Source organism: Chelonia mydas, chromosome 5 (genome assembly GCF_015237465.2).
Source record: "Chelonia mydas isolate rCheMyd1 chromosome 5, rCheMyd1.pri.v2, whole genome shotgun sequence".
Lineage (NCBI taxonomy): Eukaryota > Metazoa > Chordata > Testudines > Cheloniidae > Chelonia > Chelonia mydas.
In genome coordinates, this window is record NC_051245.2 from 82,883,801 (window position 1) to 83,172,158 (window position 288,358).

The 288,358-nt window shown below is 41.6% G+C and overlaps 3 protein-coding genes across 14 annotated transcripts; 1 reads left to right on the plus strand and 2 right to left on the minus strand.

Moving 5' to 3' along the window:
* The first annotated feature begins 41,575 nt into the window (after positions 1–41,575).
* Positions 41,576–191,338, plus strand: SEMA4D (semaphorin 4D). 10 transcript variants are annotated; one of them, XM_043547629.1, is made up of 18 exons: positions 41,611–42,027; positions 136,846–137,221; positions 144,429–144,574; positions 147,080–147,142; positions 148,876–148,974; positions 150,261–150,354; positions 151,451–151,564; positions 152,670–152,821; positions 154,783–154,958; positions 155,052–155,208; positions 156,322–156,544; positions 159,543–159,658; positions 167,266–167,438; positions 167,790–167,833; positions 171,952–172,158; positions 189,264–189,473; positions 190,296–190,393; positions 191,303–191,338. In XM_043547629.1, exons 2-18 carry the CDS (start codon positions 137,128–137,130, stop codon positions 191,330–191,332), a joined length of 2,196 nt encoding a protein of 731 aa, XP_043403564.1. In that variant the 5' UTR covers positions 41,611–42,027; positions 136,846–137,127; the 3' UTR covers positions 191,333–191,338. The 10 variants fall into 10 exon arrangements, with proteins under 10 accessions (XP_037757608.1, XP_043403563.1, XP_043403564.1 ...); XM_043547628.1 differs by having other exon boundaries at positions 41,610–42,027; positions 190,296–191,338; XM_043547631.1 differs by lacking the exons at positions 190,296–190,393; positions 191,303–191,338 and adding an exon at positions 184,883–184,911 and having other exon boundaries at positions 41,615–42,027; positions 189,264–189,368.
* Positions 191,339–196,478: 5,140 nt separating this feature from the next.
* SECISBP2 (SECIS binding protein 2) lies at positions 196,479–249,560 on the minus strand. 3 transcript variants are annotated; one of them, XM_037901675.2, is made up of 18 exons: positions 249,391–249,560; positions 246,256–246,392; positions 243,573–243,834; positions 239,724–239,850; positions 239,030–239,265; positions 236,626–236,707; positions 233,600–233,763; positions 232,688–232,837; positions 227,955–228,059; positions 226,402–226,533; positions 224,167–224,299; positions 216,584–216,753; positions 214,780–214,918; positions 205,937–206,096; positions 202,772–202,992; positions 200,479–200,633; positions 199,371–199,575; positions 196,479–198,177 (listed from the first exon to the last, which is right to left on the minus strand). In XM_037901675.2, exons 1-18 carry the CDS (start codon positions 249,424–249,426, stop codon positions 198,068–198,070), a joined length of 2,724 nt encoding a protein of 907 aa, XP_037757603.1. In that variant the 5' UTR covers positions 249,427–249,560; the 3' UTR covers positions 196,479–198,067. The 3 variants fall into 3 exon arrangements, with proteins under 3 accessions (XP_037757603.1, XP_037757602.1, XP_037757604.1); XM_037901674.2 differs by having other exon boundaries at positions 233,600–233,766; positions 249,391–249,528; XM_037901676.2 differs by lacking the exon at positions 249,391–249,560 and adding an exon at positions 248,863–249,165 and having other exon boundaries at positions 233,600–233,766.
* Positions 249,561–254,361: 4,801 nt separating this feature from the next.
* Positions 254,362–258,803, minus strand: CKS2 (CDC28 protein kinase regulatory subunit 2). Its single transcript, XM_007059219.4, has 3 exons — positions 258,639–258,803; positions 256,552–256,679; positions 254,362–254,707 (listed from the first exon to the last, which is right to left on the minus strand). Exons 1-3 carry the CDS (start codon positions 258,695–258,697, stop codon positions 254,655–254,657), a joined length of 240 nt encoding a protein of 79 aa, XP_007059281.1. The 5' UTR covers positions 258,698–258,803; the 3' UTR covers positions 254,362–254,654.
* Positions 258,804–288,358: the final 29,555 nt, after the last annotated feature.

Consider the following 288,358-nt stretch of genomic DNA (forward strand, 5'->3'; position numbering starts at 1 on the left):
GTATTGCATTCTAAGGCCCCTATCCTTCCCTCTTCATTGGCTAGGGAGACAAGGCACCTTACTCAGGCTATGTGGATTTCAGTGGAATTCCCGTGCGATTTTCTAGGCACCACGGTTCTCACCCCTGCAATGCCTAACTCCCTTTGTAGATCCAGGCCCTAATGTCTCTGTGCTTTAGTTTTCCACCTGTACAGAAGAAATGATAATACTTCGTTTGTCTGACTTCTTGATCAAGGTTATAAACTCTTTGAGGCGTTTGCAGCAGGCTGATCTGTCCTCTTAATAGGCATCCCAGGTATGTATACGCTGCAATTTGAAACCTGCAGCTAGCCCATGCCAGTTAGGGTTGCCAACCCTCCAGGATTGTCCTGGAGACTCCAGGAATAAAAGATTAATCTTTAATTAAAGCTTATGTCATGATGAAACCTTCAGGAATACATCCAACCAAAACTGGCAACCCCAGTGCCAGCTGACTCAGGGTAATGGGCCGTTTAGCCCAAGTGTGAACTTCTACATTTTCATTAGAGTCCTGACTCTAGGACCCTGAGAGGTGGGAGAGTCCCAGAGCTTGGGCTGAAACCCGATCCCAAATGTCTACACTGCAGTTTAACAGCCCTTTAGCCCAAGGCCCTCAAGCCAAGGTCAGCTGGCATGTGCCAGCCACAGGTATCTAATTGCAGTACAGACATACTCCCCATTATAGAGTTGGTCCCCCTGACATTCCTGGTTAGGCATGGCTCATGAGGCTATTGCTCTCTGTTACTAGGTCACCCCGTTAGTTAGCTGAAAGTGTCTCTGCAGCAGCTTTCAGAGGGCTGGGTTTATGTTTTCTTTTCGCTATGTGATCTATCAGTTCTCACTGTAATTGTCGTTTGCAGTCTGTGATCATAGCTGACTATACTTCCAAGTCATTGTGCTCAGAATGTAAATGCTAAATGTTAGCTCAGAATGTCAATGTTACTCCTTTGCTACAAAAATAACCCATTCACTGGTTCAATCATGCCTTATTTCAGAAGCTTGCTTTGTGAGAATACATATTGTCCAGACAGCTTTACTTGTCACCCACAGCCCTATGTTACAAAGCAGGGTAAAGGGACAGTTTCCTTCCCTTCAAAAAGGAAAATACTATTAATTATTTTTTTTTAAAAAGCAGCCTCACATCTGTATAATGTAAGTAGAAACTGGCAATTCTGCTACTTTACATGCAGAATAATGCAACCCTCCTGAACATTTTCACTGACAACTCAGAGATTGTCTATGATGCTCTGGCTGTGCCATGCCCATAAGTCTGCAACTCTGACATCGGTCTTAGCAGATAACAAGAACTTGTATGTACAGTATATAGCATCTTTCACACCACTCTCTCCTGGTGTGGTATACAACTAGCTATAATCATTACAAACAGTTCAAAGCTCTGGAAGATGTACGCTTCTTTAGTCTTCTCTGAACTGAAGAGACAGGCTTTGCATCTCAAACTACACTAGGCAGAGAATTCCATAGCAATATATTAAAATGCCCTGGATTCCCATTGACACTAAGTTATAGCTGGTGCAAACCAAATAACCACGTGACCATAATAGCTGTCTTGGAACATTAAAAGAGAAAATTGGCTATAGAAGTTGGCTTCAGTCCTCTAGTTTCTTTAAAGAGAGGACAGTTAGGTCTTATGGTTAAGCCCTAGGAGTCAATTCAAGACATCTGGATTCCTGGCTCTACAACTGACTTCCTACATAAGTCTTTCAATACTTGATGTCTTTTTTGGAAGTCCCAATTCCTGGAGTCATGTTATATGAGAATATTAGTTTTCACTAAGAAAGTAACTTTCTAGCCCTCAGGATTGCAAAGAAAAGTTTGAAAAACTTGAAGGTTAAAGGGTCAATCTAGAAGACAAAAAGAACCTAACATTTATTATTTTTTAAAATCTTATATTTTTCAGCCATCCATGATTTTTGATCACTTGGGGGCTGATAGTATTTCTCCCACCATTTGTCTGCCCTGTCTATTTGTAATTACAATTTCTTTAGGGTAGGAACTGCCTCTTACTATATATTTGTATAGGGCCTAGCACAATAGGATTTTGATATTGGTCAAAGCCTATACACACTACTGTAGTAATAGTGATGAAAGAAGAACTTCAAAGTAAGGGAGCCAGTGCAAAGATTTTTTCATAGTAATAATGCTTAAATAGCTGCAAAACTATAAGGATGCTGGCCACATCATGAGTGAGAAGCATCCATTGTATGTTGACCCCAGTTCCCCAATCTTTACAGACATGGGTGAGCACCTACTCATGTGACTAAAAATGGGACTACTAACAAGAATAAGTGCTCAGCAACACAAGTGTGGGTTGCACATGTGGGCTGGATGTTTTCAGTTCCTTAAAATAAAGAATTTCTGCAGTCTAGCCTTAAAGTGCAGTTCTGCTCTGTAAAGTGATCCTCTGAAATCGGGGCTCTTTGTTTATTGTCTCTCTAATCCTAGATTAAGTTTGTTCAGTTTTGAAGTAAAAGGATGAGGATTTTTTTTAAAACACCTATCAGCCCTGCAAATGGAATGCAAATTGGGTTCTTTTTCCTTTTCACACATCACCGCTTATAGTAAAATGGCTGCAGGTCAAATTATGTTTTTGATCACACCTATGCAACCTCACTGATGGCATAATAATTGAGAAACAAACATAACAACTAAATCAAGACAGTAGATGAGGTTAACTTTAACCCAGGGTAAATCCCTTGAAGTCCACGAAGTAAAAGTAGGGTTGAATATGGCGATAAAACCAACTGATCATTTGTATTGCATCATGACAGGTTTCAGAGTAGCCGCCGTGTTAGTCTGTATCCGCAAAAAGAACAGGAGTACTTGTGGCACCTTAGAGATGAACAAATTTATTTGAGCATAAGCTTTCATGGGCTACAGCCCACTTCTCCAGTTTTTTTCTCCTGCTGATAATAGCTCATCTTAATTAATTAGCCTCTTACTCCACCTTTTCATGTTCTCTGTGTGTATATATATATATATATAATCTTCTTACTATATGTTCCATTCTATGCATCCGATGAAGTGGGCAGTAGCCCGCGAAAGCTTATGCTCAAATAAATTTGTTAGTCTCCAAGGTGCCACAAGTACTCCTGTTCTGTATTTCATCAGAAATTTTTCAGTACTGGCAAACGTTGAAGACCAGATACCAACAGTAATATGCTTTTTAAATTTCATTCCATCAGCCTCATCTTTCAAAGCATCTCTCACAATGATGTGAAACTGACACTACCAACCCAATCTCTATTTTTATAGTATTTCATTATGTTCAAAACTTTTCTCATTGACAATAAAAAAGTATAAGCTATACTGGAAAATATCGAGCTTTAAAAAAAAATCAAGGATATATATTTTTAATTCTAAATCGCTCTTGCTGAGTATTACTGTCAGCCTGATGCTATCTTGTGCGTAGCAAAATGATGTTTTAGTAACAGAACAGAGATGCATATTCATCAGCAAAACAGAGCATAATTCTGTCTGACACAAAGACAGGCTTTGTTATACTCAAAAATGGACTTGCAATGATACAGTAATGAGTGGTATCACCAGGGATGAGTGGGAATATCTCAACAACAGATGATCATCCCCCATCAGAGCTTCTGTTTTGTTTGGATTCCATTTGATAAAGCTGTAGGACGTCTATTACTGAACGGAAACCAGATGAATTTACTGCAGTGGCTCTGTCCATTGCCAGCAGGTGTATAATGCTTCACTAGAAGAAAGAATCACTATCACTGTGTGCAAATGGACAGACGTGCACCCTGCTGTAAGTTGCATGTAGGAGTTCAAGGGGCAGAGATAATGAGGAGTAGTGTGAATAGATAGCAGATTAGGCCATTCCAAAGTGGAATGCATGGGAAGGGATGGTGCAACAGCACACAAAGAGGATTACTGCATTAGGAAACTGCTGTACGAGGTTTCCATCCTGCCCAGCCCTAGAGGAGTGCAAGGTGGGACGTTTCCGCACACATGCATTCCTGCACAAAGCACAGTGGCAGCCCTTGCATTCTCCTGAGCACTAGGATCATGCCAGGCTAGTTTCCACCCGTGACGCTAGCTTCTCCAGAGTGATTGGGGAGTGGTAGGGCACATTCATAAAACCGTGCCCCACTCCCCCACATCGCTGCTCCTCCTGTGCAGGAAGGAGTGCACCATGCTTCCCTGATATACTTCAACTGCAACTGCACTCCTGTGCTCCCATTAACACTGTGCTTATGTAACACCAACAGACCCCGGTCCTCAGCAGGCAGGATCGAACCTGGGGCCTTTGGAGCTTAGTGCATGAGCCTCTACTGCATGAGCTAAAAGCCAATCATCTGTTAGCTAAGGCTGTAGAGCAGACTCATTTAACTCTCTCTAAATGGTCTCGGTGCCACTAGATGGAACAGAACACCACACCCAGAAGGTCTGTGGGTTACATTTGCCTGAAGTGCAATTCTTTCTGGAGCTTCTGCTGGAATGATGCACTCCCTCACTGTACCCTTCGGAGGCTGTGCCACCATTTAGGCATTAGACTGAACAAAGCCCAAATCAAATGCACTACTGTTGTTGTACCAGCAAGTCATGTCTATGGCCCCAAACCTGCAGACTCCTGTATGGGACCCTATTGACTTCAGTGGGACTTGAATCTGCCCACACAAAGCTCATTGCAGCATCAGGGCCTAAATTCTGACTTGATTGCTGTATTCGTAATATGGATGAATAAGTCATTGTACGGTCTTTTTAAAAAAATTGCTCTTAAGAAGGAAACTATATAATAACCATTAGGTGGCGCTATAGCCCCAGGGTTCATCTTCCCAAGAAGCACTAGCACAGTGAAACAATGTACAGTGTGTACGCAGAGCTAAAAAATTAAATGGACAGTCAGATTAGCTGCTCTACTAACACCACAAAAGGATATTAATACTGAATTAAATGTTTCATATTCTTTCACTTTTCACCATTTATGCCAATTGTCTACTTTTTTACGTTTGATTCACCATGGGCAATGAAAACAGACTTGTCTGTTTGTTTGTCTGTATTCAGAGTAACAGCCGTGTTAGTCTGTATTCGCAAAAAGAAAAGGAGTACTTGTGGCACCTTAGAGACTAACCAATTTATTTGAGCATAAGCTTTCGTGAGCTACAGCTCACTTCATCGGATGCATACTGTCTGTAGTCATTTTCACTTTGGTTCTCACATTGGCAGGATGTTTCAGTGTTTGGATTGCAGCAGAATGTTTAGAGCCAAACAAATGGTTTTTAAACAAACTATTAAAAGTTACTAAAATATTTCTGTTAACACTATGTTTTGTGTTGCAGTAGAAACTAAAAGGCCCATTCAGCTATTAGGGCTCTATTATACTAGTCACTGAAACAAGTTTTTACATTGCATGGCTACACAACATACACTATATGAATATGGGTTTATGACTGTCCATTACATCAAGCACACAAAAAACATTCAGCAATATATCTTCTCACCACTTTCTGAATTTAAATATGAATTGAATAATTTTAAACGCTTAGCATCCATGTATGGAAAGCTCCAAATAGGATGGGTTTTACATTATAGAGAGTCAGATATTCATGGTGCTTCACAAACCCAAAAAGAGACAGAGCGGGATTTTCAAAAATGTACCGGATTGGCCTAATTCTGATAAAACTGTCAGTGACTTCAAGAGGAACAAAGATAGGTCAGCATTGAACATACTTCTAGGCTATGATCAGCCAGGCCTGCCTAGGAAGAAATCTGTAGACGAGGATCTGGGGATTATAGTGGATCACAAAACTAAATACAAGTCATCAGTGTAATAGTGTTGCAAAAAAAAAAAAAAAAAAAGCAAACATCATTCTGGGATGTATTAGTAGGAGTGTTGTAAGCAAGACAAGAAGTAATTCTTCCGCTCTACTCAGCACTGATAAGACCTCAGCTGGAGTACTGTGTCCAGCTCTGGGCATCATTCTTCAGGAAAGATGTGGACAAACGGAGAAATTCCAGAGGAAAAAAACAAAAATTATTAAAGGTCTGAAAATATGACCTACAAGGAAAGATTGGGGGGGAAAATGGGTTTGTTTAGTCTGGAGACGAGAAGCCTGAGAGTGGACATGTTAATAATGTTCAAGTAAATAAAAGGTTGTTACAAAAGAGGAGGGTGATAAATTGTTCTCCATAACCACTGAATACAGGAGAAGTAGTAATGGGCTTAAATTGCAGCAAGGGAGATTTAGGTTAGACATTAGGAAAAAATTCCTAACTGTCACGGTAGTTAAGCACTGGAACAAATTACCAAGAGAGGTTGTGGACTCTCCATCACTGGAGGTTTTTAAGAGCAAGTTAGACAGATCCTTGTCAGAGATGGTCTAGAACAGTGATAGTCAGACTGAGGCTTTCGGAACTGCAAGTGGCTCTTTAATGTTTCTCCTGTGGCTCTTTGCAGCACATGATACTAAAACTCTGTAAAAAGAAAAGGAGTACTTGTGGCACCTTAGAGACTAACCAGTTTATTTGAGCATGAGCTTTCGTGAGCTACAGCTCACTTCATCGGATGCATAGCATATCGTGGAAACTGCAGAAGACTTCATCGGATGCATAGCATATCGTGGAAACTGCAGAAGACCTTCTGCAGTTTCCACGATATGCTATGCATCCGATGAAGTGAGCTGTAGCTCACGAAAGCTCATGCTCAAATAAACTGGTTAGTCTCTAAGGTGCCACAAGTACTCCTTTTCTTTTTACGAATACAGACTAACACGGCTGTTACTCTGAAACCTAAAAACTCTGTGTGATTTAATTATTAACCAGTCTAAGTTATTAACCAATTATAGTTTATAAATAATAATACTTCAGTCATTTTGGTGTATATTATATATAAACAGTAAATGAAACAGTGAGTTCACACGACTGTGGCTCTTTTGGGTAATGTTGATGCTAATCTGGCTCTTGAACCACTGAGCTCTGAGTTTCACTGGTCTAGATAATACTTCTTCCTGCCTCAGCTCAGGGGACAGTACTAGAGGACCTACTGAGGTCCCTTCCAGTCCTACAATTCTATGATTCTAAGACATCTTCAGTCCTAAAAATAATTATTTCAGAAAGTTATGTGACCAAAAAATAGTGGTTTACAAAAAAGTGCATCAGATACCATGGTGATGAGTGAGGCATAAATAGATAGCAGCCTGAACTGCACGTACAGTGTTGCTACAGTGACTGTATTCAGTATTACACTTTTAGTATTCTGGTTCCTGAAATAATGAATATACTGTCATAGGGAATTATTAAAATATTTAAACTTCTGTTAAAATATAGGACCTTGATCCTGCAATGACTTACGCACATGCTTAACTTTATGCACGGTGAGTATTAACTGCAATGGGAATACTCACCATGCATAAAATTAAATACAGGTCTATGTACTTGCACGCTCAAGACCTAAGACCTTGTTCCTTCCCATAGTTTTTTCAAATTATGTTTTGGTTTGTGACATATCCGTACCATAGACATAAGCAGGTTAATGGCATCCCAATTGCAGTCAGAAAGTCTCAGATCCCTACAATTAGATATTATCATCCAGTGTATGTTCATAAAAATCTCTGAAGAATTCTATGATTTCATTCATTTGTTCTTGCAAACCCACAAGTGTGGGTAAATTTATACCATGGTAAGAGAGTATAAATGAGCTGGATATGTGTTCCTAACCTCTCCCAACAGTGAGGGTTTTTTTGTTTGTGTGGTTTTTTTTTAAAGAGAGAGATGTGAATTTAATACATTGTCCTTTCCCAGGGTCAAAGTGGCCAGAAAAAGAGAGACCATAATCTTGGAAAGTTTCAACAGAAAAGAGAAGCTAGATATCATTTGGTTCATGCCTCCCCATACACACTCCCTCTGGTCCCCGCCTCCTCTTCCTTCCTGCTCTGATTGTAGCCATTTCTCCTCTTCACTTGTCTCCAGTCTGTTTCAGATGTCACCATATTCTCACTGGAGAAACCCATTCCCTAGAGAAACAGCACAGTCCTCTTCCTTTTGATTTCCTCGGTAGCCTCCATCCCCAGCACATATTTAGTTCTCTATATAGAGCTAACTTGACATGCTGTAGGCACTCCACTTGCAAGAAACAGACCTTATATCAGCATTCAGGAAACTGGGAACACAGCTGTGGCTTGACTTGAAAAATGGTATTTGATGTAAGTAATTGTGCAGACTAATGTAACATCCAGGGTTCTTAATCAGACAAACTAGATCAAAACATTTTAGATTCTGTTTTTGCAGACTTGAATCTGCAGTTTCGCAGAATAGCGCTGCCCCTCATAGAACGTGATATGGTTCTGATCCTGCGATCTGTTCCACGCATGCAGATCCTTGTGTCCATGTGGAGACTCACTGACTTCAATGACTTGTCCATCCATGCAGATCCAACTGAAGGACTGTGGCCTAAAGTTGCAAAATATTATTAATGCACTGAAATATATTGTGGCCTCACATCATTATGGCATAAAAGGCCATCCAGAAGTTTATAATTAAATTATCATACACTCTTTAGGCCAAGTTTTCTGATCCATTCTGTCTCTTTTGCACTGCACAAGCAACACAAAGGGAATGGAAACTGACCCTTACTACTGGATTGAGGACTCTCCTAGCATAGGAGAGTTCTGTCTGTATGGAATTGGCATATCAAGCTGTTTTGTCACCCTCCCTGCTGACCCAGAATAGAGGGAGTGTTGAGGGCAGTGAATGATGTGTCAGGGTTAGGGAGGAGGCATGGTCTGGCTATGCTCAGCTGACAGTCCCTGGGGACTGTTGCCAGCTGTGCTGGGCAGAGACTCAGGGAGCTGTAATCAGCTCCCTGATAATCTTCCGCTCTGCTGCACACAGCATAAATATGTTGCAGGACAGCCTTTAATCTGTTGCTGCAAAGTCCTTGTTTTAATTAATGGAGATCTTGGGACAGTTTTTCAAATCTGCCCACCTAAATTATACCTACATAATTGTGTGCTTAACGATTTTTGGCTGCAAAATGGGCACTTATGCACACAAAGTAATTATTCTGCATATACATATGTGGGTTTTGCAGCCACAAAATAAGAGCACACATATATTTTGAAAGTCCATGTTAAGCAGCTTGCAGTAGAAGTTTGGCCCCTTGTATCATAGGCCTGTGACCAGGCCTCTTGGTTTCTATGGCTTAACAACAACATAGCATTCATGGAACACAGAACTTGGCACACATTAATTTTTGTTTTTGTTTTTTTGCTACTCATGGTGCCAGGATCTTAAATAACTGTTTTAAGACAAAATTGCAGACCAATGGTATTTTATAGGAGATATTAAATCTGAAAATAACAGTTTATGCAAAAACGGACTCATCTTTAATTACAGTAGCTGCACCAGCTTCATGGCTTCATACAGAAGAAACGTAGCTGCCTGCGGTAGAAAAGCAATTTATTGGGAACAGAAAGGTATTTATTACCAAGCCAGTTAGGATCCAGCTTCGAGAATTAAAAGCATTTCCTATCACTCATTCTTCCACAATAAGGTGGCATGCAATTAAAAATAAACTGCCTGTAGCATTACCCACACCTTGTCTGAGTCACACAAAGTCTCCCTCTCCCCCTCCCCAATTAGCTGCTGCTTTTAGATCTGCTGCAATAGCTCCAACTACATGGGAGTATGCAAATTAGTTTCTAATCCTATTTAAAATTGTTGTAGTTGGGCCACACTGACCAGATAATAGTGTTTAATCCATGTTATCAGAAGCCAGTTTCTAGATCTAGAAACAATCCCAAACCACAGAGTTAGGATCTGACTGAACTTTCCCAAAGTTTGAGGATGGTCTGTTACAGGGTTCAGGCTATGGTAGAGACAGGCGAAGTTCAGAGCTGGACATGAAATTCTCCAAAACTTGGGGGTGTCTGTATTTTAATGTTGGTTCAGGTCCATTTCTATTAAAATTCTTTTATTAGCATGGGTAAAACTTCCACATGAACGCTACTAGTCATACGGAGATGAAAAACAAAGCTCTTGCTGCACTTTTAATTAATTGCCAATTAGTCACCAGGCAGTACTGGGTTTACAGTAGCACCATGGAGCAGGCCCATGCTCAGAAGGGGCCCCGGCCTCCTCCACTTGCACTGCTCCCCAAGACCCCGCCAGCCTGCCCCCCACCCACCACTTGCTCCTCTCAGCCAGCTGGCCAAGGGCTCTTCTCCGTCCTCTGGCCCCACCCTGGCCAGACCCCAGTATACCTCTGGCTCTGGGCAGTCTCTGCTTCCCGCCACCTGTGGGGCCCCATCTGTCTTGCTGGAGCGGAGCCGCCTGGGACCAGTGCAGAAGCCTGGCCAGTCTCAGTCAGTTGCGGCGGGGGGGGGGGGGAACAGAGTAGGGGGGCTTGGCTGGGCGTAGGTGAGGTGGGTGTAGAATGTGGAAGCCTTCTTTAAAAGAGAAAGCAGAGTCTTAGGAAGGAAGGCCGGCCTGTGCCCTGCTTCAGAATGGGATAGAAGATTCTTAGGGGTTTGGTGTTGGTTTGGACTTTAATACCCTGGAAGGTGGAATGTTCTGTTTCTTTAGCTGGAGGGCTGAGTCACTTCAGCAACCAACCTGTGCTGGAAGGCTGGAAAACCTCCGTAAAAGAAAACTAAGGCAGCGGCTATCCTGCAGCCAGAGTGGGTAGGTGGTGCTATGACAGACTGCAGAAGGCATGGCTATGACTCCACCATTGCAGATGGTTATTCAGCCCCATGCAACTGGTCCTGCACAGGTACCAGGAGTGGCCTTTAAACCACTATGCTCAGTTCCACGGCACCTCCTATGAAACACTCTGCATACCCGAACAGAGGGTCTGGGGCACACCTGAAGAGGCACAGCTGTATATTGGGTTACAGTTGGAGAGGCTAAGAACCCCTGAAATAAAGTGTCCAATAGCTACACTGGCATAATTTAAGACCCTATCATTACATATGACACATTCAAAGATATTATAACGTTTAAAAGGAAACAGATTTATTTTTTACCATCTGGCCTTGTTGTATGACATTAATGTGTGGGAGTCATGCTTACTAAGTAAAAAAATGAAGCAGATGTTTACGTGAGGCTCTGCACTGCAGCTCTATCAAGTAATTATATGGTACACTTTGGAGCCAGGGAGATATGATTTAACTTGTACTTTAGTCTTTCTCATACTCACTGTTGATATTTTGCTGTCTTGACAAGCTGCCTTGTTTGCTGTCTTGAGGTCACATTCAGCCCTGGTGTAAGCAGCTGCACTTCCACAGCTGAAGTCAACAGAGTTATTGCAGGGCTGAACTTAACACTGGAACAATTGTATTGAAAATGTCTTTTAGTTTCTAGAGCTCAATGGTGTAAAGCTTCCCCTTGACTTTCATGGAAGTTCAGGATGTTCAGCACCTTGCAGATCAGACTCAAAATGAGCAAATTGGTCTTGATGCCACCAAAGTGACCCAAGAAGATTGGTTTTCTCATTCCACTTTCAGGCCTGGATTTATTTAACACGCTTGCTGACGATCAGCTTGTGAGGGTAAATGGCACTCTGATTAAAAACTGCAGATGATCTGAAATTGGGAGGCATTGTAGATAGCAAGGAGAACAGAAAAATAAAACCATAGAACCTGGACAAATTAGAAATAGGAGATTAAATGCAAATTAATCTGGTGAAAAATAATCCAAAAGAGGGTACCAGGACAGATCTTTGGCCTTGATCCAGGCACTCTGTACTATTCAGGCAGTGCAAAAATTCTGGGAAGCTCCCCAGAAAAGGGAGTTGGGAATTCTTTGGCAGCTATAGCTACACTACCTGCTTTTCTGGCCCTTCTGTGGTGAGGGCAGGTTGGGGTAGAGAGAGGAGTATCAGGTGTGTAGAAAGGTGGCATAGAGCTGCCTCCTCCTTCCCCTCCAGCTACATGGTATATGGTGGGCCAGGGTAACAATGGGATGGAGATATTTTAATGCAACAATAGTGAAAAAAGGGAGACTAAATATAGATAAATAAAAAATATCCTCCAGAGATTGCTGCAGATTCTTAACCAGGAATTCAGAAAACCAAAGAAGAGACTGCCCCCAGAGAGTCCTTCTCCGTTTCAAATACACTGAGTTGGGGGCTTGCTAGGACTGGACTTTAGGAGCCTCAGCTGGTGTAAGTTGTAGTAACTCCATTGACTTCCATGTAACAATGCTGATTTACACCAGCTAAGGATCTGACCCTATACATTAGGAGAATATTCAGAGGGTGAAATTCACTCCCATGCAAAAAGAAAAGGAGTACTTGTGGCACCTTAGAGACTAACCAATTTATTTGAGCATAAGCTTTCGTGAGCTACAGCTCACTTCGTCGGATGCATTCAGTGGAAAATACAGTGGGGAGATTTATATACACACACAACATGAAACAATGGGTGTTTATCATGCACACTGTAAGGAGAGTGATCACTTAAGATGAGCTATTACCAGCGGGGGGGGGGGGGGGGGAACCTTTTGTAGTGATAATCAAGGTGAGCCATTTCCAGCAGTTAACAAGAACGTCTGAGGAACGGGGGGGGGGGGGGGGGGGGGAGGGGGAAATAAACAAGGGGAAATAGTTTTACACATCTTAAGTGATCACTCTCCTTACAGTGTGCATGATAAACATCCATTTTTTCATGTTCTGTGTGTATATAAATTTCCCCACTGTATTTTCCACTGTGCATCCGATGAAGTGAGCTGTAGCTCACGAAAGCTTATGCTCAAATAAATTGGTTAGTCTCTAAGGTGCCACAAGTACTCCTTTTCTTTTTGCGAATACAGACTAACACGGCTGCTACTCTGAAACTCCCGTGCAGTGGGCCAGTGCCCACCTCCTAGCCACTTGACCATTCACACCACTGAGAAATGTTGAGTTTAAATGGAGTCTAAATAATGCAGAGGGCTTGAACCATTTTTCCGCTCCAGTGTGAATGCCATTCAGAATGTAAGCATAAGCTTCGGTACCTGATTTAGGGAGCTCCCAGTCACATCACAGTGGAGAGAAAATGAGAGGACCTTAAATTTGAAATGCAATGTGGCAGGAAAGAAAGCAAATGCTATTTTAAGATATGCATCCAGAGGTATTGCATCATGACCAAGGAAGAGTTAGTTTTCTCTACATGATAGTGGTGAAACTGCATCTAGAATGGTGAGCTAGACCCTCAGCTACTATAAATCAACAGAGCTTTATTGATGCAATTGACTATATCATCTCAAACACCTTCATCCCACTGTATGCGGGGTCATTGTACACACAGCACAGTTGAGTGGGGAAGTTGGGTCTAAGCATTGACTTCAATGGGACAACAACTATTTACACCACCTGACCCCTCCATTTGTTTCTGGGCACCCCAGCACCAGAAAGAGGTTGATAAAGTGGAGAAAATTCAGAGGCAACCAATAAAAACGGTGAAGGGACTAGAGAGACTGATGTATGAGGCAACAGTAGAAGAACAAAAGGCCTGATCCTGCTCTGATTGAAGTCCATTGTAGTTTTCCCATTTTCTTCAATAGAAGCAGGTCCTACCTTTATCGTTCTATCTACAGCCTTGCTAAATGAGAATTAAGGGGAATATATGAAACCCATTTACAAGCATTCAGAGCCTTTGAACAGTATTGGAGGGAGAAGAGGAAGGGTAGGACAGTATAAAGTGAGTTAAGCAGGTATAACTAGAAGTAAAGGAATAGAATTCAGCAAAGGAAAATTTAGACTGGGTATCAGGAGAGCAATCTGAATAGTGAGGAACATGGAGTCCCCCTATTCCCACCACTGTCGCTTGAGTAATTTCAAACTAGAGGCAATAACATACTATTGGAAACAATCCTACACTGACCGAGGGATAAAGAAGATGGGTTACTAGGTCTTTTCCATCTCCAGATTTTGTGACCCAGTGATTCCATTGTTACTGCCTGGTAGGTAAAACTGGATATCAACATAATGTGTAGTGTGGGACCAACATACATATTTTTCATGGTAGCTAATAGACTTTTCAGAATGCTGAAATATTTACTGAACTGACCTCTAAACATGTATTTTCTATGAGCTAAATAGATGTTCCGAAGAGAGATTGGAATAACTATAAGTATTCGGTGCTAAAGACCATTTCCTAAGAATATTTCATTTTTTCCATCATAAGCCTTCAATCATTGTTTATCTGATAGCTCAGAAGTGCCATCAAATAAAAGCTTCATTTTTCCATCTCATAATGAAAGGAAATGCTTAAGAAACAGGGACAAGAAAAGGGGTAAGTGCAGTAGATGGATTAGCAGCTCTACCTTCCAGTGTAGATTTTCTAAGCAGGGCATTATTAATTAGTAACATTCTTAATATCACCACAAAATCACAGATGGTATAAAATAGTGATGGTGTCCTCCTCCCACAATTAATTCTCCTCGTTGAGAATGCAGATACACAATTGACCTTCTTTTAAAGCAGACCTTGTATTTTATTCAGGTTCTCACTCCTGCTACCACACCCTTATGGGAAGGGGTGACTGGGACAGATATTTGTATCAGTGCTATTAGAAGCCATAGGAAAGGAAGGTCTGTACCAGGGTTAACTCTTCAAAACAAAGGGCCAGATTTTTCCTGACGTACGCACCTTAGGCTTGACCCAAAACCCACTGAAGTCACTGGAAAGGCTGCCACTGACCTCAATAGGGTAGGGTTTGAATGAGGCTCCTTGTGTAGCCTCGCTGACTTCAGTGGCTTGCACAGGTGTAAGTCAGTGTAAAATCTGTGCTTCCAGGAATTTTAAATAACTTCCACAATGCTGAGTGTCCTCAGTAAAACAAACGTCATAAGTACACCCAGCCTCATCTCTGCCTTCCTAACAAGAAGCACTCTCATCTTCCCCACAACTACTGAACCATCCAAAGTACCCTTGTGCTGTCCTCAGCCTCATAGCAGAGGCCAGCTATCCTCCTTTGGTGCCTTGCCTTCCTGAAGAACCCTCCAGAAGTCTCCACCTGAATCCCTTGTGTGGTGCTGGTCCCGCTCTATGCCTCTCCTTCCCTCCCCTCCAGCTCTGTCTAAGAGCCCCTAGATGTCCATTTGTACCTCCTTCCAATTGCCAGTTCCTGACTGACAGAAGCACAGATGGGAACACTGTGAAGCATAGCGTGTAGGTGACTTTTCCCCAGCTGTGTGCTTTTCCTGAGGCCATGGCCCCTTTTACCATGATTATCAGAGGCTGGTGAATTTTTCATCTCCTTGGTCACTCATTGTCACAATTCCCTGCACCTCCCAACCCCTGCACAACAAAGAAGGGATAATGAGGGGGCTAGTTTCCTGTTTCTCTGAAAAATGGTCAGTTTTCTAAAGGTTAAAACAGATCTTAAAGGCCAGATTCTCAGCTTGGTGTAAATCAATGTAGCTGCATTCAGTGAAGCAATGCTAATTTATTACACTTGAGTATCTGTCCTAAAAACTATTGGAATAATAAAATCATAGAAAATAGAGATAGAAAAGAACTATTAGGCCATCTCATCCATCCCCTGGAACTGGCTATACCAATTGTTTTATGCTTTGGCCAGTCTAGCTTTAGCCGTTTCAGACTCCACTAAGACATTCCATTTCTGATTTGCGAGCACTTCTGAGATAAATGTATTTTGAGTGAATAATTTATGCTTGTGATATTTAAAGAACAGAGACTAAACTCCATTTAGTGAATTCACACACTGAACTAGCTTAGTGCAAGCAGCTGCAATGCTTCATTCCCTATCTCCCTGCACTATACTGACCTGCGAAAGACCTTAACCCATACCTAATGAGAGTACCCTCTTTAGGGGAAAGTGGCTATTTCAGGACCAATCTACATTATTAATAAACAGACTGTTAAAGCATGATTGTTTAACATGTTTTGGTCCTGCATGTGTATTATAACCAAGCTTAAAAAAACACCCAAACCACTATAGCCCTGGAAAAAACCAGGGCTCACTCTTCATGCTGCCCTATTCCTGCCTCACACTTGAGCAGACTTCAAATTATGCTGTCTGGTGCCATCTGCTGAATCCACAGGGGATGAGCTAACAATACTGAACTCATTTCCCCACTTACTGAAGGAACTTGGCTTGTGTTCAAATTTCCTTGAAGGTAAATAATTGGTATTTTGATTGTTAACTCAGATAATACTGAGGAAGGAGGGAGATAAAGGAATTTCATTTTGCAGCATTGACCTTATGGATATCACTGTGACAAGATACAATAATAAAAGAAACAACATGATCACTTTGCCAGTGCCACTGAATTACAAGCCATGGCTAAAATGAAGAGGTCTGAATGTGCTTTACAGATAAGTAAAAGAAAGATCTAAGAGTGGATATTGCTGAAAATGGATATTTAATAGAGTTACATTCCCTACTGTGGATTTAGGTGATCATTAAGCTACCTACATAGTTTGTTTTATTTCTAACTAAATGCAATGATCAGAGCAATTAATAAAATAGTTTTAGTGAATAATAATCTTGTTTAGCTGATGTGTAATATTAAATAACCGAATTGTTGGGTTTTTTTTTAAATAACCCCGCAAGCATATTCCAATAAATTCCACCCAGTTGTGCAGTGGTTTAATTTATGTGTATACTGAGGCCCCAAACCTGCATATACCTAACTTTATGCTCTGTCAGTAGTCCCAGTGAAGTCATTGAACATCTATAGAATTAGAGAAAATTATAAAGAGCACAGCTTTTTGACCAAATTCATGCAAAATGTACTAAAGTTAAAAGGACAAATATACTGCAATCAGGTGTAAGCCACCTACTGTTCCTGGTACCATATAAACCTTTCAGTGAGGTTGTATTTATTTACATTTGCTTTGAAGGTAGCATTTTTATAACTTCCTCACCAGGTTGTGGATTTTATTCTTCAAAGAACCTTTGTCAATTGCTTTTCAAGTTCCTTTTTAAACTCTTTGTTGTTTGTGATGTTCTCTTTTAAAGGTGGAAAGGGAAATGTTTGCAAATTCCCAGTGTAGGGCCTGCCAAGCTCTCACTTAGTTGGAAAGAGGCTTCTGCATTTTGTATTAATTTTTATGTGGTTTTTAAAGTACCAGCTTCTGCTGATGAAGAATTTCGATGAGTGAGTTAATGAAACTTGAGAATCTTCTGAATTTCAATAGTCACAGTCCGATGGCCACTGATTTTTCTCATATCCATTTTCTTGACAAATCAGCTGTTTTTAGTACAGGAGAAGCCAAAAGGCCTACCATTTTATTTCTCTAACATGAGCCAGTAAATGAATGAAAATATGAATGTACATGGTGCTAAGGAACAATGTGTGGCCTGATCCTCCACTCCTTACTCCTGGGAAAATATTGCAAAATATTTCCCACAGGGGTTCACCGAAGTTTAAAAATTACTTCCCTTCACTTGTGCTCACTCCCTTTGGAGTTGGCTTTTTGCAAAAATTTGAACGGTCGAGTTTTTCTTAAGGAAATGCTTGTGATAAGCAAATTTAAGGTTACTTGTATATTCACACCAAAAGGAAAATACTTTATATGAGCTGACAGGCAGGATGCTCCAGGGGTTAGGGAACTAACCTAGGATATGAAGACCTAGATTCTATTCCCTGCTCTGCCACTCACTTCCTGTGTGACCTTGAGCCATTAAAGTATTTATGATAGGTTTAACACAAGAAGGAGATAGCATTCTCATAGCCTTGGCACAGAGGAAATTAAAGAAGACAGAAAAGAATCTTATCAGGTCCTTCACAGGTAGGGCTGAGTGTGCACACACAGCTATTCTGGGGAAGAGGGTACCAGATGAAGGCCTACTCAGAACTAAGAGTAGCCATGAAGAGGAAGCCCCAGCTGAGGACAGGGAGTAACTTGGTGGGGGTTAGAGCCAGAGAAGAAACCCTTGTTAGGGGCAGGGGAGCAGCCTCTCAGAAGATGGGGCCTCACTGACAGTCCCAACATGGGGGCAGCACCATCAGGAAGGAGGGGAAGAAATCTTTGGAAGCAGTTGGGGACAGGAGCAGCACTGTGTCGGGGAGCCTAGTAAAGGACATTGGTAACTGTTGGAGTGGCTCAGGAACAAGAAAAGACCAACCAGGAAGTGGGAGACAGGGAGAAAAAGACACTGATCCCCCCCCCTGTATCCCCTTTCCTCTTGTGTGTCACCAGGTGGGGGTGTAGGGAAAAGGGGCATTTATAAGATGTAAACCCTTGGCCAGGCCAAGAGAGCTTCAAGGTCAGAGGCTCAGTACAGCTTCCTGATGCTTGCTCCTTGTGTATAGGAGTGAAGAACAGAGTAGAATTTAGGGTTGCCAACTTTCCAGGATCGTCCTGGAGAATCCAGGAATTAAAGATTAATCTTTAATTAAAGATGATGTCATATGATGAAACCCTTCAGGAACATGTCCAATCAAAACTGGCAACCCTAGCAGACCTTTCTTTTTCTGCCGCCCTGGGAGGGTGGGGGGCAACTGTGAACACAGGTTTTGCAACCTGTCATAACTGGCCTTGCAAAAGGAGCAGCTTTCTTCATGTTTAAGATTTTTTTTTTTTTTTTAAAAACAGACTCAGTTTCTCAGTGATCATACTTATGTTTATATTCGGTACCAGAAGCTCATACAGTGTTTGCTACAATATTTATGAATTAATAATTCTTCAGTATTGCAAAGCTTTCCCTAGCTCAGGGGTATTTAGATTGTATAGTTAAGTGTAGGAAATCTCCATGGAGTTTTCCAAATTTTTGTGAACCATTTTCTGCTTGTCATGGTTGTGTTTAGAACTTAGAATTACTGTTTGGTTGTAATGAAGATGTGTATTTTTTGTGACTCTCCTCTTCGGCATTCAAAAGGCCAGGTGAAATTCAAAACAAAGAGGAAGAAATATGCAGCTTCTAGCTAACATGCCACCAAGCCCTACTGCAGATTTGTGTTGATTTTGAGGGATGGGGGAGTAATCCCTGCAGAGTGTTACTTTTTAGGAGAAAATTCACCAGTTAAAGATGTAATCTAGAGTGCTTTCAAATTAACAGCATTAAATATATCATGAGGCAGTTGCATTAAAAACGGTATTGGCTGGTTGTGGTTAACCCTACCATCTATTTCTAGGAGTAACCATGACCAACTACCTCATATTTAAACAAAACTGCCTTTGTCCCTTTTGTTCACATTATGGCAAAATTGTATTTGGCAACTTGTTACAGCATTTCAGTTACCACGTTTTCTAACATGATGCTTTCCCGTAACATAAATACTGGCTTCATAATGAAAGCATTTAAATGGCTAGAGCTAGGCTTTGAAATTAACTCTCCAACAAGAATAATGGGAAAACCTTACTCTTTTCTTGATGCTATTGTATTGGTTCAGCCTATCTGGCCACAGAACAAATGAGACAGCTGGGCCACCATGTAAAAATAAATTGCAGACAGGCATAGTTCAAATATACAAGTGACCTCTCCTCTTTCTCTCTTTCCTTTCCCTCATCTGTATTTTCCTACATGCTCACAAGCCTCCAAACTAGTCTGTGCAGTTTCCTTCCCATTTTGTCCTCCATGCTGGGATTTTGGAAATCAATCTGCAGATAGCACACACAAAACAGAAACTTCTTGTATGTTGTGTTGTTGTAGCCATGTCAGTCCCAAGATATTAGAGAGACAAGGTTGGTGAGGTAATATCTTTCATTGGACCAACTTCTGTTGGTGAGAGAAAGAAGCTTTTGAGTTTTCACAGAGCTCTTCTTTAGGCTCTGTGTAAGCTTGAAAGCCTGTCTCCTTCATCAATAGAAGTGGGTCCAATAAGAGATATTACCTCACCCATCTTGTCTCTTCAGTTCAGGAAAGCAATTAAGCCTTTGCTTAAGCCCATCCCTATTTGGGGAAGCATTTGGGTAGATGCTTAAGTCAAGCAGACACGTTTACATTTTTTCCTGAGTAGGGAGTGCTTTCCTGAACTGGGGTTAGAGTGAAGCATCAAGGAAGCACAACAGAGGAGAATAGAGGCTTGCAGTTGTTGTCTGCCTGCAGCTGTATAATTCAGGTAGAAAACCCTGCATGGCAGATTAACTCCCTTCCCCTTCCTCTTTCCCCCACCTTTCCATGTTCTGATGCCTTTCTGAAAGGTAGCAAACTCTGCTTTCATCAATTTGTAGGCTGAGGATTATATTTTCAACTTGAAATGTAGACAATTTAGAACCTGACTTCTTAAAAATTTTTTGTTGAATTTGCATGATCATTGACCACAAGTATGCATACAAATTGTGTATTTTCACATGCAAATTGCTAGTTAAAATGGCAACTTTAAGACTAGCATTTCACCATCAGCAGCCAAGGGTGCTGAAGTTTAAATGAGTCCCAGTTGCATCAGTTCTTCAACCATTTAACTCCTGATAGTACTGCTATCTACCTAGTGAGAAAACTGGGTTCTGGGTTGTGGGGTTTGGCCGTACCTGAGTGTCCTGTAACAGCTGGCTGGAAGCCTCACAAGAACCAGAGAGTAGTAATCCGATCATACCAGTACACTTTTGCTATAATTTATATATGTATATTTTTTCCCTTCTGATTACCAGCCAAGACCAGAAGCAGAGGTGCCAAAACCAAACAAATGAAGAATCAAGACAAGCTGCTCTGACAGTGTTCTGGCTATCCAAAAGACAGGAAGTATCAGAAATCTCCCAAGAAAGTTTGTTCTGACACAGTTTATCTTTTTGGCGGGAAAAATGTAGGAGTCCCTATAAATTTTCATAAGCTATACACCTGTGCAGAATCAATAGACCAATATTAGCAGAATAAGAGAATGAAGCACAAAATTCAGTGCATATGTGCCAAGTCTTTTTGTATTTTCCTTTATAACTCATAAAGCACAACTACTTTTCACCAGACCACTGATATAGGGTCTATTTCATTGCTGACTTTAAGTTCCTACATCAAACTGCTGACATTACAGCTGTTTACAACAAAAAAGTTGCAACCTTCTTTAATGAGAATAGTGTCCTTGTCACTCTTCCTTCTTGACAATGATTAAATCGAGAAATCATTTTACTAGCAGTTTCTGGATCTTTCATTGCATCCAACTGTTTGAGAACATGAACTCCTTGGAACAGAGGCTGTCTTCTTCTGTGTCTTGCACTGGACTAGTCACGCTATCAGCATTTAACAAATGAAAATAATTATTTATTAATAATAAATGACATAAGGAACACTGACTTCATGTACCTACTTCGTCAAGTGAGAAGTGAAGCATGTTTTAGCAAAACATCCTCCTTGCCTTTTCACATTGCTGACACTGGGCACCTTTTCTAGCCTCTATATTACACTATGTGCAGCATATATCTACCATGGAAGCATGACTTACTGCAAAAAAAAGGAAAAAAAGAGTGCGGGAGAGAGTCTCAGATCCCAGGTCAACTGACTCGGCCTTGTGGGGCCTGCACTATAGCAGGGTAGATGTCTCCGCATGGGCTGAAGTCCAGGCTCTGAGGCTTGGCGAGAGGCATGGATCTTCGAGCCTGGACTTCTGCCCAAGTGGGGGAACCTACACTGCTATTTTTAGCTCTACAGTGTGAGCCCCATGAGTCCAAATCAGTTGACTGGGGCTCTGAGACTCGCTGCACAGAGTTGGGGGGTGGGGTGTTGGTTTTGTGCGGGTTGTTTTTTTTTTGGTAGTGTCGACATACCCTTTGTTTAAAGTAAAGGTGCTGGGATGCATACAGCTTATTAAATGTAAGAACTGTATTCTGTTTATTTCCAGTGCTTTTTCATCTGGAGAAACCATAAATTGTGAATTAACTGCTGGGTCATGGTCTGTAGTCCCCTCAGCAATTATTTTAACCTCTGTCATAGCAATCAGTAGAGCATTCTGTAGTGTTAATTATGGTTCAAGAAGTAATTGTTCACATATGCATGGTATGGTACAATTAGATTATACCATAATCCTTGGGGCAGGGACCAGTCATGGTTCTATGGTGTTGCAAAAATAATAATATCATCATATGGCTGATTTCTGCACAAGCTGATTTCACTTCATCTCCTGAGTATATCCTTGTGCTGGTTCATACCAACAATTACCCATAAAAGAGCAATTTAGCTGTCAGTGGATTCAACCACTGTCTGTGCACAATGCTGAAATTTGTATCTTCCTTCTATCACATTCATTTTACACATGAAAACATTCTTGAAAGCAGGAACTGCAGTGTAGCATACCAGCTATCAGGAAGGGGAACAGTATAAAATTTACACTCTCCTTCAATCATCAGCCAGTCTGTTTACAAAGTTCTCTCATGTGGGAGTTCATCTCCATTCATAGACAGAAAATTCATAGAATCATAGGACTGGAAGGGACCTCAAGAGGTTGTCTAGTCCAGTCCCCTGCACTCATGGCAGGACTAGGTATTACCATTCCTGACAGGTGTTCATCTAACCTGCTCTTAAAAATCTCCAATGATGGAGATTCCACAACCTCCCTAGGCAATGTATTCCAGTGCTTAACCACCCTGACAGTTGGGAAGATTTTCCTAATGTCCAGCCTAAACCTTCCTTGCTGCAATTTAAGCCCATAGCTTTTTGTCCTATCCTCAGAGATTAAGAAGAACAATTTTTCTCCCTCCTCCTTGTAACAACCTTTTATGTACTTGAAAACTGCTATCATGTCCCCTCTCAGTCTTCTCTTTTCCAGACTAAACAACCCCAATTTTTTCAATCTTCCCTCACAGGGTTTTCTAGACCTTTCTTTAATCATTTTCGTCACTCTTCCCTGGACTCTCTCCAATTTGTCCATATCCTTCCTGAAATGTGGCACCCAGAACTGGACACAATACTCCAGTTGAGGCCTAATCAGCGCAGAGTAGAGCGGAAGAATTACTTCTCGTGTCTTGCTTACAACACTCCTGCTAATACAGCCCAGAAGGATGTTTGCTTTTTTTGCAACAGTGTTACACTGTTGACTCGTATTTAGCTTATGGTCCACTATAACCCCCAGATGCCTTTCCACAGTACTCCTTCCTCGGCAGTCATTTCCCATTTAGTATGTGTGCAACTGATTGTTCCTTCCTAAATGGAGTACTTTGCATTTGTCCTTATTGAATTTCATCCTATTTACTTCAGACCATTTCTCCAGTTTGTCCAGATCATTTTGAATTTTAATCCTATCCTCCAAAGCACTTGCAACTCTTCCCAGCTTGGTATCATCCGCAAACTTTATAAGTGTACTCTCTATACCATTATCTAAATCATTGATGAAGATATTGAACAAAACTGACCCCTGCAGGACCCCACTCATTGTGCCCTTCCAGCATGACTGTGAACCACTGATAACTACTCTCTGGGAATGGTTTTCCAACCAGTTTTACACCCATCATATAGTAGCTCCATCTAGGTTGCATTTCCCTAGTTTGTTTATGAGGTCATGTGAGACAGTATCAAAAGCTTTACTATAGTCAAGATATACCATGTCAACCACTTCCCCCCATCCTCAAGGCTTGTTACCCTTGTCAAAGAAAGCTATCACATTATCTTGACAAATACATGCTGACTGTTACTTATCACCTTATTATCTTCTAGATGTTTGCAAATTGATTGCTTAATTATTTGCTCCCTTATCTCTCTGGGTACAGAAGTTAAGCTGACTGATCTGTAATTTACTGGGTTGTCCTTATTTCCTTTTTTATACATTGGCACTATATTTGCTCTTTTCCAGTCTTCTGGAATCTCTCCCGTCTTCCATGACTTTTCAAAGATAATCGCTAATGGCTCAGATATCTCCTCAGTCAGCTCCTTGAGTATTCTAGGATGCATTTCATCAGGTCATGGCGACTTGAAGACATCTAACTTGTCTACGTAATTTTTAACTTGTTCTTTTCCTATTTTAGCCTCTGATCCTACCTCATTTTCACTGACATTCACTATGTTAGATGTCCAATGACCACCAAACTTCTTGGTGAAAACCAAAACAAAGAAGTCATTAAGCACCTCTGCTATTTCCACATTTTCTGTTATTATTTCCCACCCCCCACCCGCATTGAGTAATGGGCCTACCCTGTTCTTGGTCTTCCTCTTGCTTCTAATATATTTGTAGAATGTTTTCTTGTTACTCTTTATGTTTCTAGCTAGTGTGATCTCGTTTTGTGCCTTGGCCTTTCTAATTTTGTCCCTACATACTTGTAGGGTGACCAGGTGTCCGGTTTTCGACCAGAACACCCGGTCAAAAAGTGACCCTGGTGTCTCTGGTCACCACTGCTGACCGGGCCATTAAAAGTCTGGTCGGCGATGCTGTGGATCTCTAAGGCAGACTAATCCCTACCTGTCCTGGCTCTGCGCTGTGCCCCAGAAGTGGCCAGCAGGTCCGGCTCCTAGGCGGGGTTGCCACGGGGCTCTGCATGCTGCCCCTGTCCCAAGCACCAGCTCTGCACTCCCATTGGCCAGAAACTGCAGCCAATGGGAGCTGCAGGGGCTGTGTTTGTGGGTGACAGCAGCGTGCAGAGCCTCCTGCCGCACCTCCGCCTAGGAGCCGGACCTGCTGGCCATTTCCGGGGCGCAGTGCGGTCCGTGGTGCCAGGACAGACAGGAAACCTGCCTTAGCCCCCCTCCTGTGCTGCTTACCGGGAGCTGCCGGAGGTAAGCCTGTGCCGCAACCCTGAGCCCCAACCTTCTGGCCACAGCCCTGAGCCCCCTCCTGCACCCCAAGCCCCTCATCCCCAGCCCCACCCCAGAGCCTGCACCCCCAGACAGAGCCCTCACCCCTCCTGCACCCCAACCCCCGCTCCAACTCAGAGCCCCCTCCCACACCATGAACCCCTCTGCTCCACCCCCCCTAGCCTGGAGCCCCTCCTGCCCCCAAAACCCTTCATCCCTGACCCCACCCCCCCAGACGGAGCCCTAATCCCCCCTGCACCCCAACCCCTGCCTCAACCCGCAGCCCCCTCCCACACCCTGAACCCCTCATCCCCAGTCTCACCCCATAGCCCGCACTCCCAGCTGGAGCCCTCACCCCCTCCCGCACTGCAGCCCCCTCCCACACCTTGAACCCCTCATTTCTGGCCCCACCCCTAGCCTGCATCCCCAGTTATTGCCCTCACTACATCCTGCACCCCAGACCCCGACCCTAGCCCAGTGAAAGTGAGTGAGGGTGGAGGAGAGTGAACGAATGAGGGAGGGGGGAATGTAGTGAGCTGGGGGCAGGGCCTCAGGGAAAAGGCGGGGAAGGGGCCTTGAGGACAGGGCGGTGCTATGGTGTTTGGTTTTGTGGGATTAAAAAGTTGGCAACCCTACATACTTGTGTTGTTTATTTATATTCATCCTTTGTAATTTGACCTAGTTTCCACTTTTTGTAGGACTCTTTCTTGATTTTTAGATCATTGAAGATGATGGTTAAGCCAGGGTGGGGTCTCTTGCCAGACTTCCTATCTTTCCTACACAGTGGGATAGTTTGCTCTTGTGCCCTTAATAAAGTCTCTTTGAAAAACTGCCAACTGTCTTCAAATTGTTTTTCCCCTTAGACTTGCTTCCCATGGAATCTTACCTACCAAATACCTTAGTTTGCTAAAGTCTGCCTTCTTGAAATCCATTGTCTTTATTTTGCTGTTCTCCCTCCTACCATTCCTTAGAGTCATGAACTCAGGGCTGTCCCTAGCAATTCTGGGGCCCTATGCAGCCCCCCCTGGGGGGGGGGCAGGCCCCAGGCCTCTGCAGGGGTGGGGTGGGGCTGGCTGGGGGGCAGGAGGGGACCACCCCCCAGCACTCACCGGCGGCATGGCTGAGGCCGGGTCGCTGCACTCCCGCTGCCGGTGAGTGCAGGCCCAGCCCGACTGCACTCCTCGGGGAGCTGGGGCGGGGGCCCTGGGCAAGAGCCGGAGCAGGGGCTGGAGCAGCACATGGCTGCGCAGGGCACCAGGAAATTTGCATACGGGTAAGGTGCTTTGCGTATCATTTCATGATCGCTTTCACCCAAGCTGCCTTCCACTTTCAAATTCTCAACCAGTTCCTCCCTATTTGTCAAAATCAAATCTCGAACAGCCTCTCTCCTAGTAGCTTTCTCCACCTTCTGAAATAAAAAAATGTTTCCAATACATTCCAAAAACTTGTTGGATAATCTGTGTCTTGCTGTGGTATTTTCCCAACAGACGTCTGGGCAGTTAAAGTCCCCCATCAGCACCAAGTCCTGTGCTTTGGATGATTTTGTTAGTTGTTTAAAAAAAGCCTCATCCACCTCTTCTTCCTGGTTTGGTGGTCTGTAGTAGACCCCTACCACGACATCACCCTTGTTTTTTACTCCTTTTATCCTTACCCAGAGACTTTCAACAAGTCTGTCTCCTATTTCCATCTCAACCTTAGTCCAAGTATATATATTTTTAATATATAAGGCAACATCTCCTCCCTTTTTCCCCTGCCTGTCCTTCCTGAGCAAGCTGTACCCAATATTCCAGTCACGCGTATTATCCCACCAGGTCTCTGTGATGCCAGCTATGTCATAGTTATGTTTATTTACTAGCATTTTGAGTTCTTCCTGCTTATTCCCCATACTTCTCACATTAGTATACAAACATCTAAGATACTGATCTGATTCCCCCCCAGTTCTGTCTTGTCTCTCCTTTATCGCTGCTATAACAGCCCATGCTCCCTCCCAAAATTCGACCCTTCTCCCATTAATAATGACTGAAATACTACATTCTGAAATAGGCAAAACCATTTTATAAAAGGCAGCATAGGACCACTGAAGCACGGTAAAGACACATAAGGAGGTGAGTTGGGGGAGGGGAGGGAGGCATAGGGGCCGGAGAAGAAACAGGACCCCACAAGGCAGAGCCAAACCCTCCAGAAACCTGAAGAGTGCCCAGGAAGTGAGGAGCTGCATGTCTTCACAGCTCCTGAATTCTAGTAACTTCAGCACAGTGCTAATTACTACCTGTACTTTTTGACTTCCTCTACCCCCTTCAACTGCCACAGTCTCTCAGCAGCACCAGATCTAGCAGTGCCAGGAGGGTATTGGGCACTACAGCTGAGCCCCAATGCTGGTCTTTCCAGTGTCTTCCGTGTATCTACATGTGAAGTCAATAGAACTACACGCAAGAGTAAAATTATGCACATGTAAGTGTTTGCAGGATTGGTCCCTTTGATTACAACCTCTTTGGGGAAGAAACAGACTTTATTTTGTGTACTATAAGATACTGAACACAGTGTTGGCACTAAACAATTAATAATAGTAATAACATTTCCAGAAAAGACAGGTTTGTGTTATCTTAGCTCAGTGGGCCATCCAGTACCTCTGATAGCTTTCTACCAAAGGATTTATTTTAGTTCCTTCCTTTTTCTGAACTCTCAAGGCTGATTATTTCTGTCTGCTAGGTTAGAGTCAATATATTATCAAATATATTGGCCCTTTATTCTGATACCATTAATACACTGACATTTTGTCTTTGCAAGGCACTTTACTTAATGAAAAAGGAAATAAGGCTTTTTATATTATGACAAAGATTAGCCAGAGATAGGAGATGGTTTTATCAAGCTTTGCTATACTACAGAGCACAGTTGCTTTCAAGAAAATTATTTTTCAAATGGAGGTAGAAGGCACTGACCACAGTAAACAGAATTGTGACAAGTAATTCCATTACTTTTGACTGGGTCAAGACTGCCTATGTTTATTGGTAGCCTCAAAAACAAACCAGTTTAATACTGTGGTACTGCAGTGAAAATTTGAAAAGCTTTGAGGGTTATCGCAATTTTTTTATGCTCCATAAAAGAGATACCAATTGTTCTTTAGTCAATCACACCTCAGTTTAAACAGATGATGTGCTACTGTGATTCTGAAAATACATTAATTATCACTTGGGGCAAGGCTGCCCCTTGGAAGCTCTTGCAGAATTAACATATATATAGAAAATCTATTTGGTTCCCATATGTTTGGCTTTTAGACTTGCAGGCTCCATGCAAAAACACATAGTTCCCTTGTGCTTTGTGATGCGCTGTTTTAATGCAAGCAGTCTTTTGTGCCTATCAGGCTGTATATTTTAGTACGTATTTTCTCATGTATTCTAATACTTTGAAAGTAACAGATTTTAGTATCAGAGGTGAATAATAATACTGTATGCGTGAGTGTGCCTGTGTATACATTTGTAAGTCACTGTGCTTCTGAAAGGTGCTGGATTGATAGCAATGAATACCAAAGTCCTTTGCCTTGCAGAGGTATTGTGAGAATCAATTAATGTCTATAAAAGCACTTCAAACATCAAAATCACTATAATGCTAAGAATTTGTATTGACGTGTTGCACAGCAGCAGTGAAAGCTTCCCTACATTACCCAGCCATTTTGTCTTATGATGTGAAGGAACCATTTATAGGGGTGGCACAGCAGTTCAGTAGCCAGACCATTCAGTCTTTGGCAACTCTGTTCAGGCTGCAATAAGGTTCTTGTTAGTTGTATTTATTTATATTGTTCCCTAAAGTATAATAAGTGCCTTACAGAACTATTAAAAGTAATAAGAGCTTCAAATTAGGTTAGCTGCAGAAATTATTGGATGAAATTTTTTGGCCTGTGTTATGCAGGACGTCAGACTAGATGATCTAATAAGGCCATAAGGGACTAAAATCTATGAATCTGTGACTAAAAAGACAGGAGTGAGCTGCTCACTGAAATAAAAGACATCCCAGTGCTAGCAATGGTGTAAATGCTGGCATACCAGACTTAAGCATTTTCAGCACTGCCTCATGAAACCATGCTCTGATAATGGGAGATAGCAGTACTGAAAATGGTTTAACTGCAAGTATAGACAAGACCAAACCATGTTCAGCATAGTTCTTTGTTAGCTTTTACTTTGTTAATTAAATCATATAGTGTGTTGTTTCTGATTTACATATCAGTGGACAGGCTTTGGTGCCTCTTCTGACTTCAGGGGAGTTGCCTTCCTCCAGTAGGTTGTGAGAAAGACATAACAAGCATGGACCCCAACTATGCATATACCATAGTGAACTGTCATTCATGGAATTTGGCCCTCAGTATATCAGTTGGTGACCATTTTATTTTTTTTAAAAACACTGAGATTTTTTCCTACTTAAATTAACTTGGGGTTCAGGGATATTTTTAACCAGTACTCCAAAGCTGCCTTTAACATTTCTTTTGTAACATACACTAATTGCTATAACTAAGTCCCAAGAGTTCAATGCGCACCAGAGCGAAAAGTGTCTTCTTCAGTTTATTAGTTTAATTTACTTTATTGGTTCTATAACATGAAAAAATACCCTTCAAACCATGGGCCAGATTCTGAGCTGGTGTAAATCAGCATTTTATATTGATTGACACCAACTGAGGATTTTAACAGTATCACATTTTGCTTTAAATATACCTATACTGGGATTTTTTTTACCCATCAGAATTTTGCAAGACATTAAGGGGACTGACGGCATTCCTGATGAACTCAATAGGACAACTCTATGGTTTCCAAGGGAGTAGGCTGGGGTCCAATGAGCACAAAATTTGCAACGTCTGTAAACAAAAAAGAGGGAGGGGATCAGCAGACATGTAAAAATTCTGGAAAAAGATGAGCCATCTAAATAATCAAGCTAAAAGAAATATTTGTCTAGATTGCCCTCTCCTGTGAGAAAACCTGAGGAAGGGGTCTCTGCTCAGGGAGGAAAAATGTGAAGGTTACCCTTGCAGAATTTTTGCAAAATCACTTTTTTGAGAAGTTGGGGTTCTCCTAGAATGAACAGAATGATCCTCCCCCAGAATCTATGCATGATCTAAATACTTCAGGAGACAAGGGCGACCTACAGTGGAGCCCTGTGCTTCAGTACCAGCTCTGAATCCTCCTGGGGTTCCTTTGGAATAGGATTGAGATGCCAGGCCTTCATCCAGTGGCGGCTGCTCAAAAGCCTCCATGAAGAGGGGATTTTACAACATGGAGAGGCTCCACAGGAAAGTAGTTATAGCCTGAGGCCATAATTTTTCAGGTCTAATGGGGCAATATGTATTCTCCTAGGGCTGACCCATGCTCATATACAAAATCTCCAGATGCACAGATTGCTATTTGCAGGGCTTCAGGCTGGTGAAACAGTGCCACAGAGGTGGTTGACTGGTCCCACACACTTTGATTCAGCGGGATGAGTTTTCCCTTCCATTCACTTGTGAAATTATGAAACCTGGAAAGGGCCAAGTTGGCCCTTGTTCCTTTCCGTGGTTAACCAGTTAGTCAACATTTCAGCCAAGACTCAGTAAAAGCCTGTGAGACAAAATACTGACAGCCTATAAATCTACAATTTAATAACAATTATGTTAAAATCTGTTTTAGCAGACCTTGGGTGTCTGCAAAAGACCCAGATGGTCCAGTTTTTGAGAACGTTAAATGGTTTCAATCAGATAATGCTGAAATATAAAAGCTCTCTAAGTGAATATTTTTCTATCAATCCATCATGCCTGAGCCTCGGGTAATGTAGCCTCTCGTTCAAATTCATTTCAGCCTCAGGGCTGTTTTCTTGATGTAATAACAGTTTAGTAATATACCAAAGTTTGCTGTTGCACCTTATTTTCTCTAAAAACATTTCTCACATAACATTTGTTTAAGGGCTTGTTAGTGTTTCATATCTTCACATTTGGATTTGTTTGTTTGGTGAAGAGGGTGGTTTGCTTCATAGAGAATGAATTAACAAATGTGTTCCTTTATCATTTCAAATTTTCAGCAGTCCTGCGTGTTCTGACATGGAAAACTGAGTTTCAGAAGAGACCTGATCTTGGATCTCCTGCCAGCAGATAACCCATGTTGCGTAGGTAATGTGTTTGGGCTCTAGAGGTGTATAGTGTGCCAGCCTCAAATTCACACACTGTTTGCAGATTGACCCTGCCATAGCATAATTTCAGCTTTAAAGAAGGCTGCTTGCCTACACCTCCTGTTGAGTTCACAGACATCTGACGTGTGGCAGAAGCTGAATGCGATTGATATGATGAAGATCTTTAAATCTTCATTCATCCTTGATTTTGGTTCATGTGCAAGGTCACGGAAAAACTGGGGATAGACAGAAATAATGACCATATTTTTATCCTTTATTGGAAAGGTCATTTATTTTCTTTCTTTCAACAAAGAAAAACATATAATAGTTAAAGTAGACTGGTCACACAGTCATTCACTGACTCAAAAAGGCCTTGGCTTGAAATTGTTTGGCTCTAGGCATGTCATACCACAAATCACAGACAGGTTTTGGGCAGCTGCATCGTATTACATGTGTTTTTGTTGCATTACAAAAATGTACTGAGCTAATGTTCCAAAATGATATTTTTTAAAATCTAAGGTTGTTACCTGGCCAAATTCTAGTTCAGGTAATTAATTCTGTTTACCCAATTTCCTCCTGTGCCCACTAGGTTTGCCAGGTGTCCGGTTTTCAACTGGTCAAAAAGGGACCAGTGCTTATTGGGCTCTTAAAAGTCTGGTTGGTGTGGGGCTGGCAGACTCCCTACCTGGCTGTGTGTGGCTCCTGGGAAGCAGCCGGCATGACCTTCTGGCTCCTAGGCATAGGAACAGCTGGCCATGGGAGCTCCATGCACCGCTCCTGCCCAAGCGCCGGTTTCACAGCTCCCATTGGCCAGCAACTGTGGCCAAAGGGAGCTGCAGGGGCAGTGCCTGCAGGCGGGGGCAGCTCCCAGAGCCTGCACCCAAACCCCTTCTGCACCCCAGCCTCCTGCCCCAGTCCTGAGCCCTCTCCACATACCCCACCCCTGTGAATTCTCAGTAGAGGCACCCTTCTCTGCTTGTCACACACTTCCTGTCCTCTAGAACTTTCTCTTCTGTAGCCATCTTCATTCTTACTACAGAGCAACACATTGGTAATTACTAGTTGATGTCATTGGCTATATCTTTGGTTCTTTTCTTCGTAGTTCCTTGCTTGTATTATTCTAAAATTGTTAGAAATTAAGACATATTTAGTAAATGAACAAAAGAAGCAGCTCCAGCCATATGATGTCCCCCCCCAACTCTGTGTTTAAGTACTGACTCAGAAGAGTCAGACTGTGTTTCTAGCCTAATCTAATTTATCTCCATTGCTGTGTCACACTGTGATGGACCATTAATTATTAATTAATTTCTTCTCATTCCCTGACTTTCCTCCCTTTTTGCAACATATCTATCTGGATCTGAGTGGTTCTCCAGAGAGCTTAGTGAGGAAGCTGTAAAGGGTGGGTGGATTTGTCAGCTAAAAGGTTTGAGTCTATAATTTTTGCAGGTCACAGGAGGATCAGTTGATGATAGGATCAAGTGCTTTTTGGGGGAGGTTGCAAATAGTTTCAGTAACTGAAAGAAAGTGCACTGCTCTGTGATTTTTCAATGTTTTTTCTGAGACAGAGTTGTGATATTTGATATTTTGCACTATAACTCACTGAGGCCCTTATGTAAAGTATATAAAACCTACACATATCATTTTTTATTTCATGCTGTTAACAGTGATCTTTTATGCCTATAATAGTCTGTTATCAAAGACTGTCCTTGATCTTTATCCCTTCTACTCTGCTCTTTATGATCCTGTTTCTTATTCTTGAGGACAAAGAACTCTGTTCCCATCAGATCTTTGTTTGCTGAATTTACTCGTACCATCTTAGAAAATCCCATTCTTTCCTTTACCTTGTATCCTTTTATTTAACGTATAATTGTGAAGCAATTGGATCCTGAGCTATTATTCTCCATTTGAAATAACAGAAATTCAATAGTAGCAAGTGGTGGAAAGTAAAACCTCACAGCTGGACAGGAAAATAACACCACACTTCAGGGAATCGTGACCTGGTTTAGCTTCAGCAAAGAGATTCAGTTTATTGGGTAGCAAGTTATATCAAGTTTTTACATTCTTTTAGAATTAGAAGGACAAAGATTGCAGGCAAGAAAACATTAAAAAAAATATGATGATGAGGAAACAGAAGAAGAGGAAGAGTCTACTTTCACATTTCATTCCAGGGGTATTTTAGATGATGACTTCTCCATTTGTGGGTTCATTGGTTGGCTGAGTGACTACGGCATTCAGTGGTTTGTGTGTTACTTGAAACAGTTTGAGACATGGAGCCAGTATAACAGCAGCAGGAACTGCAATACAAGTTTCAAAGTTAATACTCTCTGCTTTTTAGTGTCCGAATTTGGAGCCTGCAACTCTCATATGTAATTCAAGTGAAGTTACTCACATGAGTAAGGGTCAAAGGCTATGGCCCTTAAATTGATTAAATGGTGCTGGAATGGAGCGAAATTCTCTTCCCTATCTCATTGGCTGGGCACTGAACTACAGTATAGCCCAGGGGTCTGCAACCTTTCAGAAGTGATGTGCCGAGTCTTCATTTACTCACTCTAATTTAAGGTTTCACGGGCCAGTAATACCTTCTAAAAACGTTAAAATGTCTCTTTCTATACGTCTATAATATATAACTATTGTTGTATGAAAAGTAAATAAGGTTTTTAAAATGTTTAAGAAGCTTCATTTAAAATTACATTAAAATGCAGATCCTATCAGTTTAGTGTGATCCTTGCCCTTGCTTTTCCTTGCTGAGTTTTCCAATGTCTGGCACGTATTTGGATATTTTAAGCTGCACACGGGCTTCTGAGCGATCAATTGTTAACCGGCTCCGAGAGGGACAGGGGACAGATTTCATGTGTGAAAATACCTGTTCACACAGATATGTGGATCCAAATGTTGAAAGCATTGCAAATGCAATTTTCTTCAAACAGTTAAATTTCACTGGCAGGGACGTCCAGCAGGTCAGAATACAGATCGCATGATCTTTCTTGGTAGCTTCAAGTGCACTGCGCAGATCTCCAAACTTTGATGCCCACAGTTCTGAGCTTTTTAACTGAATGAGCTGCATTTCGAAATCTTGAACACACATCCACTGAAATACAGAGAAATCCGAGTCACTTTCATTGAACTTTTCAGGTTTAATTAGAAAAGAAAGCATTGGGCCAAATTGCTGGAAATCTTGAAATCTGTCAGAAAATTCTGATTCCAGTTCTTGCATGTACATTCTAATCTCAACGTCAAATGCAGTGTGCTGTTCCACGTGACGTGATAGTGATGTAAGCAGCAAATCAGGACTTTAAAATATCCCAGTACAGTGGTGCTGGAACAATTTTTAAGGTGGGGGTGCTGAGCTGCGCTCCCTCTTACCCCTGTTTGCACCCCTCTGTGCCCCAGGCTGGGGCCAGTGGGCCATAGCTGGGGGCAGCTACAGAGCCCCGGGCTGGTGGCTGGGACCCCGGGCTGGCAGCAGAGCCCCCCAGACCAGTGGCCAGGACCCGGTGCCAGCAGCGGGCTGAGCAGGACCGGCGGATGGAACCCCAGCTGGCAGAGGGCTGGGGTACCCAGCAGCAGAGCCCCCGGGACTGGTGGCCACGACCTGGACAGTGTGAGTGCCACTGAAAATCAGCTCGCGTGCCGCCTTTGGCCCGCATGCCATAGGTTGCCTACCCCTGTTATAGCCCCTATGAGTCTGTTAATCTAGATTATGAGCTAGAATGGGGGACACTGCACCTCTGTGCCCCCAGTAAGGGATTACTGGCCACTAGATCAAGCACATGAGAATCTAGTGATCTACCCCCTCCATGTTATCTCATTTGGAGCCAGCACAGAACCACAGGCTAGGCAGAGGCCTGTGCAGCAGCTACTCCACCATCCATACACCATGTCTAGTAAAGGGGCAATTATAAGGGCCTGGAATTTGCAAAAGAGTGAATTCTACCTTTAGGAAGTGTTTAGATAAATCCCCACATCCCTGGGAAAGTACATCCCTTGGCTAGTATTTTATAGTTATATAGCTGCTCTAGTTTTATGGAGCAAATGACAAAACATTTTATGTGGTTTAGTGGGTAGGGCACAGTAGCACAAGTCCTTTGTTCTATCTGTTCCTGGTTCTGCCACTGAATCACTATGTAACCTTGATAAGTCACTTTACCTCCTTGTACTTCAGTTTATCCATCTGGAAAATGGGGATAATATACATATCCAGCTTTGAAAATGTATTTGAGATCTATGGATGAAATGTGCCAAGTACTATTATTATTATTTATTAGTAGTAGTAGCAATATTGCCTTTGGAGTTGTTATTAAACAGTGTAAGCCTGTGGAAAACCTCTGCTTGCATTTAAAAAAAATGTCTCCACTTCTTAAATGTATATTATGATTAAGGCTAAGATTTTGTCATGGATATTTGTAGTAAAAGTCATGGGTAAGTCATGGGTAATAAAGAAACATTCACGGAAGCCCGTGACCTGTCCCTAACTTTTACTACAAACATCCATGATAAAATGGGAAGGGACGGGGCAGTTGCAGGGTGGCTGGGAACTCCGGGGTCCCCACCACCCGTGGGGGCTCAGAGCTCCAGGGTCCCCCTGCCCTCTCCCCAGTGGCTAGGAGCTGTGTGAATTCCCCTGCCACCTCCACAGTGGGGAGCTGCTGGGGTCCCTCTGCCCCACCGTGGTGGCTGGGGAGCCGCGGGGATCCACCTGCCCCCTCGCCCCACAGTGGCAGGGAGCTGCAGGGATCTCCCTTGTCCTCCACAGCAGCTGGAAGCTGAGGAGTACCCTCCTCTGCCCGTGGCAGCTGGAAGCTGCAGGGTACCCGCACCGCCCATAGTGGCTGGGAGCTTGTGGGGCCGCTGCCTCAGGCGGCGGGGGTACCACACAGCTCCCTGCCACTGCAGGACCCTGCAGCTCCCAGCCACTGGGGCTGAAGTCACAGTTATGGGAAGTCATGGATTCCGTGACTTCCGCGACCTGTGTGACAAAATCGTAGCCTTAATTATGATTTCCAAAAGGATTTTTATTGTTGGTTTCAGAATTTTAGAGTGCACTTAAATACTAAATACTTATTAAAATATGTTCACTATGGTTCCCTTTTCATGATGGTCAATTTGAAATGGCTAGTTAGAAATAAATGTAATTTTTTTTTTCACTGATACAGCACTGATTAACTGACATTGAAATATCACAGCAATATAGTTATATAAAAATATAGTCTGACCTGTTCAGCTATTCATTCACTTACTTGCTCACCACAGCTCTCTGTGATCTTTTGCTACTACAGTATATTTCTCCTTTGATTAAATTTATATCTTTGTTTCTGAGAGTACAGTCAGAGTCTACAGATTATTTTAACTTAGTTTTTCACTGTTAATTACTTTTCTTTCTGGGATAGGGTGCAGATTACCGTGTAATTAAAATGTCCTTTTGATATGCCATGGAGTGTAATACTCCTCTGAACATGATACCAAAGCAGTAGCTATGTTAAGACTGAGCCAGACTTTGTGTAAAATTTCTTTGTAGCATATATTAATGTGTGTTTAGAAGATTATGATTTACTTATAACAGAGTTATTTAAAGTCATGTTTCATGCATTACTTTGGAATCCACATTAGAAGCAACTGCTGTCGTCCTGTATTAATAGTTGTTCATTATATGACCTCATTGCCGCAATACATTTTATTTAAAAAAAGAAAGTGACAGCTTTAAAAAATAAAAATAAAAAAAAGTGAAACACATTGCTGTGCTAAATTTTTGTTTTGCTCTTTACTACTTGTCAAAATAATTTTGCTTTCAAAATTCATTCATAAAAATGATATGAGAAGTATCTGATAGTTTTGTGTGAAATTAGTTTTAGGCAAGGTTAATAGGCAGGTATCCTCATCACAAATTATGTTAATAGTACTCTTGTTTCCAATCACAGGACCGAATGAGCCATGAATGTTAGGCCTGAGGCATATTGGAAAGGTGATATGACAGTAGCAGCCCTGCTACCTGTGTTGTATCTGTTCAGTGGATAAATAGCAGACCTTAGTTTCTAAGGCTGTCAGTCAGCACCTTTTGCCAACACTACATTCACTTAAGCACAATGCTGCCACTTGTTTTTAAAATCCTCTGAAAGATGTTATTTGTAGTGGGAACTTTGACAGGAATTTACAGTGACACAGATACTGTCCCTTATCTTATGTCCCTTAAACTCAGTTCTCATCACTGGCTATTATGCATTTCTCATGCATCATTAGGGCCGTATCTCTGACAGTGACAAATTTCATGGGAGAGGATCTCTTCTGTGCCCTTTTGACTAATTTCAGAGTAACAGCCGTGTTAGTCTGTATTCGCAAAAAGAAAAGGAGTACCTGTGGCACCTTAGAGACTAAACAATTTATTTGAGCATAAGCTTTCATGAGCTACAGCTCACTTCATCGGAAGTGAGCTGTAGCTCATGAAAGCTTATGCTCAAATAAATTGGTTAGTCTCTAAGGTGCCACAGGTACTCCTTTTCTTTTTAGTGACCCTATGGTTGCTTTACCTTATGTTGAGGGCATTCTCAACTCCTGTAGCAACCCAGAATCTGTATGATGAAAAAGTGGTGTAAGGCCATCTTTGTCTTTCTTCCCTTGGGCTGTGCCATCTGTACTGCAACCCTCAGGAGATGCAGCAGCCTCCCCCATAATCAAAGGCCTTGTCTGAAGTAGAAAGGGTTTGTCAGTATTGATATACTCCACTCCCCTAGTGGAGATGCCACTGTACTGGGAAAAGATGCTTTTGCTGGTACAACTTATACCATTTCCCCAAACAAAATAAGTTATACTAGCAAACGGACAAAACTTTTTCTGGAATAGCTATGTTGGTTAGGGGTGTGATTTCCCCCCCCACATTCCTCACAGATACAGCAACGGCCACAAAACTTTTAAGTGTAGACCAGGCCTTACACTTCGAGAGCCCATATGCTTTCTCCCCATATCGTCCTGTTCTCAGAACCTTTGTCAGGCAGCCTTTCAGAAACTGCTCTAAAACCATGTGTCATCGGCCCCTTCTTGCTGCCTGAAATCGAAGTTCTTTAGAGTCTGTGACCCTTTTTGATGTTAAAGGTGTGACAGAATCCATTATAGTGTCAGGCATGCTGGCTTGGATTAGATTGGCATTTCAACAATGTAATGTTTGATCAGCAGTATCATCTGAAGGGGATTGGATTACTCACGGTCCTCTGTATAATAGCTAACGTTCCCTATATCTATTAACATCCTGCCACCTCTCTCAAACCTTAGCATTTCAAATGCCTCTTATATCTACATTACAGACCTTATAGCAGCATAGCTGTACCACTGCAGCTGCGCCGTTGTAAGGTCTCCTGGAGCTCTCCCACCAGCATAGTTGAACCATCCCCAGTGAACATCTTCCTCCCAACATAGCGATGTCCATACCGGTGCTTTTGTCAGTGAAACTTGTCGGTCAGGGGTGTGTTTTTTCACACCCTGACCTCTGACCAACAAAAGTGCTAGTATTGACAAAGCCTAAGTCACAGTCAGCCTAAAGTGTCAAGGTGGCCAGCCCCTGATTTGCAGGTCAATTGTCCCTAGCTGGAGGTGTTAGTCTGAATCCATATCTGGCTCCAATTTCTCAGTAACTCAGTTTTAACAATATCTCTTTTCTATATCTAATGTGAATTATGGACAGATTAATGGAGAACTGTGACATCACTGTACTAACCCATGCACATTTTGTAGTGCTGGATCTAAGCACTCTTTTGCGCTACAGACTCCCTCTCCAGTAAACTAAATATTTTGTTCAAATGTGTTTATTTGGTTCCTGATAACAAAACAAGAATAATCAAAGGACACTGGAATTCCATTCTGTGGTGATGAATACGGCCCTACCAAATTCACAGTCCATCTTGGTCAATTTAATGGTCATAGGATTTTAAAAATTGTAAATTTCATGATTTCAGATATTTAAATCTGAAATTTCAAGGTGGTGTAACTTTACGGGTCCTGACCCAAAAAGGAGTTTGGGGGGAGGGGGGGTTGCAGTACTGCTACCCTTATTTATGTGCTGGTGGGGGTGCTGCCTTCAGAGCTGAGTGTCTGGAGAGCGGTGGCTGCTGGCCCGGAGCTCATCTCTGAAGGCAGAGTCACTGCCAGCAGCAGGGCAGAAATAAGGATGGCATGGTATGGTATCACCATCCTTACTTCTGTGCTGCTGCCTTCAGAGCTGGATCCTTGGTCAGCAGCTGCCAGTCTCCTGCTGCCCAGCTCTGAAGTAAAGCAGCAGCACAGAAGTAAAGGTGTCATGGTCTGGTATTGCAACCCTTACTTCTGCGCTGCTGCTGGCGGGGCGCTGCCTCCAGAGCTGGGCACCTGGCCAACAGCCGCCGCTCTTTGGCCACCCAACTCTGAAGGCAGCGTAGAAGTAAGGGTAGCAATACTGTGACCCCCCTGCAAATCCCTTTTGGGTCAGGACCCCCAATTTGAGAAACGCTGGTCTCCTCTGTGAAATCTGTATAGTATAGTATAAGGTAAAAACACAGAAAAGACCAGATTTCACAGTCCATGACGTGTTTTTCAGGGCCGTAAATTTGGTAGGGCCCTCGTGCAGGGGTCGGCAACCTTCAGCACATGGCCCACCAGGGTAATTCACTGGTGAGCCGCGAGACATTTTGTTTACGTTGACTGTCTGCAGGCACGGCCCCCCGCAGCTCCCAGTGGCTGCGGTTTCCAGCCAATCAGAGCTGTGGGAAATGGTGGCCAGCACATCCCTGCGGCCTGCGCTGCTTCCCACAGCTCTCATTGGCTGGGAATGGCGAACCGCGACCACTGGGATCTGCGGGGGGCCGTGCCTGCGGATAGTCAACATAAACAAAATGTCTCGCGGCCTGCCAGCAGATTACCCTGATGGGCCAGTGATTAAGAAATTGTGTGTCTGCAGTGCCGGTTCATATTCACCTATACTGTAATGTAAATAAAACAACAGTTATCATAGCTTTGCATAGGATATGATTGTAATCAAAAACTCATCAGTGACTCAGCAGAAGCATCATGGGTCACATTTGCATAGTCATTGGCCTATTTCCTTTCCTCTGCCAGGCTACTGCTCCCCTCATATTACAGATAAAGTCATCTACACTTAACTGAAATTGCTGTTGCACAGTATATGTTTGCTTATTAATTATTATTATTTATTTGTATTGTGCTATTGCTACAAGCCCCCAATCAGGATTTGGGCCCTGTTGTGTTTTGCACTGAGACTGTCCCAGTCCGGATTTTGCAGTCTAGCTTAAGACAAGTTGCAGAAGGTGGGTGTGACGAATAAAAAGGAGCAAAGGGGGAGTGAGGACAAGAGTAATGAAATAACATCAGTTGATTTCATAGGTAGCTAGTGCGCAGCTTGATAGGTTTCTGAAGGTACCAACTCTATTTTTTCAATATAAATACATTAAGGTACCCTCAAATGGTACACAATCAAATAATCAATGATTGGTTGATTTATTGTATGCAATTGCCATCTTTTTCATTAAGGGTGGCTCCGTTCTGGTTGAAAAATGGATATCCCCTTTCCTTTTGATAGCATATAAGGAAGCACAGAAGTAGAAAAAAGAAAAACGATTATTGAAAATAGCTAAAAAGGTAGCAAAAGCCACTCAATGCTGCTCTGTCATGCTAGTACCAAGGAACAGCATGCCTGGAGCTTATTGTTGGTCAGACCAACTTTAAACCTCCCATTGTGGTATTATCCTTTGACAAGGGAGCAGGAGAGTGAAGTCACTGTGGGAGAAAGTCAGTGTTGCACAGTCGGTTAGAGGGCCAGCTGTCAAAGGCTATAGTGCCTAGATCAGTGGTTCTTAACCACGGGTACGCAGAGGTCTTCCAGGGGGCATATAAACTCATCTAGATATTTGCCTAGTTTTAGAACAGGCTACATAAAAAGCACCAGTGAAGTCAGTAAAAACTAAAATTTCATACATAAAATGACTTTATTATACTGTTCTGTATCCTATACACTGAAATGTACATACAATATTATATTCCAGTTGATTTATTTAATAATTATATGGTAAAAATGAGAAAGTGGCAATTTTTCAGTAATAGTGTGCTGTGACAGTTGTATGTTTATGTCTGATTTTGTAAGCAAATAGTTTTTAAGTGACATAAAACTTGGGGTAGACAAGATAAATCAGACTCCTGAAGGGAGTACAGCAGTCTGGAAAGGCTAAGAACCACTGGCCTAGATGATGTGTGAAGGGAATTAATTTAAAACTACAAAACAATGTATGTGTGTGCTTCCCGAATAGTCCCCTTGACACCAAATGAAATTACATCCATAAAGTACCTGTGTAAAGTAAGCCTTGGCTACTGGTTCTTCTATCACATCTAGTCTCTGTGGTCTCCCAACACCTACGCAATCTTTAGTGTGTTTGACAGTTCCTTTCCTGTTTTTTGTTTAGTATCCCCCCTCCTCTCTCTCTCACACACACACTCACACACTAGTTCTCCAGTTCCTTCTGTCTCAGCTACATAACTTCATTCTATATACAGGAGATGACACAGTAGTCAGGGCACTTGTGAATATTCAGCAGGAGCAATCTTGCTTGGGTTAGTCAGGTGATTATACAGTGTCTGTGTGTGAGAAGAAAGACATCCAGGTTTATGATTCAAGGCCGGATCAAATGGCACACAAATGAGAAATAACGTCGGTTACAGGTGAAAAACCCTCCGTTCTGGAGGTTTCCATTTCCAGCCCTGGTATTTTGAAGAGAAAGGTCTTCCTCTCCTTTAGTTTATCAGTGCCTACAGCTACCAGCAGCAGTGTATGGAAACGTAGCATGGTTTCTGTGTACAAAAACGTCAGCGCCCCCCCTCTCCCTAGACGTGCAGCTAACATCCATCATCATTTTGAGGCAGGGTTTGCAAGTGCTCTCCCCTCCCCCAGCCCGGGGCTGGCAGGTTTTTCTGTGCCTGCTTCCCCGAGCCATTGACCAAAATCTCCCTCTGAAAACAACTATCAAAATCTGCCTCGCTGGTCACAGCGTGAGCCCGGGCTGCCTACAGCTCCCCTCCCCCCAAGTCACAGCCCCCGGCATCCCCTCCCCCTGGAGCTGCTCTCGGCAGGGCAACAAGCCCTCGGGCTGCTGCATTGAGCTCCCTCCTCCACCAGCCGCCGCCGCCATACTGCGGGGCAACCCAAACTTGTTACACACTGGCACCAACTCCTCCTGCTGCTGCTGCCCCCTGTTGCAGGCGCCTCAGCAGCGGCACGCAGAGCAGGGGAAGGCGGCCCGGGAAGCGGAGCGCGAGCGGGGGTGTTGCAGCTTGGCAGGTAGGAGCTTTTGCCCGTGCACGTTGCACGCCGACGGCTGCCTGGCCGAGCTCTTTGGAGCGGCGCGGGGACGCCGAGCCGCCGCCGCCTGCGGGCTGAGTGAGTGGCATCTACGGTTCCAGGATTTGGGTTGCGGTCCGTGTCTGGGAGCGCCGGCCGGCTCAGGGGTGGGTTGGCCGGAGGCCCGGGAGGAATTGTCTCGGGTTGCCGCGGCGGGGAGGGTGTTTGCGGGGGCAGCTGGCCGGGGAAGGGGGGGCAGAATCTGTGCGCAGGGCTAGGGGGATGGTAGGTGGCTGGGAAGTGGCGCTCCGGAGCGGGGGGGCTGGGGAGGTGGGTGAGGGGAAGGGACCGCTTCTCTCGGGTGGGTTTGTTGCTTCACAGGTCGCCTTTTGCAACGCGGCTCCGGTTCTCCCAGGGCTGGGCTCGGCGTTTCCCCACTAAAGCCGCCGCCGCTTCCCTCCCTGCTGTTGCCCAAGCAAGAGCTCGCGCTGCCAGCCGCCCCAGCCTGGCGGGGAAACGCAGGGGTGGGATAGTGGGGTGACACCCCCCCCCCCCGCCGCCGCGCCTCGCGGGCGGTGGGGGGTGCTTCGTTCGCGTTGCGTGTGAACACGCGCACCTGACCTGAGTGGGGAACCTGCGTGGACACGAGCCCCCCAGAAGCCTGGGGACAAACCACACCCGCTTTGTTCCGGTCCCTGTCTCATGTAAAAGAGGCAGGTTTCTACTTGCGTTTCACGGTCACAAGGGGAGAGCTGTGAAAGTGCTTGATCCTCCCCTGGGGTTGTGCCCCCCCCCCCCCATCGGATTGTGCAGCAGTTTAAAGGAGCCAGGAGGGAGAGTCTGGGAGAGGAGTGAAGGGAAGGCCGAGGCGCTGCTTTCTCCAGCTGTGACAAACTGAAGGAGGGAGCGCTGGAGAAAAATGAAATAGCGAGCTTTAAGCTCTGCTCAGACCCATTACAAACCTTCTGCCTTGGCGTGAGATGCTTTGGAAGAGACGCCTCCTGTCTCTCCTTGACAGCTTTATCAGTTTTTCCCCTTCCAGCCCTGTTTGCCCCCGCTGGCTGTTGTCCCCCTTGCTCCAGCCCTGCAGTCCAAATCTGGTTCTCTCTCTCACCAGCTCCACTCCAGCTGCCCAGCGAAAAGGAGAGGCTGCTCGTTTGGTTTAACCTTGCATTGGGAGTCCTATCCTCAGGCAGTTCGGGTGGGGTAAAGCAATACGTTTTGTGGTGTTGTGTTTGTCTTCTGGTCACAACCGTATTATTTGGTTTTGTTATTCCAAATAGAGAAGAGGACGCTGTTGGTCTGTGCTGCACCTGTTGTAGCAGATTGGCTGCACTGAGTTGAACCTCTTGGTGTGTTGCCAGGATCAACAAGTAAAGGATATTTGAGCTGGCTGCTTGTTTTTTGGTAAATAGGAATCTGAGACATTTTCATTGAACAGGAAAGTGGCTTGTTTACCTCTAATCAAAAGGTGTAGATTGCTTGGCACTGAACTTGTGGTATCATGGTGCTTAAGTCAGGATTTCTGTTTAAAATCTCATTCTCATATGAAACAGAAATCAAGCCTGTATTTGATGCTTAATGTTTGGAAACTTGCTGCATATGTTTTCAAAGAACCACTGTGTATTCTTTTATTTCTCAGCTGTGGTAAGATTTTATATCAGCTTTTTGCAGAGGTGATGAGGTTACAAAAGACGCATGAAATGACATCAGAGTTTCTTGTCAATTCTTATTTGCCCTCAAGCTAATTATAAATGAAAATCTTCTATGCTGTCAGTCTAAGGTATATGTTATTTGGTAATGTGTTCTGAGGTTTAGACACCAGGCAATCTCCAGTTTATAATTCTTTTGCATAAAGATAATGCAGTGATCATAAATTTCAATGGTGCATACTTTGGCTTAGATGTAATGTATTGATATTAATATATAATGCATCCTGTGGGGGATGACTGTACCTGCCCTAGCATGTGGATGGATTATGTCAGTGGTTCTCAACCAGAGGTCCAGGGCCCACTGGGGGGCTGCGAGCAGGTTTCAGGGGGTCTGCCCGGCAGAGCCGACATTAGACTTGCTGGGGACCAAGGTAGAAAGCCGAAGCCCCACCGCCTGGGTCTTGGTGTTTTATTGCAATGTAGACATATCTTTAGTGTCCAGCAGAGCTGAAAACCTCATTCTTTGTGAAAGGAGCCATTGTCCTTCGTGCCCAGCTAAAATAACTATCATGGCTTTAGTTGTTCTTCAAAAACAAAGCAACACAAAAAACACTCTTCTAAACTTACCTTTTGACTGTGTACAGGTTTCTGCAACCATATTTTGGATCAAATCCTTGACCACTCTGCAAAATCTGAGCAAACAAACTTTGCATAGGTTTGCCCTGGAAGACCCAGAATTCTCTGCTTCAGGCAGAGAAGCTTAATAGCCACAACTGAGGCCCTAGCTTATTCAGCACCTGTTTTTGGTTTTTTTTTCCCACCAAGTGAGGCGTTCTCACCAGACAAAGTGTAGTGGCAAATTTGATTACTCGCTTGCCTTCAAATCTTCCAATGGATTGCTGCAGTTACAGGAATCGAAGTGCACTCCTCTGATACCTGCAGGCAGTTCAGAGTACCTCTCTGCAGATTTGTAATCTGCTAACTCCACAAAGTGGAACCCACTGTGTTTAGAGCCCTCCTTTGATGCAGGGGATGTGGCAGGGGCACAGTTTTGCCCTTCAAGTGCTACAAGGGTTTTCTGCTGTTGCCATAGTTGGTTTGTTCTCAGTCAAGGCCCTCTCTACTAGGGACGTAAATATTTAATTCAAGGCCCTCTCTACTAGGGATGATTAAAATTACATTGTTTAACTGGTTAACCATTAAGTGAGGTCGCTGTGGCGGGCCAGCGCTGGGAGGTAGGGGCTGGGGTCCTGGTGCCATGGCCAGGGCTGGGACCGCTCCAGGTCGCCGCAGCTGGGATCCCGCCGGCGGGCCAGCCCGCCAAAGCCTGCCTGCCACCCAGCACGGATGGGTTGGGGTCCCACCTGCCCTGCGTGGATGGGGTCCTGCCTGCCCAGCTGGGGCTGCTCTGGCTGGCCCTGTGCGGTCGGCCTGCCACCAGGGTTAACGGTTAAGGTCCGGCTAATGGTAAGCCTAATTAATCTTTTACATCCCTACTCTCTACACTGCATTTACTAACCATGGCTCCAATTCTGCAACTGCATCCACACAGGTGGACCCCGTGCAGAATAACGCTGAAGTCAGTGGGTTTCATACCGGGGCAGGGATATGCGTGCTCAGACACAACTGCAAAATCAGGCCTTAAGTTCGCAATTTTCTAACAGGAAAAATGTTTACACAGTTCTCTAGGAAAGTGCTAACAAAATAGGTATTTCAGACAGATTATAAGAGGCAGTAACTAAATTTGCATGCCCAATCTCAGACACTTAGTACCTGTAAAAATTAGGCATTGAGGACCCACCATTCCAGCTGATGAGAGCTATGAATCCTGAGTGCCTCTGAAAACTTGGGTATTGGGTGAAGAGCTGGATGAAATTTTTCAGCTGAAACTTTTTTTCCACTGAAAAATGTGGATTTGGGTCATCTGAAACATTTTGAGAATTTGTGTCGACTTTGCCAAATTGTTTCAGTTTAAAAAAAACCAACCAAACAAAAAACCTACACATTTAGAAAAAAAAAACAAAAAACCCCTACAATCTTTTGTTCTGACAATTTCAAAATAAAATATTTTGATTTTTCAATTCAAGAAGACTGTTTTTAGATTTCCTTCAATATTATTTAAAATAATCTAAAAAAGCTTCAGAACGAAACATTTAGTTTCCAGTCAAACAAAACATTTCATTTGATCCAATTTTAAGAACTGCTAGCAAACAGAAAAATCAGTTATTCACACAGGTCTAGTTAGGTGTCAAATTGGGCATTCAAAAGTTAACACAAAATCAGTGTTTACTTTGGAAAATGCTGGCCTTGCTATAGAAAAAAACTAAATTGCTGAGTGGAACAGCAGAATGTAGTGTAAACTTCAAGACTCCACTATTCTTCTGATGTTATTTATTTATTTATTTTGATGAAGGGCCAGAAGTTGTGGAACGAGAGGCCTAATAGACCTAATAACCTAGGGGTCTCTAGCCTGAGCCAGAACGTCTACACTGCAATTTTATAGCCCCACAGCCTGAGGCCCACGAGCCTGTCAGCTGACATGGCCAACTGCAAGTGTCTTATTGCAGTGTAGACATATCCTAAGGATTCAAGGGAAGATTTGCGTGAAGACTTACTTTCATGTAACCAACGCTGTTGCTGCTTTCTGTTTCCTAGTAATAGATGGGTCACTTAAAAAAAAATGCTTAAGCAACTATTGTATTATACAGACATCATAATACGTTGCATGAGTACAACTGCCCTCTGCCAAAGGAGAATGGCTTTGAACTTTTTCTGGGGCTTTTTATGAGCCCTGCCATAAAGACTGCCTGAGAGTTACGTGAATCCCCTGGATGCCCTGGCCCTGCCATTTCCATTTCCCTAAGGAGCCCTCCCCAGTTGCCATAGCACAAACTGTTTTACAGTGGCTGTCTTTGTGTGAATCCTGTGAGGGAGGACTGTGGAGACATGGTGAGTAGGTACCAGCTGTGTGGAGCCGCTTGGCCATGATGTGAGGTTGCAGCGGGCTGCTATGCTCTCTTTGCCCTGCTCCTTTCAACTCTCTCACATACCACCTGCACAATGCCTGTTTACTTGAACGTTTGTTGTAGTAAGAATTTTTGTCTTACAAAGTAGAACATAGCTTGTATTTTGTTACAAATGTTAGTGAAAATAATGAGTTCTCTGATTTACATGCAGTGTTGAAATAGTCTATTTGTTTTAAAGCCAAGAGTTAATTACTGTAAGATCTAAGACTTGCCGTACATAGTCTGCAGAAAGTGCTGTGTAAATCAACAGATATGCATTGTCTCTAGGAAATACTTTAACCAAAGAGAGTCTTTTTCTTCTTTAGATCAATGTAAATGGTGCTGGTATAAGGGAATTACTCTGGAATATTATTTAAATTAGGGATGTAAATATTGCTTAAAAAAGTTAAGTGGTTACATCATTAAAATTATATCATTTAACCAGTTAATCATTAACCGAGGTCACTCTGGTGGGCCAGCAGCAGGGGCTGCGGGCCAGGGCTCTGGTCCTGCCTGCCCCCTATGGATGGGATTGGGGCTGGAGCTGTTCCGGTACGGCTGTGGCTGGGGTCTCACCTGCCCATTGTGTATGGGGTCCCGCCCGCCACCGGGGTTAACAGTTAAGGTCCGGTTAACGCTGAACCTAATACTTACCAGTTAACGTTTAAGCTTTTACATCCCTAATTTAAATTCTGTAATGTTTATAGATCTCTTATGATTTGTTTGTTGGCTTTAGAAAATAAGAAATTCCAAAAAGCAGTTGTTGTCATTGCTTTTTTTGTCTAATGTAGGAAATGAAACATTTTCTGATGAAAGAATACAGAGTATTTCAAATGTTCAAGGAAAATATCCTTTTTTCAACAGGTTTCAGAGTAGCAGCTGTGTTAGTCTGTATCTGCAAAAAGAACAGGAGTGCTTGTGGCACCTTAGAGACTAACAAATTTATTAGAGCATAAGCTTTCGTGGGCTACAGCCCACTTCATCGGATGCATAGAATGGAACCTATAGTAAGAAAACCTGTATACATACAGAGAAGGTGGAAATTGCCATACACACTGTAAGAGGCTAATTCATTAAGATGAGCTATTATCAGCACGAGAAAAACACTTTTGTAGTGATAATCAAAATGGCTCATTTAGAGAGTTGACAAGAAGGTGTGAGGATACTTAACATGGGGAAATAGATTCAATATGTGTAATGACCCAGCCACTCCCAGTCTCTATTCAAACCCAAGTTAATGGTATCTATTTTGCATATTAATTCAAGCTCAGCATATTAATTCAAGCTCAGACGCCTTGGAGTCTGTTTTTGAAGCTTTTCTGGTGCAGAATTGCCACCCTTAAGTCTTTTACTGAGCAGCCAGAGAGGTTGAAGTGTTCTCCTACCGGTTTTTGAATGTTATGATTCCTGATGTCAGATTTGTGTCCATTTATTCTTTTGCGTAGAGACTGTCTGGTTTGACCAATGTACATGGCAGAAGAGCATTGCTGGCACATGATGGCATACATCACATTGGTAGATGTGCAGGTGAATGAGCCCCTGATGGCGTGGCTAATGTGATTAGGTCCTATGACGGTGTCACTTGAATAAATATGTGGACAGAGTTGGCATTGGGCTTTTTGAGGAATTCCACCATGATTTCAACAATTTCCATCCCACCATCAACCTCAGCCTATACCAATCCACACAAGCGGTCCATTTCCTGGACACTATTGTGCTAATGACCGATGGTCACATAAACACCACCCTATACCGGAAACCTACTGACCGCTGTACTTACCTACATGCCTCCAGCTTCCATGCAGACCATACCACACGATCCATTCTCTATAGCCAAGCTCTACGATACAACTGCATTTGCCCCAATCCCTCAGACAGAGACAAACACCTACAAGATTTCTATCGAGCATTCTTAGAACTACAATACCCACCTGCTGAAGTGAAGAAACAGATTGACGGAGCCAGAAGAGTACCCAGAAGTCACCTACTACAGAACAGGCCCAACAAAGAAAATAACAGAGCGCCACTAGCTGTCCCTTCAGCCCCCAACTAAAACCTCTCCAGCGCATCATCAAAGATCTGCAACCTATCCTGAAAAAATGATCCCTCACTCTCACAGATCTTGGGAAACAGACCAGTCCTCGCTTACAGACAGCCCCCCAACCTGAAGCAAATACTCTCCAGCAACCACACACCACACAACAAAACCACTGACCCAGGAACCTATCCTTGCAACAAAGCCCCATGCCAACTCTGTCCACATATTTATTCAAGTGACACCACCATAGGACCTAATCACATTAGCCACGCCATCAGGGGCTCATTCACCTGCACATCTACCAATGTGATGTATGCCATCATGTGCCAGCAATGCCCTTCTGCCATGTACATTGGCCAAAGCGGACAGTCTCTACGCAAAAGAATAAATGGACACAAATCTGACATCAGGAATCATAACATTCAAAAACCGGTAGGAGAACACTTCAACCTCTCTGGCTGCTCAGTAAAAGACTTAAGGGTGGCAATTCTGCACCAGAAAAGCTTCAAAAACAGACTCCAAGGCGTCTGAGCTTGAATTAATATGCTGAGCTTGAATTAATATGCAAAATAGATACCATTAACTTGGGTTTGAATAGAGACTGGGAGTGGCTGGGTCATTACACATATTGAATCTATTTCCCCATGTTAAGTATCCTCACACCTTCTTGTCAACTCTCTAAATGAGCCATTTTGATTATCACTACAAAAGTGTTTTTCTCGTGCTGATAATAGCTCATCTTAATGAATTAGCCTCTTACAGTGTGTATGGCAATTTCCACCTTCTTTGTATGTATACAGGTTTTCTTACTATAGGTTCCATTCTATGCATCCGATGAAGTGGGCTGTAGCCCACGAAAGCTTATGCTCTAATAAATTTGTTAGTCTCTAAGGTGCCACAAGCACTCCTGTTCTTTTTTCAATAGTATTTGTTGGGCAAAGACATATTGAAATAAGAAGTGACAGTGATGGAGAGCGGTATTTATCAAAGTTGACTGACATAATTTATACAGTGAAACTTAAATGCAGATCATTATAAGAACCAAAATTTTCTGTGATTTACATGAGTCTAAAGGGGATTTTTCAAGGTGCAAGGTCACTTGTGTTGTTTGTAAACTTAGTAGGTTTTTTCTTGTTTTAAATTAAACCTTAATTACTTATTCATGTGACTGATTTCATATTCCATGATTCATTTTTAGAGAATGCAAGAAGTAGTAAATGCATAAGATGATATATAACAATGAGATGGTGCCTTAAAGGAAAGAGGTATGGATTTGCGTTCTATTTTGTTGCTTTGTGGACTCATGGATTTTAAGGCCATAAGAGACTACCGTGATTATGTAGTCTGACCTCTTGTGTAACACAGGCCATAGAACTTCCCCAAAATAATTCCTAGAGCAGATCTTTTAGAGACATCCAATCTTGATTTAAAAATTGGCAGTGTTGGAAAATCCATCTTGGTACGTAAGGTTATGGTGTAATCAATGACCTTTAAGGTGTTCTTGCACATATATATATACACACACACACACACACTTCTGTTCATGTTTCACATTCAGGTCTTCTCTATCTTGGAAGACTCTAGAGAGTTGTCTATGTTGAGGGTGGGGGAAAATAATCCCACCTATGCTTCTGCCAGCTTCAGCTGCACTGATAGGAGCACTAGTGTAGACAAGGTTCTGGTAACTTCTAGCATTTTTACCACCATCACAGAGTCTCATTTGTATAACAGTTTCTACTGTGGCTACCACCAGAACAGCTGTGCTGAGAGTGAATTGAATGTCTATTTTCTTAGTGTAAATAAGCACTGTAATGACTGGAGACTAGTGATATGACATATGAAGAGTAAAAGCAGACCGGGAAATGGATTTTTAGTCAAATTACTTAAAACACTTTGACCTTTGTTCTTAACACCTATTTAACTTCAGTGTCTGATTAATGTTTCGGAGAAAGTCTCTTAAAATTTCAAAGTTTATACCCCTTCATTTAAGCTGTGCCAGGACACATTAAACATGCTGTGAGTCAACTGGCAAACCCAAAGGAGACCAGATGTGGCATTTTTGATATTTCTGTGAGGAGTGGGTAGAGGGAAGAAAATTAAAACTTAAAACACCTCAAAACCCTGCTTCTTCCATCCTGTAGAAGAAAAAATGGTCACAAGCCTAAGTAAAAAAAGCTCCTTTCTCACATTTAAGCATTCGTGTCCATTTCTCTACTTGTCATTACAGGTTCAGTGGAAACTTTTGAGAGTATCACTTTAACATTTTTTTCTACAACAAAATTAATAACATGTCATTGGTTATTGAAATACTTGTAAGCTCTTTGGGGGGACTATCCTTCTGTTGTGCAGTGCCTACCTAATAGGGTCCCTAATAGGTAGGGGACCCTAGGAACCAGTGGGGTTTGCCCTGATCTGTCTGCCTGGGAAGTGGGGTTGGGGTGTTGGGACTTGCCCCACTCTGCCCGGCACTCCTGCTGGAAATCAGGTCAAGCCCCTGTGCCCTGACCCTGCTCCCCGGCAGGAGCACCAGGGGAGGAGTACAGGGGACTGTAGGTGGAAGGGGTGGGGATGGGCCCCCAGTTGCTCTGGCCCAGGACCCCATAAAACAGTAATCTGCCTCTGGGTGGGTGGGTGGCTAGGGGAGGGGCTCCAGATGCACAGGGGTTGGGTGGACAGGGGAGCAGCTCCCCATACAGTGACCCCTTCCCTGCAGCTGGGGAGTGATGGGGGCAAGAAGCAGCTGGGGGTCGTGCGGAGCTTCCTGCAGCTGGGAAGATTTCTGGGTGTGGGGCTGACCCAGCTACTTGTTGCAGGGGAAGAGGAAGTCTTGTTGTCCTTCCTTGCCTTCAGCACAACCAGGACTAGCAGCTGAGCCCAGCGCAGGGTAGGAGCTGCCAGCTGGGGTATCCCAGCCTGGTTCTCACTGCAGTATTTACCTCTCCTCTGGCTGTTCTGGGCACCCAAAAGTAGGCACCTGTGCTGCTGGGGAAGGGTGCCTGACTGGTCATGTGGCTTCCCTTTGCTTCCCCATAATTTTCTGTGAGGAAGCAAAGAAATGTGCGGGGAACATGAATTCTGCATGTGCACAGTGGTGCAGAATTCTCCCAGGAGTAATTGGCTGAGCTGGCGAAGGCCTTACACTTGGCAGCATTTCTCCATGTGTGTGTCTGTCTAACCTGATAATTGTTGAATGCTGCATCCAGCCAACTCCAAAATGTCAGGAAAAGATCTAGATATCAGTGACCACAACCCTGTTGATTTTAGGGAAAACCAAAAGTGGGAAAATTGGGAGTACATGAAGTCCCTCCCAGCCAGTTCTTTAGCAAAGCTTGCAGCTTCAAGCACTTCTATCATAATCTGTAGATCTAACAATTGGTTTAATGCCTTCCAACATAAGAGTACTCCTCTTTCATCTCTGCCTATCCTCCCAATGTAGTTTAATATGTTGACACCTGGAATGACTTATCTATCAGACAGAAAGAAGAATAGTGGTGGGAGAAAATAACATGGGGGTGGGGAGGGAATAGGGGCATGCATGCATACAGCCTTGGCATGGAAGGCAAAATGGGGGACTATGGTATAAGGGAGAGGGACGTACAGAACCTTTTGTATGGAGGAAAGGAGACATGCACACAGGGACCTGGCGGGGAGAGGAAATGAAAGGATGGAATGATCCCCTGATGTGTGCAATACACTTGGCCTACAGAAGCTAGGAAATGTGTGACCCTGATGTAGGGGCATGGTTGCCTCCTCGTGGTCCCTGCTGGCAAAGTGTGGCACTGCAGCATTCCCTACCTCAGTTTCCCTCTCCGAAGAAGGTCCCTTAAGCTCTCCTCATAGCTGTGCTAGAGATTGGCTTAGCTCTCTGGCGAAGTCCCAAACAAACATAGCCTCTTCCAGCAAAAGTCAAACTAAAAAAGTCCAAACAAATAAAAAAGGTTCCTTTGTTCTCTGCAACCCACCTTCTGGCACCTGTTCCCATATATTCGGCCCTAAAAGTTGGTTCCCCTGAGTACTATTCTCAGATGATGGCTTAGGGTCTTCTGCAGGAATCTGCCCACTCCCAGACTTATCTGTCTCAGGTCTTTTATAAGCTATCGCCTGTCCCTCTTAGTGGACCGCCTCAGTCTGGGAAGCAGCTAATTAATTATGACACAGATCTGGCTGGCCCTGTCTCCCTATAAGGGGTAGTCACCTTGTGACCAACTTCTTAGTTTAACTGGCTATCAATGTGCATAATTACCTAGTTTGCACATGTAGTTGATATAAATGAACATGTAGATTAGGTCCAGGATAAATTATGCATGGACACTTCTTAAAATCAGGCCCATGCCCTGTTATATACCCACAGACATAATTTGGAGTGAGCGAGCAAGGGAAATTCAACGTGGAGATTTTACTTGTTCCTGTAACGAGGCCAACATGTTCTAATTTTGCTGCAGTGTGTACAGTTCTGCCAGGATTTGGCTCAGATATAGGCTAATACTAATTTTTAAGAAGCTCACTGTGTAGGGTGCCTATTAGATATCAATGAGTTCACCACTGTACACATAAAGAGGGGAGGAAGCATGTTTGTGGGGGGTGGGAAATGGTCTAGTGACTGAAGAATGATTGCATAATCTTGATGTGCAGTGAGTTTTATGAATCAATCTTTATGTATTGAGGTTAGAATGTTACATATCTGTTATAGTTCTAAAACTAATTTTTAGTAACAGTACTTTTGTTCTGGTTAGGAACAGAAAAAAACATCCTGCTGAAAAACATGGAGAAATCATCTTTACTGTCCTTCTGGAATAAAGAATTTCTAAAGAGGTCTCAGAATTGCAACACTCTTCGTTTTGTAAAATGTGAACATGGATTACATGTTGCTTCATTCCCAGATGAAACTGCACAGAAAACTAAAAGCCTTTATGCCCATCTTAGTTATCCCTAAGTAAATACACCATGACTGCCCTTTCCACCCTAAAGAATAAGTTATGACTACAAAAAGTTTGTATTTGTACATTCAGAATCACTAGAATTTGTGTGTCCAGGCAAAATGCTCATATTCTCCTAAAGGTGCTTTTTCAGCAATCTGTCCACATTATCAGAGGCTGGTTAGAATGTAAATTATAATTTTGTCTAATTGAAGAAAGCCAAGTTACAATATAGAGTCCCCTACCTTTCCACATGTAAATTTTAAATTAACACACTAGAAAGCTTTACTATAATTGTATACTCTTAACAATGATCTATAGAAGCAAGAAGTCATCAGCTAACTATATACAAGTGTCAAGGAAAATAGAACTCAGAATCTTTGACCAAAAAACACATGCAGCTACCTGTAAGCCTCTGTTAAGAAAATCCTTGAAGCAGGATTTATAACCTCATATAGGGGAAGCAAGTGTGGCTAAGAGACCAACCTGGGCTCTGTTTCTGCTCTGCCACTGGCCTGTGGGGTGACCATAAGAAAATCACTTTGGCTTGGATTCACGAAGGACTTAGGTGTTGTAACACTGAGGATTGTAACATCTAACTTTTAGGCACCTAGAAAATCATAGGAAGATCACTGCAATGCACAAAGCCTGAGTTAGGCACCTAGGTTCCCTATACAATGCATGGGGAGAGATAGGCATCTTAGACTGCAGTCCATAAAAGCCAGCATGCTTGGTGAGGAACCAAAGGGAGATGCTGGTGAGAGATTAGGGGGAGGGATAGCTCAGTGGTTTGAGCATTGGCCTGCTAAACCCAGGGTTGTGAGTTCAAACCTTGAGGGGGCCATTTAGGGATCTGGAGCAAATATTGGGGATTGGTCCTGCTTTGAGTAGGGGATTGGACTAGATGACCTCCTGAGGTCCCTTCCAACCCTGATATTCTATGATCTCTGTCCTAAGCCCTGGAGATAGGTGCCTAAGCCTGGGCTGCAGATCTCTGTTAGCAATCCAAAAACACAAATGTGTCTCCTAGAGTTAGGCTGTATAGGTGCCTAAGTAGTGTCTTGGAGGAGTGAGTTTTTTAGGAATAGGATTATAAAGGAGCTGGACTGAGACTTAGTTGATGTGTCAGAGGTCATGTATGTATGTATGTATGTTTGTTTTTGTTTGTTATTCATTTATGCATAATACATGGCTAAATTCAGAGTTGGTCTAAAAAACCCAGCTTTGATATGCTGCAGAATGAACTAGCCATTTTTTACTTTAATTAGTCTAAAATAAAAATAAGGAACTGTGCAAAGAATACACAGTGTGTAAATCTGGAAATTATTGTGACTTCCTCTGTGATGAGTCCTGTTTTATGATGGGCAGAGAAAAACCAGTATGTAACAATGTGTCTCAGTGCTAAGTATGAAACTCTCATAGAGCCATAGAATATCAGGGTTGGAAGGGACTTCAGGAGGTCATCTAGTCCAACCCCCTGCTCAGAGCAGGACCAATCCCCAGTTTTTGCCCTGATCCCTAAATGGCCCCCTCAAGGATTGAACTCACAACCCTAGGTTTAGCAGGCCAATGCTCAAACCACTGAGCTATCCCTCCATCCTCCACCCCCTAAGTCATCTACATATGGGTGAAGCTAGTTTATTCTTTGGGATTCTAATTCCTCATTCACAAGTTCAAACAGTAAATAATAATATAAAACTTAAAAGTGATGCAATATTACAGTATTCGTATTTGTACATATTCATAGGAATGCATGGTAATGTGTGCTCCTACCTCTTTGCATAAGTATTCTAATTTGTTGAGATCCCATTTGTTTAGTCATACCGCAGTGATTAAAAAAAGGCTCTCAGTTCACCACAAGCAAAAACATGCCCGAAATCCTGAGACAAATCTGGATAAGAAATGGCAGTTTGCTCCCTGATCTGACACTTGATTGCTAAACAAAACATGGTATAACAAAATAAAAATTGTAGATTTATATTTTTGAACCCCCATATCTCCCCAAAACCACATGCTAATTTGCCTTTCCAGAAAAATATAATAAAATCAGCTTGTAAAGTTTCAGATGGATCTTTTTTTTATAGTGAAGCTGGAGCTGCAGCAGGGTTTATATTTCCCAATAACTATATGGAGAAACAAGCATCTTGTAGTTTGTTAAAGTATAATAGTTTCACGAGCGGTGAGGTTACATCTTTTAAAAATCTTTACCTATGTAACAGATAACTTATTTATAAAATCTGAAATAATTTCCTCATGAAAATAGGCTAGTCAGTTTCTAGTGAGTTCACTTTCAGATTCTCATGCTCTAAAAGCAATCAGTCAATATAGATAAATCCAAATAATATTAAAATGGATGTTGACAAACTATTGGAAGGCTGACTTTTTATTGAAATGGAAAAAGATATGCTTTTGCTCTCTGAATAAATGGAAGCCCTGAAGCTCTAAGGTCTAATAAATTACATTTTTTTAAATTGAATGAGTAACTAAAACAATAAAGAAGTAAAATAGCATTTGATAGTACGTTTCAGTGTAGAATAACCACATAGCTTTCATCTGCAATTCATTCACACTTCAGAGGAAGTAAAAATATTGTGATATTACATAGAAAGTTAAATATAACTAACTGGAAGTTTATATGTGTGTGTATACACACACACATATATTTGGATTCAAATGGTAAACACCTTTTAAAATCAATACAAATATTGTCTGTGACTATCGCTGGCCAGATGCTGAAACAGATAGGTATTAAATTACAGCCCAGTGATGTTTAGGGACTTCAGCAGTGTATCACTTCAAAGACAACTTTAAACATAAGTATTTATGTGACACACACTAAGTAATTACCTCTAGTATTGGCAGTTTACTATCTGTAAATCTGCTGGCAAATGAAGTTATGTTATGGTGCAGTTAGAAACTTCATTTGAAAGTCTGATCTTTAAATTCTTCAACTGAAGAACAATATATAACATATCAAATTCATCATTCGTTTGTGCTAAATGTCAGGTGTCTGCTTAACTACATCTTGGCTTGGATTGGAAGTATGAGAGTGTGATTGATTCCTAGTGTACTGGATACTGTGGATGACTGATGGACATGGGTACAGCAGAACTTTCGGGCTCTTCCTTTGCGTTTGGTCTTGTCACTGTTGGCTAGGCCAAGCTTGTTTGCTTCCGTAGCTAGGTTCTTGCTTCATAGGAGGCCCTTTTGGTACTTTCCTCTGAGGTCACTATTTTGGAGCCAGATGTTGGTTAAATTCTTTTTTTATTTTTTTATTTTTTTTTTTTGGCTAGAGCTAGTTGAAAATTTTGGACAAAAAAAGGGACATATTCTTCACAATAAATTCTGTGAAAAATTCATTGCATTTTCTGACTGTGACCCAGGAACCTTTTTGTGCCAACTGGCAGAGGGCATGAGGGAGGGGGGACAACAAAGTTTTATAGAGATCTTCTTGCTCAAATACGTGCGCAATAATTTCCCAAAGGATGCATGTGCGGTTTGTACTGAGAGCCAATAGCCCACTAGTCATCATAATCATTGCAAAATGTATGTATGGATAATATTTAAGGAGTTATGTATCTATACTGGAAATTGTGTTTTCAAAGGCTTGGCATTAAGGCAGGTAAACGGGGTGATATGACTCAGACTGGCTCTTTCCAGGCAGTAGAAGCTTTTCTCCGTGGCTGGGCACTGTGTATTGTCCGTTCAACAATATAGGTCAGTTTGCATTTGGAGCCAAAATACTCATTAAGAGATTGTGAAATCTTCAAGAGAAGAAATTTACAGGAATAAATAAAAGTGGGAGGGGATCTGGTTTATGAATGAAGACAAGAGATTGTTGGAGCATGGGGGAGGGTGGAGAGGTACCCCAGTGAACCTTCCCACTGAAGAGGCAAAAGGACAGTGTGACTTGTCTCACAAATGGAAGATCACAGCCAAGCCTGGCTGTAATGTGCTGTAAGGATTTGGAGTGGGCTTTTGCTCTGTAACAACTTGCAGTAATTAAGTAAGTCAGTCTAGAATGCATGTTATATTTTATAGGTAACCATTTTGTTTCCAGTACTTCTACTTGCTTTCACTAGAATCTCTACTCTTTGCCAAATAAACGTTTGCTTGTTTTACTGTAAACATTATTAATTGCAGTGTGTTAAGGGGAGCTGGGATCTGAGGTGTAACAGGTAAGCTGAAGCGTACTGTTCCTTTGGGAGCAGTTACTCTGTAAATATGGAGTGTCCTGAGATTGGGACAGGGACTGGACGGTCCAGGGGGATGCTGGGAGGCTCAGGAGTTTGAGCGGCCCTATCGTTACAGTGGAGCCTGCGTAGGCTAAGCTCAGAGCTTGAGTTGCCTGTGACTAGTGAAGTCGGGGAGCTGAGCCACGGCAGGCACAGACAACGCTTCCTCACACTAAGCACAGGTGGTGGGTGCCCCCTCCAAAGCATCACGTTGACTATGTCTGGCCATTCAGGAATTGTGAATCTTTCATTCCTTCTTTAAGGATCTGAAAATTTTCTTTGGGCCAGAACATTTTCCTTAAAAGTGGGATTAGGCTATTTAATGTCTATTATCTCCAAAATGTCATATAATTTCTAACTTCTTGCAGGAAAGACTGTTGAATCTCCCTTTTTATATCAACTATTTTCTGTGTGTCACAAATGTAGACGTATGTTGTTTTAATTAGCAGTATTTTAACTTTTCAGTAGGACTGCCTATATTTGTCACTTGTCTTAGATTTGTGTTTCAGCCTTTCTCCTTTATATGTTGCCTTAGTTCTAATGCTTCCTTCTCCACTTAGATCTTTTCTGACTTTTTACAGGTTTCTAACTTTACCTATATCTCTTCTGATGGTTCACTATTGTTTGATGACTTCATTCTCCTGAAGAAAATGGTGTAGGAGGGAAGGCTCCAGGCTCTTGCTAGCCTAATTTTAATCAATCCTCAAATTGGCAATAAGGATTGCCACTCTTGTTTTGTCCAGTTCAGCCAGATTTGCATTGATTTGGAAGAAAACAACTAAAGGAACATAAACAAGGACCAGGTGGACAGTTGGAGTGCTTTGCCAGTATAGATATACTGAACCAGTAAGTGCTCCTAGAATTTATGCAGCATATACTGGCAAAACTGTATCTACTTTTGGGGTTTTTGGTGGCATAGCTATGTCAGTCACAAATCACATCTCATTGCACCCCTAACCAATATTACTATGCCAGCAAAGATTTATAGTGCAGACCTGGACGAAGTCAAATAGCCTTGGTTCACAGGCCTGTGCTTACTCACAATCTTTCAATATATGTTTGATGACAGAGGTCACTTAATTCTGCCAATTTTAACCCTTTGGCTCATGAAAGCAGGATAATTGTTTCTCTATGTGCTACTACAGTATTTGGTTTGCAAACACTGCAGGGGGAATACTTGTTAAAAGAAGAAAAACACTCCTTTGGAATCAAATAAAATAAATTCTTGGGAATACATATATTATGTCTTTAGACTTTGATAACATCTAAATGTTTGTGTCAAATTTAACTTGAAATTGTCCCCTTAAGTGGTTTTATTAACATCCTGGCATCCTCAGCATCTGCAAGAAATTCTTAAAAAATTAAATTCATAACACTATTGCAGTTAAATGTTTCACTTTGTTTCAATTCTGAAGTATAGTTTCACTTGTGATGTAAAGGAATAAGTATTGTGGGCTGCTTAAATAGTCCCTTGGATTGATTTCACCAGGTCAGCCTTGAGTTTTCATTGTGGGCATTTTTAGATCTTGATCCTGCAAACAGTTGCTCATGTAAGTAGTTCTACTGAAATCAGTGAGGTTATTCACGTGTATAAAATTGGACACGTGCTCAAGTATCTTGCTAAATTGGGATCTTAACATTACCAAAATGTGGCAAATGTACCATATTGATTGTGTGGAGATAGAATAGAGTCTACGAGTATGCTTAGCTTGCTAGAATTTTTTGCCAACATTTCAAGAAGATTTTGTTTGTTTTTTGTTTTGATAAAGCTTGGTAAGAACAGTCTATTTTTATTGCAGCAAAGCCTGTAGGAACAGATTGGAAGATTGCATAGCTCCACACTGCATACATTGATAGAAATTGGCTCTGATCCTGCAAGCGTGGGCAGATCTCTGCAGTCACACTAAGCCACACTGACCTACCCACCGCATGGATTATTTTGTAGGATTGAGGCCTAATGCAAGGTCATTGCTGTGATTTCGCCAATGGAAGTTGCTCCAGGAGGCAGTGAAATAATCCCAAAAAGGGTGGAACAGAAGAATGGGTATGAAATGTGTGGGGGAGAGAGAAGATCCATTATGAAACAGGAATATTAGCTAAATAGGTTAATGTACCTTGGTAGGACATGCCCACGTGGCCTTCTCCTGATGAGAGAGAGGGAGAAGGAGTAGTTGCACAAATCCCCAGGAGGCAAAATTCTACATAACCATCTCCACACAGTAGTTGCACAACTGCTCAGGGTTTGCTAAGAATTCATGCATATGTATTAGCTTTTCCTTTACTTAGCTGTAACTGGAGAGCCCACTTATCAGAAACTTAACCCTTCTGTAAGGCCGAAATGTAGATGTGTTAAAAATGAAAACATTGTTTAAAAATTGAAGTGATCATTAGGTGAATGAGAATAGATAGCTCTGCTAATTAGAACTGTCTAGTTTTGTTTTTGAATAAGATAGTACTACTTTATTTTTCACAGTATTTTCACTAGCTTCAGGAGAAGAAAGTACATATTTCTCCTTATGCTTTTTTAACTTCAGTCAAAATTAAGCCTATTTTCAGGCACAGGCAAGGGAACGGTGCATGTATTCACCTCTGTGTATATATAGACCCATCCAAAAAAAAACCTCTTAAAAAGGAGAGGAAGGGGGAATCCTTGGTCCCACTGAAGTCCATATGAGTTTTACCACTCAGTTAATGGGACCAGGATTTTACTGAGAGTGCCAACAGAATTATTAGTGATATTCAGTGAGATGACAAGTGGAGAAAGTGGACTGTCTCCTAAACTGAAGTGAGGTAGAGAAGATAGTAGTGTTTTCATTTCTAATGCACATATGTTTATTTTGGGGGAATATTGTGTTGGATACACAGGAAAATGAAAAGTGCTTTTAACTGTAAAGCCAGTCAGTATTAAACATTCCCAATTCGATGATACTGATATCTGACTTCACATGTGGTTGAATTTTTCTATCTAGATTCAATTTTAGAAGGCTCTCCCTGCACCTGTGCTTTTTAAATGGGCCTCTTATGTATGTAGCTTGATCACACAGCTGATCATACATGTTGATATTTAGGAACTCCTCTTTCTCCTGCTTTTGAAATGACAGACCCTGGGGGAAAGTAATCTCTGTTCAATGCCTGTCTCGTGTTCTTTAATTCAATTGTTGGCTTTATATCCTTCTGGTTTTATGTCTGCCTGTATTTCCTTTCCATATCATCTGAAATAGAATGCAAGTTGTTTTTATCACTGTGTTTTGACAATTGCTTTGTTCTGAGATTATGAAATAATTAGCATCTGGTTGGTTTTATACTCACTGATTTCTGTTTAATATGAACAAAAACATAAGTCACATTTACAAGATGGGAACTGTATCCTGGAAAGCAGTGACTACGAACATGACTTAGGTGTAATGGTAGATAACTAGGCATGGCAGAATTCAATTCTTTCTTTTTTATAATTTTGATGGATAATATCAATGTTTATTTAAGCATTTTTTTCCTATTTTTATAGATCAAAAGTTTCATAGGTGTGGAAAATTAAAGGAGGGGGTCAGACAATGTGGGGGTCAGACAATAATTTAATTACAGTAGGTGTTGATATTCAAAAAGTTAAGTCTTTGTAACTGTTAAAACACAAATTGTTAACATCACGTGAAAATGTACAAAGTAAATTTCCTTAAATCAAACTATAAGTTCTCAAGCAGCTTTTTTTGTACTTTGTCTGCAAATTTCAGTTATTATCTATGGAAATATTTTTTCCAGTTTGTGTGTGTATGGTGAAATCAATGTTTACCAGCATTTACTGATAAAAATCTATCCTTCCAAGTCTACTGATAACCAGTTGAATGGGAGCTCCTGTCGCTAAAAGGGTGAATGGTCCTTGGATAGGTAAGCAGGGAAATACCAAATAGAAGTAGAGAGTGGTATTACCTCTGAAGATAACATTAGTCAGACCATTACTGGAATACTGTGTCTCTTTTTGGTGTCTACATTTCAAAAAGCATGTTGACAAATTGGAAGGGGTTCAGAGAAGAGCTACAGGACTAATTCAAGGTTTGGAAAGCATGCCTTTACAGTGAGAAACTAAAGAAACTTACTCTCTTTAGTTTATCCAAGAGAAAACTAAAAGGTGATTTGATCACGGTCTGTAAGTACCTACATGTGAAAGAGATGCACTTTAATCAGAATAAAGATATATCTGAGAGTGAACGGCCTAAAATAACTCAGAATGAAATTTTGCCCTCAGTTAGTGTTAGTGTCATGCAACTCTCATTTGTTTTCTTTTGCAGTTGAATCTGAGGGCAGAATTTGTCATAGGTCAGCAGTTGAGCCAAAGAGAAGCCTCTGAATTTGAAGACTCTTAAATCCCCCCAAAAAAGAAAATCTCTCTGCCAGAACAGCTTTTTGGGTTTTATGTATGAGATGCTCTTATATGAGGTGGTCTTCTGGGTATCTGATCTGTTTAATGTGGTAGTAAAATCATTTATTTTAAGACTAGAAGGAAGAATTAGATCTGTATGACCACCTGTGTAACACTGATCACAGGCTTTCATCCAGTTACTTCTTTTGAGCCCAGTAACTTGTGTTTGACTAAAGCATATCTTCCAGAAAGGCATCTAGTCTTGATGTGAAGACATTAAGAGATGGAGAATCCACCACTTCCCTTGTTAGTTTGTTCCAAAAGTTAATTGTCAGAAAAGGGGAAATATTGCCTGAAATGATGCTTGCCATCAGAATTTCATTGATTCCTTAAAGGGGTGGAAGAGATGGAATGGATTGTTCTTCTTGAACATAGATACCAGGATTTATACCAAAGTACTGTAATAGCGTGTGGAACTGGAAAAAATCTTGCATACTCTAACTTGTAGTTAGAGGCCAAATGGGCTTTTGTCTATGATGTATATCTTGTGAATAATATCAGAAGTAGAATTGGTCAAAATAACTGGAAACAGTTTAGTGAGCTATTTTGCCAGCTAGCTTTTGTGCTTTCTGTACCTCCTGAAATTAAAAACTTTCTCAGTATTTCAGGAGACTGAAATCTCTCTGTTTGCATGCTTCACTGTTTTCAAAAATCCAGTTTTGTGGTGGTAATAGTGTCTCTGTGGAAGGTCCATGTATTTCTTGATTGAGTGCAGGACTGTGAGCCAGAGGTTCCAAGTTCTATTCCCATCTCCGTTAGGGTCACAAGTTTTACCATAAAGTGAAATCTGAAGAAATGAAAATATCTCACTTAAAGTTTCCAAAATTGCATGTAGGTAGATATAGATGGGAAAACTGAGATGCCAAGAGATTAAGGGTCAGATTTTGGTTAGTTGGTTAGTTCTGGCTGTTTCAGTTTTTAGGTGCCCAATTTAGATAACTAGGCTCTGATTTCAGAGGTGCTCAGCACTGCAGTTAAAGTGAAAGCAGCTCAGCACCTCTGAAAATCTGGCCCTGAGCACTGTTGATGACCAAGCTATCTACATTATGAACTTTTCCAGAATTTTTGATTTCCATCCTGCTTTCTGTTCTGTCATAAACTTCAACAGAACTCATTAAAAAAGTGTGCAAGTTTCTCTCTGCCCTCTATGCTAAACAAAAATCATCTGTTTGCTCTTTAGGATTTTAAATCTGTACAATTTCAATTATCTTTCACTATGTATATTATAAAATCTCTGATTATACAGTCAAATTCATAATTTAGAGTAAAACAGTAATTTTAGGCGTTGTTTTACCTTGCACTCCTGACCCCTCATGCATGTCTCTGCATGTGTCTCCATTGTTCTTTCATGCTCTTGTTGAATTGGCTGCTTGGGCTACATTGCATGCTCCTAATAGCTGACTTTTATGCAAGATTTGTGGGCACACAGGAGCAAGTCTGTACTCATTTAAAGTACTACAGAAATCAAGTATGCGCAAATAAGACAATGGCACAACAGGTATGAGTTATGGCAGCCTTAATTCCATTTTTGTTGTTAGGCTGACTCTTTTACATCATAGTGTAGTAGCTTTGGCCCTGATCCTGCAAGGTGTTACACAGATCCTTAACTTATATAAGTATTTCCATTATAGCTAGTGAGACTACTCATGTTAATAAAGTTAAGTTTGCATAGAAGTTTTTGCAGAATCAGGCTCTTCGGGGCTGATCCAAAGCTCATTGTAATCAATTATAAGAATTTAGTGGGCTTGATATCAGTCCACTCTTGTGTAACCTCTAAATACCTTTTTGATTCTATGTACCTGAATAAGACCGTGTATTTTGAATTTTAAGACTTTGCAAATTGAAAGTTGGAAAAGCTGCTTGTTTAAAATATTTATATTAGCTGTTATATTTCATTGTCAAAGAGGTGTTCTAATGTTACCAAAGTACTGAAAGTAAGGCTGTAAAATCTCTAACAAAAATCTCTAGGAGTATGTGGGACAAGAATTGTTTTTTTTTTTTTTTTTTTTTTAATCTTAAGGTAATTTGTTATATTGCTTAGATTCCAGAAAGGCAAATTTCTACAGATTTCAGCACTTAAGTGGAAAAATGTAAATAATTTTGTACTGCTGTGTTAATTTCAGCAGGCCATGCTCTGGGAATACATTTATGAGGCTATTTGTGCTCTTGTGTTCATGAATGCTGTCACATGGCTAGTGCTCACAATGAAAAACAGCAGCTTTATTGTTTCATGGCTTCCATTGCATATAAAGGCAGAAAACTGAGCTAAAACCAAGTGATGGAATTTCATTTAATAAAAAAAAAATTTTTTTTTGGTTAATTTTGAATGGCTTTTCTTTCTTCATTCATTATTTATTTTTATATAATTGAGGAATGCCTACTGGATGGTGGTCTTTTTTTTTTTTTTTTTAATAAAAACATACAAGCGTATTTCCTTATAAAGTGAAGCTTGGACTTCATGGAAATTTTTAAAACTTTTTTTTTAAATTACGTTACAAGTTTAATATTAGGTAGGCTGTTTAGACAGGTCATTCAGGCAGAGTCAATATTTTTAGTTGCCATTCATTTAACTATTGTAGTTATATTCCTGTTTGAGTTTTAACTATAATATTCTTTAATTTACAGAAATACATAAACCTCCTTTTTAAACAAGTGTGAACGTAGTACTTTATAACTCCTATTCAGAGTACACAGATCTTATTAATCACAGTGATGAACTGTATGTAAATGTTGCACATTTTAGGTTGGCTTAAATGGTGGAACTGCTACATCATTTAGGAGTAACAAAACACACAGAGACCATATTATTCACTGTGCTTGGTGCTGGTACGCGTTGTTACAGTTTAGGGCAACTCCCAGGTCCAGCATGGGCACCAACATGCAGGCTTCCAGCTCCCCAACTATCACCTCTTTTGGGCACAGACATGTCTCTCTTCCTCCTGACTAGGGTATTTCCAGGCTGCAGTTCCATGCTTACACTGTGAATTCCCCAGCAAGTCAGACAGTCTCTGCAGGCCTGCTTTGCCTTTTCCTCAGAGGCTATAAACAGTGTAATTGGCCACAGTTAAGTTACGACACAGCTGTTTCTAAGCAAGTACATTTATTCTTAAGATAAAAGCATTATCCTGGTAGGTAAACGTTTCATCGAACCCCACGCAAGGGTTTTTCTGTGATTACTAGTTCATAACCGCCTTGGCTCAGAACAAGCACACCCATGAATCTGAGACTCACTCCTTTATACACTGTGGGCCTCTGATCTTGTCTTCATGTAATAGGTGTTCAGCTGACAAAGGTCCCCTCCTCAGAGCAAATCTTCAAAACATTGGGTTTTTGTATAACCGGAGGAGGGGGAAGTGCATTGTTTAAGAGAGTCCGTTGAAGCTCATAATACTTACCAGAGTTTACATCAGTCATCTCTTCCCCCTTGAGACATTACATAGAATTCCACAATAATATACAAGCATTTCCATTTTTAATACAATGAACACCTAAGATACTTAAACTTAATTCAATAAGTTGGGTCCAGGATATTGCAGGATGTTGCCATATCTGCCACGTGCACATCAGAGCAGTGTAGTGGGTCTGGAAAATGTATGCTATCATTAGGATGTGTGCCAAAAAAAATCTTCCTCCCAGTGTCAGGGGGATAAGTAAAGAGAGTTTTGTTATGTATATTTTCTACTTGAGCCAAATATTAGTCTTTACAAGGGCTTTGTGCAGTTTATTATATTTTATGGTGATATTACAGGAGAACCCCATTAATCTGATCTAATTAGGACTGGAACCAGATTGGATAATCAAAAATTTGGATAATCTGGAGAATGGGAAGGTGAAAGGCTGCAGCGCCATCTATCATCCACAGGAGAGATAACCAGCGTCTTTACCTGTGTGCGCTGGTTCAGTTGATATGGAGAGCCGGATCATGGAGGACCAGATAAATAGGGTTCTACTGTATGTATATTAAATTGTCTTTGTCAATAAAAAAAAAAAGTGCCAGGATGTTCTTAAATTATGTAGCCTAAGGCACAGTCCTGCAAACTCACATGTGTACCTGTAGTATCAGTGGGGTTACTCACATGAGTAAAATTACTTGTGTGTATTGGCAGGATCGGGCTCATACTGTTTAAACATCACAGTTCATTAATTCCAGTTTATCTCTATATAGAGACTTTTTTTCTATAGAGACTCTGGAATGATTATGGACTTTGACCATAATGCTCTGTCTACCTTGCTGGCAAGAAGAGAAAATAAATGTACTAAAAAGCCTGAATTCACTCAAAAATCCCTTTTCTAGGATGGTCATGTACTGTCAGAAGTCTGTTTGACGAATGGGGAAGAGCAGAAAAGCAGCTGTGGAGTTGGAAGATCAGCAGTTGAGCATTTCTTTTTCAGGCACCTTCAGGATAGAAAACATGCTGGTGATTCTTAATATATATCATATAACAGCTCTCTTGTGCATTAAAGTAGCTATCTAAATACTTACACTGTACAGGAATAATTATAAGGGAGCGCCAGCTCCACTATCAGTAAAGTTGGTTGAGAAGCCCTTTCGTTTAAAGGATGACTCTTCTAAATGCTCTAAAATCTGTATTGTTTTGAAATGCCTTGAAATGTATTGTGCCTCGTGTGGCTATGGGGTAGGGTTAGTGATCCAGATTTGGAGTTATTTGACCAAAGCGTTCCCATGGATCTGATCAGGTCCCAAAGGGTTTCAGTCGCTCAACATTTACTCCAGCTACTGCATGGCACCCACTACCTCTTTGGGGAAGCAATATTGAAAATGTTATTCAAGAAAGAGTTAAACTCTACAGATTGAAACATGGCCATCAGTCTTGATCCTGATGGATTACATGGCAGATATGCAGGGTACCCAAAAAGGTGTCTAGCCAGCCAATATTAACAGGATCTCTGGGGCTAAAGGGGACATGCTGTGGCCATTGAACCTGACTTACACCCAGCCAGTATCAATTTGAATCCTACCTATGGCAGAAATCTGAAGAGAGATTTTTAGGCTTGTTGCAAAAATCTTCCTCTGTTTGGAGCAATGGGTGTTATTTGGGGGGAAATACATCAGATAATTCAGAAGATGCTCAAGTTATTCCCAAAAAGAAAATAAATTACAAATGTGAATACTTGCTGGGAGGGCAGGGGGATTAGCAGGTGGGGGAAATGGGGAATAGAGAATTGGGGCTGCAACAAGGTATGGAGGGATTATGGACAAAACTTGAATTTGATGCAGTGAAAAAAAGGGAGTCAGATATAGGATTAAAATGTGTCACAGTGGATGATCAGGGAAGATGATCACAACAGCTGCATATTGGTGTGGATGGGAGTGGGAATGTTGGTATCGGGGAAGATGATGTTACAATAATCAAGATTGGGTTTAATGGGGTTGATTAGGGCCAAGATAAATTTTTTTTAGCAGTGTGCACAATAGAAAAAAAGGTGATTGGATTTGTTTGAAGAAACATACCTGCAGAATAATCTTTAGATGTTGGCATTTCCATCTGGAATAACTTCACAGTATGTGCTGACTGCTATTAGTAGATGGCTGATTAATTCTTGACACGTTGATTCAGATATTCCATTTCCTGGTAGATAAATAAAAGTACCATAAAGTCTACTGGTAACCACTTGCCTGTTTTTTCCTCAGTTAGCCAGCAAATATCTATCCAGAATTGTTTTATGAAGTACTTTCACCATGTATATAGGAATGTAATTTTATGTTTTCATGTCCTTCATTGTAAATTGGGTCTCATTTTATAAATCTGTTCTAGTTTTACTGGTGTCTGGTACCACTGGTATGTGACCTTGTAACTGTTTTGTCTTGTTATCCCGATGGAAGACCAATCCATTTTCCCACGTGTTTTGCTGTCATCAATAGTGTCACCAACGTGTGTGCATATTTCTTCATATCTTCATGAAATGGCATTCTTTTTTTTGTTTTCCAAGTAGTTTTCTCTGATCTGTTATATGGATCAGAAAACTTATTCTTTGGAATAAATTACTTACAAATGTAAGAGTCTTAATTGTGAGTGGTCTAATGATTATAGCTTTTATTATTTTTGGCTTAGTGAAATATTGGACTCTTCCTTCATAGAGGTGAATACAGTGTTTAAAAGTTCATTTTAATTCTTGACAGATAGTGCTGTGTTGCTGAGGCACTGTGCTTACCCCCAGGGAGAAGTTGGAAGTGTCTTATATCACTCAACCATCCTTCCATTGATTAGTGAGTGACATTGACTATCTCCAAAGGGAGTCCCAGCCAATCATTTTCAGCCAGAAAGATGTTAACTGTGATATGGGGCCTTGCAGGAAAAATATAAGGCAAGGACAAAGAAAATATTTTAACATTTCTCTTTTCCCCCAGCAGAAATGCAGTCAATCCCATTCAAAAGGGTTTTCTGGATTGCATAGCTAATTGTTTAGTTTATGATTGATTTACTGTGCAAAGTTAAGATCAGATATAAAATAAAAAATATTCTGTTTCTACAGTTGGCTAAATAGAAATTAATCTAGTGTTATGCTGCATCATATTTTACAGTTATAACGTGAGGAGCATATATGTATTGCAGATGCCCTTATATGCAGATTGTACTTTGCCCAGATTTGTTTTGCTTTAAAGAATATAGTATTGATCCTAAATCCAGTTTAGGCTACATAGGGGTTTAAGTGCAGCAGGCCTCCACAGAGCTGTCATTCTTGTCTCGGAGGACTTACTACTTGATAACAAATCTCTACATTGCCTAGAGTCGAGGGAGACTTTTTGGTTACATCTGTGTGAAAAAGATATGTGAGAACAGCTATATAGCATAAGTTATATAAGGGAAATTAAGTTTTAGGCATCTGCATAAGTCTACATGAATTGAAAGATCACAGGAAACTGCTTTATCATGTTAGATCTGGCACAATAAGAAATAATTCAGGAGACAGCAGTAGGCCGATGTCTTGTAAAAACATCATATAATTTGGGCCTCGCTAAAGAGAACCTGTGTACTGCTTTCACCCTCACTTAAACAGTTTCAGTAAAGTTGAGTCAATATGCAAATAGGAAGGGGTAGCTACTAAAATAGAGTTGTTTAATCTGTTTAATAGATTTAGGATCTGTTACACTAACTTGGATTCTTCAAATAAACTATAAATTGATTCAGTCCTCCAAATTACAGCCTATTGTAAAGCACTCTGACTTTATCTTTGTGCATGTGTCGGACTGAGATCTTTTTCCTCCTTTCACTTTTCATCTGTGTACTATTGTCTCTTTTCAGAGGTCCATCCCTCTTCAACAGAGTACTTTAAACATTTACTTAAAGTGTAGCATGGGTTTAAGTGCTTTGCTGAATCTGAACGCATTTAAGCATGTGCTTAAATTCTTTGCTGAGCTGAGGCTTTTATACATGCATTTTTATTTATTTTACATGACCACACAGTTTAGCATTCAGTAAATAGAGCCAGTACTTATAACTTTAAATACAAAAATGATATATGCATACAGATAGCATAATCGTAATCAGCAAATCATAACTGTCGTAGACACCTCACTTGACCTCCCCGTAGAAGATTTGGTGCCACTGTATGACACTGGTTGCAACAATGGTCTATACGGTCACAGTTCGTGTCAGTAACATCACACTTAAGCATTTGCTTTAAAAGGTTAAGTGGAAAAGCCTTCTCTTAGCTGTGGTTGTGCTTAGAATATATTATTTGGGTGTGTGGTTATTGTAGCAAGTTGATGCATTTGCTCATACTGTACTGTAGATAGATACTGAATAACCAGTATATGTATTTCTATTTTTAAATGTTTTTAATTTGAGTACACCTCTGTTATCAGTGTGGTGCTGGAGCTCACCCTTTCAAGCTGTGATGCTAATATTAACTCTACTTTAGTCATTTGGCCTTCTAGCTAGAGGAATTTGTAAGGCTAAAAATTGTATTTTAGGGGCCATCAGAACCTTCTACCGTGTTACTAAAAGACTTTTTCTTCCCTTGCAATGAGAACCTATTAGAAAATTTTAATATTTTAGATTTGTCATCATGTTAATGCATGTGGTCAGTGCTGATGATATTGCACACCCGCACAGTGCAGGGGAAACGGAAATAAAACAAAATTTACAAATGTTTTGAATAATTTAACTTGAAATTTGAACTGTGTAGTCTCAACTGTCTAATTCAAAATATTTTATTTTTTCCACTTGTGTATGGTTCCCAGATCAAAATATGAATGCAGCTGTTAACTTTTACTAAGCTTTTCTGTTAGGTCAACCCTTAAATTCGGTCAGCAGTAACAACAAAAATACAAACAATGACATACAAACAAGCTTGTGTTTCAGAGGTAGCTTTGGTCAGTAAATATAGCGATCTAAAAAATGTGCTGTTAAATCTTGAGATACTAAAAATTCCATTTTTTGCTCTATCATTCTCTTTTAGCTCTTCACATTCTAGGGTTATCAGCAGGTGGTAGAGAGAAACAAAACCTTAGAATCTGGAACAATTTAGAGAAACTTAATTAACAGGTAAGTAATGAAACATTCCCTACAAAGGGTAGGTCAGACTTCTCTCTTGAGAGAACTTATATTTGTTCACAACAGATTTTTGCAAAAAAGGGTTTCACAATTTAAAGTTATGAATCCTATGCAATGAGTAGCGGGAAATGTGCAGACAGGAATGACTCTTATCTGACTGTGTCTGAAGCTAATGTCTGTCTACTAATTTGTCATCCTCACTTACTCATATATTACACTGCAGCCAGAGGCTTTTTTTTCTTTTTTCTTTGAGACTGGTATATTCCCAGTTGATAATACCCCTGGCTTGTGTGGTGTACTAAAGCACTTGGTAACTGGGTGGGCTGACTTATTTTAAATAGAGATTGAATTATTTTGCTTAATGCTCCATCTGAGTACTTTGAGAATATTTGCCCCAGCTTCTTGATAATTATACATATTATTGAAAATTGCAAAATGCAGTATTTTTAGACACTGAGATATTTTATCATCAGTTTGCTTTAAGTTGATATGGTGGTAACCCGATGCTCTGTTTTAAAAATCACTCTTCTTTCAATTATGCTTCTTGATGTTGCCATAAGGTCACTGTGTCCTCTCTTTCTGAGTATGCTGCTGTGCCTCAGTTTTTCTTCTTTTGATCAGTGCCTCGTGACTTGTGTAAAAAGTGAGAGCCTTCTCCTCTGGGACCTGGTTTATTAATATAATTCAACAAAAAGTATTTAACCTTCACCTCTGTATCCAGGTTTCAAATCCTGACTTGTCCTTTGTCCTGGGCTTCATAGATATCCTTACATCATGCTTCAATCACTCTTGTATCATAGGTTTCAGAGTAGCAGCCGTGTTAGTCTGTATCCGCAGAAAGAAAAGGAGTACCTGTGGCACCTTAGAGACTAACAAATTTATTTGAGCATAAGCTTTTGTGGGCTACAGCATCCGATGAAGTGAGCTGTAGCTCACGAAAACTTATGCTCAAATAAATTTGTTAGTCTCTAAGGTGCCACAGGTACTTCTTTTCTTGTATCATAGCTTCACAGAGCCACCCTAGCAAGGCCTCCTACTAATCTTGCTGCTGCCCTATCTCTCTCTGGGCCTTTTGCCTGGCTTGAATGGACCATCTCCAGGCTCTCATACTGAGCCAAGAGCTTTGCTGATAAAGTGACCTTCTGGTGACTAAAATGCCCCAAACTCTGTCCTTAAAAGGGCTATGCCCCTGTAAGAAGCTTGCTGGGCTGCAGTTGTCACCAACAGGCATGGCGTGTATGGGTGGCAGTAAGGAGAAGTAGGAAAGTAGGTCCTAGTGGGATTCAGTTATTATATTCTGTTTTTTAATAGAAAAAGTGACTAAGGATCAGGGACAAGTTTAGTCCTAGCTGACAAGCTAGTTAACCTGGTGCACAATTTGACCTCTATGTTGGGTGATAGCGATTAGAATTAAAGTGTTCTGCAGATGCTGCAGAGGGATTTTTCAGTCTCCATGGACAAAAATTGTGTGGATTTCCATCCCTTACTTTGTTATTTTAGTAGACTATTGCTGCTTTAATGTTCCACCTGTGTTCACTTAAATTAGTTTGTTCTATTCACAGAAAGCAAATGTATAGCCTGTTGCTGAAAATAAGTCACCTTTATGAAAGATTTTACATTTTCTCCTTGTGCATTTTATCACACCGTGTATTGATGTTTTTTGTCTTCTTGCCTAGTCATGGAAACTTTATTTGTGAGATCAGAGGGATAAATATTTAAAAATGCAAAGTAGATCCATCTTTTTTAATCTCTTCATCAGTTTTAACAGTTACCATGATGAGGGGATTGACCCAAATGTGAACATTTGTGTAAGCTCTCTGCAGAGAGCTTTTTCTTAGGTAAGGTAATATACATGCTGTTTCCATAAATACAGTGTGACCCAACCCCCCAATAACTCTAACCTGCATCATAACGAGATAGTAAAAGAAAATGAAGGAAAAATCTAGGACTAGTTCTACAATTTTGCATTGTATTGAACTTAATTTATGTACAAAAGGGGTTAAAAATCAGTAATTTAAAATGGTCCAGGCAGCTTGTATTGTTCTATTTTGTAGACAAGGTAGACATTGTTATTCCCACTGTTTGCATTCATCAGTATAAAATAACATCCACAAGAACTGCCATGAAACTAATGTCCTTAAAAGAATCCCAAATGTTTGGGATTAGTCCGTATTTGCTTTAGCAGTATGAACAAGGACCAGATGGGGATGTAAAACACAGCATGTCAAAGCAGGATCCAGTGGTGCATACTGGCTTTAATAATTAAAATGGCTTGTAAAAATAGTGCTGACATAGTCACCCAGTTGTGTTAGCTTCCAGAGATGCAAATGATCAAGAGTCCTGAGAAGAGTTTTGTTGGAAATATATGTTGCATTATTGTTCATCCCTCTGGGAGAACTACAGAATGGCTGGATACAAAATGAAGAAGATGTTTAAGTGCTTTACAGGAACTTGAGGGACTGCAATATATTGTTAAGTTAAATTACACAAGATATGTTGGTTTAAATTCTATTGAGTTGGTGAAAAATCCTCAAAAGCACAAAAAAGAAGTTAGGTCCACAATTCCCATTAAAAATCAATGAGTTGGGTGTCTAACTCTCCTTTGTGCCTATTGAAAATCTCTTTAAATCTAGATATCACTTAACTGACTGTAGGTTTCGAACATATGGGTTTTTAGGATTAGTTTGCTATTCTTGAAGGTTTTTTTTTATTTTTACTAAAATGTGTTTACAAGTAACTCCAGCTTAATATAGGTTTTTTGTTTTTTTTTGGTCTGGGAATCTAGTGGAGACTGGGGCTTTGGCGAGAGCTAGTTGGCTATAGATGGGAAGTGATATTATTGAGACCAGGAAAAACTTCCAGAGTACATAGTGGAAGTTGTATCTGCTAACTTGATTTGAGAAGAATATGCCTACTTTTTGGGTCTGCCACTACTCATAGTTTCACATACAGCAAACGTGAATATATACTAAGGAGTAGACAAGAAAAATCTATTTATATGTGCATTAGAATCATAGAATATCAGGGTTGGAAGGGACCTCAGGAGGTCATCTAGTCCAACCCCGTGCTCAAAGCAGGACCAGTCCCCAATCAAATCATCCCAGCCAGGGCTTTGTCAAGCCTGACCTTAAAAACTTCCAAGGAAGGAGATTCTACCACCTCCCTAGGTAATGCATTCCAGTGTTTCACCACCCTCCTAGTGAAAAAGTTTTTCCTAATATCCAACCTAAACCTCCCCCACTGCAACTTGAGACCATTACTCCTTGTCCTGTCCTCTTCTACCACTGAGAATAGTCTAGAACCATCCTCTCTGGAACCACCTCTCAGGTAGTTGAAAGCAGCTATCAAATCCCCCCTCATTCTTCTCTTCTGCAGACTAAACAATCCCAGTTCCCTCAGCCTCTCCTCATAAGTCATGTGTTCCAGACCCCTAATCATTTTTGTTGCCCTCTGCTGGACTCTCTCCAATTTATCCACATCCTTCTTGTAGTGTGGAGCCCAAAACTGGACACAGTACTCCAGATGAGGCCTCACCAATGTCGAATAGAGGGGAACGATCACGTCCCTCGATCTGCTGGCTATGCCCCTACTTATACATCCCAAAATGCCATTGGCCTTCTTGGCAGCAAGGGCACACTGCTGACTCATATCCAGCTTCTCGTCCACTGTAACCCCTAGGTCCTTTTCCGCAGAACTGCTGCCTAGCCATTCGGTCCCCTAGTCTTGTCCTCATCTTGCGGCAAAGAGGTGGGTTACGACTTCTCCTCTAGAATGCAGACCTCTTCTCAGCTGTTGGACGTTTGTCACCCCCAGATTGGACTACTCCAATGTACTGTGCAGGGTACTATCCTTGAAGACCTTTTGAAAATTTCATCTATTGCAGAATGTAACTGGCTTTTCACACTGAATATTATGCCAGTAGACTGCATTGGCTTCCTGTTTGTTGATGGGTGTGTTTCAAGGTGTTGATTTTAATCTCCCAAACCTTACATGGTTACACTACCATTTTGGGGGGAAATCTGCTAGCATTGCATTACCCATGCATTTCCACGAGGTGTAATAATGGTGGGAGCACAAATGTCTGAGCTCAGGCTATACCAGTACTACTTCTGATTCGTGTAGTAATGGGGAGAGATTTGCTCAAAAATGTTAGTGTAGCAAGACTTGTATACTCCTCTCCTTATGCTGCATTCCTGCAGCTGAGTTCTGCCAAGGTATTATGGAGACTGTCACAAAGACAAGTAAAAGTTTGGGGGGCTGGTGATAAGCATGCTCAGGGTGTGTGTGTCTGGACAGCCCTCAACTCTGAACTTTGCTTTTACATTGGTTTGACAGTCAGAAATTTTTTTTTCCACTTTCCTAACATATTAAAAGGTCTTTGTCCATTCAGCATTTTCTTGGGTGCTTTTAATTTTCTTCGGCAGTGTCGGAAGTTTCCCTCCAGTGGACATTTCTATCAGAATACTTATATTGTATTTTATAATGGCCATTTATGTGCTCATGGTTGTTTATAGGTGCATTTTACAAATTGAGAAATAAGTGATATGACACAGTGTAAGGACAGTGTTGAAACAGATATGCAATGAAAATGTTTATGCACATTATGTTTAAATGCATCTTGCTCAAACATTCAGAGAGAGAGAGAACATTGTATGATTGTGCTGAACAGTACTAGGTACAGAGAAGCTGTATTGAAATGTATTAAAACACTGTAAGTCAGGCCAGCATTGGATATGTGTATTTTTAAGACTCTTCTTTACAACTTCTTATTAAATCTGGGATGAAATTTCCAAAGCAGTTTATGCAGGTAAATAGGGACTTAAATCCTAAGCAGGCCTTTAAGGGGAATTTATGTACCAGTGGAGTTTTCAGATAGGCTGAGCACAAGGTGAATGTGTGCTTTGGGAAGAGGATGCTCATTCTTTGATCACTGATGTGTGGCCATGGGGTTAGCAGCCTGTATGTATTTTCAAATTTTATGTTGTGTGGGTTGAGAGAGCATAGTAGAAGTTACTGCTAAAAAATTAGGCCATTCCAGGGTATGCCTAAGTAATTAGATGCAGGATGACATAGGTGCATGGTGCCAGGTCAGTGCTGCAGAATCTGCCTGTGGAGAACTGTGAAAGATACCCACTGATAGAGGAAAGACTGTTAGTCCAAGAAAACACATGTAAAGGTGTGTGATGGCAGTGTTTTTTTGTTTTTATCAAATAAAAGTGTGAGCCAGAGGGAGGGTACAGAAGCGGGTGGGGACAGGGTTCAAAAAGTCTTGCTTTCCCTACAATGGGGGAGGTTGTGAGAGATTGTGGTGCCACCAGAGCATGAGATGTGCCCATTGGACTACCCTATGGAGTATGCCCTCTTCAGCATACCTTGCCTCTCCCATTGTTTGCTATGCTCTGCAGCTTAGAAACTGTGCAGGGGCATTGGAGGTGGGGGAAGGCTTGTAGTGACAGCCAGGTATCCTGGAAGCCAGTTTGCTTTCACAAGCATGACATTTTTAACTGACTCTGGATAAAGTAAAAAGATATGCAATCCACTTTAAGAAGTCAACACCATGAGAGACTACCATGATGGGCATCATTATAAGAACTCAAATGAAATAGATTATTGCAAAGGGAGTGGAGAAAAACCCTCAACTATGAAACCCTAGAAGAAGGCAAAACATCTCAAAAGCAACATCCTTCCTGATTCAGACAGGAACTCAAAGGACTCAGGATATGTCTACACTGGCACAGTTACAGCGTTGGCAGTTACAGCGCCGCTTAGAGAGAACTGAAGGGAAACTGCTGTTGTGTTTTCACACTGACAACTGCCTGAGCAATAGAGTGTTCACACTTGCGGCACTTGCAGTGGTATTCGGTGCACTCTAGGCAGCTATCCCACAGAGCATCTCTTCCTTTTCTGCCGCTAAGAGTTGTGGGAAGGTGGAGGGGGTCGCGGGGCATACTGGGTCCAGTCCCAATGTCCCGTGATGAATTGCTTTGCATTCTAGCAATCCCTGTGTTTCTGTCTGCATTCGGCGTCCTCTTTCAACGGTTTGTGTACTGCGCGCTCTGCCTCTTCGGTCTGCAGGAATGGATCCCAAACTGCTGACCAGTATGCTGCTCCCCCTGACCAACACGTCATGAGTGGCAGCTGACCAGTATGCTGCTCCCCCTGACCAACACGTCATGAGTGGCAGTGGAGTTATTCCTTAAACTACAAAGGCCAGAGGAGTTCGACATTGATCTCGCCATGCGTAGTAGCTACAACATGAGATTGCTTGTGGCATTCATGGAGGTGCTGACCACAGTGGAACGCCGCTTTTGGGCTCAGGAAACAAGCACTGAGTGATGGGATCACATCGTGATGCATGTCTGGGATGACGACCAGTGGCTGCAGAACTTTCAGATGAGGAAAGCCACATTCATGGGACGGTGTGATGAGCTCGCCCCAGCCCTATGGCGCAAGGACATGAGAAGGAGAGCTGCCCTCCCGTTGGAGAAGTGAGTGGCGATTGAACTGTGTAAGCTGGCTAGTCCAGACTGCTGATCGGTCGCTAACCCGTTCGGAGTGGGAAAGTCTACCATTGGACGCATGTTGACAGAAGTGTGCAGGCCATTAATCACATCCTGCTCCAAAAGACTGTGACTCTGGGCAACGTGCGTGACATTGCAGAGGGATGGGTGTTGAGTGCAGTGGGTACTGGGTGTCTGCAGGGCTTGACTGTGACGGGGGAGGAGTGGAATGCAATGGGTACAGACTAGAGCCAGAAGGTTGATAAGAGTGTGTTGGCAGTGTCTGGGGGAGGGCATGGGAAAGAATTTTTCGACAGTGGCTGCAGGGGAGGGTGGGTGTGGAGCTGTTTGGTTTGCAGGGCTAATAGCGCCTGGAGCGTGTCCACTTGGTGCTCCAAAATGTTTAAGAGCCGCTCCATGGCTTTGTTCTGGCGTACCGCGTTCTCCTTTTGGTCCTTCTTCTCGCTGTCCCGCCACTCCTTCAATTCTTGTTTCTAAGTGGCTGAGTGCATCATGACATCACGCAGAAAGTCCTCTTTAGTTCTTCATGGATGCTTTCTAATTCTGAGCAGCCGTTCAACTGGCGATAACAAAGAGCGAGGCTGGGCTCCCAAGGTCATATCTGTGAAGCCAAAATGTAACATTTTACAGAAGCAGTATTGTTTGCAACACACAGACCACTGGTTCAGTGATTTAAAACACAGCCACGATTCACATACTTGTCACTAGCTGGCTGACCCTAGGCAAGCACACATGAGCCACAAGACCCCCAAAGTGGTGAGTCACTGCAGAGGCAGGGGAAATCAGTATTCCAGGACTGCACTGTACACGTGATTCTTGTGGAGAGCCAGCACTGTTCGGGGGGGCCTTACAATCATTACTGTCCCCACATTTTCCACAGGCTCTGTTCCTTATGGAAGATACCTTGCTGCTTAGGGTGAGCAGGGAATTAAGAGAGGGTCTTCTGCCCTGGCTCTTATGTGGCTTGCCTGTGTGCAGCAATGGTCCCCCCGTGACGGCAGAGTGGCGCGGGAAAGTTACCCTTAATGGGGCAAGAAACAAAGCAGCTCTGCCAAAGAACCTGCGGCAGCAGATTAGCCAGTATCTCCATGAGAGTTTTCTGGAGATCTCTGAGGCAGATTCCCGTGAAGTGAAGGAGTCAATCAGCACCTTGTTCCGCTGCTCAGAGTAGGCATGTGGTGGTTTGTGCATACATCATACAGACGCAAGTCTGCTTTCTGCAACTCTTCTGCCCCCAACAACTCACCTCAGTGATTCCCTTTCCCATGCCCTCCCCCCAAATCAAAGCCATTTACCAGGGGCCTCCTCTCCTGTTTGTGCTTTGCCAAGCTCCAACAGCTGTGACTGGCTAGCTCCCTCTGGGGTAGAGAGAAGCTCCTGACTGCATGCGTCTCTGACCTGCGAGTCATCCTCTGCCTCTGGGTCCCCCTCCCCCTCCATATCCTCGTCCAAGATTTCCTCCTCCTGGTTCGGGGGCCACCAAAGTATCCACAGTGGTCTTCACAGTGGAGGTGGGGTTGCCAGTGAGTATCGTGTCCAGCTCTTTATAGAACTGACAGCTCGTGGGCGCAGCCCTGGAGTGGTGGTTTGCCTCCCGCGCCTTGTGGTAGGCATTCCAAAGCTCCTTCACTTTGACCCTGTACTGCACTGTATTCCGGTCATGGCCCCTTTCTGTCATGCATCGTGAAATCTGTCCATAGGTACCATAATTTCTACGGCTGGAGCTCAGCTGGGACTGGACAGCCTCCTCTCCCCAAATGCTGATGAGGTCCAGCAGCTCAGCATTGTTCCAAGTGGGGGATCGCCTGGTGCATGGAGCAGGCCTGGCCACCTGGAAAGATGTGCTGAGACCACTGCACGCGTCACTGAGCAAACAGGAAGGAGACTTTCAAAATTCCTATGGAATTTAAGGGGTGGGGCTCATGCTTGGTCACCTGAGGGCAGGGCAGCAGAGTTCAAACCGATGACCAGAGAGGCGAGAACAGACATTGTGGGACACCTCTAGGAGGCCAATCGCTGCACTCTAATCAACCAGGGTGTCTACACTGGCACCGCGGCGCTGTAGCCCCAGTGCAGACAGCTGTACGCCTCTTGTCGGGGTGGTTTTTTTTACAGCGCTGCAACTGTGCAGTTTCTGCACACTAAGTGGCTTGGCAGTGTGTACACCTTGGGAGTTACACCGCAGAAAGCTGCTTTACTGCTCAGAAACTTGTCAGTGTAGACAAGGCCCTCAGATTCAGCAGAATGCAGTTAGATGCAAAGATTAAAAGCTTTTGCTTCTGGTGAAAACTTGGGTGAAGGAATGATCTTCCTCTTCATAGTTCTAGTTTGAATGGCAGCGGGGAAGACTTTCAGTTGCAGACTGGATAAAATAGAGGGAAAATTAGCATTTATGAAGGTTCCTCTCAGCAGATAAAGGAATATTACTCCAAGGAACAGAGCTGCTGTGGCTGCTTATTTGCTGATGAAGTAGGGGAAATGAGTTAAAGAACAGAGAAGGCAACTGAGAAAGTTGTCTGCCTTGAACAAAAGGGAGGAATAACCCATGAGTCCAAACTAATGGACCTGGGGATGTACACACATGCATTCTAGGAGTTTAGTTAGTCTAAGGCTAGTGATTGCAAACGGTGCATGGATGGCTCAGTGAGGATGAATATTTATTGCTCACTTACACGACAGCGTATATTAGGTTTTGTCTTCACTAAACTAAAGGTGGGTTTTTTGTCTCTTATGCTTTTAAAAGCAGGATAGCTGATGTTTTAGCTACTCCACTGCAAAATCCTAGTAGACAGAAGGCACTGTGGTTTTTATCACACAGTAGCTAGGTGAGATGAACCATGGGTATAGGTATAGTGTTGACCTCACCTAGCTACCTTGTGGTAAAAACTACAGTGTCTTGTCTCTACTGGGCTTTTACAGAGGGTTAGCTAAAGCTAGCAGGCTGTTAGTTATTTACTGACAGTGAAGACAAACCCGTAGAATACTATGGTAATCTCAAAAGGTGTTTAATTTTATTTTCTGGCTGACTAGCCACATACTGCTGATAAAAATGAAGGGCAGGCAAAGGTTATGGAGCTAAAATAGTTCTAAATATCTTTTTTTGGAAACAACCACCAGCACAACATATGGATTACAAATAAAAGACAAATTATTTAAAAAAAATCATTAAGATTCTGTGTGTGTTTGTATCATATTTTGATTAGGTCTTTCTCTTTAACATGTGCTCAAAGACTATAGATTTTTTTTATTACTTTTCTACTCTGTGTACCAGATCCAAGGAGTTTATTTTCTATGCATTCCTATGGGAGAGGGGTATAGAGAAAAATCTTCCGTTTCTTCATGTATTTCTCAGAAGGCTAATGCACAAGGAAATGTATCAGGAGTCTTTACTATATAAAGATTAGCACATTCCACTGACAATTAGAAAAAGCAATTCAACCTGAGCAATTAAACTCATTTCTTTTGTGAAGCTAATGAAATGGCTAAAATCTCTTTTTCAATACAACTGCATATTTTAGTAATTGTCAAGATAAATTGCACTGAAGTACACAATGTATTTGACCAAAAGCCCTTGTGAAAGGGGATACTTAAGACTCCACATGTCTCATTAGGATTAACATTTAGGTTCATGGTGCTGAAGTATTTCTTGTATTAAGAACATAAATACAAGAATATATACTTTTACAGTAACTGATTATCATCTAAACTGACATCTTCATGATTGTTAGCAATAGGTATCCTGTTCACAAGAAATTGTGTATTCCTGACTCATCAAGTTTTACACCATTGATTTATTAATGGTTAAAGACTGAAACTTCTTTTAAAAAAAAAACAACCAGTTTATTTTCTGAAAGTCAACAGATCAAACCTATCATCAGAATTTAGCCATCAAGTTCAAAATGTTACCAGGTTAAAAAAAAGAGAATGAGGAAGAGAGATAGGGAGGCACAAAAAAGACACTAATCTTCTATTTTTGCCTGTCTGTGTCTAAAATAGCAAAGTCATGTATTTTCAGATGTTCTACAACATATTGGCTTGTAAAGTAATTATATTTCGTCTCCAGATCATGTCTTTATAATGTTTTAAAGTTGTGCATCTCTACTTTACTAAAGAAGCGTATTAGAAAATGTTTGCTATGCTAACGTTCCCATGCTTGAGGTGAAGTCATTTAAATAACAAACTCTTATTATCAAAAATGCATATATCTTCCGCACTTAACCGTGTTTATTTAAATAAGAAGGAATTCAGAATAAAAGTTATTTCAGCCTTAAGACATGCATTTGGGTTTAGATTACTGCAGAGACCTCCCGTTAGTGAGTGAACTCATGTAGCATGTGCAAACTGACCCACATAAGGAGGATGGAGTGAGAGACTTAATTCAGTATAACTGCATTTATTGGCTCAAGTTACAACCTTACTTTTATTCAAGCACTGTTTTCATGTTTAATTTACCACGCTAATGATGCATTGGATCTTTGCATGTGATGGGGGGGAATACTAGGGGTTTATAGCATAATACACTTTATAAAGTAAAGAGGTATTAGTTATTTAAATAGCTCATTCCATCACAGTTCACCACCAACCCTCTCCCACATCCCTCTATCCAATCCTCTTGTAGAAGTTTAAAAACGCATCTAGAAAGAGTTTTGTGTTGAGAAAATAATTAAGTCCATCTTTTTAGGACTAAGTACTTGGTATTTACTTAAAAGCTCTAGTAAGTCAAGTTCATTTGCTTTTTTTCTTGGAGTTTTTTAAAAAACTCCATCTCCAGGTTTAACTTTTACTGGATTGTCTTGATTCATAGATTCCAAGGCCAGAAGGGACCATTGTGATCATGGACTCTGACCTCCTGTAAAACAGAGGCCATAGAACGTCCCCAAAATAATTCCTCGAACGTATCTTTTAGAAAAAATATCAAATCTTGATTTAAAAATTGTAAATGATACAGAATCCACCACAACCCTTAGTAAATTGTTCCAATGGCTAATTACTGTCACCATTAAAAATTTATGCCTTATTTCCAGTGTGCATTTGTCTAGCTTAAACTTCCAGCCATAGGATCACGTTATACCTTTCTCTGCTTGAAGAGCCTATTATTAAATATCTCTTCCCCATATTGGCACTTATACTGTAATCAAGTCACCCCTTAATCTTCTCTTTGTTAAATTAAATAGATTGAGCTTTTTGAGTCTATCACTATAAGGCATGTTTTCTAAACCTTTAATCCAGGGGTGGCCAACCTGTGCTTCTGGAGCCACATGCGGCTCTTCAGAAGTTAATATGCGGCTCCTTGTATAGGCACGGACTCCAGAGCTGGAGCTATAGGCGCCAACTTTCCAATGTGCCGGGGAGTGCTCACTATTCAACCCCTGGCTTTGCCACAGGCCCTGCCCCCACTCCACCCCTTCCCCTGAGCCTGTAGTGCCCTCGCTCCTCCTGCTGTCTCCCCCCCAGAGCCTCCTGCATGCCATGAAACAGCTGATTGGGAGGTGCGGGGGGGGGAGGGGGAGGCGGAGGCGCTGGGAGCGGGGTGGAGGGGAGCTGATGGGGGGACTGTTGACGTATTACTGTGGCTCTTTGGCAGTGTACATTGGTAACGTCTGGCTCCTTCTCAGGCTCAGGTTGACTACCCCTGCTTTAATCATTCTCTTGGGTCCCTCTGAATCCTCTCTAATTTATCAACATCCTTCTTGAATTGTGGGCATCAGAAGTGGACACAGTATTCCAGCAGCAGTCACACCAGTGCCACATACAGAGGTAAAATAACCTCTCCGCTTCTCCTCCAGATTCCCTTGTTTATGCATCCCAGGACTGTATTAGCTCTTTTGGCCACAGCATCATACTGGGAGCTCATGTTCAGGTGATTATTCATCATGACTCCCAGATCTTTTTCAGAGTCACTGCTTCCCAGGATAGAGTCCCCCATCCTGTAAGTATGGCCTACATGGGTTGACATGCTTTGCTGTTCTATATAATCTCATTTTGCAACTTTTGAAATCTTTCAGCTTTGTAATGCATTTTTTTAAAAAAAAATAATATCAGCGCATAAAGATAGAGAGATATCTGATAGTCAGGTCTAATCTAGCAAAGACAATGACAAGACTCAAAAGCTGAAACTAGACAAATTCAATCTGGAAATAAGGGACAATTTTTTAACAATGAGAGTAATTAACCACTGGCAGACAAAGGATCTGGTGGAATTTCCATTACTTTAATCTTTAAATCGGGACTGGATAATTTTCTAAAAGTTATTCAGTTGGTCATCCACAAGTTACTGGGCTTCATTCACAAACTGCTGGGTGAAAGTCTAAGACCTGTGCTATTGCAGAGGTCAGGCTAAATGACTGTAATGGTTCCTTCTGTCCCTAAAAATCTGTTTCTTGTGTGGTATGTTGTCTCAGACATCTGGCAGTAATAGAATCTTCAGCTCAGTTTAAGACTTGGTGTAAGTGATTGGTCTCAGTCACTGAGGTCCAAATTTTGCTGCTCTTTCTTGCCTTGTATAGCACCTTACTCTGCAGGTAACCCAATTTTAAATCAAAAGTACTTCATGGATAAGGTGTTACTCAAAGTGAGCAAAAGTGGCAGAATCTGGCCCTTGCGATTTGGGGGGATTTCTCACAATAAAGTTATAACTCACTCTGTTGGCTTTGATTAATCTCTTTGGTCCCAATTAGATAGTTTGTTTTTTGTAATCTGTTGTCCATCATTAAATGCAGTATACAGAAAAGTTAGTGTGTTACTTGTAAAATGGATTTTTATTACACCATGTAACAATCTAGAGAAGGACCTTCCTGGTGAACAAGTGATTGTCTTTTGGAAATGACTTGGAAGGAAGCAGCTGGTTGGTGAGCTTGTGTTTTTCAGAATTCTACTTGCCTTTTATCAGTCTTTTTTGTGATTAACCCACACTTTGGATGGAGAGTCCCGCCTATATGTATTGGTACATCTGACTTGAAATAAACTCATTATTAGGTAAGCAGTACACAGAGTAATTTTATAAGTTGAATATGAAAATTGTTACCCCGATCTGCACTGAATTTCTTTAGATTTGTATTATTTTTCATCAAATATTTAGATACTGGAAGTTTCATTGAGAAGCAATATCCGGATTTTGACAATGAAGTATGTAAGGGCTTTGCTAGCTACAAAAGCCTTGTTCATTTTGAAAATATATGGGGATGTTCTCTTAGGAAGGCTGGTTTTGAATGAGATTTCTGACATTCATAAGACCAGACAAACATCACTGTATTAAACATTTTGCATTACGGAGCCAGATCAGAGCATCTGGTTTCTAATCTTTTTTCTGAGGCAGAGAGGACATTTTAGGCATGATGGGTCTTGAATCTACGTGATGAGGAATGCCTGAAGAATAAAATGTACATAATTAAATTGAATGTGATTCTTCAGCACTTAAAAGTTTAAAGTGGCATGACCTGTGTAATAAAACAAGGTTTTAAGGAACAAATAATGCCTGTAGGATTAGATTCCAACTTGAGGGTTCACATTTGCAGTTTTTGTGGTAGCTCATTTGGCGCATGAATCTCTGTAAAATGTATAATTTGATTTTTTTTTAAATGAAACTATATATTTCTGACCCAGTTTGAACTTTGATTTAATTTCTTACTCATTTAAAGAATAAAAGCCTGAAAATAAATAGGAATTCCTTTGTGAAAGACTGTGGTTTTAGACTCAGATTTCTGTTTAATGTTTCACATTGTCTATAAGAGTATACTCTTGAAGCTTTTCTCTTTTAAATAGGTACACAGTATTTTCTTTTATATGTTTGGGTCAGATGAGCTCAGGTCAGTTCATTTTCTGAGCTATAATGGTATAATGTGTGATCATAGAATATCAGGGTTGGAAGGGACCTCAGGAGGTCATCTAGTCCAACCCCCTGCTCAAAGCAGGACCAATCCCCAACTAAATCATCCCAGCCAGGGCTTCGTCAAGCCTGACCTTAAAAATATCTAAGGAAGGAGATTCCACCACCTCCCTAGGTAACTCATTCCAGTGTTTCACCACCCTCCTAGTGAAAAAGTTTTTCCTAATATCCAACCTAAACCTCCCCCACTGCAACTTAAGACCATTACTCCTTGTTCTGTCAGATTTATTGCACTGGTTGCAAGGGCAAAGAGAAACTGTACCTACACTAGAGAAACTTGTGCGTACAGCATGTAGATATTTTATACCTAATAGAATTTTTAAGTAAATTGTGCTACTTTCTATTTGCTGTGCCTTTGATTTGTGTGTCTAGAGCAAAAAGGAGCTGACCCTTAAGTCAAACAGATTGATCATTTAATGTGTTCAGCACGGGTAAATGCCTTTTAAGTTTTAGATAAATCAATTACACAGTTAATGTTCAACAAAGACAGCACTTCTTAAAATTATAACGCTGTCTAGAATTGTGCATTAAATTATTTCTAGTGGCTACCTAATGGTAGGATGATAGATGCTAAGCCTGTTTGTCACCTTGATTTCTCAGCAAGGTCTCTGTAATGATAATATTTACCTTTCTTTCATTACTTTTTATGTAGAAAAATTCATAATGTTTATGTGGTTATTTCAATAGATGTTATGGCAGTATCACCATGTCATTAATATTCTCTGTAACACAAACACAGAGAATTTGATTTAAATATTCAAATTCATATAAAATATGAAGACCACATTTTCAAAAAAACGTTAATGCAGCCTCCAGTTATGTGTAGTTCATTGCTATTTTTAGTGTGCTAGCTCAAGCCACCACTCCCAATGGCTTCATATAAATGTTGAATGATACTCTGTAGACATATGATTGAGCCCTATGCGACTCTGTAAGTGAGGTCTTTGAAACTGAAGGAACAATTGCTCATAACGGCAACCTGGGTTTAGTTTAAGAAGTCACTTCAAGGTATTTCTGTGAACCCTGGCAGCTTCCCGGACAGGTACATTTGGTGATCAACAGTTTCAAATGCTTTGGAGAGTTCCAGCAGGATAAATATGGATGTACTTTGTGCGGACATAAGGTCATCCATCTGAGCCACAAGTGATGTCTTGGTACCTGCTCTCACCTGAAGCCTGACTGGGAAAGACCAGGGTACATTACGGGCAGTGGATAGGCAGAGTTGCAGAGGCTCATTTTTGCTAGCTTTCTGGTTAGCTTGCTTTAAAAAGGGTGGTTCAACACTAAGTGGTAGTTTGCAAGGTCCCTAGCGTCAAGAGATGATCCTTTTAGGATTGATTGGACTACTGTGTGGTTTAGGGTGGGTGGCCACAAAGGAGATGTTTGAGAGGTCTACTGTCTTGCCTATCCAGGAAAAGCAGACTGTCGTCATTGCTTCCATGACTATAACTTGTGTGAATAGGCGAATTCTTGGAAGAAGTTATGTTTCCGGTGTGTGTTTGGCCTCTCGGTCTTCATGGCCCATCCAAGGTGCAGGTGATTTCTGTGAAATATGAGAATTCCTTGCAGTGAGAGCTGCTGGGAAAGAGTGAAAGCAGTGTGGATTTCACTTAGTGATTTACAGTCAGGAAAAGTTTTGTGTGGTGTGATTTTTGCGATCACTATGGCGGAAGAAAGGTAATAATAATACCTAGCTCTCAGGCCTTTCCTGCCTCCATTACTACAAGGGCATTGATCTGTAAAAATTATTTGTTTGAGTTTGTCTGTATCAAACTGTGTTTTCTGCCACCAATGCCACTTCCTTCCCACTTTTTTTTCCTGTCATAGGTCATCTAAGACAGTGGTTCTCAAACTAGGGCCGCCGCTTGTTCAGGGAAAGCCCCTGGCTGGTCGGGCCGGTTTGTTTACCTGCCGCGTCCACAGGTTCGACTGATTGCGGCTCCCACTGGCCGTGGTTTGCCGCTCCAGGCCAATGGGGGCTGTGGGAAGTGGCACGGGCTGAGGGAAGTGCTGGCTGCCCTTCCTGCAGCCCCCATTGGCCTGGAGTGGCGAACCGCGGCCAGCGCGAGCCGCGATCGGCCAAACCTGCGGATGCGGCAATTAAACCGGCCCGGCCCGCCAGGGGCTTTCCCTGAACAAGCGGTGGCCCTAGTTTGAGAACTACTGATCTAAGAGCTATGAACTTTTGAGGAGTAAGGTACTATTTGGTACTAGTGAGAGTGCCACAAACAGGCCCTAAATGTTTAAGACGCACATTTAATTTCTTACTTTCACTTTTATTCTGGAAATGATTTATATGAGGTTGCTCAGGATTATTTAGTTAAGTTGAATTCTTTATTTACAAATATTGACACTATACTAAGCATAGTGTAGAGTAGGTTAATGTGTAATCCGGTTACAAGGCCTTATTTTTCTCTTATGAGGATTTTTTTCAGCTGCACATGTGGGGTTTAGCTGTGCAACTGTCACTATAGCTTGAGTTAAGATGATGCCTGTTAGTTTTTATTGAAGAATTTCTAATTGCCATGAAGTCTGGCTGTTCAGATATTACAATTCATTTTTGTTCTCCTTTTGATCGTCAGTGTACTGGTTAACAAATACGGTGCATTCATATCTAACCAGGCAATGATGGGATCAGTTACAGGGAGGGGGCGGGGGAGAGTAGAGTTTAGTATCTGTTGTTCTCACAATAATGATGTTAACGAAGGAGTTACTCTTTAAGAGGTTAAGGGATGTCACTAGTTCAGACTTTGTTCATTAATATTTTTTTTCCACAGATTATTCTCATACTGGAATTGTGTTGTCCCTCCCACCCTACTCTTGTAATCCAGTGAACATAATAATGGCCATACTGGGTTAGACCAAAGGTCCATCTAGCCCAGTATCCTGTCTTCAGACAGTGGCTAAGGCCAGGTGCTTCAGAGGGAGTGAATGGAACAGATAATAACCAAGTGATCCATCCCCTGTCGCCCATTCCCAGCTTCTGGCAAACAGAGGCTAGAGACACCATCCCTGCTCATCCTGGCTAATAGCCATTGATGGACCAATCCTCCATGAACTTCTCTAGTTCTTTTTTGAACCCTGTTATAGTCTTGGTCTTCACAACATCCTCTGGCAAAGAGTTTCACAGGTTGCCTGTGTGTTGTGTGAAGAAATACTTCCTTTTGTTCGTTTTAAACCTGCTGCCTATTAATTTCATTTGGGCTAAATTAAGATTAATTTGTTAGTATACTTAGTTTCACTTTTCCCCCTTTAGTATCTTAAAACATCCTTAAATCATGTAGATTAATTTTTATGCCACAGCTTTTTGTAAGGTATTACTGTCAGAACTTGAGTACTTCCTGGAATAAGGGTAGTAGCCAGATCCTCAGCTGAATATACTCAGAGACTTAAATCTTTTTCCTGTGAGCACCTCAGATTCCCTGAGCCTTTAGCTTCATGGTATGTTTATTATTGATTTGAGAGAGAAAATCAAATTACTGTAATGACAAATTTAACACAATATTCAAATTTTAAACAAATTTTTTTACAGAAATCAAAATGGTCTGTTACACTGCTGAAAGATCATTTTAAAACAAAACTGGCTTTCTCTTTATTCTTCTTTTCCTCACTGCCTTTCTTTTATCTCTTTTCCTTCACATGGCTCTTGTGTCCAATAGAAATAGAATCTTTTTTTGTTTACATTGTGTTTTGAAATGAAATTGAGAAGGTAGTATTGGGATTCTCATAGTGTAAGCAATGTAAACAAAAATATAGTTCATTGACTTTAGGAAGTATAGGTAAGAGCCTTTTTGATCTGTAGGGTGAGGAAGAGAGGAAAAAGAGAAATTAATCAAGGTTTTACTTTTTTTATTAGTCTCTTGGGCTTTTCATAACCCTGTTTTCTTTTCTGTTTTGGGAATTTGTCATGTACATTTTTGAAATTTTACTGCTTCAGTTGAAGGGAATGAGGATGAAGTGTTTTTGTTGCTGTCAAACAACTTAACAAGTTGTTAGAGTACTAAGTTGTCAGAGTACTAAGGCCAGTCCTAGTAGAGAAATGTGCATATAATGTGCATATTCTCAGTATAATTGAAAAGAAATGATTATGCAAGTCAAGCACCCAGTAACAATCAAAGTTCAGAGTTGCACAACTGGGAAAATCTGTAGTTATGCTTCAGTAACTGTCCAGTACATGTGCATTCTGGCAGAGATAATTGTTTTTCATTATAATCTCTTATCCAGATAAAGACATTTCTTCCCTGGGAGACAAAATAAAAAGCTAGATCTTGGGTATCCTGCCAAACTATATGCAGTACAACTCGGGAGCAATGGAATGCAAAGATGTCATAAAACTTGCCTTTGGGTGTCCCCAGTCCTGAGACCACTTTGTGCTGGGCTGATCCCCCCCTTGCCCCTGTAAACTTGCTCCACCTGCCAATAAATCCCAGGATGCTGAAACAGCAGTGGAGGATCAGTAGGCTATAGGGAAGGTCTGTTCAGGTTCTCTTTGCCAGCAGCCAGGTGTGTTGTAGGTTAGAAAAGGGTGGTGGTGGTGTAGGAGTCAGTAGGCTTGCTGTATGCTACTACATATTTCCCCTACATTGGGGTAATTCTCCCAGGGCATGTTAGTCCAGTTTTACAAGAAGATTCCATCACTGGTGTGGCACAGTGTAGCCACCCAGCATCCCAGGAGATTGGCCTAAAGTGGCTGTTGTTTTCACACATCATAAAAGCCTCTCCAGAATTTTCCTTCCTTCAGAAAAGTGCTTTGTGATTTGTTGATGTAAAGTGCTGTATAAGAACTATTACTATTACTTTGTTTCTCTGCTCAAGTCCAGGGCCAGTTTTTCTTTGTAGTATGGAGGTGCTGCTGCATGCTCCCACATGCTCTAATCATATGCAGCATTTGATCTGTGCCTTGGAAAGGCAAAGCCTTCTTGAAAGCACAAGTGTAAGAAGAAGAAAAAACAATTGGGAAAGGCAAAAGGAATAATGGTATCTATGAAATATTATTGAATAAAACCACTTTGTATCTCTTTTGTCTTCTTCTCAGTCTGTTTTGAGGGAAGAGGAGTAAATCTTTGTAAGTGCAAAGAGGATCTTCAAGAAAGTTAGAAAAATGTAATAAATTCTAAGGAGCTGTTAAAGATTTCATCCGTCTTCTTAAGACACACTGTCACTTGACATCAGTAGAACAAGATCAGTATCATTAGTTAAAAAACGTTTCCCCCCATGTGCAGTCATGCATCAACCTGCCTCCTCATGTAACCTGACACTCCCAGGCTGTAATGGAATAAATCAATACCATTAGAAGCACTTCTGTATCTTGGTCTGTTACATTCTTAGACTTGGGGTGGGGGGGCGGGGAGGATCGGTTTCTTTCTCTGTCTCTTCATTCTTTGACTCTCCCTGTAGTTTGGACATTATTTTTCTTCCATATATTTTTCCTCGATACTCCCTTCTACAGGGAGATAGGGATGGTTTTGAAATTCCTAATTGGGTTGTACATTACAACAATCATGACCATTGGAAGTTTGGAAGTTAGTATTGTTAATATTCTATATATTTTAAGCATGATGATGATGAATTTAAAAAAAAATAATTCCATTGATGTTCAAACATCATATTATACAAAATATATGGAGCAACATTACATATTAAAACCCCCAAATCCCTTGTTACAGGGCTTCTTGTTCTGATAAAAATGTCTTCCATAAGATACTGTACTGTAGTCTTGACTTGATACTCTTTATAAACACATTCTAAACACTCTGTAACAAGTGAATGGCTCACAAGGTTAGCCTTTTAGAAAAGCGTAGACTAAATTTGAAAACTTGCTGAGGAATATTATATGTGACAACTGAGAAAGAAATAGAAGGATAATAAAATTATCGTTTCTAGCATTTGTATTAAATACTATTGCTGCTGTCATCAAATTACTCACTTGGCTTGTGGGAAAAAGCTGTTGTTTAAATGATGAAGTGGAAGGGCACTCTTTACATTCTTGTTTAAGAGCTTCCACTAGTGCCTTCAACAGCAAATTCTTCTAATTTTAGACTTGTTTTCTGAAATTACACAGTTCTGCAGGTGGCATAAATCTTATTCATTATATGATTGTTACACTGGTTCTGCAGTTGTATCATGTATTGTAAAATGGCTCCCAGTAAACAATAAGAGAGACATTTCTAAAACCCGTTAGATTTAGTTTGCTCCTTTTCAGAGTTCCTAACAATCCAGGACAGCTTTCTTTAAAGGCTATATAATCCAAATGTGGAGGGAAGACTGACTGGCAAATGGCCTTATCATGGAAGAGATTTTTTTTGATTTGTGAAATTGAGGGTCAAAGATATATGCAGTGGTGTAGCTGTGTTGGTCCTAGGATATTAGAAAGACAAGGCAAGTGAGGTAATATTTTTTTATTGGACCAGCTTTCTAGCTTACACAGAGCTCTTCTTCAGGTCAAAAAATCAATTTTAAATTGATCAAATATTAACTACTTTTTCTTCTATTATTCATTTGAACTGAGGTAACATCCCTATTGACCAATTACAATCAGGATCCCATTGTGCTAATATATTACAAATACATAGGAAGATAGGGTCGTTTGCCTCAAGGAATTCACAATATAATTAGACTGTATGAAATGTAACCTTGTAAACCTACTATGTTACAGAAGTTTGGCTGATGCCTGTCATTTTGTGCCTATATTCCTTCGCATGGGATTTTATTGCCCATTCTTGTAGTTTTCAGCACTGTGGTAGGCAAGTGAAATGTTTAATTCAACCAGCATCTGAATGTAAATTATGTTTTCTGTGCTTTATCTGATTTCTGATGTACCAAATTTTCTGATAAATGTGAATGAAAATGATAGAAACTTTACCGCTAAAATTGTAGTTCAAGGGCTTGGTTCTCATTTACCCTACAGCAGTTCAAATCAAGATTAACAACATTAAAGTCAATGAAGTGGGAAGACAACAAAGATAATATAAGAGCACAAAAAAGCTCCTTCCCTCATTTTCTAATCACTTGTTCCTATAACTTTTGTCATTGATACATCAGGAATCATATGGCTTACAAGTGATAACTTTGTTTATTATTCTCACTCTTTGCTAACACCACATCCCTCCAGTAAAGTCTGGGACTAATGAGTATAGATTTATTAATCTTAGTATCTTGAGTCCACCATCCACTTAAATTTCCACATTGCCAAATAATTAACTTGTTCGGATTTCGCCTCTATTCTGAGGTTACTATCTCTGCCCCAGGGTCTTTCTTTTCCCTCCTTCCTGCTGAGAATCGGGTCTACCTGTCCTGACTGAAATCCTCACTCCTGTTCCTGTCCCTTTATGCTACTCTGGCCCTTTATGCACCGTAACGTGGCTATAAAAGTCCCAGTTCGAGCCACGGAGGGTTCTCCCAGCACAGGAACTGCAGCAGACAGCAATAAGAATGCCCTGCAAGGATGCCCTCACAATCTTCTGTATGTAGGACATGCCAGCGGGAGGGCTGAGGGCAGGAAGGTCATGCCAGAGGCGACGGCTACTTGACTTGATATTTCAAAATTATTCTCTGAGTAATGGTTTCTGTAGGTATTCATTGTGGGTGCACATGTGCTCCATGTGCCTGAGATTAAAAGTTTTTCACTAGCCAAATCTGTTGGTCTGCGCCAGGGCTCTGCATCTCCTCATGCTCCAAACTGAGGGTACAAGGCACAGCACGGACTGACCACTTCTCCAGTTCTTTTCTACTGCTCATGGTCTGAGATGGAACCACTCAGTGTCCTCAGGCTTTGCTAGCATTCCTGCTCTAACGCAGCTAGAGTTCCTGCTCTGCATCTTCAGAGGTCAGACCCAAGGACTCATCCAAGGAAAGATGTGATCAGGGTAAGGGCAAACACTCTTATAAGAAAGGGGAGAAATCTGCTCCCAAATCCTCTAAGAAAAGGGGCTGCTTCCTGCTACATGGTGACTTTGTTTGTTATGAGATACGTGTCATTCATTAGGGTTTCCCAGGTGGTAGAAGATCTCCCTTTTGAGGACATTAATCCTTTCAGTGAGAAAACAGACGAGTCACTGCATACTCTTAAAAGGTCCCGCACCACTCTCCATTACTTTGGAATATACTCCTTGGCATCTCAGAGTAAGTACTACAAACTGCCTCCTTATAGGCACCATCCTGATCTCTAGCCCTTGTACCATCAAAGAGACTATGAGCCCCCAAGAAGCACAAAAGGATACAACGCAGCAGGCATAACGCCCTGCGGTCATTCCTTCCTTAACTCCAGCCTCCCACCCTACAGTCATTTTGATGGCACCCTTGTGAACCGCGAACCAGCCTCTACAGTAGTCCCCACATCCTTCGGTGGCCACCTGGGCCATTTTCTACCAATGTGGCAGCATATCACCTTGGACAAATGGGTCCAAGAATCATCTTAACCAGCTACATGACACAGTTTCTTTCCACCCCCTACTCTAGAACCCACCTTCCAAAACCCCTTTCTCAAATCAGGAAGTGGCCTCCTTGATCCAGTTACAGACAATAGAACTAGTGCCTCCTCAACACAAAGGGAGGAATTTCTATTCCAGATACTTCCTCGTCCACACAAAGAAGGGACACTGGAGACACATCCTGGACTTAAGACATCTAAGTATCTTCATATACCATTCAGGAAGACCACCCTGGCCTCCATAATCTCCTCCTTAAATAAAGGTGACTGGTTTACAGTTCTTGATTGAAAGATGTCTGTTTTCATATAGATATTCATCCAGTGCACAGGCTATTCCCTGCACTTCGGAGTGGGTCTGGAACATTGTCAATTTGGAGTTCTTCCCTTTGGACTCTCAGTGGACCCTAGAGTTTTCAGGAGGGTGTTCTCCATGGTAGCAGTGTATCCGCATCGGCAGAGCAGCCCAGTATATCCTTACCTTATAGATTCCAAGGTCATTGTGATCATTTAGTCTGAACTTCTGTATAACACAGGCCATAGAACTTCGCCAAAATAATACCTAGAGCATATCTTTTTCAAAAACATCCAATCTTGATTTAAATATTGTCAGTGATGGGGAATCCATCCCTGAACCTTGGTAATTGTTGCAATGGTTAATTACTGTCATTGTTAAAAAAAAAAAAAAATTATGCCTTATTTCCAGCAATAACTGGCTGTTCACAGGATGGTCATATCAGGAAGTACAGATCGTAGCCCTCTCCTTACTCAACATCTTTCACTCGTTGGAACTTTGGGTCAATCTAGAAAAGTCCACTTTATTCCCCACACAAGTTATAGAATTTATTGCAATGAATCTGAACTTGATTTCAGCCAGTGCTTGCTTACCACAGGACAAATTTCTTGCAGTGAGGGATCTCATTGCCCAACTCTGACTGAGCTCCCAGATAACTGTTTGGTCCTGTCTGTTCCTTCTAGGCCGTATAGCTTCCCTTTGCAGAGTGCTATCCTCCATGCATGGTTGTGGAGGTCTACTCTCTAGACAGTAGACAAAGGACAAATGAATCTTGATTCCTCAGAGCATTCTAACATCACTCACCTGGTGGGAAACCAAAGAAACTGCACATTGGGGTCCCCTTTGTGTCTCCACGATCCACAAAGAAGCTCCTTTTGGATGCCTCCATACTGGGCTGGGAGTGCACCTGGATGACCATGTCGCTCAGGGCTCTCAGACTCTGTGAGAGCCCAAACTGAACATCAGTGTTCTCAGACTCAGACTAGCAGTGTATGAAGCTTGCAGGAAGATTTTACCTATCTACCTGCTGTACATGTTCAAGTCGTGTTGGACAATCTGGCTACACTTTAGCTGACAGCCTCCGCAAGCACTCCCACAAGCAGGGCCTGCCCACAACATTTTGGCACCTGAGGCGGGGAGCTCAAATGACGCCTCCATGCTCCCTCACTTGGGCCAAAACTTTGAAAGGTCTCAATTCTGCCACCTTCTTGTTCTACTCCTCTCATGGTACTGCTCTACTACCTACCCCAATAAAGGAGAACTAACCACTTAAAATGCCTTGTTCAAAAATTTTAAGTAACACTTAACTTTCAAATGCCTGAACAGCAAATGTAACTTTTCTTGTCTGCGTAGTAAACACTGGCATTTTTATCTGTTTCAATAATCAAAGTGGTGCTTTCCGTGCCTTCTTGGTTGCAAAGATTTGAACTGCTTCCTGAAGGTCCACAGTCTGGGCCAGCTCATGCTCTATTGAGATGGTTGCAAGGCTGACCGGCCTCTGCTGTGTTGTTGTGGAGCGTAGATGTGTTTTTATTAACTTCAACTTGGAGGTGCTGCGTTCTCCACTGGCAGCTGTTACAGGAAGTGTTAGAAGTATGCGCAGAGCAACAAAAGCATTTGGAAAGAGAGTGGTCATCTTATTTGTGCACATATATTCCAGAACAGCCTTTGGAGTTGATCCTGCTGAAATGTATCTTGAAAGGGCTTTCAGTTCATCACCTACATCACTTGCATCAATATTGCGCATGTCATCATGTGTCAACACTGTCTCTAGTGCCCTGCATTGCTGGTGTAGGCTTTCTTCAGGTATAGTGAGTTATTTTGGAATAACATACAACATCTCAAATATACTGCTGTGTTCCTTGAGCTGCATGAAATGTTCAACGGACTGTATTGCATAATCTAGCACCTGGTTAAAGAATTCAACTTTGAATTGTTGTTTGGGGTCTCTTATGGGATTATCCCGTGCCTCATAATCAAAATGTCGTCGTCTTCTTCGGTGACTTGTATTCTTGAATGGGTGGGAAAATAGCTTCAGTGTGAAGTTCCTCTGCCAACTTCTGGGCACTCTGCAGAACGTTTTGAAATCCCTCATCTGACCAGTAAGACTGTAGGTATGACTTTGCTTTGTCCAGTTGTTCCATTGCTCTAGATATATCAAGGTCAACACCTTGGAGTCTCTTGCTTAGAACATTTATTTCAAACAGTATGTCATGCCACAACACTAAGCCACACAGACATTTGAAGTTATGTATGTTTCTGGTGATTCCATTTCCCTCTGCCACCGTTCTCCCACGAACAGTTCCTGTCATAGCATTATCCTCCATAATGGCAACTATGGCATCATCTATCTTTCCAATTTGGTGTGTGATAGGCTTTATCACCTCCACTCGACTTTCCCATTGTGTGGCACTCAGTGGTTTCAGTGTCAGAGAGGATGTTCCCAGATGTTGCTGCAAAATTTGCCATCGATGAGCTGATACAGAGTAAAATAAATAGATGCTTTGAATTATTTGAAAAATTCAGCAGCCTCACTAGAAGCTGATGCTGCATCACTGACCACCAAGTTCAATGAATGAGAACTGCATGGGACGACAAAAGCTCGAGGGTTTAACTCTCGGATCCGTGTCTGCACTCCTCTGTTCTTTCCTCTCATGTTCGCACCATTATCGTAGCCCTGACCTCTCATGTCAGCTGTTGCAATTCCCGTATCTTCCAGCTTTTTAAGAAGCACGTTTGTCATACCAGCTCCTGTAGTATCATCAAAGTCAATAAATTCTAGAAAATGCTCTGACAGTCACCATTGCAAGGACATTTTCCCTAGGTTCTGTTGTTGTTATAAAATGCACCATTAAAGTAATTTGTTCAGTATGGCTGATGTCAGGTGTGCAGTCCAGAATAACCGAGTAATATCTTGCTGACTTCAGATCTGCCACAGTCTTCTGTTTGACTTTCATTGCCAGTAGCTGTATGGTCTTATTTTGAATTGTTTTTCCAAGGTAGTGGTGTGTGTACATTTCTTGGGTGGTGACTCTTCTTAGATGCTCCTGGAGTACATCATCAAGCTCACCCATCAGCTCCGCAATTTTAAGGAAGTTTCCATTGTTTGGCACATACAGCTGATCTGAAGTGCCATGCAGTGCTAGGTTTTGGGTAGCAAGCATTCTCACAAGGGCAATGAGCCTTTTCAGAACATTTTGCCAGTAAAGAGGCTCTGATGCAATCTTCTCTTGATGCTGATGATCTATGGTGGCCTTTAACCTTAGTCTCATCTCAAGCTCCTTCCACCTATGGAATGCTCTCTGGAGATTTTCTGCCTTCTCATGGCATGCCAGATTTCTAGCCAGATTTTTCCAGTCCTTTGTTCCTGTAGAACCCAATGTGGCTGGAACATTAGACTGGAAGAGTTTGCAACAAAAACAGTATGCAGCATTCTGGATTTCTGAGTACATAAGCAGTGGCCTCTCCACTTTGTCACCATTGGGGATTTGATGCCAGTAATGTGTTGGATGGAAACTTCTATTTTCATTGTCTTTGGGGAACATGATTTTTTTCACTTGCTGTGGCCCATGCCGTACAAGGAAGTCCCTCAGGTTACTGCTCAAGTGGGTCCACAGTCCTGGATCATCTAGACTTAAGGAACTAAACTCAGCAGCAGTTGTTTCTTGCACCTCCACCACACTCTTCTCTGATCTACACTTTTCTTCAGGAATGTGCATGGTTACATCCATTTGAGATGGAGATATGGATGTTGCAGTAGCTGCCAGGTCACCTGGACTCTGACTAACTGGAAGTTCAGGCATCTCCTCACCACTCTCATCCTCCCTGGGGCTGGAAGGCTCACTGTGAACATTTGTGTCTATGTATCTCAGGAGAGCTCCTTCCTGCTTAGATAGAAAAGCTTCCTTTGCTTGCTTGCTTTTTTTTTCTGAATGCTGCCCAAGAGGAGTGTTTTCTTTCACTCATAACTGCTGTTCTGTGTCAGCTATAGTGGCTCTCAACACTCAGTTGAAGGGGACAAATAAGCAGGCTGGTAGCAGGGCCTGAGTGAGGGAAGATATCAGCTTCTTAAGGGCCTAACTGGCTCCTCCTACTTCAGTTTACTGCCTGTTCTCCTCAAGTGGGTTCAGGGAAGCAGCAGGAAACAGGAAGCTCCCTGAGACGCTGGTGTTAATCAGTCCAGGCTCCTGGGCGTGCTAGAGAGGTACATACGAGGCTCCTCCTGCTCTCTTCCTTGCAGCTCCTGCTGCTTTCTGTTGTTCCCTCTCACCTTTTCTCCTGCCTGCCTGTTATGTCTCTTGTGCCCTCCTTCCTCTAGCACAGCACTCCACCATCTCTGTGCATCTAGAGCAGAGAGAATACATATGCACCAGCAGCAGACACAATTTTCTACACTCTGGGTCCTAGTGGCATCCCTCCATCGTCTGGCACCTGAGGCGGCTGTCTCACTTCGCCTCATGGGAAGGCCAGCCCTGCCCAAAAGGATCACAAGTGGGACCTCCACTACTCAGTGCCGCAGGACATTTCCATCCATGCATGCATACAATTGTTCCTGGATTTACCAACTCAGAATCGGGGCAGAACCAATAGTCCCAACCCAGTATCGCTCCTTCTGACAGCATGATTCTTGGACAGACAACAAACGTAGAGAGAGAGAGAGAGCATGTTCAGAAGAGATCCAATTCATCCTCAATAATAGCAGAAAAACCTCTAGAAGGAAATGTTATGCCACAAATGGAAGTGGTTCTCTCTTTGGTGCCAGCAACCTCACATACCTCCAGAGGACTCTGAGATCACTCTCGTCTTGAACTATCTTCTATCTCTGAAGTCTGGATCTATCCACTAGCTCGCTGGTTGTACATCTAGTAGCATTTAATACCTTCTGTCCTGCAGTGGAGAGCTACTCAGTCTTCTCCTTCCTGGGACTTGAACCTATTGATGTCAGTGCTTATGAATCCACTGTTAAAATCTTCGGCCTCCTTTTATACCTCTGCATGAAAGTGGCCTTCCTAACAGCAATCACCTCTGTCAGGAGAGTGGGTGAGCACGGGGCTCTTGTGGCAAACTCCTCCTACAGGTGTTTAATAAGGATTAAAGTGTCTCTGATATTGCACTCCAGGTTCATCCCAAAGGTCTCCTCCAGATTTCACTTCAGTCAAACTATACATTTACCTATCTTCTATCCACAAACCTCATGGTAACAGGGACAACAAGACGCTTCACTTGCTGGATGTTTTTTAGAACTTTGGCCTTTTACTTGCAGACGACAATGCTTCTCAAAGACTGGTCCATGGCAGCCTCCTTGTCGATCCCTTAGGTTTCCCTGTCACAGTTTAGGAAAGCAGCAAGACAGTCCCTGGTATCAAAAAGGCTGAGAAACCCAGCTTTAGGAAGTTTTTGGGAATATTTGTGTCCATCCACAAGCAAATGATGCAGTTTCATACACAAAGACTCTCCAAATATATTTCTTGCTGCATTCTGCTTTGCTGTGAATTAATGGAAACCCCTCCCCAATAAGATGTGAGGCCCCACTCAACCAGAGCACAAGGTACCTCAGTGACAACTCTGCAAGGAATTCCCCTCTTAGAAATCTGCAGGTTGGCTACATGGGGCTCTGTACGTATTTTACTTGGCATTATGCTTTCGTTCAAGCTTCATCCATGGATGCTTCTTTCAGCACATGACTTCTGATGGGGAAGCAAAGGGAAGCCGCAAGAGCAGTCACATGCCCCTTCCTGGCAGCGCAGGCAGGTCAGTTCAGGCACCCGGAGCAGCCGGTAGAGATGTAAATCACCGCCAGGAGTGGAGGGGGGCTGGGCAGTTATACATGTGTGAGAGAGACAGTCTGTCCCTCTCACTCGCTATTGTGGCATGCTTGGCATGGAGGGGCAGGGGTTTGGGGTGTTTCTGAGGATGTAGGTGTGGGGCAGGCTCTGTCCCCTCAGGCAGAGCAGAATGTGGCAGCCTGCCTGCTTAGTGAATTGTTCCCATTGTCTTTGAGAATTCCTCCAGGAGTATAAAACAGGTGTAAAAGTTTTAAGCCTCCTTTACATTGCTAGAATGGTGTAAAGCAGTGGCTCTCAATCTTTCCAAACTACTATACCCCTTTCAGGAGTCTGATTTGTCTTGCATACCCACAAGTTTCACCTCACTTAAAAAGTACTTGCTTACAAAATCAAACATAAAAATACAAGTGTCACTGCACACTATTACAGGAAATGTTTCATACTTTCTCATTTTTATCATATAGTTATAAAATAAATCAATCAGAATATAAATATTATGCTTACATTTCAGTGTATAGAATATAGAGCAGTGTAAACAAGTCATGAAATTTTAGTTTGTACTGACTTCGTTAATGCTTTTTATGTAGTCTCATGTAAAACTAGGCAAATATCTAGATGGGTTGATGTACCCCCTGGAAGACCTTTACGTATCCCCAAGGGTACACATACCTCTGGTTAAGAACCACTGGTGTAAAGGTTTCAGAGTAACAGCCGTGTTAGTCTGTATTCGCAAAAAGAAAAGGAGTACTTGTGGCACCTTAGAGACTAACCAGTTTATTTGAGCATGAGCTTTCGTGAGCTACAGCTCACTTCATCGGATGCATACTGTGGAAACTGCAGAAGAAATTATATACACAGAGACCATGAAACAATACCTCCTCCCACCCCACTCTCCTGCTAGTAATAGCTTATCTAAAGTGATCATCAAGTTGGGCCATTTCCAGCACAAATCCAGGTTTTCTCACCCTCCGCCCCCCCCACGCACAAACTCACTCTCCTGCTGGTAATAGCCCATCCAAAGTGACCACTCTCTTCACAATGTGTATGATAATCAAGGTGGGCCATTTCCAGCACAAATCCAGGTTTTCTCACCCCCTCACCTCCCTCCAAAAACCACACACACAAACTCACTCTCCTGCTGGTAATAGCCTATCCAAAGTGACCACTCTCCTTACAACGTGCATGAAAATCAAGGTGGGCCATTTCCAGCACAAATACAGGTTTTCTCACCCCCCCCCCCCCCAACCCAAAAAACACACACACACAGACTCACTCTCCTGTTGGTAATAGCTCATCCAAAGTGACCACTCTCCCTACAATGTGCATGATAATCAAGGTGGGCCATTTCCAGCACAAATCCAGGTTTTCTTAACCCCCCCCCCCCCCCCAACACACACAAACTCACTCTCCTGCTGGCAATAGCTCATCCAAACTGACCACTCTCCCCACAATCTGCATGATAATCAAGGTGGGCCATTTCCAGCATAAATCCAAGTTTAACCAGAACGTCGGGGGGGGGGGGGGTTAGGAAAAAACAAGGGGAAATAGGCTACCTTGCATAATGACTTAGCCACTCCCAGTCTCTATTTAAGCCTAAATTAATAGTATCCAATTTGCAAATGAATTCCAATTCAGCAGTTTCTCGCTGGAGTCTGGATTCGAAGTTTTTTTGTTGTAAGATAGCGACCTTCATGTCTGTGATTGCGTGACCAGAGAGATTGAAGTGTTCTCCGACTGGTTTATGAATGTTATAATTCTTGACATCTGATTTGTGTCCATTTATTCTTTTACATAGAGACTGTCCAGTTTGACCAGTGTACATGGCAGAGGGGCATTGCTGGCACATGATGGCATATATCACATTGGTGGATGTGCAGGTGAACGAGCCTCTGATAGTGTGGCTGATGTTATTAGGCCCTGTGATGGTGTCCCCTGAATAGATATGTGGGCACAGTTGGCAACGGGCTTTGTTGCAAGGATAGGTTCCTGGGTTAGTGGTTCTGTTGTGTGGTATGTGGTTGTTGGTGAGTATTTGCTTCAGGTTGGGGGGCTGTCTGTATGCAAGGACTGGCCTGTCTCCCAAGATTTGTGAGAGTGTTGGGTCATCCTTCAGGATAGGTTGTAGATCCTTAATAATGCGTTGGAGGGGTTTTAGTTGGGGGCTGAAGGTGACGGCTCGTGGCGTTCTGTTATTTTCTTTGTTAGGCCTGTCCTGTAGTAGGTGACTTCTGGGAACTCTTCTGGCTCTATCAATCTGTTTCTTCACTTCCGCAGGTGGGTATTGTAGTTGTAAGAATGCTTGATAGAGATCTTGTTAGGTGTTTGTCTCTGTCAGAGGGGTTGGAGCAAATGCGGTTGTATCTCAGAGCTTGGCTGTAGACGATGGATCGTCAGGGTGAAAGCTGGAGGCATGTAGGTAGGAATAGCAGTCAGTAGGTTTCCGGTATAGGGTGGTGTTTGTGTGACCATTGTTTATTAGCACTGTAGTGTCCAGGAAGTGGATCTCTTGTGTGGACTGGACCAGGCTGAGGTTGATGGTGGGATGGAAATTGTTGAAATCATGGTGGAATTCCTCAAGGGCTTCTTTTCCATGGGTCCAGATGATGAAGATGTCATCAATATAGCGCAAGTAGAGTAGCGGCGTTAGGGGACGAGAGCTGAGGAAGCGTTGTTCTAAGTCAGCCATAAAAATGTTGGCATACTGTGGGGCCATGCGGGTACCCATAGCAGTGCCGCTGATCTGAAGGTATACATTGTCCCCAAATGTAAAATAGCTATGGGTAAGGACAAAGTCACCCGATAATGTCACGGCTAACCTGGTGGCTGAACTTTGTGACTTTCTCTACGTAAAAGAATAAATGGACACAAATCAGATGTCAAGAATTATAACATTCATAAACCAGTCGGAGAACACTTCAATCTCTCTGGTCACGCAATCACAGACATGAAGGTCGCTATCTTACAACAAAAAAACTTCGAATCCAGACTCCAGCGAGAAACTGCTGAATTGGAATTCATTTGCAAATTGGATACTATTAATTTAGGCTTAAATAGAGACTGGGAGTGGCTAAGTCATTATGCAAGGTAGCCTATTTCCCCTTGTTTTTTCCTAACCCCCTCCCCCCCCCGACGTTCTGGTTAAACTTGGATTTATGCTGGAAATGGCCCACCTTGATTGTCATGCAGATTGTGGGGAGAGTGGTCAGTTTGGATGAGCTATTACCAGCAGGAGAGTGAGTTTGTGTGTGTGTGTTTTTTGGGAAAAGGGGCGGGGGGGTGAGAAAACCTGTATTTGTGCTGGAAATGGCCCACTTTGATTTTCATGCACGTTGTAAGGAGAGTGGTCACTTTGGATAGGCTATTACCAGCAGGAGAGTGAGTTTGTGTGTGTGGTTTTTGGAGGGGGTGAGGGGGTGAGAGAACCTGGATTTGTGCTGAAAATGGCCCACCTTGATTATCATACACATTGTGAAGAGAGTGGTCACTTTGGATGGGCTATTACCAGCAGGAGAGTGAGTTTGTCTGTGGGGGGGCGGAGGGTGAGAAAACCTGGATTTGTGCTGGAAATGGCCCAACTTGACGATCACTTTAGATAAGCTATTACCAGCAGGAGAGTGGGGTGGGAGGAGGTATTGTTTCATGGTCTCTGTGTATATAATGTCTTCTGCAGTTTCCACAGTATGCATCCGATGAAGTGAGCTGTAGCTCACGAAAGCTCATGCTCAAATAAACTGATTAGTCTCTAAGGTGCCACAAGTACTCCTTTTCTTTTTACTGGTGTAAAGGACAGTATGGCTTTATAAATGCTTATGTTGCTTTAGTGATTTGAACTGAATTCCCCCAGGCAGAGCTGTCCCTAGGCTATGGGAAATCAGGGTGACCGCCTGGAGCCCTGCGCTTCGTGAAGAGGCAGGTGGGGAGGTGAGGTGGGGGGACGAGGAGGAGCCCCCCTTCCCTCCAGCGCCGTCTGCCTGCCAGTGGGCCCCGCAGATCAGCACCCCCCCCCCGGCAATCAGCTGTTTTGCCGTGTCTGGAGGCACTGGGGGGAGGGGAGAGGAGAAGGGTGCAGCATGCTCAGGGGAGGGGGTGGTGTGAAGTTGCACTCCATATGTTTATGGAAATATGCTTATGAGTGTAAATATAATGTAACTGGAATATGCTTTATGCAAAAGGTCTCTTGTAAGGTGTCATTACAAAGCTTATAATTACTGACTGTGTTCATCCTATTTGTGTGAATGTATCATTCTTGTATCTAAACTAGAACTATGAAATATTACTCTGAGGATCTATTGTAATTATGCAAAGTGCGGGCCATTAATGGTGGCTTAGGATCTTGATGGCTCCCATTAACTAGAACAATTGGTTGTAAATGGCTCTGTTTACTTGTAAGCCTTCCTGTGTTCTTGTGAGTCCGGGCGGAAAGAATGGAGGCTTGGGGTCTCACAAGACATGTGACCATGTCACCTGTGCTGGAATCCATCCTAAACCTGGTGCTTTTCCGTTTAGAAGGTGGGTGGGGTGGGGACCTAGAGAGACAAAAGATTCCCACCTTGTACAAAAGTTATTAAAGGGGGTGGAACAGAACAAAGGGGGCTGCCAGTCATGAGAAATCCCCTAGTTACCACCTGAGCTGGAACTAACAAGAACTGTACTGGGGAAAGGATTGGGCCCAGACTAAGAAGGAGTCTAGTCTGTGAAAGAAACTTATTGGAACATGTCTGAGGGTGAGATTTTACCTGTAATCAGTTTCTTAATGTGTTAGGCTTAGGCTTGTATGTTTTTTTTATTTTGCTTGGTAACTTAGTCTGTTCTGTCTGTTATTACTTGAAACCACTTAAATCCTACTCTTTATACTTAATAAAATCACTTTTGTTTATTAATGAACCCAGAGTAAGTGATTAATATCTGGGTGGGCAAACAGCTGTGCATATCTCTCTATCAGTATTATAGAGGGTGGACAATTTATGAGTTTACCCTGTATAAGCTTTATGCAGAATAAAACTGATTTATTTGGGGTTTGGATCCCATTGGGAGCTGGGTATCTGGGTGCTGGAGATAAGTGACTTGCTGAGCAGTTTTTGGTTAAAGTCTTCAGCTTTGGGGGCATGGACCAGACTTGGGTCTGTGTTGTAGCAGACTAGCATGTCTGGCTCAACAAGGCCGGGTTCTGGAGTCCCAAGCTGGCAGTGGAAAACAGGCTCAGAGGTAATTCCAGCATCTCAGGTGACAGTCCGAAGGGGATCTCTGTGACCGAATCCATCACAGACGGAACTGGGCTTGGAAGGGGTGGGGGGTGGGGAGCAGGGATGGGAAGAGGCAGGGCGGGGGTGGGGCCTTAGGAAAAGGGGTGGAGAGGGAGCGGGGCCTGGATGGTGTCGGGGGGGAGCAGATAGAAACTCGGATAGAACCCCCCTGGCAGATATAAAGTCAGTGCCTATGTCCCGGGCCCTACACCCCCCTAGGGATGGCCCTGCCCCCAGGAGTAGAATTTGGATCTCCTACTCACTATTTTGGAGAAAACTGAAAGAATATGGACTTTTGGTTCTTGATTACAATTAATGATTATAGTGTATTGTACCATCTTGCCCTTGAGTGCAGGGGACTGGACTAGATAACACTCAAGGTCTCTTCCAGTCCTACATTTCTGTGCTTCTATGATTATTTTAAACACCTGGAACAGTTGAAATTAAGGAATCTATTTAACATGCTGCTTAAACATTTTTTCTTATCATGAAATTAGTGCTTTCAACAAAGGCTTAAATTGTTGTGAGAGTCTAATTTTTTTAACATCTAGATACTGAGACATTATTTTATAGGAGATTGTTTAATAGGCGGTTGTTGTGAAACAGTAATATGCAATAAAGTAAATTATTGAGGGTAAAAGTCTTGTGATCAGTGACAGACTAAATGTATAAAATGTTTAACTAATGTATATTCACTCTGTTTCTTGGATTACTGTTTGTGAGAAGTGCAGCCTTGGGATGTTAGCTAGTGGAATGTGAAAGAGAACCGAATACAGGATATTTTTAGTTTTCTCTGAACAGTGGGGCAGATGGCTTCATTAAATTTTCTTCATGAATAAGGACAGCAGGTGTTGCTTGGGGAAGAAAACTGGCCAGATCAAACTATTTTGCACTAGTGTTCTGCGGCTGAACGAGTGGGAGGTTGCAGACTTTTGTCTTATGGCAATTCTTTCATAAAAGCTGCCAGAAATACAAGTGCCTTTTGTTTTTTGTTTTATTAAATATGGAGTGAAGGATTGTGGAAGCTATGATTTGTAATTTAAAATGAACACACTAAGATGATAGCCTGTTTCTTTAATTTCACTTCTGTACATGTGTTGTATATCTTGAAAGGAGATAATAGATTCTGACAGTTTTATTTTTGGCCTCCTTAACCCTGAATAATTTGTCAGAGAGACAAATTATCTGTATTTTCCTCTGGTTGTTTTGATCTTATGCTGTAAAGTTTTTTCTATTGCCTTCCCTTTCTGGAAAACACCAAGTAGTGCTGTGCTGTACCCTTCTAGTTATGGTAAGAATTTAATTTCTGAGGATGAGAGCAAGGACAGAATCCAAAGGGTAGTTTTTCCTCCTCCTCCTTTATATTCCTGCTATATGATACTCTAGTGTATTTATCCAGACTGCTGATGAAAAATTTCCATAGTGGTGGGGTCTTACGGACTTGAGTTCCGATGAGCAAAGCATTGAAATACACGTTTAACTTTAGGCACTTGAAAGTTAAGCATGTGCTTCCCTTGGAGCCAAGCCTCCGCCCTGAACTATGTAGTCATATTGTGTTTGATGTTTGAAAAGAGTGATGGACAAATGAAGAGAAGCTCAGATGTTTGGTTTAGGTATCTACCGAACAATCATTCTGCCTAATAATGAGCTGTACTAATAGCCTTTCTTGTGATATTTCAATGGTCCTAACCCCACTGAAACCAGGAAAGGAACACTGTCCATTAGAGATGGTGCTGGATTGGGAGGACTTTGAATGGGTGGGCCTCATCCTTGCAGATGGGCCAGTGGTGGCCACTGGTGGGTGGAAGTGGGCACCTGCCTGCACCACTCTCCACAGATTGTATGGTTCATTTAATTTGTTTCACAGGAATACAACATTAGTTCTTTGCCCCTGGCACCAGGGGTTAGGTTCCCTTCAGTAGGGATGGAATGGGAGCTGTTGCTTGATTCTTCTGATGCTGAAGAGGCTGGGGATGGGTGGCGATGCCCCTTTGTTACAAATCTGATATCAACCCACCTTTAGTGGAAAACGGGATTGGAGCTGCTGGGAGGACTGAGCTCTTACGGTGGGGCTTCATGGTTGGCTCATGCTGTATCTTGCCCAGGGCCATGGGCTTGGGTTTAAATAAGTTGCGTTATGCCTGGGGCATTTTAAGGAGATCATCTGAATGTGAACTGTGAAAGGGGGCCAACACTAGTAACAGTTGGAGGCAGCTGTTGCACCAAATAGCATGTACATAGCTGTATATGAAATCTTTACACCAGCTAATTGTGGACCTACCCAGCTATAACAATGTTGCATCAAATACTCGAGTACTGTATAAGAATTCTGCAGCAAGTACTGTATATGCTGAAATACTGTACTACACCTAAAACTGGCAAACCAGATGTGCTTTACTTGTGCACTTATCTGTGAAATTTCCAAATTTTTTTTTAAAAAAAGCCATTTGTATTACATAGAAAGTAATATTTTAAAAAAAATGTTTTTCAAGGATGAATTTACAATGTGTGCATGAATTCCGGAAACCCTCTGACCCAGACGTTACATTAACTACTGTTGCTGCAGGAGACTGTGTGCTTAATTAGAATCAATACATTCCACAATCTGAGAGAAGAAAATGACCTTGTGTTTGAAGGATAAATTACTAGGATATTACTGATCTCATTCTGGGAATTCCAACACTCCCCTTCCCCCAAGTTTTCTCTGAGAAGTCTTATGGATACTTAGTTTGTTGCAAACTATAACTTTTAAATGAAAGCTATCCTGTTTGCGCTCCAGTAATAAGTAGCATTAAGAACTGGGTGGTATTATTATGATTTATTATTATAGTAGAATTAAAAGTGTCGCAAAATGCTAAAAAGACTTCCAATATTATGAATAATTTTTTATATTAAAATGTATGTAGTGTATCACTTTCTCCCTTCTCTTTCTAGAACAAATATGATTTTTTCAGGAGCTCTTGGTTAATGTGTATCTTAATTAAGTTGATTCTTATATTTATGTGCAATTCCACATATAATTGACATGGTTACAGACTGTATCAGTGTTGTTTCATCCATTAAACTGGACAGAATGTAGATGTTTCCTGTGGATTTACAGAGAATATTATTGTTGTAAGAGTCAAATATGGTCCAGTTGAAGTCAGTGGGATTTTTACTATGATCTTGCTTGATGCTAAGATTTGACTTTAAGGGTAGAAAGAATTGGCTGATGTAGAAAAAAGTTAAAGGAATTAAATTTTTTATTCAAAAATTGCTATTTGCACTTTGAGAAATAAAATTCTTTAAAATCTTTCCCCATATCTGGATTGCAAAGTGAATTTGACCAAACATGGCACAAAATATACAGATATAGACTCAGGTCTGCAGCTTGACCTGCATCCTCACTGCAAAATGACAGGGCTTGGACCTGGGTCACAATGGGTCTTCCCCCGAATATTGCCGCCCCATCCAGGGTACTAGGACCTGGGTTCTGAGTGCTTGCTGACCTAAATCAGACTGATATGTATGTGGATGGAAGGGGGGTTTGTGCTCAAACCCAAATTGGAATCTGGGCTTAGTGTGCGATGAACATGTATCCTAAGGGTCCACACCCACTTTAAGGCCCCTTTACAGTGCTAGAATGGTTGAAAGTGACCTTAGTGTAAATGAAAATCAATCTCTTCGTTTTTAGTGCTTGCCTGCCTCTCTTTTTGGGACTTCTTTTCTGTCTTTGTTCCTGTCTCTGAAGACTGAGAATAGAGCTCCTTCTTTAGTTATGGTCTATCAGCATTTGGTGCAGGGCTGGGTTTTGGAAGTCCCTGTTGGTTTTGGAGATGAACACTGAGTAGACTGTTATGTCTGTGGAAGAGAGAGAACTTAGACATTTTTGAGCATTGAGTTGTCTCTGTATTGTAGCTTATTAGTGTTATAACCTGAATCAGAGATTTGCATACAGGATTGCCTGCTAAATGTTGTACTGTTTTTTTCCTTCTTATTTTGAAAATTAACGAGGGTAAACAGTGGCAATAAATGGCATGTAAAGGCAATTACACTGCTTAATTACTAATTGCTGAAAGACAGGTGTTCATATAATAAAAGCTACCACCACAACTGGCCTTAATTGGTACATGTATTTGTGGTATCAGCTGAGATACTGGGGATTGAAGAGAGTATGGAGACAGAGGCCTTATCTCTACACACAGGTTGTACCACTTTAACTATACCAGTATAGTTGACATAAGTGGTGCAACACACACTCCTCCCCCTTGTGGACAGTTAAACCAGTATAAAAGTGCGTATTCTGGTATAGCTTATTCCCCTTCCTGTATGGAAATAAGTTATACTGGTATGAGCACCGTTATACTTGTATAACTGGGTCTGTTCTAGGAGATGTACCAGGATAATTTTTTTGGTAAAATTACACTCCTAAGTGATGTAACTATATCAGTACAAAAAATAGATATAGACCAGGCTTGAGCTACCCTCTTAACCCCAAAAAAGGGTTGTCCAACTCAGTAAGGAATTCTGACTGATATCCTCTCTTAAAAAGGAACTTTAAAAGGTTTTGATTGATTGATTGTTTTGCATAATCATTCAGGGTCTGTTTTAAACTACATTATAACTTGTTTTAACTCCGTTTCTTTTACATATCTTAGTTAACAATTTTCTAAACCATGGCATAAGTTTCTTGCATGTTTGCCGTAAAACTAACAAACTACAGTCTCTGTATACCACGCCCCAAACCTGGTTTAACACTATTTAATACTAACTATTCACAAAGTAATGTTAACACCTTTAACTCTTTGGGCCCTTTATTCCATCTAAATTAATACAACAGAGCTGCAATGAACTGCTCCCCATACTGGTCCATTTTAGAACTCTTTATCTTCTATTTGTCTTTTCTGTGAGAAAAACACTCAATGCAACATTGTTTTAATCATGTTACTATGCTATAATTATTACTGTATACTAGATAAAGAAACACCAATATGAAAAATATGGCCTCATTCTTTCACAGCCCCACTTGTACATTGTGTAGGAACCTTGTGATATGATGGTGTGTGTATTTACTTTTTGATATTTTGTAAACATCTCCTAACAAAGACTGTTTAAGTCATTGAGATGTCTGGGCTGAATCACATTTAACCAGCTTATGTGAGCAAATATTTCTATCAGTTCACATAGTGAAATGTTAGCTATAAAGTCAGCTGCATTCTGCCACAAAGATGAACAGCTTAGTATGGTTATGATTAAAAAAATCACTCTTCTTATTCTAATTTTTTTTCTGCTCACAAGTGTAGAAGTGATTATTAAGACCCATAGACATCTTTAATTTTTGCAATTGCTGTGTTGAGCATTTGTGAAATATAGCATCTGTATGTTTGAATAGAGGGAAGGGGGTTAGTGCATATGTGTGTGTACTACATCTCAGACACTTCTTTGTACATACAGTCAGCACTTGTACATTAATACCTAGGGCGTGAAAATTCCACTTGCCTGTGGCAATTATTTTTCTCTTCCAGATAAATGCCATCAGCTTTCACAGAATCTAAATTTTCATTAAAAAGTGTTTTTGGCCCTTACAATTGTAAATATAATGTTCCCAGTATTACCTGAATGTAAAGTGTCTGCTGACATTTCTGGTGTCTCTCCTGCTGCTCATAGCTTTCCTAATGTGCGGCAAAGAAAAACTGACCAGAATCTTGTTTGTTTGTAACTGCTGCAATTCATAACCCAGTGGCAGCAATGAAGCTTAGAAGAATTGGGTCAGTATCATTCTGCTGCTGATAGTAGCTGTGAGCCGCAGCAGAGGGAGGAACTGGGAGTTATGCATAAGCAAAGAAAACCCAAAAAAGAAGACTGGATGGAGGTGTATATTGGTGGTGAGCACTCCTTTGCAGCAGCCAGTGGACTCTGAGTGGGACAAAGAGGACTGGGACAGAGAAAGAATGATCCTTTTTCCTCCCAGCAGCCAAAAGGAGTTGGGGAAAATAAGAAAAAGCTCCACATTTATCATGCTTAGAGTGATAGTACTCTGGTAGGAATCCCAGCTGAGGAAATTTGGCTTCTCGCCTTGGTGTGGCCCTTGAACAGCCAGGAGCTTCCTATCCTCATTATCAGTCCTTGGGTAATAGTTTAGTTCTGTGGCTATTAGGTGTCTAGTAAGATTTTTCGGATTATTCTTATCAGTGGATTGGGATGAGGGGATGTGTGTAAGTGTGGGTTCTGGTTGGCGTGTGTACATAGGCATGCTTGTGTGTGTAGGAAATAGATTGATGGGGTGAATTAGAAAAGAGTAGCCTGGTGTGCATGTGTGGGTTGGGGTAGAGCTGGTAACTAGTTAAAAGAAGATTATTAAGGATGCAAATTCAAGCACTCAAAAGTCAGGAAATGTCAGAATTAAGGTTGATTGTCATGCAACTTTAATTTGGCCCCACTGTGCGTAAGTTTTCTAAATTACATGGTCCCAAACAATTTTTTCTACAAGCCCCTGTCTCATTCAGTGCACAGGATAGACCTGCTCTTTAGGACTCCAGCTTCATTTGTTACAGTAATTGAAAGTGTGTAGTGAATGAGGCAGGGGATTGCAGGAAGGGAAAGGATGGTCTCATGGTTAAGGGAGCTGAATGCTGTTTGGGGAACTGGATTCTACCCCTATCTGAGCCACAGAGTTCAAGTCACTTAAACCATACCTTTCACAGTGGTCCCGAAATGTGCTCCATTTTCTGGGGGCCTGACTTGAAACCCTGAGGTCTGATTTGTAGAAATGCTGAGTACTCACAGCTCTAACTGAAGTTGGTTGGAACTGTGCTTTGAACATATGAAGTACTAGAAAATGGAAAGTTCTATGAAAAAACAGATCTTTGGTGTCTCAAATTGGGCGTCCGAAATTAGTGGATACTTTTGACCTATAATAACTCTGTGTCTCCACTCCCCATCTGTGAAATGTGGATAGTACCTCCACCTCACCTCACAAGGGTTTTTTTGAAGATAAATTAATATTTGTGAAATTCAGATACTCTTGAGATGAGCACCATAGAAAAGTCCACAGGGAAATGAGTAATTCTGTCTTTGTAGCAGGGTTGTAATTGTGTTCAGTAAATAAACAAGGCATGGGGTCACACACTGAACAAGAAAGATAAAACAAAATATTGAATAGTTGCTTATTAGATGAGCATCATCCATTCCGTGCAATGCTTGAGACTACGTCCTGTGGGGAAAAGAGTACGTGATCATATATTTAAAGACTGTATCAGTGCATATGTACAAGTGGGCCAAATTAAGCTTGTACAGGCCAGTCTTTAATTCTGGCATTTTCCTGACTTAGATGTGCTTTACTTTGTTCTTTTAACATTTTGTGTGTTTGTGTACATCTGTTGAGAGAGAGAGCGAGTTGAGGCTGAAAAGAAAGGAGAAATTAAAAATATAGAGGAGATAGCACAATGTAGGGTGGGGAGAGAGAAAGTAAAGAGGAAACAGACTGACAATAATGTAGGAGAGGACAAACTATGATCTATTTTCCAGGAAGGGAAAGAATGTGTGAGAACAGCAAAAGGAGATTGTTACACTGAAAAAAAAAAATTAAATAGAAGGTTGACTGGCAATATGTTACAATTAAATACATGTACAGAAGAATCAGTATACAATTACTTTATTCCTATAACTGGTAGGAGGCATGGCATTCAGGGACTTTGTCTCACAGGTATTTTTCTTTTCACAGGTATTAAGCTGATAGGCTTAGCCTTTGGGTTAGTAGATGTTTGAGTAAATTTTCCAAGCCTGCTCAGTATACCTACAGATAAATTCTGAATAAATGCACTGAATTGTATGTCTCCTTTGTCCTAGTATTCAAACAGTGGGTGTGTTTTCATTGGTTTGTTGTTTTTTTCCCCTTTTTTTAAATTCTAGAACATGCTGTGCTGATAAAATAATGATTTATGGTGTTTTAAACAGCTATGTGTGTGTGCTTGATACTGCTTAGTGATTGAAGAAGAGCGTCCCTTATTTTAATTTAGTTTCAGAGTGAATGAAGATCTTTTGGCAGAGGATAGCAAGCTCTCCTAGGAGGAGGTGGCCAGAACATAGTGAGACCTGGCTAGGAATGAATACACCTCTTACCCATTCCTTCACCAATTTGTTGCCATGCTAAAGAAGGAAAATGGAAGTAACCTAAAGATCGATACTATTCTTCCCATAGCGATGGTAGTTCGGAGTATAAAGTGTTTGCCACCCGACTCAATAAGCCACTGTTGCTGTATTTTAATATTGCAATGCTCTTTTTGGTGCTGAAAACTACCACTTCTCCAATCTCAACTCAGGTTTCAGAGTAGCAGCCGTGTTAGTCTGTATCCGCAAAAAGAAAAGGAATACTTGTGGCACCTTAGAGACTAACAAATTTATTTGAGCATAAGCTTTCGTGAGCTACAGCTCACTTCATCGGATGCATTCAGTGGAAAATACAGTGAGGAGATTTTTTCTCAACTCAGTTTCTTCTGCTAGAGATACACCTACTTGTCTTATGGCTACAACCTTAACTGGGAGGTTTTGTAAAAGATATGCCACTTCTGTTAATCTAGCACAATAAAATAACCATCTTTTGAAATATGAGTAATACGTAGATCATTCAAAACTGCCTATTTGCAAGACAGTGAAAATAAAGTATTTGCAAACTCCCCAAATAGCTCAGTAATGATTTTATATTCAATTTAAATGGAATAATTTAAGAGAAGAAATAACCCATTGCTCTGCTTTTACTTTAGGGTCTTGGGCATCAGTGAGGAGAAATTTTAAAGACAGCTTCTCTCTGCATTGTGGATTAACAATATAACTTCTCTGTTCAGGAGTAATAACCAAGTTCCGTAAACTCCCAGGATTTAAATTGTTCTGATAATACATTGAAATATTCATGCAGTCTTCCCCAGTGGATCACTTTAATGGTTCATGATCTGGTTATTTAGCTCTGTTTAGAAGGTCAGTGTGGCACTAATTGAAGGACAATGAGATTTTTATTGTGTAAGGCTGTATTCAGAGTAAGATGGCCTGCCCCCTTGTTTTTTGGAATGCATGTCTGACTTTGTACATGTGTACACACATCTGGGTGGTCTGAACAGTCATATGACCATTCTATGTTATTTTGGAAGCCATGTCTCTTCGCCTGATGATAGCATACAGGAGGATTGAATAGGCTGTAGTTAACCAGCCTGCAGACTAGTACAGGCATGAGTGGGCAGCAGTGGCTGCTGCTGTTGCTGCTTGTCAGTAGCTCTGCAATTTATCATCAAAACAGGAGTCAAAACTTGGAAATGAGATGCTGAACAGCGGTGGGAGATGGCTGGTTACCTGGCATTAGTCAGCCTTTGGATCTGAGTGAGTGAAAGGAGTGAGTGGCGCCCTTGCTTGCACCCGTGTCACTCATTTATCTAAACTGCGTGGAGATGTTTTATTTGCAGCACTGTGTGATTTAGTTATTTCTGTTTTGAACTATAGCCTTTTGGGAAGTGGATAACCTGTCATTTTAGCTGCGCTCTTTAGATGTGTAAGTTGTACAGATCGACTGAGGAGAAAATAAATGAGACCCCCACTCAAGGTGTTCAGGCATAATTTCATCTCATGCTATTAAGGTATATTTTTGAACCATATTATGCTGCACATAGTTTGATTTGTGTCTATAAGTAATTAAGGGTCTGATACAACAATGAATATTATTAAAATATGAATGTTGCAGTTTTGAAGATGGGGTGTGTATGAGACCATCATCCCTAAAATTTTACTGTTTTCTAGCCTTTTTGTAAAATGTTTAAAGTCCAGTGCTGATGTTCTAAAGAGGACTTTTTCTATGAATTGAAAATATATTGATCATACCCTAAGCACAGTATGTAACTCTTCATTTTTATTTTTGAAACTGTGCAAAAAACATAAAATATCTAGAAAGAAAGTTTAACAAATCAGTACATACACACAAACGCTCCGTTCAGTAAACAAACACATAAGCAGATCTATCAGTTTTTCCATCTCTTGTTGGTTCTCTGTAGTAAATTGGTGTAAATTTATTTAGCTGGCTAATATTACAACATAGAATGCACACATCACCTGCATTGTTCCTAAAAATGACCAAAAAAACTGTAGTGGAAAACAGAAATAATTAATTTAATTTAATTTAAATGTGTAAGGGACTAAGATAAAATCATGAGATTTACAGCAGGAAAAGAATGACTGGTGCAGCCAGAATTTTTCAAGCGTATATTCACTGTAGAAATATTAATGTAATGTGTTCATTAAAATTTGATCTGGTTGCAGTTCAGGAATATTACTGGTTGAAAAGATGGAAGCACAACTTAAAGTTTAACCATCAAAAGTAAGCATGGATTAATTATTCCTGCAGTTTAGTCTCACTGTTACTAAAGTTTAATTATGGCTGCTATATTCATGTCCTAATTTTTCATATTGTGCTATGCTATATCCATTTACTATGACTGCTAAGCGCCAGTATATAGATTTCCACATAAACTTTTTTTCCCTAGGCCCAACTGCTAATCTTCTGTTTTGGACTTTTGATCAGAAGATGATAGACATGCTGGCCTTCTCTGCCTTCTCTACAAGCCAAATAAAAATGTGCTATGTGTTAGACAGAATCGGGAATTAAAAGGCAAGCAGCCAAGATTACAAGGTGACCAGTAATGTTTATTACTTGTATTGGACCCAACACGTTAAAGTAGAGTTCCTGTCTGAGCTGTGTCCAGAAGTCCAGGAAGCTAGGAGGGGAGATTTAAAAGGGGACACAGCACTTCAAAGCTATCTTCAATTATATCTTGTGTGTTATGTTATGCATTTTCAGTGGTATATTAATATTTTTGTGTGGCTTTAGGCTTCTCCTGTGTAATTCTGTGTTAAAAAATTATTTTAGTAGTAGAGCATTTTCTGGTTGTTGACACAACTTTTGTGTGTTGATTATGTTGTCTTTATTTGAGGATGTTAATTGTGGATGGGATCCTTGAAAGGAGGGTTTAGCAATTTTTATAAGATTGCAAGAGGTGTTAACACTGTGATATAACTACAAATTAAAGCCTTCTCTCGCTCTCTCTGACACCCAAATTCTTGAAATTACCAATGATTTTAACCTTATTAAAAAATTTCATATTCTGGAATTGTTAGTAGAACACTCTATTTAGGCAATGCATTTACTAAAGTTCTAGAAATTGTTTAAGATGTGTGGAAAACTTGTTCTCAATGGAATTATCCAGTGTATCTCAATTGAAGCAACAAGAATTGAAGTGTCCTCCTAGGCAAAATGTAGAGTAGTTTATTTAGATTTTGGTGGAAACTTCACATTTCTTTTTTCTCCTCCATTATTGGCCATCTTATGTACGACTTTTTTTATATTCTTTTATTTTTAACTATTTTAATTATTAATTTTTTTTCATTATGAGAATAACATAGAAACCAGATAGAACAGCTTATACCTGATTAGGCTGAAGCACTGTAAATCACCTTGTTAGCTCCTCTAATCTGTTTTGTACATTGATAATATTTAGTTTAAAAAATAAATACTGAAATGTTGTGGATAGTTGAATTCCTCTCTATAAGCTTGCTAAGAATATTTAAGCAAAGAATTTTTATTTATCTATTTATTGCTTCCAACAAGTTGATGTCAAGTGACATGATCAGATATACATCTATCTGACAGTAGAGTTGCTAGAAGTCTTGAGAGTAGGGTCTGTTTAAGTGCACTTGCATAATAGTTGTCAATTTAACATGTATGGTTTTTAGGATGGACTTGCAAGTCTTTCAAAGCATATTATATAGTAAAAAATTATAGTCAGTTTTGACGTTTTTAAAGTGTCCTTGCTCAGAAGAGCTGGTGGTAAAACACACAGTTCTGGCATGGAAAAGTGATGAGTACATGGACAATCAACTTTCCTGTTGAACAGATATTTATTTGATTTTGGGCCTGATCCTGGAGAATCTGAGAGCCTTCTACACCTTCCAGGATTGGGCTCATTAGGAGCAACTTGCTTCATGTGTTACAATACTTAGGACCCACTGTCCTTGCTACTACGCTATTCAGTCTCTTACATGCACACTGTAATATAAATGTTTTTCTGACTTAAAGGTGAGCCAAAGATGATAAACAGCTTTTCCCAGTGGAAAGAACAAGAAAGCTCAAATGACCCTTACATTTTAAAAAGTTTTATACTTTTATACAGTACATTACGACCGTTAACATACAGTCAAATGGATGAAGAGTCACCTAGCAACAAGTGGTAGAAAAATGCTAGCCTGATTTTGGCTGGTATTTGTTTTTGTGTGGATGAACATAAGAACAGCCATACTGGGTCAGACCAAAGGTCCATCTAGTCCAGTATCCTGACTTCCGACAGTGGCCAATGCCAGGTGCCCCAGAGGGAATGAACAAAAGGGGTAATCATCAAGTGATCCATCCCCTGTCACCCATTCCCAGCTTCTGGCATACAGAGATTAGGGACACCATCCCTGCTCATCTTGTCTAATAGCCATTGATGGCCTATCCACCATGAATTTATCTAGTTCTTTTTTGAACCCTATTGTAGTCTTGGCCTTCACAACATCCTTTGACAAAGAATTCCACAGGTTGACTGTGCACTGTGTGAAGAAATATTTCCTGTTGGTTGGCTGCCTATTAATTTCATTTGGTGACCCCTAGTTCTTGTGTTATGCAAAGGAGTAAATAACACTTCCTTATTTACTTTCTCCACATCAGTCATTATTTTATAGACCTCAATCATATCCTCCCTTAGTTGTCTCTTTTCCAAGATGAAAAGTTTTTAAGGTCAGGCTTGACAAAGCCCTGGCTGGGATGATTTAATTGGGGATTGGTCCTGCTTTGAGCAGGGGATTGGACTAGATGACCTCCTGAGGTCCCTTCCAACCCTGATATTCTGTGATTCTATGAAAAGTCCCAGTCTCTAACGATGGAGATTCCATTACCATATCTATCCCTTTTTTAATGATTCCCAACATTCTGTTAGCAAGATTGGTATTGGAGCACGATTGTTCATCTAGAAGAATGATCAATGTCCTGCCAAAAGGAAGCGGAGAGAATGTGAGAAGTCGACATGTCCACGGCTGCAAAACAAAGATTGACTCTGTCATAACCATACAACTAAAGGTAGCCTAGAATTTTTCCTTACCTGTAAGGGGTTAAGAAGCTTAATAACCTGGTTGGCACCTGACCAAAAGAACCAATGAGGAAAGAAGATGCTTTCAAATCTTGGGGGGGGGCGGGGAAGGCTTTGTTTTGTGTGTTCTCTTGGGAAGCAGAGAAGCATCAGGTCAGAAAACTCCTTCTCCTATAAACCATCCTAAAAGTCTCTCATATTACAAATTGTAAGTAAAAGCCAGGCAAGGCGTGTTAGATTATCTTTTGTTCTGCTTGTACATTTTTCCTTTGCTGGAGGGAGGTTTACTCCTGTTTTTTGTAACTTTGAAACTAAGCCGAGAGGAAGTTCTGCTGTGTTTTTGAATCTTTTGTTACCCTGTGAAGTTATTTTCCATTCTGATTTTACAGAGGTGATTTTTACCTTTTTCTAAAATAAAATTCTTCTTTTAAGAACCTGACTGATTTCTATATTGTCCTAAGACCCAGGGGTTTGGGTCTGTGATCACTTTGTAACCAATTGGTTAGGATATTATTCTCAAGCTTCCCCAGGAAAGGGGGTGGAAGGGGTTGGGGGGATATTTTGGGGGAATAGGAACTCCAAGTGGTCCTTTCCCTGATTATTTGTTAAATCACTTGGTGGTGGCAGCATACCGTCCAAGGGCAAAGAATTTGTGCCTCGGGGAAGTTTTAACCTAAGCTGGTAGAAATAACCTTACGGGTTCTTTCATGTGGGTCCCCACATCTGAACCCTAGAGTTCAGAGTAGGGAGGGAACCCTGACAGATTCTACAAGCTCCACATTTAATATATGTACACTATTTTGATTTGGCATTCTGCACACTAGTCATAATTAAAGCTAATGGTTCCAGTGACTTGGGGAAATATGTTGGGAGGGGAAGTGGGGAGGGTAATTGAGCTAATAAGATTTATTGTTTTATGCCTTTCTGTTTGAGAGCTAATTACATTTTTGAGAATTTGAAGACATGGTAACTTGTGAAACTGTTTCAGAAAACAAACTACAGCACGATAAAATTTAGCCTTGGTGAAAGAAATATACCCTTAATATAAAATATAACTTTAATAAATATGAGTCTGTAAGGCAAGAATTTAAATTGATTTGAATTAATGTGAGGTGACAAATTTTGATGTATGTATCTCATTGCTAGTTTTACTACCCATCTGGGGATTGCAAATTGTTCTTCACTGTACTAAGATAAATGTGTGGCACGTGAGTATTGCTTTTTTGGAATAAGCATGAAGTGTATTGCTGTAATATTCCAGTGTCTTGAGGAACTTGAAGGAAAAAAGGTTTCCTAAAATGTAACCTCAGTTGGGTATCATTGTTTATTTTCTTTGTCTTCCATCCCCTAGTTTTATTTTAGGGTTTTTTTTTTGCTGTGTGTCCTAACCTTGCTGTACACAACATGAGTTCCTTTCCCCCTTCATATCTCTTGATGCTGAAATGTGGATACAATTTCTGTAACTTTTGAGTTCAAAATTCTAGGAAGGAATTGAAAAGGAAATGTGGCCTGTGGCTTAAGCACAAGAGTTAGACTCAAATTAGTTGTGTTCTGTTCCGGGCTTTGCTACAGGCTTTTATGTTATCTTGGACAAGTCTCAGATCAGGCACCTATAAACTGAGGCACTCAAAATTAGGGGACAGTTTCTTGAAAATTTTGACCTAAACCTTATTATTCTTCCATTTCCCCAAATGTAGAAACAGGGCAATGCTTGCTTATGTCACAGGGTTGTGAGACTTAATTCTTTTGCCATGCTCACGAGGTCTGTGAATGTTTCAAGCAAGCCCTGGGTCATACATGGTTTTGGGTTGAAACCATAGGAACCTCGTCAATATATGCATTGCTGATAACAGCAGAACGTTGTTTAACTGGAAGTGTGAACAGTACCAAACAGTGTTGAGTGCTATTTCAGAAACACGATAAGCTCCGTGAGGAATGTCCATGGTCCCTTCTCTGGCAAAAATGGTGGGACCACTAAATTGGCCCTGAAGCTGTAGTGGGGATCAGAAGTGAGGGACTTTGGTAGGGCCTCTTCTCCAGAACAAAAATGGATGCATTCGATTTTTTGCAGAATATATTAATATTGTATGTTGTAGGGGTGGCCAAACTTACTGACTCTCTGAAGTTTGAGAAATCTTCAGAATTTTGAGAGCTGGGCATGCCTGCCAGGGCTCAGGGCTTCTGCCCTGTGGCTGAGTGGTGGGGCTCAGGGCTTCTGCCCCGTGGTGTTATACCAATAAAATAAAAACCAGCAGGATCTTATTAAAGGGGAAAAGGCAAAATACCACATTTATTGTGAATACAGACAGAATCATAGTAAGCAGTTAGTTATCGCTATAACATGCCATTCAATCTCATATTTATTCACACATTCATTCATACACACACACACACAGGTTCTGCAAGGTTGTTATCATAGTTACCAGCCTTAGAGTTGCTCATGCCAAGCCACTGGCCAGGTGGCCTGGACATGAGGAGGGAGCAGGGCCTTGTCAGATGCTCATCTGATACTCCTGGAAGTTGGTTTGCAGAATCAGACCCCAAAGTTCTCACTTTCTAGAGTCTGTTTTTATAGGAATTTCTTCCTATGCCAGTCTATGGGAATTGCTTCATCATGCTGTTGCTGAATCAATCAGCAGATAGCACATTCCTGACGGCTCTGTGCTGCTAGATGTTATCTTGTTCTTTGGTTCTCCCATTCTTGAGGCTGTTGGGTGGATTCCAGTCTGCCCTCTGGGGGTCCTCTGGTTATTTCCACTTGACGCCTTCTTCAGCCGATGGACACTGGATTCTTAGGCTGGCACCTCCCTGATCATGCAGTTATTATCCACACCAAGCATCCATCCACATACATCCTCTCTCTCTATTTTAATCACAATTGTTAATACAACAAAAGGGCGGGGAGTCTCTGGATGCTGTTTCTGTTGTTACAGAGTATTGCTTTGAGTCTCTCTCTGTGTGAATTGCTTTGAGAACAGACTCTGTCTTAGAATGTACTAACGCAATTAGCAGCTTGCAAGTTTCACACACAGAGGGAGAGAAACAGTACCAAAAACCAAGAGACCTCTTAATTAGTACTACCCTGGAATTTAAACTCTGGGGAATCAAACTCATTTGTGATTTTAATACAGAACTTCTTTAATATGATCCGACAGTGGGAGGTGCCTGCCAGGGCTAGGGGCTTCAGCCCCGCAGCAGGGTGGTGAGGCTAGGGGCTGAAGCCCTGAGAGCCAACCCCTTCCTGCAGGGCAGAAGCCCCTAACCCCACCACCCTGCTGTGGGACTGAAGCCCCAAGCCTCAACAGGCGCTCCCGGTAGGGCTTCAGCCCCGAGCCCCACCCACCCCGCTGCAGGGCTGAAGCCCCACCACCTTGCTGTGAGGCTGAAGCCCCAAGCCCCAGCAGTTGCTTCCTGCAGGGCTGAAGCCCTGAGACCCCCCCACCCCTTCCCGCAGGGCAGAAGCCCCAAGCTTCCCCCTCACAGTCTGGTCGGCAGAGAGTGGGGGGTTCCGTGAGCCACTCTTTAAGTGTAAAAGAGTCGCAGTTTGGCCACTCTTGGTATACTGGCTGCATCTTTAAGTTTTAAAACTTACAAGGTTTATAAATCCTGAAAATTTTAGATATCTACCCACTACATTGTGTGGAGTTTTTTGATTTGCCATTAAAATATATTCTTAAAAAAATTAATCTTGAACAACATAAGAATGGGCATACTGGGTCAGACCAGTGGGTCCATCTAGCCCAGTATCCTGTCTTCCGAGGGTGGCCAATGCCTGGTGCTTCAGATGGAATGAACAGAGTAGGCAGTCATTGAGAGAGCTGTCGCTTTTCGTCCACTCCCAGCTTCTGGCAGTCAGAAACTAGAGCCACCCAGAGCATGGGGGCTGTGTCCCTGACCATCTTGGCTAATAACCTTCGATGGACCTATCTTACATGAACTTAGCTAGTTCTTTTTTGAACCCTATTATAGTTTTGACCTTCAGAACTTCCCTTGGCAATGAGTTCCACAGGTTGACTAAAATAGGTTTATTTTTTTTAAATGGATTTGAATTTTCTGACAGATCTGTCTAGACCACAATTTATTTTTGCTTATGGGTTGGTTATGCATCTAGTCACACTTCTGCTTTCTTAACTTGAAAGCGAAACTTGACAAATTGCAGTATTTCCACTTGAGCTAAGTTGTGGCCAGTATACAGTTCTGATGTCTTCTCAGCTTTTTATATCCCACTGTTCGATTTTATATCTGTGAGGAAGTACATGAACACAAGTGTGCCTTCAATTAATGTTTCCATATATTTTCATGGTTCTTCTGACATTTTGTAATGCTGAAAAGTTCTTATTTCTCTTCCTTTGCTTGGCATGCATGGACTAGAAAATTACAACTAAAGTGGTCAACATTTCCTGCAGACTTGCTGAGACAAAACCTCTCCAGTGCAGCTGACTTTCACATCTACCCTTCCCCTTTCATAATGTGATGATTGCTGCACCAGCCAAATTCTAATAAGTTAATCATCAACTATAATAATGACTCTTCTCTGGCATAAACTCTTCATTTGGCATAAGAAAGAAGCCTGTGTTAGGCTTTGCTGGAGTTAGTCTCATTGGCATTACTAGGATCCTGTTCAGCAACCAAAACTTCTATTAATCCCATATGCTCACATAATTTGACTGAAATTTGAAGTACCTACATTGAAAGATCTGCACCTGTGTTTTTTTAACAAAGTGAGAGGTGGCAGTATGGTACAAACACACTACAGATTTCTGATACACAGTTATTAGTGAGAAGGTCATAAAATGACCTTCACATTGTTAATATCAACACACAGTCTTGCACAAAGGTACAGATAGTTCTTCTGTAATTCTAGTGATTTATGTTACTTACCATTAATGGAACAAATACATTAACACATGACAGAAAACATTGTGTTTTTAAGTCTTGTAAGTATACACGCATTTCAGCATTTGTTGTCTGCAATTGTGTTGACTTAGTTTAGTGTTGAATTATATATGAATGAGTGTATGCACACAGGTTCGCGCGTGCGCGCACACACACACACAGAGTACATGAGAGAGAAATTTTAAAAGAAAATACACATGATAGTGGAAAATATGCTTAGTGATCAGTATAAGATGGTATACTTACAGTATAAGATCAGTGTACTTACAAGCCTAAATGAACCTAGCTCAAGTTTATGAATTAGGGATGACCATTCATAACTCACTAGAGCTTGAGGCAATCCTTTGTTTTTTGTTTCTTGGGATGTGAGAGGTTTGTTTCTTACAGGACTTAGGTGAATTCCATCCTTGGACTGTAATCACATTTTTAAAATACTGCTTCAAGGTTCAGCTTTTTTGAACTGAGGGCAAGGTTTGTCCGTTACATATAGCCAAATAAAGTAAGTTATGTTGCTTACCTCTTTGAAGAACCTGAACCAAATCCTTTGCTAGTGTAAGATGGCAAGGATCCCTTGAAGTCAGTGGAGCTACACCAACTTATACCAGCAGAGAATTTGACTTCATGGGTTTAAGTTGTCTGTTTTAAAATATTAAGTGGATCCTTGAACTTGGGTCTGAGACATGTCCTTTCTTTGAGGAACTAAAACACTTCACTCCTTTACTTCATGTTGAAATTATTTTTTGCCCTCTCCTCCTTCCCTCACTCTCCACAAATGCCATGAGGGCACTCCAGACTTTAGGGAGTTTTTGACACTACTGCAGTCATGTTCTAAAAGTCATCAGAAACTTCAAGGTCTCTTCACCTTTTCAAACAGAGAGGGCTCATCAGGGTCTTTTCCTTGGTGGGATTATTTTTGTTTTTCATAGTATCATAGAATCTCAGAGTTGGAAGGGACCTCAGGAGGTCATCTAGTCCAACCCCCTGCTCAAACCAGAACCAATCCCCAATTGGTTTTTGTTGTTGCCTACTCACCACCCCTACTTAAACTGGTTTCATATCGCTTTTCCTGGAGGGGGAAGGCAGTTTATTCAAAGTGGATTTTTGTTTTCTTTTCATTATTGCTATTGTGGTATGTGCATTTTTTTTTAATACAAAAAAGAATGTCCTTTATCAGTAGAGTTGTCTTCGGGGCAGACTGGTCTTGGATGCTGGGATACTGAAAGCATTCTGATCTACACAGTAAATGGTTTGTGTGTTTGCGTACTGTGAAGGATGTGAACAATTTAGGGTCCACTAACTCAGGAACCACTGGCATAATACTGTACAGCATTTAAAAACCTGGAATCTTAGCTGTCGAATGATGTAGAGCAGTTTTTTCTGCCCTTGGTATTTGATAAAATATTGGACCTTTAAAATTACATGGAAATTCTTTATCTTTCCCCTCCCCTCATCTTAAGAAAAAGAATTCCACATACTTTTCAGCTCTGCTATTACTAGCACCAACAAATTATTTTGAAGCCCTTCCTCTGGAAGAAGGAGAGGATGAGATTACACTTCAGAGGACTTCCCAAAATAATAAACAGCATGTGTATGGTGAGGGAAACAGTATTTCTCTGTGTATTGATTGAAATATTATTTTTTTAAAATGTGCGGATGATATGTTGTTCGAGCATTCATACATGTAGGTGGTTGGGTGCACAGATAGTCCAGTATCTTTTGTCCTGATGAAGTGCATTGCTTAGTGACCACAAAAATGCTTTCTGACATTGCTTCTGGAAGAGCATCTGCTGACTGCTCTAAAGTGTCCATGCCCTAGTTCATCATAGTTTTTCAGGGAAACAATTTGTATAAGGCCAGAAAATGACAGTTTTATTTTAAAAGTGGAATCTGAAGCGAAGTTGGATTTGGTCTTTCATTTGCTCAGTGTTGGACGGATCCTCAACACCCGTTCCCTCTTCTTCCCTCCCACCCCCCCCCGACGGTTGTAATCTTGGAATCCTTGTTCTTTGCTGGACTTTGTGATGAGACTTAGTAGTATGCTTTAACTGAAATTGTAGTGAACAGTTAGAATTAATATTTACTCTTGTATGTTAAAATTTAATTAGTATCCTAGTCACTCATTTAGGCAGAAAATAAGATGAAATCCCCTGTCAGAGGAGTTTTTAATAAATATATATCACCAAACACACCACTCTGTTAATAAAGAGTTCAGGTTGCTCAAATACATTTTCTATCAACACAGTCACTAAAAATCAAGGAAATCACGAGTTAAGCCTACAATTAATATCCAGACCAACTTCAGCATTTATGCTTTATCACTCAGTTATTGCAATTAGAACATTCATAGACTTTTCAGCTCCACAGTAACCTCTCTTTCAATTCCAACAGGTCACCATTCATAATGCGTGTGTTCCTTTCCTCACAAACACTCAAATGTCCAAGATAAACTCCAACTTCGTATTACAGTTTATATATATAAAAATAATGTGTGGTGGTAAAATACGTAATGTTGGAGTTAAGGTTTTTTGTGTGAGTGCAGGAATAGGATTTGTCCTTTTTTGGGCTCTCACTGACCAGCCTTTACTCGAAGTTTGTGGGAGGCAGGGGAATGATGGGGAGTGGAAAGTGAAAGAGCTCAGTTTTGGCCATGCTAAATTTAAATTGAGAGCAAGACACCAGGAGGAAGTGTCACAGAGCCAGGCTGAGATGCAAAATAGGGCTGAGGGAATAGAAAGGTATGATTGTGAGTCACCAGGATAAGATAATTGTTGAGGCCACATGAGAAGATGGAGTCACCCAAACACAAAATGTGGTTTGTTAGTTAGGAGCAGGAACTTTCTGCTGCAATTAGTTGTGATAGTGTGTTCTTTTGTATTATGTATTAAGCTTATCTTGGCCAACTGATAGGTCTAAATGAGGAATCATCACTGAGCAGGTATGTTTCCAATAGGATCTCACAGGGACCACTTCTTGCCTCACTGCTATTTAATATTTTGATCAATGGCCTGCAAAAAAACATAAAATCATGACTGATATGCAGATGACACAAACATTGGGCAAGTGGCAAATGAGGAAGATGGCAGGTCACTGATTCATAGCAATCTGGATTGCTTGGTAAACTGAGTGCAAGCAAACCATATGTGTTTCAATAAAGTTAAATGTAAATGTATACATGTAGGAATAAAGTACATGTAGATAGTACTTACGGGGTGGGGACTTTATTCTCTGAAGCAGTGACTCTGAAAAAGATTCAGGGGTCATAGTGGATAATTAGGTGAACATGACCTCCCAGTGTGATGCTGTGGCCAAAGGGCTAATGCAATCCTGGGGTGCATAAACTGGGGTGTCTAGAGTAGGAGTAAAGAGGTTATGTTACCTTGATATTTGGCTCTGATGCAGCCACTGCTTAAATAATGTGTCCAGTTCTGGTGCCCACAATTCAAGAAAGATGTTGATAAATTGGAGAGTATTTGGAGAAGACCCATGAGAATGATTAAAGGATTAGAAAACATGCCTTATAGAGATAAACTCAAAGAGCTCAATCGATTTTGCTTAATAAAGAGAAGATTAAGGGGTGACTTGATCAGAGTCTATAAGTGCCTATAAGGGGAACAAATATTTAGCATTAGGCTCTTCAGTCTATAAGAGCAAGGTATAACAGTGGTTGGAAGTTGAAGCTAGACAAATTCAGACTGGAAATAAGGCATAGATTTTTAACAGCGACAGTAATTAACCATTGGAACAATTGACCCAGAATCATGGTGGATTCTCCATCATGGAAAATTTTTAAATCAAGATTGGATGTTTTTCTAAGAAATATGCTCCAGGAATTATTTTGGTACCATTCTATGACCTGTGTTATACCTGAGATCAGACTTAGATGATCACAGTGGTCCTTTCTGGCCTTGGAATCTGACAGTGTGGGAACAATAAAAGAGAGCACCCACATGCAGTTTAAGAGTTGAATTTTTGACTTAAAAAAAAAAAAGTATTTGAGGAATGGTTTGGAGAACTATAAATAAATTGCTGAATTGTAGTAGACTAAAGTAGCTCCGAAAACCTTTTCAGAAACAAATCATTTACTTATCTTTATTTTTTTAATAAGAACAGCCGTGAAGCACAGGATTTCTGCAAGCTGACGGCTGTCCACAGAAAGTCGTAGATGTGAAAACCTTAAGTTGTTGTTTGTAAGTCCATGGGTGATGCTACTGATTTCCTCTCCAAAGTGCTACCTTTTAGTTTTTTGCAGACCAGGATATAGTTATATGAGCTAAAATATAGCCAGCATAGCAGATATGGTACTAGATACTGCCATGAAAACAGAAGCTGCAGGAGCAGTGAATGGGCAGATTACTTTTGCATTGATCTTTATTTATAGCCCTAGCTCCTTTGCTGCTCTACCATTCTTGTTTTCTTTCTGCCTCTTGGTCATTCCTGTTATGCACCAAATTAGGAGATGTCATAGAATTCCAGCATAAGGGTAGAACGATGGAAACTGATGTAGCAGCAAATATTATTTTGATATGTTAGATATCCACATTACTAAAACAAAATGCTAATTATGTGTATTACAATATTTCAGTTCAGAAGCTCTAACCCCCCTTTTTATACACTGACTTGTTCTATTTTAGAACTCTTGAACCACACAGGCTATTCATGAGAATTCATTCTGAAAACAATCTGTCGATAGCATGTGCAGTTTTGGTAGTTCATTACTATTTGGCTGTTTAACCTGCGGTTTGCTTCTGTATGTGTTAAAATAAATTCACTGATAAGACTGAACTATATTGAGGTGGTTTGGCTGGTTTTTGTATGAGTGAAGTGTTTGCATTAGCAGCAAGAGTATATGTGTTTTTCAGCAGCCGACCTCTGGAATGGAAACTATATTTTGGTGAGAAAAGTGGATGTTTTTGTTTGAATGCTACCGTTCCAGACCTTAAAATAATAAATAAATAATAAAAGATGGGGAGAGCTGCTACTTGTCTGGAGGCTTTCTTCTAAATTTCTTTCCTTTTGATTAGTTTCAGAGTAGCAGCCGTTTCAAAAGGCTAGTTACAGGAAGGAGTACACATGAGTGATAGGTTCTACTGGTAAATTATATTAAAGAGGAAGTAGTGCAGTTATTTTTAGTCAGTTATCCTAAATTCTCAGAAGTACCTTTAGTAGGTTAATGTTTCATACAGTTTGTTTTATAGTAGAGGTGTGAGCACTTTCCCTTTTATAATGCTGAAGGATTTATGTTCAATTTATGTAAAAGAATTATAATAAAATTAAAGTTTCCTTGAAGATGAATATAATGAATTTAACTTGTTTCCATACTTTCATTCATCTGTAATCCAGTGGATGTTTTCTTTAACCTTTCATAATTTAGTCACAATTGTCAAAATAATTAGTTGGGAGGTGTTTATTGAAAATTTACAAAGAATGGTTGTTCAGACTGTAACTTTTTGGGTTTTTTTTAAAAAAAGTCACCATACTTAAATAACTTACCGAAATAAATAATTTTTCAGTATGGGCTTTGAAATCTTAGCTGATATAGAAGAATATAATTTAATATTTCAACAGGTTGAAAATATAAAACAGTCTCTGTGGAACTCCTGCATCTTGTGGTTTTAAGGCTTTTGTGAAAGTTTTAGGACAGATGGTAGATCCTGAGGGGGATGCCTGGATTTGTTTGAATCTTTGGAATTGATGGGAATGTCAATTTGATATTCAAGTCCCAGTGCGCTAATGTGTGTAACTGTGTCATAGCTATTGGCAAACTATGAATAGCAGTTTATTTGTATGGTATTACTACAGATGTCTCCTGGACAGGCAGGCAGCCAATAGAAATGGGATTAAACAAGAAAAGTCCATGAAAGCTCCTGATGCATCCGATGAAGTGAGCTGTAGCTCACGAAAGCTCATGCTCAAATAAACTGGTTAGTCTCTAAGGTGCCACAAGTACTCCTTTTCTTTTTACGAAAGCTCCTGTGGAATTAATCCTCACCACGGCTCCATTGCATTCAGAATACTGTTCTAAATTGATAGACTTCAATTTAAAATATTATTACATTATTAGTGAGATTTTTTTCACCCTTACCTCAATAATGTGCCTCTATGAAATCATATAATTAAACAATTATCATGAAAAGAACAATCTGCTATATTCAGTTGTCTTCAAAAGCTACCATACTTACTTACTCCATTCTGGCTGACTGGGAGAAGATTTCCTGGCAGCTAATGTTGGGCTGGAGGAGATGCTCACTTCGAGGCCCTTAACTTCACTGGCCAACAACTACCTAGGTATGCCCAATGTGAAGGTCAGTGGTGCAAACGTAGAAGATATTAAAATATAAAGGGAAAAACTAATCATCTTCCCATGGACTAGAGTGATCGTTTAGGGTCAGCGCAGAGTATATGGGAATTGTGGCTCCCCTCCGTCTGTGGTGATGGTAGTAGGGGCAGAAGTAAATAACTACAGCCCTGAAAAAGGTGCCTACCACCTCTGTTTGCCTCTGTTGGGGAGAGCGGTCATGGCTTTGCCCCCTCTCCTCTCACTTGCTGTGGAGGGACTTAGATCACTTGCTGTGGAGGGACCTAGAGCTGCTGTCTTTCTTACACCCTGCATGGCCATGTTAGAGATAACAACCGTGTAGCACTAAATGTTGATGGTTAAATTTTGAACTACACATTGGCATGTACGTTACAACACTCTGTTTATAGTAATGGTCTTTCCTTTAAGTAATCAGTCACCAAATGGATCACATCTTTGGTGCACTATAGAAAGGAGAAGTTGTTTCATGGTTATTAAAAAATGTAATGGAAATTGTTTATTTGTTGAAGGGATTCTTTAAATCCAGTGTTTGCAACCCAAACATTTCAGTATTTTTCTAGTTTAGGAGACCTTGTAAGTGAAATTGATCAGAAACAAATGTGAGCCTGACTGTTCTGTTTCCATCCTCCAAGATTATTCAAGTGGAAAAGGAAACACACAGTGCAGTATGCATAGTAAAAAAATAAATTTGTGTTTAAACAAAACAAAAAACCACTATGTACATCAGTGTCAGATGTTGTGAAGGCTGATGTAATCAAATGTGAAAGAAACATGAATCAGATGCAGTTAACAGAACTATTGTATACTCTTTCACAGTTCAGTTTCTCTGATGCATTCTGAAAATTGATTGAAATTTTCAAGCAAATCGAGTTGAGCAAGCTGTGTTTGCAATTAAATATATGTAATTGGAAAAGTTACTTCTTGATTAAAAAGCATAAATTAGAAGCTGGATTAATATTAGACACATCATTTTTCCTGGAAGGTTTCTTCAACAAATAAATTAAGTCTTGTTTAAAATTTGATGGAACATTTCCAGATTCATTATAACCTGAATTATCATAGCTGTAGCTGGCAAACGTTCCCCATAGCAGCTAAGTAGAATTGGATTTGAAGCACATGTTATTGGCCTCAAATCCTGTATCATATCAACAATATTTGATACAGATACCTGAGAAAAAATATTCCCTATCCCTGAGGAACACATTAAATAAACTCTGGACACAGGAGATTTGTCAGAGGGTTGATTTAATAAGCAGAATTGAATTTAATAACTGCCAGAATTGAATGCTACTTCAAAATTATTATTTATTTATAGTGTGGCACAGTTATGCATGGTGTTTTACAGACAACGGATAGATACCTACCCCAGAATGAGCTTAAAGCCTAATGCTCTGTGTACTCTATTACACTGCAAAAATAACCATGTTCATAGATTGTGTTGTAACATGTTTCTGACTCATGTCTGACTCATGTCTGATTCTCACCTGTAAGAACAGGGGCAGCATGCTCGTGAAATACTCGAAGCCATGTTAGGGAATTGGGTTTTAGACTAGGAATCTTTCAGGATTAAAATGCCGTTCTCTAAGATTGTGACGTGGCTTTATTTTGATTCACATAGGAAGCCCATCATGCTTTAAATGGTGTAGACAGGTCCTTCATTAGCCATAACAAAGAGAGAGAACTTCAGATGAATGGATAAGAGAGAGGTGGATTTACATAGAACAAAGTTGTGGAGATTATTTGTGGCATAGCAAGTGGATCACAGAAGTCCCTATTTTTTTCTATAGTTTACAAAGATTGTTAGGTTTAGTTTTTGTTCTTTGTTTGTTCTTCAACTTAATATGGAATAGAGTCAGTAGCATTTACTAAAGAATCTAACAAATCATTATCTAATCATCCTAGGCTCCCTGTTTGTTATATTTTACATTTGGGAATAAATAGGGTTTTTAACTAGCCTTTTAAAAGATATGCTTCATTTGATTATGGGGTGGAGAATGTCTTTACATCTCACTATTTGTGACCTGCCAGTTTCAACAATCCGTAGAATAATTTCATTCTGAAGGATGTTATATTAACCAATAATCCCAGTATTACATAGAGAAGCCAGTCACTTATGAACATTTTAAATAAGCATTCCTTTCTTGTATGTTTCTCCCTTACAGACAATGAAAGTTACCTAGCACTATCAGCTGCCACCAGCTGTATGTTAGGGTGGCACATACTAATTTCTCTAGACATAAAAATTATTGGTGCTCCCCCTGAACTACAGCACGTTAATTAAGTCAAACATATTTTTAAATAAGAAAAGGAACAAATGTTCCATATCCATCTGCCTGACTTCCAAATATCTGTACCGGGAGTTTGGAGAACTCTAAACTCCCATCACAAAATTTGGGACCCTCTGATTAGCTTTGTAGAGTGTGGGATTTTGTTGTTTTTGTTAAACTGTACCTTGGTTGTTGCACACAAATTCTACCACTTCTGATAATGCCACCCTTTGGTTTCCAGCTTCTTTTCCCATTTCACTGCCAAATAGAGATTTTTTGCCTTCCTTCCCTCTTTTATTTCTATTTATGCAAAAATGTAATATAACCTTTGAATAAAAATAAAAAAGATGTGCTTCCATGAGGCCCAGGATTGCAAGCTTCCTTCGTATTTTCTTAATCAAAAATCATGAGGCCCATTGTTTTAACAGATGCTACCTAGTAGCATTTCACTCATTTAGTGTGACCATACTAGTATTTTTCCTTAACAGTTCCCACTGTTGCATTACTCAGTGCTGCAATTCCATCAAGAGGCACTATTGTGGGCTGGCTGGCTGGCTGTGTTTAAATCGTCATGTTGTGTACAGAAGGTCTAGATGAGCGTTTAACATACTGGTACCTTGTTTGCACCAGCGCTCCCACTGTTGCTCCCACTACTGGTGAGAAATACTAAGATAAATGCTTGGGCTAGTTTTGCAACAAGACTGCTCCCAGGCCCTCCTTGCCTTATATATGACAGTAAATCATAATGTTTTGGGTTTGCACATAGAAGGTTCTGGACTTCATAATATTGAATCTTTTAAAATAATCTGAGAATAGTCTGTATCATGCATCTCTTAGAATTGTTGTAGGGTGTGGGTGTATTTTATAGGCAGTGCAGGTATAGTTTAAGCTTGTTAGAAAATTTAACTAATAAGATCCTGTTTATGACTGCTTTTAACTTTACTGGGGGCCTCCATCCTGACCACCATGAGCGATAAGAAGGCAGTTTTTCTTTCAGGCCCATTTCATTGTTGGTCTCTCTGTTAAGTCTGCCAACAATAGTGCCTGTTGCGGTGCTCGTTTTTTGGTAGGGACATGGCTCCGGCAGAAAATGGCCCGAGAGACTAAATCATTCCATACAGTCCACCAAGCATACTAACATTCAGTCACTACTAACCTGTGGCAAGTTCAAGCTGGTGACATAGAGGTGAATGTGTCTTTGTCTCTATAACAGTATTTTAAGCCATCTAGCTCCCCATTTTTGTATTTTAGACTTTACTGTTTTACTCTCCATTGTTTATGTAATAAAATTTTCAAACCATGGAGGCTTTGTCTACCAATTCCATATGCCCTCTTGAGTAGGTGTTTTACTTTACTATTTTTCCTTTGCTGCATCAGAAATTGACATCTCTTATTTCTCTGTCTGTGCACTAGCATTATTGATGAACACAGGGACTTCACAGCTCTGGAATTCCAGCTGTGCCCTGGCAAACTGCCATGTGCTCTGTTAATTGTTTCTTTCTTGTATAAAGGTGGTATTTCAGTCAACTGTTGATATAGAGCATTATGAGCATTATGTTCTGTTGATATAGAGCATTATGGAGAGATCATACAGGCAGTGTGCCCTTTGTATCGTGATTAATTGCAGCCAAATGATGACTGAAAACATTCTTGGCAGCAGAGTATATGTTTTAACATCATGTATTATTATTTTAAATGTATCTGCCACTGAAAACTTATAGATGTGTTACAGAACATAGAAACATTTGTTGCCCTGAAGAACATAGCCTAAATATTTAAAGTTGATAGTACACTTAAGGTTTCAAGGTTGCTTTATGTATTCTTTCTAATATTTACTTGTTTTTGGACAAATTATGGCTCATTTTTGGGATTAAATCTCTTCACAATTACCTAACTTTCAGAAGTGCTGAGCACTCATCAATCTCATTGAAGTCAATTGGAGTTGCAGTAGCTCAGCAGTTTTGAAAATCAGGCCACTGGTTTTGTATATTCTGCATTGTTTTCTTTCTCTCACTTGAATTACATCAAAGCAGTCTCATACTGAAACCTTGCACACTCGGGATAAGTTCCCTGCAAGTATGAATGAACTAGCCCCTACAAACAATTTTCAACACTGCAAAAATGGTAAATCCTAGGCATTTTCTGTGTATATTGTATATAAATATATACTGTAATTTTTGCTGGGGGGATTTGGCCAGATCCTGTCACGCTCCAGCTTTTACTGAAACTAATGGGGGATGAGCATACACACCACCTTGTAGGATTGTGTCCCTCAGTACAGCATATTTTGTACCAAACTACCTATATATATTTTTAATTGTGTCACAAGTTGGCCCTAAACAGACTATGTCCTGTAAGTCAAATTTAATTTTTTTTATAGATTGGTTCATTTGCAGATCAACACAGGGAGTATAAAATGTCATATTTCTGCCTGGCATCCAGAAGGCTTTTCAGTTAACATAGAAAAATGAGCACTTAATGAGCCAACCAGACAATTTTTATTCTTCCTCAGTTTGAGAAGATAATGTAGTTTGTTTGTTCCAGACTTTCCTTGTCATTTTTCATCGTCTAAGAAAGGTGAGATAGCCCAAGACAGTAGCCATGGCAACTAGTAAGCATTAATACTTTTCCATCATGGGGCCATAGGATTAAAATAATTCTATTTTGGGACTCATAAGCTTACAGGACACTAACAGTATCACTCTGGAGACCTCTCTCTCATATTATAGGAGGGTTAATAGGTCATTGTATTTTCAGCTGCCTATTAGATAAATGGTAGAGAGAAATGATTGCCTCTATGCTCCTGTGATATTGGTGCTATGTAATTATAAAGAAAGAGCAAGAGAGAAGGAGAGAGGAAAACAGATTAATGTGGACTGGGGACCTACCAAGTCTCTTCAGTAAGCTAAGTGATAGAATAGAAGAAGAAATTAACATTCAACTGGAAGAGGAGCCAAAAGAAACTAAAATGTTTTGCCATTTTACAAAAATATTTGTTCTGTTTTTTACACTTCTACTAAATTACATGAAATAAAAATACTAAACTGGTTCCCACTCAGTGTAGCAATGCCCTAAAACACTTCCACTGCAGCACATCGTATCCACCTCCTGTGACTAGATCACTGCGTAGGAATCACCACAAGTGGAATGGATATTATATAGGCAAGCTCTGGGAGAAGAAGAAATGATTACTTACCTTACCATTACTGTAATTCTTCAAGATGTGTGCTCCATACGTATATATTCCCTGACCTGCCCCCCATCCCTCCTGTTACAGAGTCTGATAACATCCAGACTTTGTGGGGTAAAGGAACTGAGAGATGGTTGAGGTAGCCCTGCCCTTTATGTGCTCAGCTGGAGGCACAAGGACACTCAGGGCTCAGGCACAGCTACAACAGCTACTGCTGACCAAAAGAATCAGTCTCCAGTACATAGCGTGTACACACACCAAACGTGGAATATACATATTGGAAATCATCCTGAAAACCTGCAGTTCTTGTAGGGTAAGTAATTAAACATGTACGATCCCAAGGATGGGAGGCAGAGGGGGAGTATATAATTTATTAGAAACACAGCTAGTGCTGTATTTTAACAAAGTTATCTCTCTGATATCCCGTGAAGTCTGAACTGCAGACTTTCTCATTTGTTTGCCAGACTGAATGACATCACAACCACTGTACCATAAACACAGGGAATGAATATACAGGTTTAAAATGGAAAGGATTTTTTCAAATCTTTGTTCTGGTTGCAATGTAATTTGCTGTGTCAGGGAAATGAGAATATTTGTAGCTAGGATTTTCTCAGGATTTTTTTGGTGGTGGTAAATGCTAACTACATTTCGCTTTGTTCCTCTTCTGGAATCTAACTAATGTTTGAAGGGGGATTTAAAAACAAAACCAGAAAAACCTTTACAAATCGCCTTTAAAATGTGTGGTTTATTAAGTACTATTGTGCTAGAAAGATGGTCTCTTAAGGGCATGCTGGCCTGTTTGTTTGATTCCAAATATTAATAATACCCTAAAAATGTTGCTGACAAGCCTCCATTGACCACAAGGGCTTAACAGACCCAAGAGCTGATCACGGTGGGGCAGGGGGCGAAGATAAACCCTGACCTGGGGTCCAGCCTTACTGGACTGCTATAAATAAATCAGACCTTTACAGGAAACTCCGAGACTGAATGTTAGTGGAAGACCCCCAGACCGGAGATCCTGGAAAGGCTGGAATATGGTTCCAAAGCAGGAAAAGAACTGTGGGAGAAGAGCCTCTGAAACCACGCAAGTGTGATCTTAGAGAAAGGCCCAGCCTATTACACTTACTCACATTGACTTCTGTGAAACCGCTTGTGGCATAAAGTACTATGATACCCTTACATGAGTGAGGATATGAGAATTTAGCCCTGTATTTGTGTCTTGGATCCACACATCTCTGATGACTGATTTGGAGCTTTTGAGTAGGAAGTAGACTGACCATAAAAAAAATTAAGGTTGTTGAAAGAGCAAAAACATTTCATTTTGGGCAAATAATGGATTTTTTTGGTTTGTTGAGAACTCTGAAAAAATGGGGAAAACAAATTTGCCTCATACTGAAAACGAATTTTTTCAAAATTTTTGGTTAATTAAAAAGTCTAAATTCTTTGTGTGTTGGGTCAAACAAAAATATTTCATTTCAAATTAAAGTATTTTCAATTATTTTAATTTTAAAAAAATAAAATTGAAGGAAATTTTTTAAAAAAGTTTTCAAACTGAAAAATCAGTGTTTTGAAAACATTGAAACAAAATGGTTTGACTTTTTTGGAATGTTTTCTTTCAACGCAATTTGGTGAAACATTTTTGTCAGCTCTAGTCTCAACATGATTCCAGAAGAGATCATGTTGAAATATAAATTTGCTAAACTCACCATTGTATTTATTTTTTTATATTTCAGAAAAGCAGGGTTTTTTTAAAAAAAAACAACCACGTTTAAAGGCAGGAAAAGATGTAAATCAGAGTAGACTTTCAGCTCTACATAAATGGCAGTACTATGTGCCTCAAAATATGAATTATAATATGGGTAGTAGATGGAAATTACTGTTGTCAGTAGTTGCCTGTGGTTATCATATAAAGTATAATTTTATAATCATGTAATTTGTGAAAATTACTCTTTTTATAAACTCTGCATAGTGCTATTGAAGTACTTGCCAAAAATACCATGTGGCTGTAAGTCATTGATCTTTTTGAAAAGTCAACCCACTTTCTTCTCTTTTCTTTTCCCACCCCCTTTCCCCATGCAGTTTCATTTACTACTAAGATGAATCGGAAGAGTGTTCTCAAGAGGCAGAATAATTGCTGAGAAACAATCTCTGTATTCTGCATCCTGGAAAATGTGTATTACCTTTGAGAAGTAATCTGTTGGATGCATAGGCTTGGGAACATCTTTCCAACCCGTTTATTGCAACGTGAAGTTCGGCAATGTCTACCCTGTAACATACTATTTGGAACTGGAGATTTCCTCGCAAAAGGAACATTAATTGTTGCAGTTATCCTCCAACTTCAGTAGAGCAAGGACTCTTATCATGGCTCTCTCTAGTTTGTATGCAGCTTTGGGTTTATTGTTTGGAGCAGCAGCAGCATTTGGTCCAGTACCAAGGATCACTTGGGAACATAGAGGTAAGAAACAATGACTTAAGTAGTGAAATGGGGTGTGGGTGTTCTATGTAATTTCTTTAAACACTTCGTAACAGAAAACTATTAATGTGATATGGACCCTGCCAGTCTCTTTGTTAACTCCTCAACCCCCAATTTAACAGAGACTTTGCTTAGCTGTTGCTATTATGAAACTTGAATGAATGATCAAGGCTAACATTTTCAAAAGTAACTAGTGATTCTGGGGCCTGATTTTCAGAAAGAGCTAATGTGTGAACACCAGGCCCCTTGAATTTGTTCCATTTTCAGCACCCTAAATAGAAACCTAGAGTCACTAGTCACTTTTGAAAAGCATGGACTAGACCCTTCACTACGAGGAAAAAGAACAATATAAAAATGTTCGTTTAATTGACTGTTTCTATGCTGTGAAAAATATGCCAAAGCTTCTTGTTTTGCTTCTTGATATGAAAAAAAATTGAAAAATTCCTAGAATGTGTCTTCATACGGTACATAAGGCGACACCTGCATGTATTTCTTTTATCAAGCATCATTACAGCAATAGAAAGATCTGGAAAGTCAGAGTCAGGGGAAAATGTGTATATTTGTCTTAGAGCATTTAATAAGTAACCTATTAATTCAGATTTTGTTTGCTGAAAAAAATCTATAATATATTACTAGTATGGAATTTTTTGTTCAATCTATTATCATTTCTCTCTCATGTGATTTACTGAGTTACGGAAAAGTGCCTGCCTCCTTTCAAGAAAGAGTAAATCCTTATCTGTCAAGTGTCATAGCTAAGGCTACGATTTTTTTCAAGAAGTTTGCAGAAGTCACAGGACCCATGACTTTCAGCGACCTCCATGAATTCAGCCCTGTCGTCCGGTAGCTGCAGGGTCCTCCCGCCACCCGTGGTGGCAGGAGGATCCCGCAGCTCCCCATGGCTGCAGGTGCCGGGGGGCCCCCAGAGTTCCAAGCCACTGAGGGTGCCGGGGATCCTTCAAAGCTTCTGGCTGCTGCAGGTGGCGGGGGTACCCCAGAGCTCTGAGCCAGGGGACCACGGCAATGTTCCCTTTAATTTTTTCCATTCATGTGCGGAATACATTTTGATATGTGCACCGAGGTATGTGCCTATGTGTGCCACCAGTAGAAACAAAAAACCTAGATATAATGTATATTTTTAAAAAGTTACCATAGGGATAATTACTCCAGCCAGGACAGATTAGGCATTTTAGAACTCAGGACTCCATTAAATTTAAGTGTAAGAGAAATAAAAATTATGGACTGCATAGACCAGTACACTTTAAAAGAATAAAATTTCAGAGAGTATGTGCATTACAGGAAGTACCAAGAACTAACTACAACAATAATACAAGTATGTGTTGGGAGGTGAGTGTGAAAGAGACAGAGACTGTGTGTGTGAGAGAGAGAGAGAGAGAGACAAACACACTGTGTGTGCTGGCTGCTGGGGAAAGCTGTGCGCTGTTTCTTTAAGACACTTACTGAAAGCTCCCCTGCTCTGTCCGGAGTCCTGTTGTCTCCGCTCCCCCACTCTGTGGAAATGGGGTACTTTGGGGGTGGGGGGAGAGCAAGTGTGTGGTGTGTGTGTGAGTGAAACAGAGAGACTGTGTGAGCTGGTTGCTGGGGAAATCTCAGAAACAGTGCACTCAGACACTCACCATTCAGACGGCAGCAGCTCCGAGTCCTCCTGAGCCAGGCTGTCCCCTCTGACCTGTCCTGCTCTGTGGAGATGGAGTACAGGGGAGGGGGACACCCTGACACCAGCACCCCCCCTTTCCCTCCCTGCACAGCCAGCAGGGTCCCAGGAGCAACTGCAGGACAGAGCAACATGGGGGAAGGGCACCTGAACAAATGCTGCCGGCTGTGCACGGCACTCAAATCTCTCCTGCACGCTGCCCAAGCGTGCAGTTTACAGGGAACACAGGACCCTGGAGCGATGAGCCCCTACCTGCCCCGGCAGCTGCCCAACCTCTGCAGGCAGTATGAGGACCCCACAGCTAGGCTCCCCATTTTGTCAGGGGTATTTTTAATAAGAATTAGGGTCAGGTTACAGGCTTCCATGATTTTTTCTTTATTGCCCGTGACCTGTCCGTGACTTTTACTAAAAATATCTGAGACAAAATCTTAGCCTTAATCATAGCCACTAAGCTTTTTGTATTGCTACATAGGAAAAACTGAGTTTAGGGGGATCTTGGCACTTTTCTGGCGAGTGGAGTCACTGAAGGTCTCTGTACATTTCCCCAGCTACGCTGAATCCTTTTGCAGGATTGACAGAGAAAAGAGACTAGCATGTCTCATGATGGACAAACAATAGGGAGAAATTGTCCACAACTGAGAGGTAGTCAGAAGCCCAAGGCTACTTAGTATAAAATAAAATCTGGACAAAAGTTTAAAACAGAATTATTTACATTCCTGCTAATTCGCAATCATGTCCAATAACTCTTTAGATCTAAATCACATCCTGTCAGAGAGATGTGCGGCAAACTTTTTCAGAGAAGACCTGTCAGTACTGTTTTGGTGGGTGGATGGAATTGTGAAATCAGTTTCTTACTAAGCAGTTCATGTCTTTTTAAAACTCTGGAACACAGCTGTTGTACTTGCACAATAACTATTGTCGTAATTTTTTTTTTTTTTTTTTACTTACACTTACATTACATAGTAGAGCTTTAAGTGGAGTGTGAATACAAGACAAAGTCCCATTGATTGCAATAGGATTTGAAATAATACCATAGCAGACATGATGTTTTGTGAGTAGAAGTACCTTGTCAGTGCAGTCATCTTACCATTCAGAACTTTTTAGCAACTGTTGGAGTGTGTCAATGTATAGTATTGTGTACTTTGCGTAGCCATTTCATTTACAGTTGCAGTTGGTCCCAATCAGTCCCAAAGCCACTGAGATCAGTTCATTGTTAATTGAAGCCCTGTTCTTCCCTTTGTATCTCTCTTGTTACTGTTGATGAAAAAGAAATGTAGAAAGTTAAATTACTATTAAGGGGAGAACTTTGTAGGGATGTGGGGTAAGGGGGACTTTGCATGTGCCTAGATGTGCAACCCCTTTTGTTGCTTGAAGCTAAAATTCTTCAGTCCATTCTGAAGGCTTGATAGAAATGTAAGTTCTTATAACTCAATTGGTTTGTGTGCTTAGGTATAAATCCACATCTCAGTATAAACTACCAAATAAAGAGCAAATAAATATTTGATCCTTTCTCCATCTGCCATGTGATGACATGGAATTGGAACACAATCCAGCTTCTTCACTGAGCCGTTTTTTCCCCCATGGCCACTATCACACCTAGTACTCATAACCATTCTGATTTCTGTTAGCATAAATGGAACAAATATGGGGTGAAAAAGTAAATCAATGGAATTCTACATGCTCTGTATAGCCCAGGACTTGAATAATTTTTGGAACACGGATTATAAGGCAATAAAATATGTTGAGCTACTGTATGTAATGTCTGTGACATTTCTTTCTAGATACCATAAAGGTTGTTTTTACTGGGCAAGGAGGAAATCCTGAGTGAAGGATACCATTGAGTCCTTGACTCCTCCTTACTCCGCAACTGAAAGGAGAGGCTTGCAGTGTGTAGCGAAGCAAGCTTATGGCCAGTGTGAAGAAATAGCCTTAAGCACAGATGTCAAATACAAATGGGTTTATTGTAGGAAAATATAAATGGACATTAGGACCACAATAAAATACTGGCATAGGCCCTGAAAATATTTCCCATGTTTATGGGCATAAAGAGCCAGGAAACATGGAAATATAAGATTTATTACCTTGGAGAAAAAATGTTGTATGTAAGGTTTGGGCATCTTGGAGCTCCCATATAGCGGTGACTACAGTTAACAGCAGTAGTTTCTCTTGGTTTGATTTAGCGCTGACGTATACCCCTGCCCCTGAACACAACTGCTCCTTTGTTCTCTGTCCAGCACCACAATGTCTTATTCTCCATTAGGCACATACAACTTTTAATGTTACTTGTCAGTCTTAGGCATGTTGTATGAAGATATGTTCTTACATTCATATTTCACTAAGAAGGGGGAATTTTAGCATATTGTGGGGGGGGGGCCCTGGGACATTCTCTGGAAAAATATTTGAAATATCAGATGCAGTTTTCTGCATTATGAAAGACTCTTTAAAGACAATAGAAAAAACAAATTTTATACAAAAATATGTACAGGTCCATACCTAGTATTAATCTGGAATTTTCTGCTACATTGCTAAATTAGGGTGTGTTTAAATACAAACATGCACCAAAATCATAGGGCCCCAGCCAAACTATGCATATTTCCAATTGAACTCCCAATTTAAATTCACACAACAGCTATACATTAACATGTTGCCTGCAGTCTCTTCTAATAGGGTGCGGGATTTTCTATTAGTTCTCTTGGAAAAGATTTATGTAGTAGTGTAACATGTCGGGCCCTCACCACTGCGACACCTCCTGTGGGTTGCTTTGGGAATTAGCGATGTCCTAGCCATGGAGTGCCCTCTGCGGGTGGTGTCCCACCCGTTGCCTGCTCAGCTGTGCTGTCTGGAACCCGCGTTACTCCCTGGCTTGCGGCATCCTCTTCTGGACACAGCCCTCTGGCCGTGCCCCTGCTCTATTCTCCTCCTCCCCGCACCCCCTTCCGGGGATATCAGCAGTCCTCAGTCTGCACCTGCCTTCGTGGCCACCTGCCTCCCCAAAGTCTAGTCCCTTGCCTCAGGGACAAGGCACAGTACATCGGTCATGCTCCTCCATGCTAAGGTATGGTGTAAGGGGAGAGGGGAGGACCCAGGCCCGCCCTCTACTCTGGGTCCCGACCCAGGGACCCTCTAGCAGCAGCCTCCCACTGCCCTCCTTCAATCTCCTATTCTCCCTGTGTACCCTGGGCCACTTCCCCTTGGCCCTTTCACTTTCTTGGCCCTTTTCATCAGGAGCCGCCACCTGGCAGGTAACAGTCCTTCTCCCTTGCTTGTCAGGAAGAGGCCGCTGTCTCCTCTGCTTTGCAGCCTTTATATAGGGCCCAGCCTGGCCGACTTTCTGCCCTTCTCTGCACAGGCTCCCTGCAGCCTGCTTTAACCCCTCCTCTGCCAAAGTGGGGCAGCTGCCCCACTACTAGTAAGGAATATGGTGACTTTCTCTGTTTCAAATACACATGCAATGAGAGTGAAAAAGAGGAAGATTGGGGGATAGCAGGAAGGAGAAGGGAGCTGATAATGAAGATAGGGTATGGTATGAAGCAGTGGTGGGCAACCTGCGGCCACTGGGAGCTACGAGGGGCCGTGCCTGCGGACGGTCAATGTCAGCAAAATGTCTCACGGCCCGCAATCAGATTATCCTGATGGGCCACAGGTTGCTCACTACTGGTATAAAGGGTAGAGCAGAAAAAGGAACAAAAGGGTAGACAGAATGAGGGAAAGAATTGATAGAGGGAAAGGAAATGAGAGTGAGAAATTTAATTCATAGGTATTAAACATGAGCTTGGCTGGTCATTAGTTCTCCGCGCAGAGAAAATTTCTTCTTTGTGCTAAGGTCCACAGAGGAAACGGTTTTCCCATCTCATGAATATTTTTGAGTATTTGAATTTTTGTTTTCCATCTTGCATTGGGACAAAAAGTAAAAATCTTGAAAATATTCACAAATGAAAAACTGTTTCTCCCCCCCCCCCCCCCCCCCCCCAATTTAGGTGATCAAAAATGTTCCAATAATTTTGAAAAGTTTGATTTTGACTTTTTGGTCTAATAAGCTTATATTTTGAAACCAAAAGTCATTTTGAACCAGAAAATGAGAATATCTTCATTGAGAAAATGTCAAAACAAAATGATTTAACAATATGAAAACTGTTTTCGCTACGCTTTTTCGAGTTGGGAAATTCATCTAATCCGATCCAGTTTCACAGTTTTGGTTTTGATGCAAAAACGACTTGTCGTAAAATTCCTAATTAGCTCTAGTCCACAAATCCATTACAATGGTACTTCAGCTGTTTGCACCTTTGGTGTGGGCCAGACCTGTCAGTCACTGGCAGTAGGGGAACGCCCTGTCTGGATAAATTCATGGAGGTTAAGTCCATTAATGGCTATTAGCCAGGATGGGTAAGGAATGGTGTCCCTAGCCTCTGTTTGTCAGAGGGTGGAGATGGATGGCAGGAGAGAGATCGCTAGATCATTACCTGTTCGGTTCACTCGGTCTGTGGCACCTGGCATTGGCCACTGTCGGTAGACAGGATACTCAGCTGGATGGACCTTTGGTCTGACCCACTATGGCCATTCTTATGTTGTGTTTCTGAAGTTTCCCCCAGTTTTTCCTGCCTCCCAAGCAGCTGGCAGCTCAACCAGGCCTCTTTGCAGCAGAGCTTTCTGAGAAAATTCCAGCTTTCTGACAAGTTTGCTCAATAATTTGTCTAACTCCTGCCAGCCCTCATTTCCCTTCCGAGGCATTTGTGACTGATTAGGAAAGCTGCAGGCCTCAGGAGGGCAGCTAGAAAGCCCAAAGTAAAGGGAGTGGCCTGTGTCTTCTGTTTCCCCTCACTCCCTTATCAAGCATTTTGTTGCAAAGTTTGGCCATTTTGAATTGCTCTTTTGTACTCATCTCACTTTAGGATCAGAGAACGACAGCCTAATCCATTTCACTTGCAGCACATAGTGCTGAGAGTAAAGCAGTTCCCTGCAAGAGCATGATACTATTCTCTGTGCTGATGGTGGCACTTGTGGATGCAAATTTGGTGTATGGGGGTAAATGTAGTTCGCCACCTACCCCTATCAAGGTGCATCTAACACTTTGTTCAGTCTTGCACAGGGTTAGTTAAGAATGAAGCAGAAGGTTAAAGTTTAAGGCAGACCTCTAGAGTTTTAATGTCATTTTTTTGTATACTGTTGTGTGCATGTGTACACAATATGAAATAAAGATGCAACAAATGTGCAGTAGTTTGAAATCCCAGCTGTAAATTAAACTGAGATCAGCAGCACAAATCCCAGATATTAAACTGAAATCCAGGAAAAAGCAATTGTATGTCAGTGCTGCAGCCCCAAACTCCTGACTAACTGAACCCACGATTTAACTACTCTTTTTGATGACCCCAATATTTTTATTATAATAGGATTCTGTGTTCAGTTTTGCTGCTTTTAAGATGTTGTCAAAGTACTTCAGTATCGGTTAGATAGATTAGAAAAAAAAGTCCTCAAACGGTTTTCATTCTTTACACATCACTGTTTGTTTTACTTTAACAGAAGTACAACTGGTCCATTTTCAGGAGCCAGAAGTGTTTAACTATTCAACTTTATTACTAAGTGATGACAAAGACGTTTTATATGTAGGAGCTAGAGAAGTGATCTTTGCATTAAATTCAGTGAATATTGCTGAAAAACATCATGAGGTAGGTATGCATTTTTAATTTCCTATCCACCTTTAAAAAAAAATTGCATCCCAGAATTTTTTGGGTTAGATTCGTTTTTCTAATGTTATAGAGAGTAGGATATTTCATGTAGCTATAGTGTGTAGACTATAGTAAATATATTTGTGTTTATGTTGCACATATATATTATTCAGGAAGAAAAAATTACAGGTAATTTTGTAATGTCATTGAAAAAAGTGAATTTTAAAACATTCTAGTAAAGATTCACTGAGGTATTTTATGTCTGGAACTGCTTTAAATACACTGGATTTTTTTTTTTAAACGAAAAATGTATTTTTTATTCTTTAAAGGATTCATTTTCAGTTTGGCAAATAGGTGATTTCACCTTGTGATTCCCATGAGCATTAGTGGGAATTTGACAGTTTGCTCCATCCATGCACATTACTCTGAAAATTCACCCTGGAATCACTAGTTACTGTGCTTTTTCTAATTCTAAACTCCTAAGTATTTTTTTCATGTTACCTAGCAGTAAGAAATGTTAAACAGATTCTTGTATAAATGCCATTTTGGTGACATTTTTGTAGAAAACTTGTGCTTTGCCTCCTAAATTCTGAAATTTTGAGCTCTAATTTTGAATATTAAAAAGAAAAACAACAAGCCATCTTCAGCAACCATGAATGAGGTGTACAACAGCCTCCCTGTTACAGTATCTTGGCTACTGTCAAGTAAAATAAATTTGAAGGTGGAGTCAGAGGCTTCTGTAGCCTTGCTGCCACCTTGATAAATCATTCAGTTATGAAGCTATGACTGGGTGTGTAAAGTGCAGAGCTCCTTGCATGATTGCATTTCTAATGTGGAGCAGAATCGGGGGAAAATAAATGTTTTGCTGCTCCTCCATGTGTTTAAAACTTTGTGAGGGTTTAGCTTAGGTTGGCCATCTTGATTTTAAATAGCCAGATGATGAGATCCTCATCCCTGTTATGGTCCCTTTATGATGCATTAAGGGCTGGAATGGCTTACAGGGGTCTGAAAAGCCTTGTATCTGGTGCAGACACTGTGGGAGACAGTTGCAAGGTTGCCTTCTAAGGACCCTTTTTCAAATCCTGGTGTAGGGGGCATGCTGGAGGCAGAAAGAGCTCGTAAGGAGCAGGACTACAACAAACAGCGCTGCAGAGATTCTAGGCAGCACTTTAGGCCATAGGACAGGCTGCCATAACTTTAACCGACCCCTAGCATTGTCTGAATTACCCTGAAGTGGGGCCTCTCCACACCCCATAACATCCAAGGATTGGGATAGTGCAAAGGTGGCTTAAAGCCAGCAGTCTCCTCCTAGGCTATAAGTTTTGCAATGTGTCTCTAAGGTTACATCTACACTGCACACCTCTTGCAGTAGTGTTTATGGTATGTGTAGCTGAAAGTCGCAGTGAAAAGCACACTACGTCCATGCTGCAGTGTGTAGCTACGCATGTCAATGAAAGGCTGTGGCATGGGGGAAGCAGAGAGGAAAGACTCAGCAGCTGGAAGCTGCCAGAGCCTTTCCCCACTGACTTCACTCTGTTGGAGCCTTTCCGTGCTGCAGGAGAGGCAGTGGGACACTCTACTGCTAAAACTGTACTGGGCAGGCGCTGCTTGAACAAATAGAGAGCCATGGAGGGTATATATCTGAGTACATACCTATGGGGTTCAGGCACATCTTTTACTCGCCTAAGCAATACTTCACCATCTACATTGCTGTTTATATCCATGCTAGTGTTGTGTGTACATGTACTTTAGGGTCTTCGGAAAGGAGCGTGACGTACCTTAAGAGAGAGAGCACAGTTTCTCACCTAGAACGGTCTTGAGAAAATTCCTTCTGATTCTTAAGTTTAATTCATAAAGTTGTGTAAGGAAATACTCATGACCCGTGATTATATTGATTTTCAGCTGCACGTAAAACTGATCCTTCTTCAACAGTTGATCATTTTCATTTAAACTATCTGAAACATATTAAGAAGCAAAACTACTCTAGAACCACATTGATATTCAGTGAAAAACACCAGGAGATAGATATACTGGACAGAGTCCAGTATCCATGGCGACACATACAGCCACTGAAGCCCTTTTATCTGCATAACGGTCCAGGAATTATTGACATTTTCCCAAAAATAATTGTATTCTTCCCTCAGCTTTTTTAATGTAGAAGTCTCTAAAACTACCATAATCTTATTTCCCTAGTAAACACAACACAGGGAACTTCATTAATAATTTGAGAAGAAACGTCATAGTATATCTTTGTATAGAACTCTAAGAGGTGCTGGCCGTGGCTGAAACCTCCATTACTGCACATGCATTCAGAAATACCACCTCCCCAGAGGATAAAGACAGACACTGAGGGGTCCCTGACAGCTACTTGCAGAATGACTTATTTGCAGCGGACTGTCTTTTAAACATGATCTGCTCTCTGTATTATGCATTGCGCTTAATAATAGCTTTCAGGTGAATGTGAAGTGCACTGAACTTGTTTTTGTTTCGCTTTTTTTTCCCCAGTTGTATTGGAAGGTCACTGAAGACAAAAAAACTAAATGTGCAGACAAGGGCAAATCCAAACAGGTGAATTTGTTTGTCCTTTAGCTTTCAGCAAAGCATTATGAATTTAGTTTTCTGGAAAGCATTTTCAGCAGTGTTTTGAATGTAACTATTTAGGAGTGATAATTTAAAAAAAAATTCCAGCAAATGGTTAATTGCAGTGGGTTTTGTAAACTGCAGCAGTTAATTTTGCACTTTAACTACTTACTCTGGTACAGTTTTTTCAACCTTTTCAGGCTGTCACTTCCTTATGTCCTGCTTCAATTTGTTACTTTTACTTTTATAGTAATTGTATCAATGGATAATAATATGGATAATATGTAATATGGATAAGTCTATACTCTGTGTGCGTGCGTGTGTTGTGAGTGGTGATAGAGAACACTTGCACTTGAATAGAAAAGGTGTGCAGGGAGCTGGAGAGTACGATAGTGTATTGCGAGAGAATCACTTGTGCTCACATGAAAGGAGTGGAGCTGCTACTGCTACCCTGTCTACTACATTTGACCTCACAGATTTTGAAGGTTTTGGCTGCCCTAAAATTATTCTGGAAATTTTATTTTATTTGCTTTAGAACTGTAATAAAACTCTCAGTACCTTGTGATCTCCCTGATTGCCTTTTGTGACTACTCTGAGAGTCCCGATCAACTGTTAGAGAAACACTGCCGTAATTCACATAGGTTACTTTGGTTCTTGAGTATTTTATGCTAGCTATATGTAATTTACCTAATGGTATTTCGTATGGTTTCTGTTGTCTCATCCTTTATTCTTTTCACTGAATTTCTGTTGCTTTCTCTGGAACTTTCTGTGTGTATTCATTGTTATGTTGTGCATGCTTATTTATTCTAGCTCCCAGTAGGTTTTGAACAATGGTGGTATCTTTCTGTATTCCATCAGGAACTTGCCAAATGAGGCTCACAATACAGATAGGGATTATTGATCAAGTCAATAAACACAGATTGGTGTTCAGAGTTAACAAGCATTCTCATTGGTTTTCAGCATTTTGAATCTGTACTCTTCCCTTGACATTCGAAGCTATGTCCAAACTGCCAGTTTCATTCCAAAGCTAAAGGAATTAATTGCTGTAATTGGATGTTTATTTTTTGAGTAAAGCGAGGGCTGCCAGCACCAGCATCCCAAAAGGCTGCAGGAAGCTATAAAAGCCACTAAGTTTACAGCGTGCCATCCGAGGTTGTGGGAAACCCCCGTGGACATGGCAAATGCACACACTAGGAGCTGTTAACTGTCATAATGATTGCTGCCCACATCAGAGTTGTAGTATATACAAAAATCCAGGAAATGATAATCTGAAGCTGAGTGACATTTATGTGTGGCAGATTGAAGACTTTACTTCTGGATGTAGTGAAGACTTTATGACAGGCCATTTTATCTGAACTAGACTTGAGACAAAATTTTAAGATCCAAGTGAATCCGAATTTTAGCTATTGTATACGAACATATTAATTCTGAAGCAAAATTTGTCACTTAGGAGATAATGGGCATATTAGAAACAATTGTACACCAAAAATATAACACTGGATGCTGCTCTTAGGGAGTCTGCTAGAGTGGATTCTGGTCTCAATAATGATCATATCACCTAGCCCTGTATTTTTTTAAACATATGAAATGCTGCTTGTGATAGAACATGAGGAGTAGAAACGGAAGAATTGACAACATAGCTTGTTGTCAGCTGTGTTCCTATTATAATGTTGAAGTTGTGGCTGATCAGAATGGATTTATTTTTTCCTTCCATACTACAGACGGAGTGCCTTAACTATGTGCGTGTCTTACAACCGCTGAATGATAATGTTCTCTACGTGTGTGGCACAAATGCATTTCAGCCAATCTGTGATCATCTGGTAAGTGTGACTATGCATTCTCTCTTAATAGTAACTTTAAAACCAGCTAAAACGGCTCATTTAAATAATAAGGTGAACTTGAGAAAAGTATACCTGATGAGTTAATCTTTGTTTCCTAAGGCAATTGGAATTCCAGTGCCAGTCATAGTTTTCCAGCTGGTGTGATACTGTCTCATGATAACCACAGAGTCTGGAGGTTAACTTCACTCTTCCTATACAAAGCCTTTAACAAAATACTGATTTAGCTTGGTTATTAATAGAAACATATTTACTTTAAGGCTTTGCTTTCATTACGTTCTATTGATGCAAATTTGCAATAGCCGAAATACATAGTTTTAAATGGTATTGACACTCTGTGTGGATGATACCCATTTCTGTCTCTCCTTGACCTCTCTCAGATTCCCGTCTCTGCCTATCTTGTCTCTATCAGCTCATGGGTATTCCAGAGCTTCATATCACTGAATACTTCAGAGTGAAGTCCTTCTTCTAGGTTAAAATAAAATATCCTTTCTGTTCCATGTCTCTAACTCCACTATTGCTCCCCTTAACTTGTGTTCCCAAGGCTAGAAATCTAGGAATTATCTTAGACTGTGGCTTGTCTTTGAGTCTGTATATCAGCACTTCCAGAACATTGCCGGAATTCGTACATCCCTTGACTCTGCCTCTTTTGAAGTCCTTATTCATGCAGTCCCCCCCATTTTTTTTTTGCTCCTTTCCCATTTTAATGGTCTTCCTAAACCCCTATTCTCTTAATATCTGGGAGTCCATAAAGTTGCAGACAGATTACTCCCACACTTCCAAAAATAGGGTCATATCACACCCATCATCTGACAACTTCACAGTCTTCCTGTCCATCTCTGGTTTTCAAAACTCTGCATAGTCATTTCTCAAACTAATACTCTCACCTTGTAACCACCTCCTCTGACCTCTCTCTCCACTTCTCTGTTCTTCACATCGTAACTGTCTTCTCTCCCTGCACCTTTTCAGTTGGGCGTCCTCATCTGTCTGGAACTCTTTTCTCCCCTCCCACTGCCCTTTCCTCCGTCTCCCTTTGTGCTCCCGAGCTGTTGGGTTATTTCCTCTCTTTATTACTTAAAGATTTTTGTTTGTTTTTTAATTCAGTATATGGTCTCTTAAAGTGTCTTTTGATGTTTAATATTAATAATACAGAAAACTTTATTTTTATATTTTTATACAGCTATTTTTGACTGCATACATGTATTGTTTGAATTAGAAAGTAAAGAATGTAACTCTTTTGGTTTAACTTAAAAATTAATTCTGTATAGAATTTAACGTCATTTGAACTCCGAGGTAAAAATGAAGATGGTAAAGGTAGATGTCCATTTGACCCTGCCCAAAGCTACACATCAGTTATGGTTGGTAAGTTCAAACTTTAATGACATCATCAATACAAAAATCATTGATTCTTTCTCCTCTGTCATGCCCTAATCTTTTCACTAGGACATAATACCAGAGTTTGTGATGTTGGTTTTTTTAGACACACATCAAAATATTTGTATTCTATAATTAAAGTGATTTTTTTTAACATAAAACTTGCAGCAATTGATAGTTTTTAGACTTTTTTTCATTTTGGGTTTTTGGGAATAATGTTTAGGATTTTCGGTTCAAGCAGATGATAGCTATTGATATAGTCATTCATTCACCAGATTGTATTTCCAAAGCACCCATCACTTTAGTATCTGATGAAACTGTCAGTGAAAGAAAATTGCACTGCAGAAGAATCTATGTATAAATATAAGTAATTTAAAAACATGTGTGTCAGTAAATTAAAAAGTGAAAAAGTAGGTGGGCTGAATACTTTCTTCTTCTCCAAACAGAATAGATTAATGGGAAATCAGTGATCATGAACATATCATCAGAGGGTTAAACCACACTAAGTCTTCATTTGGGAAAACCAGTGAAGTTTGTGGTTGTATGTTTATATAGCAAGACCATGGACGAAAAGTTTAAATTAATATGAAATGGGAAACAGAAGGAACACACTTACTGGATTATGATCCTTAAATTCTTCTTATTAATTCAGTTTGATTCACTTTTGGAGGAATATCCTATACTTTTTCTGAATAATTTCTAAAAAATTATTCAATTACAAAAATTCAGTGGCATATTTTAGGTTCATTTATATTTTTATGTATACAATATAAATCAGCTGTAAGCAGATGCGTTCACAATTACTGCAGGAGCAATCCTGGTAACTTTCTGCCATCAAAGTTGTATTAGAACACTAACAAATTAGATATAAAAACATCAGCTTTAAAGAAGATCAGAGGGGAAACATAAGCAGTAAAAATGTCAAATTTAATATAGAGGAAATTCTTGCCATCTTCCCTCAAGAGAGGTTTAAATTACCATATATTCTCTTGAAAACTTGTCTTGAAATATTTCTATACCTTTTTGTTACTTAATAAGTAGTATGGCTTGAAGTATTTATTGTGTTTTATTTTCTATGTTAAAGATGGAGATCTTTATTCAGGAACTTCCTATAACTTCTTGGGAAGTGAGCCTATTATTTCTAGAAACTCTCATCAGAGCCCGTTGAGAACAGAATATGCAATACCTTGGCTTAATGGTAAGTAAATGTGAAGGCAACTAAGCCAATTTCCTTTACTGAAGGTTTTTCTACCACATTTCCCTATTTACTACCACTAAAACCTCTTCCTAATACATAAAAAAAGGCCAAAATGGATATTTTTTTCCCTTATGAAAGTTCAGATCGCTGGGCATAGTTACCTTGAAGTCCATGGATATATTCAAAGAAAAAAGGTAATTTTGTGATGGCTCTGAGGTGCTGTTTCTTGCTATGTTTTGTTTTTAGAAGAAAAAGGTGTTTTGTTTACTTTTTTAATTGTTTGAGTGTGTGAGAGAGAAAATACTTAGTTTGAGACGTCGAGTCTCAGTGGCATTGACATCAGAAGGACATTCAGGTTTTGACATGATCCAGAAGCAGTACAGTCTATCCTGTCTCCATTCACCTTTCACCTTGCTTTGGCATGACTAACCAGACTATTAGATGATAAGGAAAAAAGTGTCCTTACCCTCCTGTCAGCATGTTTTCAAGTTCAGTTTAAGGACCTGTACTCCAAGCCAGCTGAATTTGCGAGTGTGTTGGGTGGATTTTCAATTGGGCTGTGCAGATAGGGTTCAACTCATGAAAGGATTTTTGGAAAATGGAAGCTGACCAACCCCTGCACCTTTGCTTTGAGGTTCATATTTAGTTAACTCAAACCTCAAAGGAGCATGAACCGTAGTACATCACTTTCCCCTTCTTACCTTGCATTTCTTCCAGCAGGTTCTAGGGCTTGTTGGCACAGGAGGTGGAGGCTGGCCAGGGAGGGTGACTAGACAGATGATCAGATAAGCAAGCAGCCTCAGATCATGCTGTTGAGTGTGGGCATGTGAAATCTTGGGATCGCAAACCTGTAACTCCATTCCAATCAGTTTGAGTCTGAATGCAAATATTTCACACAGCTGTGCTCTCCAGCAGCCCTATCCAAATAGGAACGATATTGATGGGCTCATGGAGGAGCCGCTTCCAGGCCTTCTAAACGGAGTGCGGTTGCCCACAACATGGGGTTTGGGAGAAAGGATGGTCCTAGAGAACTCTAGAGGAAAATGACGAAATAATGAAAAAGTAGCTATTAATGTAGAATGCTTCTCTTTATTTGTATCCGTAGAACCCAGTTTTGTTTTTGCTGATGTGATAAGAGCAGATCAAAACAGCACTGAAGAAGATGATGACAAAGTTTACTTCTTTTTCACTGAGATGTCTGTGGAATATGAATTTGTTGGAAAGTTGATGATTCCAAGAATAAGTAGAGTGTGCAAGGTGGGACACAATCTAATAATTTGCTTTAACCAATATCGAGACAACATCCACAAGATATGAAAGATATTTCATATTATGTTTTACACACACATTAAAAGTAGTCAGATCTATTCTTAGCAAATCAAATATTCATATCAGTCTTCTGTACCTAAATATAGTTACTCAGACAGTCTAGTTGGTGCCTGTGAAAACAAATATTTTTTTAAGCTCTCTACAACTGAAGTGAGTAAGATTTCAGCATGTGTCCCAGCTGAAAAAGTAAGGATGATGGTTACCCTTTCCTTCCCTTTTATACAACACAGAAACAATTCTTTGATTTTTTTGCATTAAAGGCTACACTGACTTCAGTAGAAGCAGAACTGAGCCCATAGGGTGATTGTCGTGGACTTTTATGAGTTATTTTTAAATGGTTACAGATCAGCCAAATAAGGCTTTTTTTTATGTAGAGATGGTTAGTTTCTTCACTGTGGTGTGACAGGTAGTACTTTCATGGAGAGGTGTCCTAGCCTGGAAGGAAACAATCACCAGCAACCTGATTCTGTCACATTTAATGTGTTTAAACCTGGATATGGCAGGCTGAGTTGATTCTTTACTCATTAGAGCTGGTGTGAAAATTTTCTGATGGAACAGAAGATGCTGATTATACAAATACAAAATGTTTTGCTGGAATGTATTGATTTAATCAAAATTGCAATGAGAAATTATCTAAACGTTTTATTTCTATAAGGTCAGAACATTTTATTGTTTTAACTTTTGTTACGTTGATTTAATTTAATTTAATTTTAAAACACCAATAACAAATGTTTCCCTGGAGGCTTCTATCTTCCAGCAGCTTGAGGCAAATTTAGATTGGTCTTGTTAGTATGGTCCTTTGCCTGCTGACAGTTTGTCAATGCTTTAAAGTGAGAGAACCATAAAATTTGGAATAGCTTTTTAACTATTATCTATTTGGAACCACTTGCAGATTACACATCTATACGCATACACTATCTTAAAAAGAGGAAAAAAATACTTGATTGCTTTTTTGGAATTAGCATATTTTATACAATATTCTGCATAGCAGCCTTAAAGAAAGGGCAGGAAATTCTGTCAAGGATTTGGGTCTGAGATGCCTGCTTTTAAAGATTAGTAGCACAGCTGAAGTTTGAGATCCCGAATATTGTGAAATTTCTTATAGTCACTGCACAACTAATTTCATTATATTTCTGGGCATACAGTCTCAGTAGTTGAATGATCTCTCTTATTTTTAAGGCCTTGAACCTGCAAATCTTTACTCATGGAACTTACCCTAATTTCAGGATTGGGCCCTAATACTCATTGTCTCCTAGGAACTATTCACATGAAGTAAAATTAAATACGTGCATATTGGCATTTGCCAGACTAGATCTTAAGTTACTAATATTTTGAGATGATCACAGAATAGACATCATATTATTTCTTTTGTAAGTGCAGTTATAATGCAGCTTTATGTACTTTAAATTGTTATCCCATGTACAGTTTTTTTTAAAGCTCTGTGCTCAGCTCAGTTTACTGCCTATTATTGTAATACAGTTCTTTGAAGCTGTCATAAGTCTCATCTTCCCTCCAGAAAATCTGTACTCATTAGCAGGTTTCTAAGATGCCACAAGTACTCCCTTTCTTTTTGTACTCATTAGCATATATCTAAGTAACTCCATTGACTTCAGAGCTGCACAACTTAATTGGGAGTAGAATTTGGCCCTATAACACTATCTGTGTGTGCTGAGAGAAACCATTCTACATGGTTTCTATTGTATCCAAAAAAAACCTCTTCAGCATTGTTTAATTTGTTTGTTGTTGTATCTTTTAGTTGCTTTTTTGCTTTTATTCATGACTATTCAGTTTAAATTTTAGATAGTACATAAGTGTTGTATGTGTTGAACCTTTATTTAAGAAAGAAAATATACCTTACATTTTCTTCTTTCCCTCAACCCCTCTGAAAGAGGGACCAAGGAGGATTAAGGACTTTGCAGAAAAAATGGACCTCCTTTCTCAAGGCCAGATTGATCTGTACCACACCTGACAAGAATTTAATTTTCAACATTATCAATGATGTTTTTATTCTAAAGTCTCCAAGTTTGAAGGAACCAGTGATTTATGGAGTTTTTACCCCACAATTGTGAGTATCATTTAATCGTTTTCCAGAAATTGAATTTAATCTCGATTGGTTACCACCACACAGATGGTAACATTTTCCACTGTTTAATTTTAGGAATAATGTGGGGCTGTCAGCCGTGTGTGCATACAACTTGTCTACTGTGGAAGAAGTTTTCTCCAAAGGAAAGTATATGCAGAGTGCCACAGTAGAACAGTCTCATACAAAGTGGGTCCGATACAATGGAGAGATTCCTAAACCTCGACCTGGAGCTGTAAGTGTGGATAAACTCGGATGACAGCAGTTTCTTTTCTCTTGCACATAAGAAAGAACCTATAAAAAATTCAGGGAAAATATTAGAGAAGGATATTAGTTAATATATGTGCCCTGATACGGATACTATTTCCTTAGAAAACTTTTTTTTTTTTAATCACTGCCATATTGCCAACTGATTGATCTTGAAGTTTTGTATCTAGCAATGAAGTAGTTTCTATTTATAGCTCACAGAGTTGGTTTATATCACAATTTTCATATTCATTTTTTCAGTTTTTCGTAACGAATTGTCTTATAATTAAATAGATGGCACAGCACATTATGATAGTGTAAAAGGTATTATAGATCAATAGGAACAAAAGTAGTGCATAATCCTGCAATCCTTTCTTTCAAGTCATCTCACTGACTTCAGTGGGACTGTTCACTAGGAAGCACTACTCACAGTAATTAGTGTTTATAGGATTGGGTCCTTACAGTTCTTTTTCTGCTTTTACATGTTTTCTACTTTCATATTAGTTAATTTTAGGGGCATGGTAAACTGACTGTAGCTTAGAAGTGTGGGCCCCGGGGGAGGTGTTTAAATATATATTTTGGTTGGGTCCAATGCCTAATATATTTGTTCACTTATCCTGCTACAAATTGAGACCTGGTATTTGTGCAAACCAGGAAGCTGTAAAATATGAGTATGCACCTGAAAAAACTGTTGAGAGGTATGTTTGGTTTGAGTTTTATTATTTAAAGGTGCACTTCCACAGTTTTAGTCATCAGGCTTCTTTCAAAGATATAGTAAACATTCTTTTTGAAAGGTGTACACTAAATACATGACCCATTTTACAGATGGCCCAATCATACTATGTCAATAGGATCTTTTAAAAAACAGCGATCCCTTTGAAACAGCAAGTATGTATGTAAGTATTTATTTGTGCCTGGGAACTCAAGGTGGGGATTCGGGCCCCATTGTACTCAGCGCTGCACAGAGAAATAACAAAGAACAGAGCCTATGTTCCTACAGTGTTTTATAACTTTAAAAATAAGATTGGTAAAAAGCAGGTGTTGCTGCTGTCAACAGTGTACAATATGGTAAAAACAAATGATACAATTTTTCTTTTGACAGTGTATAAACAAGGAGGCAAGAGCAGCGAACTACCTGAGTTCTCTAAATTTACCGGACAAAACGCTACAGTTTGTTAAAGATCACCCTCTAATGGATGACTCGGTGGCCCCGATAGGGGACAGACCCAGATTAATTAAACGAGATGTGAGGTATACACAGATCGTGGTAGACAGAGTCCCAGCACTCAATGGCAGCGTGTATGATGTTATGTTTATTAGTACAGGTGAGTTTGCATTACACTATTTTAAGTCTCTGTTAGTACAGTAGGGTGAAATATATTGTCAACAAACAGAATGAACAATACGTTCATACCAACTGGTGTCCATGCTTTTTAAAAAGTAAGGGCCATGATGGCCAGTCTTGGTCCATTTAAAAAAATATCCCCACAAAATTAACTGTAGATGTGTTAGGGTCCTCCAAACTGATCGTCGTCTTTTCTGAAGCTTCATTCCTTGCTGAAGAGTTCCCTGTATCAGCAGCAGAAGGGGAAAGGCCAATAACAGTACCCTTTGACAGTGTTGTTTGCCTAAAGGTAATAGCCAGCTGTTGTTTCAGTTAGCAGCAGCAGCCTACAATGCACCTGTATGCCCCTGTCTCTACAAGCAGTGTGAGAAGGATTGAATTGAAAGAGGCTCAGGGAAGCAAACAGGCCCTAAGTCTTCCTGGTGGCAGATGGAAAGGAGGGGAGCAGGTAGCTCTGTAGGAAGGGGATCAACCTCTGGAGGGAGACAAATAGGTCAGGGGTAGGGGAAGGTCACATGTATTCCTCGTCCTCCTCTACCCAGGCATCTCCAATAACTGCTGTATGAAACGTCAGTTTTGTCTTTGGGAGCCAAGTGCTGTACCATCTGCTTATGTAAGAGACACGTGTAGGGAAGGGCGTCTGCCTGTAAAAAGGCGAGGATTGGCCAGGGACCAATAAATATTTTAATCTAACATCAAAATAACTAAAGAAAAGACCAGGATTAGCCATTCCTTCACCTTGACCATCTCTTAATTGAAAAAAAAAAAAAGTGAGAGTTTAAAGAGTGAGAGAGACTCACTTTCAACAAACAAACAAAAACCCCAGACATGCTTTTGGCAGTCCAGTATATGTCACAAAAATGGGCATTCCTTGTTTTAAAAAAGATCATTGGCAAATCTATGAAACTGAAATGGTAGTTGCATAATTTACAAAAATCTGAATGTTTCCCAGAAAGCTACAGAGTGAGTTCACTTTTTTGTATAGTTTTGTGTTTGACTTGTCCGAGAAACTCTTCTTCCTCCTCTCTACTGTTAATTTCCCTGAAGAACTCTTCTGTAATACTGAAAAAGGGTGACTTTAAAATGCCACACCACATAGATACAGCTATACTAGTAGGTCTCTACAACTTAGAATCTGTTGTGCCTGATAACGACACCTGGGATATTTTCATGCTATATTTAATTTAAGCCAACAAAAAGCTCTTCTGACCTTAGATGCAAAGGTTTCACAATTACGGAATATTTTTATTTCTTACGGTTGTGTTTAAGTACATATTAGTTTCTTTAATCAAGGTGTCCCTGCATTTGAAATTCAGGAGAATACAAAATTATGTTTTTCTTGGCATTATATGCATATTGACATGATAAAAATGTGTCTCCTTTAATGCTTAACTTCCCCTGTTTGATCTGTGTATATGTCTATTTCAGAGGGGTCCTTCCCTTCTTCCTATCCGCCTGATCTAACCAAACATTCATGAATAGTCTTCAAATAACTTGCCTTCTCTAGTACAAAATAAAATAAGCAATTCCTTTTAGTGAAGCAGATCCAATTAGGAAATGAATATACCACACAAGGAGATTGGCCTAGTTCACAAGTGCAATACAGATTAGTGATTTAAGGTTAAAAATCAGTAAGGAATGGAAATTTAAAAATACACAAACAGATACTGCAAAGATTTAAAAACTGGGACAGGTGGATCATACTTGACAAGACAGTAGACTTTCTGGTACAAAACAGGATTTTAAAATGAGAAAAGCCTTTGTGCTGTTAGCACAACACATCATCACTTAGTTGCCAAATTGGCCTGAACACATTTTGGCATGGACTCAGGTCAGTCAGTGTTATCAAGTCTCTCCCTTTATTTCCCATCCAGATTTTCTGCACTTCCTTCTACAGTTGTGCTAAATGGACATTTTTCCTCTCTCACATTTACAATAACATGGTCCTGAACAAACTCAGTTACCAAGTCCAGCAGTTGTGTTTGGCTCAGTTGCTCAAATTGTACTTTGTACTAGGTACTAACAAATTTTGCAATATTTTGTTTCAAACTGAAAATACACTGCAGTTCCAAGAATTAAATGAGAAAACATAATTAATGGAACATTTTAATGGCTGCACAAGAGTAAAAAAAAAAACACATTTATAGCCATATCTCTATTTAAATTTATATAGTCTCAATTAAATGCTTCCAACAGAATTGTACCATAGATTTTATAGACTGGATATGATGGTTAACTGCTAAAGAGAAAATTTTCTTAGGCATGGTTCTTTTAATCTAGTCTAATGGTTGAATCATAGGAATATGCTAGAAGAAACATAATCTAATATTAAAGCATGTGACTTGGATATGAAAAGGTCTGGGTTCTGGGTCTAGCTCCTGGTATTCTAGACATGGACTGGGTTACTAAGTGTGACCGTGAGCAAGCCACTTAGCCCTTAATCCTATGTCTGGTTGAAAATTTTCCATTTTAAACTTTTATTTTTTTATGGAAGATTGAGTTTTTGACTAAACAAAAATTTTTGTGAGAAGCGTCTGCTTGTCTAAAAACTTTTGATTTTTTTTCATAAAACCCCCCACAATTTTTCAGGTTTTGGTTTTTTGACAAGAAGTCAAGAATTTCCACAGGCAGGAAAAAAAGGACATTTTCCAGTGTTTTATTTCATCCTTCTTCTGTGAAAATGAACAGAAGTTCTACCAGTTACTTAAGTTGGAGTATACTCTGGCCATTAACCTCTTCGTGCATCATTTTCCCTCTTGGTAAAATAGAGGCTGAAATACTGATGTTACTTGGCTGTCTTGGGACCTAATTTGTTAATGTTTACAGTGCACTTCAAGATTGTCTGATGGAACACAAAGTATTATCGTTCATGAAGTCTTCTAGTAAAGATCATTGGTACGAGCTATAGCAAACATACACATTTTACACACAGTTCTTCTTTGAGGTCCTTACTAAGGTGTATTGCTTGGATATTTCAGATAAAGGAGCCCTGCATAAAGCTATTAGCTATGAAAATGGAATGCATATTATTGAAGAAATACAGCTTTTCCAAAATTTTGAGCCAGTTCAGACACTGTTGCTTTCATCAAAAAAGGTAAGCGTGAAAAACAGGACTGTGTTGAGGACATTTTGTGGAAGATCCAAAAAAAAAAAAAGAAGGGTAACCCCAGTAGTGTGACGAAAGAGAAAAGGGCTTGTTGGAAAATGTGACTATCCCTGAAATAATACTCAGAATATAGGATATGACTTGTGGCCATAACATCTTGTGTTGTGATACTGTCTGACATCACCAGATAAGGAGAGTCAGGCTGGGTCATTTGGTACGTGGATGGGGAGCTTCCAAGGGTGAATGCATAGGTGGGGAAGAAAGAGATAGTGGTGTTTCAGTAGGTGGCATTCTTCTCCCCGAGTCTATACTAGAACCAGTTCCCCAGCATGATATTAGGAACTACTCTGCTGCTGCTGGAGGTACCAGTTTTCTGATTAAATATAAAGCAGAAGTCATTACCCCTTATGGAAAAATTCTGTAGAATTTAAGGGAATGGTATCCTTTCTGTGGAATTTTTAAACCAACAAATGGAGTTCTATAGCAAGGATGTCATCTGCAAATGTTATTGATATGATTCATTTCGATATAAATTCTACCAGATTTTTCTGTAGTGTACTTTTCATAAGAATAGGTGTGTCTAATTCCAGTGTCCTGGTCACATTCCGGCATGGATCATTGCATTCTGCCTACTGAAATTCCCCTGCTGTTCCAATTGGAAAAGAGATTCTTCACTGCATGTCCTAAACTCTAGTCTAGTTTGCTCTGTACTGTCAAGCAATTGCTGGGTGGTTTTCTGACAAGATGTGGATGATCATTCTGTATGTAGTTTGTACACTAGTTAGGGACATGACCCTGCAAACCCTTACTTATGCATGTAATCTTTACCCGCAGTAGTAGTGCCATAAATGTCAATGGAATTACTTGCATTTGTAAACATTTTGGGCTCATTGGAAATGAAAGACTTTTTATAAATGTAAGATCATTATCCTAACCTTTACAAGTTTGTGGTGATCAGTAAATGCCGTGAAGCTTGCGACTGGGGAGGCTACCACTGTATCTGAAAGGCAATCTATGCCTTGTTGTGCTGAGTCTGATATTTAAATACATTTTGCATGTCAGCAGTATTGCCTCTTTTTCATAGAGCCCTACACAGTGTGTTTTTCCAGCACCTGTCACTGGAAAGCTTTCCTATTTTTCATGAAGATGAAGAGAAACTTTGTAAATGCAGAGAGCCCACTTTTTGTTTTAGTGGATGGGTTTGCAGTGTGATAACGCATTCCCAGTCCATAGATTCCTAGGTAATTGTCCAATGTCCTCCATGTATTTGTGCTGCACCACAGAAAAATCTTATGCAAGTAGAATTTCAAAAGCAATAAAAGGTTTCTACTCTCAAAAGAAATGTAATGAAAATTCTTCTTTTCTGCACTCAAATTATTTGAGAGATAAGAGCTAGTTTAATGATATAGGGCATATAATTAAGAAACTATCATTTAAAAAAAAGTTTTAATCACTTATTTAAATTCCTTCCTTTTCCCTTTTGCCTTTATGACTTTTTGTTGGGATGTTAATTATTTAAATAATGCTGTTAAAATAGTTATCTGAAAGCAGCCACTCAATGTGCAGCGGCAGTCAAAAAAGCTAAAAATGTTAGAAACTGTTAGGAAAGGGATAGATAATAAAACAGAATATATGACAATGCTACTATATAAATCCATGGTACGCTCACACCTTGAAAACTGTGTGCAGTTCTGGTTACCCCATCTCAAAAAATAATTGGAAAAGGTGCAGAGAAGGGCACCAAAAATGATTAGGGGTATGAAACAGCTTCCATATGAGGAGAGATTAAAAAGACTGGGACTGTTCAATTTAGAAAAGAAATGACTAAGGGTGGGGAATTGATAGAGGTCTATAAAATCATGAATGGTATGGAGGAAGTGTTATTTACCCTTTCACATAGCACAAGAACTAGGGGTTACCCGATGAAATTAATAGGCGGCAGGTTTAAAACAAAAGGAAGTACTTCTTCACACAATGCATAGTCAACCTGTGGAACTTGTTGCTGTGGGATTCTGTGAAGGCCAAAAGATAACTAGGTGGAAAAAATAAATTAGATAAGTTCATGGAGGATAGGTCTATCAGTGGCTAATAGCCAAGATGATCAGGAATGCAGCCTCATGCTCCAGGTGTCCCTGAACCTCCAACTGCCAGAAGCTGGGACTGGCCAGCAGGGGATGGATGACTCTGAATTGCTCTGTTCTGTTCATTTCCCCTGAAGCATCTGGCACTGGCCGCTGTCAGAAGACAGGATACTGGGCTAGATGGTCCATTGGTCTGATGCAGTGTGGCCGTTCTTATGTTCTAATTCAGTATATGCTACGATATTGTATTAAACTATTTTATTAAAATAAAACTTGTAAATTAATATAAAATAATATTTTAATATTATATTTTAATATTCAAAAGTGGGTTGTTCTGTGTTTAATTTTACCAGACACAATGGAAAATGCGCACGTACACACACACACACACTAATTGCCAGTCTGTCAGTATTAACCAACAGATACTGTATTTATTTCAATCACTAAGTAAAGGGAAATAAAATAGTAACTCAAACATCAATGTGCAATAACTGTTAGCAACCCTTGATATTTTTTTTAATGGTAACCATTGCGCACACAGGGAGAATATATATATTAAATGTTTCCTTTGTAGTCATGTCTCCTGTTCCATTTTCCCCCACAACTTTCTCACCAATTTCTTTTTGGTTCTTTGAGTATGTGTCAGCGTGGAGCCCACGGTAGATGTGCATGCCCGTGGGCTTCATGCCCATGAGATTGGAGTCTCTTGAACAGCAGTGTCTGTTAGGGTCATGTAGGGGCACTGTGTCTACTCAGACTCCTATGCAGGAGCATAAGGTGCAGGGTGACTGCAACCTTCTCCCAGGTCCCCGATATCGCCTGGAGCAGCGAGATGAAACCTGACAACTGTCTAACCCACTCTAGCTAAATTTTCCAAACTTCTTCAGAACTCTTCTTGCCCAAACTCTTCAGAACTGCTGTGAATGACCTAGACTCATCTGGACTGAATTTGTATGGTCATATCCCCATAAACACCCCTCTCCTGTACAGGGTGCTGCAATATGGTGGATTATAAACCTGCGAGCCTGTCCTTCCCACAATAGACTAATTCCATTAAAAGACAAGCACAGCAGATGCTTCTTCTATCTAGGAGAGTCCCATGTGCTAAGCAGATACTTAGTATGCCTCTCATTCTCCGTGAAGGCATGTAAATCATGGGACACACGGTTGAAGTTTTGTCTACTAGAACAATCAATGACTGTGTCTTCAGAGCTGAAGAGAAAGGCAGCTTCTACCAGCACCTCATCTAGTAGACATGTGGTGCTTAAGACCAGCTCAGAAAAAGATAACATCAAGGAAAGACTGGCACCCGCTTTGGCATCAGCATCACCAGCACCAAAGCAGAGTGCACTGACACCAACACCACCGGTATTGAAGCCCAGCTCCAAGGGGGCCTCTCCAAACGCAAAGCCAGAGAATCCAGGTGGAGCTTATTGTCTTTGCACAAAGGTGGACCTCTTAAAGCCTCAGGAGAGAGACCCACAAAATCCCCCACAGCACTGAAGGCTGTTGATAAGGAGTAGCCTGTGACGGAGAAAAAAACTTCTCCGACACCAATCCCAGTACCAGTGACACAACCTTCCATACCGACGCCTACAATTGAAATAAAGCAAACTGACATGACCCTGCAAGAAAGCAGGACCATCTTGGGTACCACTGCAGACTGTGTAATGAGAGTGCCTATACCTTAGCATTGTCTCTAGAAGAGATTTACTCATTCTCCCTGTCACCGGGGCATGTCTTCTTGCTCCCTTTAAGCAGAGAATCCTCTCTTCTGAGATCCAAGGGCAGTATCTCCAAAAGGCCAGTCAGCTGTTCCTACAGGGCTCAACCACTGCCCCCATCAGGAATGGCTGTGGACTGGCCAATATCAAGCTAGCAGTAGCCTTACAGCATGCTGCGATAGTCCTAGTGGGCTTACTCGTGTCACCCCTCGTGCTTCTAGGAGCCAATCTCCACTGCACTCTAAGAAGAGGATGCTCTCCCCAACAGTATCCCTGGCCAGACCTGGAGAGAGAGGACTACCAAGAACTGGACTCAGGACGTTGTTGCTGCTCTGGCCCCACTCAACGACCAAAAAATCTCTCTTCATCACCCGACAAGGCAGTGTCTCTGCACTGGTGCCAGTGCTGGATGGTTTAAAGTTGTTTCAAGAATTTATGAGAATTTTAGAGCTCCTAGAGAGGAGACATCTGTCATATAAGAGAAATTTCATATATTCAACATATTGACAATTTCCGGGCTAGCCAGGATTGCCCTATCTCCCAGAGAATGGACAGGTTGCAGTCTCTCCAGTCAATGGCAAATAATCAAATCCAACAATAAATAAATCCAATAAAATCAAATCCAACAGTGATGTTGGATATATCTGGGGCTACAAGGTCACATGTTGGCAAGTATGTAAGTGATGCCAATTGCCAGACTTCACCTGCAACCCTTAGAGCTATGGCTGAGATCAGTGTACTCTCTGTCCAAGTACTGTATGATCAAGAGAATCACAGTCTCACCCTACGTCCTGCGAAAGCTCACTTGGTGGCTGGGCCCAGGAAATATACAAAAGGGGGTGCCCCTCTTTGCCCCTTCTTGATTATGACATTCATCATGGACACCTTGGGGATAGATTGGGGAACCCATCAGAACCATCTGCAGATGCAAGGGACATGGTCTCAGATCTATTTGAATGTACGTATGAACGTCCTGGAGCCTAGGGCCATTGTAAGGAGGTCTAGCAATAAGGGCTTGGAGTTTGCTAACCTTTCAAGCTGAGAGGACAATCACCAGAAAAAGGCAACCTTGAGGGTAAGGTGATCTGTCAAACAGAGGCTTCACTGATTTCAGGAGGATGATGTTGTGATCCCACATAGGAGACAGGTGGGTAAGTATCAGGAGGCCTCTGAGGAACCTTGATACCATCAGATGTGAAACCAAATATGACTGAATCAGAATGTGACATGGCAGGAAGGTGGACTTTGTGAGAACTAAATGCCAATCTAGCATGCTTCAAATGCTGCACGTACTTGAGGATCTTTGATGTGGTCTAAATTATGTTGGACTGTTCATACGGAGAACCATTCCATTTGGAGGAGTAAGTCTTCCTAGCAGATGGCTTCCTGGGCAGCATGAGAATTTCTCAAACCTGTCAAGAATGGTCCCTGTGGGTAGTACTCAGCCAGCCAACGTCCAAGCCATCAGGCTGGTAGGGAGCTATCACAATCAATATAGCCTGTCTGGAGTAGCCTTAGATACTACTCTCAAGCTCAGGAGAATTCGTGGAAAGGCACACAGGAGGCCTGGAGACCACTGGAGCAGGCAGGTGTCTGATAAGGTGGTCAGCCTCATGCCCCCTCTAGAGCAGAAATTAAAACATTTGGTGGTGTCCTCTGTGATGAACAGATCTATTGTAGAAGTCCCCCGATGGTGAAATATCAGTTCTGTGATGGAATTCTGCAATGACCACTCATGCTCATGTCAGTATACGTCTACTTAAGAGGTCTGCCAGACTGTTACTGACTCCTGAAAGGTGCAGAGCCAGTGGGGTTTACTTCATGGTGATGACACCAAGTCTGCAGTCTGATGGCCTGCTGGCAGAGAGGGGATGAACAAGTGCCTGTGTGTTTGTTTATTACTTATTTGTAAGTGCATTACAGATGTGTTGTCCATCAGGATCTGCACTATGGCGCTCTGCAGAACAGGAAGGAATGCCTCTTTTCATAGGGACCGTTCTGAGAACACAACCTAACTTCATCCTTAAGTGGTCTCATAATTTCACCTAAAGTAGTCAACTTGCCAGTCTTTCCTGAAACCTCATTTAGCCCCAGGAGAGAAGAAGCTACATATGTTGGACATTTCAGGAGCCTTGTTATATTACCTTAACAGAGCTTAACCAATCTTTTAGGCTGGTCTCCCTGCCTCCTTATGGGCATATCCAGCCCATCAAAAGGCCAAGCCATCTCATCACAAACGATCTCTAAGTGGATCACAGTGCATTTCTACCTGCTGTCAGATACTTGCTGAGTCTCTCCCTCCAAATATCAAGGCATGCTCCACCAGTGCACAGGTAGCATCTTTGACCTGCTTTAGGAATGTGTTTGTATCCGAGAACTGCAGGGCAGCAACGTGGAAGAACCCACTGACCTTTGTTAAACATTATGTCTGTGACACAGCAACCAGGTCTGATGCCAAGTTCAGGAGAGTGGTACTTCAGTTATTTCTCTAATGCAACTGAAACTCCTCACTCCCACAGTCCAGGAGGGATACTGCTTGCCAGTCACCTGCAGTGGGATTCGCACTGTGACACACTCAGAAGAGAGAAGTTACCTTACCGTTTAGTAACTGTGAGTCTCTGAGATGTTGGTGTCAGTGTGGATCCCACAACCCACCATCCGTTCCTGTTTTTTGGAGTCCTCAGCAGCATGGGCTTTGCATGCGCAGCTCTGAGTGAACTTTTTCATCTAAAACTTTTTTCAGAAAGGCAGATTCAACAATACTGCTAATTCATGTCAGTTTTACCAGATTGTTCTGGTTTTAAAAAAACAACAAAACTTCATATAAATTCTGAAAAAATGTGAACATTTTGTTTTGACCTTTTTGAAACAAAATTTCTTGATTTTTTTTTTTTTTTTTTGGTTCAAAATGATGTTTAGTTTTACAATTTTCTATTATTTTAAAATGTTTTTGATTTTTTTAACGGTTGAAATTTAAATAAAAGATTTCAGTTTTGTCAAAAGAAAATGCGGTGGTTGACTTGAAACACATTTTTTTATTTTGGAATTGCCAGTGAACCGAAAAATCTGTTGTTTTCCCAGCTCTAAATCGATGGATGACTCTTAGGTTTAAAGTTGAATATTTACTCCTATTCCAAGCGCTCATAACGCTCACAATTTCCTCTAATTTTTCCAGTCATTGAACACTGTCAAGATCATAGAATCATAGAAATGTAGGGTTGCCAGTAGGATGACCAGACAGCAGCTGTGAAAAAATCGGGAGAGGGGGTGGGGGTAATAGGAACCTATATAAGAAAAAGACCCAAAACTCGGGACAGTCCCTATAAAATCGGGTCATCTAGTCACCCTAGCTGCTAGGGACCTTGAGGGATCATCTATTCCACACCCCCACGCTGAGACAGCTTCCTTGCCTTTTTAAATACTATTCAAAACAAAGTACTCCTTCCCTCATCTCCCACCAGTCCTCTACTAGTATATATCTGTATTTTATAATATGCCCCCTCAAGTCCTAATTTTCTTCTTCTGTGTCATCCCCCTCCCCCCCCCCCCTTTTTTTTTTCCCTTAGCTAACTGGGCAGGGTCACTGGATCAGTATTTTCCAGGCTTGCTGGTCCAATGCTTGCCCCATATCCACTCTGTCCTCCTGTAGATGGTCTATCCATCATTTTCTTGGCTGTCCTCTTGTTCTCTGCCTGCAAGTCCTAAGAATGTGGTTAATTAATGAATGTAATATGTTTGTTACCTGATTTCCAGAGGATGATTGTGGACGATCTCTCTGTTACATCCGCAGGGCAAAAGGTATCTCTATGCAGGTTCCAATTCTGGTGTGGTTCAGTCTCCCGTTGCATTCTGTGACAAGTACAGCACTTGTGTTGACTGTGTTCTAGCTAGAGATCCCTACTGTGCTTGGAAATCACATGAAGCCTCCTGTATTAATATTCTTAAAGAAGATGAAATTGAAAGGTAATAGCACCTGTTGACTGTCCTGCGATTAGCAATAAGAAACTCTACATTTGTAGTGTGAATATTCCCTGACAAAATTATGTAATATTGATACACTTGTTACCTTATTTATCATTTATTATTTTTTTAATTTTAAAAAGTCCAGTTGACATTAATGAACAAGAAGCACGCTGTAACAATTTACTTATATTCATGGTCCATGCACGCGGTGTATCTTTAAACATAGATTTTCCTATTAGTTGACTATTGTCTGCATAATTTAAGCATCATCATTATCCTGATCCTTTTAATCATGGGGTGGTGGTGAGGAATATATGATTACAACTTCTAATGCTTGATTAATTTGTATAGGGATTGGATTCAGAACATAGGTGGTGATGCCTCTTCCTGCCCTGGTAAGTTTTGTTTTTTTATAAAAGTGATTTAAAAAATAAATATGTGGTGCATTTAAACTGTCATGTTTATTCATTTGTTTTATATTTTTATTTATCAAGGTGCATTTCCATTTCATGTGTTTAAACTTAAGTTGTATATATTGTATTTGAGAATCTGTACAATATATGTATTATCTTAGAATGTCTGTATTGATAGACATACATTGCATAGTGTTACAGTCAGTGCAATAATACAGTGAACGTGTGCCATTGCAGCTGCTGCTTATGAATGAGAATGATGTTTGCCATAAGGAATTACATTGGAGTCCTTAATTACATTCCTGATACTTATTAGCTGACTTGGGAATTTTAATGGCCGTGTTAAGAAATACCTGATTATTATGGTTAGAGCAAAGGAAATGATCTTCAGATAAACTGATTTATGGTTGGGAGAAAGGTTCTGAATACCACTGAGCAGATATCTAGAGTAGCTCCAGGGTATTGAAAGCTCAAATAATCACAGCTTTTCTTTTTTGTAATGTGTGTGTTGCTGCTGTCACCACATCAAGGAATCCTTGGGGAGAATTAGGATTCCAGGAGACTTACATTGCAGTAGCTGAGGCTTTCAAAGGGTTTACTTTACCATGTTTATTATTAAATCAAGCACCGTGTGGATCACTTTCAGAATGCTATTTGCTGATTGATTAGCTTTATCATGCTGTATGTTTTGTGTATATGTTGTTTTTTTTAATTGTGTTTTGTTTTGGTGTGGGGGGTTAGTGTATTACAACTGATAAGTGGTATTTCTGAGTAATATCAATATCATATGTCGATTTCTTTTAGATGCTTACAATATTTACCTATTCAAAAATGTACTACTTACACATAAGAATTACCATATGGGATTAGACCTGTGGTCCATCTAGGCCAATATCCTGGCAGTCTCTAAAAGTGGCTAGCATCAGGTCCTTCAGAGGAAGGTGCAAGACACTCCTTAATAGGAAGATGTGGGATAATCTACCCCGTAAAGGCCTAATCCTAATTCTTAAATTAAGAAGTTAGTGTAAATCCTAAAGCCTGAGGTTTTATATCCCTCAGTATCTTCAGTATCTCAGGCATAGCTGTTGTTTGGTGGTTTGTTCAGACTTTGAATGTCTTCATGGCCTAGGGGCTTGTCTACCCATCACCACAGTCTGGACTAAGAGGGTTTGATCTGGAGAGCACTCTGAAGTGTTGTGCTCTAACTGTCCTGTGTAGACCCTGCTGGTGTGAACTAAAAAGTACCTAGTTGGTGGTGATGTAATCCTGTTTCAAACTGAGGAATAGAGGTAGACTTCATGGAGTAAACTTTATATTTCCATTACGACTATCAGAATCATGAAACTATAGGGATTAATGCAATCAAAAATCATTGCTGATACTTTGCAAATTTATTTTGATGTTCCAGATAAAGTAAGAGAGAATTCTCTGCAGCATACATTCAAGCATGGGAGCACAGCAGAACTCAAATGTTCTCAAAAATCCAACCTGGCCCAGGTAGTTTGGAAATTCAAAGATGATGTATTGAAAGTTGAGAGCCCCAAGTATCGTCTTCTGGAGAAAGCATTGCTCATCTTCAATTTATCAGAAGGAGATATTGGTATTTATCAGTGTTTGTCAGAAGAAAAAGTGAAGAATAAGAAATTTTCTCAAGTGGTGGCTAAACATGTCTTGAAACTGAAAAAAATCCAGCCTAGTACTGTGGGTCCAATCCAACCAGCAACACAGACAGAAGGTAATACTGATGTACCAAAAATATCAACTGTACCAACAGAAGGGTCTACTGCTCAAACTTCGACCACCCAGATTATATCAATAACAACAGGAAGGATAATTACAAAGCCAATCAGCCCCATCCTAACAAGCGCAGCCTCCAACCCTGAAATCTTCAATTCTGTTCCTGATGGAGTCCCCGAAAAGACAATGTTCTTAAAGTCAAATGATAATTTCCTTTTAATGTTTCTCTTTCTGTTCTTTTTTGTTCTCTTCCTAAGTCTGTTGTCCTACAACTGTTACAAAGGCTATTTACCAGGCCAGTGTTTAAAATTCCGCTCTGCTATGTTACTTGGTAAGAAAAAACCCAAATCAGATTTTTCTGATTGTGAGCAAAGTGTAAAAGAAACTCTAGTGGAGCAAGGCATTATCCAGAATCAAACTGGAGAGCAGCCAAAGCCAGCTCATGACACTGGATATGAGACTGAACCAGATTGTGGAAATGGCCAGGTTCAACATGATGATGTCTCCTCGCAGGCTCACAAAGAAATCAAGGACAAACCTTTTGATGTTAAGTGTGAACTAAAATATGCTGACTCAGATGCAGAGGGTGACTGAAGGAGAAATTCCTCCACATTAATCATAAAAATAACTGTGGTTCTTACGGTTAATTATTTGAGCACGGATACTTTGGATGTGACAACTTAGCCATAGAGGGTTATGTGCGCTTAAAAGGTTCAGCACGCCAGTTTCAAACCTCGCTAGAGTAGAAAACAATGTACTGGTGTATCCGATAATCGTATTTCATGGTTTTTAAAAAATGGCCAGTTGCAGATCACCATGTTTGTTCCAGGATTTTTCAGAGTACTTTTAACAGTTGCAAATGCAATTACTGTTTTATTTAATCCCTTTCCTTCCATACAATAAAAATGACTCTCTAATGCAATCAACTAAATAAAATACTTCCAGTCTGCACATATTTTAGCTGCCATTTTAAAAAAAACTAATTTCATTTTAATTCCAAATTGGAAATGAAGTTTAGTTTATCAGATTGGTAAATTATAGCATTTTGTCCGGATTGGGACATTTCTTTGCTTCTAGTGATTCTTATTCTTAGTATAATGTTTTGAGTCTGTTGGCAAGTTGGGTAGCTTTAATGGGTTTCAGAATTAATTTTTAAAAATTGCTGTTTGTGTACCTTTTAGATTTAAATGTGCATTGGGAAAGAGCTGGTTTGATTTGCTTAAGATTCTCAGGGATAATCTTTGCTTTAAGTGCTATCTTTTTGCTTTCTAGAAATTTAGGTACAACAGTCATTTGAATAGATAATGTTATTTTTTCGGGATTGCAGGAACATAGGTAAGATTTAAAAAAAAAAAACCAACAAGATGGACACCATTGCATTCTGTTGCTATATAAAACTAGATTTTTTTTTTTTTTTTTTAAGTGAAATGGCACAGGAAGCAGCTGTCACTTAGCCATGCCTCTCTGAGAGGTTTTTGCGCTGTGGAACCAATTCAGAATTTATTAGAAGAATTTGATGTAATAATTGAATGGGGGAAACTTGCTGCAGTTGATAGCTAGACAAGACAACACTGCAGTTTTTTTTATACTCAAAAGTAACTGAACTTCTCTTTAAAAACGAAGTCTTTGCAATTTTACACTATTTCTGGATAACTTCCACCAATCTCGTATGCAACTGGAGACTGAAACTGGAGTTGCTCAAAAGAATTGGTTAGCTGAATTGTCACATGAGTCATGCCTGCAAGTGGAAAAAGTACAAGCATTCTAAACCTGGTTAACAGCGGCACTATTTGTCTGTAAAAGTTTTTTGTGCGGTACAGTTCTGAAGAATTGTTTCTTCCATTGTGTCTTTCTGTAAATGTTGTTAGAAATAGAATTGTCAGAGTAAATAGCAGTATGCCCAGACTTCTTTTTGTTGTTTTTGTTGACCTCTTATTCAAACGTAGATCATCTTAGTGTAAACAGTTTATATTTTATAAGATTCAGTTTGGTTTTATTTTTCTATTTTTAATCATGTACATATGAAAAGCAACAGAATAAATATTAAAATAAGTTGTATTATATCCTTGGCTTTCATCCAGCGTACATAGTGAAACCACTTTAAATATTGTAAAGCCTTAAGTTGTGCTTTTCTTTAATGAGACTTCTGTAATGAATTTCACAGAGGTTTTCTCTTCAGCTTCAAATTCCTAGGGGGTAGATAGTGAATAGAGCTCATTTCCAGGAATCTAGTGATTTTTATTTGTCATCCTTCTAAAACTCATGTGTCCTTTTTGCATTATTTCTTCAGTGTGTTATGTATTTCTTAAAACTTTTTTCCTTAGTGCCCTCTTTTTTCTTTTCTGTCCTCTTCTGTCACACAGCCTCATCTTCTATACCTTTCCCTCCTACTGGTACCTCCTTTTTGTCCTGTGTGGGAAGTGATTCACCTCCTTCACCCACCAATACCATGCCTGATGTTTGGGCTAGCACAGAGCTTGTAATGGTCATGTTGTTACCGCCTTTCCTAAGTGACCAGGCACAGCATGTTAGTGTCCAGGGGACCTTTCACCTCTTCTGTCAAGCCACTGGTAAGTAAGAAGACCCTCTGTAAACCAACACTTTCTCCATTGCATATTTTGTATCCATCCCCATGTCCTGATTAATAAATGGAATGTGGAAGTCTAAGGATCTGTCCTGAAATCAGTGGCTGCAGAGGGTGTTTACTATCTTTCAGGATTAGGCCTGAATTCTGTACTGTAAATGCTTCAGCCTTAGCTCAGCAAGATACTTAAGCATGCCCTTATCATTAAGCATGTAATAGTCCCTTGCCTCTAATTAAATTATTCATGTGCTTAAGTAGTTTGCTGAATAGTGGCTTTCCATATGTAAATTCACTCACATGAATAAACATTTTCAGTCTGATGGTTTATATGATCTTTTTTTCATTATATAATTTTACTAGCTTGCATTTATTTGAGTTGAACATTACCTAGACCTGACCAATTACTTTTCATATTTTTTTGGTCTGGTAAAATTCTTATTATTTTGCTATCTTTCATGTCACAGTATACGTCAGCTGAATGCTGTAACTCTGAGGCCAAAGCTATTATTTTTTCAGAAATTCATAGTTTGTCTTTAACAGGTATGTGGTACAGAATTTGTCCTGTTTGGAGTTAAAAGAATTTTACTTTGGGGGTTTTGGAGCGTGAAACGAAACGAAACATGTAGAAATATGTTCTTAAACGCTTTTATCTTCTGATTTGAAGAATAGACTTGAAAGTGTTTGGTAGACTGTTAGCCCTAGAAGTAAGGCATTTTTTTCATTTTGCTGTGCCTCTGCATATGTTTCATGTTTCTTAATGGACAACTTTCAGATCGAACTTGATCAAAATATTTTGTTTTATAAAATAAACCTTTACAAAATTGAAGGTCATTTTTCCATAAGTTAAAAAAAAATGTTAGTGGAAACTGTTTAACAAACATTTCTTTCAGTGTTTGCGATACAAATGTTGTAGCAAGTTTAAGATTATTATAAACTAAAGTGAAAATAATTATGTTATTGTCCAAGATGAGGAAATGCAAAGAGCAAACAGCATAAATAGTAAAAAGAAAATGTGTAAATATTCTTTGTTTCAGTAATCTAAGTTGATGTTAGTAATGTAGGTAGGAAACTTGTTTATTTTTAAAAATTGTTTTTTAACCAATGTAGTGTCTCTTCAATTGGTATTTGGAAATGTCTGTTCTAACTTGTTTTCATGTGCTCTCTCTCTCTCAAATATAAATTATAATTAAAAAAAAAATTGGCAGTAAATTTAAAACAAAAGGAATTGTTTCTTAAAGCCAGTCTCTGGAATTCACAGAAGGTAGAGACAAATAGTTGAAAAGAACTGGATAATGTCATAAATTTTTACTTTTGAAATTCTGCAGGCTAGAACAATGATACGGGAAAACGAAATGTGTTTTTATTCAGGGTGTCAACTTAGCCACCTGTGGGGTTCAAAAGAGAGCATTGAACTATTGGGCCTTTTGCAGAGGCTGGAGCTGTTTGCTTTCCTCTGAAACATTAGGAATCTTCAGCTGGCAGAATGGGCACATTCCACTGCTGAAAAATTACAAAATCACCAAACTGAAGCAGTGGCCACAACTTTGCAGGACCTTCTGAAAACGGTGTATGCTGCTTTTACTGCTGAGCAGCACTAGTTATCTAACAAGCTTTCTATTAAGAGCAGTTTGCATTCTTGCAGAGAATATTGGTGACATCTTACTTAGAAGTCACCATAAAGGAGTCATATTGCCTGCAGTACTACATGCAATACAAAATGTGGTGTTTTACTACACAGAGAAGAATAACATGGCCTCAGTGAACATAAGAACAGCCCTACTGGGTCGAACCAAAGGTCCATCTAGCCTAGTATCCTGTCTTCCAGGTGGAGAAATAAATGCGATCATTTCAAAGAAGCAGGAGCCCATGTATAATGCAGCCACATAAACTACCACATAACTGCACTCCAGAATCTATGCTTTATTTTTAAAAAATTAAGTTGGGAAGAAAACAGTTGAATGTGAATTTAATGTAAATGATGTCTGTCCAAGTCTGCAAACACCTTGAAGCAATAGTTCTAAAAGGTATGAACTTCTCCCACTCATCTCAAGGTCCTATTGACACTGAAGACTTATTATAATATACCTTAAATGGAAACATTGCTCACGAGGTCACGGCTGAACATTTTAGCAGCAGCATGGGTACAGGGGCGAGAGCTAGTTGTCAAATTTTGCTGAGGTGAGGAAAGAATTCCTATCTTCCTACCCCAAAATTAAAGTCACCTCTGCTGTCCAAAAGGATGCAATTCTTCCCATTACCAAAAGCCTAAACTGCCTGCTGGTTACAAAAGAACAAAATCTCCTATGTTATCCAGGGTCCTAGAAGACCAAACAGTTGGTCACCCACCTGCCAAATCTCCAGCTTCCCCTGATAATCTCTATAATGCAACAACTCTCTGTGGATTTAGAAATTTGCAGCATGTTGTAAACAATCTTTGGCGCATACTAAAATAAATTGAATTTAATAACAAAAAGAATGCTATACTCCTGTTAGGGGGAATCGGCTGGAGGGGGCAGAGTGCCACATGATTCTGGGGTTTCTGGTGAAGAATTCAGGTCTAGGACACAAGGGTTTTGGCTATTACCAACAGAGAATTTTGTTTAAAAATAGTAAAGTAAGTTCATAGGTGAGACAATTATAGTTCCTTCTCCTTCACTGGTTGAGCCCCCCCTTCCCACACACACTCACTCACTCACTCTACCACAAAATGATTAACTTTTCCACAATATTCAGTGGTGTGTCATGGCAGGCTGCTCCAGGCAAACACCAGCCCCAGAGATGTGCAACCTATTGAAGGGGTTATTTGTCATTTAACTGCCACTTATGCCTGCATCAGGATCTGCCAACATGCACAGCTCCAGAGTTCTGTTGTAGTCAGTAGGACTTCATAGAGATGCTAAGATCTGCACTTGCAATTGCAAGATTATGGCCTAAGTTTGGAGAAATGATAAGTATTTATTTGTTAAAATGTAGTATGTCATCGATGGTGTAACAGTGATCTGCCAATTTTCCCCATTTTAATCCTTTATCATTAGGAACAGTCACCAAGGGAGGGTGAATATAAAGATAAATATATTACTCTATCCCATCACTCGAGCATGAGCTGACTAAAATAGATGTTTAAAAAACAAGCAGGAACACTATGGACACTGATGAAGTTTGTTGTTTGTTAATGGGAGTTTTCTGGTTATAGTTTGTCTACCCGCTCGAGGTAGTTATAATTTACCTTAATGGAATTTAATCTTTACTTCACAGCTTCATTGAACATTTCTGGAGAAAGTCCAGAGAGCAATGGAGTGATGTGTTCCACATTTAACATTATTTGTAATGGCAGGAAGAATCAGCTAATGTTCTCTCTGAACAGACTCATATAATCATGCCGTAAGAGAGTTCTCTCTTGATTTTGGACATCATATCTGGGAAGCCAACATTTATCAGGAGCCTCCCAGAGCTTGGTGGCTAGCATTAGTGGAAGTTTTAATGAGGTTAAGAAATGGGATTGGAAGGACACTCTTTTGTAAGTTTTCCTTCTGTAATACTTGGTTGTTTGTGAGGACTGACCCAGGACACTGCTGAATGTAAAATCATGAGGCTGTATTTCTTGAGCTAAGGGATCAGGCTCATTAGCTCACAGGCAGTAGCAGACTCATTAATCTCTGTATGGGGTTGAGCTACTAGAGGGTACAGATAGCTAGCTATACAGCTCCTTTTGTTAATGGTGATTACAGTTATATATTATGTTTGTTCTCATTTTACTAAAAGAATAAAAACAGGTCAGAGTCAATGAAGGTTTAAGTGGTCTAGCGGTAATGGGGAGAAACCTTGTGGTGTTGGCTTTCAGGTTCAGATAGTATTGCTTTTCATTGTTTTGGGGACTCTAACTGCCTTCCCTAGATGTTTTTCTCTGAAGTTGAAGGTTTTCCATTACTATTTTTTCCCAACTCTCCAGCCTGAGTGACAACCCCATGTGAATGACAATAAATGCTCCCTAAGTTCAGAAGCAGATTTTAAAGGAGCTATTTATACCTTAATAGGTAAAAAGCCCTTTAATTACTTTGCCCTGATTGGGCACATCACCATGTGAGTGTCACTTTATCAAAATATGGCGCAAACAAATAGTCCCCCGTCCTCCCTTAAACCTCAACTGTAATATTACTGGGAAAAAAGACCCATAATTCTTTAAAATCACAAATGACTTCTGAAGGCTATTCTTTCTCACTTCTCAGGACAAATATTGCTTCCACTGAATTACCATTGCAAACATTTCTACGCTTCTTGTTTTAAACTTCTGCATTAGGGTACGTGTCCACAGGCCGCGGCAGTGAGTCTCCCAGCCAAGGTCGACAGTTGCGTAGACAGCACTTTGAAGTTGTGGCTCAGGCTGGAGTTCGGGTTCTGAAGCCCACCCCTATCCCTGGGCTGCAAAGGCTCAGCTCCAGCCCCGCCTGCAACTTCAGAGAGCTGTCTAGGCAGCTATTTTTAGAGCACTAGTATGAGTCCCACTAGCCCAAGTCCATTGCTCTGGGCCAGGAGGCTCGTTGCCTCAGTCTGTGTAGACGTTACCCTACAAGCCTCACAGTTATTTTGAGAATACTTCAGATTGTGTTACCCATAACTCTAGAGAGAATGCATGTCTATCATGTCCTCAACAGGCCACGTCCGAGCTAGTGTTCAGACAAATGCCTGAGGTTTGGCTTTATGGATAATCCAAAAGAATAAAACAATATACACCTCCGCACAAGCTTTCTCCTTCTCTGAGAGTGGCTATTCCTGGAGTTTACCTCCCATCAGTACATGGTTTTTAATTATTACTTCTGTGGACCAGTTGAAAGGTCAATAGTAGTGGTTCATAGATCAGAGTTTGAGAATACTGACCAGCCGTCAGATGGCTCATAAACAAGCTGTTCCTAAATCAAATTTATAACTTAGAGGTGAAAAGCCTCATGTCTTCTAGAGTCATCCAATCCCTTAGAAAAAAAGTATTTGAATACTTCCTAAAATGTTTTATCTGTACAGTAGAACCTCAGTGTCACAAACACCAGAGTTACAAACTGACTGGTCAACCACACAGCTCATTTGGAACTGGAAGTACGCAATCAAGCAGCAGCAGAGACAAATAAAAAAGGCTCATACAGTACAGCACAGTGTTTAAATGTAAACTATTAAATATAAAGGGAAAGTTTAAAAAACAGATTTGATAAGGTAAGGAAATTGTTTCTGTGCTTGTTTCATTTAAATTAAGAAGGTTAAAAGCAGAATTTTGCTTCTGCATAGTAAAGTTTCAAAGCTGTATTGTCAATGTTCAGTTGTAAATGTTTAAAAGAACAACTATAACATTTTGTTCAGAGTTATGAATATTTCAGAGTTACGAACAACCTCCATTCCAGAGCAGTTCATAACGCTGAGGTTTTACTGTAACATTTTTATGGACAGTAAATTAATTTTGAGTATAAAATAATGTAGTGCTTTTTCTTTGCTACAGCCCATACCCTTGACTTAAATCTGCACAGTCATTATTAATCCATGCTTGGTTTATCTTTATCTTCATGCGGGGATGCTAAATTTGAACTTGCTAACCAGTTTTATATCCTCTCTCTTGTATTAGGTTGTCCCTAAACCTTTTGTTTCTAATCTGAAGCTGACTGCCCAGGACTATTTAATATCAGCCTCTGTGGATATAGTAATCTGATGGAGCTTGATCTTTACTGAGATATCTTTATGTCTTACATATACATCTGTGTCCCCTTATTTCTTTTTTGTTTTTAGTATCAAAGGTAACCTGCAAGGCTGAAAAATACTGTCCCTATTACATATTAACAGACAAGGCCTGAAAGCTGGTCACTCAAGCTTACACAACCAACTAAATTCATACTGAAGACAGACTTGCATCAAAAGCATGTAGTCCTGTTAAACTAGACTAAGAATGTCTTTGCTTTTGTTGGTTTATGTCTCAAATTCATTGAGAGCCTACAGTTGTTATTGACTCATTATAATGTTAACTGAGCACTTCCTGTTTCAGAGACCAGTGACCCTGCTTTGACCGATCACACCTATCTTGTATGCAAAACAATTCTAAGTGCCAATATTATTCCACACCTCTTTTTCCCTCCCCCTTTCTGGAAAAAAATCAGTTAACAGCATCTTCACAGAAACCTTTGAAAGTAATGTAATGTTTTTAAATTCTTGGTGATAATGGTAGATCGGAACAAACTGAAAACAGCTCCCTTGTTAGACTGACAGTTGCTAATACATTGACACATTTGAAGACAAAACTGAATGCAGTATAACCTGGAACCCTAAAAGAAAAAACTGCAATGGGGACAATTATCATTGTTGGTTCATTTTAAGTGAATGTTTTCCTTAAAAGTCTGTACCATCCTCCAGCCCCTAGACGGTTGTTTACAAATTTAGCCTGGAGCATGTTAGGCCTAAATTGTATAAACTCTGAATCAACAGGGTAAGAATTACAAGGGTTATATCATCCCCCTTTGGGACATAAATAGGGCCCTACCAAATTCATGGTCCATTTCGGTCAATTTCACAGTCACAGAATTTTAAAAATTGTAAATTTCATGATTTCAGCTATTTAAATGTGAAATTTCACGGTGTTATAACTGTAGGGGCCCTGACCCAAAAAGGAGTTGTGGGGGAGGGGGTTGCGGTACTGCTACCCTTACTTCTGCGCTGCTGCTGGCAGCTGGGCGGCTGGAGAGTGGCGGCTGCTGGCCGGGAGCCCAGCTCTGAAGGTAGAGCAGCTGCCAGCAGCAGCGCAGAAGTAGGGATGGCTGGGTATGGTATTGTCACCCTTACTTCTGCGCTGCCGCCTGCTGTGCTGAGCCCTCAGTCAACAGCTGCCGCTCTCTGGCTGCCCAGCTCTGAAAGCAGCAGCGCAGAAGTAAGGGAGGCAGGGTGTGGTATTCCCACCCTTACTTGTGCACTGCTGCTGGCGGGGCGCTGCCTTCAAAGCTGGGCACCTGGCCAACAGCCGCCGCTCCCCGGCCACCCAGCTCTGAAGGCAGCACAGAAGTAAGGTGGCAATACCGCGACCCCCTAAAATAACCTTTCAACCCCCCTGCAACTCCCTTTTGGGTCAGGAGCCCCAATTTAAGAAACACGTGTCTCTCCCATGAAATCTGTATAGTATAGGGTAAAAGCACACAAAAGACCAGATTTCACGGGTGGGGGACGAGGTTTCATGGTCAGTGACGCATTTTTCATGGCTGTGAATTTGGTAGGGCCCTAATTATAAATCAGCAGCTGAGATCAGAGAGAAATGAATTCCCCCATAGTATAATATTGTGCAATTGACTAGGATCAATGAGATTTTCCCCTTCTACTGAATCATTAGGTACAGCAGTAGATTACATTGTTCTAGTATACCATTCATATGTTCCAAACTACTACCTTAACCAGCATAGTGAAAATGGCAATGCTATAAAAAACATCTTCCCCTTAAAAATTCAAGAGAGGTTTTTTTCTCAAGCTAGAACTGGTGTTGTAGTTATAATAGTTATTCTTAGCATGTATGTAATGTTTTCAAATGCACCTTACAAACAGTAGTGGTATTTTTTATTTTAGTTTTCGACAAAGTATCAGTGAATTTTGTTTATAAATTTTATGCACCTTCATTGTTAAGAAATTGGATGATTTAAGTTGGTACATCAGTCTGGTGGGTTTTTGTAACTAATAATAACAAGGAAGTTAAGATCAAGACAATGTGAAATCTGATTCTTTGCAGTGGGATTTTATCACTGCATTATTGATCACACTTCAAAGATCTGAAGTACATTTTTAAAATTAATTTTAGAGTGGTATCTATGTGTTACATTAATAAGGAGATCTCTACTGTCTTTTGGCAATGTACCCTGTTGAGTTCCTATTATAGAAAGTGAATAATCTCCTGAGACTCAAATATACAGCCGATGATGTGTACCTTCTAACTTGGGTAGAAAACTTACCATTGGATACCTGTATGAACCTACCACTTTGCTGCTTAGTGCATTACATAATGATTAGTGAAGTACTTAGGATCGGTAAGATGTAAGGTCTCTAGTGTAGCCGCTCTAAGCTGACAGGAGAGAGCTCTCCCGTTGGCTTAATTACTCCAGCCCCCGTGAGAGACGGTAGCTATGTTGGCGGGAGAAGCTCTCTTGCCAACTTAACACTGTCCGCACCGGTGCTTCAGTTGGCATGCTGTGTTGCTCAGGAGGGTGGCTAATTCACACCCATGAGTGACACAATTTATGTCGACTTAAACTGTAGTGTAGCCATAGCCTTTGTCTCAGTTACACAAGTTGATCTGGTTATTAAAATACCAGTGTTCCCACTGCCAACCTAGTGCACTCACACATGTTATTTAAAATCAGTGATTCAGTCTCTCTCATAAGGGATTCCAAGTGGGGGAGGAAGTGATATTTTGAGCTGGCATACTATGCAAGACACAAGAACAAATTGTTTACAAAATCAGCTGTGGTAAACTTACACTGTGACAAAGGATAAGACATAAGCATCCAGATATACTGAATTTAGCTTGTAAAGTTTGCACTCTGAGTTACCTTGTGGTATGTTTTTGACCCAGATATGGTGTGTAGATTCTTGCAGTGGACTCCAAGACTCTCAGAAGAGAGAGGGGTTCTTTGTAGATAGCTTTTTCTGAATATTGGGAGATTGGTTTTACTAGACTTCATATCTTAGCCTCTCTCTTCTTTTGTAATACAGATAAAGTTCTTAAACCATTCTTTGATCTCCTCCCCCATGCCTAACATGTATCTCATAGGTTCTGTAGTGCCTTAGACCAGACTAGCAAGCCAAGATTTACTGCTAAGCCCTTGGCACCAGTAAGAATTTGGATTTCACAGTCCTAGATTGTAAAATGCATTACTGATCAGTGATATGCGTGGACCCATGTTGCAGCAATGAGGCATTATATTAAGAACATTTGAGGACTATAAACAGAATATGTTTTGCCAGCTTCCATGTTCTCTCTCTTAGAAGGGGTGATTAGGTGTCCTTGCTTAGTGTTGGGTCATGAACACGAATGAGGACCTAATTTTCTGCCTCCAGCTAGGATCAGCTCTTTTAATGAAAAATCCTTACCTTTCAGACTGCTGATATTTCCATTATCTGGAGCCTGAGTAAATCCCATTAACTTTTACTGTTCCTGCTGAAATCACTCACCTGCTGTATATAGGTTTTATGTACCTCTCCCCCCCCCCCCCCAAGGATCAAACTTAATTTCTGCCCTTCTCTAGCCTTCTTCACACCATATCCCCTCTCCTCCAAAAGATGAAGGTAAAATGATGGGACGTATTCCCTTGTTCACTTTAGAGCACCGCAGTTAGGGTTTTTTGGTACATGCTTTTCTTCCCCAGTGCCCCCAGAGAGTGGCTATGTAGATGCCCTCCGTAAACAGTCTGGGAAGCTGAACTTTATTTTGCCTTACCTCTAAACTAAGAAATGAACATCTTATCCCTGCTACTAGATGCAAGAGGCTACCAACCTGTTAGAATACTTTAAATTAGAAAACCCATAATCTGGAAACTAAGTAATCCCACTAATCCCTAGTGTTCAGCTTTCTAACATGTATTATCTTTTACAGGCAACTATGTAGAGTTCCTTTTGTGAGACCCTTCTTGGACCCACCTAGCTGATACCTAAACTCATACTATTGACACACTGGAAGCAATAGGTTGTAAGTGGACTGACTTTTCCAGCCTTGTAGACAGGTCAGCGGTCCTCTGGTTTGTTCTCTTTGCATTTTTTACCGTCTTCAGGGTAGATGCTTGGTCTTACATTCATACATGTGTATTGTGCAGTGGTGACTGGATATTTTTCCCCACAAGAGACATTCTATTGTTTTAGTTTGTACGTGCAGCATCTCATGTGCAATCTATTTAATCTTTTCCATAAGGCTGACATCAACACATTTTCAGTGTAGCTATTCTGTAAATTTAGCAGTAATTTAACAAACAATCCAGTTTTGTGCAAGCAGCAGGTTGTGTTCTTTAGATATGAATTGGCTGCTAATTGAAACAAACAGTATTTTATGATACATAATGAACCCTCTGTCCAGGAGTTGGAGAGATCTGTTTTCCCATGTTTCTCTTTGTGACTTTAGCTTCTATTGAAGCTAATCCACTTTCTCTTCTACAAGGGTAAGGAGCTGGTACCTCCATACAAACATCTTCCTTGTCATTATCTGGAAAGCGCAACAGCAGACCACACTTTAGGTCATATCTCTGGACTTGTTGCAATCTGTTCATGTCAAGAAACTTCCTTTCCCTCTGCAAGTGCCCTGTTTTCTTACTTCTTGTTCACAGGGGTTTGCTGAGTCACAGCTCTTATGTCTGCTTCAGTTGTGTCAGTTCATTATCAGCTAGCCTGTGACTCACTCAGGCCTGGTCTACGCTAGGGGGGGAATTGATCTAAGTTATGCAACTTCAGCTACGTGAATAACGTAGCTGAAGTCAGTGTACTTAGATCTACTCACTGCGGTGTCTTCATTGTGGTAAGTCGACGGCTAACGTTCTCCCGTCGACTCCACCCGCGCCTCTCGCCCTGGTGGAGTACTGGAGTCGATGGGAGAGCGCTCAGCAGTTGATTTCTCACATCTAGACTAGGCGTGATAAATTGACCCCTGCTAGATTGATCGCTGCCTATCGATCCAGTGGGTAATTTAGTCAAGCCCTCAAGAGTTCTGCTTCTCATCTAGCCCTTACAGTTTCCAAATAGAGAATCACTCAGCCTAACACCCAGTTTTCATTCGCCCGCTGTTCAAAGTATAGTATTGGTAGTTGCCTTTCTAATGTAACAGGAATTGCTCCACCTGAGGCATGCTCTCTCTTTTTCTGTTCACTGCTTTGAAAAGACTAATCTTGCCTTTCACTTTTCTGTCCTGTGGCTCCTGATCATTTTTTCTGCAACCAGATTATACAGTTTGTTAAAACCTAATCCTAGTTTTGGCTGAGGGATTCCTAAATGGTTCTGATGTTTTAATTTTTTTTATTGCAGTACAGTATGTTCAGTTCAAACCAAACCTGTAGACCAGCTGTTACTCCAGATGTCTCTCATTTTTGAGATTAAGAAATGTCACTGTTCCTGTATGGCTTTTCTGAACCAGCTCCATGGCTGCCAGCCACATCTTCTATCTCTATATATTTTCTGTTCTTCCATACCTGTACACCATTCATTAATGACACCCTTTTCTATTGGCTCTCTTTATAGTGCCTTTCTCTCATCATTCCAACCATCACTACAAAGAGTCCTTCTTGTTATCCTGCTTTAGCACACACCTGAAATGCCAGAGTAAATTTTCATTAGGCTAGTACAAAAGCCCTTCTATTCTGAGATGAAGGTTCTCTGATTCCCTTGCAGCCATTGCTGATTAATCACTAAAGTTCATTGGATATCAATTCACTGGTGACTTTTAGAGATTAGCTAAGTACAACTCTAAGCTGTTTATTCTTGCTAGCAGCTCACTCTTTGCTTTTACCTGATTACTAGTCACATTCCTTTACTATTTAATTTCCATCCTTGATAATCTTAGAGTGACCTTCAGGGAGACCTGATCTAAGCTTCTTCATTTTAGCTCCAGGAATAGCATGATTCTGGAAAAATACTACATTAAATTGTGTAGTGGCAGTGTGACAGCATTTCTTGTGTTCTGCATAATGCATCTTTAAGTGGCTCATTAAGTGGTGGACGCTCACTTTCTTCCCCTCTTTTGCAAGGCGTGGAAGCCTTTTGGCCACAGGACCCAGGATTTTCCAATATTCTCCTTGAGGCAATCTTTCTTTCTCGTACTACTGCTTCTCGTGTCAAGGAAACAGCTCACTCCAATGAGCTGTTTAAATTAGTATCTCAGAGGTTTTTTGGAAGCAGTCTGCACTCTGTTTCAGGATTAGGTTTGTATACAGTGAACCCTTTAATAATCAGTAAATTGGTAGTAGAATTTTAGTATTCTAAGTGTTCTTGCATGTTGCCAGTAGAACATCTGCAGCTGTATTCTTCATACATTGGAGAGTTTTTTACTTTGCTTTTTAAAATTGTAATTTTTAAGGGAATTCAGAACATTTCAAATTTCAGTGACTAAAGTTAGGCACCTAAATCCCTAATTAGGCACCTAAAAAGTGACCCAAATTGGAGGTGATGAGGTTCTGCAGCTCCCATTGATGTGAACTGGAGCTGGGGGAACTTTAAGTTTCTGATTTTCAAAGGTGTTAAGTCTAAAAATGTTGGCTTTGTGTGAAATGTACTAGGGTGGCAGCTCTGGAAAATGAAGCCTTGTATATATGCACACAAGCATAACACAGGTAATGCAAGCTTCTTTTCACTACCCAGACAATCACTCCATACTGACCGGGAGGAGCTTTCCAGAGGAAAAGAATAGTTCAGTCTCAAGATCAGTGCTTGTTGGGAGAGTGGTGCGTGGGGCTTTTTTATGTGAATATATGACAGACCATTAATTTTACTCCTTTCAAGTAAATCTCCAAATAGTTGTCCAAGTGTTGATTGCTTTCTGTAACTAGTGACTTTGCTTGAAACAGTGGCTTTGAGATGACACCCCTGAAAAGTCCATTTCCTAAGGTTGGTTTTACTATATTGATGGTTACATGTGCAGAATGGCTTCTGATGTATATTGCACTCCTATTATTATGCATTAATTTGATCCTTTTCTTTCATTTTATAATCCTTTTTTTAAATCTCTCAAGCACTCACAAAGAGAGGATAACAACTGAATGTAAGTATTTAAATATGTTTGAAGACCCCAAGATATGAAATTCTATGGTCACTCAGTGAGCAATTCTCTTGTATTCAATCTGTGTTCTACCCACTTCATAAATACAAAGGAAACTATAAATTTTCTAGTTATGACACCTGATTGCCAACTATTTCTCAGCAGTATCAATACTTCTATCGTCTGGTATCATCACCTAATTTAAAAAGAAGCACAGTCCTTTGTATTGGATTCACCAGCACATCTCTGCAAGAAACTTTAGCAGACATTCTTTCATTGAATCTATTAAATATCACTTACAGAAACAACGTATCTCAGAGGATTCTGGAGAGTTAAAGCTGAGTTACACATAATAGGTGTTTGAATCAAGATTTATGCAAATCATAATATAGTACTTAATGTAACCCAGAAGATTGGGGAGATCAAGGTGTTTCCTAGCAATTGTTTTTTTTTTTTTTTTTTTAACCTGTTGCATGCTTCTGGGAAGCTGAGCAAATGAAACTAAGTACCACAGTGGAAGATGTGATTAGATTAGAGAATCAGGACTGAACTACCGTGAAATGTGCAGAAAGGCCAGTAAAGCTTTCTTTCCCAAGCAGACCAAAAAGGGCACAAACATGTTGTTTGCATCCTGGTTGGTTGTTGTAAAAGTCTGATGTGCAAAAATCTTGCAGTGTGTGTGGGAAATCCCAGTACTGTTGACTATGCATATGTTTGTGGGAAGACAGCAAAGTAGTCACTTGTTCAGTGACTCCCCAGAGTGATGACCCAGGATCACACTCCTTGTGAGATAACCAGAACAAGGAAGTTTCTAAAGGGATTGCCAAACCCAAGTTTGTTTGTTTTTGGAAACTACAGCTTTTTTAAAGCGTCTGAAGCCTTTCCAAGACCATTATGATTTTTAAGAACCGAGATTGTTTTGGTAATGAAAACAGATCAGGCGCTTGGCAACTCTTTTGGCACTTCAGTATAAATGGGAAATAGCATGAAATCACACTGACTTGCATTTCTAATTAATTGAAAATAAGCTTGCAGGAAATGGTCTTCTGCATTAACCATGCTGTTTCATGATATGGCCCGCCCACTACTGTAGGAAAGGGGACATTCTAGAAGGTCAAGATAGTAAGTAGCTCAAATCAAACTTGGTAAAGTTAGTAGCTGAGCTACTATGAATCCATTTGTTTGAAAATGACACTCTTAAATGCTTATGTGGTGTCTGGGCACCTGCCAATCTTTAACGTATTTATGCTCACAAAAACCTTGTGAGATAGTGAAGTATCTTAGCCATTTTACAGATCAGGAACAGAGACACAGAGAGAGGGGACTTGTCCAGAGTCACACAGGAAGTCTGATAAAGCAGGGAACTGAACCTCGATAGCCCAAGTCCCAAGCAAGGGCCTAATCACGGGACCCTCTCTTCCAAACAGCAGGAGGATGAGTGAAAGATCTGTATTTTGAATAGAATTAGGATTTTGAGGGAAAGGGAATAAGTTGCTTCATCTTTATGTTGTTTCTAGTGCCAGTCATCTTGATATTCTGCTGTACAATTACCTTTGCATGGAAATATATATACTTATCCAGACACTGGTATATTTGCAAGGTCTTGAGAAGAGTTAGTATTATCTAGGATGGCTTGTCATACACTGCATTCTTACTCTTTGTGGTACTTGAGTACACGGAATAGTTTTACACTAGCTCCTTTAAAAGAAAATGCATATTGCAACTGTTGAAAAGCTTGAATAGTGAACCAGGCAAATTACTAGCTTAGTATAGCTTAGTATCTCTTTTCCCCCTTCTGGGTTAGGTCACTGCTAAAAGCAACAAATAGTTAAATTTAGTTGATCAGTAATATATATGATACGATGCCAACTGAGTGGGAAGATAAGATTAGATAAGGTCACATGAATTCTTATGGGACATGTCATAAAATGAAGTGTGTTATACTAGTAAACCAATTACCTAGTAGCTGTTCTCTGTTCAAACTTCCACAGTATTCTCTAGCTTGCTCTTTTTAACAAGTATTTCTAGACTTTCAATTGGTCAAATTTCAATTTCTCTAAGAAATTTTGGAAAAGCAACTAATTTCCTCAGCTGTTGAAGTCATTACTAAATTTATCCCTTCCACTGTATCAATGAACTTTCTCTCTCCAAGCGTTTTTTATCTTGACATTTGCAAAAGTCCATTTTATGTCTTCTAACCTTTTAGTTCGAATCAACTTTTTCTTTTTAAACTGATCTTCCATATTTGTGGTGGATCATTTCTCACTTCTCCATTTCCAGGGATAGTAAAAGCTACATTAACTTGTTACTCTTTATTTGCAAGAAGAATGCAGTCCCTTGCAACATTACTATCAATACAATGCCAGAGGTATGCATGGCACCTAAGCCAATAAAACACTCTGCTCGCCTAGAAAAGTCAGTAGGAAACTACGTAAGGCATTGAAGAATCAGGATCTAAATTTTTAATTCCAAGATTTGATTTCCTGAAATTAAAATATCCTTGGACTTTGATGACACATTTGGGAGCAGTAGAAAGAATAGCAAGAAAATCTCTATCCTTGCCCGATTCACTACTATACTGAATTCAAGTTTCTTCTGGGCATTAGTCCCACAAGAGTCCTTTTAATTATCAGTCTAAATCGCAGAATTGGTGTGGCCTTTGTTTTTTTTAATCCTGACCTTGTCGTTTTTTGAGTATAGTTTACTGTACAGATACTGGGGAAGCTAAAATACCAGTATCCTGCAAATAGTCCAGCAAACTTTCATTTCCCTTGTCTTCTTGCACACCTGGGCTGTTGCAGATGTTGAGGGTTAGGTATTTTCAGTTCATTATATATTTTTCCCAAATAATTTAATCTCTCCCATCTTGATTGTCAGCTGGTATCTAAGTACTATTAAGTATATTGTGCCAATCTCCTATCTCTTCCCTTTTATCTTGCTCTTACAGAATGGTCCTATCAAGGTTTAATTAGATCATAATCTCCATCATTCACTACCACTTTGTTGTTTCTTTGCATTTGTGTAAGGTATTTTAACAAACAGGAAGCTTTTCTTATTCCTTTAACTTCCAAACCACTCCACTTTGTCTGCTGAAACCCGAGCTAAGGACGAAGGTTTTTTGATATGTGTACAATGCCTACTGCATTGGGTGTGGTGGTAGAACACTAATGTGAAAGTTCCCCATTTTCCATGCAAAGCCTACCTAATAAGGTCTGCCTGTTTGAACCTAGGTCAGTGTCCCTCTTATGTGAGAATCACTAATCCAAATCAACTCATTATACAGTTCATAGTAATGGTTAGTGAATCCACCCCTTGCAATGTAGGTAAGTCTCTCTAATATGGTGTCTCCTCCCTTCGTTGTCAACAAAAAGAAGCCTAAGACCACCTGCCTCACTGCTATCTTCCCTCCTCTATTCTTCAATAAGGGTGTTTGATTATAGGTCACATGGGCACATCAGGACTTGCCTTCAGAATGGTAATGGATTTTTTTTTTTTTTAAAGTTGTTAGATATGGAAAGCCGAAGACAGCATACATCCCTGTTTTCTTTATCTGGGCAATATCTGCCTCAGCTAAATTCCTAACTGTACACACCAAGCAGAATTGCATTTGTTTGTCTTTGATAGCCCCCATTTTACTTTATCCCAAGAAAACAATGTCAATCTTTGGCTTGGTTGCATTCTGTTCCTCACGGATTAGGCAAAAAGGCTAGATAGCTATTTGCCCTCTGCTCCTCTTACCCTAAGATGCCAAGTTCTTTCACCTCCTTTATCTGACTACCCTGCTGACACTTGTGATGTCTCTTCTGTTTCATCTGATTTTGCTTCCATTACACCTAATATCTTCAACTGCTCTGAGTTTCTGGCCTTTTTTCTGCTACTGGCTTGTACTTGGTATTGGTCTTCTTTTCAAGAAAACGAATGCTGCACCTCTTGCACATGGGATTACCTAGGTTCCCTCACTGTCCAGTCTATAATCATGTTACTACTTCCAGGGGTGGCTTCTACTTTTGAGAATGTCAGAATCCCGGCATTTCTTTCCCACTTAACAATTCCCTGAGAATCTCTTCTGTTGGAGTGCTAAGCTTTTATTCTTACCTGATCATCAACACTGGCTCTTTGTCCCCAGTCTTCTGACCACACTGCACTCAAGAACCATAGGAACAAACAGAGCCCTCAGAACAGTTCTTATCTTCAGCTATTTATATTCTAAAATCCAGAATCTGGTGCTGTCTAATCACCACAATTTCAGGGTTTCATGTTAATGTTTCATCACACTTTAATCTACATTTGACACTCTCTTCATTTTTAATTTCTTACAAGTGGTTTCTTCAGTAATTAAACTAACATTTTCACAGGTCCCAGTGATGCACGTTTTGTCTGGAAGAAGAATGGACAGAAAGTGGAAGTGTGTGTCAGTGAGCAATCTCATGCGTTGGCTGATGGCAGAGTGCATATTCTAAGCTGGGTGAAAGATGCTGTAGCAGAAAACTCAGAATACCATTGTTCAGTCCTCTCAAAAGCTGGAAATAAAACATCAAAAGTGCTCATCACAGTGGAAGGAAAAGGTAGGCTCTTGCAGTGGGTATGCACTGCTCATCCTGGCCCTGATGCAGGGAGGACAGCTTTAAAATTAGCTCACCTATAAAGACCATATACATGCTTGAAGACTGTCACTATTAAAAAAACACTCTAATTTCTAAGTAAATTTAGTGTCCACTTCATATGTTATTGTAGAAGGGATTCCTAGTGCACAATATTTAAAAGGCTGGCTTATTCCCATGAGGGCTGCATTTGTTTCTGGAAGGAATAAATAGCATATCCATATTGACTAATGTGATAGCTGGTGAGTTATGAAAACAGGCAGTCTGCTGACAGGTAATTTCGAAACAACAATAAAACATGTTCATTTAGACAAGCTTGGATTTTTAGTTTCCTGATTGAATACAGCTGTCAGCTTTCTATATTTCCAGTACTGATTTACTGTGTTTGGTAGCTACTTCAACCCCCTGCCATTTATATTACTGAAGTCACTTAAAATTTCCAGAATAAGCACTTGCTGAAGGGTTTCAAAAGTAGGTGCTTAACATTAGGCTCCTAAATCCATCTGTAGGTACCTAAATAAGGAGCTTGATTTTCAAAGGGGCGGAGTGTACCCATCAGCTCTCCCTGAAGGCAATAGGAGCTGTTGTATTCTCAGCACTTTTGAAAATCTAGCCAAGTGCTCTGGTGCCTATTGATTCTGGGGATCAAGAGAGCACCAGCATTCTCTCCAAACTCCACTGATAACTCAGATGTTTTTCAAAGCTTCCCCTGAAGTCAATGGCAGATACTCATCTATTTAATCACAGCCTATTCATATAGCTTGTTTCATTACTTACAATTTTCAGATAGTGCTGGTCAGGCTGGATGGGTAAAGGAGTATGACAGCTGGAAAAGTGCAGTCAGTGAACATCATGCAATGATGCAAAGCTGGAAGACGACCTGGGTAAGCTTCATGACATGCATGTTGTCTTATGCTATGCTGTTTAAGTGAGTGAGTGGGAGGAGTCTGAAAATCCTTATTTTTGACTTACCACTATATTGGACCGAGAGAACAGGATGGGATTCCATTTGTAGTCCATATATAGTACTGCCTGCTTGTCATTCAGTTACTTCTAGATAAAAATTGCCTTCCTCTGGTGTTTTAAGATCTAGTACCTTGGGGGTTGATGCTAGGAATGAAATCCAGGTTCCTATAGATAACACCAAACTGTCTCCAGCCAGTTGAATCATACCTGGATATGTTGTCATCAACTCAAAGTCCACCTTAGGACCAAGACAAATCAGTGAAGTGTGAGCGCATTTTCTCTCCTTCCTCCTCCCCTTTGATTCTATGAAATGGATGGTACTATCAGTAGGCCCAACTTTCCTTGATAAAGGACCAATGTGGGGTGGGGATTTGAAGTGGCTTTCCACTACCGCTACATCTATTCCTTTCTCTAAGAAGTGTACAGACCAGGGGCTTATTTGGCTATTGTAAATAATGCCCACCTGCTCCTGCCTCCAAGGGACTGTTACAGCTGCTAAGGAAAGCTGGAGCCACAGGGCTGCTTCCTGGCTGATCCCTTTTACCCCAACACCAAAGACTGTGGGTATGTCCCTTAAGCTGCCATTATTGCCCCTCTGCACCACCAGTCTGATGACCAGATTCTTGGTTCCATGTAGCCACTTCCAGTGCTTCTGGTCTTGAGGAAAAAGCAGATTCAAGAGATAACATACCCTTATGGGCATGACAATTCAGCTTGATAGATCTACTGCTAGCTCATAGGGTTGGCTTTAATATTTTCATATTAAACAAGCTGATTTTATTTAATCTAGTTTTCTAAAGTAAAATGAAACGGTCTTGTTCATTCAGGAGAGTTGCAAGAAGAAAGACACCCCCTAATGGACAGAGACAGGAGTAAGAGTTGGCTGACAAGGAAATGTCTGTAAAACGAGGCTTCCAGTACTCTAACCAGCATCTCTGAAAAAGGATTCAGCAGATACAGTAGCTGGCAGGGGAGCTTGCTGTTCAGGAGAATCTGCTGAAAATTTAGGCAAAACAGGATTTCCTCATTGCACTGAAGAATGATTTATCTACTGCCAAGACAACTCCCCTACCCCTTTTGAACAACCTGATATCAGTTCTTTTTCTGCTAGTTATTGAGGAACAAAGTGTTCCTACTGAGACTTGTGGTGCTCAAACATTGTAACGCAACCCCTAAATCCTGTTTTAAGCAGACGAGGTAACTTTGGTTGTGATGCTCTAACATTATTAAAGCAGTGGAGATTTAACAAGGATTTGGATCACTTATATTTTTCAGAAAAGTAACGGGGGAGAGTAAGGTTTACCTTGAAAGTCTGTTCTGGCATTTTAAAGAACATTCCTTTTTGGTGGGGGCAAATTCACTTTCCTTGTTTGTATAAATAGGCAGTAAAGCTACAATAGTATTTCAAAAAGAAACTACTGTGTGATTCATCATGGACATAGTTTTCAATTTAAAGTCTCTCTAATTCATGAAAAGTATTAATGTACAAAGGTTGTTTTGAAAAGTTAAATTTCTGTTGATTATACAAGTTTTCCTGTACCAAACAAAATTTGACAACTTAAGGTACAGTAAATATTTATTTACAGGACTTGAAAATAGTTGGCATACTGTAAATCACAGCACACACTGAGCTACAAAATATGCATAATATTTGGTACTGTGGAAGATCAAGTCTGATTTATGCTAAACATCTCTAAACAAATATTCAGCAATTGATAAAGGGCTAATGTGATACCAGGATTGTTTTTATTATTCCTAGTAAACATTTGCAGACTTAACAGTGAGGTAGCCAATCAAATTTTGGGGACCTACTTGTTCCACAGTGCTGTTTTAAAATAAGTTTTATCTTTCTGCAAAGGATCAATAAAAAGTTGAGACATTTAATTGTTCTTCTCTTGTCCTCAACATTTCCACTGTTAGCATTGCACATAAATCCCTCACTTTTTATATAGATTGTGCTGGGAATGGTCATTCAAAAAGTATTGTATTCTCTCCATAACCCTGAATTTATATGAAATAAAACTTTTCCCCACTTACCTGAATAATTCCTTTCTTTAAGCAGCAAGCTCTACAGATCTTTTACAATGGTACTTCAGCCTGCCTGGAGCTTGGGGGACCAGATCTGGCAGCAGGGGAATACCCCATGCCTGAAGTTCCCTCTTGTTAAGCACTTCCACAGCCAGGATACTTCAAATTGTTAAATATACTTTGGAGAAATTGTTATTTTTCCTCAAGCAAAGCATGGTGGGCTTGTCCTCATTAAGTAAAATTTAAGTCCCTGAATGTTAATTTTCATCTCAGTGATCCACTTGACTCTAGGGTCCACAGATCCATTACAATGGGATTTTCGTAGCAGTTCGCCTCTAGGGTGGGAAGCAGGACATGGACATCGGCCCTTGGAGAAGACTTAGCCAGTGTCATTTACTTTTTTTTGGCAGAAGACTGGATGCGTAATATGTAGAATTTGATGAAGGCAGTCTCAGTACAGAAGACATGACTATTCTGCCCTGAGACTGTCGGTGCTCATTAGGACTGAACTTGAATGCCTAACCGAAGAACAATATTTCTAATTTACTTACAGAATTTACACCTACCTTCTGAATTAGAAGTACAATACTAGGTCTTGTTTGAGAAAGCTCCCCGTGTCCAATCTGGATTGTACAGTGAGGAGCAGAATGAGGTTCGAAGGTCATGTTCTATGACATCACGAAACTGGAATAAGTTGGTTGCCCAAAGGAAGCATTTCATGTTGGGAATCATCAAAAAAAGGAAGATTCATAACATGCTAAACACATCGCACTCCAGACACTTGGCGTTTTTGCTTGGACATTTAATATTACCTAAATAAAACCTTTCGGGGTTTTATTTAACATGGTAGTTATTCTACTGGCTGGTGCAAAGTCCATACTTTAAGTTCAGTTTCCAGCTGTCAATGCACAGATTTGTCACAGTAGCTGATCAAGAATCAAAGTCCCATATGTTTCCCTGAAACAGATTTAAATCCCCCCTTTCCCTACCTCAGGGAGAGGCCACATGATTTTTAGGTTGAGAAGAACCATATGTGAAATACTGTCCACTCATGTTAGCACTGCTTGTGAAAGCATGCAGGGGCACTTCGATAGTTCATATTTAGTTTTTTGGGCTGAGTTTTCATTGTGAGATGCCAGCCTAGGCTTGGCTGCCTGTGAAGGGCCTGTAGAGTAAGAGAGGTTAATCTTTCAGATAAAAATTTACCACCTAGAATTGCTGAGCCCCTGACTGCCTTGGGCAGAAGGGTGTTAGAGGTGGCAGCAGCAGGAGGAAGCTGGGTCTGAAGGCCCCTTACCACTTTCTGGAATTGGTAGCAGCTGTGCTGTGTCCTGTGCCCTCCATCCATGAGGTAGCTGAGCTCTACAGTCAGAGGCATGGCTGCCGGTGCAGGCTGTAGGAGCTCAAGCATGGTCTTCCAACTGCCCTTCTGGCTTCGCTCCCCTCATGGAGATGGGACTGCTTGCCCCAGAGCCTGTTCTTTTCCAATCCCCCCACCTGCCTCTTCTTCCATAGGCAAGAGATGAGCCAACTCCACCGGACCTGAGCTGTGAGGAAAAAATGCCCTCTACTCAGAGCTGGCAGAGCCCCCCACAAGACAACTGGTAAGGAGGAGGGAGGGGGCAGCTGGAGAGACAGGCCTTCTTTTGTGCCTCTGGCTTTTCTCAGTCTAGCACTCTTCTTCCTCCTCCTCCCCCCCCCGTCAAGCCTGTAGGAGAACCAGCATCTGCAAATGCATCAAAAGGGGAAGCAGAATTGAGGGGACAATCACCCCTAAAATCAGATGCTGCCCTCGGACACAGCTGGGAATGAGACACATTGCATTTCAAATGTTTAGACTTAACAGGCTGGAATTCTCAAATCAGGGGGGCCTGGTTAATGTGCCAGGAAAAACTGAAGGGAACTTCAGGGACTGGACACTCCCCTCCTGCCAGTGACTGACCAATGCTGAAGTATCATTCTAACAGAGCTGTGAATCTTAGGATGAAGAAACCAGCTGCATTTCCTCAATGACAGTTATGAAAAAGAGGACCAAAGTCCTCCCACTTCAAAAAGTTTGATACACTAAGTGACATTCCTGGAGCAAAACGTTGGGTGCACTAATAAGCAAAACAAAGGCAAAATCAGGCCCTTCCTTTTTAAGCTATTGAAGTCCTAAAGGAGCGGTGATCAGAGGCTTTGCTAAGACTACTGCTATGCTGGGGTGCAATGGCTAACGAAGAGAAACACTTGAATTACACCCGGCCTTTAGAGAAATGAAGTTACCTGCCTACTATGAAGTACTGATAGCTTCTTTGACGTACATTATTGTAAGTTGTTCTCAGAACATTACCCTCAGTTTAGGTTACTTTACACTTCACCTGCCTGTGCATAATTTGAGCAAATAGGCCAATTCCTCTTCCTACCCAAAACTACAAGAGACCTGACTTCCCTTTGCTATTAAGGTCTGTTGCGGTAGCACTGAAGATAATAAATTTTTTAAAATACTGCTGCTTTACCTGTTAAAAAAAGCGAAAAAGAGGGCGAGCGCAAAGATATGTGCTACTGCTGTGCTACCTCAGCAAGAACTGCCCCAACCAGTGACCCGAAGTATCAAGGAGAAAGGAAGCCTTTACAATGGGCTAGGCTGTGATTCAGCACACCACAGGCCTTTCTGCCCCCCTCCCAACCACACAAAAAAGTGGACGCTATGGGGAGGAAACTACTATCAGGTGATTTTATATACTGAAAAATGTGTAGAAATTATAACTGACTGTTGGCCCAGCAGAGGTGTTGGCAGCAAGGCTGGCTTTAACTTAAGCTAGATCTCAAACTGTGGGAAGCAGAGCACATTGTGGCAATGCGAAGTAAAAACACTTTGGAAACTAAGCAACAGGATTAGAAAAGGCGGGGGGGGATCCAGCAGAGATTCTCTTACAATGTTGCCCACAGAACTACTGTCTTAAAGGGGATGGTTGAGTGATAATGAGGTTGAACACTTCAACCCCTCAAAAGCTGTTTTGAAGGACAAATATCTATTCACTGCTTAATCATCTTCCACACTAATTCTGCCTTCAACAGCTCTCACCATACACACAGTGGGTTTCTTAGGGAGGACATGGGTGAGTAACTCCCTAAATTTGTTACAATGAAAACTGCTAAGGATGCTAGCATTAAGTCTTGGCTAACAGTCATGTTTATGCACTTCTATGGAGTGCAAAATGACCTGTGCAGAGTAGCAACCCTAGAGCGTACAGATTCTCTATCATCTGCACTTCTGCCTTCTGGAAGTTGTGTAAAGCAAAAACCTAGCTGCCTCTTCAGCTGCTGGAGAGTTTTCCCTGAAGCAGCGAACCTGCCCAATACCTGCTCCCCGCCATAACAAACCAAAACCAAAGCCTCTCCTGTAGTGGTATTTGCAGCAATAAACAGTCTAATAGCAGAGTGCAACCATAACTACCTTCATACACAACAGTTTGCATTGCTGTGAGTACACAGCAACCTCCTACCGGGCCAGGAATGTCTACTGCCAGCCCAAATCATCTTTCAGCGCTGGACTCTTTCCCCACTCCTAAAGTCAAGTTAAGGTCAGCTGCAATTATGGAAAAATAGAACAATCAGTTCAGTGTCAAAGCAGAGCTGCTTTGTTTCCTTTACTGACTTTACTCCCCAGAGCATAAGACTGTGGTTCACACATCAATCTCAAGCATTAGCTATGCTCTAACCACAGGATGCTATGCAAGTCAGAAAGACGACAACCCCAACCATATTTTCTGAAATCAATATAAATAATATACTGTATCTTACATACGATAAAATGACATCAGTTTTATACTTTAAAATCATTTCAAGGTTGACTCTTGATATTACCTCTGTTGCTTTTGGCTTACCTGTGATTCCCCCTGGCACTTGCTTTTCAGGAGGATTGTGCTAGAGAAGCTGAAATGAAAGTTGCTCTGAGAAGTTAGAAGCAGTGCATAGTGGACGACACAGAGGTACTAGTTGCATCTGGGATTTACACCCATTTTATTTTGCACACATTGAAATCAGAAATCCTAATTTTCGTTTTCACCCTTATACAAATCTGAATACTCTACTACACTATTTGGCCCTCTCCATTAAGTGTGCCATCTTCATTTTAAAAATATATAAGCACTGCTATTTATAAAAGAAACCTCCCACAAAAGTGCTCTACCACCACCAGGTACATGTCCAGTTTAAAAAAAGTCTCAATATCAAAAGTAAATTAAGCCTGTCTTCAGAAAACTTCTCTACATTTGATACACAATTATATACAGTCAGTCTTGGCTCTAACATATTAGTTCTTTTTCCTCAAATTAAGACTTCATTATCTGAATCAAAATACACAATTGTACATTAAAAAAACAGAGCAGCAACAAGACTGACGAATTCTTCTGAAAGGAAGGGCTAAGGGCTCACATACTGTGTTTATGCAGCCAAGCACATTGCTGTATAATTCTCCCTTATGCAACAATGCTACACAAATGGCTGCCCTTGGGGCTTGGCTGAGGCAGCCGGACAACAGCTAAAGAAAATGCAGGCAGCAGGTGCATTTTGAAGAAAGCAGTTGCCCTTCCCTGCAGAATTGAGTACTACTGCTATAGCCCTGCTTCTTCTAAGCTGTGGTACTCCTAAGGCAGAGAAGAAATTCTGTAAGAGGAGAAAGGGGGCAGGAATAGGCTGGCCCACCTCTTTCCCTGAAGCATTCCTAAGCTCTGCCAGCAGAAGGGCTCTATCTGCATCAGATCTTAAGAGCTCTTTAGGGCAGGAATCTCCTTTGTGGTCCATTTTAACTTTACCAGCTTCCCCATCTCTCAGGAATTTCTTGACTCATTACCCCTATCCCCTTCCCAGCTGCTGCATGCCCCAAGGGAAGGAAAGGAGATTTTAGTTGACTTGACGCTAGAGCTGGTTGATAATTTTGATTTTTGTTTGGCGGGGGGAAGAGAGAGGAGGCTATTTTCCCTTCAGAAAATTTCAATTTTCTATTGGGAAAACTAAAGTGACTGCTCCCACCTGGAAGGTTCTTATCAATCTCACTTTCTGCCTGCAGGGAGAAAGTGAAATTAACAAGAGCCTTCCAGGCAGACAACCAGCAACGTGAAATATTCTCCCAAAATGAAGGTTTTCAGAATTTGTGTCTCAAACAAGTGTTGAAATTTTGTTTTCTGGCTAGCCCTACTTGTGGCACCAGACACCAGCAGTAATCAGCCTTACCAACCCTTAAAAACATGGCATGTATTAAAACAAGCCCATTCTTAAGTGGTCCTGGGTTAAAACGAGTTTCCCCTCCCTTCAAATTAATTCTCTAATACAAAGAATGAAGCAGCAGCAGCTTTAGTAGCCAGTCAAGTACACAGAAACCTGTAAGAATCAGCCAATGTTTCATGCATTCCAATGCATTTTAAGTGAGATCAGAATAGTCGTCTTAGCCAACTTTAAACGTTTCCTAGATTACTTTATTTGCTACACCTCACAGCTTAGATGGACCACTGATTTTAGATAATTCAATATTTACATATCTATGTAAAAAGTAATAAGGCCCAATAAAATATGATCCAGCTTTACTGAGGCTCTTCTAAATTCAAGGTCAGCATTTCAGTAGTTGCAATCTTTTCTAATTCCAAGGCATAAGGGTTATACTCCTCCTCAAGCTTTCTCTTCCAGATTTTGACTATAAACAAAGAACAGAATATTAGTACGAAAGTCACTTTAATTTCTCCTAGAGTATCCCACAGATTCTCTTCCCCCCAGTTTAGTATTCACAGACAAGCCTACTTAAGCACTGAAATGCTCAATCTCCCGGTATGAAGGACAATGTAAGAACTGAGGGAGAAATCAGCATGTAAGGGACTCTTAAGCCAACATACTTTGCGAGCACCTGCTGGAAGATAGTCCCCCTGGAGAATTTTCAGATTATCTAAACCCTATGTTACTTGCTGCATTTTAGGAACGGATACAGACTCATTTGCCTACTGCTGTTTCAAAGTAATGATCTGACTAATAACTTTCTAATGCTCTATCAGGAGCACATTTTATTTACAGATCCTAATATGCACACAGAGTTATACACAAAAAGGGATCATTCCTTCAGTACTGCAAATGCAGTTACCTACAGGGTTGAAGGCCCTACAGCATAGAAATATTTTAGGACAGAAAGAAGAATATTTGAAGCTGTAGTAGAAAATTGTCAAACTAATCAGAATTTAGCCAGCCTGCTTGGGCCAACTAATCTTACAAGAAGTACCAGTGCAATTTTAGCCACAAACAAACAGTCAGGAGCTCTGTTACAAGTCTTATGTGAACGAGCAGCATATACCATCTACCACCAGGTGGACTATTTCAGAAATTACTTAAAGGAAGAGTGCCATTTACAAAGGATATGTCCACTTACACAGCAAAAGCTGTGCACAGGTTAGCCTACCTGAGCTAACTTAAACCCAGCTAGCATGGGTAACTTAGTAAACAGTGCAGGTAGCACAAGCCCACCACTGAGCCTGACTACACTTGGCTTGCTAGCCCGCTCTATGCTGACTTCACTGCTATTACTACCTGCGCTAGCTGGATTAAATCCAGCGTAGGTAGGCTAGCCCATGCAAAGCTTTTGCTGTGCAGACATACCCAGATGTGTCAACAATACAACTTCATGAAAAACTAGGTTTTCCTTAGATGTCTCCCATCCAAACAGCGACCAGGTCGGCCTTCAATTCATGAAGTCTGGTAAGGTCATGGGCCAAAGAGATATGTTTGCCCTTCCTAACCAGACATCCTTAGTCTGCACTGCCTCACGAAGATTCTGATCAGAGAATTTTAGTACAAAGGAAGGAAAACTGATTGAACACAAAGAATAAACCACTGAACACTCACTGTAATTTGGTACATCCTCATCAGATTGCACATGGGGCGTTTTACCAGTCTTGGACAAGCTCTTCTCTTCATATTGAGTGGTTAAGATTGTGCTGTGCTTTTCACTTCCTCCCCCTTCAGCTGCCTCTTCCTCTAAAGCTGCCACCATATCTTTGTATGCATGCCTGGCTTCCATTGTCAGTTCTACCATTTTGTGAAAGTGGTCCTAACATGGGAAAAAAAGTAGGAGAGAAGCCAGTGATAAGAGAACATGAAACGCTATTATGGCTTAAACCATATTTCTCTGTTGAAGTGTGTAAAGATGTAGGGTACAGTTTTTGCACGCCTTCTACTCCGCATATTGAATAAGCACATGAGCAGGCAAAACAGAATAAACCATGTACTTGGATTTTGTTTAGTAACTGTTTTATCTTGTTTTGGTTAATGATAAACAGGGAAATAGATCAAGACTTTCTGATGCAGTGAGGAACTCAAAGGTACATTTTTAAGCAATGTGTGGTTTTAGCCACACATCTGACATGTATTGCTATAGCATTTTTATAGATTGCTTTGAACTTAATGGGTTATAAATACTATTTTTATTATGTACCAGTTTGAAAATTTAGTCCCCCTTCCTGCAAAGTTATTCAAACTAATATTCTACCAGCCAGAAGAGGAAGATTTTACATTTTCAAATGTCTCTTAAAAACATTCAGTATCCCCCTCTCTGTCCCTAGTTGTTCTCCCAATTTGCAACAAGGTTTTTTTTGTTTTTGTTTTTTAAAAAAGGGCTGCCACTAGGCTCCTCCCTCCAGACATCTCATCAGGTATTTAAAATACCAGTTATCCTCAAGAAAAGCTTTTTGAAGAGCAGATTTGGGTAGAGAAGAGGCGGAGAGCTGGCCAAAAATACATCTGTGAACAAAGCAAAAAGGAGGAAGGTGGTGTGGAAATAAATGTTAATTCTGTATAACATTATAAAGCAACTGACCTGTCAACTATACAGAAAATGGAGAGAGAGACTGTCTAACTGCCTAAGAGTCAGGTCTTTATTGTACTCATTACACACACACACACACACACACTAATAATAATTAAAGCTATGAACCAGTGTCTTTGTTCAACTCACCTGAGCACCATCATAACTGAAAATTCCCACCACGCTGACAGGCACTGCTTTGTTCACACAACGTCCTAGAGCTTTGCGATTGAGAGCAAAGACAAATGGGATATTCTGTTCACAGGCACAGCCAATAATGGTATGTAGAGTCTCATCCAACCCACCTGGAACAGACAGCGAACTGAGAATGAGACTATTCAAAAAGTATCATTTATTCAATCCAGTTATAACTAAAAGGCATTACTGCCAGAAGTCTCTTAGTAAAAGCTACAGGTTTAAGATGCAGCATTTAGAAATGCCAGAATGTATGTGTTAAAATATACTTACGAATGTGCAGTGCACAGAAACATTACTTGAAGCTCGACAGTGTACTGTAGGATCTACTCATCTAAAAGGTTAGTCTGACAATTCTCCCTTTGAATCAACAAGAATCCTCAGATAACACTGCTACTAAATTCCAGATTTTACTACATTTGAAGAACAAAGATTGGACTGACACACCAGCACCACTATAAACAGTATGAAACAATGCAGTGTTGCTAAAGTATGGCTGTCAAAAAAAGAAAACTTTCAAAAGCAAAATCACTTCAAGATGACAGATCAAAGACAGTAATCTGAACAGTAGTTACACCTCTACCCTGATATAAGGCGATCCGATATAACGCAGTAAAGCATTTCCCTTCCTTCCCCCCAGGCTTGCGCAAGATAAATACTAGACGGAGAGAAATTATTTAAGCTCAGTACCAATGTGGACACAAGAACAAATGGATATAAACTGGTCATTGGGAAGTTTCGACTTGAAATTAGACGAAGGTTTCTAACCATCAGAGGAGTGAAGTTTTGGAATAGCCTTCCAAGGGAAGCAGTGGGGGCAAAAGATCTACCTGGCTTTAAGATTAAACTCGATAAGTTCATGGAGGAGATGGTATGATGGGATAACATGATTTTGGTAATTAACTGATCTTTAAATATTCATGGTAAATAGGCCTAATGTCCTGTGATGGGATGTTAGATGGGGTGGGATCTGAGTTACCCAGGAAATAATTTTCTGTAGTATCTGGCTGGTGAATCTTGCCCATATGCTCAGGATTTAGCTGATTGCCATATTTGGGGTCGGGAAGGAATTTTCCTCCAGAGCAGATTGGAAGAGGCCCTGGAGGTTTTTCGCCTGCCTCTGTAGCATGGGGCACAGGTCACTTGCTGGAGGATTCTCTGCTCCTTGAAGCCTTTAAACCACGATTTGACGACTTCAATAGCTCAGACACAGGTGAGAAGTTTTTCGCAGGAGTGGGTGAGTGAGATTCTGTGGCCTGCGTTGTGCAGGAGGTCGGACTAGATGATCATAATGGTCCCCTCTGACCTTAGTATCTATGAATCTGTAAGCCTGGGAGGGAGGGGGGGAGGAAGCGGGCGGGGCACAGGGAGGGCCGCAGCAAGTAATGGGGGGGGGGGGGGGAGCCCACAGAGGAACTGCTCCCCGCCCCAGCTCACTTCTGCCTCCTCCCCAGAGCGCTCCGCTTCTCCCCTCTCCCTCCCAAGCTTGCCACACCAAACAGCTGATTCACAGCAAGCCTGAGAGGGAGTGGGGAGAAGCAGAGCAGCAGCAGTGTGCTCAGGGGAGGAGGCAGAGCAGAGGAGAGCTAGGAGCTGCCGGTGGGTGCTCTGCACCCACCAATTTTTCTCTGTGGGTACTCCAGCCCTGGAGCACCCACGGAGTCGGTGCCTATGGTAGCAGCATGTCTGGCTCGGACATGCTCTGAGCGGCATGTTAAGGGGGTGGGGGGCGGAATAAGTGGCGGGGGGTGGAATAAGTGGCAGAGGGTCTCAGGGAGCGGCCAGGGGACAAGGAGCAGGGGGAGTTGGATGTGTCGGGGGTTCTGAGGGGTCAGTCAAGGGGCGGGAAAGTAGGTGGGGGTCGGATAGGGGTGGGGCCAGGCTGTTTGGGGAGGCACAGCCTTCCCTACTCGGCCCTCCATAGCAAGTTCGACATAACACGGTTTCACAGATAACGCTGTAAGATTTTTTGGCTCCCGAGGACCGCGTTATATTGGGATAGAGGTGTACTTATAACATTGCAACAATACGTCAATGACAAGTTGATACGTCCTCCAACCAGTCATTTGCTTTCACATTCCTTAATCTGATTTACTTTTCAAGGAAGGCACCAATAAATCATTCGTCTTCCATGCCAGTTTTCTCCAAGTGTAAGATGTGGCCCTCAAAGGGTACTACCATCAATATAACAAGTCTGTTCTACATTTATCTTCTGAAAATAAAACTTGATTTTTTGTAAAACATTTACCCTTTGACTGAATCTTTTCACAGTTTGGAGAGATGATGACACATTTCAATTTTTTCAACTTCAGGTGTTTCAAAACTTCTCTGAGTCCCATAACAAGTCTGCGTTTTGTCTTGGCCTTCACTGGATCTTTCTGATACAAGCGATCTTGGAAACGAACCAGTTCTTTTAGAAGATCTGTCACACAACTATCAACTTCTTTACTAAGTACCTGGCTACAGTAACTGGAAAAAAAGAATCAGTTGTTTAAGTGTTAAATATTCTGCAATCGCAAACATAACTGCACTCTCTCAAATACAAGCTCTATGTACAGGACAATAAAAAAAGTTTTCCAGGTTTTTCAGTGTATTAAAAGGTATAGGGAGGTTTGTTTCTTGACACTCCAGCTCCTGTATCAAGTTATACCAAGACATGCACATCAAGAAAAAGGACAAGTTTTGTTAACGAAAAAGTTCTCCCAAGGTCACAGCCTATTTTCACTCATAAGAATCAAGAGATAGCAACCATATTGTAGAAGTACTAGTTGACTTTTATAGCACTGTCACTTATAACAAGATAGAAATGTCAAAGTTGGAGCAAGAGCCAAAGGCAAGGGAGAAAATCAACTGTATCATCATTTTACTTATCTCTGGGCCAGATCCCCTTGTGATCTGCCCATGGAGGAGGATCCACAGGAAGAGTAGATGAACCTCATTCCTCTTAGCACCCAGTGGAAATCAGTGTGGAAAGTTAGGCTGTTTACATAGAGACCTTACAGCAACACCGATGCAGCTGCACCACTGTGAGGTCTCCCATGTAGCTCTCTATGGCAACAAGGAGAGCTCTCCCGTCAGCTCTACGTTGGCTGGAGAGCATCTCTCACTGACATAGTGCTGTCCACACTGGAGCTTCTGTCGATGTAAGTTATGTCAGTCAGGGTGTGTGGGGGGCTGTTTTCCACACCCCCGAGCAACATAAATTTTATTCACAAAAGTGCTAGTGTAGACGTAGCCTTAGACAGCTGCACTGAAGTTTCCCCACAGACTTCCTCAACACTGGTAACCACTCTAAAAAAGGGTTTTGGGGACAGCTGCAGTGAAGGGAATCCCTGGCACCACGAAGCCAGGCTACCAGAAAGTAAGTGGCTACAGATTCATAGGGCCTTTGTATGGATGGTCCTGTATCCCCACAGATCCCAGCACTTTGCAAGTCAGACCCTTGTTTTCTTCCTCTGGAGGTATACTGGAGTCCACTAACTCTCCCTACACCAGAAGAATGCAGGGATAATCCACAAGGGGAACCAAAGAGTTCCTTGCCCTTTCCTCCAGGTATTACCATGAAGGGTGAGATCTGGCCCCCTATTTCTAACCATTACTCATCTTACAAGTGAAACTAGGTTTCATATTGGTTAGTCTTATATTTCAGTGGGATTTTTTTGGTAGAAGAACTTCATTTACCATTTCCGATTTACCTCAGTACAGTTTAATGAACAAACCCATTAAAATCCAAAACAATGTAATCTAGCTGTATAAAAGAATCCTCCACCCTGAATGCCAAGCAATAGAAGATCTCTTTGGTTGAGTAGCCCTGAGCATATCCAGAGCTATCTGCCATTTCAGTGAAATAATGTTCGGTTGCTGTGGACCCAAGAAATTTGTTCACTTTAAAAAAAGCAATTAAAAGTTTGCTTTTACTTTTACCTAGGATAGAGGGAATACAAAAACAGTGACTTTTTTTACATTAACTAAAAGGCTGTGGTGCCTTTCTGAAGAATGAAGATGAAAGCAACACTTATTAAACAGTTATGTCAATGGCAGAGTTTCATTTTTCCTATAGTGGATCTTTGACCTGCTGTTCAAAACACAATAACCAAAGTTTCTTGTTAAAAGGAAACACGTACACACAGCTGCTATCATAACAACATTTAAAGTGTTTGTACAAGAGGGCAACTAACTTGTCCCCTTGATTTTTCCATCCAACACAAACATGTCATCTTGCTAATCACATTCTGCTTTGTACCTCTCTATCATTTTGTCTGGCAGCAGAAAAAGAAATATTCTAACCATAATAGGAGTGTTTTCGGAAAGGTGAAAGAGCCCTAATTCTCTCTCTCAGTACAGTAAAAGCTTTTTTATCTGGCATGTTGGAGTATGGGGGGGCTGCTGGTAAGTGAAAAATGCCAGTTAACTAAGAGGAAGGGAGTTTGGGTGCAGAAGGGGGTGCGGGCTCTGGGAGGGAGTTTGGGTGTGGGGGAGCACGCAGGGCTGGGGACAGGTTCCGGGGTGCCCGCTCGGGGGGAGGCTCATCTCGGGCACCTCCCCACAAACAGTGACCTATCCCAGCTGCTCCTAGGCGGAGGCGCAACAGGTGGCTCTGCGCGCTGCCCCCGCCCTGCCCCGAGTGCTGGCTCCACAGCTCCCATTGGCCAGGAACCATCTGCTGTGCCTCTGCCTGGGAGCAGCTGGGACAGGTCCCCACTTGCGGGGAGCCGCCCAAGGTGAGCATCCTCTGGATCCAGCACCCCGATATCCATCTTGTGCCTCCACTCCCTGCCCTGCACCCCCTCCTACACCCAAACTCCATCCCTGAGCTCACGCCCCATGCCCCCTCCCACACCTAAACCCCCAGCCCCGCATCCCCTCTTGTACTCCGAACCCCTCATGGCTGTTCCTCCGCCTAGGAGCAGCAGGGACACGTCACCCCTTCCAGGGAACCGGGTAGAGAGCCAGCCGGCCACGCCCCCAACAGGACTATAAACCGGGCTTTCTATGATGGTTAGAAATGCCGGTTTAGAGAGCTTTCCAGTTTGTACAGGGCCAGATAACACAGTTTTTACTGTATAACAATGTGATTTATTCCACATTATAAGCAAGGTGTTATGTTTTTAAGAGTATCTGCTGCTCCTTCCTTTTGCCGTCACTAAACCTATTATCCTCCTCTCCTTTGCTGATCTTGGATTTGCCTTCCTAGCCTGACTGACGACATATTAGTACTGCACTTGCTGCTTATTGGGATGTCACTTATTAGGTGCCAACCTGCAGGATAGCTGAAAATAAGAATTCAGAGTTGTGAGTTTAAAATTCAGTTAGCATTTCACAGAATGTTACTGATGTAACTTACCTTATTCAAGCAAGGTCCTGCCTGTGGTACCATAGTATAAAGGAAGTGCCAATACTAACAAATACTTACTCTCTAAATCTCCTGCTATGAATTTTTGGAAGGCTGGAGTTTAGTTGTGTTAGATTGGAGGAACTTTCTGTAGAATCCTTGAGGTCTTTACAGTCCAGGAATACTTCTGAACTGCTCTGAGCCACAGAAACTGAGGTTATGGGATCATCATCTGCTATATCTAAGCATAAAGAAATAAACTGTTGTATTTGTGTTATAAAAGGCAGATGAAAAATTGAACTGATCTATAAGTGAGAATATAACTCAAGGACTCTCCTACACAGAAATAGGATAGGTAGTTCCTACAAGCCCTGCTTTTACTTGTTTCAGGGTTATTTGGATCATTTCTATTACTGAAGTGAATAACTCAGCAAGTACTATTAAAATATGACCAGAGTGCTTTAGAATCTATTCCCTATAGATTCAGATCTTTCAATTTTAGATAGGTTTGGCTAAGACGCAGCATTAGATAAGAATTCACATCCTAAAAACATTGTTAATGCAGAGTTATGGTTGACTGGCAGTTCCTTGAAAACCAGGAAAGGAAATAGAGTTATGGTACACACCAGCCCTGTGCCAACACTTTAAGTCTGCCCATTGGACCCGCAAGATACAATATATTGTAAGTCACAGCTGCCCTACAATAAACAGATATGAGGAATGACTAAGTAAGTATGCCACTTTACATGGTGTGGTGTGTCCCACAGAATCGTACTTTCATTCCCCTGTATGCACTCCCAACTGCCCTTTACTGCGTCAGAGACAGCTGAATGTACAGTGCAGAGATTACTTGCAGCAGGTTGCCACTGTAATGAGGAGAGGTCCATCTGCTTTCTGGGCTAAGTTATGTCAGTTGTGCAAGTAAAGGAGCACAACAGTCTATCCTTGCCATGGGGATTTGTAGCAGTCTGCTAGCATACAGAGCAGAGGTAAGTGCAAGTAATATTCCAGAGGGAATCTACAGGACAAGGTTCAAGGGGGTGGTGACACCTGGCAACACTGGCTGCTTGGAAAGAGCAGATGAAGTGGTTGAATATACACCAGGTATAGCCAACTGCTGTTCATTATGCCAACCTAAATGCAACTTCGCCATTCTCGGTTTCTCCTATCGTACTCATGCTGTATCCCCACAGTGCTCCATATCATCAGCAAAGATAGACTGCTACGACACCTGTCAGGTGTTGCACAGGGCGTCACTCAAAGAGAACAGCTAAGGTTGAAGGGCAGTACAGGGCAGGTATGTACTTTAATTTTGTATTTCCAGGTTTTAAGAAGTTTAGCTTTATTAGACATTCTGAAAGGGTATGAGATACTGTCAATCAACCTTAACTCTGAGAAGTGTGAATTAACCTATTCATCTTAATGGGTGTTATCCTCCCACACTATCCCAAAATCTACCCCAGCCCTGTTGAAGTACACCAATTTTCAAGATAATCTCACTATGCTCAGAAGTGTTTGAACTCTTCATGGGGCGGCTGTACCTGAGAATCCCTTGACAAAGTAATTCCAACTTGCACCACTATCTCTACCCCTGACCCTAATGTGGCACAGTAATATATGGATGGCAGTGCCACCACAGTTAAGGTTACACAGAATTTCCATTTTAATAGGTGTGAAAAAGTTCTACACACATTTGGGTTAGAGTATCATTTTAAAAAAATAAATAAATAGTTTGTGCACTACTCAATTTTTCTATAGCAATTTACAGGGGGAAAATACAATTTGAAGTTTGCTGTGACTGTTTTAAAGAGGACAACGTGACTAAAATTTTTCTAATGTCTGACATTTCCTTCGATCCCTTTTTCTAGATAATTACACATCACTAAGAAATAAAATTGATAAGCATGATCCCTTGGTTGGCAGAGATGGGATTGATTATTATCAGTTGAAATTTGTTATGTTAAGTTTTCATGATAAATAAAAAATACTCTTTTGACTTATGCCAGGATCATGGTTTTACATTCGAAAATGTTAGCTTTACACCAACAATTAGAATACAGCTTTCTATTATGGGTTCACTTCGTAATGCTCAGCAACCACTTTGATCATTCTGACACTGATGAGAGTTGCAGCTACTCTCTTTTCTTTGAGCACACTCAGGCTATTGTTACGAGAGAACTGGACTTGACATAACCACAGCCATTTTGTGCACTTAGCCACCATTAACTGCAAGCGAGACCACCACAAAGTCAGGAATAACTTGAGGTTTGCATAAACATGCGAAATAGCTGCAGTGGTAGTTTTGCTAATAAGGACAGAGTAAGTGACAGATTCATGAGAGTGGGAGAAGCGTGGATTACTGACCTAGGACCTGGGTATCTATGACCATGAGTTTCGTGCTGTTATGACTAGGAGTTGCTTTGGTGACAAGTAGAATTCTGAGGTTTTTTGCTGATGCTAGGAAAATTGGTAGTCCACTAGGGGTTACTACGAGTTATGTCCTTTGTTTTGAGCAAACCTATTAAAAGGTTAGTTTGTGTGTAATTTGGAGAAGTTCGGAGAGGAGTTCTACAAGCTAGGAGGCTGACATCTAAGTCCCCAGCGACCAGGAGGAAGGCTGGCCACCAGAAACCTGCCACTGACCATTCAACACCATCTCAGGTCTTGGATAACTATGTCTGGGTTGCTCTAGACTATTTCAGATGTGCACTTCAGGCGCAAAAAAAAAAAAAAAAAGGAAAAAGGATCTGAGTGAAAGCTCTCTTGTGTGCACCAATCATTTATCAGAAGGAAGAGTTATGTCCCCCATTGATTTATTTCCTGAAACCACCTGGGAAATGAAGATTAGTTTTGGGTTCAGAAACCCCTGGGTAACACTACGGCTACACTTACACTGCTGCAGCACTTAAATATAGCCACTCATTACAGCAGTAGGAGGGGTTCTCCAATCACTATAGTTAATCCAGCTCCCTGAAGTCAGATCTATACGACACACTTACTTCACTATAACGGTCACTTAAAGGTGTGAAAAATCCACTCCTGAGCAACAGTGATACCGACCGTAATCCCCTGCGCAGACAGCCCTATGTCAGCAGGAGAGCTTTTCCCACTGACATAGCTACCACCTCTCATGGAGGTGGAGTAACTAACCTGACGTCGGCTTAGAGCGTGTTCTTCAAAGTGCTGCAGCTGCATCGATGCAGCGTTTGTAGTGTAGACCTTACCTGATATACAGTAGCTAAGACAATGGAAGAATTCTTCTGTCAAAGCACTGTCTAGAGCAGGGTTAGGGCAGATTAACTACATTGTTCAGGGATGTGGATTTTCACACCCCTGAACAATATATCTAGGTTAACTTAACTTTTTAAGAGTAGATCTAGCCTTAACTCTATTGTTCTTGGAATGGGTGAGGAGCATGTGGCATGATTACATTACCCCAAGCTTATTGTTTTCCAGAGTCTTCCATCTTCCTTCTTGTTAATACTATTTTCCATGACAATACTTCTAAAGAAAAATATAAGTATGCACATGGATTTTAGAATAGTTTGAAATATAGCTGTTAAACTATAAACTTTGCTCTCAGGGTAAAATTTCTAAAAGGACCCTGGCCAAGAGTAGACAGTCAGCAACTAATGTGCACACCACATTATCAAGAGACTGACAAAGGCAGGACTCAAACTTACAACACATGGGTACTACTCAGGTTCAGTGGCCACATCATCGCCATGAGCCACCCACTTACTATATCAGGCTGCTTGGAAAGCCTTTGGCTTCAACAGAGCGCTTCCTGCTACACATACGCAAATGCCTTTCTGTTGCTTGTCAACTTGGTGTGGGCAACACTGTAGATCAACTTTTAGTCTGTATAACTTAAAACACTGATTTCCCAAAGCAACAGTGGTGCCAAACACTGAGATCACATGCTTGGGATGGATATCAGAGCCATAGTGTGAGCCCCAGGTGCATGCAAAAAAAGTTGTAAGCACCATACAATTTTGATGTAGTATGATTTTAGGGGGGCTGTACTTTTGGAAACAGTTGCTCAAACAACCTCTAAACTGGAAAACTAACCCTATCTCAGGCCTCCATTGGACACAGCAATTTCCAAAACAATTCTAGAAAGCATGTGGATTTTGGAACACTTGGAAAACTGGCTGTTAAACACTTCAATAGTCTCAATCTTCATTATAATAGATAAACTACAATTACAAATGCAGGGGAAGTTTAATTCTCTTTTCATGTATTCAGGATTTTCAGAGAAATTCTTTAAAAATTGAAGTATGTATATTCATAACATATACCGCATTATTCTGTACATATTTAATTGGGAATAATGGAATACAGTTAAGAAAGGGAAATGTAGCTGATATTTTAAAACCCTCAGTAACAATATGATTTATTAGCCTGTGTGGAGCAGTTTCCTTTTGGAAATGGTGGAAGTGGAATCCCTGCTGAATACCTCAGACTAGACAAAAGAGTTAGTCGTCTATATTGGCAGAGGAACAACGTTGGACTAGATTAATAACTGGTATATTTCTGATATGGGAAATGTAAGAAAGAGTGACTCCACAGCAGACCCCAGAATTTGGCCTCACCATTAGAAATACGTTTCTCAGCCACCCTGCTGAGTCTGTGTAAATTGAAATTGCCTGTCAGTTTTACAAGATCAGTGTTAAATGCAGAAGCACATCCAGAGACACAGATTGTTCTAAAAGTAACAAGATAACAGCTGTCCTTTATGGATGGTACAACTTTGTTTTCCTAAACTCCAAAATAAGATTTGTGAATCCCCCACTCTTGCATGCTTATCTTGTTTGTTTCCTTTTAGATGTAACAAGTGGGATGAATAAACTTATTAAAGTCTGCCATGTCCCACTGATTTTAGAATGGTTATGTTAAAGGATGGGTAGATGATAAAATGCAGATGTGACAGGATATACGTTGGAGTGTGAGTGTAACTGTATGTACGTATGATTAAATGAGGAATGAAAGATTAAAGGTTGAGGTGCCAGCCCTAAAATTAGATCATTTGGCTGAAGACAGCAGTGGACGAGATAGCCCGATAACCCTGTGCCCCAAGGACAGGAGGGCCGAAGAACAAGATAACAACATCATTTAGTCATTGCTGTGCCATCAGCATGATTGACTATCACCTCGAACATGAGAACAGCATGATGAAGCAAACCCTATAAACTTGTATGAGGATAAATCCCTATAAAAACAGACCCTGAAGACTGAGGACTTTGGGTCTCAGAGTAACAGCTGTGTTAGTCTGTATTCGCAAAAAGAAAAGGAGTACTTGTGGCACCTTAGAGACTAACCAATTTATTTGAGCATAAGCTTACGTGAGCTACAGCTCACTTCATCAGATGCATACTGTGGAAAATACAGAAGATGTTTGTTTTTATACACACAAATCATGAAAAAATGGGTGTTTATCACTACAAAAGGTTTTCTCTCCCACCACCCCACTCTCCTGCTGGTAATAGCTTATGTAAAGTGATCACTCTTACAATGTGTATGATAATCAAGGTGGGCCATTTCCAGCACAAATCCAGGGTTTAACAAGAACGTGGGGGGGGGGGGGGTAGGAAAACAAGGGGAAATAGGCTTGAATAGAGACTGGGAGTGGCTAAGTCATTATGCAAGGTAACCTAAGTTAATTGTATCCAATTTGCAAATGAATTCCAATTCAGCAGTCTCTCGCTGGAGTCTAGATTTGAAGTTTTTCTGTTGTAATATCACAACTTTCATGTCTGTAATCGCATGACCAGAGAGATTGAAGTGTTCTCCGACTGGTTTATGAATTGTATAATTCTTGACATCTGATTTGTGTCCATTTATTCTTTTACGTAGAGACTGTCCAGTCTGACAAATGTACATGGCAGAGGGGCATTGCTGGCACATGATGGATATCACATTGGTAGATGTGCAGGTGAATGAGCCTCTGATAGTGTGGCTGATGTGATGAGGCCCTATGATGGTGTCTCCTGAATAGACATGTGGACACAGTTGGCAACGGGCTTTGTTGCAAGGATAGGTTCCTGGGTTAGTGGTTCTGTTGTGTGGTATGTGGTTGCTGGTGAGTATTTGCTTCAGGCTGGGGGGCTGTCTGTAGGCAAGGACTGGCCTGTCTCCCAAGATTTGTGAACGCGTTGGGTCATCCTTCAGGATAGGTTGTAGATCCTTGATAATGCGTTGGAGGAGTTTTAGTTGGGGGCTGAAGGTGACGGCTAGTGGCGTTCTGTTATTTTCTTTGTTAGGCCTGTCCTGTAGTAGGTGACTTCTGGGAACTCTTCTGGCTCTATCAATCTGTTTCTTCACTTCCGCAGGTGGGTATTGTAGTTGTAAGAATGCTTGATAGAGATCTTGTAGGTGTTTGTCTCTGTCTGAGGGGTTGGAGCAAATGCGGTTGTATTGCAGAGCTTGGCTGTAGACGATGGATCGTGTGGTGTGGTCAGGGTGAAAGCTGGAGGCATGTAGGTAGGAATAGCGGTCAGTAGGTTTCTGGTATAGGGTGGTGTTTATGTGACCATCGTTTATTAGCACTGTAGTGTCCAGGAAGTGGATCTCTTGTGTGGACTGGACCAGGCTGAGGTTGATGGTGGGATGGAAATTGTTGAAATCATGGTGGAATTCCTCAAGAGCTTCTTTTCCACAGGTCCAGATGATGAAGATGTCATCAATATAGCGCAAGTAGGGTAGGGGCATTAGGGGACGAGAGCTGAGGAAGCGTTGTTCTAAGTCAGCCATAAAAATGTTGGCATACTGTGGGGCCATGCGGGTACCCATAGCAGTGCCGCTGATTTGGGGGGTGGGTGGGGGGGGAGAAACCTGGATTTGTGCTGGAAATAACCCACCTTGATTGATTATCATACACATTGTAAGAGTGATCACTTTACATAAGCTATTACCATCAGGAGAGTGGGGTGGGGGGAGAGAAAACCTTTTGTAGTGATAAACACCCATTTTTTCATGATTTGTGTGTATAAAAACAAACATCTTCTGTATTTTCCACAGTATGCATCTGATGAAGTGAGCTGTAGCTCACGAAAGCTTATGCTCAAATAAATTGGTTAGTCTCTAAGGTGCCACAAGTACTCCTTGACTTTGGGTCTGATTCTGCAAACCAACCTCCAGGAGCATCTGACACGCATCTGAGAAGGCCCTGCTCCGCCCTCGTGTCCAGGCCACCTAGCCAGTGACTTGGCACGAACAACTCCTAGGCTGGTAATTATAACAACTTTGCAGAACTTGTGTGTGTATGTGTATGAGAGTGAATGAGATGTTACAGCTATAACTGATTTCTTACTCTGATTCTTTCTGTATTCACAATAAACATGGCATTTTGCCGTATCCCCTTTATAAGATCCTGCTGGTTTTTATTTTATTGGTATAACAACAGATTAGATGACCTAAGAGAGACAGAGATTCTCTAAAGACATAGATGCACGCTAGGTAACACTTCCCTTGGAGGGTACTACGATTTGCCAATTTGGGCAATCTTTGTACAATTTACAAATTCTGTTTGATACTGGAGACTCTGCATGCCTATATCAAACTTCCCACTTCATTTTCAACATGGGGCTTGTTTGCCTCCATATTGAGCTAAAACCCACAGGAACTGACAGAAGAAATTCTTGCTCCTGGCACAAGGATAACAATGGAGGGTTTTTAAACTTTGCTGATCATCCATTCATATGGAGCGCCCCTGGACAAACAGCTACCACCCATGGCAAACTTGTTTTTCAAGTCTGAATTCCAGGGGTGGTGGCATGTGAGCGAGAGGGGACTTCCTGGAGACTTTCTTTACTTGACAAGGCAGATGAGGGTTGGGGGGGATGGGGAGAGGAGGGAAGGGAAGGGCAGGGTGGGGTTACTTGACACAAGGGACTGAAGTTTATGAAAAAGGGTCACTCACCAGCCATTTTAGAGTAAGCTTGTCCAAGACAGCAGAAGAGCACTGTATGCAGGAGTTAGAGTAAGGGGGAGAAGAGACCAGGAGCAGAAAGCTGGCTGCAGGAGCAAAACAGACTCCATGATTCAGAGAAGTCATGGGCTGCAGGAAGTGGATCCTTGACACTGTAGAGGCCTCTGAAGCATTCTCTGCGCTTACGCCAGAGTGGCGCAGAAACTGAGCAGGGAAGCGTGTATAGATATTTTATTGTTTTTTCTACATCTGCATGTTTCTTGTGCTAGCTAAAGTAAAATGACTGGAACCCACAAAAAGTCTATAATCCCTGAAGAAGTGAAGTATAAATCCAGAGTGCTCACAAGGTTGGAGCTCTGGGAAAGGGTATGTTTAAGCTTCTAGGGAATCTGGGTGGGGGTGTCAGTGCTATTGGGCTTAGGCCCCCGGGAAGGCAGGACCCCATTTCGATGAAGTGGTGACAGAGCCAGTGCCCATAAGTGTGCCAGAGGGGTCAAGAAAAGACACAATGGGAAGCTTAAGAGCACACAGGCCAAGCGTGGTAGGACCCAATCACAGGAGCATGGTGAGCGTCCAGCAGGAGGAGCTTTACCAGGGCTGTGACACCATTACAAATACAGTAAATCCAATGTGCGTAGAAAGGAGGCAACAACAACTAGACTTGCAATTATCCAGCAGCACAGACATCAGCTCAGACATGCTCTTCTAGCTGGGCTGGAATTGTTCTCTGCAAAAAAAAACTTTTAGAAAACCCCTAGTGGAGGCCTGAGCTCTATACTGATCTTCATTTCACAAGTCTTGTGTAAAAGTTTTTTAAAGCAGCAAGCGCAATTACACCTACACCGCCACCTACGCATTGTATTGTCTACTCAGCAGAAAGTACCACTGCAGTGTGACACTGCTGGTCTTGTATCCAGTTAGCTAGCTCTTTAAAAAAATTAAAGAGCCTCCCCCATACCAATAAAAAAATAAGACATTCAGCATTAGGAAATACCTGTTTTGGTATCCTGAGTAAGTGTCTGATCTTCAGTTGTGGATTCTTCAGACTGATGAACAGTATCTCCATCATCTTTTGGAATTGTTGTCTGTTCTAACAGGTGCTGTTTTCGCTGTTCTCTCTCTTTCAAAATAATCTTAAAAATTAAACAGTTCAGTGTCAGGCAGGCACCAATACAATCAAGTTTTAACACCAAGACCAAATACACAAACACCAACTCCTCCATGTCACTAACATTTGAGCTTCATTGTAGGTGTATCCCCTCACACCAGGTTTAAGCAGCCTGATGTCAGAGTAAGTGTAAAGACTCAAGCCAAAAGCCACATATGCCCTAGCCTGCCTCTGTATCAAAGGGAAAAAGATGAATTTTCTGCACCTACATTAATATTGATGCTTTCTAATGGATACCATCATAACTGGAAGAGAGACTTCTGGTGGCCAACTACAAGGACTGAGAGAAAAGCTGAAGAGTAGGGATGAGTCAGAGCAAGAAGTTGGCCCAAAACAAAGGGGCAGATAAAAGCACTTAAGTATGAACGTAAAATGTGGGAGTAGTCCAATTGCATACACATTTAAGGTACTTTGCTGGATTGACGCTTTATTCCCTCCCATCCTACTATGTAAAATCCAGTCAGTTTGTAGTACATCAGTGTTCCTCAACTGAGGGGGTGAGGCATGGGGGAGGGAGGGAAAAGAGACAAATCTGAGGGATACAGAGAAGACACAAAGGAAAGGAGAGTGGTGGTACAGGGTGATAAAGGGGAGTATTGGGGATGAGGAAAGCTGTGTAACACTGGATCCAGTTTGATGACTCATTCCAAGTGTACTGCTATAGCTAGAGCAGTGGACAGCTTCTTGAAATCAGTCATCCTTCCCTGCATTTGCAACAGCCCCCAACGTAGCTTGCTATTGCAGCAGGTAACATGTATGGGGCTACTGGCTCAGTTGACTGGTCCAAGCTTTGTGACCACTCACACCACAGGGCCCAGTTCAAGAGGGGAAAAACAAGAAAAAGCAAAATCAGATACTTCTGTTACAATGGCTCCTAAATGTACTAACCACTGTACAGACCCCAACCCCCAGAAAAGCCCACAAAACATGGTGCACATCCCTTAAGTTTACAGTCTGAAAACTGATAAACAAAGGGTGATGTTGTCCAGGGCAGCACATTGCACAGTGCTTGTTAGCTATAGTTTTTATATTGTACAATTTTCAGGTGCACTTCAGCAGTACAGAGTAGTTATTAAGCCATCCTAACTGGCTCCATGAGGATCTCCTTGTACTAAGGAATCCCAGGTGATACTGAACTAATGCTACGCCACTGCCCACAGCATAAAAGGGATGTCCAAGAGGTATGCAAAGGGGCCTGGATGTCCTTATATTTTCAGTTTCCATAAAAGCTCCATGGGCAACCAGGCAGAAATCAGAGAAGCTTTCGGGCTGCTCTAATTTATACTAGGGATCAGACCATCCTGCCCAAACCTGCACTGAGCACAGTCTGGCTAAACTAAAAAACTTGGTACTTAATACGTCTCCCCATCCCAAAGAGTTGAGCACTTTTTCATATAGACAGTCCTGTGCTATAAAGTGGCTTGAGTTAGGACTAGAAAATGCTGATTTGTAACACTGAATAATATATTTAGCCTCATCATATACAAAGATTTTTTTTTTTAAAAATCAAGGATATCTAAAACTGAATTTGTAGGAAGGCTAAAATCCAGATTAATACATTTAACAGATGATGGTGATTGCTTAAAAAGAATAGTAGAGCTATTTAATAAAAGGTAATAAATTGGAGCACCTTTTTAAGAGATGTTGGTTTCTTTGCTTTGGGGACTTCTCTCTGCTTTCCTTTCTTTACCAAAGGAGCGCTGGAGTCCAATGGATTATGTGGTGTCTTCCCTTGATTTAATTGTTGATTTTTTGTTACCGTTGCAGGTTCCTTTGAAAGCAATGGTATGGCACCACCAACTGAGATAAGAGAGTTTTAATCAATCAGACAGCTGTAACTCAATGTTAACATCTGAACAAAATCTAAGGCAAATTTAGTGTTTGGCTGTCATATGCAACAGGTCCCCTATCATATAAAGAGACTTTAAGCAATATCGAGTTGGGGGAGGAGGGGAGGGGCGGGAGAAGAGCTTTAGTTTATCTCAACTCCTTCCCAAAAAATTATTACCCCATCCATCTCTATTAATTAGCTCTGATCTCAATCTCAAAAATATGGAGAAGAAATTAAGCTAAATATTGCAATGCAGGCTACATTCAATATCATACCAATCCAATTTGGGATATTTTAGGAAACTTAAAGTTCTACTAGACTTGCCATTTGGGATTTCGTCCCCTCCACAAACAGATTCTATGGTAGCTTCAAGGATGTGCTAGAGCTTCTAGAATTATTTGTTGTGAATAAGTTAAATGTGTCTAACCTCCTCCACCCCTCCTATTTGTGAGCTGCTTGCAAGCCAACACCACACTATTTCTACTGGAGTGTAACAAATGAACAACGAGATATCTAAGGTACTTATATGGCTCCCATCATCATCTCAGCACTTCACAATCCTTAATGTATTTATCCTCACAATGCTCCCATGAGATAGGGAAGTATTATCCTCATTACAGATGGTGAACTGAGGCACAGAGACAGTAAGTGACTTGCCCAAGGTCACACAGGAAGTCTGTGCAGGCACAGACTGCACCTGGATCTCCCAAGTCCCAAGCTAGCACACTAACCATTAGACCATCTTTCCTCTAACATGCTTCCAATAAGAATTTGTAGATGCATAAGTCTATGAAACTTTCAGGATCTGCACAGAAATCATTTTACCTTAGTACTTCAATGAATAAGACATCAGAAGTAACAGCAGAGTGAAATTGCCACATTTGTTCCTGAAAATATTGCAAGTCACTTTTTGTATCTCCCAGCCACCTCTACTTAGAGCTTTCAAGGGAATTTGCATAGTATCTTTCTAATATCAAGCAAGTTACTCAGAGCTGATTAGCTACTGTGCACTCAGATTACTTAAAGCTGATACAAGACAGCTTCTCTTTTCAGGCTAGACTTAGTAAACGAGAACTGAGTTGAGAACACAGCCAAGGAAGTTCTGCAATATAAAGGTGTGTGTAGGTAGAGCTAAAGGTTATGTGCTGCTTCATATCCAGTAATATGCATAAAATCCTGAGGCTCCAATACATCTGTCAATTTATGCATATCACCTGCGTATTCACAGGCTGGAGAAAAATAATTAAGGGCTTGGCTATACCTGTGAGTTACAGCGCAATAAAGGAGCCCCGGGCGCCCTAGCTCACTACCCATCCACAATGGCAAGGCATGTAGAGAGCTCTGACTCCACGGCTACAGCGCTGCTGGTACTCCACCTCGGTGAGTGGAATAACGTTTGCTGCGCCCCAGCTGGACCGCCGCAGCACCAGTGTGGATGCCCTGATCCTATAGTGAGCTCTGATCGGTCTCCAGAAGTGTCCCACAATACCTGTTCTAGCCACTCCGGTCATCACTTTTGAACTCTACTGCCCTGCCCTCAGGTAACCAACCGTCAGACCTGCCCTTTAACTTCTCTGCGAATTTTGAAAATCCCCTTCCTGTTTGCTCAGCCTGGTGTGGAGTGCTCTCAGCGAATCTTTCCAGGTGACCATGCCTCCACGTGCCAGGCGAGCCCCAGTATGGAACAATGGCGAGGTGCTGGACCTCATCAGTGTTCGGTGGGAAGAAGCTGTCCAGTCCCAGCTGTGCTCCAGCTGTAGGAATTACAATACCTTCGGGCAGATATCAAGGGACATGATGGAAAGAGGCCATGACTGGGACACACTGCAGTGCAAGATTAAAGTGAAGGAGCTGCGGAATGCCTACCGCAAAGCCCATGAGGCAAACAACTATTCCGGTGGTGCCCCCGCAACCTGCCGTTTCTACAAAGAGCTGGATGTGATAGTTGGGGCGACCTCACCTCCATTCCGAGGACCACCATGGACACTTCAGAGCCCAGTTCAACAAGGCGGGAGGAGAAGGAGGAGCAGTAAAGCGGGAGCGAGGGTGCCCAGGCGGAGGAAGACACCCCGAAATCCCTAGATGCATGCAGCCAGGAGCTGTTCTCAAGCCAGGAGGAAGGTAGCCAGTCATGGCAGCCGGTGCTTGGGGAAGGCCAAACACCAGAGGAGGTTCCCGGTAAGTGGCTTTTATTTTGGGAAGGAAGTTATTTGATGCAGGCTCTTGCGGTGAGGAGGGTTAGGGCTGCATGCATGCCTAGATGCGGAATAGGGCGTTGATGTGCTCTCTCACATCACGGTAATCGGCCTCAGTGATCTCTTCAAAAGTCTCATCCAGAACTTGGGCAATGTGCTTACGCAGGTTTCTTGGGAGAGCCACTGTGTTCCTTGTCCCAGTCAGGCTAACTTGTCCATGCCATTGTGCCGTGAGGGGCGGGAGGACCATTGCTGCACACAGGCAAGCTGCATATGGGACAGGACGGAATCCACATTGCAGCAGAAGACCCTCCCTTGCTTCCCAGGTCACCCTCAGCAGCGAGATATCTTCCAGGATGAACTCCTGTGGAAAATGTGGGGACAGTGTTCAGTATAGGGACCCCCTACCGCTGTTGGCTCTCCCCAAGGCACAGAAATCCAGAGGACAGTACAGCCGTGAAACAATCAGTCACGCTTGACCCTGTGCTTACTCACCATTTTGGGGCTCCTGTGGGTTATGTGTGCTCGCTTTGGGATGGGCAAATTATGCTATTGTGTAGACTGTGCTTGCCCTTAAATACAGGGGAAATCATTGCTCTGTCTGGTGTAAACAATGCTGTCTCTGCTAAGTGTTGCATTTTGCCTTTACAGATGCAACATTGAAATCTCAGCCGTCCGTGTTATCACCGGCCGAAAGACTCCAAAGAATCAGAAAGAGGCCATGTATAAGCAAGGAAGACGTTGCATGAAGTAATGCAGCATTCAAGTAATGAAAATCGAAAAGCGTAGGAGTGGCGGGAGAGTGAAAGGAGGATCCGCCAGCAGAATGAGGAACGCCGGCACAAAAGTGTGGTGCTCTGGCAGCAAAGCACGGATCGGCTGATAAGCATAATGGAGCGCCAGGTGGACTCTATCCAGGCGCTTGTAGCCATGCAGGCGGAGCACTACCGCACCCACCCGCCCCTGCAGCCCTTGCCCCAAAACTCTTTCCCTTGTGCCCCCAGGTCACCCCCAACCCACTTTCCCCAATATCCGGGTTCTTACCGCCACCAGCTGCCTCCAACACCTGTAGCTTCACCACCCTGCCCTGAAAACTACGACCCTTACCCACTGCACTCAACCCGCATCACCATGCAGTATAGCCATCCTGAAGTGCAGCACGCATTGCACAGCACTCCAGACAAGAAGGTCGATTATGATAACAAGACATACACAAATCTGTGATTGTACTGTTCCCCACCCCACCCCCTTGCCCTTTCTGTTTCCCAAGCAGTTATGTTTCTTTTCAATAAATGGATTTTTTGGCTTTGAAAACATTCTTTATTATTGCATAAAGTAAAAGATACCTTAGCCCATGAAAGAAACAGGCACTGCAAGTCAGCGTAGCACAGATTCCTACTAACATTGGAACCACTGCAATTCACTCCCGTGCAGGGCACCAGACATTACTGGTGGCTTTCAGCCTCAAATTGCTCCCTCAAGGCATCCCAAATCCTTGCAGCCGCGTGCTGGGTCCCTCAAATAGCCCTGTTCTCTGGCTGTTCAAATTTAGCCTCCAGGTGTTGAACCTCCGAGTTCCATTCCTGAGTGAATCTTTCACCCTTCCCTTCACAAATGTTATGGAGGGTACAGCACGCGGCTATAACCGTGGGGATGCTGTCATCGGCCAGGTCCAGCTTCCCAGAGAGCACCAGAGGCCCTTTCAATGGCCAAACGCACACTCCACAGTCATTCTGCACTGGCTCAGCCTGTTGTTGAACTGCTCCTTGCTGCTGTCAAGGCTTCCTGTGTAGGGTTTCATGAGCCACGGCATTAAAGGGTAAGTGGGGTCTCCAAGGATCACAATGAGCATTTCGACTTCCCCTACGGTGATCTTCTGGTCTGGGAAAAAAGTCCCAGCTTGCAGCTTCCTGAACAGGCCAGTGTTCCGAAAGATGCGTGCTTCATGCACCTTTCCGTGCAAGCCTGCGTTAATGTCAATGAAACGCCCACAGTGATCCACAAGCGCCTGGAGAACCATTGAGAAATACCTCTTCCGATTAATGTACTCGGAGGCTAGATGGGCTGGTGCCAGAATTGGAATATGCGTGCCATCTATCGCCCCTCTGCAGTTAGGGAAACCCATTTGTGCAAAGCCAGCCAAAATGTCATGCACATTACCCAGAGACACAGTTCTTCTGAGCAGGATGCGATTAATGGCCCTGCATTGATACAAAACTTGTATCAACACGATTCCAACGGTCGACTTCCCCACTCCAAACTGGTTAGCAATTGATTGGTAGCTGTCTGGAGTTGCCAGCTTCCAGACTGCAATAGCCACCCGCTTCTCCACCATCAGGGCAGCTCTCAATCTCATGTCTTTGCACCGCAGGGTGGCGGCGAGCTCCTCACACAGCCCCACGAAAGTGGGTTCTCTCTTCTGAAAGTTCTGCAGCCACTGCTCGTCATCCCAGACTTGCATGACGATGCGATCCCACCACTCAGTGCTTGTTTCCCGAGCCCAAAAGCAACGTTCCACGGTGGTATGTCCGTGAATGCCACAAGCAAACTCGTGTCATATGCGTTACTCAAGTCAATAGCATCGTCGGAGCCCTCACTGTCACTTTAGATCATAAGGAATAACTCGACTGCTAAACATGACACGCTGGCGAGACTCGTCAGCATACTCCTCAGCAGTTCGGGCTCCATTCCCGCAGACCGAAAGGGAAGACAAAGCACGCAGTACAAAAAACGTTGAAAGATGGCACCAAATGTGGACGGAAGCAAAGGGAATGCTGGGATGCGAAACAATGCATCACGGGGTGTTGGGAAAGGACCCAGAATGCCCCACACTCCCTGCCCCCTTCCCACAAGCCACAGCGCCAGAATGGGAAGAGGTGCTCTGTGGGATAGCTGCCCATAATGCACCACTCCCAATGCCACTGTAAGTGCCGCAAATGTGGCCACGCCAGTGCACTTGCAGCTGTCAGTGTGGATAGACTGCAGCACTTTCCCTACTGCGCTCTAAGGAGGCGGGTTTAACTCACAGCGCTCTACATCTGCAAGTGTAGCCATCCCCTAAGAAATTACACAGTGTTGTACATTTACTGAGCCCTTGCTAGCATTCCTGAAGGCAAAAAATGTAAATACTGTAGTCATTTGTATATGGTTATAGCATTTCAAAAATTAGCCCTTAGAGTCAAACATTTTACCTTCAGACATTAATAAATCCAAGTGTGTTTGTCTTGCCCTCTAACGGTTAACAGTTATAAAAAAAAATAAGGATATTGCTCAATTTAAGTACTCAAGAACCAATCAGCTGATGATTTAGAATTTAAACTATGATGTAAGGCAGATCCTAAGAGATTAATATTTGTTGTTTCTAGGACCAATTAACACACATTTAATAATCTCTGAAGCTGTCAAACAAGTCAGTAATTTAACATAGTTAAAATGTGATCTCCTTCCAGTTCTTTAAAATGACAGATGTCTTTATATATAAACATCCTTTATAAAATTTAAAGTTGTTTAAATTACTATGACTGAGCCACTCTCTCACTTTCACCATACTCTGAAAATGAAGTACAAGGTAGAAAGGCAATAATGTGAATAAACGCTATCTTTGTCACACTATTAGATTTCTGTGGCTTTTCCTATTCTCTTTACTTTTTTGCAGATATATCAGCTGTTAGCATAAAGGTATTTCACAACCTATAAGCCAGACTCAAATTTTGGCTCAGTCTCAAGTGATTTATTGTGAACACTTGAGTCTCAAAAAGTTCTTAATAATGCAATAGCTGTCTTATCCCTCCTCGGTACAGCCAAGACATTCTCATCCCTCTTACGAGACAAGACCAGACACAAGTAATATAATGTAATTACTACTACAAGAGCAGACGCTATGATTCATGATGCTTTACTTCCTGCTACACCACTCTCCCTGTCCCCACCTAAAATTATCCTCATGTAAGTACTTTTAAAAACTATTCTGTGATTTAGGATTAACAATTGTAGTTGCTAGAACCTCTCCAATATTATATTTTGGCTGCCTTTAATGCTAGAAGAGAGATTATACACAAAGTATTCCAAGTTCTCACAGTGAACAAAGACAAAAAACACCGATAATTGATATCCAGTTATTCCTTTGATATCTCAAGAATGGCATGGTATTAAAAGTTATGAAATTAATTTTACCATATAATATATTGTTACTAAATTATTTGTAACAATATACAAATGTTACTGAGCCCTGAGTTACAAGGGCTCAGTAACATTTGTATATTGTCAGTATATTGTTTCCACAGTACCAAAATAAGGAGAGAAATTCTTAATCATTGCGAGTGATATGGATTACTAAGTTTTTCCTTTCTACTTGAACTAATGTAGTTAAATGTAAGTTTTCCTTACAGGTGATCTACAATGCAATGTGTTGTGCCATTTTTGTTTCTTTAGGATATACAAATAAAGCTTGAAAGCATTTCTTTCCCTCACCATAGCCAGGTTTTTGCTCATTTTTTACCCTACAACTAACAGACACTTTAAGTCTTGTCTTTTGTTTTTGCCTAGATAACTCTTCCATGAACCAGGGAATTGCTGTGGGAGTTCTCAGCCCTCAGCTAAAAGGGCTGAGATGGAAAGGTTTGAATCTTTACCAGAGAGCTTTTCTCCCAAGTGTTGGTCAGGAGTTTCAGTTAAATCAGTGTTCAAAAAAATGAAACTGACTGAAATTCTCTTCGCTTTCATTTGCTCAGGTTCCAATCTTGCCACTTGCAATGTCATAATCTTATCAGTTCCCCAATTGTCAATAAGGAGGACCTCAAGCAAAGGAAGAGCAAACAAGACCCGACAGTTTTAATTTTAAAAACAAAAGCTAAAATAGACTTCGGCCATCCCTATACATCATAAAGCAGAAAAGAGACCAAATATGTCCCCCTCTTGCCAACTTTTCAGGTTAATTTTCAGTCATCTTTCCGACTCATCTGAATAGATATTATCCAGCTAAATTGTGGTTCTTCCCTACCTCCACCCCATGTTATCTATCTTAACTTTTCATATATAACTTTGCTTCACTTTGAGTTTCTTGTCCTTCACAAATGTGAAGTATGTTCCTCCAATTACCACATATTAAAAGTGAGGCTATTTTTAAATTTCCCATATTTGAAACCAACACAGTTGACATGAAAAAAGGAAATTAATCATAGCTTGTACCTGAAAGCACCACAGGTTTTGAGGACTGTTTCGATTTCTCTGCATGCTGCTTCTGCTCCAATACAGCCAGCATGCCTCCCAAATCCAACTTCACTGGAATCTGACTCTTCTTTCCACTGCTCTTAGAAGCTTCCTAAGGAAGACAGGAATAAAACAGGGGTTGTCCCATTTCAGATCTTAAGAGGCTGCATTTCTTGTGACATACAATATACTATGGACACATTCATTCAGGAATATTTGTGTTCAAAGATTAAAACAAGTTAGAGTGGAAAAAACACATCAAATCTTAATGTTTTGGAACAGTGACTGTTTTGGATTAATGATGTATGTTTTTTGACACCTACTGTAATGGAGCATCAAAGACCTCTTTACACTAGCATCAGCAGACATTTCATGACTGAACAGGCTTCTGCTTTGGGAAGTATGTAGGGTACCTTTTACTAAAAAGGCTTACTGGAGTTACTAATTTTACTTCAGAAATATATAGGATAAATAGTTGATGCATTTTTGTTTTTAGCAGCTGTTTTTCAACACCTGGGCCTAGTGCAGACACTTCACCCTTCCCCATGCCCTTCTTTGAAAAGAATTCTCTAGTGATTCCCACTTTATGTGCAGTCATCTGACAAATAGCCTTATATGCCTGTCTCTCTATTCAAGAAGGTGGGCAAGTAGCCTCCTCCATGGCTGGCACTATACTTCTCAGTAGCCTCTTCTGTCCAGAGACAAAATTAATTTTAGATCCAAATTTATAGAAGCTCCATGTACTTGCTTTTATTACTGTAAATAAATAACCTAACAGAGGCAGAAACATGAAACTTAGGGTATGTCTTTACTATAGCTGTGCCACTGTAACATAGACACTTCCTACATCACCAGAAGTGGTTTTTCCATTGATGTAGTTAATCCACTACTCCAAGAGGTGGTAGTGAGGTCAGCAGCAGAATTTTTTTTTATCAACCTAGCTGTGTCTACACTAGGGGTGAGGTCAACCTTACCATAGTACTCCAGGTGCAAAATTTTTCATAGTCCTGAGTAACATGGCTAAGTCAATCTAATTTTTAAGTGTAGGCCAGGCCTAAGGTTGCAGAAAGTACTAACAAAATTTTATTTTATAGCTACCTAAATAAGACACAAGACGATCTCTGCAGGATCATGGTCTTCCTTGATTTCTGTACACAAACCATGCCAGAGTAAGCAATATATCCAAACCAAGGTTGCCTTCCTAAATTGTTGTAACTCTTTCTTCCTTCATAGTCCCAGCCATCATCATTTTAGTAATGTACCAACCCAATAACAAGCCAAGCCAGGAAGCAGGAGACTAGGGCATTCTGATTTACTTCCATTACCAGAGCTATGCTACAACCTAGCTCCGCATGGCTGACTACTAGCTTGCCCTACCACCTCTTTGATATCAAGATAGAAATAATTTTGAAGAGCTCACTAAAACAGTAAAAGCATTTCTCAAAGTTTAGAGAGAACAATATAGACCCAGTAGAATGCTAATAAATCCAAGTCAGGCTTGATCCAGCAAGAATTTTTTGGAATAAGGCAGCTTATGTCTTAAAAGGTAGCTTGGGGCAGCACTGCAGCCCGAAAGAGAAGTTGCTTTCCTTCCACAGCTTAAAAATGATGAGCCTATGGTTGGATGTAGAAGGGAGAATATAATCTCTGGGTGTGTAATATCCTTCAGACTCCAGCTCAAACTGTTCCTGAATTCTTAAGACACTGGTTTAGGATAGGGCACGTCATGATCAAGTCAGATGGGCTAAGGCAGTGGTTCTCAAACTTTTGTAGTGGTGACTCCTTTCACATAGCAAGCCTCTGAGTGCGACCCCCCACCCCCTTATAAATTAAAAACACTTAAATATATTAACACCATTCTAAATGCTGGGGGCAAAGGGGGTTTGGTGTGGATGCTGACAGCTCGCAACCCCCCACCTCATGACCCCGAGGGGTCCCGACCCCCAGTTTGAGAACCCCTGGGCTAAGGGGACAATCTCCAATACTTAAAACATATGTACTGCAAAAACAAGTGAAAAGACACACTGGCCAAATTTTTTCACATCTGATAACCTAAAGTGGCTTGATTTTCACAGGTGCCAAGTGCTTCCAACTAAAGAATCAGGTCACTTACTGTAGATACAAAAAAGATACACCTGCATTTAAGCTTGAACCTTTTGGTCCTTATTGCAATTTCAGCCTATGATCACTTACTTTCCATGGGAACTGGTTTACCTGAGGTTTTTTTCTTTCCAACATAGCAGATGAAGCCTGTTTCCCTGCTTGTTTCCCTGCTGTTACAACAGCTCCCAAGTGCGACATATCATTTTGATAATGGCGGTCACAGGACTCTTTCGTTAGATGTACCTTTGAAATTTAAAGACAGAAAGAAAGTGCCAAGAAGGAACAGAAAATGTTTAGACTCCAGTCATATAGACTTAAAACACCAAAATGTAAGCAATATGAATATCTGCAGGGGAATAAAGGGAACATGTGGTAGTCAAGTCTACCTATAGTAACAGGAGCTGTGACCCAGACCTGAAATAGTAAGCAATGAGTTTCCTCTCACTGTGAGGAAACAGTGAGCATTCACTGGCTGCTAGATTGGTCAACTACATCCAAGCCCTCTATCTTTCTTCAGTATTTCTAGTTTGCCTACTATAATAGTACCTAGATTCTTCTAATGCAATGTCTCATTCTTTTCTGGTTGGTGGTGAAAAATATTTTTGCGACCCCTCTACATTTATTACAACAATAAAAAAAATATGACAAGCCTATATGGTGGGTGTCTGTGTTTTGAGACCATGCTTCATCTCACAAACTTTGAAGGTTTGGGCTGCCTCCAAGTTATTCTAGAATTTTTATATTTTTTGCTTTAGAATAAAAGTTTTTAATACTTTGTGACACACCCCACCCCCTGATTGTCTTTTGTTATCCCCCTGCAGATCACAGCCCAAAGATTTATAAACACTACTCCAGTGTAACACAGAAATGGCTTAGGGCTTGTCTACCCACTCACAGTGCTACTGTAGCATTTAGCTAACACACTACCTATGCTGACATGACAGCTGCCCTCCTATCAACACAGCGCTGTCTATACTGGGGGTTAGGTTGGTATAGCTATGTCACTTTTCCACACCCCTGAGCAATGTAGTTATGCTGACATAAGTTGATAGTACAGGTCAAGTCTTAGATTTACTCCTTCACTGCAGAATAATTTTGAAGTGGAAAATAGTGAAAGGAATGCATATGCAGGTAGATTACTTTTGCCAAAAAGCTGCACAGTTCTTACCCTTGCTGCAGACTGGCACTGAAATGTAGTGTTCTAGGTGCCCTAGATATATAATTGAGTAGATTTAACACTGATCAGGCTGCAGAGCCAGAAGTTGAAGATACTCAGCAACAGACATCTGAGAGTCTAGGTGGGTGAGGTAATATCTTTTATTGGACCAACTTCTGTTGGTGAGAGACAAGCTTTCGAGCTTACATATGACCTGAAGAAAAGCTCTGTCTAAACTTGGAAACTTGTCTCACACCAACAGAAGTTGGTCCTATAAAAGATATTACCACACCCACCTTGTTCTCTAATGTCCTGGGACCAACATGGCTACAACACTGCAGTAGACATCTGTGTCCATTTTCCCTTACTCGTTCTAAGAGCAAGCCTCTTCACCAAATAGAAGCAAAACTACTATGGAAATTCAACATTTTAAAGTTTCCATTTTTCTCTGTTCAGTTTTTGGAGATACAAAGCAAGTGTATGGGAGTCATCCGACAAGATTTCTTACTTCAGGCTGCCTTCTGCTAACAGGAGGAGTATAGGATGATTTCTGAGTCCCCACCCTGTTTTTTCGGTCAGCAGCAGCTGCCAAGTCAGGAAACTCTTCAGCATCCTAAATAAAATACAAGCCATCATTTTTAAAGAAGACAATCAGCTCCAAATTCCCAGCTACAAATCAAATATACATTCTCTCCCTCTCTTCCACATAAAGAAACATACATCATCTGTTTTGGTGTATAGAGGTTCACGGATCTGAGTGTGTCTCCTTTCAACTATTAACAACATCTTAATGCTTAAAAGCTGCAGAAGGCACAGATTTTGCATATGGCAGCAAATAGTTCAGAGATGAAGGGATTATTTAAAAAAAAAAAAAAAAGCTTGCATTAACAGATGCCAGACCTTGAATCTTTTCTAGTACTCTGAGTGCAGTCAGTACTGCAGCCAACTAGTATGGACAGTTAAAAGTAACAAAATGGCTCCTTTTAGGAACCACTCTTTAGATGATTTACAAGCATTCTGAACTACAAAGCCCCCATTTCCAACTCTAGCCTCCAGTTATGTAGTCCTGACTTAAAAAGCGTAGGAGAGAGAGAAGGGGAACAAAATAGCGGAGTGCCACAAGTTTTGGACTATGGAATTGTGAACTCAAAGAAATCAGTATATGCACGTTTTGATACAACTGACTATGTACTTTTACAGTGAAACAACAGCACAGAGAATGCATGTATGCAGTATACAATATTAAACGAACTAGAAGGCCACACTCTTGTTGCTTCTGTAGGCCGAGGGCATTAAAAAAAGCACATTACAGGCTCCTTGACTTCCTTCATTCTCCGCACAAGCTCCTTGTATGCCATGCTCCAATCTCCCACAATTTCAGGGACTCCTTGCAGCCACCCCACCCTCCACCTCAGGCCAAAGATAGCACGGCCCTCCATTCTCTCCATGCCATGGGCTCTGTGTGCCCTCCCCATTTCCTGCTGCCACATGCCAGGAGCTCTGTGTTCCATTTGTCCTCCTCCTCCCATGCCAGGAGTTGTGTCCCTGCTCATTTCCCCACTCTGCCACATGGTAGGCATCTCTCTCCCCCATGTTCCCTTTCCCACCATACCATTTTCCATGCTTTCCCCACCCACCCCACCCCTGCGGTCCTCAGGCTCTGTATGTGCCCTCATTCCTAAGAAGGCTACTCACATATTCCCAGAATACGACATTTCAGTACTTCTGGGAATGGCATGTCTCCACTTCCGCTGGAAGCCACGTCTAATTTTGTCTCAGTACCAGACAGGAACAAACCTTCAAAAAGCAGGACAAATGGCCTGCCTACTCATTCCTCCCTATTCCCTCTCCCCACATTCTCATTTCTTTTCTTTTCTTCTCTGACTGGGAGGTAAGTAATTCAGGATGTCAACAATTTTAAACTGTACTTGGAGGATAGGCAGATCTGAGATGGGTGATATAGATACACTGGAAAGTGTTAATGGCTGCCATCAACTAGTTCTTCAATCTAAAGACCATTACAGAGGTAGCTGAAGCTGCTACAAGATTCAAGGAGCTCCATGAATCCCCTATTTTCCCCTTCAGGTTTTTTCAATTTTTACCCAGATCGACTGGAGTTTTGCCCACTGACGCTTAGAACATCAAGTTTTGGAACTGACAGGATGTGGTGTTCAAATATCTGTAACGAACAGACTGACATCTCTGAGCTGAGTGAAAGACTTCTTTGCTCAGCCAATTAGCACCATAACACTATGCTTAATGGAATTTTTGAATATATTAAAAAACAGTTTTCAATCAAAATGTACTTTAAAATGCAACTTACACTAAGTAATAAACTGAATGTTAACTATGAAAACTACTTCTCAGTTTTATTTGTGCAATAGCTAAATTACAACTGATAAAATAGATTAATAAAATCCACAATAGGAATTTAGAGTAAAAATAATGCTGATTAGAACTATTCTTTTCTGGAGGCAGGAAAAACACAAATTTACATTAATACTCTCACAGTAACCTTAAATTGCCCAAATTACACATATATTTTGAAATAGCTCTGTTGTAAACATATACCATTTATATAAAAATAGGAGTACTTATGCCTTCATATTGATCAATTTCAGCAGGAGCTGCATGAATCTGAAGACCAAATTGGGTTATATGTAGGTAAGGTGGAAGAGTTAAGGTTAATATGAAAATCTTAAAAGGGAAACCAATTTAAAATCTAGACAATTTCAAAAAAATAGGGTAATCTGAGGTCCTACACATGTCCTGCCCTCCAAGTCCTAGTCAGTTCAACGTTTTACCACACATTTTTGAAAAAGCCTCTCTCCCCACTGCTGTAGGAGGAAAGAGCCACACAAACAAATGGAAACTGCTTCATTTACTAGAGAAACAAAAATTAACATACAAAGTGCTGTCCAATGCACAAACACAGGAACAATTCTGTAATCTTAGGGAAGAACGTTCAGAGTTACTACTTACCATTAAAAGGCTCTGTTTTTTTTTTTTTTTTTTAAATGTAACACAAAAATGTACATGTGTAATCTTTACCTAGCAGAATACCCGATTTTCTCCTGAATAATTATATTGGACAAATCAACTGGATCTTCCCTCACTCCAATATAATATTTAATCTGAAGCACATGACCAGGGCTGTCCCTAGCTATTTTGGTGCCCTATGCAGCCACCCCAAGGGGGGCTGTGTGGGGCCCCAGGCCTCCGCGGGGGGGCCCCGACCCCAGGCCTCCACAGGGGGGAGCGGCGGGGCTGGCCACTTCCTGCAGGAAGTGGAGTGACCCAGACCCAGCCTGCTCTGCTCCCCTGGCTCCCAGCCTTGGGGGGAGGGGGGAACCGTCCCCCAGCACTCACCGGCGGTGCAGCTGGGAGCCACGGGAGCGGAGCAGGCTGGGGCCGGGTAGCTCTACTTACCGGTGAGTGCAGGCCTGACTGCTTCTGGAGTCCTCAGGGAAGTGGGGGCGGGGCTGGGGCAGAGCAGGGGCGGGGGCCTGGGGAAGAGCCGGAGCAGCATGCAGCTGCACAGGGCACCAGGAAATTTTGAGCCCCAAATTTCCTGGTACCCTACACAGCTGCGTACTTTGCATATGGGTAAGGAAGGCTCTGCACATGACACACTGTTAGCTGTACAGTGTAGCAAAGCAATAAGAAGCACAATTGCTTCCTTTGCTACCAAAAAGAAATCCCAAGTTGAAGGTTTTAGCTGCTTGTAGTCATGACGCACATTACGGCTGCAAATCCTGCAGAGGAATCTACTAGTACTGGTGTGGAATTCCGTGGGACTTAACATGTGCAAGTGTCATGCTACCACACCCTGTTTTCCCCTCTGATCTCCATTGTCACATACAGAGTCTGATTTGCCTAACTTCTTAGTTAGGGTTTTGTAATATACTGTTGTGACATTGTCTAATTAAAATATAAGCATGCAAATCATCATTGCTACCACTGTTATATAATTGCAACGAATCTTATACCAAGTGTAACACGCAGCCAGAAAGGGTGAAATAGCTTGCAGGCTAACCAATCCAGAGCCAACCTGTAGAGAATATTAGAAATGGTAATTAGGACCATTCGATGTTAGATTGGCTAGAACTTTGAAATGCAAACCTATATTGTTAGAAGTGATACTAATTGTCTGTGTGCACTCAAACTTTAGCCATGTAAACAGACCGTTCCTATCTGTGACTAGAACTATTAATTCAGATATCAAAAGGGAGTATTAACATTTAGATGAATCTTGGGTGAAATAATGTCAATGTCTATATGTCTCTCTGAAGTTTGTGATACAGCAATTTATCCATTAGGCAGTCTATGTTAATTTGTGTAACTAATTACTGGTGGTGCTTAGGAAACAGAAGGTTACATCAAAAGCCTATTGTTTACCCAGGACTGTATGGTCAAGTGGCTGCTACAAAACTGTATTAAAAAGACCCTTGGGTCCTGATCCTGTTTATCTCAGATCTGCTTGAGGTTTCATGCAGGGGAACCCTAAGCCACAAGGACTGAGATCCCAGTTCTGACTGGACCACCCTGAAATATAAACATTGGACTATAACCTATGGACTACTTCTGAAAGAACTCTTTGCATCTACAAGCTCACCATCTCTGCTATGAATCTGAATCTCAAGATTGACTCATGTCTGTATGTATACTGATCTTTTAACCAATCCTCTCTCCCTTTTCTTTTTTTTAAAATACATTTTAGTTTAGTTAATAAGAATTGGCTGTAATTCTTATCGCGTATTTAGGTAAGATCTGGAAGATTCATTGACCTGGGAAGTAATGTGTCTGATCCTTTGGGACTGGTAGAACCTTTTTTTGTATGATGAATAAGATTCGTTAATCCTCATCATATCTAACGTGGGTGCCTTGGTGGAGGCCTGAGGCTGGGTTACTTTAAGGAAACTGTGTTGTTGGTTTCTAGGTAACCAGTGAGGTTATTATGGAAGCTGTTTTGTGCTGGCTTGGTAAATATAAGTATTGGAATATCCACCAGCTTTGGGGATTGTCTGCCCCATTCTTCGCAGTTCACCTTAATTGAGTGACCTCAGCTGGATCCCTTGGGATTCTGGTCACAACTGTACTTTGGGACTAGGGAGAAAATTACCTTCTTAAATATACATACAGAATCAGTCTACACCACAGATCTGAATCCAGGTTTCTACAAATTAGAAATCATATACCAACCCCTTAATGTGCACCCATTACCAAAACTTTCGACTGTACCTCAATCCTCGGTGGTTCCTGTACTATAAAGCTGTCATTTTGAGGTTTTTCCACTTCAGGATTTGATTTAGGTTTCTTTTTCTTTTTTTTCTTCTTCTTTTCTGATCCTTCTTCAGGCTCTGTTTCACGAGCATCATTTCTTGTTTTTGTCTATTGAAAGACCACGAGTGGAGTAAATCAACAATTTATAGACGACTAGTATCAGAATACAAGTAAAAATATTTTTAAAAAAAAAAAACACCAAACTTATGCAAATGATCAAACATGTACAACAAAGTATGCCCTAACCAATCTACATTGTGATAGCATATGGGCAGAGTTTGATCATCATTTAAGACCCAGCAGCAGTTAGAGCACAGCAGAAAATATATTGCTGTAAACATACTGCACAACTATCACAGCATACCTTGGATACAGTGATTTGGGCAGAAAACATTTCTCCTAAAAGAGGACATGTTTCAACTTTAACTTTTGAAGACAGCAAGATGTGGAAGAAGTGTAATTTAAAATTATGGACAACACTTCTAACAAACAGTGTAAAATTACACTTAAACTACCTTAGCAAAGAGGCATTTGGTTTACAGATACTATAAAAAAAAGCCATTAACGTGTCAGTGGATGATGTTGGGGTTCTCAAACTTCGCTGAACCAAGAAGGCAGACTGAAGCCTGAGCCCACCTGAGCGCCGCCGTTCTGGGCAGGGGTACCAAAGCCAAAGCCTGAGCCTCACTGTCCCAGGTGGGGGGGGGCCAAAGTCAAAGCCTAAAGGGCTTTAGCCCCAGCCCCCGGAAAGTCTAATGCCAGCCCTGGCAACCTCATTAAAACAGGGTTACAACCCACTTTGGGGTCCTGACCCACAGTTTGAGAACCACTGTTAGATCAATGGAGTGTAACAGACAATTCTCTGAATACCTTACTATTTGCCTGTACATCTGGTTTTTCTTTGCTGCAAGAATGGTTATTGGAAATAAGTTCAGAGGCTGGTGAGGAAACAACTCTCTTTGGAGCCCGTGATAGTATGGTGGCCCGTGATAAATGTGACTGCGTGGAGTAAGGTGCAGATGTCGGAGGAAGGGCTGCTGGAAAGAAAAAAATATTCAGAGATATCTAAAGGTAAATTATTTCACAAGCTACTTAATATTTAAAAGGTTTAGGAATTAATCAAATACTACCACGTCTACAGTTAGTGACAAGGTATTCTGAACGTTTTTAATTTAGTTTCTTTGACTGCTGTTCAAATTAGTTACTTGGCAGCTAGAGAGCAAGGTATTTCCTTACTACATTTTTCCTCCACTGGGCATGCACACTTCTTTGTTGTTATGCAGATTGTGGGCTTTGACATTAATTTTTATTTGCAAAAGAGAACTGAAAATTAAGTTTTGGGAAAACTGCAGTTAAATTCAAGAGGACCCCCCCTCCGAACTATTCTAGGCTCAAGTGTTCGATTTAAAAAAAAGAAACAAACACTATAAACAGCCACCATAAAGCCAAAATGAGAAACCGAACACCCCAACATAACTTTGTTTTAAATACCACCTCATCACCCCTTACCCCACAATAGCCCTGATAAAGAAATAAGGTTTGAGAGTGCCCTGAGAGTCAAAGAGAAGTAGGAACCCTCACACTAAGAGCCTCCTGCCAGTAGCTCCCTTCTCCCACTCACTCAAACTACCAATACTACCTCAGTCTTATCTGGGCTGAACTTCAGCCAGCTAGCTCTTATCCATGTCCCAACCATATCAATGTTTGTATACAGTATTGATGTAGTTGTGTCAGTCCCAGGATATTAGAGAGATAAGGTGGGTGAGGCAATATCCTTTATTGGACCAACTTCTGTTGGTGAGAGAGACAAGGGGCATGGCTACACTGGAAACTTCGAAGCGCTGTTGCGGGAACACTCCCGCAGCAGCACTTTGAAGTGCGAGTGTGGTCGCACGCAACCGCAAGTGCTCCTGGTAATCCACCTCCATAAGGGGATTAGCTCCGAGAGCTGGGAGTGCGGCTGCCAGTGCTTGAAGCCTCTCTACACTAGCGTTTTAAAGCGCTCAGACTTGCTGCGCTCAGGGGGGTGATTTTTCATACCCCTGAGCCAGCAAGTTAGAGCGCTATAAAATGTAAGCGTAGACAAGCCCAAGCTTTCAAGCCACACAGCTCTGTGTGGTTCGAAAGCTTCTCTCTCTCACCAACAGAAATTGGTCCAATAAACATTACCATCTTACCTGCCTTGTCTACCCTACTATACCAAGATATTGGACCAGATGTCTTGACAGCACTGGCTGGGCTGGGCGAGAGCAACTCAAACCCTTCAATTGCCTTCCATAATAGGCAACACTTACCTATTCAATAGGGGAGAGACAACATGGACCATAAGAACAAAATTACCAAAGGGCAGTCCCATCTACTCCTGCTGGGGTTCAGAGACAAGGCATCAACACCTCACAATCAATGGATCAAAGGCAGAGATAGATTTAATATCAGCATAGACATTAGGAGTTCATCTAGTAGTGCTACCAGTTCCTGTGCTCAAGTCTGTACTGAGATTGCATCAAGGAGATCTGAGGCAGCCATATATTCAGAACTGTCTTGCCACAATACTGGATGATACTGCTGATAGTTGGCTATTTCTTTAGCAGAAGCCAGCATTCTATTCTCCCTAAAGTAGGCACTGGTGACCTCTGCCAATAAATTGAGCCAGATTTTTCATCCTGGCCTTCAGCCAGCAAGGAACACGAGTCCAGAGCACAGCTCATGACAAAAAGTATTCACAACACTTCTGCCATCTCGGGGGGGGGGGGGGGGGGGGGGGGGGGGGGGGGAAGAGAGAGAGAGAGAGAGAGAGACTATCCCAAACTCAAGCAGCGAAGACCTTGCATTTCTCCTCTCAAGACACTGCCCTGCAGCCACAGAAACAGACAGTGAAGTCTGAATTGGATCCATTTTATCTGCAGAACAGCATGAAATATACTTGTAATGGCAAGGACTCAGCCAGCCAGTGAAAGAAGACAGCCATTAACAACCAGGTAGTCAACCACTCAAAACAAGTTTGCTTACCAAGGTTTACTAAATTTTGTTAAGGGTACTTGTAATTTGCTACTGATATATATATATATTTTTTTTAATAGAAAGCAAAGCTCTAAACTTGGAGTACTCTTAACATCAGAAGTCGAAGATCACTAGACTTCAAATACTTCAATACCTGACAATATCTCTTAATTAAAAAAAAAAAAAAAAGCAGCAGCACAGGAATAAGTACATCAGCACTACTCTTTAAATGTCCATGACATAACAGACGAAAATGGGACAATTAGCTTGTGAATTCTATATACACCAGTTAACCACTTGTGGTTAATTGAGAGAGCAGATATTTATGCTGCAATACAAATGGATATAGTTTTGAAACATATAAAAACTGATACATTACCATAAAATATTCTTAACCCTACAAGATAAGCTTATACGTAAAATCTGAGGAGACCTAAGACCTACAAGAAAAATGAATGCATTTTCAATGCAAAGTGGTTTGCTAAGAACAATTTTCCTTTTGCCATTTTTGCTTTTAAAAAGTGAATTTTTAACTTTAAACCTAGAGATCTGCTACAAACTAAGAACCCTCGCTGCATTAGAAATCCATTATTTACATATATTTTGGAAGTAGTTTGTGATAAGTCAAGATATTTACATAGCAATTAAAACAATTACTCAAGTTAAGTGTCCCCTCAAGCCACACAGACACTTCAGTGAAGGAGAAATTGGTTTCAAGTTTGCTTCATTATCTCTCACTGGTTAGTTTTCACATTGTAGGTTTTTATTTTTAAATGTGCACACTTATTTTATTCTCAAGAAGCATTCAGCACTACTGTAACTTTTATATTAAGGAGATGCAGAGTCAATTCAAACCCAATAAGTGGCAGATATTTTGGGGTTTCTCCACCACTTACCTCTAGTATCAAGTGAAGAGGAAACTGAACCTGCTTCTGTATAAATTTTTGATACAGCTTTCTTTTCCACGGAAGCTTCATCCTACAAAGCAACAACATATTGTTTTGTATTCTTAAATACAGAAGACTCCCAAATTTACATAACTTTTTAGACTCATCTGGAACAGAATCACTGGGCCCGATTATATTCTGCAACTATACCAAGACCCTTTTATACCATTCAATTAGTAAAAAAGCATCTTTAAAAGGGGGTAGAAATGGCACCCTGAGAATACCTCCTGCCAGTGGAGATCTGGCATAAAAGGTTCCATGACACTCCTGCTCTCAGGCTCCAGCAATTATGTGAACGAAATGCAAATCAGAACACAGACTTACTTTACTTTAGCAATAAAAATGAGTTGCAGAGCATTTCCTGGTAATTAATGACTGGTTGAAGCTGATGCCAGTTAGTCATTAATCCACAAGCAATGCCTTGCACAGAGGTGGTGGTTGTTGCCTTATTTTTTTTTCCCCCTCCCCCCGTAAGAAAGTAGCTGGAGGGAACAAGGAGGGGATGGGCTACTGAAGCATCTTACTAGGATAGATTCAACTTATTAGCAACTTTTTGCTGGCACCTGAGGGGTTGCTGTTATCCATCAGTTGCTAATAAGCAGGACTGTCAATTAATGGCTGTTAACTCATGAGCTTAACTAAAAAAATTAGTTGCGATTAAAAAAATTAAATCATGATTAATCACACTTTTAATTGCACTGTTAAACAATAGAATACCAATTTAAATTTATTAAATAAATATTTTGGATTTTTTTTACATTTTCATATATTGTATTCTGTGTTGTAACTGAAATCAAAGTGTATATTATTTTTTATTAAAAATATTTTCAGTGTAAAAATGATAAACAAAAGAAATATTATTTTTCAATTCATCTCATACAAGTACTGTAGTGCAATCTTTGTCATGAAAGTGTAACTTACAAATGTAGATTTTTTTCTGTTACATAACTGCAGTCAAAAACAAAAACAATGTAGGCGCTGAAGTTTTACAAGTCAACTCAGTCCTACTTCTTGTTCAGCCAATCACTAAGACAAACAAGTTTGTTTACAGTGGAGATAATGCTGCCCGCTTCTTATTTACAATGTCACCAGAAAGTGAGAACAGGCATTTGCATGGCACTTTTGTAGTGGCATTGCAAGGTATTTACATGCCAGATATGCTAAATATTCATATGCCCCTTCACGCTTCGGCCACCATTCTAGAGGACGTGCTTCCATGCTGATAACGCTCGTTAAAAAAATAATGCATTAATTAAATTTGTGACCGAACTCCTTGGGGGAGAATTACATAAGAATGTAAGAATGGCCATACCGGGTCAGACCAAAGGTCCATCAAGCCCAGTATCCTGTCCTCTAACAGTGGCCAATGGCAGGTGCCACAAACGGAATGAACAGACAGGTTATCATCAAGTGATCCATGCCTTGCAACCCAATCCCAGCTTCTGGTAAACAGAGGCTAGGGACACCATTCCTGCCCATCCTGGCTAATAGCCATCGATGGACCTATCTTCCATGGATTTATCTAGCTCCCTTTTGAACCCTGTTACAGTACTGGCCCTCAAAACACCCTCTGGCAAGGAGTTCCAGAGGTTGACAGTGCATTGCATGAAAAAATACTTTGTGTTTGTTTTTAACCTGCTACCTATTCATTTCATTTGGCGGCCCCATGTTCTTGTATTATGAGGACGAGTAAATAACACTTCCTTATTTATTTTCTCTATACTACTATACCACTCGTGATTTTATTATAATTATTAATTATATGTCCCCTACTCTGTTTTACCCACATTACCCACATTCTGCCATATATTTCATGTTATAACAGTCTTGGATGATGACCCAGCACATGTTGTTCATGTTACGAACACTTTCACTGCAGATTTCACAAAAACCCTGGGGGCCCCACACAGCCCCTTCCAGTACCCCCCAACTGGAGCTGGGTAGTTGTAGGGGTTTCTGTAACTCTACTCCAGGGGATCTCTTTTGTTTTGTGGGTGTTAACGTACTTGTTGGCAATTATTTTGAAATAAGTTACCAAAATAATTGAAACTGGAGTGATTATATTGTGTTATTTTGACAAATAAAACATGCAGAATTTTAAAATATTGTGCACAGAATTTTTAGGTGCAGAATTCCCCCAGGAGTAATAGTTTAAAATTCCTAGTCTACTCTCAAGCAATTGTCTCCTACTTTATTACAGTGACAGTCTGCAGCCTGCCCCGCCCTATCTTTTCCCCCTAGAAGCTCTTTGTTACTTAATCATCCTACTGATGACACAAGTGGTTTAATGAATCACTAAACAAGTCTTTTATGAAATACTCTACAAGGCTCCAAAGTGCAAACATCAACTAACCTCTGTGGTCACCAAAGCAGAAGTCTGTGTTCTCACTGGTTGTCTCAAGAGTGCAGTATTGCCTTCAGTTGAGCATAACGGCCCCCATTTATGTTTTTGTAGGTCCACTACATCATTGCTTCCCAGACTCTGCAACTTAGGGAAATCCGAAAGGGTAACTTCAAAAGCAGGTTTTGGAAGAGACTCGTTTTTTGGAATCGGTTTTGATTTCCAGTTCATGGCTTTATGAGACCTGTCTAATTAAAACATGTAAAGTCAAAGAAGCCAACTATCACTAAATTATACCCAGATTTTTATGTCACCTCAAATGTCATGATATCCAAGCACACTGATTGTAATAGAATAGTTTTAGGTCAACGATAATTCATTTTGAGATGTTGGTACACTAATCATTATAATAAAGATGCAGAAAGAATAATTTAACAGTGAACCTAGGAGTAATTTTAAAGTTAGTTGCTTGCCTAGGAAGTTCTTCATATCAATCTACCTTATGTTGTGGAGTCAGCAAATAAGGTTATTCATGGTCCTCTCTCAAAAAGGGAGTCACCCGAAGAAGTATTCTCCCCATACCCCTTGACTTGGCACCTCGAGATTCAGAAACATATAGTCACACTAAACTAGAAACTACTAAATAGTTAACAATTATAATTTCTACTGCATATATTTTAACTAAGCCACATATTAGCACCTGTACCTGGTTTCAAAGCATCTCTGCCGTACACAGAAGTATGAAGTGAACTTCTATTTGCTGTTCTGTCTGATGACTCACTTCCATCAAGCCTTTTATTGTCCAATTTCTGCTCATCGCCTTTTGATCTCCTCTGTAAGAAACAATGAATTGGCAATTGAATAAGAAACAACTGAATAAAAAATCTTCTGGAAAGGTTTTCATTTAGTTACACTTGGTCAGATCACTATATTTGCATTACCATAACTTAAGTTATACTTAACTAGAATAACCTTAAGAGTTTGGACTTTAAATTAGTACTAAAATAACCAACACAGTTTGAGGACCAATAAAAATCAGAGGAACATCTTAGATTATTAAATCCGATTTACATTTTGTTATTTCTGCTATTTAGTTTTTGCATATCTCACAGTTTGGACAACAAAACTACATTAGTCCACTTATTTCTAATCAATTGGACTTTGAGGTTCTCATGACACTTCATGCTAATGCATACTTAGGCTCTGATCCTGCAACTGTATCTATATGGTTGGGCTACCGCACAAAGACAGGGTTTTACTGGAGTCAGTAGGGCTCAGCACTGACGCAGGAGGCCAGCTATGTAGATGCAATTTCAGGACAGGCAGTCTGAGTTGCATGCTGCCTGCAAAATTGCTAACCTAACAAGTTCAAAAATCACAACAGACCAAAATCATAAAGAGAATGGCTTAACATCATGCTGTTTTGTGGCAGTTTTTCTTTGGTTTTTTAAAACATGTGTAAACTTTTTTGGGGACTTGCCTTCCTTTCTCAGAATTTCAGGAAATTCATCTTAAAATGCACAAATAAAAAATCCCCACAGACTGGAAGACTGCCTCCATTTTTCTTTCATTGATGGGGGCATCCTTCTCCAAACACTAATTTCAGCTCCCTCCTCTATGCCTTCTCTTCTGTAGGCCCTTCCCTCCAATGGGTACCTCGCTCTACTTCAGCTGGCCATTGCCCTGTCCTGCTCCACTCAAGGACATAGTCCCCTGTTCAACACCTTTTTCACCATCCGTGGAGAGTGGCTCTGCTCAGCTCTCCTTCTACCAAAGCACTACCTCTGGCTCCTGCCAATCTCTGTCCCCCAGACTCTTGATACTGCTGCAGTCCACCTTCTTCTCCCTTCCATATTTCCCTGGCCAATTCTTAAGAGCGTGCAGCAGGGTTGACTTCCTGCAGGGAAAGGGAACCATACACACTCTTTGGATCACCTTTACACCTCTTGGTCCCCCACTTTACTATCCTTGCTCACCTGCTTCTCCACTTGTCTCACAGATTACATGTCCCATGCTTGTTACAGTGAGAGTTGGTCAGAAAAATGCCGATTTTCTGGTCTGAATCGTTTCCCCGAATCTAGAGTCAGCATTTCAGGGTCCACAGCAGCTCTGCAGAAAACCGTCTGCAACCCCTGGAGTCGTGGCTTGAGCTTCCAGAGTCTGCAGCTCCAGGGCAGCCCTGGAAGACCCAGCTGAACCAGGGTTTGCAGGACTTCTAGGCTCTTAGCTCTGCATCAGAGAGCCTGGAAGCTATGGGACAGGCTTAGCAAGCTGGTCAGTTGACCTGCTTTTATTAACCATGGTCAAATATTCCAGTGATGCCTTGATGTAGGCAGCGGCCTAGCATCTGGTGCCATTCTTTCATTTTTTAGAACTTGATTTCATTGTGTTTTGCATTTTTCTGAGTTAAAACAACTCATTTAAGTAACTTGTTTTTTGCAATTAGGGATAAGACTCTAAGGCTAAGTCTAGGCCTACTGGAGACCATAAAGTCTTACTCTTTTCGTTACTGTTCCAATAAATTACTGCTTTAAATATTTGACGAGTTATTTTTGGACTGGTCAAATGCCCACCCTACCATGGGAGCCCCATCTTGAACTGGGACTCAGCTCCTGGCTCTGCAGCAGGGAGTCTGCAGGCCTGAGAACTCCAACTCAAGCCAGGGATCTTAGGGCTTCCAGCTTCGCTGCCTCAGACCCAGAAGCCTGGATGCCCTGGGTCAGCATCCCAGGGTCTATGGCAGTGGTGCCATGTGGACTGTCCAAGGCACCAGGGCTTCCAGACTACAAGCAGGGCTGGGAATCTGGAAGCCCTAGGCAATATGCATGGTGGGGCTGTTTGGGAGCCAGGGAGCACCAGCAGCTGCTGAGAGAAAATTACATTCTTATCATTTTCACCACTGCTATTGCTCTGCTGCAGTAGCTGAAATTGAAAAGAATGCTAATTTCACTTAGCAACTGCCAGTGCTGGGAAGCAAGTTTCTTTCTGGAAACACTGTGTGGTGGTATTTTCTGAAACTAAATTTTTTCAGGTTTTTGGGTGAGAAAAATTTCAGTCGAAAAACATTTCAGATTTTTTGGTTTGGCCTCCAAACCAGAAAAATCAATTATTTGCTTAGCTCTAGTTACAATGAGCACAAGTAAGGAAATAGAGATTCGTTTTGCAGGTCAAAAAAAGAGAGCAGCAGCCTATGCTGGTGGCAGCTGGAACGGAAATCCAAACCCCGCTATTTAATCTCCTACCTGTGGCCTTTGATGGATGCAGCAAGAACTGCAGTATCTATTTAACCTCAGTCAGAAACCTTGAGACACCCACCAAGAATTTCTGGCGATATGGTAAGAGGACAATTTTAATGCCACAAAAGTGGCAACTCACAAAAATACTGGGAGAATTGACAACTCAGTTCAGAGATGTGTTTATTTGTTCAAATATATATTACTCCTTGGGGAATTCTGCACCACTGCGCAAATGCAGAATTAATGTCCACCACAGATTTTTCCTCCCGCAGAAGAACTGATTCTGACAAGGAGGCTAAGGGAAGCCACAAAAGGGGTTGCACTATAATTAAACCTTTCACCCACCAGGGTCTGATGTGGTGCCAGAAGAGAGAGCAACTGGCTCATAGGCCAGAGGCTGCCTTCCTCACAGCACCCTGCCCACAGAGCCAGGTGATCAGGCACGAGGCATGGGGGAGGGTGAACAGAGCAGGGCACACAGGGCTGCTGGGAGGCTCACTCAGGCTGGGATTCAGAAAGGCTAGTGGTGGGAACAGACTGGGGTTGAGACACGGAAGCTAGTGGGGTGACAACATTGAACCAGGAGCTGAATGTGAGTGGGGGTGAGAGGCCATATGCAGATATGCCTGGCTAAATGGAGGTCCTGGGACAGGGCAGATGTGCCTGACTGAATGGGAGAGGCTAGGGGTCAGCCAGGGTCTGCATGGGGGAGGCTCCCTAACAATCCCCCGCCCCTCCCAAAACCCACCAAAAAAAAACTTGTTCCATACTTCTCCCACCCACACCCAACGAGGCTCCAGGTTCACTTCCTGCCTCTTTCCCAGCAACTCAGCTCCTCCGTTACCCTGACTCCCCCAAGCTTTTGTACTGCTTCTGAGGGGTGCAGGAAATACATTTCTGTATCATAGTTTAAATGAACTATTACTCACAGTTCTGTATTAGTATTCCTAGTAAGGAATCTATTTGTCGGAAAACATTTCCTGAATCCTTTTTGGGGTCTGTATTGTTAGATGTACTTGACGACAGGTATTTTGAAATAAATTAACAAACTAATTGAAACTGGCATGATTATATTGTGTTATTTTGACAAATAAAAGATGCGGAATTTTAAAATATTGCGCATACTTGAATTGTAAGAGTTTCATAGAAATACTTCTATTGGTCTTCGATTCTGTAAAAAAAAAAATCTTGCTGCTACAAAAATCTAAATCTAGTCTATATTACTGCTAATAACATCTCTCTAAATGCTGTTGTAGTAGCAATAGTAAACAAATAGTGATTATTCATTTTAAAGCTCACAGAAGAAGTTATTCACTTACCTTAGGAGTCTTTCTAGTCTCTTGTCTGACTGGACAAATTTGTTCGGCACATTCATTAACTATCCTGGAATGACTGTAGTGTTGAGAGTTGTTATAATTACACCGTGCACTGGCTAGTGAGTACATATTTGGTGCAGCATCAGATGAAGACAGCGAGTTGGAGTATTCACCAAGTGGAGTATATCCCATAACGCTACCAGATATATATTGAGAAAGAGATGAAGCGCCATTCCAGGACACATCTTCCGCACACATCTGTGGCCTAAATAAATACACCGTTCCTTAGTTGAAGATTTTGTTCAATATCAAGGCAGGCATAATATTTTGCAAGAAAAGCATTGTCCATAATTTCAATTAAGTATTTACTCACCGCTTTCTAGATAAAAGTGTTTTAACCATAAAATTCAAGTTTTTCCTCAAACATGATTAAAATATTAATGTTTCTCTCCTTTTTACAGTTAAACTTTCATAATGGTTATTTAAAATTCAAAAACCACAAGGATTCTACCTATAAAATATTTGTTACTGAGTTTCAAAACTATTCTGCTTTACTTAAAGTTATACTTCCCTATTTCAGCTTTAACAGTTGATGGAAAGTTCTTTATTATTTTGCCAGACTTCCTTGTGGTAAAGAGTGAGCTTAAACTAAAAGACAGAGAGGACTGAAAGTGTAATACAACTAAGAGGTGTGTGTGAATGCACTTCGCTACAAGGAATGGAATATGAAGTACTGAAACTTGTTTTAAAATACAGTTTAAAAACAGGAGTATAAATATAGTAAATTCTGTCCTACAGAGTATCCCAATAAAACAATACAGTAAAAGGTGCTTAGATCAGTGGTTCCCAAACTTGTTCCGCCATTTGTGCAGGGAAAGCCCCCGCCGGGCCGATCTGGTTTGTTTACCTGCCACATCCGCAGATTCGGCCAATCACGGCTCCCAGTGGCCGCGGTTCGCTGCTCCAGGCCAATGGGAGCTGCTGGAAGTGGCGGCCAGTTCGTTTCTCAGCCCGCGCCACTTCCAGCAGCTCCCATTGGCCTGGAGCAGCAAACCGAGGCCACTCGGAGCCGCGATCAGCCGAACCTGTGGACACGGCAGGTAAACAAACTGGCTCGGCCCGGCAGGGGCTTTCCCTGCCCAAGTGGCCGAACAAGTTTGGGAACCACTGGCTTAGATGGGAGATATCTGGGTTGTGCTTAGTGGCTAAAGGAAGCTTCCGCAAATTCAACGTATCTGAAAGTTAAAGAGAAAAAGGAAACATTTTCTAAATTGATATCAGTAAGGGCTCCACCAACCAGATCATGCCAAATTCTAAGCGGGCCTCTGAAAGTGAAGACACATTTGCCACAGAAATTACATTTACAGATGTAAAGTGAACAGCTAGCGGTGACATTCTCAATTTGAGCAAACAAATGTTAGCTTATGCATATCCAATTTTAAAAACCAGTTTAGTGTGGCCAGAGTTTATAAGCCTGATGTTTTCCTATTTTCATATATCTGTTCAATTCTGGAATAAGCAGATACTTCAGATATGCAATACAAAATAAGAAATGCTCTTTCTCTGGTAGTAAGAGTTGTTTTGACTTCAGCCTATCCTAATTTATATGGAGAAATATGCACAATAGCGCATCAACCATTAACCTTCATTTTCTGACTTAAGTCCCCAACAATGCAACCTTAATCACAATATTGGTGCTTCTCACTATGTCTTTAATTATATTATATTCTGTCATAAATCAGACTTCAATTCAGCTCATCATTAAATGGATCAGAACAATCCAAAATACAGGCTGCATACAAAGAAAATGTTGTCACAATTCTGAGATTGCCCGTGGGAAAAGTCAGTTAAGGCATAAAAAAAAGAACACAATCTTTGGGGGGTTTTTTTAAGGCAATAAATGAGTTGCAGGACACTGCAATTATGCCTAAAATGAAACCAACGCTTACCATTCTGAGAAACTAATAAAAAAGTTAGGACACTTACTGAATATCAAACCCAACCCTTCTAATTGTTGTTTTTTTCTTATCCTAATATACAGCATTAACAATCCATTTACTAAAATCTACTTCTGGAAATCCTGAAAACTGCTACATTGAAAATAGATTTGTTTGGGGTTTTTTTGCAAATGTATCTTATTCTTACTAGATTTACCTTTTAAAATAAGTTGGTTTTTTGTGTGTTTGTTTTTTTGGGGGGGGGGGGGGGGGGGAGGAGGGGGGAGAGCCAAGGAAGGACCTTGAAGATTCCTTATATCTAGAATGAAGGCATTTGGGGAGGCTCCCCCTTCCCCATTCTCAAGGGTCCTCCCTTCCCCCTCTATACATAACTATTGTTTCTCCCATCCATATAATAGTCTATCATTCTTCTACCCCAGGACTGAATGTGATTCCTTCCAGAGCCAAACACCACATCTGAATCAGCTAGATTAGGCACTGCAGAGCAACACGACTCTTCCTTGTCCTTCTCTAGTGACTCCACAATACCAGGTCTTTGGGATCAACAACCTAGGTACCAAACCTGTATCACTCAGAGAGCAATGCAGAAGTCTAAACCATTGGGCAAGCACTACTACAGTTAGAAGAATTAAAGCATTAGAGGCTCCTACTGCAATTTTGAAAAAGTAGTCAAAGTCAAGGCACTAGAAGGTTAAAATTACCCATATGAGATTCAGAAAAATACATACTTATCCACAGACTGTTCCTGAACACATGGGTAGTATGTAGTAGGAAAGACGCATGCTTCTGAGGGTTCTGACCATGCCACAGTGACTGTCGTGTATTTTGGGACAAACGGTTTGACATCTGCTGAGAACTTGAAGCCCTGAGAAACAAAATGTTTTTTGGATACTTGCATTTTGAGATGAACCAAAAGTAAGTGGGGTGGAGGGGAACCAACCTTCTCTGTGAGAGCAAAACTGCACAAGAAAGAGCTAGTTTGTTCACTTGTTCTAATAATAATACTAATAGCTGTGAAACAACAAAATTCTCAGAAAAGTGAGAAAGTGAAGGGGAAAACAACAAACAGCAAAGATTTGATTGCTTTGGAAAGTTATTTCCACATAATGCCTACATTTAACAGAAAATACACAAAAGAAAGCTATATTACAAAAATGCTAGGATCCTGCTTAACATGTGAGATGCAAAAATAAGAATATTCCATTTTCAGATTAGTCACTTAATCAGTATAATCATCTCAGCAGATTATTAGCATTATTGTAAAAGCTGTCTCCAAAGGTACAGTAATTGTGACTGACTATAAACATACTTTTTAAAAAATATGGATCAAACATTAAATTCTACATTTTTTTAATGAGATTGTCACAGCACTAATATATTCATATTGACGTGCCCAATTTTGGAGATGTTCCATATGCTGGACTACTACTGCCTTCAAGAGGCCTTCTGAATGTAAAGGAGGCTCCAAAGTTAAAACCAGAATGTCTTTATTGATGTTACTTGTTGCTTGCACTTCATAGTTTGTGCTTGGACAAAGTAGTATTTCATAATTCTATTCATTCTAATACATGCAGTAAGTCATTTTAAAGCTGATTATATAGGTCTTCATAACTAAGACAGTGGCATAACTTGCTTTATTAGTTCTCATTGTTAAAGCAGTAAAATAAAGTCAACTTCATGAACTGCTGTATCCATGCAAGGGCACATGGAGACTTGTTTATATAAATGTTTCACTGACAGTAATTTCAGTGTTTAGAATGCACATGAGCACCCTCTTGTGGTTAAGTGTGCACCTGGAAATTTGAGGATTAAGGCTTTTACAACCCAACAGATAATATGGATTCTTGGCTTCATGGGTTTGTCAGGAAGTGTGTCCACTTCAACTGTTGTCAAATGTATCCTGGCCATTTAAATACAAAATATAGATTGCTTTGGTGAGAAATAGGACATGAAATATGTACACACGAATATAAAAACAAATCCAAGTTATTTTTGGAGTTAAAGCTTAGTTACCAGACAAATGAATAAGGCATAAATAATACCAACCATAAAAATACTTTTAATTTGGGTTGCTCATTAATTTTAAGAACATCTCAGTCTGACTGGGAGATCTCTACGGAATCTAGTGCCATATTGGTTATATATGTACATTTTATATTTGACACACAACCTAGGGGGCATTATTCACAGAATGAATGTAATAGAAGACTACCCCATACCATAGTTGACTCTTAAAAGTAATGGGTTCCTTTCATACATATTCTCTCTCTCTCACATACACATACACACACACACATACACACACACTTCACCATGCCTACAGTGTGTTTAGTCTCTTAACATGAGATTTTGGTTCTTAAGGTACTGGTGCAATATATTCACTGAATGCTTATTCAAGTACATTTCCTGCTGATAACGCTGTAATGGTAAAAAGACTGATTTTAGTCAAAGAACTTGAAGCATTCTAAAGCAGTTTCCTTTAAGTATATTCTTAATATTGTATATACTTCTTTGAATTACTTGCTTCTCTCCTCCACAAGTATCTGACAAAAATAACTATTTCAGGGCTTTGGGAGAAAAGTATATTTCACATATAGATCAGCACATAGAATTTTAGTCTCCTATGCTGCACAAAATACTCACAAAAGGTTTTTAATTCTTTGGGATAATTAGAACAAACACCATCTTTAAAAATTAATAAGATGTTTCAGTTACTACATAAGCTCCTGACTCTCCTACTATTTGTGGTTTCATACACATATATTCCTTTTCATAAAAGTTTCTCTCTTCCTTGATGTTGCGTGAAAGCCTCACACAAACAACAGAGTCTGGATTCTGTAAAGGCTTATGCACGTATTTAAGTTTTTGCAGGATTGACATCTCAATCCTGCAACTGGATCTGAGGAGGCAGACCCCAACGTCTATGCAGAGAGCCATAGAGGTTGCATGGATCCAGCTGCAGAATCAGGGACAAACACTACTGGGACTAATCAGGAGTAAAATTACAACACGGCTGCTACTCTGAAACCCTGTCATACATGCTTGAGTGTTTCCAGAATCAATTAAACCGATTCCCAAGCAACACCAACTACACAGAAAAGAGCCATTTGTTTACACCAGAATAAGATTGTTCACACAGGAGGTTATACCAGTAGATCTATATGCACACTTTAGCTTACACCAGTATAACTTTCCCATATAGACAAGTCTTAAGACTTCACAAAGAAAGTGTGAAACTTATGACAGGCAAAGACCTGCCTCTCCCACTGCAATCAGAGCCATATATAAGCAAATCCCTACACCTGGACATGGCTCTGCACGCACACAGAGCTCACCTGCACGGATCTGATTGTAAGATCAAGGCTAAACAACTGTTAAAAGCACAAGAAAAACTTAAAGACAAGGTATCTCCCTGACCCGGCTCCCTTTCAGCTGCAGTAATACCGGTGGAGTACTTGCAGCAACAGCAGGTAAAGTATTTTCAGAAGTATCAAGTTGATAGTCCCTTTAAAAAGAAAGCCACTGGACTCAAAGGTCAGTTCGGAGCCCCTTAACCCGTCCCACGCAGGGCCAAGGCTGAGGCCGTCGCTGCTTCCACCCCAGGGCAGAGCTGCAGAGCGCACGAGTCCGCAGGGGCAGTCCAGCGCCGGGGGAGGTTTCCACCCGGCTCCCCGTGCAGGACACGGACCCCCGGGGGCAGGTCCGGGCGGCTGCTCCGCGGGGATGGTAAGTGACTCCCCCGACGCCGCTGTCAGGGACTCGGGAACGGCACAGGGCGCCTCGGGGCCAGCGGTGTAACCAGGCCCCCGCTTATGTAACGGCGGGGGGGGCTGCGCGGCCCAGAGCCGCCTCCCCGCCCTTACCTCGCTGGCCGTGCCCCGCTCCCGCTCCGTGGCCATGGCTGGTCGGGAAGGGCAACAGCACCACGCGCCGCCTCTCCGCCAAACCAGCTCCCGAGCCCGACTGGCCGACGACGCCCGCCAGAGACGTCAGAAGGGCCGTGGCGCAGCTGGTTCTACGTCACCTTCCAATCAACGGCAGCAGCGAGGGACTGACGAGGAGCCTGTTGGTCTGGTCACGTGACCGTACTGCCCAACCTGCCACCCAAGAGTTTGGAGGCAGTGCGCAAGACTGGGTGGTACTCCCTGAAGCCTCTGGGTGGCACGCTCCTTTGCGTGTGCCTCACGGAAAGCTGCTTGTGTTATTTTGTGAAAATAATCCATTTGGAATGATGGTATTTTTGTCAGTTTTCCAGCGTTTTCCCTCTTATCTGGCTCTTGCAGTCCATGGCCAAATAACCACTATAGAGGTATGTTTGTAGACTATTATAATTTAGAAATGCTCCCTTATGAGGGATAGTATTACGTGTTAGGATATAGATATTCAGGCCTGTCTGTAAAGGCCTATACTCTAAGAATTTAGGTGTATTCTTACCACTTCGCTAGTTATAGAGGTATAAAAGAAAGAATCAAAATCACTATCTGCAAGTGTAAGGGCCTTCTCTTACTGTGACAGTCTGAGGCCCTGTTCTTAGGCTAAGGCCTTTGGCTAAGCAGCAGAGGCAGCCATAAGCTGGGAAGCAAATGGTCACATCCTCACATTCCAAACCAGTCACATTGAAATAAGGTGCTATTGGGCTGTTAGGAATACAATCCTGTCCTGATCATGTCTATCACTTCCAGAGAAAGGGAAGCGCCTAAAAGATGTAAAAGGAAACTTAGTTTGATAGCATCCTGTCAGGCAAGAACTCACTTATCAATAGACACAGCTGGGAAACCCTTATGTCTTTATAGATGTAGTTGTGAAATCTTCATTTCTGTGTTGTTCTATCATTGTAGTCCCCATTTCCCTATTGTTTGTCTGTATAATCTCTGTCTGGTTCTGTGATTGTTTGTCTGCTGTATAATTAATTTTGCTGGGTGTAAACTAATTAAGGTAGTGGGATATAATTGGTTAAATAATCATAAAAAGAAAAGGAGTACTTGTGGCACCTTAGAGACTAACCAATTTATTTGAGCATAAGCTTTTTGTGAGCTACAGCTCACTTCATCGGATGCATCTGCAGTTTCCACAGCATGCATCCGATGAAGTGAGCTGTAGCTCACGAAAGCTTATGCTCAGATAAATTGGTTAGTCTCTAAGGTGCCACAAGTACTCCTTTTCTTTTTGCGAATACAGACTAACACGGCTGTTACTCTGAAACCTTAAATAATCATGTTACAATATGTTAGGATTGGTTAGTTAAATTTCAGGAAAATGATTGGTTAAGGTATAGCTAAGCAGAACTCAAGTTTTACTATATAGTCTGCAGTCAATCAGGAAGTAAAGGGGGGAAATGGGAACAGGGAATTGGAATCATGTTTTGCTAAGGGGGGGAAATGGGAATGGGAAAATTGGAATCATGTTTTGCTAAGGGGCGGGGAATGGGAACAGGGACACAGGTAAGGCTCTGTGGTGTCAGAGCTGGCAAGGTGGACACTAAGGACGGAAACTGGAATCATGCTTGCTGGAAGTTCACCCCAATAAACATCAAATTATTTGCACTTTTGGAGTTTGGGTATCATTGCTCTCTGTTCATGCGAGAGGGACCAGGGAAGTAAGTGGGTGAAGGAATAAGCCCCCTAACATTATGAACCTAGGCATTTGGTGATGTGTCCTGGAGGCAAGGTTGGTAACACGGCATAGTTGTGTGCCTCAGTTCACCACAGATACTCTCCAATTTTATTAAAGTTGTATGCCTTTTTCATTCACTCGTTTGTTATTTAACCCCAAGATTGTTACAACCATCTGAGAACACTTTATTCCCATCAATCACTGCACAAATTAATCAGGCACATTTCTTTCCATTTTCACCATTTCTATTTATATTTGCAGCATCTCTATAAACTCCCCCTCCCGTTTGTTTCCCCAGTACGACAGCAGCGCAGTAATAATAAAACAAGGCATCTAGAGCCAGCTAATAGGCACATGCACACAACATCTAAGGCTGCTCTTACACATAGTGAGAAAGAATGAAAACTTCTTAGAGTAGGGGCAACTGAAGGCCTCTCAATTTCTTCCCTCCTTCCTATTTAAAATAATAATTTTAAAAAGTGTGTGTGTGGGGGGGGATACTTCACACCACCACTCCCAACCACGGAGCTTTGGCCATCAAGAAAGCACCACATTGATCCCTCTAAGACTTGCTATGAGTACATCAGCAATGCAAAATTCAATTTCTTGAATGGAAGTTTGTGCCCAGTACTCCCCTTCGCGTATGATATTTCTGAGCAGTCTTGAACGAAGTACTTGCCAGTTGATATGTGTGGTATCTTCTCTTAAAAAAACCTGATGACTGAGTGGTGATAAACATTGCAGTGCCTAAAGTTCCACATCAAGTCAATACAGGACCCTCCTTGTCCTGTATTTCAGCAATAACAATGCAAAGACTCAAAAATTGATACAAGTTGTATGATTTTGCACCAGCAACAAAACATTGTGGGGTGGCATCCCGTAAACTTTTCATGCAAATGTCCTTTATCTCCGTTATGGCATGTAGTTAGAGCTATTTTGGTTCCAGAATATTAGAGACAAGGTTGATGAAGTAAAATCTTTTATTGGATCAACTTCTGTCGGTGAGATTTCAAGCTACACGGAGCTTTTCTTCAGGTACCTCTCCCAGATCTGAAGTAGAGCTTGGTTTGGCTTGAAAGCTTCTCTCTCTCACACCAACAGAAGATAGTCCAATAAAAGATTTTACCTCATCCAATTTGTCTCTTTATTTCCTTTAAAAGTTGTTAGTCACTCATCTGAAGATATGTTTTGGAAAAATTACTTACTCATAGCTGCTGTTCTCTGAATGTGTTGTCTTTGCAGCCCTCCACTGCAAGCCATGTGGGTCAGATACATGACTCCATCAAGGAAACAAGGAGAGTTTATCATCACCATTGTGAGAAGCATGCACAAGCACATTTTTTTGCCGAGGCTGTTCCATTTTTATGACAGTTGTGTGCACCTGTGTGTTTATGATCATAAGTAAAATTTCTATTTCTTCCACAAAATCTTTTAATAATCTGAAGTAATGATAAAGAACTGCACTAGTAGATTTTTGTAACATGTCTGAAATATATTTCCAATGTCTGATTTACATTGAGCTAAGTCAGTTAACTTATATGAAAAATAAAAAACAAGGATGACATTTTCACTCTTAGAAGGATCTCATTGTTTAAACTTTTGTCATGCTTAGCAATGTGCTTGTACAACATGAACATAAAATACCAACATGTAATTTACTAAAGACAGCCAGCCCCAATTTAAATCTGATATAGCCACAGGCACTTGGTATGTCTATTGACCAGTGCAAGGATAGAACTTTAAGACAATTAAGGTGACTAATTTAGAAGCGAAGAGCTCAGTGTAAGCTCAAAAACTTGTCTCTCTTGCCAACAGAAGTTGATCCCAAAATATTACCTCACCCACCTTGTCTCTCTTGTCCTGGGACCAAACACAGCTACAACATAATTTAGGAAGTTACATTAATGATTTTTGAGATTCAGCTCTAAAGTACTTAATGAAAGACATTAAGACGATTCTAGCCCCAATGGCCTTATCAACCTATACCATTCTACAATCTAATGCTTTTAATCTACATACAGTTCTGAATATACTGACTGCAGTGGAACAGCCCTTACTCTATCCTATTCACCTTTCAAGGATGTATTCTCAGGCCACAGCTTATTGCACTGTGATTAAGTATTAACCATGATTCATGGGCTAGACTATTGTCAGCTAATATATTTTCCCCTCCTACACCTCCAGTAAACAGCATGGCTTGCTCATATACTTAAATTTTTGACAAATTATGCCTTTCTAAAGGGAAGCACTAATGTCAAGAGACCTTCATGGAGAAGGCCTAGTTTGCAGTCATTTACTTTTAACTCATGTATAATGGCATAGTAGAGAGTCAAATACCTGCACGTTGCCTAGAAATCCACAAATACAGATGCCTGAGCTGATACACCCCACTAAGATAGCTGGGGTAAGCTTACTGTAGCAACTTTGATTTGGATTTACACTACACCCTGTGAAAGTGTATTGCCAGGCTTGGGTTGAGATGGCATAGATATAAAATTATAGCAGGAATTCTTCAGAAGAGAATGAGTGGTCAGAAGACCTAGATACAGCTGATACCTGAACAGCATGGAATTTTTGCTATTCACTGAATGCAAACTCAAGCAGCACAAGGCATATTTATAATCTTAAAGCCAGGACAGCCAACTGCATTCTCCAGCTGGTTTTAGTGTGATCTTCTGACCAGCTTCATCATACTAAAGTGATTTGAGAGGTGGATCAAATAGCCTAAGGGCAGCAAAGTGATGGGGCACATTCTGTTGTGGGGCTGCAGAGCCTATATTAGCCTGTTTTGTGAAGAGATTCTTGATTCAGAGTAGTCAGCCAGCAACTGTGTCTTTCCAGAGACAGGCATTATGTCATAGCGGAGAACTATGTCCCTGTGAAGCCACAATTGTGGTTTTTTTCCACCTATGCAGTGATTTCATGATCAGTTTTGGACAGGTACCGCCTCCTCCACTAGTTTAGCTTTAACACCTAAATTCTATGTAGTTGATTCCGATCTGCTAACACACAAGATTTCTTAGAAAGAAATCACAAAAGTAAGTATCTAGAATTAAGAGAGTGTTTATTTCTTCAGAGCCCTTGTGAAGAGTCGGGAAGCCATGGGCTTTGAACTAGTCAAACATATGTAATTACAATGCTGTACATCGTTTCAATACTGAGTTACTCAAGTTTCTAAAGAAAAAAATACATGTAATAAGTGAAAGTCTATAGTCAGGACATAGACATGCAACATGAACACTTTATTAAACAAAAGTAATTTAATAAAAAGTCAAATAGGCATTTATATTACAGTAAAGGAATATGTTTTTATTAATCTTTAGACACCATAGCAGCCTACTTGGAATTGCATTTGACTGAGCTCTGTTGCTGTGAATAATACAGCTCATGCACAGATACGGATGTATGTTTTGTACATTTTTTTCAAGTATTCACTGAATACTACCAACATATATACACTCATATACATAAAGTTCCAGAAGATTTAATAGAAGATTTCCAGAAAAAAAAAAGTTCATTTTTGTTGGTCTTTCGGAAGAGGTCTTCTAAAGAGAAGGATGTGTGGTTCTGTGGAAATAAGATTGAACGCAAATTTCAATGTTATCCTGCAATATTTATCATTGCCAGTCCTGCACATTTGTGTACAGCAGCTTAGTACTCAATTACTACATTTAATAGAGAAAATGTTAAGTCTCCCCACTGAGTGTAAGAAAAATGACCATTCCTATTAGTGCCTTCAAGCTTGCCCCTCTATATGGGGTAAAACTTTTAGAAGCACCTGAGTGACTTAGGATCTTAAGCCAATTAGGTGCTTTTAAGAAGTTTTACCCTTGGTGCCAAGAAAGGCCACTCAAAATTAAGATGGGAATTACTATAATAGTTAAGTATTTCCATGAATGCTTAAGTTTCAAATACTTGGAAGGTTAAATGTTGAGTGACTGATCACATTTTAGTGTGAAATTATATTTTTCTATGGGTAACTGTAATGCATAAGCATATGATCATGTTTCAGTAAGGAATTTATACCAGTTTAACAGAAGACTATTGCTAGTACCGTAAAGTCAGTAGAGTTTGATTTTTCGCAATATTTCCATACCAAACCTTCCTAATGTAGATGCAGTTTATATTGGCTTATACTAGCAAAAGCACCTTTATGCTCCATCATCAACACTACAGGTTGGCTATACTAGCCAACCTTTTCTAGTAGAGAGCTGGCTTGTCGGTTTTAAACTGGCTCAAGAGTGTCCCCACAAGTGGGTACACTGATTTAACTAAATCGATTTCTAGGCAGGTCTAGTTAATTGATTCAACCTCCTTGTTTAAACAAGACCTTCAGGCCAAGTGGTGCATGCACATCCTTAAGCAGGAGAGTGAAATACAGTAAGTCATTGGAAGGAAAGGCCACGCTTGCAGAAAATTTGAATCGACCTTTGGTTGAATTTGCTTGCTGGTTCTTCCAAACAGCAAACTTGGAAGACCACTGAGATCACCTGCAGTTTGTCCACTGACAGTTAACATAACTGTCAGTCAGGTTTGTACTAGTTTTATTCTTAAACACTCATGATAAGTACCAAAGTAGGGTCTGAAATTGAGTCACTTGTACTTTGATACAAAGATTATAATATTACAGTTTAATGTTAAATGCTTTATTTAGTATGTCCCTTCAGTTAAGATCTTCTAATCTTTAACTTTTGTCGTTTCTAGCAAATCAGCTATAATATAGCCACTTGGACGACAGTTTTATTCTGGTTCACAAAGACCAAGTTATACAGGTACCTATATCTAAGGGCTTGTCTACACTGGCAATTAACAGCGCTGCAACTTTCTTGCTCAAGGGTGTGAAAAAACACACCCCTGAGCACAGCAAGTTGCAGCGCTGTAAAGTGCCAGTGTAAACAGTGCCCCGGTGCTGGGACCTACGCTCCTCGTTGAGGTGTTTTTTTTTTTTTTTTTAAATAAATAAATGAGCGTGCCACAACCACACAAGGCACATTAAAGCACTGCCACGGCAGTACTTTAGCATTGCCAGTGCAGAGTAGCCCTTAGTGTCTAAGCTTTAATCTAGCACAGATAGCAACTTGTCAGTTGTCTAGTTCAGCTACAAACTAGACATGAGATGCCCACTAGTTAGACCCAGAGAAATCCTGCCCTGGATCTAAAAAGTAAGTGTTAGGGAAATCTGAAGCCACACCCTCCACCCCTTCCCATTCTCCCCCCACAAAAATGACCCCAATGCTTCTCCACTGCTGTTAGTTTTCCCAAGCAACTACAGAGTTGTGACAATCTTTTGATTCCTGTAACACTGGGTATTGCTAATAGGAAAAGATTCAGGGTGTCCTTTTAATCCCAACAAGTACCTGCGTAGTCAGTTAAAAGTGCCATTATAGCAATAGAACAGTCATTCTATTTACCTGGCTCATGGATCATGTAATGGACCCAGCCAAGACTTTGCTGGACACCAAGTCTTCTCCATTCCTCTTCAGACATTAGATGGGTTTTTGGTACTTGCTTTGAAAGCTCTCTGGGTAACATCACATGTCTGTTGAAGATATAATAGTACTCAAGTTATCCTACAGTACAGATCAGTTTTCTTTTTGAGGACACCTGTATTTGTAGGCTATAACCCTTACTGCCTTTCCTAGAGAAATGTCTTAAGCAGGACTCAGTCTGCCAGACACCAGAAAAACTATATCCTCCAGATAGAGGATATCAGGCAACTTGGCAATATCCTGACCACCAGTGGGAAGCCCAGTGCACTTTTCCTAAGATATTGTGCCCCTCCCGATCTATTTCGGTCAGCTGCTAGAAGGATGCCCACCATCTGTTCTCAAGTTTCCTGGGAGAGACACCAACTGTTCTACATGTTGATGTACCAATGGCAATATACGGGCTATTTAAAGATTCAATAGTTTTAATTCATGCAGATTTAAGTATTCATATTAAAATACTTTTAAGCTTAAAAGAGGTGGTATGCTAGATCTTGAAATCCAAGAGCCAGTACTGTAGATGTTAAACCTTCAGCCGTGTAAGGGAAGGTATAATCATGCACTCCATTCCCTACTTCATCTGAAATATATTTGAGCCAGGAGAGAATGCCTGCCTAGTCAAAGCAAAGAGTGCTCCTGGCACTTGGTTATTGCCACGCTGTTTAAGAGACAAAGGAAACTCCTATCTACTTGATCAGATAAATGAATCAGGACTGGTGGTATAAGAATGTTGCCTAAAACCACTTATGACAGCCAAGTCAACTGCTGACCAACGTAATCTCACCTCCGCCCTTGAATACCAAACTGTACATGCAGATCACAAACCTATCTTCATGAGAGTAAAATTTAATAAAGTCACGAAACAGAGGCACTGTAATGTATTTCATAGGGTACTGAGGAGTCTGTTTACCTCTTCCCTCTCAGACCAGTGTATTCTGCTTCCCTATTATGCAAACTGGTCACACAGCATTGTTTCAGGCTTGAATGAACAAAACACTCAAGTGGGGTAAGCAAGAGGTCATCTATCCCATAGCCTCGCACTCAATGTCATTAACCTGCATAAGGAGTCAGCAATATACCCCGAGCAAAACTTCCCACAGAAAGCATGGCATCTTTACTACTAAGATTTGTTCAGGGTAGCGTGTGTTACTACACTTCAAGTTAACCTCCCAAGACTCCCTTGCATTGCAGAACAGCTACACCCGAAAAGGCTAAGTGCACATCTGCCCAGGCCACGTGGTCTCACTGAGCGTCTATAAAGTGACTAGAGCAGGAATTGCCTCACTCTGAAGTAGTGAAAGCAGAGTCAGGTTCTGGAGGGAGCCAAAGGCGCCTCCCCTGATGTGGCCAACAGGCAGTTGCCATTGTTGTCACCCCATTCCAGAGATCAGGATTGCTTACAGGTAGTAAAACGCAGTCCCACCAATGTCTGCTCCGAGCGGGTAAGGGGACCTGCGAGCCCGCCAGTGCTCAATAATGGCCGCTAGAGTGTCCCCAATGAATTTCGGGGACAGTGAGCTCACAGCAACTCTCCCGAGATCAACTCCAGGAAACCTGGCTTCCCTGGGAGACGGCGCCGAGCGCTCCGAGCAGCGCCCGCGACTTAGTCACTGGCTCGCGAGCCCCTTCAGCGCACACAGCCCGACCGCCCCAGGCTCCCCTCCGCCCGCGCAGGTCCCATTGTTCCCCCAACCCCTGCGGAAGGAGCAGCCCTCCCCTCATTTCCCGGGGCGGACTTGGCGCCGGCTGCGCTCGAGGCGGGCTGAGAGAGCCTGAGTCGGGTCCCATATTAGAGCGCCATATTCTGACCCGAGCCCCCTCGCAGCCCCAGAAGAGCCAGTGATCCCTCCCACACCCCCAGAGGGGAGCAGCGGGGCAAAGCATTTACACCCCCCACCCCAGAGAGCGCTGCGCCCCGCGCCTCCTCCCCGGAGGCCCCTACGCGCGGCCAGCCAGCTCACGCCCCGCGGCACGGAAGGGGGGTGAAGGACAGCGAGAAGCAACTCACGCACCGATACTCGTAGTGCTCGTCAAAGTATTTGTCGGAGTAGTAGATCTGCTTGTGGGCCATGGCGGAGGCAGCTACACCAGCAGCACCCAACTCGCGTTCCTCAACCTGAGGCAGCGCCCGCTGATTAACTGACCCCTTCAGCTTTCCACTCAATTTGAATCCAACAATTCAACGTTTATTGGCGGGCGGTGCCAGCCAATCACAGAGCGCGCTATCATGTACGTCAGACAATTACATCACCCGTACCCGTCACTTTCTCCCGACCAACCATTTAGAGGCCACGAGAGCGAAGGGCATGGTGTATGAGTGGGACGGTTAAAGTGCGGTGCGCGCGCAGAGGTTGGGAGGGAGTTGGAGTCAGCGCGTGCGCTCGCTCAGGCCGTTTGGTCTTCTGCAGACATGCGCTTGCCTCGTGAGCTGCAGTGGGGCGGTTACGGGCGGGATGGGTTGTGGTTGCCAGCGGTTAGGCAACGGGGCGGGTTCCAGTAGTTTTGTAGACTTCCTTCAGCTTCATGTGCGGATGAAGCTGACAGGCTGCCCCGCTCCTCCCGACATAGGGGCCGATCCTGCTCGTCTCCTACCCTCTGCTGAGGCGTGTCCCCCGCAGCGCCCCCCCACAGCGCTACTTACCTGCTGCAGCTAGCAGTGAGAGGCGGTCTGAGTGTGCTCATACTGTAGTGTCAGCACAGGGTTCAAACAGCCTCAAGCCTAACTCCTTCCCCTGCTCCCCAATCACACTAACCTGGAGCTGGCACCTAGGACCTTATGGGAGTCGAGGGTTGAAGCTTGAGTCAACCCAGGAATCAGGGTTCAAGCCCTATCATTTTACAGTGTAGACGTAGCCTCATTGGACTTGTGCTCTCTCTGGGAGTACCCTAGAAGTATCCCATGGGCAGCCTGGCTTTGTCTGCTGGACAGTCAAATTTCTCCACACTGCACCATGAACAAAAGGCCAGAGTGACACATTTTGAGAGGGCACTAGGAAGTCTGGGATATGGGTGGCTGGACTTGGACTGTTTAATGCAGTGGATAGGCTGGATCTGCAGGTGGGAATCAGGGTTCAACAATTCCTAACCTGGGGTTACAAATAAATGTAGCTGCTCAAGCCTTACGTTAACAAATCCCCTCTGCTAACTCAAGTTTTCCTAAATTTGCACTTACATTGCACTGTAGTTTGAGCATTGGCCTGCTAAACCCAGGGTTGTGAGTTCAAACCTTGAGGGGGCCATTTGGGGGCAAAAATTGGGGATTGGTCCTGCTTTGAGCAGGGGGTTGGACTAGATGACCTCCTGAGGTCCCTTCCAACCCTGATTTTCTATGATTCTATGCTGTCTGGCTACTCTGCTGTCTGTTCTTACCTCAGATTACAATAGTGGTGGAGACCTGGGGTACGTCTACACTGCAAAAATAGCAGTGTAGATGTCCTTGCTCAGGTTGGAGCCCATACTCTGAAATCCACTGGCATGGTGTGACCTCCGAAGCAGTAGGAGGACAACTGGCACATAAATACTGCTGGTCTGTGGGAAGAACCCATTAGTTTTAACCCTCCCCTTCTTTCCTTAAGTAGGCAATAGGGGTTAGTTAGTGCTCAACTACCCCAGCACACAGTGCACTGGCTGCCAAGCAATGTCCAGGAGCTGATTAATTAGGCACTTGTGTTGTCTTTTCCTGAATGGGAATACGTGCTGTGATAGGCGAGGGATAGTCTCGAAGTTGGGGCCGGTGAAGGAGATATCCTCACGGCTAATGGTGGCTCTCGGTGAGTCAACCACCAGCGTAGAGATCCCGCATAATTTTGGCATTAAGGTTTTCCATCCAAAAACATTTTTCTGCAACCTTTTATAGGGGAGTGTGGTAGGACTCCCTAGGAGCTGTCATGGACCAAGTATTCAGTCTTCGCGGATGGGAGTCAGAGGAAAATAAATTTAATCTGGATCATGGTGTGGAACTATTTGGTAAAGGAAGTAACCCCTGGAAACTGGGAGTTATTTCTGGGGTGGAGGCCTTGTCCATGTTCAGCATATTATGGGAAAGAGATAACATTGGTAAACCACAACCTAAGAAAAAGGAAAAATGAAGCGCCTTAATTTACGATCTGGCTTTAACCAGCCGAGAACTACAAAATCAAGTTGGGCAATTAAAGGAAAAAATTCTCTGCTTAGAAAGGGAAACAGGGGAATGTGATATACAAGCCCAACAATGCCTTTTGGACTTAAATGCCGAAAAGGCCCAAACCACTTCCTTAACCCAAGTCTCCATGTTAGAAATGCAAATTGGAGAAACATTTTAAAGGACTACTGCAGCAGAGAGGGCAGCCGAAAAGGGGGAGGTAGAACTGAAAGAGGCTCAGGCTGTGGTGAGACAGTCATTGATAGAGGTTTGGGAGAAGCTCACCTCAAAACAAAATCACATTGTATGCCAGTTTAAGATTTTTAACCTTCAAAAGGAATTCAGATTAGACAAAGGATTTTGGGGGGCACAGAAGTACAATCCTCTAGCGGCTTTTGAAACCAAGGAGGATTGCACGGATGCAGACTCATCAGACAATGAAAGTACAATGGAGGTGGAGGAAAAGAATCAACCCCAGTGTACTTATAATAACAAAAAAATGGTTAACCGGGACTATCACAGTAGTATGTATCCTAGTCTCACCACTGCCCCAGATTATTTTAGCCATGCTACTTATGATGGTTCGCCCGTAACACCTATGGCTCCAATCGTCACGTTGGTGACTCGATATCCAGGATTAAATCAGGCTCCTATAGTAAAGGAAGAGAACAGGGTGTTAACACCAGAACAAACCCAAACCCTGGGAAAGCAACTAGGGAAGTGTATGCGGGAAACTGCATTAGAGTACTTACCTAGAATCTCTGTTATTCCAAGTGTAACCCACGATGATTTCATTGCATTGGTAAGGCAATGTATGTCAATGGAAGATTTTGCAAATGTCCCAGTTGATGTCATTATGAATATGCATAACAACCAAACTGAAGTATATAGGGGTGTCTTTAGAATGTTCAACCCCCAAGAGAATGTAACGGGCTTGGCATATGCAGATCAACAGCAAGATGGGGAAAAACCTGAAAGGTATTTTTTGAGAAAAAAGTTATTATTTTGGCTTGCGGGAATGGGCAGAACAATAAATGGTGTTACAACATATGATACAGCAGAGTTAAGAGGTATTTATTTGCAGGGGCTCAGACCAGGGATTAGGCTAGCCTTGAGTCCTATAAATGTACAACATGTAGGAAACCAGGAGCTGGAATCTCAGGTTAAAGAAATCTATGAGCTCCAGCAAATGTCCAATGCCCACACTATACCAACCAAAAAACATGTTTCTGCGTTTAACAATGGTACCAACCAAATTAAGGGTAATAAAGGTAATAGAATCCAAGAAAAAACAGAGTCTTATAAAAGATCAGTTTATCGACCAAGAGAGTATATGATCCAAGGGAACAAGGAAGATATTGGGGCTGCTAAGCAAGTGTTAGCTCAGCATCTCTATAAGTACAAACCCCAAGAAGTGGTAGATAAACTGAACCTAGACTCTCTATTTTCCAGACTAATCAAATACAATTAAGGGAAGCAGGCTGATAAGGATCCAATAGCCGCCTCCAAGGGTGGGTCTGTGCAAACGCCCTACTGAGGGTGCTCAGGCTCCCTAAGCCCCAACGCAGTGACCCCCTTTCAAAATGATCAATGGGGAAGGCAGACTGTGAGAATTACTTTAAAGGGGAGCTTGGGGACATTTTCCCAAAAGGTTCCGGTGGACACAGGGGCTTCCACCAGCGTTTTGGATCAGACACACTTAAATGACATACAACTACCAATACATAAATTTAGGCCTTTTGTTTTATATAATGAAAAAGAGAGCCTGATTCCATTTAAAAAGGACATTATGTGCATCCTAGGTTCGCTAAAACAGAAGGGGTCTTTTGGGTTACAGGATCTGGAGGAGCAGGGTATTCTTGGAATTGACATGCTGAGCAGGTTTGGAGTTATAGTCGATCTGCCGCATCAGACCTTAAGCTTGGCAGAGCTGGGAAAGGAAGGCAAAGTTATTCAGTCACACATAGAGTGGCTGTGTTTAAGGCCCCTCAACCACTCAAAATGCCAGCTTGGGAACAGGAGGTGATGAATGTGGTAAACAAACACGAGAGGGTTTTCGCAAAATCAAAATTAAGCTGCAGCAAAATCAATGCCTGCATTAACATCCAAGGCCCAAACCCAAAACCTGTAAGGCAGTATCGCTATTCGATGAAAGCCCAGCAGGGTATATGCCCAACTATAGAAGCCCTACTCCAGCAGCGGGTGTTGGTTACCTGCAATAGCCTGTGTAACTTGCCCATATGGCCCATCAAAAAAGCCGATGGGACCGCACGGTGGACCATCAATTACTAAGGGCTAAACAAAAATACCCCTAGGATGGCACCTATGATCACATGGTATCCGGAGATAATGGTGTGTAGAGGGTGGTCACCCGCTCCGGCCTTAAAGGGCTTAAAACAGCCCAGGAGAGGGCTGTGGCTGGGAGCAAGCAGTTCCCAGGCTGAATTGGGGAAGCAGGCTCAGCTGTGGCCACATCCCAATCAGGGCTCAGCTGGCCCTTATAAGAGGGCAGTGGGCCAGAAGCAGAGAGAGTCTCCTCTAGCTGTGGAGGGAGATGGGCTTAGCTGCTGGGGAGAGTACCAGAGGTGAAGTAGGGCTGGGGAAGGCCAGAGAAGCTGGGAGGCTCCAGACTGGAAAAGCCCCAGATTGCAGGCCTAGCTGATGGCTGAAGATAGGTACTGGGGTTGCAGGGGGCAGCCCACGGGTAGGCAGAGGCAGCAGGTCCAAACTCACCTTGCCTGTGATGATTGGTTTATACACTGCAGTCCGCCCCAGTGTGCGGGGGCTCAATGGTGACTGACAGTAGCCAAAGACTGAGGTGAGGCGGGGGTTCCCTGGGGAGGGGAGACCCAGAGACTGTGGGGATACTGCCCAGGGGGAGCACCCTGGGTAAAAGAGGCACCGGGGTCTGGGAGGGACGTGGGTGCCAGCAGCAAGCGGGACACCGGCCTGCAGAAGGTGCTCTGGAGGCTGGAATGTTAATTCTCTGGATGACCAGCAGGAGGCACCACAGGGGTGAGTGCTGCACTGTGACATGGTGGTAATTACAGTTGGGGCACAGGGGTATTCGGTGCTGAACCTCACCGATGCTTTTTTCTCTATTCTGCTAAACCTGGTATGTCAACACAAATTTGCCTTTACGTTCGACAACTCTCCTCTCGTATTTACCAGCGTGCCACAGGGCCTGCACAATGCCCCCCAGCATCTGTCACAAGCTGGCTTCAGCAATGAGGAAATCCCTGAAGAACTCTAAGCATGTTGTCAGTTACACAGATAACATTTAATAGCCACCTGATCTCGGGAAGACAATCTCTGAGTGTTGGGAGAAGCGCTACAAATAATTGAGGAGACTGGGCTCCTCATAAATCCCGAGAAAGCCCACTTGCTTCAACAGCAAGTAACCTATTTAGGGGTTAAATTAGAGCGGGGTGGGCAAACGTTTTGGGCCGAGGGCCACATCTGGATGGGGAAATTGTATGCAGGGCAGGGGGTTGGGGTGCGGGAGGAAGTGTGGGAGAGGGTGCAGTGTGCAGGAACAGGCTCAGGGCAAGGGATTGGGGCAGAGGAGGGGGTTGGGGTGCATGAGGGGGCTCAGGGCAGGGGATTGGGGTGCATGAGGGGGCTCAGGGCAGGGGTGCAGGAGGGGTGTGGACTGTGGGAGGGGGCTCAGGGCAGGGGATTGGGGTGCAGGAAGGGTGTGGGGTGCAGCGGTGGCTTAGGGCTGGGGTGCAGCAGGGGGCTCAGGGTAGGGGTTTGGGGTGTAGGAGGGGTGTGGGTGCAGCAGGGGGCTCAGGGCAGGGGATTGGGGTGCAGGAAGGGTGTGGGGTGCAGCGGTGGCTTAGGGCTGGGGTGCAGCAGGGGGCTCAGGGTAGGGGTTTGGGGTGTAGGAGGGGTGTGGGTGCAGCAGGGGGCTCAGGGCAGGGGGTTGGGGTGCACGGGGGTGCAAGATGCAGGCAGGGGGCTTAGGGCAGGGAGTTGGGGGCGGGTTGCGGGAGGGGTTTGGGCTCTGGCCCGGCACTGCTTACCTAAAGCAGCTCCGGGGTGGCAGTGGCACACACCGGGGCCAGGGCAGACTCCCTGCATGCCTGCCCTGGCCCCACACCACGCCGCTCCAGGAAGTGGCCGGAACCACGTCCCTGCGTGGCCCCGGGGGGCGGCACAGGGCTCCGCGTGCTGCCCTTGCCACTCCTCTAGGTACCTCCCCCGAAGCTCCCATTGGCTGCGGTTCCCCTTTCCCAGCCAATGGGAGCTGCGGGGAACGGTGCCTGGAGGCAGAAGCAATGCATGGAGCCCTCTCTCCTTCCCACCTCCCCATGGATGTGTGGTGCTGGCCGCTTCTGAGAGCGGCGTGGAGCCTGCGGCACCACAGGGGGCAATCCCGCGGGCAGGATCCAAAGCCCTGACAGGCCAGATCCGGCCTGCGGGCCATAGTTTGCCCACCCCTGAGTTAGACTCTACCAGAAGTTGCCCTGATGAAAGCAGGGTGGGACTTATCTCCAAACTACCAGCCCCAACTGACATCACTTCATTATGGTCGTTTTTTAGGCCTAGTGGGGTTCTTGCAAGACTTTTATTGAGAACTATAGTGAGAAGGCTAAACTTTTGTATGCCCTACTAAGGAGAAAACAACCATGGGAGTGGGGAAGCTCACAACAGGAGGCATGTTGGCACTCAAGAAGGCCTTAATGGAGGCTCCCGCCTTGGCATTCCGCAACCCAAATAAGGGCTTCCACCTTCAAATATCCAGTACATCCACTGCTATCAGTGCTGTGCTCCTACAAGAACAAGGTAGCTCAGTAAAACTGATTGCATATGGGTCCAGGTTGTTAAGTCCTGTGGAAGTACAATTCACAAGTTGCGAGAAAGTGGTTTTGGCCTTGGTGTGGGCCCTATCGCACTGGGAATTTCTCACAGGTACTGCTCCGGTGCTTCTCTGGACTTCTCATACACCAGTAAAATATGTTTTCTCTGGCAAGGCAAACCAAAGGCAGACTAGCCACCTGAGGTTAGCAAATTGGATGCTTACTCTTATTAACAAACATGTCAGTGTGGAGGAAAATTGGCTCCCCTAGTCAACTCACACACGCTCTGTGTGCTTCTGGCTAACACCAGCAATCATGAATGTCCAATCCCGGACTCATCGCCGCTCAAATTCAAGTCACCTTTTAAATTAGAGGTGAAATTTGAGAGTGCCAAAAATCAAGGTCAAACCATATGGGTTGTAGATGGCAGCAGCCTAATGCATAATGGCAAGCCTGTCACTGGTTTTGCTACCATGAACGCTACTGTGGGGGAGATGTTTCAGGAAAAAATAACCCAACACTCCACTCAGGCTACGGAGGTAGTTGCAGTCACCTCAGCTCTAGAAAATGCTCACCCTGCCGAGAATATTACCATCTGTACTGACTCGGATTAGGTAGTAAGGGCATTGATCAACTGGATGATCATGTGGAAAACTAGAGATATGACCACGAGTACAACAATCCAATAACCTATTCCGAATATCTGTTATATGCATGGAAGGTGGCAGAAAAGCGATCAGGAGAAACATTTTTATTCAAGGTCAGAGCTCACAGGAAAAATCAGGGAGAAGTCTCTGTTTTAAATAACACGGCTAACAAATTAGCCAAGCAGGCAGCAAGAATGGGACCAGAAGCATTATAGAATAAAATACCAGCTCCAATAATCGCCGTACAACCAAGAAAGTCATCAGTAGACTGTGTGGACGTTCTAGCTTTACAAAAAGCTGACCCAGAGCTCCATCAGCTGCTAAAGCATGGAAAATATAAACACCGGACTATTACAACCCATGAATCAGGGCTTATCATGGCTCAAGATCACGGTCCAGGAGGGGAGGGTTCTCTGCCTGTACTGGTGATTCCTGAAGTTATCAGATTGGAACTGATTCAGTTGGCACACCAACAAGGGCATTTTGCTTCTGAAAAAACATTGCAATGCATATTAACTATAGGATGGTGGCAGTCTGTGCAATGGGACACTGCATTTTATGTTAATAACTATCTCCAATGCACTGTCAACAACCCTGATGCATGAATCCTAAAGGGCCCACTCAAGCATCAAGATGTAGAAGGCCCCTGGCACCGCCTTCAAATAGATTACATTGACCCCTTGCCAAAATCAAGGAGGGGTAATATTTATTGTCTAGTGGTCTAAGATCCATCCAGCAAATGGATAGAAGCTTATCTGACAACTAGATGTACAGCGACAAACACCAAAGCTTTTATTGGAAAACATCTTCAGCAGGTCCGGGCTCCCCAGAGTTATAGTTTCTGATCAAGGGAGTCCCTTCACTGCTGAATTCATGAAACAGGTGTGCGTGGCATTAGGAATAAAGCAGCAATTTCACATTGCCGGACACCCGCAATTGTCCAGACTGGTCGAAAGAACCAACCGCACCTTAAAAGACTGCCTGAGGAAAGTAATCGAGTCCTCTGGAAAGAATTGGGATGTAAAGATCCCCATCATCTTTCTCATGGCAATAAGATCCTCTGTAGGATCTCACGGATTTACACCACATGAGGTCATGACTGGAAGGCCCATGAGGACATCCGAAGTCTGGTGGCTTCCAGGAGGGGTGCCTCCTGAGGAATTCCGCCCCAGACAAATCACAGAGGCTTGGGTACAAAACTTGCTTACAAGTGCAAAGGTCTGTGGCAGTCAACCTCAAAAGCAATATCAAAGCCATGGACCAGAGGCTTAGGGAGAATCTTAAAATAGTGGAATGGGAATTAGGAGACCGTGTCCTATTCAAATCATATCTCAAACGGTACCACGTACTTTGTCCCAGATGGATGGGTCCCACCAAAATTGTACAAAAAGCAGGTCCTACTGTGTATCTGCTGGAACTAAGTACTGAGAAAAGGAAAGATTTTTTTCAATGGTTTCACAGTACCCAATTAAAGCCATGGAAGGGGGTTACTCCAGATGTCAGACATAAAGCAGAAGATCAGAAACCTCTGTAGGCTGAAGTACTAATCAGTCTTCTCTTCTCTTTCTGCAGGTATAAACATCCAGAGAAGATGGAAAGTACTACCATATTCTTTTTATTGTATATTGTTGCTATTTCTTTTTATCATATGAACTTGGAAAAGGATAGGAACCATCTAATATATCTGTTTAGGATACATGAAAACAAGCATTGGGAGTGCATGATTCAACCAGAGATTGTGCAGGACTTAGGCCTCCCAAGATTCGGAATTGATAACTCGCAAGTGGAGCTAAATACAAGTGTAAACATCATCGAAGACATACTCCGGTCTCAGGAAGAGATATTCAACCAAGAATAGGAAGAGGATATCGAGGTAATGGTTCCCACAATTCTTTGTACAATACAACCTTTAACCTCGAAATTGCAGCCCCAAAGGAAGGAAAAGATAAGATCAAAGCAATTCATAGGAGACTTGCAGCAAGGATGGGTTCAATTTAAGCCAGTCACCGAAAAAAGAAAAAGAGAAGCAGTCTATAACAAACAACGGCTACTATTGCCATTGGCATCCAATCAGCTAGCAGGTGTTTGTCATCTGGTCATGACAGAACATATACATAATAGTACTTAGCATTCACAGTAACTAACAAGCTAATGGGACCCTTCCTAGCTGAAGCTGGGCCCATTAGGAAAATCAGTCCAAATCGTGAATGTAATATTGTGGCTGATATGTTCGCAAATTGCTCACTAATGCTTTCCTTTGGAAATGTTTCAAAATACATCTATATAAAAATAGACATGCCTCTCTTAGTAATCCCAAGTGAGCTTCACATGGGGAAATGATCCACCAGGACCCTCAATTAACCAAAATAAAGGTCCGAGTGCTCTCCCCAAATAACTCTAGCTTAATCTTGACCATGGATTGTGCCACTCTGAAATATGGTCGTAACGTTTCAATTCCTGAGTATACTTCTTCTAAGTTTTGTCTGCTGAACAGCCCCATGATAAATTTGATATATTCATAGGTAATTCAGTGGTTAGTGTAACTTTACTGCATTCAGGACTATGGCCCTTTAAGGCACCTTTTGAAACTGAGATAATGCGAGAAGTACAGGTAATCCCACCTTCCTCGCAATATCGTATGGGTCCTCTTACTGTTAAAAGAGATGTCTCAAGAACTCTCATGTTAGAGTCCCAATATTTACTCCTAAAGGTAATTGTGCCCATGCAAATTTCTATGGCCACAATCCATCAGGCCTGTGCATATTATATTGCTCCTTTAATATTAGGATGGAAAACCTGGCTTCAGGGAGTTCTCCCACCACATTCACAAACTCTAACTCGTAATAAGGGAGACCTGGAAGCAACGGTTTTAGGAGGAGTGGCAGCTAGTTTGGAAATGTTAAATTCTGTTGATCAGTGGCACCTAGCCAAGCACATGATGCATCTTTATCTGAACCTATAGCCTCCGCTTTCTCAACATTAGCTTCCACCACAGTAGATATAACCAAAATTTTCCCACAATGGATGCAAGTACAGTTGTTAACTTATGCATTAATGAGGCTTTAGGGACACTACAATCTAACCTGTCAGAAGCATTAAGTTGTATTCGGTACCAACAATAGTTACTTGCAGTGGCTAAGTCTATAATACGAGATGGGATAGATCAACGAATTCCGCTAGAATTCAAGAGAATCATATTCCCACAGGTATCCTCCTTTGAGAAACAATATCACCAATGGTGGAAAATGCTCACCTTTATGTATTATGAACATAATGATACTATCATCTCTATAATTTTGACCTTAAAACACGCTCAAGTGGAAGTAGTACATCTGCTTATTACATTGGGAATTTTCTCTAATGAACATCCCTTGTACCTATTGAGGAGCATAAATGGGTGCATCTTGGTAAGGCTGGAAACTACACACCTATCAATTTGCAGGCTTGCACCCAGGGATTGGGATATACATGTACCGTACAAGTGTGGGATGAGGATTCAACTTGCCTTAGTTTGACCAAGGGCACTTGTTCTGCAGCAGAATTGCATGACAGGAGAGGAGTTCTCTCAAATACCCATTTAGGGATAAAAGGTTAATGCTAAAACCATTATTTCTACCCAAAAATTCATGGGTAGCCAGAGCAAATACCAGATACCAGCATGAACTCCTGGCCTCAGTAGGCAAACTGATAAATGCTGCATCTGTTCGGTTGGAATGGTCTTAACATACAACAGACTAATCTTTAGGTGATAGAGCCATGGGTAGATAAAGTATTACCAGTTCCATATCAAAAATAAATGATCACTCTCTCCTTATCCAACAAAAGTGGCCATAGGTCTAACCATACCCCTAAATTGTAAAGTTAAGGCCAGGTCTGGTCTAAACTTACATCAGTATAACTACGTTGCTCAGAGGTGTGAAAAATCCCGTCGACATAGCTACCGCCTCTCACAGAAGTGAATTAACTACACCGACAGGAAAAACTCTCCTGTTGGCATAGTAGCATCTTTACTGAAGCACTACAGTAGCCCAGCTGCACTGATGTAGCTGTGCCAATGTAGCGTTGTAAGTGTAAACCTGCCCTGAGTGACAAACAGATGGTGTTATAATACTTGTCAGTTCATCCAACTACCTCCTATAACCTACCAACAGTGCCTTTGTTTTATCTGGATTGAGTCTCAAGGCTTGTCTACGTGTGGAAATTTACAAGCAAACTATACCAGTGTAATTATAAATCTAGAGTTACACTAATGTATCTCCCTGTGTGGATGCTTTTACTTTAGCTCCGGGGTAGTCAATTATTTTTTGTCAAGGTCCAAATTTCTTGGTCAAAGGTATAGTCAAGGTCCAGCCTCCAGAGAATATAATAATAATAATAAAAAAAAACCAATGATAATGACAGTAAGTAAATGAAAAGATTTTGGGGTCCGTTCAAAAGCATGTGGCAGTCCGAATTTGGCCTATGGTCTGGCTATTGACTACCCCTGCTCTAGCTTTTTGAGACGTTTACTTAGGAATGTTCTTAGGCTATTGAGAGACAGTCAATTCAAAGTGTTTCATTGGCATGACAAAACTATTTAAGTGCTGTGTGCCAGAGTCACAGATCCAGCAATCCATAAGAGTCATGAAGGCACAAATAAGGACAGACTGACTTTACCAGCAGGCAACCACAGTACTTGTTTTCTCTTAGCTCGGTTACTGGGTATCATAGTTAATGACTAAGAGACTAATTAATGCATGCTGTATTGGGGCTGGTTTTCTAGCTTTTGTTGGACAGGATATCTGTAAGATGTCTGGCAATGGTTTGGGATACATTTGTTTTCACAGAGTAAAAATTTAACAGGATTCTAGGTAGCTGAAAAACTGCATGTGTGTCTATTTACATGTACAGACACAAAGGTGGACCAACTTTTGTTGGTTGAAAAATACCTAGCTTTTAAGCTTGCACAAAACTCTTTTTCAGGTTCCATTTACATTGTTTAAACCAAGAGACTAATTCCAGAAGGTCCTAGTGCTAACCCATCTCTGGTTACACCAGTTGATTGAACAAATAATATAAGATTACTAGAACATGTCTGTGTACTTGAGAAGGCAGAATTATAAGGACATCTAGGGTCTATTTTTAGACTCTATTATTGACTCCTATAACCACTTGTACCCCCATTTGCAAAATTGGGCTAATAATACTTACCCATCTACGCACTCACTGTCAAATAATTGTATAAATGCAATTATGTATTTGTTATTACTTTTAGCTTTAATATATTTTTCTAAAGAAACAAATTTTCTGTTGATATTTACCTCTATATTGTCAATAATCTGGAAAAAGTGCACTTATGTTTTTGTCCATCACGATTTAGTTGAATTCTGTAGTCAAACTCTCAGCTCAAAATCTAAATCATGAAGCCATTTTTCCTCCTTTCTTGAGGAAAAAGAAAGTATATTCCTGGGGGAATTCTGCACCAAAAAATTAATTCTGTGCACAGTATTTAAAAATTCTGCATATTTTGTCAATATAACACAATATAATCACACCAGTTTCAATTATTTTTGGTCATTTATTTCAAAATACCTGTCAGCAAGTATATCTGTAACAATACAGACAACAAAAAAGATTCAGGAAATGTTTTTTGACAAATAGATTCCTTACTAGGCATATTAATATAGAATTATGAGTAATTCATTTAAACTAAAATACAGACCCTTATTTCCCACACCCCTCAGAAGCAGTGCAAAGGCTTGTGGGAGTCGGGGCTAATGGAAGAGTTGAGGGAGAGGGAAGTAAATTGCTGGGAAGGAGCCTGGGTGTGAACTTGGAGGGTTGTTGGGTATGGGTGGGAAAAGTATGGAACAGGGTTTTTTTTGGGGGGGGTGGGCGGAGAGGGATTGTTAAGGAGCTTCCCCCATGCAGATCCTGGCTGACCCCTAGCCTCTCCCATTCAGTCAGGCACATCTGCCCCTATCCTCATGTGTTCCTTCACCCACATGTGTCCCTCCACCCCCATGCAGACACCCATTCCCCCCATCACCATGTGGCCCTGCACCTCCCTTCCCACTGTGGCCCTGTGCCTCCGCTCCCATTCAGCCCCTGCCCCAGTCTGTCCTCCCCCACTAGCCCTTATGAGCCTCTGTCTGACCCCTCCAAAACCCCATGCTGTCTGTCTCCCCATAGCTCCTGTTTCCTGACCTGGCCCACTGCGAAGAAGGCTCTGCAGGATCTTTCTCTTTCCTAGCTGGCTGGGACCTGCTGTGTTCTATAGCCACAGTGCCCTCTAGTGGGCAAAAAGGCAGAACTTCAGCAACATTTCACCAGAAGCTCTTTTTCTGTGCAAAAATTTAAAAATATGCATGGCACGTTAATTATGAGTGCACAGTAGTGCAGAATTCCCCCAGGAGTAACGATATAACACTGACTCTGAGTCAACTGAAGTCATAACAAAGTTTTCTTGCCACGTTAAACCCCTAAACATTATCACCCAAACAGCCAAGGGTTCAGTTATGGCAAACAAGAGTAGAGAATGACCCTGTAGCCCGTGTGCTCCAGCTGCCATCAGTTGAGCACCTATCTCCCGGTACAGATCAACTCCATCTGCACTGGAGTTGGCTGGTCTAGAGACCTGATGATAAAATGGGGCTACATCACTGAGTCCAATACCGGTGACTATAGCAGACTCAAAATATGAAGCATCTTTTGTGATGCCAGCTGCTTGAGCACAAATGCTCTTCCAATGACCTGACAGAGTGCAATGATCAGGCAATTGGATGTGCGCAGGTGTGGTGGAAAGCAGTATGAGGACATGACAAGAAGATGATACGCTGTGTTTGTTGGGCTATTGTAAACCAGTACACATGGTGACAAGGGGCTTATCTGTGCCTTACTGTTACATGCACAGGACCCAGGATTTGTGCCTAGCACATGAAAATAAAAATAGTTTTCTTGTATTTTGGCAGAAAGGGGAAGGTGAAAAGCTTCCCATCTGTGGTCTACACAATGATTTCTGATTAGATTTCTCTGCAGCCTTTTCTTTTTTAATTCTGCAAAATATTTGAGGAATTTTAAGTTAGATGTACTTTTACTGTAGTTCTATTTTCAAACATGTTCTTATTAGAAATTGGCACAGAATATTTTCCTGGATGAGTAGAACAGTCAGATTACTGCCAAAAGAACCTTTAGTCCCTGCCTTAATAAGTAACAATCACTGAAGCAGTTGATGGTTTGGGAAGATTTTGAGTGTGAATCACACTTATGTGTTGATGACAAACGATCATTTGTTGTTGTTTGTGAATTATATAGCACCACAGGCTTTGCAAGAAACCTTACAATTAGAATAAAAAGCAAACCCCATGCTGAAGCCCTGATTTTGACAATTTAAGTGGGACTACTCACATGCATAAAGTTAATTATGTGCTTGTTGCAGGACTGGGGCCTCTGAAAATTAGACTGTCTTAATTTATAGGGTATGTGTACACTACCAGCCAGATCGGCTGGCAGCGATTGGTCCAGCAGGGATAGATTTATAACATCTAGTCTAGACGTGATAAATTGACCCCCGAGCACTCTCCCGTTGACTCCTGTACTCCACCGCCACCAGAGGCGCAGGCAGAGTCAACGGGGGAGCGGCAGCAGTCGACTCACCGTAGTGAAGACACTGCAGTGAGTAGATCTAAGTACGTCTACTTCAGCTACGTTATTCACCTAGTTGAAGTTGCGTAACTTAGCCCTGGTCTACACTAGGACTTTAGGTCGAATTTAGCAGCGTTAAATTGATGTAAACCTGCACCCGTCCACACGATGAAGCCCTTTTTTTTGACTTAAAGGGCTCTTACAATTGATTTCCTTACTCCACCCCGACAAGTGGATTAGCACTTAAATCAGCCTTGCCGGGTCGAATTTGGGGTACTGTGGACACAATTCGGCGGTATTCGCCTCCGGGAGCTATCCCAGAGTGCTCCATTGTGACCGCTCTGGACAGCACTCTCAACTCAGATGCACTGGCCAGGTAGACAGGAAAAGAACCGCAAACTTTTGAATCTCATTTCCTGTTTGGCCAGCATGGCAAGCTGCAGGTGACCATGCAGAGCTCATCAGCAGAGGTGACCATGATGGAGTCCCAGAATTGCAAAAGAGCTCCAGCATGGACTGAACGGGAGGTACGGGATCTGATCGCTGTATGGGGAGAGGAATCCGTGCTATCAGAACTCCGTTCCAGTTTTCGAAATGCCAAAACCTTTGTCAAAATCTCCCAGGGCATGAAGGACAGAGGCCATAACAGGGACCCGAAGCAGTGCCGCGTGAAACTTAAGGAGCTGAGGCAAGTCTACCAGAAAACCAGAGAGGCGAACGGCCACTCCAGGTCAGAGTCCCAAACATACCGCTTCTATGATGGGCTGCGTGCCATTTTAGGGGGTTCAGCCACCACTACCCCAGCCGTGTTGTTTGACTCCTTCAGTGGAGATGGAGGCAACATGGAAGCAGGTTTTGGGGACGAAGAAGATGATAGCTCACAGCAAGCAAGCGGAGAAACCGGTTTTCCCGACAGCCAGGAACTGTTTCTCACCCTGGACCTGGAGCCAGTACCCCCCGAACCTACCCAAGGCTGCCTCCTGGACCCAGCAGGCGGAGAAGGGACCTTCGGTGAGTGTACCTTTTAAAATAGTATACATGGTTTAAAAGCAAGCATGTGAAAGGATTAATTTGCCCTGGCGTTCGCAGCTCTCCTAGATGTACTCCCAAAGTCTTTGCAAAAGGTTTCTGGGGAGGGCAGCCTTACTGCGTCCTCCATGGTAGGACACTTTACCACTCCAGGCCAGTAGCACGTACTCATTGTACAACAATGCATTGCAGTGTATATTTGCTGGCGTTCAAACAACATCCGTTCTTTATCTCTCTGTGTTATCCTCAGGAGAGTGAGATATCATTCATGGTCACCTGGTTGAAATAGGGTGGTTTTCTTCAGGGGACGCTCAGTGGTGCCCGTTCCTGCTGGGATGTTTGCCTGTGGCTGAACAGAAATGTTCCCCGCTGTTAGCCACGGGGAGGGGGGAGGGTTGAGGGGGTAGCCACGCGGTGGGGGGAGGCAAAATGCGACCTTGTAACAAAAGCACATGTGCTATGTATGTAATGTTAACAGCAAGGTTTACCCTCAAAGAGTGTAGCCATTGTTTTATAAAACGTGTCTTTTTAAATACCGCTGTCTTTTTTTTTCTCCACCAGCTGCATGTATTTCAATGATCACAGGATCTTCTCCTTCCCAGAGGCTAGTGAAGATTAGAAAGAAAGAAAAACGCACTCGTGATGAAATGTTCTCTGAGCTCATGCTGTCCTCCCACACTGACAGAGCACAGACGAATGCATGGAGGCAAATAATGTCAGAGTGCAGGAAAGCACAAAATGACCGGGAGGAGAGGTGGCAGGCTGAAGAGAGTAAGTGGTGGGCTGAAGACAGGGCTGAAGCTCAAATGTGGCGGCAGCGTGATGAGAGGAGGCAGGATTCAATGCTGAGGCTGCTGGAGGATCAAATAATATGCTCCAGTGTATGGTTGAGCTGCAGCAAAGGCAGCTGGAGCACAGACTGCCGCTACAGCCCCTGTGTAACCAACCACCCTCCTCCCCAAGTTCCACAGCCTCCTCACCCAGACGCCCAAGAACGCAGTGGGGGAGCCTCCGGCCAACCAGCCACTCCACCACAGAGGATTGCCCAAAAAACAGAAGGCTGGCATTCAATAAATTTTAAAGTTGTAAACTTTTAAAGTGCTGTGTGGCATTTTCCTTCCCTCCTCCACCACCCCTCCTGGGCTACCTTGGTAGTCATCTCCCTATTTGTGTGATGAATGAATGCATGAATGTGAAGCAACAATGACTTTATTGCCTCTGCAAGCAGTGATCGAAGGGAGGAGGGGAGGGTGGTTAGCTTACAAGGAAGTAGAGTGAACCAAGGGGTCGGGGGGTTTCATCAAGGAGAAACAAACAGAACTTTCACAGCGTAGCCTGTACAGTCATGAAACTGGTTTTCAAAGCTTCTCTGATGCGTACTGCGCCCTCCTGTGTTCTTCTAACCGCCCTGGTGTCTGGCTGCGCGTAACCAGCAGCCAGGCGATTTGCCTCAACCTCCCACCCCACCATAAACGTCTCCCCCTTACTCTCACAGATATTGTGGAGCACACAGCAAGGAGTAATAACAGTGGGAATATTGGTTTCGCTGAGGTCTAAGCGAGTCAGTAAACTGCGCCAGCGTGCCTTTAAACGTCCAAATGCACATTCTACCACCATTCTGCACTTACTCAGCCTGTAGTTGAACAGCTCCTGACTACTGTCCAGGCTGCCTGTGTACAGCTTCATGAGCCATGGCATTAAGGGGTAGGCTCGGTCCCCAAGGATAACTATAGGCATTTCAATATCCCCAACAGTTATTTTCTGGTCTGGGAATAAAGTCCCTTCCTGCAGCTTTTGAAACAGACCAGAGTTCCTGAAGATGCGAGCGTCATGTACCTTTCCCGCCCATCCCATGTTGATGTTGGTGAAACGTCCCTTGTGATCCACCAGAGCTTGCAGCACTATTGAAAAGTACCCCTTGCGGTTTATGTACTCGCTGGCTTGGTGCTCCGGTGCCAAGATAGGGATATGGGTTCCGTCTATGGCCCCACCACAGTTAGGGAATCCCATTGCAGCAAAGCCATCCACTATGACCTGCACATTTCCCAGGGTCACTACCCTTGATATCAGCAGATCTTTGATTGCGGTGGCTACTTGCATCACAGCAGCCCCCACAGTAGATTTGCCCACTCCAAATTGATTCCCAAGCTGTCTGGCGTTGCAAGCTTCCACAGGGCTATCGCCACTCGCTTGTCAACTGTGAGGGCTGCTCTCATCTTGGTATTCATGCGCTTCAGGGCAGGGGAAAGCAAGTCACAAAGTTCCATGAAAGTGCCCTTATCCATACAAAAGATTCGTAGCCACTGGGAATCGTCCCAGACCTGCAACAGTATGTGGTCCCACCAGTCTGTGCTTGTTTCCCGAGCCCAGAATTGGCGTTCCACTGCATGAACCTGCCCCATTAGCACCATGATGCATGCATTGGCAGGGCCCATGCTTTCAGAGAAATCTGTGTCCATGTCCTGATCACTCACGTGATCGCGCTGACGTCGCCTCCTCGCCCAGTATCGTTCTGCCAGGTTCTGGTGCTGCATATACTGCTGGCAATACGTGTGGTGTTTAATGTGCTCCTAATTGCCAAAGTGAGCTGAGCGGCCTCCATGCTTGCCTTGGTATGGCATCCGCACAGAAAAAAGGCGCGGAACGATTGTCTGCCGTTGCTGTGATGGAGGGAGGGGCGACTGACGACATGGCTTACAGGGAATTAAAATCAACAAAGGGGGTGGCTTTACATCAAGGAGTATTTCAGGCAGGACTTCACGGAGGGTTCCAAGAAGAAATGGTGCACCTAAGTAATTGTTCTTATCGGAACAAGCAGGTTGGTCTGGCCTCTGATTGATACATGGCTAGATTTACCTCGCTGCACCTTCTCTGTGAGTGACTGCAGTGTGACCAAGAGGAATGAGTCCCCTAGACGGGGGGGAAGCAAATGAGTACAAAACAAATCTGGTCTATTTCTTGTTTTGATCCACTCCATCTATCTTTTACATCTTTGGCTAGCAGCAGACGGTGCAGAAGGACTGCAAGCCATCCACATCTCATGGCTGCTCGGCAGAAGATGGTACAATAGGCCTGCTAGCCCTCTTCATCTCTTGCCTGCCCGGCAGAAGATGGTACAATAGGACTGCTAGCAATCTGTATCGCCTGCCTGCTCACCATAAGATGGTTCAATAGGACTGACTGCAGGACTAAAGAGAATGTCCTGGTCAAGTCACTTCTAATGTAGTCCCTGCACCCATGTCTGCCCAGGTGCTCCTGGCCGATATGGCCAGGAGCACCTCAGACATGACGATGATGGCTACCAGTCCTATTGTACTGTCTGCTGCCACAAGGCAAGGGGTTTCTGCTGCTGTGTAGCAATGCAGTACCATGTCTGCCAGCACCCAGGAGACATACGGTGACGGTTACCTGAGCGGGCTCCATGCTTGCCGTCGTATGGCGTCTGCACAGGTAACTCAAGAAAAAAGGCGCAAAACGATTGTCTGCTGCTGCTTTCACGGAGGGAGGGAGGGAACGGGGGCCTGACGATATGTACCCAGAACCATCCGCGACAATGTTTTAGCCTCATCAGGCATTGGGATCTCAACCCAGAATTCCAATGGGCAGCGGAGACTGTGGGAACTGTGGGATAGCTACCCACAGTGCAACACTCCGGAAGTCGATGTTTGCCTCGGTACTGTGGAAGCACTCCGCCGAGTTAATGCACTTAATGCACTTAGAGCATTTTTTGTGGGGATACACACACTCGAATATATAAAAACGATTTCTAAAAAAACGACTTTATAAATTCGACTTAATTTCGTAGTGTAGACATACCCTTAGATTGAAACCCCTCCCCCCCAGTGTAAAGATGGATTTATGTTTAAATTCTAGCCCCCACATTTGAAAAACTTTGGTTTTTTTTATTTTCAATTCACCTTTAATCCCTGATTTCTTTAGAATCAAAGCATGGTATGTCCTGAATTCATTTCAGTTCTTTACCTTAGTGACTTTCTATCTAAAGTACGTCTTTGGCCCCTATTATCTGAGCACCTCATAGTCTTTAATGTATTTATCCTCACAGCAACCCTGGGAGGTAGGGAAATACTGTTATCACCATTTTAAAATTGGGAACTGAATCACAGAAAGACCAAATGACTTGCCCAGGATCACACAAGAAATCTGTAGTAGAGCCGTGAATTGAATCGCATCTCCCAAGTCCTAGACTAGTATCATGACCAGTGAGCCATTCTTCTTCTCAGGAAAGAAGTAGTATGTTGGGCTATATTGTAATTTTCCAGTTTTTTACTTCTAGTCACTTGAGTCAAATTCTACCCACAAACCTGTATACATACTTCTACTGAAGAATGTTTCGTTGGTGGAAACCCACTCATCCAAATTCAGATCAGTTAGAGTTGCAGTTATTTGATAACCGTACAGAATTTGGTTCAATAGGGTTGTGTGTGTATCTACCTGAGAGCAGAATCAGACCTGGAAATATAAACAACAGTTGAACTGCTACTTCTGTCAGCTTGAGAGTCAGGCTGTAGGAAAGGAGTAAAAATATGGGTATAACTGTAAATTAGATCAGACTTACAGATCTTTGGTGCCACAGAGTGTAGCATTTTAGGGCTCAATTGTGCCTCCATAATGCGCACCCACATAATGGGGAACCTTTGTGTGTAGATCACACCTCACATAGAGCATTCTGAATGAGCTGCTGTCATGGCAGTGTCCTTGCTGCAGCCCATACACTAAAGAGAGTGCTTCATGGATTTGGAAATCCATAAGTTTTCCAACTTATGCGGGGGAGGGATAGCTCAGTGGTTTGAGCATTGGCCTGCTAAACCCAGAGTTGTGAGTTCAATCCTTGAGGGGGCTATTTAGGGATTGGGGGCAAAAATTGGGTATTGGTCCTGCTTTGAGCAGGGGGTTGGACTAGATGACCTCCTGAGGTCCCTTCCAACCCTGATATTCTATGATTCTCTAAGTAGGGAGCTGGTGGGAGAGTTTATATGCTAGGAAGGAGTGGGTGGGCCAGGCAGGACTGGAAAGAGATGCACTTTCAGTGAAAGTACTTGTGTGTAAAATTAAGCACATGTTTAAGTCTTGGCAGTATCAGGGGTTAAATTAGATGGATAACACAATGAGAGAGTCCAGCACAACATGGTGAGAGAAGATGATGGGAAACAAACACAGTGACATAAAAGCAAACAATGTAACTGGCAGGCATTATTTACAAAGAATTCTGAACATTCTCCCCTTTTAAGGAGGGTTCATAGGGCAGCCAAATGCGGGGAAAGTCTTGGTTGCATGACTCCAATGGAGCCATACTACCAGGGCTGGGCATAGGGCTGGGTACAGCAGAAGTACAGGGCCTCTGCATATGTGCATCCTGGTTGCTCACTAGGATTGAGGCAGGTCCCTGCAGATCCACAGGGTTTGGGGGCCGGTCCCATAGACTTTTTCATGGCAAATCATCTCTGTAAGGATAATTTTGCTGAGATTTCCTTCCATTTACTCCACTCCTGGATGTTTTCTTGTGAGGGGAGTGATTGGAACAGTAGTAAGGTACAGATGGATTTCAAAAGAAGTCACTATTGAAGAATACTTGTGCTTAACGAAATCATAACACTGAATTTAGGAAATGATTATTTCCATAGCAACTGACTCCGGTATCTCAAAGACAGGATTACAAGGTATAATAATTGGAGAATCAAGCAGAAGAAAATGGAGTATGAGGAGGCACAATCCTGCTCAGAATTTCCTCATCGGCTGTTCAGCATCACAACACCCCAAAGTGGGAAAATGGCTTTATTTTTAAGTTACCAATAGTTTTTGATGTAATGATTATTATTATTTATTTATTCATTGCCTTCCATGTCCATAGCAGTCTAGAGATAAGGGCCCAGATCCACAAAGTCTCAGGTTTGGGCATCTAGATCGCAGTTTTGGTTTCACTGCAATCAATAAAACAACTGCCAAATTCTGTAGGTGCCTAACTGCACTCACTGCCTACTCTTTCTAGGTAAAAGTTCCCTAGGCACCCAAGTTTCAGCCTCTGAGCAGGTGCACTGCTGCCTCCCGGTAAGCATCTGGATGCCCATCTCCCTACCTAAGCCCCAGAGCGATTCACAAACCAGGGGAAGATAGGCATTCATCTGTCTATGTTGTACACAGAGCCCAATCCAGTAAGTGTGCTCAGAGGCCTACCAGATCAGATCCGATTCAGAATCCAGCCAGAGGAGGAGGTGGTGCTGCCAGTCCCCACTTTAGAACTTCTAGCTCAGTTGTCAAGACACTCACCTGGGGTGTGGGAGATCAACATTCAATTCCCACTCTCTACCTGAGGTGAAGAGAGGCTTTGAACAGGAGTGTTCCTGTGATTTTCTGGGTGCCTAAAGGGTAAGCACTGTGATGGTCATCAGTCCAATGCCTAAGTCCCTTTGTGAATCTCACTCAAGTTTCCTACACTAAGGAGTCTAAGACCCTGATCCTGCAAAGATTTAAACACATTCTTACTACTGACTTCACTGAAAGTACTTGTGTGAAAAATTAAGCACATGTTTAAGTCTTGGCAGTATCGGGGTAAATTAGATGGATAACACAATGAGAGAGTCCAACACAACATGGTGAGAGAAGATGATGGGAATCAAACACAATGACACAAAAGCAAACACTGTAGCTGGGCAGGTATTATTTACAAAGAATTCTGAACATTTATTTTGCTTCATTAATTTTTGTGGGTTGTTTCTCTAGTTTTATCTGTTTTGAGTTATTATTTATTTGTTTTATTTTCAAAATGATCAGGGACATGAGAGGGAACAGATGGCACCTGAGCTGAAATTGTATTATTAAGTTTGCATCTGGGTTTTTATAACATGTAATGAACAGAGCAGTGTAAGATTACTGGGACATTGAATTTGATTAAAATTAAATAGAAGCTGAACAAATCACTTCTATGTAAAAACAATTTAAGAATATTGTGATGGGTTGTCACCCCTGGGATGCAGTCTGGGAGCTGTGGGAACCGCTGTGCCCCTCTAATCACCCAGCTGGGCTAGCCCTGCCCACACTTCTTGATTGGAGACACTTGATTGGAGGGCCAGCCTCACTAGGCCCTGTTACCACCCGACATGACAGCAGGTGGTGCCACACACCCAAACTGAGCTACCTGGGTGCATACTTAAGCCACTTAAAGACAGCCAATTTTCCAGCTCCTCAGGCTCGCAGCCCCCACTGAAGTATAAACCCAAAGTTATACCATCTTGCACTGCATAGGGATCTGTACAATGTAAGCTCATTAATAAAGTTTGCCTTCCCCTCGATGTGGATATGCAACAAGCGTGTGTTAATCAAGCTGAGATTTCCCCCCAGACACTTCATTCAAAGGCACACTGGTTTAGATAAAGCAAAAAACAAATTTATTAACTACAAAAAGATAGATCTTAAGTGATTATAAGTGATAGCAAACAGAACAAAGCAGATTACCTAATGTGGTGTTCCCCTGGCGTTATCTGGACTCGTGATCCACTAGGTCAGTCCAATCCTCATCTCTGGGAGCCAGCTTTACCCTGCTCTACTGTGAGAACCCCCATTCCTGGGCTGTTCAAGCACAGCCTCTAGCATGTAAGCTGCTCTTAGCTACATGAGTGAGCACTTTTGGCCAGCCGCTGCTTGGTTGTGCAACTGAATGAACTAGCCAATATCTCCGGTCCCAGACACAACCCTAGGAACCTCCATCTTGCAGTTTCCAGTTATGCCCATTGGATACAGCAAGCTTATATGAGTTCGTCAATTTAACAAAGAAATTGATATGTACCAGGCTTATTATCCCAAGGGGAGTCTCTGGCATTGCTTCAGGTAGAATAAACAAACAAATTTATTAACTACAAAAGATAGATTTTAAGTGATTATAAGTCAAAGCAAAACAAGTCAGATTTGGTCAAATGAAATAAAAGCAAAATGCATTCTAAGATTATCTTAACACTTTCAGTGCCCTTACAAACTTAGATGCGTCTCACCACAGGCTGGCTGGTTGTCCTTCAGCCAGGCTCTCCCCTTTGATCAGCGCTTCAGTCGCTTGGTGGTGGTGTCTGTAGATGGAGGTGGAAGAGAGAGAGCATGGCAAATGTCTCTCCCTTTTATCATGTTCTTTCTTCCCTCTTGGCTTCCCCCCTGCTTCAGAGTCGGGGAGCATTACCTCATTGTAGTCCCAAACTGACCAAGGGAAGGGGGGTGATTCACTCGAGAGTCCAACAGATCCTTTGTTGCTGCCTGGGCCCGTGTCCTTTGTTCCTGTGAGGCTGGGCTGGGATTGTCCCATACATGCCTTAATGAGGTGTGAACTTCCCTTCTGCTCTTGGAGAGTTTTGCCTGGGCTTGGTTTAAGCCATGAGGACACATATTCAGCCTCATAACTATATACATAAAATTACAACCTCTAACATTACTGTGATAAATGAAGCGGGGATATGGACACCCAGCCAGTTAGCTATAAAATCCCTGTTAGTAGCTGTTCTCTACTTGCTTTACCTGTAAAGGGTTAAAAAGTCCATAGGTAAAAGGAAGAGAGTGAGCACCTGACCAAAAGAGCCAATGGGAAGAACTTTTTAAAATTGGGAAAAAACTTTCCCTTGGTCTGTGTGTGTTTGCTCTTCCAGAGAGGAGGGACAGAGCAACGAAGCTGTAAAAAGCTGTGGGCCAGGTATGAAAAATCATCAGATCATACCTAGAAACTACTCATTTGAAACCCCAGATATGTAAGTAGATCAGGAAATGTTTAGGAATATCTGCTTAGGTTTATCGCTCTTTATTTCTTTATGGCTTGTGTACTCCTCTGTGCTAACTCCAGGTGCTTTTGTTTTGCTTGTAGCCATTAAGCTGGACCTCAAGAAAGCTATCTTGATGCTTAATCCTTGTAACCTTTTTCTTTTAAATCTAGCAAAAAGCCTAAGTTCCAAATGTATTTTCTTTCTTTTTTGTTTTTAATAAAATTTACCTTTTTTTAAGAACAGGATTGGATTTTTGCATCCTAAGAGGTTTGTGCATATGTTGTTTAATTAGCTGGCGGCAACAGCTAATTTTCTTTGTTTTCTTTCTCAGCTCTTCCCTGGAGTGGGGTGAAAGGGCTTGAGGGTACCCCACAGGAAGGAATTCCCAAGTGCGCATTCCTGGGTTCCAAAAGGGGTTTTTTGCACTTGGGTTATGGCAGCATCTACCCATCTAAGATCAGAGAGAGGCTGTAACATTGGGAGTTTAATACAAGCCTGGAGTGGTCAGTATTAATTTTTAGAATCCTTTCGGGCCCCCACCTTCTGCACTCGAAGTGCCAGAATGGGGAATCAGCCTTGACATGGTGGCACAGTGGTGGGATCATTTTGAACATAAAGCACCTGGGGTTAGCACAGAGGAGTCCACAAGCCATAAAGAAATAAAAAGAGATAAACCTAATCTCATCTTCCTAGACATTTCCTGATCTACCTACATATCTGGGGTTTCAAATGAGTACTTTCTAGTTATGATCTGATGATTTTCATACCTGGCCCAAAGCTTTTTACAGCATCACTGCTCTGTCCCTCCTTTCTGGGAGAGCAAACACACACAGACCAAGGGAAAGTTTTTTCCCAATTTTAAAAAGTTCTAGCATTTCCATTGGCTCTTTTGGTCAGGTGCTCACTCCCTTCCTTTTACCTATGGACTTTCTAACCCTTTACTGGTAAAGCAAGTAGAGAATAGCTACTAACAGGGATTTTATAGATAACTGGCTGGCTGGATGTGCATAAAAGGGAGCTACCCCCCACTTCATTTTTCACAATTACTATAACAACAATGCATCATGAGCCATCTGAAGACACCCCAAATGACAAACTTTGCATTGGATACCACACAATCATATTATAAGGATGAACATGGGGATATAGGGTGTTCCTCCGAGGTACAGAGTGGCACACCTAGTAAATAAACAAAACCACAAACTAAGCCTAACATACTAGATAGATTTGATATGAATTAGCATTTTCTCACTCTGGCTGATGATACAAGCAGTCCACCAAGTTTCCATACACAGGCTAGAAATCCCTTTAGCTTGGGACCAGCATTTCCCCCAGTTCAGTCTTTGTTTCTCGGGTGTTTCTAGGAGTGCTCTTGCGTGAGGAGTGAGGCCACTAGATGATGTCACACCCCACCTTATATAGCGGGGTGTCCAAACTGTGGCTCATGAGCCACATGCGGCTCTTTTACTGTTAAAGTGCAGCTCACAAGCCCCCAGTCTGCCCATTCTCTGCCTCCCGTATGGGAGGAGGGATGAACTCGGGACCTATGCCTTGCAGTGGGGTGGTGGGGTAGGGGCTTCTGTTCAGTGGGGGGGGGGGGTCTTGGGGCTTCAGCCCCGGCTCCCAGCAGGTGTGCCCCGGCTCTAGAAATGTTTACAAGAAGGCTAAGTCTTCCATAGTCCATTGTCTTTGCTGATGGGCCATCAGCACTGTCTAGCTTCTTTATTGCTGAACCTGAAAGGCTAGCTGTGGATGTTCCCAGAGTAAACACATTTGAAATACAGATACCTAGTCAATATTCAGAACTTCAGATACAAAAATGATACATGCATACAACTAGGATGATCATATTCAGCAAATCATAACTTTTGCATAGACACCTGACAAGACATATGGTGTACAAAATGCATCATAATTATGTCATAATTATATCATAATCATACAACTATGAAGAATATGGAGTGCAGTGTCACAAATGTTTCTTTTCAGAGTAGCAGCCATGTTATTCTGTATCCGCAAAAAGAAAAGGAGGACTTGTGGCACCTTAGAGACGAACAAATTTATTTGAGCGTAAGCTTTCGTGAGCTACAGCTCACTTCATCGGATGCATGTAGTGGAAAATACAGTGGGGAGATTTTACATACACAGAGAACATGAAGCAATGGGTGTTACCATACAGACTGTAACAAGAGTGATCAGGTAAGGTGAGCTATTACCAGCAGGAGAGCAGGGGGGACCTGTTGTAGTGATAATCAAGGTGGGCAATTTCCAGCGGTTGACAAAAATGTGCGAGGAGCAGTACGGGGGGGGTGGTGGAATAAACATGGGGAAATAGTTTTACTTTGTGTAATGACACATCTACTCCCAGTCTTTATTCAAGCCTAAGTTAATTGTATCCAGTTTGCAAATAAATTCCAATTCAGCAGTCTCTCGTTGGAGTCTGTTTTTGAAGTTTTTTTGTTGAAGAATTGCCACTTTTAGGTCTGTAATCGAGTGACCAAAGAGATTGAAGTGTTCTCTGACTGGTTTTTGAATGTTATAATTCTTGACGTCTGATTTGTGTCCATTTATTCTTTTACGTAGAGACTGTCCAGTCTGACCAATGTACCTGGCAGAGGGGCATTGCTGGCACATGATGGCATATATCACATTGGTAGATGTGCAGGTGAACGTGCCTCTGATAGTGTGGCTGGTGTGATTAAGCCCTATGATGGTGTCCCCTGAACAGATATGTGGACACAGTTGGCAACGGGCTTTGTTGCAAGGATAGGTTCCTGGATTAGTGTTTTTGTTGTGTGTTTGTTTTACATACTTTATTATAATATGCATTATAATGTGCAACATTTAAAACAGCCACTGGAGGGCTCACTGATGCCATATTAAATGACCAGAAGGTCTTTAAAAGCTAGTATTTTCCCTAGTTTTTGGCTCTGGTAATATCAGGAGATCAAAATGTATTAAACATTTTGAGAAAATTGGAAGATAATGGAATTTTTGCAGATAATTTCTGTGCATGTCTACTTTTGGTACCTGTGGGTACAGATAGTGATAGATTTTCATCTGAAAATCTATATGCTATGTGATTAAGTTTCATGGTGTAGGAACATTTCCAAAAGTAGGAGGATCTAAACGACATAGAATAAACACCAAGGACCAGCTTGTCCCCTCTTGGGTAAAAGCCACGAGAGAGGACAACCCTGCACCATTGTGTCAGGGTTTTCCTGCCCATGGAAAAGCTACCCCCAAATCGGGCAGACTCGCCCTTCCCTTTTATCACAGGATGGCTGCTGGCCCCTGTAAATGAAGCAGGTCCAGCTTCCTTGTGTCAAAACAGGTGCTGCCACTCTGGTGAATTAAGAGGGTGGGGCTGCACCTGGGGCTATAAAGAACCAGGGAGAGCCTGAGGGCTGGTCTAGACTACAAAATTAGGTTGGCTTAACTACATGGATCAGGCATGTGAAAAATTTCATGCTCTGTGCCATGTAATTAAGCTGACCTAAGCCCTGCTGTAGATGCCTCAGGATTGACGGAGGAATTCTTCTGTTGACCTAGTTTACGCCTCTCAAGGAGGTGGATTTCTACAGTGACAGAAAAGCTCCCTCCATCACTATAGTAAGTGTTCATACTAAATTGACACAGTTGTGCCACTGTAGCATTCCTAGTGTGAACATAGCCTGAGAGGGAGAAGACTAGCTGATTCAGAAGTCTGTGAAAATCATCAAGAAAAGGGAGCTGGCAGAGAGTCAGGAGCGTGGAGGAGGTCTCTGGGGATCTGGAATTCCTCCCTCCCCCTACCATTCTCTCCCTGAAAGAGGAAGGAATTATCAGGAAGCTAGAGGAGGGGCTAGCTGCTTATCCCCCTGAGCCAAAGAACCAAGGGCAGAGAAGGCCGGTGAGAACTGAATGCTTAGAATAGCAGAGAGAGATGTCTGCTAGCTTTCGGAGCTGAAGGATGAGAGTGAGGCAGTATTGCAGAGCTGGGGCATGGTGAGGAGCTCTACGTGACGTACAGGACTACTTAGACTATTTGGACTACTTCTAGGGGCTCTGAAAGAGAAACTGAGTCAAGCATGCCTGTTATGCCCTGGCTAGCTGCACCAGGGTGCTCCAGGAAGGGATGCCTTCTGACACCCCTATTCTGAGCATGGCGCTAAAGTCAGCTTGGGCTCAAAGATGAGTCAGCCATTAGCAAACTGGGCCATTGCTGAAATAAGAGTCTGAGCGTGGAATTGAGGACTAATACATTACATTTCACTGTCAGTTTTTCCTAGTATTTTTGTACCCAATCCTGCTCTGGTTGAAGTTTAAGGGAATTTTGTTTCTGAAGGAAGAGTAATTGGAACCCCACTCAATCTTGCTTTTCCTAATTTAATTCCATTATTTCTTATTATACTTTTTACTTATACAAGCCTAAATTCCTGTCTGACCTTGGTGTTTATACCCTTCTGGTATTGATTGTTATGTCCCCCATTTAATTAATTTAACCAAAGTATACATATTTAGTGTTTTTAATCAGTACTCCTAGTTATTTTTAGTCTTCTTTGAGCTCCCTATAGTTTATCAACCTATTTCTGGTAATAACTTGTTCTGGAACTGAATACAATGTTGCACCAGAGCAGTACAGGGAAGGGACCATTTATTCTGTTCTTTGTGGCAATGCCTGTGTATGTATAATACCGCATAACTGTACTGCCATTTCTGCTGCCATATCTCATGGAAACTTTTTTAATTTATTGTTCTCTATGACCACGAGATAAT

Coding starts and splice junctions, on each gene's coding strand:
- SEMA4D (XM_037901680.2), top strand. CDS start 137,128: ATGGCTCTCTCTAGTTTGTATGCAGCTTTGGGTTTATTGTTTGGAGCA. Junction 150,355..151,450: donor CTACACATCAGTTATGGTTG/GTAAGTTCAAAC, acceptor TCTATGTTAAAG/ATGGAGATCTTTATTCAGGA. Junction 151,565..152,669: donor TGCAATACCTTGGCTTAATG/GTAAGTAAATGT, acceptor TTGTATCCGTAG/AACCCAGTTTTGTTTTTGCT.
- SECISBP2 (XM_037901674.2), bottom strand. CDS start 249,426: ATGGCCACGGAGCGGGAGCGGGGCACGGCCAGCGAG. Junction 246,393..249,390: donor AGCGGGGCACGGCCAGCGAG/GTAAGGGCGGGG, acceptor TTTGTTTCTCAG/GGCTTCAAGTTCTCAGCAGA. Junction 206,097..214,779: donor TACTCAGGATACCAAAACAG/GTATTTCCTAAT, acceptor CTTTATGCTTAG/ATATAGCAGATGATGATCCC.
- CKS2 (XM_007059219.4), bottom strand. CDS start 258,697: ATGGCCCACAAGCAGATCTACTACTCCGACAAATACTTTGACGAGCAC. Junction 256,680..258,638: donor GACGAGCACTACGAGTATCG/GTGCGTGAGTTG, acceptor TATCTTCAACAG/ACATGTGATGTTACCCAGAG. Junction 254,708..256,551: donor TTACATGATCCATGAGCCAG/GTAAATAGAATG, acceptor TTATTTCCACAG/AACCACACATCCTTCTCTTT.